Genomic DNA, 283,517 nt, shown 5'->3' with positions numbered 1-283,517 from the left:
CGCTAGCTCAGGTAGAGAAGAGCAGAGAGAAATTACTGCATGGGGACAAGCGCTTACCAAATTCAGCTCCTCATTCTGCCTGACAGCCTCTGTATAGGAGCCATCAAGCTTACTTTGTAACTCGGTCAAGAGATCTTTAAGCTGAAACGAAGTTTGACAAGTAACTGGGGTGAGTGTGTTCGAAGTTTGGGGGATATTTTAAAGCAGACTTGAAGCAAGGTCGGCAAACTGAACCATTTAGACTCTTACGAGCCTTAGGAGAGAGAACTGAACGGTATCTGTGCTAGATCTACTGGTCTGCGAGATTCACCAATAATTCTACAAACCAAAGACGACGCATCATTTAGCTCTATTACTGAGGCTGGAACGCTCTAGTTTTAACTCAGGAAGTACAATTACTCAGGAAGTATTGCTACAGGTCTTGTTCAGTGTGGGCAAGGTCTTGCTTCATAATTTTATGACCATTCGGGTTTGTATGAATATCAGATTTCAGTTCTTTAAAGTAATTTGTCTTTATTAAAAATTAGCCTACAAAAAAAAAAGGAAAGGGGGATATGTGAAATTCTTACTACTGAAAAATTTCCCACACAGGTCTATGTTCTGCAGATGATGTCATGTGATAACACTTTCACAGTACATGAACAGTACATACATAAACTAAGCTGCTAGCAGTAGTGATGGACATGACGCTCGTTATTTTGATTATAAGCTCCAGACCTAGTCAAAATGCATGTTGGCATTTAATAAGAAATATTGCGTAACGAACACAATCACAGAAAACTACATTACAGCGTTATTTAGATTATGTCAGCATGAATCACGTTTTACAGCAAGCTATACAAACACACCACTGAAGACTATGGGAAACAGGTGCATTTTGCATAAATAATACACACAAAACAAGACACAGACATAACACATAACAGATCATGTGTATAAGTCAGGATTTTAACTCTGCGTACCTCTCTGACCTCCGACACATAAGTGGCACTCTCACGCTCCGCTCTCTCCAGTTCAAATTCCAGGTGCTGCTTTTCTCGTCTCAGCTACAATTAACAAAAAAAGCAATTAAAAAAAATGCTCAAAGATAGGTCAAGCAGAAATGTTTCTTCCATATACATGCAGACCAGGTGTGATAATATATAAACATAATTAACAAAATGTGTAATATTTGTTGACTAGGCTCCACTATACACTAATGGCACATTATTAAAAATTAGTGTTTGAGAAGTCAAGGAAGGAAAGACTTGATTTGAAAATTGGCAGAGCCTCAGTAACTTCCTCTACCACTCCCTTTCCTTTCTCTTTTCAAACTCACACTCTCCAGTTCTCCATCTGAACTTAGTCTGTCCACTTCCTGTTCCAACACGGTCACCTTCAAAGTCATCTAGGAATTGAAAACGAGATAAAAATGTTACTGTATTCATTAATACATTATTAAATCACATAGCTGATTATAGCTCATATTAAAACTTAACACACATCAATTAAACATTTTCAGATGTGTGTGTGTGTGTGTGTGTGCACAATGGTACACACACACACAACATACCTGCTGCAATCCAAACTAATTGTTTTGACATTTATTATAATCACTTGTGTTTTCTGTGGTTGCAGAAGTTGTACTTAATGATTAATAGGTCACATAACCATAAAATTTACATTTACGGCATTTGGCAGATGCCCTTATCTGGAGCAATGTACAAAAGTGTTTTGAAGATTCTATCAGTGCATGTGTGTGGCCTTCACCTGTGCAAGAAACTCAATAAAAAGTCCTTGTCTGGCTATAAATGTTCTCTATATTTTCCTATGAGAGCTTCCTTGAGTGTCTTTATACTGAAGAAACCTCTCTTACTACTATATATGATGGAATCTTTATAAACATATATATTCTGATAGGAGATCAGATAGGAGATACCTGGGGGGGGGGATTTCAGCTAGTCAATTTTATACAAGGTAAAATACAGCATGAAATGTACCTGCATAACAGTCCCGTTTCTGACAGGACTAAAAATCACAGATAATATTCACATCATCCTACCTCCCTCTGTAAAACTAATGCAATCTAACTAGGGCTCAAATTAAAATTTATGTATGGTCATTTGAATGTTTTACAACTCAACTTTACCTGATCAAACTCACTAGTTAATTACTGAGCCACGCTTGGACTGAACCAGGGGTTTCCATTTATCATGCATATGCATAGTTTTGGCTTTAAACCATGCATACAAACATTTCTACACACAGAGAGAATATGATTTATTATCAAGTGCATGAGTTTGTGTGCATATGAGGAAGCCTTAGTGTTAGAAAAGTAATTAGAATACTTATTGTCAGTCATAATTATTGATCTTGGTCAGGGACATTTAAAGATCGATTGCTGAGGCTGAGGAGTGTTTCATTAGTCGATTTTGTTTGTCTTGTGCAATTTTAGCTGATCTTTATTCTTGGGGTTTTAGCCAAAAGCACATTTCAGAAAGAAGCTGGAGACATGTTTGGCATTTTCCAACAAACTACGAGCCAAATAATGACTAGTCTGTCATGCATTCATTACATTACCAAACATGGCAGTGGAAAACCCAAAAACGATGTTCATGCCATCACAGGACTTCAAACCACTTGTAAATGTGCCAAATAAATAATTCAAGTCATCTATAACAAGCGGTACCAAGAGCAGGACACAATGTTTTTTAAAGGGAAATTATTTACCATATGTCTCATTGATATCACATTTTGGGTGTTTCTTGATGCACGTGATTTTGTGCAGACTAATTAAAAAAAGTGTGGGATTTATTAACATCCATTGTGTATAGCTGTAAATGTGATAAATTCCAATTTCTGCTGGTTCTTACACACAAATGGAGACATTGTTCTATACACTTTTTGATAAGTGAGGGAATCCCACCTCTAAACCCTGTAATAAGAGATCATTTGGACTAGAATTTCGTACATTTTAAATTGTAGTGAGATTGCTTAAAATTAAATCACAATGGCAGCAACATAAGTAACCCTAAACTTTCAGACTTCAGCATTTAATCTTTTCAATATCATTTTAATAACTTTAATGCCATTCATTAAACATGGGCATAGGTGGCAGGTTTCTCGCCTACCATGTGGAAGGCCCGGGTTCGATTCCTAGCCAATGCCCAAACCCCAGCCACTGGACGCAGTGCCGGTCCCAAGCCCGGAAAAATGGGAGGACCACAAGTTGTTGTGCAGACCAGTTGGTCCGCTGTGGTGACCTCTCACATACAGGGAGCAGCCGAAAGATCAACAACAACAACGCCAGTCATTAAACACATGATTCAGTGTTAAGCTCACCTCCCTGAGCTCGGACTGAGCCAGCTCCAGTTTCTCCCTCCAGTGGCACTCCTCCTGCTCCACGCTGCTCTGTAGCCGCTGTAGGATGCCCTCCTAACACAGCCATGTCAAAACAAATTTTGAGGCTAGAAAGCATTCACCATGTACGGAAAACGTCAGCTCATGAAAAAAAAAAAAAAAAAAAGAGTTCGTGATGTGGAATTTGAGAAGAAATATGTAAAGTATGAGACAATGAGGATCAGATGCTTAGATTACTGAATAAGCAAAGAAAGGGAAAAATCAGGCCACTGAGTAATTATTTATTCAACCATAAAAAGCAAGTGTATATAATGAATCTCTCACCGTATCTGCTAAAACCTTCTTGTATGTCTCACAATCCTTCTGTAAAACTTTCTGGGTCTCTTCAGCCTCCTTTAACTTTTCTCTCAAATCCTGTTGGAAATATGAACAGATGTGACATGAAGAAAAGTATTATTATAATTTATCAATTCTATATATAATTTTACATTAGTCAGTAATATAAATGTACGTGTGTATTACCTGGACGTAAGCATCGTCTGCGCTTGGTGCCTGATTGGCTGTAGCCATTTCTCTAGCTGAGGCCTCCATCATGGAGCTTTCAAACTTCTGCAGCCACGCTTTATGGCTCTGGAGAATCAAAATACGAGCTATGAGATCATGGGTTTTTAATCTTTTAGACTTTACACAATGTGCAGTTGTTTGTATTGTGCACCTGGTCAGTGGGCAGAGGCACATGTGGAAGAAGTCTGTGCAGAACTGCTCGACATTCTGCCTCAGCAGCCTCCAGTGAAGTCTGACTCTCCTGCAGAGACAAACGGGAGAACATGTACGGAAGTGAGTAAAACATAAAGCTGCTTTTCCTTCACACGTGCTCAAAGGCTGTCCGAAACAGCTGTAAAAGATAAATAAATAAACAAACGGTTTGTTGTTGTAAAAGACCTACACACCAAATCTCACAGCTTCAATATTAGTAATATTCTGATAAAATCTAGACACCCGAGACGAGATCCAACAGTGACTCAAATCACTTAAAAGTGATTGTACACACTCAGCATCTATAAAGTATTTGCATTGTCCTGCCTAAATACATACAATCCGTGTACACTGAAACCCTCATTTCATAGAGTAGTTATACCGGCTGCTATAAAAGATTTTTGGCACAGCAGAACAGACACAAAGGTTACACTTGATTAAAAATCAACTAACTACACCAGTACCAAGTCAACATACACCATGACTGCGTTTAGTGTTATTAACACAGCTTTGGAAATGAACTATGATCCCTGACTTTAGTCATTGGTGTCCACTGCCAAGCAAGCCATAATGTAATTAAAGAAATTTGGCCAGCTTTCTCCTCGGATACTGATACAGGATTGTGCAGATCATTGCCCATTCAAACACAATTGGCACTGAATTATCCCGTCTTTAGGAACTGTCTGCCAAATTTTCAGTCACTTCATCTGTCATTGTTCTGGCTGCTATCAGTTTTGTTAACTCGATTCTTTTTTTATTATTATTAATTTACAGACATAGAACAACTAAAGCTTTTTGACCTGTAATCTGTAAATTAGGCTGAACAAGAAGATTGGAAACAGCTACAGAACAGATTGGAGTCCTTTTCACTAAAGATTGGCCATTTTTGGGTGAGTGCACTGCCATTATCAGCAACGTGATGTACTTGGTATATACTTTTGGATGGGTGTCAACTACTGCTGTTCTCACATACAGGTGAGCATTGGTCAGTGAATTAGCAGATTACCAAAGCAAACTAGCTGTACTCTACTAAAATGTACGCTCAGCAGAGGCACCAATGTTACTTCCCTGCTCTAGCTTTCTTTAGGATGTCTCAATACAATTAAATCAGAGGGTTGTGCTTTAATGAGTAAATGGGAACTAACTGTTGTTAGGAACTAAATGTGTCAGTGCGGAACTGAAGAAATGACAAATCACGTGCACCTTAAGTTTAGTTCAAGGAAGTCTTCCAGCTAACTGCTTCATTTTTGCACATGAATGAGAATCTCCATGTCACAAATGTACAATAAAAATGAACAACTTTGTCACTTTCTAGTGTGAAGGGGGAAAAGGACAAACGCACCAATGAACAATCAAATAAGCATCGAGTAGTATTTCTCGTATCCGTCGCTAGTCACCACACTAGTAACCTCTAGAGATACACTTCTTGCTTAAACTTCACATGACACATTTGTCATTCAAGATATGGATAATCCCAAGTGTAGATTTGTTACTGAGCCTGAAGGAAAAGCTATTTACATACTGAGTCCATGCAACAGGTGCTGTGCATTGGACGCCTAGTAAAAGGTAGCACATTCTCTCCCAATGCACTAGAGAGAAGGAGCTGGAGACACAGCAGAACTACACACAATGTGTAAGCAGAGCTCCAGCCCTGTGTCTCTTTATAGCTTATGCAAATGCCATCCTGCATTTAGCACCTCTCTGCACATCCACAGGACACGATGTGCATGCTAGAAGAGTTATCGATGTATTATCAGACCTCACGCTGCTGATGTTGATCATGTCGGATATATAAAGATCAAAAAATTATTAAGGCGTTATATTTTCCAAATAAAATGTGATCTGTGCAGGTGTGCTGGATTCATCATCATAAAAGCAGGACAGAGGCATGGTGGGTAGAGGGATAAAGAAATGTCAGGATTGTTATATGGGGGGGGGGGATACACATGAAGTGGACTAACATGATAGTAAAATGATTCCTAAACTAAATGACCACCTAAACCAGATTTGAGCTGCACACTCATTTCAATTCTCACTTAAAACATGTAAAACATTGTTTTTTTAAATTATTATTTAAGCTACAAGGATGCTTCGATACAAGAGAGAAAAAATAAACTGAATTGCATCTGAAAGCATCAAGGCTTAATAAAATGCTTAAATACCAGAAGAGGGTCCCCCCCCCCTTCAACTTTTTACACAGTGTTAGTTACATGCATTGCAGCCATGTAGCTGTTATTATTACAAATAAAAATGAGTATGCAGCTTTACATGCCAGAGTGAATGAAAATGCGAACAATCTGACTGCTCAATTAATAGCAGTAGTTGAGGTGCTCTGATTTGGCTATAAAATGAAGCAGACTGGTATTGCGATGCGAACCTTGACGGTCTTGCTGAGTTTTCCCTGAAGCATGGTCTCGGTGGCTGACAGCGCCTCCATAGCGCACCAGTTTTTCTCCCGAAGCTCCTGGTCAGTTTTAAAGAAACATGTCTTTCAGTTCAGCCTATAAACTTGCTGAAAAAAACCCCCTTTAACACCAATAGCTCATGATATTATTAAGCATTTAGTTAAGAATACCTGTGTGTGTCTTAGGCCATGGAATGTGCTTAGACCTGCATTTCCATCATTTTTAAATAACCATGACTCAGGTATAATAATACAACCCTGAGGAACGGTCATGTTTTGCAGATGGAACTCGAGACTCTACAGAACACTCTCTTCATTCTTTCACTCATAAGCAGCGGTGTATTACAAAAATCACACACTGGGACTCTAAATTACAAACCAAATCTCAGGAAATCTCTGCAATACTCCCTTATTCAAATCAATCAAGGAGAACTAATCAAAAACATTACCTATTGTAGGTAGTGAACAAATATCTACATATACAGTTGAAAGCAAAAGTTTGCACCCCCCAGTGTTTTTAAATGGAAATAAAAACTGTCTATTTTACAATTACAAAAAAAAATGAAAAGTGACAGCGTCCTATAACAAAACAATAAAAGGAGCAGAAATGACACTCTTTTTGATCCGAAGGAGGCACTGTATGAGATCTATACAATTAGATCTAGCATGATTTACCAAGCATTTCTTTAACTAAAGTTTCATTTCATTGTCTGTACCGCTTATCCTGGGAGCCTGTGCCTATCTCAGGCGTCATCGGGCATCAAGGCAGGATACACCCTGGACGGAGTGCCAACCCATCACAGGGCACACGCGCACACACACATTCACTCATGCAATCACACACTACGGGCAATTTAGAGACTCCAATCAGCCTAGAAGCATGTTTTTGGACTGTGGGAGGAAACCGGAGCACCCAAAGGAAACCCATCAAGTATGGGGGAGAACATGCAAACTCCACACACACAGTGAGCGGGAGCGAGACTCGAACCCAGGACGCTGGAGGTGTGAGGCGAACGTGAACGTGCAATAATTTATATTAGAAATGAAAATCCATTTTTAAAAAGTATATAAATTGTAAAATACCATTTTTACATTGATTTAAATCAGTTTTACTTGGCCTAAGGTCTGCAAACATTTGCACCCAACTGTATGATTACAAAACTGGACTACAGTGATGCTGTAAAATGGTGATGTGTACAGCCAAGTTTAGCCATCCATCATCTTCAGCCCAAAATGTAGCTGATGGAGACAGAGCATGCAGCAGAAATGTCAAAGACGTTCAGGTACTTCACAATGAACACGCATCAAGTCTGTTGTTCAGCGTGTGTAATGGCTCATGGCGCTCATGTGCACACGGTGCTTCTTTACTCTAACTACTAAATCTGATGGAGATCATTCTTATTTCATGTCATATAATAATACTGGCACATTTAAACAGCATTTACATATATATAAATAAAATCCATCTGCCATTTTTAATGGATGGAATGGTGAAGAGGGAGTACAAACTGATGAAGAAATACCGGAACATAAAGTTTATCCTCACATTATTCTTCTTCCTGTAAAGCTCCACTTTCTCCTTTAGCTCATGCAGCTCAGACTGAACATCAGACAGCTGCCTGTCCTTTTCTGCAATCCTGAAAAGATGGATGAAGCGTGTGTAAACACAATTAGTCATGTTATTTCTAACAAACAATAACCATCCACTGCATGTGAAGAAAATTAAAAAAAAAAAAAAAAAAAAAAAACTCACGCTGTCAGTAACTCCTTACTGGGAACTGCTGATGCCATCTGCTGTATTGAGGGAAAAAAACAAATCAAAGTTTAAAAATGACTGATTATGTATGGATGAAGTGAATTAAATGAAGGGGGAAGAAACATATGGTTGAAGTAACTTAAAAAAAAAAAAATAAATAAAAATCACCTGTCAAGAAAACAGGGTCCATAAATTATACATTAATACATACATGCTCATTGAGCAGTTAAAGCTATATGCAAATTCTGTAAAGCTGCTTCATGACAATATTTATTTGCTAAAAGCACAATAGAAATAAAACTGAACTGAATGTAAAACTAAATTTCAGCAGCTTTAAAGCCCTCTACAGAAGTCCAAAATATCCGTAGCGAAGAAAACCGGCACTTCAGTTATATTCTGTGCAAGTTTTGCAGGAAAGGTTGTGCATCATAATTATTTTCCTGATCAGATATTATGCATGAACATAAAATATCATATTCAGTGAGCTCATTGAGCTGACCCTCACTTTAATTTTCATCCACTTATGTCCATTTCAAATGTCCTAAATAATAAAACCGATAAAATTAAAGCATACTGATGATCATAATTTGAAATCCTGCGTCACCTGTTGCTTCTGTTCAATCTTCTCTTCTGCTTGTCTGGACTGCTCCTCCATCTCTTTCTGTAGAACCTGAAGCTCCTGCTCCTTTGTAGCGAACCTACAACACAATACATGAATACATGAGTGAGAAGTGTAATTATTTAACACTGCTTCATTGCAATGTGTCTCAGGTACAACAGAGGAAACCTACTGAGCCTGGAGCTCTAGAAGCTGAGTGCTGGCTACCATCTTCTCTTCTACTTCTCTGGCCTTCTCTTCTAACTGTTTCTCTAATCTCTGAATTGCTTGGTCTTTAGTAGTTAACCTACATCACAATATAGAATTGGTGAGAACAGGAACGGTGCAAAGATCAGTTGTGTTAAACAAGTGTTCAGTGCAGTGTGAGGGAGTTCAGCGCTGGAAACATACCGAGACTGAAGCTCCAAGAGCTGAGCTCTCATGTCAGTGTTCTCCTGAGTTCCTCTGCTCTGCACTTTGCCCAGTTCAGCGGTCATATTCTCCAACTTTTTCTCCAGATCCTGTAGATTAACAAAAAAGTCGTAGAATCAAGTTAGATAGGATGTGGCAGCTTAGTGGTTAAGATGTTGGACTATTGATGGGAAGGTTGTGAGTTTGAATTCCAGATCCACCAATGCTGCCACTGCTGGGCCTCTGAGCAAGGCCCTTAACCCTCAATTGCTCAGTTGCATTAAAAGTGAGGTAAAATGCAAGTCGCTCGGAATAAGGGCGTCTGCCAAATGACAGATATGCAAGTTAAAATATTCAATAAATGTGATGGACTAATGCAGGGTAAATTTGTTCCTGAGATTGGAGAGTAACTGTGACTTAAGGTCAATCATATGCACAAATTAATATTTAATGAGAAAGTCATCTAACAGTAGTGTTAATTATACATCAATTAAACTTTAACTTGCTCATTAGGCATCTAAGGCTGTATGCAAAAGCTGCTTAATGACTAAATTTAATTGCTAAAAGCACAATAGAAGTATGGCAGTGTTAACATTTAAGAAAAAGCATGGCTTATTGCAGATGTGATGAAAATAATTTGCTGTGTCTTTTTGATGAGGCTGAACAAATATCTTTGTAGTGGCCTGGGAAAACCCTTATCATGGTCAAAATTACGGGTTGTGCATGTTTTTCTGCTCACTCATTTCCTTGCTCTCTCAATTTCAGTCTTAGAAACCAAGTAACGTACAACATCTCAGTACAACATCATGAAAATCTACGAAATTGAAGCATTAAGGGTATCTTAGATATGTATGGCTCACATGATGTGTAAATTCTTACAAAACACTCACACACCTCAATAACTTTCACTCTACTCGATTCTTTTGTCAGTGATGACTTCAAACTCTCCTCAACTGATCTGACCTTCTCATCCTTCTCCTGAATCCTGAAGTGAGGAGAGGGAAAAAGACAGGGAAAAAAAGCACAAAGGAAGCCAGTTGGTTAATATTCAAACACAAAAATACACTCTCGACCTAACAGCTACAAATCATTCAGGACATGCAATGGGAGAGATACATCTGTGCAAACTCAAGAATAAGGAGTGGGGTGGATTGGTGGGTTTGTGTCTGTTTACTGAATTAACGTACTGTCTCTGCAGCCCCTCTAGCAATGTTGTGTCAGACTGCTTCTGGAAAATTTGAGGAGAAAAAACAAGAACTAAGAATGCGACTCAACAGATACACTGTGAAAGAGGTTAAGTGAAAGAGGACCATTCTACCTGCTCCGCTGTCTGCTGCTGTAGGGCTTCAACGTGCCGCTTCAATTTGTCATTTTCCTCCCTTACAATCTGCAGGAAAAATAAAAAGAACATAGCTGTACTCAAATGTATTTACGACTTTAAATGAATCAATGAGGATGAAGGACACAACCCATTCATTCAGGATCATTTTACAGTCATAGTCATCAGCTCAAACACGTATTTCACTACAACACCAAAATAATAATCAAGCCCCTTCTATGAAGAATAATAAGAGATTACAACATCAACTGCTTAGTATATTCAGGAGCTTTCTACTTTCGTTTTTTTTTTAATGTTCATGCATCACTGGTGTGCTGCTATGAAAGGCTGTGTATGCTGCATTACTGTTTAACTGAAACTACCAGCGTTTCTGTTATAGTTTTTTTTTGTTGGCACCATCATGTTGTCTCCATGATCATCCTGCAATATTTGATTTCTTCCATGATGGTGTTGGTGTCCACGTAAAGAAGAAAGCACTGCTCGCCCTCATGCTTTCCGTCAGTCGGCTAAGTTCACATGAATGTGACATTACACCTTTTTCGGCATTCGCTCTGACTGCTTCTTTTATCTGTGCAGGAAATCTACTAAAAAGTCTTCATACATACGAGAAATGAACCCTTTAAAAACTCATACTTAGACAAAGCATTCTTTAACTTTAACCAAGCTCCCACGGAAGTCTGCTGGACCAGACAACATTCCTGGCAAAGTTCTCAGGGAGTGTGCAGAGCAGCTAGCAGATGTCTTCACTGACATCTTCAACATCTCGCTGAGCAGCTCCATCATCCCTACGTGCCTCAAGACAACGACCATCGTCCCTGTGCCAAAGTCGTCTACGGTTTCCTGCCTCAATGACTACCGTCCCGTCGCACTCACACCAATCGTGATGAAATGCTTCGAGAGGCTCGTCATGAGGCACATCAAATCACAGCTACCACCCTCGCTGGACCCCTTGCAGTTTGCGTATCGTCCTAACCGCTCCACGGACGACGCCATCACCACAACCCTCCATCTGGCCCTCACACACCTGGACTGTAAAGACTCCTACGTTCGAATGCTGTTCATAGATTTCAGTTCAGCATTCAACACAATCATCCCTCAGCAGCTGATTGAGAAGCTGAGTCTCCTGGCCTGAACACCTCTCTCTGCAACTGGATCCTGGATTTCCTGACTGGGAGACCTCAGTCAGTCCGGATCGGGAGCAGTATCTCCAGTACCACCACACTGAACACTGGAGCTCCTCAGGGCTGTGTGCTCAGTCCATTGCTGTTCACTCTGCTGACTCACGACTGTGCAGCAATGCACAGCTCCAACCACATCGTCAAGTTCGCTGATGACACGACCGTGGTGGGTCTCATCAGCAAGAACGACGAGTCAGCATACAGAGAGGGAGGTGCAACATCTAACAGCCTGGTGCAGAGCCAACAACCTCTCCCTGAACGTTGACAAGACCAAAGAGATGGTTGTTGACTTCAGGAGAGCACAGAGTGACCACTCTCCGCTGTCCATCGACGGATCCTCGGTGGAGATCGTCAAGAGCATCAAATTCCTTGGTGTCCATCTGGCGGAGAACTTCACCTGGTCACTCAACACCAGCTCCATCACCAAGAAAGCCCAGCAGCGCCTCTACTTCCTGAGGAGGCTGAGGAAAGCCCATCTCCCTTCCCCCATCCTGACCGTGTTCTACAGAGGGACCATCGAGAGCATCCTGAGCAGCTGCATCACTGCCTGGTTTGGGAACTGCACCGTCTCGGATCGCAAGACCCTTCAGCGGATAGTGAGGACAGCTGAAATGATCATCGGAGTCTCTCTCCCCTCTATCACGGACATTTACACCGCACGCTGCATCCGCAAAGCTAACAGCATTGTGGCTGACCCCACACACCCCTCACACACACTCTTCACCCTCCTGCCATCTGGAAAGAGGTACCGGAGCATTCGGGCCCTCACAACCAGACTGTGTAACAGTTTCTTTCCTCAAGCCATCAGGCTCCTCAACACCCGGGACTGAACTGTTCTACACCCTCTCACACACGCACACACACTCTCACTCAGGACTGAACTGTTCTACACCCTCTCACACACACACACACACACACACACACACACACACACACTCTCACTCAGGACTGAACTGTTCTACACTCTCACACACACACACACACACACACACACTCTCACTCAGGACTGAACTGTTCTACACTCTCACACACACACACACACACTCTCACTCAGGACTGAACTGTATATCAACTCTCGGTCTCTCTCACACACAGATACACACACTCTCTCTTGACTGTGTGAACACGCACACACAATTTATAATTTATATTGTTCATACTTATTGCACTACCTCAACCTGTCATCCGCTGCTATAGTCATATTTATGTTTATTCTATTTGCACTACCTCAACCGCTGCTGTGTATTTTTGCACAATATTTTTGCACAATACTTTTTTTTAACATCATTTCACTTTATCTTATCTTATTTCACTTACATTCCATTACACATGTTCTTTTCTTTCTTTTCAGCGCTAAGTGTCCTGTTCTTTTGTGTTGTCTTTCTTGTATTTATTGTCTTTTGCACTGTCTTGTCTATGCTCTGTTTGTACCTAGCTGCACAATGTGCACTTTACGTGGCTAAGACAATCTTCTGTCCTAGCTCTGTGGTGTTGTTTTGTTCTGAACTTGTTGTTGTATGTTTATGTAGCACCAGGTCCTGGAGAAACGTTGTTTCATTTCACTATGTACTGCGTCAGCTATATGTGGTTGAAATGACAATAAAGCTTCTTGAATCTTGAATCTTTAAAGCAAATGATATTGACTCACTACTCTATGTATTTTCTTCAAGCCAAACAAGTGATGTTGGAATGTAGAAGCTAAAAAACAGGAATGCAGTCATTTATTCCACATTCATAAAGAAACAATGCTTTGGGAGAAAAGTGAAGCAAACAACAATAATTTAATTACTTGAGGAATGACTATGGCAGGGGAGAAAAAAAAAAAAAACTACTAGAGATCCGGTCACATTACACTGGCCATACGTTTACACTGGGAGCAATCTACTAACTAAGGTACAGTACAAGCAAATCCATCTTTTTGTTAACTTTGATACTGTACAAAACAAAACAACACAAACACTGTTGATTTATTTTATTAATCTGAATGTGTCTACTAATGTCACATGCTCATGTCTGTTTCTTCTGTACATCACCAGAAGGATTCGGCCATTTCTGTCCACACAGGCTGCTCAGGTGTTTGTCCAGTCTCTTGTCATTTTGAGACTGGACTACAGTAACTCTCTACTGGCATGTCTATCTCTGAATTCAGTTAGTCTTCTGTTAATGATCCAAAACTCCCAGCACAGTTTTTAGGCTATATGGTAATTCTGTGACCTATTGAACCTATTATCAATGTATTCATTGATAGAGACAAAGCACTCTTGTACGTCGCCCTGGCCCAATGCCAGAAACGTAAATGTAAATGTGTACATTGTTCATCATGTGGACACTATTTTTTTTGTTCATAGAATTCTCACCTTAAGTTCCTCTTCCTTATTGGCTACCTCGATAAGCCCAGTCTCTATCACCGTCTCCACAGTCTTAATCTTCTCCTCCTTTTCTTGAAGGCTGTCAGGAAGTGTGAACACCCTTGTCATTTGTTTACTTCTACACAAACTAAACAATAGCAGAACCCACCCTGATGCTAATCAAACATTACAGCGTTTGCAGTGTTGGAATCTGAATGTTGTATGCATGCTGAAGAACAAGACAGAACAAGAATATTTTGGCTAGACCTATTTTCTCCCAATACAGTGAATCGCTGTAGGGTCAGTTACACAAGTGTCAATTAAAACCTTTCTCAAGCAGAATGTTGTGACATATTATGAGGTGTTTTTTAAACCTTAAAACAAGAGGTATTCAAACACGCCTTTATACTATCACACACACCTCTGCTTTAGCTGATCCACTGCCAACAGGGAGGAGGCCTGAGGAAAAAAAAAAAAGAAATTGAATGATGAGAAACAGTGCAAAAACACAGGTACATGATTGTAGAAGAAATGTCATTTTGTCAGGTCATGTCTGACCTGCTCAGAAAGCTGTGTGTTTAGACGATGGACCTCTGCCTTCAGGAATACGTTTTCACTGTGAAAGGCCTGTTGATGGAGGAGACAGAGCTCTAAGTACCTCACAAAAACAAACTCTTGGCTGTGCAGAGGTAATACAGAGCATACACCTGGAGCTGAAAAATAAGCTTGCCAAGGAGACCGGTTTTTCGAGTGCAGTTCATTTAAGGCCAAAGTGGTTTTCTAGGACATGTTACACTAATATTTAGGAGTTAGCTTTCATGAATTTGGGACAAACCACTTGTTCCACACTGGTAGAAGATTCACAGAGACTTAACTATGGATAACTTTAGAATGTGCTGCTCTACAAAGGAGCATCCCAGTGCATTTAAAACTGCTGATTTACAACCCAAATATCCATGTAAAAGTTTCATTTGAAGCAATTATGCACATTAAATCACTGGGAAACCATGAGGAACCTGCCAAAGTTATTTCCACAAAAGTCAAAGAATTCTGTATGCAAAAGCACACTTTCCCTTTTCACTAGCAAGCCAAGTAATCTAGATTTGGCTGTGAGCTAGAAGTTACACAGTCCTGGTATATAGGTTGGTGTAGCACACCTGCAGGTTAGTCTCTCTACTAGCTCCACTGCTTCGTTCTGCATTAAGGGAATCTTCCAGACTCTTCCTCTGGAGCTCCTTCTCAGCCAGCCTAACCACAACACACATAGAAGAAACATATACTTAGGGCAGAGTGGTTAAAAAATAAAGATTCTCTAGAATTCCTAAATAGCTTTAACTCACAGTTTTTGAAGCTCCTCAAAATGGGATACCGCATTGGCCTGGGAAAGAGAGAGAAAACATTGAGTTTGCATTGATACACAAATTTGTACTACTTGATACAGTAACTATACAGTTACCTGAGAGGTAACCTGATGCTGAAGATTCTCAATTTGAACCTTGAGTGATTTGTTCTCAGTCATAAGGTCCTGCAAGAAGCCAAAAATGCTCAAATTCAGCCAGCATGTTTTCCCATGTCATTCATTAATGAACAAAGAGTGCGTACGGTACCTGTACTTGGGCCTGTAGCGAGTTGTCAGGCTGTAAGTTGTGCTGCGAGACCTCCAGAAGCTGCATGACCTTTTGCTCCACCTGCTCCTTGGAGACCATGGTGTCAGTCAGACTGCTATGAAGAGTCTGGATCTCCTTGTTTTTATTAGTCATCTCAGTCTCTACCGCTAACAGCTGACTCTGCAGCTCTGAGAGGGAACGATATCGATAAGAGCCGTGCATGTGTATATGTAAATATGTGCAAAGCATAACAGCACACCACTACCGACCTTGTTTAGCAGCCTGCAGTTTTTCTCTCTCAGTGTTCACACTGTGCAAATAGCTCTGCAGTTCTTCCCAACGCCGCTTAGCATCCTGTAACTGGGCCTGATGGGACAGAACACATGCAAGATAGGTCAGGGAAAGATACAAAAAAAAAAAGATGGCAATTTGCAGTCAAAGCTGAATGTGTATGCTATAACTAGTACCTCGAGCTGTGACACGTTCTGCTTGTAGTTGACCTCCAGGCTCTTTCTCTGGAGTTCCTCCTGCTGTAGCTTGTTCTTGATCTCAGCCAGGTCCTTCATCAGACCTGAGCATTCAGAGCGCAGATTGTTCAGCTCAGTGTTTTGCCTGAAAATAATGCACACAAACACATATGAAAAATGAAAAAGAGAGCACAAAGTTGAGGTATAGGCAAATGTATTAAACATCATTCCTGGGGCTCAATTAAATAAATTGGTATTTAAGAAGTTTCTCTGACTTACTTGTTGTCTATCTGGGTAGAGGCTGAGCTAACAGCATCACGAAAGATGTTATTCTCTTTCTGCAGTCTGTTGATCTGCCCCTCCATCTGCTCTCTCAGTGTCTGGAACTGTCAATGCAAGATAATGTCCATTAATTTTTTATCATTTAAAGACGTTTTGAAAATTCAAACTAGATTAGACTCAGAGTTTCTCAGCATCAATTTTAAAGTGTACTTTACAACCTACTACACTGTGCATCCACACACACACACACACACACAGCAGCAGATAAAGGCTTACAGTTACTGCCATAAATGCCACATTTCATGCTTCAGTTGCAACATTATTTGAATATCACAGATGAATACTCACGGAGTAATTTTGTCTGAAATAGCTTACGCACATGGTTTTAAACTGTTATATGTTTGCATTACAAACAACACACATGCAGATAAAGCAAATACCCAGTTTCTCTATGCTCCATGAGTAGGGATGGACTCAAAATGTGCACCCTGGTGAATAAAAATATTTCACAGCACAGCTTATGGTGTTCTTATGATGTGTTATCATTAACAGAGTACACGAAACTGCTTAGACAGATATTCAGATCATGCTTACACTTTCCACTAAATAAGGGTCACTTCAGGCATGGGGATGTATATTGGGGTTTACAAGACAGCAGATCATGGTACTGTTGTCACTGGGAACCCCCACCCCCACCCCCCCCAACAACAGCACATTTGTCTACTTGACAAATACTACTGTCTATTCCATTACCCCCTCCCTGCCACAGAAACCGCCAACACGACCAGCAACAACATAGTTATATCATTGTCTACTCCACCGTCCTCCTTCTTACCTTGATTTGCATACTCTGAAGCTCCTGGTAGCTGCCCTGAGCTTTGGCCTGCATGACACTCATCTCCTTCTCCATGGCAACCCGCTGTTCCCGCAGCATGGCTTCTGCTCGGTTGTTCTTCTGCTTCTCTGCCTGCAACTCCTACACGCAACAAAAAGTACAACAGAGCAAAATACAGTTCAAAAGCTAGACACACACCAGTATATACCTTAGGCAGTACATTTTTTTGTTGTAGTACCTGGCTGAGCTGTTTGACTTTGTCCTTGGCGATGGAGGCTTCCTCCTGTAGGGTTGTGAGAAGACGCTCTTTCTCTGCCAGCTGCTGAGCCGAGGGCTCAAACTTGGTTGCAGACTGAAGGCGGAACAGGACAGGATAAGAGATGAGGACATGAGAAAAGAGAACTGTGCAATTTCCATGGAATGTATTCAAAATATGACGGTAAATATTAACGGTTGTCTCACTTTATACCAGCTGTCCAAGGCATTGGGGCTCTTGTCCCGGAGCAGAGACACCACAGAGACCACATCAGCATCAGACAAAACCAGGCCACCCAGACTAGCCAGCAGCTCTTTCAGCTTCACTCGGGAGTTCTCTGTGCACAAGATTCGAGACTTAGTCTATTGCGGATCAGTTCGGTAACACTTGGTTCTGAACATATTGAAGTCATTACACAGGACAAATCTTTTCTGATTAAGAGACAAAGCTGACATTGGGGGAAAAATCTGTAGAACTGAAGCTAATTCCAACAGACAGCTACACAACCTAATAAATTCAATGCTTGAGTACCTTTGTCAGTTTCATTTTTTTGTTTCTTGCTCTGTTTAGTGGAAGCACGAGCCGGGGAAGGAGCAGCAGCCTCATCATTCTTGCTGCTCTGGTGGTTTGCCGGAGGGACAGAGTTGGTCTGGCTGGCAGGAGGAGATGACTGGACCTGAGTCTCATTGACTTTACACACACACACACACACACACACACACGACACATTAACACAAAATTTCTATTTTGATAACAAATAAAGCTTTGAATGCATGACAGAAACATATTAAAAGGAAGGTGACACTTCCTGAGAGTTTTTGTCCCTCCAACCCACATGTCTAAATGTTTACAGTTAAAACTATTGCATGTTTTCCCCAAAATATCATTTTTTTTAAACCAGCCCAGATCTTAAAAGCTGTCAGAAGGAGCCATATGTTACCTGTGACAGCAGCCTCCATCTTCTGTTTCTTGCTCTTTCTCCTGCCACTGCCAGTAGAAGTGGTGGGTGCAGGAGGAACGGCAACAGGAGCTGCTCCATCCTGCAGTTTGTGTTCTGCCAGCACTGGTTCCACCTTCTTCACCACAACGGGAGACTGGTCAGGCTTCACCTCAGCTGGAGGCTCCTCTGCAGCGCACCGTGGCGGAAAACATAATTATGCATAGTACTCGAGTTACAAAAACCTTTAACAACCTTTAGCAGTGAAGAAGAGCATGTTTCTAGGGCTTCTGAAATTCTGACATTTATGCTAAAATAGTTGTAATTAAGGTGTAAAGCAACTGGCAGGTTTGTGGACAGGATTTGTCCCTTCAGTGTGCTCTAAATTAATATTAGATCTGATTAAGCAGAATGCTGCTTGACTATAGAGACTAATGAAAGTGACTATAAGCAGCATGACTGAGGTACAGCCCCCCCCATCTCTTCGTTACTGCTGACACATTCACATAAACTATTATTTCAGTTGTTTCACAGGAATAACTTGTGTATATTACATTTAAAGAGGCACGTTTCATTCACTATTACTGATTTTTTTTTTTACTTGAACTATATCTCAAGAAGCAACAGATGTGAAGTGACGTGATTACAGTGCTAGTGCCTTGAAGTATATTGCAACAAGAGTCCTTGACTTTCTGGGCTCTTATGAGGAGATGTGGTATTGATGCACATCCTCGAGATCAAAACAGCACAAGATCAAAAGCTTGGCCCCTTTACTTACACACACACACACACACACGAACACAGACACCCACACGTCTGAACAAGCCAGCCAACAAGACAAAATCTATGATCTTACCAACAGTATGACTTTCTAACCAGCTGCCACTCGATCACATTACAAGTTTAGTTAACTTAACCACACAAAAGGACAAAATCTAATAAGGATAAATAAAATCAGCCAAGAAAAAAGCGATGCTGAGACAGGAGGTTAATTCTTGTCTTCTTCCTCCTGAGAAATTACTCTGAATGACCGTTATGTTCACCCTGCTGTTCAAATCTATAGTTTATGACCACTAAACAGCATTATGGACATTTGATGATGCCTTGATATGAAATCAAAACACGCCATGCCTGACAGTGCGTTTTGAAACTGACGGCTTTAGACAAATGCTGTCTATATCCATATGGCTGCTTCTCAAATGAAACAGCAGAGTAGTGAGCAGTGCTGAGTCAATAACTGATATAATCATATACTGAATTAATGTACATTGATATTGAATAATTATGTCCTTTCCAGATGCTCTTATTCCATCTGCTTTGGATTAAAATGATTAAACCTTTAATTGTAATTATATTAACTATAGTAATCATATTATAAGAAACACTGACCTTTATTAAAATAATATGTAATTATTTATAATTGAGAATTACACCACATTTATTCACAAGAATTTTTTCTATATATTATACATCATTGCATACTGTTAATAAAAACAATATAAATAAAGGTCTATGAACAGGTAATTAATGGAGAATATTTACATTTATTCATTTGACGGATACCTTTATACAAACCTAAGCAGACGATTAAGGATCTGGTGCTGTTCTGTATCCCAGAGCCTCAGCGACTACCCATTAATGAGTCTTCAAACAGTGATGTACCGATGCTTAATGGCAAGCAAGTCACGCTAAAGTGTGTGTGTGTGTGTGTGTGAGAGAGAGGGTGTGTGTTTGTGCGTGACTGAATCTCAATTTGCTATCATACATCACTTTAAACCAGACAGAATTAATGTGCTTGTCTTCCTTGAGAGGAAAGCGTAAGCATAGAATTGGCTGTAAATGGCTGTGAGCTTGGACATGCCCAGTCATGCACAGCAAGCCACTGCAGAAATATGACATTTGATTGGTATGAATAATAAGTATTACGAATATTTTCTGGTATTAATAAACTAGTAAACTTACTCATTGCCATACTTGCCATAATGTTACACTGTGATGAAAATCCACATAAATGGGTAATGAGGCTTGTTCTGGCATCCCATAATATTAAGTTAAATTAAGTTGTCTTAAATGGGTTGGCACTCAGTCCAGGGTGTATCCTGCCTTGATGCCCGATGACGCCCGAGATCAGGCTCAGGCTCCTCGTGACCCAAGGATAGATAGGATAAGTGGTACAGAAAATGAAATAAAAGTTGCTTTTATAATATGATTAAAGTCATGGAACATTCCAGCCATCATGTTGTTGATGTTCTTTAAGGCTGCTCCCTGGCTGGGGGTGCCACAGTGGATCATTTGGTCCGCATGTTTTGATTTTGGCACAGGTTTTATGCCGGATTTTATCCGGGCTTGGGACCGGCACTGAGAGTAAACTCTTCAGCGGTTGGGTTAGCACCCTGCCTGGGAATCGAACCCAGGCCATGACAATGAGAGCGCGGGATCCTGCCACTGGACCACTGAACATTCCATTCATCATCCTCATCCCTTAAGAACCAAGTGATAATAGAAGCTACTCAAAAATGAGAATCATATGATAGGAATCCTCAGCCATAATACAGAGTAACAACTATATAAATCAATCACTACTTTTAAAACCACATGACCCTCAAAATATATTATATATCTGGAAGTTGAGTCATGTCAACTGGACAATTATATAAGTGTCCTTATATAACACCATATTGCATAACAGACTTAAAATGTGCACTCTGTCTAAATGTGAACACATATTGCTACATCTTACCAGTTTCACTCTTCTGCTTCTTGGCTTTCTTCTTGCCAGTGGTTTCTGCTGTGGCAGGAGCTGGAGGTGGAGCTTGAGCCTGTGGTGGGCTGGGCTGTTTGCTAAGTGGAACGGTCTGCTCCTTACGGACAGCAGGCTTTGAGCCATTGACTTCTGGTTTCTCTGTGGTGACAGGAGCAGGAGAAGGAGCAGCTGTTGCCACAGAAGCAGAAGCTTTTGCCTTCTTCTCTTTCTTCTTCCTCTCCCTCACTCCTGTTGGAGGTTCTGCTTGCACAGGGACAGAAACAGGAAGTGGCACAGGCACCACCTCAGGGACCTCGTTATTTAAGGTCGAGCTGGTGGCATCAACCAGATCAAAATCTTGCAGGTCATCCTGCGATTCGCTCCCTTTACCCCCACCACCTTCATTTCCAGTGTTCTCCTTCTTCTTGTTCTTTTTTTTCTCGCCCTTTTTGCGGGCGTCAGTCTTCACCGGTGGCAACTTCAGATCTCGTTTTTGCCGTGCCAGAACTTCGTCGTATGAAGTCTCCTTCATGAAGAGCCAGAAGAAAAGGAACATGAGGATGATGACCAGTGATGGAGCCAAGATGAGGAGGTACTGTGAATCAGCCACTTCGATCGCCATTCTGCACAGGCACAGAAAAGGAGCAATAAGTAAACACAAAAAGGCAGCTGACCAAAAAATCCAAACTAGCCCTATCCTGGCAGAGTATGTGTGTCTGATTCTCATTACATACATAATAGGAAGAGCTGCTATGGAGGTTTGAATAAGGTGACATATGACAGGCATGACTAGTAAACACTACATTTTTTAAAAGATCTTAAAATGAAACTGAGCATATCTCATGTTTAGGTATTTGAAGGCATGTCTCTTGATGGCAGCATGAACTGCCCCACCTAGCAAAATGTGCCAAAAACAGATATCACAATACAACAAAAATACCAGGGGTCAATCTCCAAAATGGTGTTCTATACTACATGTAAAGGACACTATATAGAGTGTACCGTTCAATCAGGTTTTAAACCATGAAGGGTGCAAACACATAGGAAGGCATTTAGGATTCCATCTCAACAGATTCTACTTGGATCATGGACATGGCACACCAGGCTAAAGAGCTACAAAAAAACATCTGAAAATAATGAATATCATTAAACTGTGATGTCCAAAATGACTTCAACAGTCGAAGAAAAGCACTTCCTACAAGACTTAGTAATGACTGCATTTGTACAATCAGAGATCTACACTATTTTTAGCTCCACTGGTATGCCCAGGCTTGGCATTCAGCACAACTACAGTACAGGTGGCCTGGAAATAGCGACAAAATGCAGAATCATGGTTAATTTGCCAAGTCAAGCCATGCCGCACTGTCCAGTGGGAAAGTGGCCTCCATCTACTCTGATCTTCATTAGGGCAAAAGCAAGCTTGTCATGCATATGTGAAATAATTCTGTTGTAAATATCTGTCATTAACCAATAGAGGATATTTAGAAGAACTAAATAAATGCATGATTTAGAAGGAATAAGTACAAAACTTTGAGGAATCGTCTAACATCACTCCACCTGCAGTATACGGATACTGACAGGTAAAAATCTGAGAAGGTTGTTTTTTGATTAAGCTTTAAGATTGCCTCCGTCTGAATCCTGGGCAAAAGTTCAAACTGGACAGAGATTGAAAAAGCAGCAAGGAAAAAGAAAAAAAAGCCCAGTTTTGCTGGATCTGAATGACAGCATGATCCTTAAGCATTCTTTGGATGGATAAAAATTCTTAGCTTCCTGAATGGGTTTTACTTGGAAACCTCTGTGACTGGAAAACACAATGTTCTTTCTAAAAGCTCCTCCTTCACAAGGACAAACCGATTTAGTCCAACTTTATTTTTTTTCCCCTTAGAGTGTGGTTCTGCCATGAAACTTTTTAAGGAAATATCCAAAAAGGACATTCAGTTGATCCATGTGAAGTCCCACTGGAAGGGCTTCAAACTTTTAAGTGTTGCCTAAGAAATAACCAAAAACAGATAGGTTTAATTAAGCCTATCTGTACCGTGTTGTGTTCACCCTTAATTGCAATTCGAAAATATAGGGAAAATGATAACAGGGCCACTGTCTTGATTTTGTAATTGTGTAGTTCTGGGTTGTTGATCAGAGGATTGGGGTTCAAGCCCCAGCATCACCAAGCTCCACTGCTGGGCAATTGAGCAAGGCCCTTAACCCTCCCTGCTCCAGGGGTGCTGTATCAGAGCTGCTCCTGTGCTCTGACCCCATCTTCCTCAGCTGGGATACGCGAAGAAAAGAATTCCACTGTGCTGTAATGTATGTGTGGCGATAATAAAGGCTTCTTGCCCTCAGTTATGAGCTAGAAACACACAAGCCTAGCCAATATACTCAGCATGGCAAATGTAGATAATGTAATGAACCTAATGATAGCAATAATGTTTCATTGCAGAACCTGTAATCTGGACACCGGTGGTTAACTAATCACACGTATCTGTTTAAACATCACCATCTCCAACAGTGTAGTGTTAAACCAACATCAATTTCCTTTCATGTAACTAAATTCCACATCTAGCTGCCACCGGGACCACCAAAAACCAAACAGCTAAATACACTGATTCAATACCAGTGGAATAAAAGAGGTAATGCCACAGTACTGTCTTGTATCTGACTGGTCAGAAAGTGTTGGGTTAGTTTTCAATAACAGCAGCTGAGTCTGTAGTATTGGCTGTAATTCAAATCACCGGTTTATGGTTAATGCACTCGATCTAATCTAGTTATCTTATCTATGTTAACAGCTCATACACAGGGACTCGAATTGCAAATGAGAATCGTAATCCGAGACTAACAAACAAATTTTAGAAAAAAACTGTAAGGAGAGGTTTAGTTAAAATTTATGTCAGTAAGTCTTCACCTACGAGAGAGTTTTCAGGACAGAGCATTTTGCACTCACAGCTTTCTCTGTAGCATGACTGCTTTTTTTTCTTTGGCTCATTAGCTTTAAGAGAGAGAGAAGTGAAGGAGTGTATAACTGCTACAACATAAATGATGACAGCAATTCGTTCCATAATTAAATTGGAATAAAAAGAGTTAAAAAGCATGACGTGACACTCATTAATATATGTAAAAATATATACACTGGCAAACTGCTGTAGGCTAAGAAAAATAAAAGACTGTGCAGTTGTTGGTTCGAGTTGCCACATCATTAATTATTCTCCTAGCGCATTCCATCAGGTTGTACGGACTTACTGCAAAGCATATCATTTGATACTTCTAGTGCATGATAATATTTAGCTTAGTCTAATATCATTACCCTGACTAACCTTCTTGACTGATATTTCCATCATGTAAGGTAGGCTTGAATAATAATCATAGACATTTCCTCCAGTCCAAAGTGCAGTGATCAACACTGACATGGGTGTGGTGGTGCACTCAAATACTTTCTGTTCTGAATCCCTGCGTCAGTAATGGCAGTGGTGGCTGGAACTTTGTATTGCAAGTGCATGACAGAATCCTTATTTACATGTGACGCTTCAGAGAACAGGATGCACCTATGCTGCTAGGGTGTCCTGCGGCATGGAAATGAGGCGGGACAACATCGTTCTCGAGTGAGTGGCTGCTTGGAATCCTGAAGCTTTGTAAGGCCTGCCTGGTCTGGCAAAACATGCAGACATATTCAACGACATGAAAAAGCCCTTTGGGACCATTTCATTTTACTGTATAAGCAAAAGCACAGGCTCTGTTTTACTAGCCCATTAAAGTAACATTAAATAAAAACACCTTGGTTACAGCAGGGCCAGACTGGGGGCATATTGTTCTGTTATGTTGATGTTTATGAACATTCCTTCCCTAGTGAATAAATAAAAATAAAAATAAGTATCTCTTAAGAAATGAAAAAAAAAAAATCTCTTGAGAATATTGAATGTTTTATTAGGCCACAAGGGGTTTGAATAGAGAGTGCACTTGCATTATCTATCTATCTTTCCACTCAACTATGACTGCATATCACATTTCAGAGACATGACATAAATAAGATCTAAATCCTTTTGATTAATAATCACAGAGCTACTATAAAGTCAATAAACAATCATGCATAAATAATCAGGAAACGGACCCGATATGCAGCCCTATAGGTAATTACATGTTTGTCACTTCCTGCCTAATCTGCTGACCATTAATATCAGCCCTTGCATGTTACATAAATAACTCTGCAGACAAACATCAGAAACAGGAACACACACACACACACACACACACACACTTGGGGCAGCACTTAGCTCCACCTACACAACTACACACATTTCTCACTAATTTCCTTTAGATGGAGAGTTTACAGGAAGAGCGCATGAAGTAATGCATTCTTTAAATCTAGGCCTGAATCAACACAATGGACAATTCAAGCAACAACCACTGGACAGACATGGCCATGACTTTCACTAGCTGGACTTTTCCAAGTATGTAGACTGTGAGAAGTGCACAACATGCATACGCTATTAAAAGCTACACATCACCCAGTTAGTGAGCTAATCTGTGTTTATTTATAACACAGAGAACCTGACACAGTCTAGGGCCATGTTGTGATCTAGGAATCAATAGCAAAAAAAAAAGAAAAAAAGAAAGACAAATCAAAACCATTAGCAAAAAGTTATAATATTTGAATTTTTTAGAGCATGGTTTAACCAAAATCCATTGTAATTGAGAATTTATCGTAATTTATTCTTAAATGTCAGGTCCAGATGACTAGGTTACACACTAAACCATGTGAAGGGACAAGTAAGCGTCAGATAAAGGCTGATCACGTGACTATGATTTACATTAGAGTAAATCAGACACGTTCACACACACACACACACACACCCTCTTAGTGTCACGATCAACGTTGTGCATCACATCCTACTCACATAATCCCTTACCCAAGAAAAGGAGCTAATAATATAGCTTCCTCATTTATACTTCAACAAGGGAATTAAAGACATCATTTGACACGACACACACCCCTACAGCCGCAGAAATATATAGTGTTTGTGTATATACACTCACATTAGATAGATAGATAGATAGATAGATAGATAGATAGATAGATAGATAGAGCTGGTTCAAAGCGTGTGAATTCAGAGTGAAACTGTGCTCGTGCAGCTAGCAAGATTAGCTCTTGCTAGCAAAGTGTACGTCTCAAGACATGAGCTGACCGTCAGTGCCAAATCTGACCCCGGATTATTACTCTAACATACAGCTGTCCTCCATCTAAAGCCCTGTGTGAAGCCAGCATTAATGTAAGGGAAGTCTAGTTGTTAACGCATCTCTGCTCAGTCCCTTGTGACACAGCATATGGGGGGGGGGGAGAGAGCTGAGGCGCAGGCGCAGGCCCCGTGTGCAGCTCAAGTACAGCAGCTAACTGAGCTGAGCACAGGCATGGGGAAAAATCCCCTAATCTCCCACAGCACCTCCGTTGAGTCTAATACAACACAATTATAAATAAAAGACATACATACCTGCTGTGATACACCTGACAATTACGATGAGTTAATTAGGGCTGGAAATGGTGTTTCTGGTGTAGAGCACGATGGACAGCAGCTCCGAGCCGGCAGTTAGCAGGGCTTCTGCTCTGTTTCGATGCGCGGGGGCGGGTCACCACTCCTGCTGCGCACAATACAAGGAGCAACATGAACATGAACACCCGTATTCTGATTATTTCCGCCTCCTAATCTGCCATTGGCTATACTAGTAACAAGCCCTACCATTGGACAGCATGACGGGAGTAATATTATCAACCAATCACACTACAAAGAATCTGTTCCGCTTTACCAATCCTGTGACGGGAGGCGGGGTTTGTCGCGGTAGACGTGGGAAAGAAAAACCGATGCTGCTTTAAAGGGCGCAGCAATTCGTAATAAAGGCGGGGCCATGACACAATCTCGCGATAAGTGTCTGCAGCTCTGTGTGTATGTCACCAGATTTTTGGCAGCAGTAGTTCTGACTTATCTCAAAACACTGATATGTCAAAATTAATGCGAGAACTGTATCTATTTATCTATCCGTATGTATATATATATATATATATATATATATATATATATATACGGATAGATAAATAGATACAGTTCAGATAGATACATATATATGTATATATATGTGTGTGTGTGTATTCTTTCTGTATTCTGACACCTTTCTATCAGAAATCAGAACCAGCATTAACTTCTTCAGCAGTGCTCTGGTCCAGTCATCTAGCCATCACAATTTGGCCCTTGTCAAACTCGCTCAATTCCTTACACTTGCTCATTTTTCCTGCTTGTAACACATCAACTTTGAGGACAAAATGTTCACCTGCTGCCTAATATATCCCACCCACTAACAGGTGCCATGATGAGGAGATATTCAGTCTTATTCACTTCACCTGGCAGTGCACATAATGTTATGCCTGAAAGCCCATCTGGTCTGATCCCAGAGCTACTGTAGCACAAATTGCTTAAAAATGTTATGCTGGCTCTGATAGAAAGATGTGAGAAGTGCACAGTGTGCTGCACTGATCAGGCGACCCTAGTCATTTTTAATATATGCTATATGTGTAAGTTTCTTAATGTACTGCTTTTCTAAAAAGAGGCACTGTTTTTAATGACTTCTAGCTTGCACACCACATTTAAAGCTGTTAGCAATAACTAAAATAGACAAAATATATTTTATTTAGTAAACTGTATTTAATAGGAAAGCCAGATGTCTTCAATTAGATTTTAATATTTACTGCTCAACATGCCGTAGAGTATAAGCCAACAGAGCATTTTTAATTGCCTTTGTACATCCAGAGAACAATATCAGAACAATATTTGGGCAAGTCCTTTAACACTTCCATTAACACAAACTAATTCAGTCAACATTTATGATATTGAATTTACTCAGCATGGGCTAGCTCAGATCTTAGCATCCACTCCAAGTGCAGCAGGCCTCACTCTTCTGTGTCAATAGACTCTAATCTGTCCTTCAACTCAACTTCATAACCTTTTTTTAGGCCCTTTAGGTAAAGACGGAGGCTGTCTGGATCCAACTTGGAATTTCGGGCCGTCTGTATCAATCTGGTGGCGAGATGAAACACTGCCCCTTGTCTCAGGGTGGTTGGATCACTATGATGTTTAGCCTATGAGAAAAAGATAAAAACTGGTTTGGTTTGGCTTACACAAACAGATTTGGTTTGGCTTACACAAACAGATTTGGTTTGGTTTACACAAACATTTACACACACATTAACGGACTGATAAATGTGGCCCAATACAAGCATACACCCAATGACATTAAAATATAACCTTACCCATAACTTTTGGCTAACTTTTGCCGATATAGACTTGGCCTCCTCGACGATGGACAGCGGAAGCGACGTGTTCTCTGCTGCTCTTATACCTCAAACAGTAAAATAGGCAACAGTGGATAATTTTAAACAACAAATAAAAAAATGTCCAGTTAACTAATCACTCAGTTAAAACTTATTGCTATTTCATATTTAACATACTGACCCTTCAATTCTAATTCATCGTGTAGTTGTGAAATGTCATGACAGCTAAAAAGACCTGCCCTTTGTTTAATTAAGATTACCGTAGTTGCTTTCCTCAGAGAAGCCTTGAGTCAGCAGGTAGGTGTAGACTATACTCTCTGTGCTGCTTTCAGTCCCACGCATGTGCTGGACCTGCATGTGCTGATTCTCTACATTGGGGTAAAGAGTCTCCAACTGACACAGCTCCAGGAAGTGGGTGGCAAACAGAGTGAATGCCTGCAAGACTCAGAAAGAACACATTCTGACTGAAGCTGCTTGTTTTAATGATTTTTATACTGTTCCCAATATGAAAAGCATTACAATGCTCTATTAAGAATTGTTAATATTTTAACTCTTACAGATTATAGCCAGTTCCCTATACCTTCAGACCGATGAGGAACTCACAAACCGAGTGGCAAATTCCGATGCCCTCCTCGGCACTAGTGCCACGTCCCAGCTCGTCGATAATAATGAGTGACCTGTTACTTGCATTGTGTATTATGTAGGACACCTGACAGTACAATGAAAAGTTAGTACAGATATAGTAAATGTGTCACAATATTGTACATATGGTGACTTTTTTTGACCTCCTTCATCTCAACCATAAATGTCGATGAGTTGGTCTCAAAATCGTCGTCTACTCCTATCCGAGTGAATATCTGATCGGCAACACGGAAGGAGGCAAATTCAGCAGGCACGAATGATCCTGAGGCAAAATTCAGGAGAACAGAAAGGTAAACTTTAGTGATATAAAGTCTGTGATTTGAATTGCTTATTGTTTAAAGAAATACTGCAGTGTGTTTCATCTGTCCACAAAGAAAGAGTATATCCTTTAATGTAAAGTTGTTGACTCCAAACTCAGCTGTAACTGAAATCTAGGGGCAGTTATTATAATAACTTTATAATTATAATAATAATAATTTTCTTTTCTTTTCATATTGTAGGTATTAGGTAACTACTGTTTTGTCAAAGGAAGGAATTTATGGTTACGGGTTACCGGCATGTTCTTTGTTAGTTTGACCGTAAAACCATCCCACAAATCTTTCGAGATTTATCAGTAATTTACCAGAATTAACTATTAATGTATTGTTCAAGTGTTGAACAACATAAAAACTGCCATCCCAACCTTGGATCCCTATTTTTGGAATTTATTTATGTTGCATGTTTTAATCATTTCTTGACAATTGCCTGTCAGATCCCAAATATGAGTTTCAAGTAAACAAGTGACAACAATTTCTTGTTTGTGTTAATCATACATGTGCTACAGATGCACTTAGCTGTAGAAACAAATGATTTAACATGGACAAATATACTAGGTGAGGGGGTAATCTAAATATCTTAGTTATAAATTTTGTACATGAAATAATACTGACAAGTCTGGGTACCTATCTGAGCCATGATTTGGCAGAGGGCCACCTGTTTGAGATAAGTAGACTTGCCACTCATGTTCGGGCCTGTGATTATAACAAAGTTGCTTCCCTCAGAGATATGGCTGTTGTTGGGGATGGGCTGCTGGCCAGCAATGCGCTCCAGGATTGGATGTCGGCCTTGTCTTATTGCCAGCGTATCAGTGAATTCAGGGCGCACTGTGGCACAAACACAAAGTGAAATATATAATTGCGTGAAATAGATAAATGTCAGCAGCCTTAGGACATCAAATAATGGAGCATATTTAGATATGTCTGTATCTGGTGTCTAATCTTACCGTAGTCTGAAATAGTGCAAACACTGGCGAGGGAGAGTAACATATCCAGCAGGGACACAGCATCAGATAGCTTATACAAGCAGTGAACATGTTTATAGACATCATTTAGTAACCTGCATATCACACTAAGGAGATGTAAAAGAAGAGAGAAACATCAAATTATCTAGATATCCATAATGCAACTGAATAAAACTGAAACACTGAATTATAAAATGTATAAAACCACTGAAAAGTAGTTACAAGGAGTTAATGATATCTGAAGTGTGCTAATGACAGCTGAGCTGAAACCTGTATTGTTAATGTCTAACAAAGTGAATGCTCACATATAAGACATGTGAAATATCTCCTTCAAGGCTTCCTCACAGCGATCATTCATCTTCATCAGGTCTAATGTAGTGAAGCTGTAGCAGTTTTTTTGTCTAGTTACCTGCAGTGAATTAAAGCCTATCACACACGTCATGCCTTCATGTTCACATGTGTTTCATCTTTTTAAGGGCCACTGCATATGCTTGAAAATGTTAATAAATAATACAAAAATAACTGATGAAATAAAATGATGTGTATATAGTGTAAGGTTAAACAGAGCACTGATGTGTTTATAAGGGCTCACTTTGATGAACTCTCCTGGAAGCTGTCCATTAGGCAAGCCAAATCCCTCTAGCTTCATCTGGATGAAGAAACCTCGAATAGTGTTAAAACTAGTGCGGAATGGAAGACCATACTTCTCTCCTAGCTGATCTACTAATCCTGTACCGATGAAGTAGGATACAGATACGATACTATTGTCCTGTAAGCTTAAAACAGTCATTTCCGAATATTAAACATAAGCCACTCACCTGCTATATCATCCACTACCTCAGTGTAGGCTCGACGTGCAATATCTAGCAATTCATTGATGTTAGGCTGTACAGCATAGCACTTTTGTGTGCGCATATTCAGACTGCCCTTCATGTAGTTGGTGTCATTGCTGATCACTGTTTTGATTTGATCCAAGATGCTGTTAAACCTACCAACACAAGTGAAAAGCTCAGGAAAGGGTTCATTTTGCTGCACTTTACTCTTTGAGTGTTACGCCTATAGTATCTGTATAAACACAGTTATTTTTTCAAGGCAGGTATATTAATATACAGCAAGGGATTCAGGTAATATGATTACAGACTATAGACTTGCCTAACAGTACACAAACATGACAGTTCTTATTAAGTGTTTATTACCTGCTATCATCTAGTGAAGTGTAATAAGCTTTCAGTAAGTCTGTCTTAGCATCCTTCAGCACCACCTGTCAAAAACTGAAAAATGCTTACTGACCACACATATCTATCTATCTATCTATCTATCTATCTATCTATCTATCTATCTATCTATCTATCTATCTATTTTATATATATATATATATATATATATATAACCTTCTGATGTGACCTGTTCTGACCTTGAGTGGTTCAATCAGTTCTAGTGTGTGTTTCAGCTGAATAACATTCATTATCTTTGCCTCAGCCACTTCAACCTAGATCACAGGAAATAAGAGAAGGAGAGAATTTTATCTAATTTCCTGCTTGCTTTTTTCTTTTAACAAATCCCATATCAACATGAAATGTCATGCTATTTACAGTAAGGTAATTTTCTATTAAACTATTATTTTCAGAGCAATGAATAATTCCAATGAAATAATTCTAAGATTTAAGACAACATGGCCTAGAAACCATCAGCATTAATGGGGATTACTAATCATGGTCCATCACCCAAATAACACCATATGGTGATCCCATTTAATCGATGGGCAGGTAGAATGGGGCTGTTGTGCATAACAACAGATGGGCAACATTCAGTAATTGTATACCTGCTACATGATCCTATATGGCCAATGAGTGTAGCAACAGAATGGTAAAGCTTGTCATCTATTTTCAATCACTTCAATTATTACAATTTCTCATCAGTCTCCCGTAAATTTCCTCTTTCTGAAATTTTACATTTTTAAAAAATAAATAGATCAAATTCTTTTTTTCAGAACACATAACCTAAACAAGCAATATACATACATGTCAGTACACTTTTTAAGAAACACACTGTACCGTCTCTTGCTTGGGGAGCTGCACAAGGGCATAAAGCAGATGATCAATATCCAAGAATTGTGAAATTGCTGGACATAAAACAGCAGCACTCATTAAACTCTCATTAAACACTAGGCACAGAAAAAGATGACCTGCAGTGCAATTTACGTGAAAAATGAAAGCAACGTACCACTCTTGAGACCAAAGAAGAGTTCCTCACTCTGTAGCAGTTCCTAAAAACAGAACAATGCTGGATGAATTCATTTTGACAAATCTTGTTGTCTAATATCAACCTTGGTGTGGATATTCTACCTGTACGGTGTCCAGTCTTGCGTTAATGGTCTCAACATTTAGCAGAGGCTCCAGAATGTTTGAGCGAAGCCTCCTCTCACCACCAGGTGTTTTGGTGTAGTTTAAAACCTCAAATAGAGTGTGTTCGCTCCTGATGTTAAAACATGTGAACACTTAGTTACTAAATCTATTACTGTCATGTTTCGTTTTATAATACTCAGAAATAAGACCTTGCAATGATATGAAGAAGGTTAGAATAAAGATGGGGATATGAATAATCTATAAAGAATGGTTTGGCTTATCATTTCTTACCTGTGGCACCTGTTGTTAATTACAAGCTCCAGGTTCCTGGCTGAGACTGTGTCAATCATGGCGGTCTGCTCACTGCCGGTGAAGCTCACTTTCAGAGATTTGGGAGCATAGACAGAGTTCTGAATGAACTCACAGTACTTAAGGACTGCTGCTGCAGCCGCCAAACAATAATACCTGCAGAAAGATAACATTATATCATCTCGAATCTACATCCACACCAGTCATGTGCATTATCGACTACAGACAGACATTAAAGGTAACGTCTCAGTTATATGAATCAATATTTTGGCACAGAAATATTTCTGAGTATATCCAGAATACAGTGTGAATGCAGTTATATACACAGTGCAGACACGGCGATGAGTTACTGCAGCAACACAGTTCAGTGAGCTTGATCAGAGACGACGAGCACAATGGAGATGCTGGCATGCTAATAGCATTCAATTGGCATTCATTTTGGCGAAATTCTCTGTGCAGATGAGGAAGAGAGCTGGACAGACTAAAGCTCTGCCGCCTCATTTCATTTTAGCTGCAGGCTAAATTCTTTCATTAACCAAAATTACACTGACTAACATGTTGATTAACAAAGTTTAAATGGAAAAAAAAAGTCAACTTAAAATTCTATTATATATAATAATGGTTGCCAGTGAAGATTGCATTAATTATGCAGAATAATATGAAACTTGTTTGCGGTGGATTTTTCCTGGAACACTATTGATTAAAGAACCTTTGTACATAGAACAAACCATCTTGTTTGTCTTATATTAAAATCAGCACTAAGGGAATAAACTGAATAAAGTGAATAAAGTGCATACTTTGTTTGTACGTCCATAAGAACAGTGTTGAACTCGGGTGCACACAGCTGCTGAATGTACTCCAGTCCTTTCCTCTCGTTAAAGTACTTCCTCTGAATGGCAGTGAAAGCTACAGACTGTGAGTAGAATGGTGTAGTAGAATAAAACACATATACATAAAATGCATCATGTATGTTCACATTTACATTAATTCATCAGAAATGTTTGTTACTGAAGTGTCAGGAACTACTGGGACAATTCCCTGCCAGACCACCAGAGGTAGGTATATTGCTATACTTTACTGAAGGTCATGTGGTTATGTCATGTGTCCAGTCACCTGCGTCCATTTTGCTCCTAATGTCTTGCCTTTGTCAAGTCATTGTCTGTTGTTGTGTTTGGTTCCTTGGGTTTTTATTAGGGTTTTCTAGGTTGAGTCTTTGTTTTCAGTGACACCTTCAGGTATCTGTGGTTTGTTTATTTGTGGTTTGTGTTATTTTTAGTTAATACGGAAGCAAAGACAACAACAAACAATGACTTGACAAAGACAGACATGAGACGGTATAAATAAGGCAACTGGACACAGGTGACAGGACACATGACATAACTACATGACAAGGTATAGCAATATACCTAACAGCACCCCCTCTGGTGGTCTGGCAGAGAATTGTCCCATAGTTCCTGACAAACCGTTGACTATATACGACAGGTCTACACATTTATTACAAACACGTACTGAAAAGTTCTCCGTGATGAGGTTGTAAAGCTTGGTTCCCTGCCCTTTCTCACTTGCAGTGTCTAGCATCAGAATCTCAAGAGGCACTAAGATATGCAGTTTGGTAATTACCTGCAATGAGTTTGGACATATAAATCTACAGCCACACAAAAGCACTAGATTTTCTTACTCAAGGGCCTAGAGTCTAAATACAGCCAAATAATAAATCTGCTTATTACTGTAAGATTTAGTTTAACTAAAAAACCAATCAGTTAATCAGTTTGCTATTTTAATTTTGTAAAGAAATGATCCTTACATAATTTTTCAACTACTCTACAGAAATGATCATCTAGGGTTTCCCACACTTTTTGGCCAAATGTCCCCAAAAAATGACAATTTTCTACAACCCTAAGATGTACAAAGATCAGGCATAACATAATGACCACTGACAGGTAACATGAATAACACTGATTATCTCCACATCATGGCACCTGTTAGTGGGTGGGATATATTAGGCAGCAAGGTTGATGTGTTAGAAGCAGGAAAAATAGGCAAGCATAAGGATTTGAGCGAGTTTGATAAGGACCAAATTGTGATGGCTAGACGACTGGATCAGAGCATCTCCAAAACTGCAGCTCTTGTGGGGTGTTCCCGGTCTGCAGTGGTCAGTATCTATCAAAAGTGGTCCAAGGAAGGAACAGTGGTGAACCGGCGAGTGTCATGGGTAGCCAAGACTCACTGATGCACGAGGAGAGCGAAGGCTGGTCCGTGTGGTCAGATCCAACAGACGAGCTACTATAGTTCAAATTGCTAAAAAAGTTAATGCTGGTTCTGACAGTTCTCGTTCAGCAGGATAATGCGCCGTGTCACAAAGCAAAAATGGTTCACAAAGCAGGAATGGTTTGATGAGAACAATAACCAGTTTGAGGTGTTGACTTGGCCTCCAAATTCCCCAGATCTCAATCCAATCAAGCATCTGTGGGATGTGCTGGACAAACAAATCTGATCCATGGAGGCCCCACCTTACAATTTACAGGACTTAAAGGATCTGCGGCTAACATCTTGGTGCCAGATACCACAGCACACCTTCAGGGTTTTAGTTCATGCCTTGACCAGTCAGGGCTGTTTTGGCAGCAAAAGCGGAACCAACACAGTATTAGGCAGGTGGTCATAATGTTGTGCCTGGTGTATAATATAGCACAACTGTGATAAAGGAATATTCCTTGACATATCAGTCTAATGGGGTGATGTAATACGGCATAGCACAAAGCACCCCAGTTTATATCTGACATGAGTTTGCATGTGGGTGTGCAAAAGCAGCAGTAATGTGACTAGTATTATTATTCACACACTTGCTCTGCATCCTATGTACATCCAGGAATAATTAAAAAGCAGCATATCAGCGCCAAATCGTCCCTGACTGTCAGCTTTCCAAGTCAAATTGTAAAACCATTAGTGATTTTTATGCACAGAAATGTTAAACCCACTGATAAGCTCTGTCTCTCTTAATACATTCCCCCTCCACCTTCACTGCTGTAAAGCGCTGAACAAATCAAAAACTCTGACCTTACTTTCAAAACCATTTGCCAGTCTAGAAAATCCAGAAAGCTGTTATGCAAAACAGAACTTTCGGTAGGTTTGAAGTCACATGAGAGCTTTTTAAAAATCAAACTGGTAAATAGGAAACCAGTCGGTGTTAGTATTCAATAAAGGTCTTGAGTAGTACATAAGTATGTGATTTGAAACATACTGATTGTTTAGCAGAGGTAGATGGAATGGGGTCCATTTTATTTGTCAAAATACATGTCAGGAAATTGGAAAAAAATAAAATACTCCTAGTAACACTTAAAAATATTAGGGCAGAAAATCCGTCTCCAATCTTCTAATATTAATTTGTAAAATAAATGAAACGAAACAATTTCTTGCCCCAGTTTGGGAAACCCTGAACTTGATTTTTAGCAAAATATATCACTTAAATATATTATGAAACCTATTAGTTGTCATCTGTGATAAATAAGGACAGAAAACAACCTTCACTTAAGTTTCACCTTGGTATAAGTCCCAGTATCTGCAAACTGTGAGAGTATCAACTCAGGGGATCTGGTGTTGATGCTGGCCATGCCGATCTCCCCCCTGGCTAAACCCCGGCCCTCTACCACAGCCACGATTACAGATGCAGCGTGACACACAGATGCAGATGAGGAAGATGTCACTAGATTTAGAGAATACTGTCAAAACATGATTTCTCAAAGCTTTCATTACCTTCAGTTAGTGTTGTTTGGAAGCAGGAGGATCCTGACCCAATGTGGCTGGACATACTACAACCAGTCACACAAAGCAGGATCTTTTATGCTGTCTGTGTCACAGCGCTTCTTTTTCCCCTTGAAACTTGAAAACCTAAGCTTCCATAGTAGCTTTATAACATTTTCCTTTTTAACTGTAATTTAAAAGTGGTAAAAAAATAAATAAATAATGCAATGCTGCTCCATTATTATTATAGTTTTATTTTAATCATTAGCCTACTGTTACTATTATCAGAGCTTATCACTAACACCCTGCTTTATCAAACAAGTAAATGTAGTGAATTTTCCTCTACTGAGAAACTACTCAAAAAATCAGAAAGCAGGAAGATGAAGACATGCTAAAAAAATCATCTTTCTTCTATACATCAAATTTTTTTCATGTACAGTAAGCACTTTATCCTATTTATGGTTGTCATAAATTTTATTTCGGGAACACATACTGAATGGGATGACACACATTCACATGCTCCTTTGCACCTAAGGGCAAGTTAGAGTAGTCAATCCACCTACTGGTATGTTTTGGGAGGAGACCTGCACATACACGGGGAGAACATGAACGACTCTGCACAGACCGTAACTAGAGCTCAAGACAGAGAGACCCTGGAGCTTTGAGGCTGTGAAGCTCACCCGCTGTGCCACTGTGCTGCCTTCAACAGTAGGTTTGCTGTATTCATACAGTTCAAACTGTCATATGTTGGATAGAACCCCCTGATCTCTGTTCTTCACAAAAAATGTAACCTTTTAACATGATAGGTGGTCTTGACTGTTCACCCCTCTGTTATAAAGTTAGGGTTCTTTTTTCAATATAGTCTATATTTTCTTTCAACATTTTTGCTCACTCACTGTTGAGCTCTCTCTGTGGAGCTGGACCCAGCAGGGTGCGTGTAGCTGAGCCCGGTGTTCTTCTGAGGCGAGGAGTGCTTGAGCCTCTGCACAGCGAGCTGTAGACCCCACCGCCTGTCCATGAAGAGCTGGACAAGTTCACCCAGTTCGCACCTGAACACACACGGTTAAATAAGAAAGAAAGTAAAAGCAATAGGCAAAAGCACCAAGGCTGATACACTATGTTGCCAAAAGTTTTGGGACACCCCTCCAAATCATTGAATTCAGGTGTTGTTTTTCAGGGCTTGGGCTCGGCCCCTTAGTTCCAGTGAAAGAAACTCTAAATGCTTCAGCTTACCAAGACATTTTGGACAATTTCATGCTCCCAACTTTGTGGGAACAGTTTGGAGATGACCCCTTCCTGTTCCAACATGACTGTGCACCAGTGCACAAAGCAAAGTCCATAAAGACATAGATGAGTGAGTTTGGTGTGGAGGAACTTATCTGGCCTGCACAGAGTCCTGACCTCAACCCAAAACTCTAGATGATCATTTCTGTAGAGTAGTTGAAAAATCTTTGGAATGAATTATAGTGGAGACTGTGAGCCAGACCTTCACGTCCAACATCAGTGCCTGACCTCACAAATGAGTTTTCAGTGGAATGGTCGAAAATTCCCATAAACACACTCCTAAACCTTGTGGAAAGCCTTCCCAGAAGAGGTACAGCTGTTATAGCTGCAAAGGGCAAGCTAACTCCATATTACATTCATGTGCATGTGAAGGCAGACGTCCCAGTCTTGGCCTGTCTCTGCTTTAATTCATCCCAAAGGAGTTCTGTCGGGTTGAGGTCATGTCTGATGTGCAGTCATGTTGGAACAGGAAGGGGTCAAACTGTTTCCACAAAGTTGGGAGCATGAAATTGTCCAAAATGTCTTGGTATGCTGAAGCATTAAGAGTTCCTTTCACCGGAACTAAGGGGTTAAGCCCAACCCCTGAAATACAACACCTGAATTCAATGGTTTGGAGGGGTGTCCCTAAACTTTTAGTGTATGTTAAAAATGAATTGAGGAATCAATGCCACATGGGTGGAACAAAGTGGGAGCTGACCCCATTGAAATAAGCTTTTGTCATTTCAACAATTCTGACCTCAGATCTCATCTCTTGAATCATATAGAGCTCATGGTGACTTAAACCATCTGTGTAGCATTGAATGTATTTTGGACTAATTCACATTTAGGAAAAATAGATAAACTATAAAGGCAAATGGAGCTGGTTTAAATAATTTACAATCAAGGAACAAATTAGATTTTGCAAATGCAGCATTGTTCTGTAAAATTAGCCACATTTTACACATTGTGCTTTTGCCTTTCTTTATCTCAAAGAGACAAAAAGTCTCTTCCTTGAAACAATGCTAACGATGCTAATACCAAGCAAAAGCAGAATATTTCCCTCATGTTAGTGTTTGGTTCCCTGTTAGGGAAATCTCCACAGAATTTTGTAAAATTCCTTGGAACTTTTAAAGGATTATTGTTAAAATTGATGAGGAATGTTTCCAAAGTTCACGCACTCGTTTTTTTTGACTACAGACTAACGATAGCTCTAGCGCAGTGAGGTGAAGTTAGCTATCTAAGCTAATTTGGGTTAACTCTGACGGTGGCTACCTGCTGTAGCTGGAGTTTTGATTAAAGGTTTTGTCTGGACATCAGCTAAAGTGGCGGAAGTGGACTCAGGGTGTGAGCTGGAGCTGTGTCGTGTGTGTGAGCTGGACAGAGGAGATGGGGACGGAGCTCCATCCTCCTGACGCTTGCATGAAGCTTCACTGAAGCTGCGCTCGCCACTGGATGGACTGCTTGCGCCGGTGTCTGAACTGTATCCGGCCGTGACTTCCTCAGTGCTGCTGCGGAGCATTTACACATCCAGAGTACTTCGACTGACTGAGTGACTTGATGGAAAACAGCGAAAATGAGTGTAATTTAATGAGCAAGGTTATCAGCCAGGAGAGAGTGGAGTATGTGGGTCCATTCAAGTTGATCGTGAGGCGTTTGGTTTATAGCGACACAGCTTAGCGCCACCTGGTGGCCACACATACTTTCACACACTGATCAGGCATAACATTATGACCACCTGCCTAATATTGTGTTGGTCCCCCTTTTGCTGCCGAATCAGCCCTGACCCGTCATGCACTGTGTATTCTGACTCCTTTCTATCAGAACCAGCATTAACTTCTTCAGCAGTTTGAGCAACAGTAGCTCGTCTGTTGGATCGGATCACACGGTCCAGCCTCCTCTCCCCACGTTCATCAGTGTGCCTTGGCCGCCCCATGACCCTGTCGCCGGTTCATCACTGTTCCTTCCTTGGACCACTTTTGATAGATACTGACCACTGCAGACCGGGAACACCCCACAAGAGCAGCAGTTTTGGAGATGCACTGGTCCAGTCATCTAGCCATCACAATTTGGCCCTTGTCAAACTCACTCAAATCCTTACTCTTGTCCATTTTTCCTGCTTCTAACACATCAACTTTGAGGACAAAATGTTCACCTGCTGCCTAATATATCCCACCCACTAACAGGTGCCATGATGAGGAGATAATCAGTCTTATTCACTTTACCTCTCAGTGCTCATAATGTTATGCCTGTCAGTGTATATGTATATATATGCATGTGAGCCATTCATACAGCTTCTACAGCTAACATTACAGCAACATGCAATTAAAGAAACTGCTGGACATTAAACAGTTTATTATAGATAACACATGCCTTCATGTAAACTGCGCAAATTAATTTTTACATATATGTACAAACAAAAGTGGAAACAAAGGAAGGTGGGAAGTCAGTTTCTCTCGGCTGTAAAGCAAATCTTTTACAGGTATCAGTTTCCCAAATATCATACCCGAGAGCATTTATATAATGCACAGCTACACAATCTATACACACATATTCACATTTGATATGCATAAGGATGAACATGTTGTATTTGTTTCATTGCTTACAGTGATGGCATTTTGTATGTGCAAAAGCTCCACAGAATGGCTCTGCACTAGCCTTAAATGTTATTTCATTAAGACTTGTTTTATGATACAGACGCTATGGAATGTCACAAAAGCAAACACACATTAAGCAGCTAACCAAAAACACCATCTTCTTTGGAGATAAAGATGAGCTAAATGTGCTTATGACAAATGCGTAATACATGACTTTAGTTTTCTTACAGCAGGTGGAAATTGACAGATTTTAGGCAAACTCTCTTATTACAAATCTTTAACAATTTATCAAGTAGTCTTACAGCAGGAACAAGTACATGGGAATAGGACTCATCAAATGACAAATCAGGTTTGAAAAAAACAAAAAACATTGTCCATTTTATTTAGATTTTCCCTTATTTTCATTCTGTGCTTTAAAGAAATAATGGCAATTAACTATTCTAACCGTCTTTTGGGCAGAAAGTCAAAACCTACCCTACTATATCCCTTTTTAAAGTCAGTATTAAGTCAGGAAATCAAATTAATTAACATTATAATCCTATAAAGGCACTACAAGTCTTTCGGGCAATATTCAGTCACATCATGCTCCTTAAGAGACCCGTATTCACAAAACTATGATGATGATAATGGCTAACACCACTGAGTGAAATAGAATTTTTAAAAGTTGAGATTAATCATAGTTACTATTGCTTAGCCACAAAATAAGAATATAATTATGTTTTGCTATTAAATAATTTTAGGTATTAATAGGTATTAAACATATAAATAAAAAAATCTTTGATGGATAAAAAAAAACCCAAAAAAAACAGACATTTGGGAAAAGAACACCATCACTATTTATTGTATTTCTAATTGTGGCTCAGCAATATAAAATGATATGACTTTTTTAATTACAACCATAAAAAAGATGTTGATCATATGATTAATCTCACCTTTTTCAAACTTTCTCACTACTTCCTTCCTCGTCTTTCCTTCGGAACAATATTGCTGCATGTGTTGCCTGCCATTGTGTTTAATGTTGGATCAGTTTGAGTCACTTAGAAAATCTCGTTGCATTAAAAATGTGGGTTTTTAATGCAACTCACAGCCCATAACTTACTGCATAAAAGTAACACACTCAAACTAAGTACCTGCTAAAACCAGGTACTGTTCACTTCTTTAGTAACACTAAACTTTATTTCACATGAACCTTACCAGATTTGGCTGACACCAATGATTTTCAGCCAAGCTCATGATGAATGTGGAGATGGACAGACACAAAGCTGAATGAATTCCAGACAAAAGTTGCATTATAACATCACATCTGTGTCAGGTTTCAGTACCACATATAAAAGTAGGCCAAATCAGAACTGAAAATAGCATGGACATTGGTGGGGCAAGACGAGCCAGTTTATAGACTCTCACAAAACTGATTAATCAAGTTAATCTACTCCAGTAAAGAAAACAATGCATGTCTCCAGTGCTGCAGCCTTTAAAGTCATTAAATATCAGGGACCAGCGCTGCTTACAAAGAAAAGGTAAATCCTGTTAATCCAGTTATCCTTTAACAGCTGATGTGAAGCTATGGTTTTACTGCCATGGTCTCTGTAGAGTACGTCTACCAGTAAGACATTACCATGGTCTTAAATAAAACGCTAAGCAGCTAAATTTGGACACAAGATACCAACAGACCAGTTAGCCTACCCGATTCTATCAAAAGAGACTGTAGTGTTGCCTTAGCTATAACACCATGTTTGGCACCACCATCAGCCTTAGACAGAAAGAACACAAGATCCATTACTCTTCTCCCAGACGCCATTTCTGGGATTCCTCCTGGCGAGCATCTGGGTGAATCTGGTTCCTCATGCCTCCCAGCACATTGGAAGTGGCTTCTGTAGCAACAATTAGAGGTTTAACAACAGCAGGGGGGAGCTGGCGTAAGACTCCTCCCACTGCACCGGTCATTCCCCTCTGCTCATGCTCACGGGTGGCTGTATCATAAATCGTTAAAGCCGTGTCTGTGATGCCCTTCAGGAGTACACAAAACACTGTGTCATTCAGAGTACATTTAAGCCATGGAATAAATATTTTTGACCAGGATCAGTTAACGATCTGTAAAAGGCAGGGCAGCTACATACCTCTTTCACTACACTGTATGCCTTGGCCACACCTTCTCGGAGGTCCACAGGCTGGTGCGCCAGTCGAAAATGTGAGTATCGTTTGATCTTTTTGCACTCTCTCTCATCTATCACTGGAGACACCATATCATATGCCGTTTCTGCAGCTGCCTATAACAAACAAAGTTAGTTTCATGGTCAAAATTTTTGCACTTTTTACTTTTAACTACCAAAATAAAACAAGAGTGAGAAGTGTGAGGGACTTTACCTGGATAGTTCGCACCATGCGATTGGTAAGCTCCAGGGCTGCCATTGCAGTGGAGGTCCCAAATGAGGCAGTGCCTCGCTGAAATCCTCGAACTATTCGTCCATCCTTCCGATATTGCTCTATAGGCAGCCACACTAGATCCCTAATGCCCTGGACTAAACATCAGTCAGAAGAAGAAAGAGGGTTTATTAAATTATAGACACATAAATCCTACAATTAGATCTCCTCCTATTATATATAACTATGACTTTATATCATGATTATTACACTGCTACATTAAAAAAATGAATGAGGTGTGTGAAAATGTGTGAGACAGAAATGAATGCACTCACCAAGTTGTACCAAGGAGTGTATGGGCCCCACTCCACCAAGCAGTCCAGGCAACTGGTTCTTCTTAATATCATTGAGCCATTCATTAATGGCGTAAGAAAAGAGCTTATCTACACCCAAAAGTCTGCAGAGAAAGTAAGCAGGTCTCGTTCAGACTGTCTTATCAAATAGCCTTATTCAATGAATATTAACTTGAATAGTATATTATGTGTACGCACCCTTGTCTGTAGCAGAGTCTCCGCAGTTTGAGCTCAGAGCAGTTTAGTTGGGTCAGTCCAATTACTATGCCAGCAAAAGTACCCTAAAAAATAAAAAAAAACTTTATCTAACATATGACTAATTTTCCTTAGAGCTAGACAGAGGTGACAAATGAAATAAAACAAAAAAATGTGGCTTTGTTATGCTGTTGGAGGCTCGATTTCAATCCACGTGTCCCCTCAGAGGGAAAAAATCTCTGCAAATCAATACAAAGTTCCATCGGATCATTTTTATCCTATAATAAAACATTCTTATCGTGATGGGAGTGGCATCACTGAATACTCTGATGAGCATGCAAATCTACCACTAAGGCCATTGCCATATTTTACAGTTGATCAAAAGACCATCTGAGGGTATATATTTTGGAAGAATGGTGTTGTAAAATCTACGGAAAGGTGCACTGAATCTGTCCTGGTTGATTGTCCATGGCAGAGGATACTTACTAAGACATCTGTTTAGTTTTTAATTGTCAGTTTAGTTGTCATTTATCCATTAGTGTCTTAAAAGAGCCTACAAATGCTCTATATAAGTAAAATCATACAGCCAGGTGAACTATCAACTAAAGGAATTTCATAATAAAGTGATACAAGTGGTTGAAATAGAAAGCATACCTGCTCCATGGCCATGTGCTTCCCATGATAATCTAGTCGGATTGGCACCTCAGAAGTAAACCTGAACTCTCTGAAAAAGAAAAGCATAAACTAACGTAGATTATCATCACCAAGCTCTGGGTATTAAAATGACTGCAAGAAAAATAAGATAAGAACAGAAAAAAAATAAGAACAGAAGCATACACACACAGACACACACCTAAAGAAAATAGGCTGGTCGGTATAAGATGTGGTGGAAGTCTCATGCTCAAGGCCATTCTGACTGGTGGAGGTTTGGGTAGGCACAGAGATGATTGGTGCAGAGCCCTGACCTGCTGCTCCACCAGATTTAGCAAATGTGCATGCTACCTCTGGGCCAGAAGGCTTTCTCATGGATACACACAATGCTACAGGAAGAACAAAGTATATATGAAGAACATTACTATAGTAGAAAACAAATCATAGTGTTTAAATAATAGTGTTTAACAATAATTCCCTCTAACACAGAGATCAATAAATTCATATTATGCATATTGAGACCTACCCTCCTGTTCTGGTGGGGAGAAGAGCTCTACCTCTGTAGCCAGACAGGTAAAGAAATCCTTCAGAAAGAACAAAGCATCCTGCAAAAATAATACACCAGCAATCTGCTGTTAGTTCACAAAACACACCGATGAGTTATATGTACTGGTGTAACAGGTAAAAGTAACATGTTTCAGATCCTGTGAGAGTTCATAATGATGTGTTTCAGTGGGTGAAAAAGGTCATTTTTATTTTTTGAGTTTGCACCTGGTCAATGTTGAGACGAAGTGGCATAAGGGAAACACGCAGGCAGCACTCTTGTGGAGCCTGACCTGCCTCTGGACGCATGTGCAACACTCTGACTGTTAGCTGCAACACAACAACACACTCATGAAAACCATGACTATCAAATGAACAATGTAAAACTATTGCATGCACAAAAAGTTTCAAAACACAGCAATGCAGGTTATAAAGACTAAGCTGGGCTGTTTATTTATGTACAGTATATCTTAGAAATTCTCTCAAGGGTAATCATTTGATGCAGTTAAAAGCTCTTGCTTGGCTCATTCATTTATACTGCCGTATAGGTCATAGGAAAAAAAAAGCAATACAAATCTGTTAAGTCACTTTATGAACAGTTTGCACTCAAGGAAGTACAGAATTGAACATGTGACCCATCCCATGTCTCATACTCTATGATCTTTGCCTGTGTGTTGCCTGTATATGTACAGTATGTGTTTATAATTGTATGCTGTGGCCAAGGAAAAAAATCCATGAGGAGACAGTGTTGTACATATTATCTTAATCTCTAAATGTTAATCACCATGTTGGAGTGAGCTTTCCTGGGCATCTCTTTGCTGGAGTACAGATAAAGAAACTTGTTCATCATGGAGGAGGCCAGTCTGTCTCGAATCTCCAGGTCCTGCACTGAGAACACCTGTCTGGATACAGGCTGTTCAGACACTGTACTTGTCTCGGGGCCAGTCAGAGGGTAGACTTCATGTTGGAACCGTACCTGAGACGCATGCAAAGTACTCTACTGTGGTAAGCTTATTAATACTATTAAAGGCTGTTATTTGTTATTTACTCTCGAGTCATTTACATCTTGACAAAGCACTAAGAAAATGAAAGGAATTCTTGATTCAAAGCGTCTTGTCATGTCAGATTTAAATAACTGACCTTGCTGAGTTGGATCTCCATCAACACATCTGGATTCCTGCCCCAACCCCCCCCAGAGCGGGAGCCACTTCGAGCATGTCTTACTGGTGTTTGTGAGGGGGAGCTATGAGGAGTAGACCTAAACATACACAGAAACACCACAGCATACTTTCTGAACTACCCTTACAAACTTAGCATTTCAAGTGTTTTTTGTGTCCACAACTTATAAATAACACAAGTTACACTCACTGATGCCATGAAAGAAGCTGCAAGACCCACACCCTTACCCTCGACTGCGGGCCGGAGAGGATGAGAGGACTCCGCTGCCAAAGTCCTTTCCTCCATAAAGGTGCCAGATCACAGAAATCTCCTTAACCAGGTACCTGACCTCAGGCACAGGGAAGTTCATTGGGCCCCTGCTAGAAGTGCTGCCCTCTAGGGGCTCACTAAAATGGTTGTCCAGCACCAAAATGGGCTCGGGGGTCAGCTTCTTCACCACTGGCTCTTCATCCCTTCCCTGATATAGAAGGCAAGCCACATACACTCAAATATACCATAAATTTATAATGTGATTGCCTTGAGTGGTGCAACAGAAGACCAAATTCGGTCTACCAAGCTGCCTAAGCATATAATTTAATGGAATATACCGTATTCATCAAACAAACATTTACTTTCTTGTATATGTGTTAGATCGTAGCTTATCTCACCGATGCTCTAAACCCTGGAGTGTCCAGAATGCAGAAGTCATCAGAGTCATGGTGTGTGCTAGGGCCAGGGGGTGAGATGAGGGGTGAATGCAGTATGGGGTAGGCTTGGCAAGGATCCTGGCCCACAGTGCCACTCTCATCAGGGAAGAGGAAGAGATCAGAAAGTGGTGGGTCTTGATCACTTGTTTGATCCACATGTACACCTACAGAGAGGAGAACCCAATGGTCTTATATTGTACAGATTAGACAGAGAAACTCCACTGGCTCTAGGTAAAGTTACACAGAGATTAGAGGGTGCTCCTAACCATTGGGCTGCAAGGTGTGACTCTGCAGGGAGTCGGTTTCCTCCATGGCATCACTCATCAGATCTTGCAGCATCTGCTGCTCAGCATCAGGAAGCAGGGGACCATGTGACTGGGGCTTGCTCAGTAAGTCCATCTGCATACGGAAAAAATGACTGTTAAGTCAAGCAAAGCTAAAAACAGTAAATGTCCCATACTTTATTGATTCAACCCACATATACAAGGGTTTGGGTATCTATATTAAGCCAAATTTGACCTCAGACTGTGCCTTATATAATACCGATCATGATTATGACCTTTGCTCTTTGTTTTGTGCTGCCAGCCTTGCTCTCCAGCCTGGATGGGGGAAGCAGGTCTCCATAGCTGGCAATGTACTGGATGAGATTCATGAGTGCAGCACAAGAGTCCGAGCAGGTCCGAATGTGAATGACATCGCTTGAGCAGCGCAACTCAAACCTCGGTTCTGTCTAACTCACAAAGAGAGTGAGCGAGCATTTAGGCAATATGGAAACACAAAAGTGCAATAGTAAAATGCAAGTGTAATTGTACATTATACAACAGTACAAACAAAAACAAATCTATTCTCTTCTTAACTGTTTAGTTTTGCTTTTGGATATTAGCTAATACCCAATACTGATTTGTGAAAGAGGACTGCATAATAACTGAGCCATCTGTCTGCAAATTATGCAAAAAAAAAAAAATCCCTGACTGGCAGCTTGTTGCAATTTGTGACTGATGCTAACATGCTACCAGATTGAAGTGGCTAATTAATCCATATCCAGCATATCAGGCCCATTTGGTACATTTATAATTAACACATTTCACAGATCTACTTTAATTCCAGACTCATTTTTGATTAACTTAATCATCTCACATTTAAAACGTTCTGATTTACCGAAAAACCCAAGCTAAGTTCAGTAAGGCCAAGTTCATATGCAGAGTTCAGACCGTTTAAATCAAACCCTGTTGCATTTGCCCTCTAACTGCTATATGCTTGGAAAACAAGAACACAACAACTATACTCAAACTAAAATGATCAGCCAACCCAAATGCAGGATGGGAAAAAAACATATAGAGCTGATGTGTTACTGAAAAGTGATGTAGACAGTTGGAGCAAAGTATCAATCAATCAATCAATCAATAAATACTGTATATGGTACATGAAGGCTATTTTTTTATGCATTTCACTGTGTTTCTGTAGTGCAAGAAATTTCTTACTCTCTCCCCATCTGTGCCAGGTTTGACTGCTGTGATCCTGAGCTCTAAAGTTCCCATGTCTACCACCTGCACATAGTCTGGATAAAAAGACAATCACTTCTCACATCATAACAAAGAGTATTTTCTGGTCTCTCTCTTGGTTTAAACACAGAGCTACTACTACTCACCTCGGGCCAGGTTGACAGACACGGCATTACTTTTGTCGGAAAGAAACAGTGCTGCTTCATCGAGAATGATTCTACAAGACCAAATAAAGACATTAGCAATCAATGATATAAGTGTTTGGTAATTCAGATCAGGTCTTTAAGCTGAATACACAGATATCCTACCGGAGACAGGAGGAGGAATGGTCCAAAGACACACTGCTAGAGATACTAAAGGTCTCCACTGTGAGCAGAGACCTCACAGGTAGATACAATGGCCTGGTGAGATCCAAAAGGGGACGGGTCAGGTTTTACTAATACTGCTAATGCTCATTATTACACACAGCAAAAAAAAAATCTTCACACATAACACATAGCATTACAACGACCATCAATCACATAAAAACACTTCACCTGTAATCCAGGGAGCAGCTCCACAGATGTAGGTGGAGGGTCGTAAGATAGGATGGAGGTGTATAGCCAAGTACAGGCTCATCAGACACGTTTAGAAAGTCTACTATCTACAGATAAAGTCAATATTTATTCATCATGCCAGTAAGCAACATCTGCTCTCTATTAACAATGAACTATTATAAATTCATAACTAAATGTTTATTTGTATAATGGAGCCATTACCTGGTCATACCAACCCAGACTAGGGGGCACAACTCTGTGCTGAAATGTGGCTGCTTTGACTCCAACAGCAAGCAAAAACTCCTGAAAATAACCTTAGATATTAATCGAAAACTGACCGCAAAACAGCAAAAATATTAAGAGAAAATACACAGACAAAAAAAATATCATTTACCTTTACATTGCGCTCAACACTCTGAGAAGAAATCTTGAGGGCGAGTGAGAGCATACTCTGAGGCTCCACGCTCAGTCCTTCTGAGGGAGATGCTCTTTCTGTCGCAGACTCACATACATACAACACAGGCTCCAACCAGTGAGGCCGTGTCCTGCAGGGCAACTTTACATCCCACGCAGGGACATCTCCTTCTACTGTGCCTGACAAGCATCACACACACATAAAAAACTTAATATATGGCTCTCGTCTTTGCAAGTCAGCCTTGCAACAGACAAGGTTCACTCCATAAAATGTACAATAAAATCTGCTAAAAGAGCAATGTGATATCTGTCTGCACACCAACCTTGGTGATAAAGGGAGATTGCAGAGGTATGGAAACAGACATAATGCTGGTCTTTATAACCCTCGTACTGTGTTACACCAAAAACTACTCCATTCTTCACCTCCATCCAGAACTCCCCATGTTTGTTCTTCATCACACTTTTATCCGATTGCTGGTCAAGCACAATATACAAAGACGATTACTCTCCAGACTATACACATTCTTCATTATTAATATCAAATAGAACAAGTTCACTGGTGTATAGACTGTCATCTGAATGCACTACATAGCTAACTAAATAATAAGATCAATCCATGTACTTAGAAAGTAGGTGCATCTAACAAAGAAGCTCCTAAGAATGCATTACTCATCAAAATCAGTTAATCAGTCTGTACCTTAGCCTCTGTATGCAGTGCTATAAGACAGTGATTGACAGATAGCAGAACAGAGAACAGGCTCTGAGAGTTCTTAGACTGCATCTTATTCTTCCTTTTCTTCATGTTCCTAAAGCCCAGCTCAGCTGGAGTGTAGTATGGTAGAGTCTCCTCTTCTGAACCACTTTCTTCTTCTAAGAACAAACAGAATATCATAGACTGAGAACTCATACAGCAAAACTGTGAAATCCACCATGAGAAACAGTAATGTTTGACTGTAAGTAGCATCACATTTGATGGGATGGAATGAATGAAATAAAACTGTACAATAATGTAGCAGGGAAACAGAGCTTACCCTCAGGGCCAAGAGATCTGAACTGACTGAAGCTATCCTTGCTGTAGGTGCTAATAAGTTGGCTGGCTACAGAAAGACCACCCCCATACGGCATGTTCTCCACTGTCTCCACAGGTGATGGGGCTGTGGGCTCCCATAACAGCAGGTCATTATTAATCCTGGCAAACAAAACAGCTTTACTTTCACAAACACACCAGTTTCACAAACATTACCAGGAACCGGTAATGTATGGAGTGTTCAAAATATTTTATATTTGAGTACCTGTTGTGTAGTTTCTCATAAAAGGATTTATTAGGTAATGATATTTGCACATTGGGGAATGACAGTTCAAGAATGTAACGAGAGTTGCTCATGGTTTTCTCCTGGAATTCTGTCATTTCCACTACATCTCCTGGAATAACCATCTGACAAGAACACAAATCCACAGCAATTAAAGGATCCCATGTTAGAGCAATACAAAAATATTTATACACATATAATCTTGTATTATTCCTTTTTTCACTCACTTCTTCATTCTCATACATGACACGTCTTGAGGAAAAGGGGGATGGCTCAGGTTTACCAAAATCACACACATCCTTCAAAGAGTGAGCAGCTCCTTCCTCCTCTTCCTCTTCCTCCTGCGAATGACCTTCAGCACCTTCCTCCTCCTCTTCAGTTGTAACCCGCTCCAATATGGAGTGCACAACCATGGGGTTCATCTTCAGGACCACTCTATAGAATTAAAAACAGGGAGTGTGTCCTAATTTATAAGCACATGACACTTGACCCAAAAGTTCTGTAGAAGGGCTTCTTTGCTTAAGACATGTCTGAAGTACTATACCTAGGCCAGTCAAATTTGCCACTGTCCGAAGAGGTCATGTTCTCCTCCATAGTATGTGACACACGTAAAAACCTGGATGCAGAGTGATCTTTGTCATGCTGGAATGTACCTGAGATTTTGAAAAATTGCATTGTTAAAGTTGTTTAAATATTCAACATTTGCCTGTGAAAACAGATATAGTGTATGAGCATTTATCAAGTCCTACAAATGAAATATCTCTTAGCTTGAATATATGAGAATGGTTAAAATAAGATGTTGTGAAATGGATTGGGGAATTGAATTCATTTCTGAGATCTTACCACTGAGCTCCTTGAAGGTAAGTTCTATCTTGGTTTGCTCAGGTGAACTATTTCCACTGAATTCAGTTTTGAGCTCCAAGTCTTCCAGTTCTAAACGCAACACCTCCTTTTGCAGGGATTTTTTAAACCAAGGGCCCCTCTCCTGGTCTGAGCGCAGGTCTGGGATGGGGAACCGTACCACTAGCACAAGCTGAGGAGCAATCACAGACACTGCCACCAAACAGTGTGCTGGACTGCGGCTATCTTCCAGAAAGACCTCTGCAAAAGCCTTGTGCTGGAGGGAACAAAAACATACACTGAACATTACACAAGTTCGAATAAAAGTAATACAAATACACTGATTAAAGAAAGAAAAGAGTGATTAAAGATGCCCTTACTAGGCTAACATGCTTGTTATAGGATGTGTACATGTGAGAGGCCATGGTTTCAGTGGTGGCCAGTTTCTGTGGCTGAAGTAGGGAGTGGAGGCGGTCCACGATGCTGATGTCACACTCTGAGCAAGCCTTACCCAGCTCCACCTGAAACTCTGCTTTACGAGGCATGGCACTCAGACGCACCTGCCCACCCTTTGAGGTGTGATACGAAAGAAGAGAAGAGAGGAGAATGAGTGCACATGTATATATGGTGAGATGATTACTACTGCATGTCATAAGCCTGTACATCATACTAGTATATTTTAAAGTGGGACAACATTGTATATATATATATATATATATATATATATATATATATATATATATATATATATATATATATATATATATATATATATATATATATACACATATATATACATACACACTATATTGCCAAAAGTATTCGCTCACCTGCCTTGACTTGCATGTGAACTTAAGTGACATCCCATTCCTAATCCATAGGGTTCAATATGACGTCGGTCCACCCTTTGCAGCTATAACAGCTTCAACTCTTCTGGGAAGGCTGTCCACAAGGTTTAGGAGTGTGTTTGTGGGAATTTTTGACCATTCTTCCAGAAGCGCATTTGTGAGGTCACACACTGATGTTGGACGAGAAGGCCTGGCTCTCAGTCTCCGCTCTAATTCATCCCAAAGGTGTTCTATCGGGTTGAGGTCAGGACTCTGTGCAGGCCAGTCAAGTTCATCCACACCAGACTCTGTCATCCATGTCTTTATGGACCTTGCTTTGTGCACTGGTGCACAGTCATGTTGGAACAGGAAGAGGCCAGCTCCAAACTGTTCCCACAAAGTTGGGAGCATGGAATTGTCCAAAATGTCTTGGTATGCTGAAGCATTCAGAGTTCCTTTCACTGGAACTAAGGGGCCAAGCCCAGCTCCTGAAAAACAACCCCACACCATAATCCCCCCTCCACCAAACTTTACACTTGGCACAATGCAGTCAGACAAGTACCGTTCTCCTGGCAACCGCCAAACCCAGACTCGTCCATCAGATTGCCAGATGGAGAAGCGCGATTCGTCACTCTAGAGAACGTGTCTCCACTGCTCTAGAGTCCAGTGACGGCGTGCTTTACACCACTGCATCCGACGCTTTGCGTTGCACTTGGTGATGTATGGCTTGGATGCAGCTGCTCGGCCATGGAAACCCATTCCATGAAGCTCTCTGCGCACTGTTCTTGAGCTAATCTGAAGGCCACATGAAGTTTGGAGGTCTGTAGCGATTGACTCTGCAGAAAGTTGGCGACCTCTTCACACTATGCGCCTCAGCATCCTCAGATGCCCTCAGAGAGGGCAGTGGTGGCTCAAGTGGTTAAGGCTCTTAGTCGTTGACCGGAAGATCAGGGGTTCAAGCCCCAGCACCGCCAAGTTGCCACTGTTGGGCCCTTGAGCAAGGCCCTTAACCCTCTCTGCTCCAGGGGCGCCGTATCATGGCTGACCCTGCGCTCTGACCCCAACCTCCAAGGATGGGATATGCGAAGAAAGAATTTCACTGTGCTGTAATGTATATGTGACAAATAAAGGCTGTTTCATTTCGTTTCATCCGCTGACCCTGCTCAACCCGGCTGAGTTGCATTCTTTCACATGCATGCCTAGGTTTGATTTTATACACCTGTGGCCATGGAAGTGATTGGAACACCTGATTCTGATTATTTGGATGGGTGAGCGAATACTTTTGGCAATATATATATATATATATATATATATATATATATATATATATATATATATATATATATATATATATATATATATAGTTGCAGGTTCATGCCATTACGCATGTCACATTACATGTCACATGCTTACCTGTGGACCTCTACGTTCTGTCAACTTGTAGAACAAATGCAGACAGCTTTGGGCAGGAGAATCACAGCTGGTAGCATCATCGAATGTTAAGAGCTGGTGTTTTAAAAACAGTAAAAAAAATTATTCTTATTCACTCACTGGCCAACAAATACAGAGTAGATTTTAAACTTAGGTAGAGGAAAAGTAGGGCACCTCTGTGTACTGCACTCCACTCTGCACAGTGCTACTGTGATTCTCTGTAGGGTAAAGGCATTCCAGGAACTCCATTCTCCTCAGTGACAGATCTGTGCTGAGACTGCGCAGACTGGAGCCCTGGCAGTGTTCATATGTCACCTTTAACTCCTGACCAATAAACCTGAGAAGAAAGACAAGTATTACAGGTGCATGGTATAGGAAAGTTTGTTAAAGTTTATAATAAAAAAAAGAGTATAGAATAGTGACATATCAGTGAAGCTTAATTACTATTTAAAAATAATGCCATTTAGCTGCATTTGATTTAACCATTTAAAAGACTTCAATGTTGAATATTCATCATGAATATGTAAACAATACTAACAAAAATTTAGAATTTAAATAGTTCAGACAATCCTGTGGCACAGTGTCATCACCAACAATGCTGTATACTGTAAAATTAAAAAGAATGAACAGCATATAAAGCCCACCTGAGATGGTCATGTGGGCAGGCCTGGTCAAAAATAGCACGTGCTTGGAGGAACCCTCTTAGATGTAGCTGATCATTAGCCATCATGTGGAAAAAGGCAGAGGCCATTGGTGCAAGAGAGCTGAGAGTTGAGTCTGGGGGTGGGAGAGGATCGATGTGCAGCACAGACAGGCAGAGATTGCCTACTGTTAGCCTGAAAACCAGCTCAGGCCTGGACTCATCACAGTGGCCTTTAGACGAATGAGCTAGAAATGAGGAAAGCAACTAATTCAATTTGTGATCATTATTAAACCTTTTTTTACACTATAAATTCCCAATGTAAGAATGTGTGAATAAACAGCAGTAGATATGACGTGCCAAAAAGAAGTTTCACATTGTTGAATGTTTTTTTTTTTTTTTTTTTTGTTTTAAAGATGATGATCCTCTTGAAATGGTATATTGTGCAAAAATCCTATTACACAAAAGCAGCACCAGTGCTTCGATCATTTGCTGTCTAGAAGACTTACAGGTCTGTCTGGGCAGGTTATGTGGGCACTGAGGGTCTCTAGAGAACAATGGTGTTTCCTGACTTTGTTTCTCTTTTTGTTTAGGCATATCCAGGTACTCATCCCACACAGTCTGAAAGACATTCCAAAACATTCAACACAACCGATTATGTTATATTTATGCTCTGTTATTTTACTTAGGAATGAGCTCATTATTCTGTTTAAAGTGGATGACTCACAGCTGCATTTCCAGAGGGTGACTCCCCCAGAGAGGTGGAGTAGTTACTGTTAAGCGACAGATCCAGGTCTACAGTGGGTGGGTCTCCAAGAGGGGGCAGTGATGATAGGCTGTGTGACATGTCCATGTCAGCCATGGAGAAAAACACATCTTCTGCTTAAATGATAGAAAGAATATACCAGCAACCAGTAAATACCAGTAAATAGCATGCAGAAATATTGCAATTGATAGAAATATTCACTATGCAGAAATATTTTACTTGGCTCACCTCTGCTTGATACTGTCCTGGTGGTCTGGCTTTCAAACAAGTCCTGTTCAGCACCAGCAGTCATTGGCTCCTTTTTTAAGCAGCGGTTAAGCTCCATGTGGAGACGGTACTCATCTTCCTGCTGCATGGGACGGCTCTTTCTGTCCTTAGTCAAGCCAGACCATTTCTGCGCTGCTAGACAAACATACCCAAACAGACATTCAGCCAAGCTGAAGGAAACTCTAAAACTGAAGTAGATCTAATGTGGTTTGTGTGTGCACTTTAAAAATTCACAATCCTTGAAGGCATACCTGAGCTAGAGAAGACTCCAAACATATCCAGTAGCAGGTGGACTTGCCGTGGTGAAAGCAGCATGATCAGCGAATCAATCTGCCCATCAATGTCCAGCTGAGAAAAAGCCAAATGAAAGTGTACTGATCAAAAACAAGTTTTTAATACAGAAAATAAACTATTTGATATTACTGCAGGGTTCCACACCTTGGCTCCTGGCATGGCTTCATTCTGCTTCAGGACCAGGGACAGCTCCAGTTTGCCACTTAGGCAGCCCACCTGCACAGGTTCAAAAGGTGTGCTGGCACATACAGGCTCTGTAAACTGTGGGTGAGGCTCGCAGATAATTTTTGGATTCCAGCTAGGGGATAGCTTAGGTTCGGTTTCCTGTAAATTCAAGAAAAACAGACAGACATATAAAGACATGAACACACCCAAAAGCTATGATGACATTCGATAATTTGTAATAAATTAATAACAAAGTGTGATTTTATTATATTAATATCCAGTTAACATCTTCAATAAAAAAAGTGTATGTGTATAATCAGTGTCAGAATAAACTCACCGACTGAGTGGGGGAAGATTTGACACTGGCACGCGATATCTCGGAAAACTCATCCCAGAAAACATTTGCACCTTCCAGTGTCAAGTTTTTGTGCGCAAATGTGGTGGGCTGGTGAATGTTTACACTTGAGCCCTCTTCAGCAGCTTCATCACAGTAAACCATCCTAAGTAGACCACAGCACATATCATTATTTGGTGGGATACTTCAAATCAGCATACTTGGGTATTCAAGGTATTCAGAGACTGACAATGGAACACTAACAATGAAAGATTACATGATTTATTTTGAATAATAAAGCAGATTTAGGGTCATTTGACCCCGTCTTACCATTCCTCTCTCATTTAAATGTCATCTACCTGATGTTTTGCCTGTGCTATCATCCTGGATGTACATCATTTGTTATTAAATCTTTTGGCTCTGCTTATGTGTATCACAACCCTTATTGTGTGTTATACCACAGCATGTTTGAGCGTTCAAATCTGACTGTTCAAGGCATTTGCATTATTTTCATATAACAGCATTACAGTAATTCAGACTGTAACATGCACGTTAATGCTTAATGTAAATGATCTCGTTCTAATAGGTTAACTGATTTTTTTTAAAAACATTAAGTATTGTTGCATAACAAAGTATAACATATAGTCACTGATGCAGTATGACATTTCTTAAAGATCAAGGAAAGAGTCTTGTGTAAGACTGTACACATTCAAAGAATCCCAGCTCAAGAAAGTCTTCTGAACAGAGGATTTTTCTCTTTCCAGTGTCAGCAAAAAACCCAAGACTTCAGCAGTTTCTGAAACACTCAAACTAACTTTACTGGCATCAACAACAAAGCCACTGGCAAAGTCCTTGTAAATAAAATTTCCCTTCCCCACACCCAAGCACTGATATTTGATGTGAACTTTTTACCTGCATCTACAAAATTTTATGCACAATGCTGCTGTCACATGAACGAGCAGCTGTACAGCTGTTCCTAATGAAGTGGGAGGTGCATGTATTTTATGCACTGTGCTGTTGGTTCAAGACTGACCTACATGACACAGCTGTTCCTAATAAAGTGAATGGTATGTGTATTTTATGCACTGTGCTGTTGGTTCAAGACTGACCTACATGACACAGCTGTTCTTAATAAAGAGGATGGTATGTGTTTATTATGCTGTCACTACGGTTTACCTTTTGATTCTGATTTCCAGAGCGACTCCTGTTTTGGAATTTTCTGGAACATGTTCAATCTTGAGAACCGTATCCAAAAATGTGACCTTGACTCTTCTCAAAACTAAAGAACAGAAAATGGACATTTTGACTCACTCAACGGCAGGCAAATAAAAAAGCTGCAGCAGTAACTGTCATCATGTTAATTATTTACTCAGACTTCCCCTGAAACATAACTAGTCAATAACTAGAGCTTTCAATATGAAGAAAAACAAAATGCGCAGACATAATCCATATCATTTTTATCATTGTTCTGTACATATGCTGAATCTAACTAGAAAGATTGGAAATCCAAAATAACAATATAAGGTCAATGTCGTATGACTGTGTTTTTTATTGAGAATGCATCTGCCGGAAATTAGTGACACATTTGGAGCAGTACCTGTCTCTATTGTCTCAGCAAACTTCTCTAGACCCTCCAATGGTTGGAAACTCTCTCCCAGATCATCGGTTAGTCTCTGACTCAGACATTCCTTCGCCAGCTGCATGCTGCTAGTCATGAAGCTAGACCAGTACATAGGCTCCATTCCAGATGCTAAACACAGACAGATCAGAAGATAATGATGTGATGCAAACACACACGAAAGCTTATATAAGCCTTCAATAATTACTTTTTTTTAACGATGAGCCAATCATGCCACTTACTCATGCGAGGCCTTGGCCTAAAAACCATTTCCAAGCCTTTGACTTCCAGTGCACAGTTGTCCTGAAGCAATGAGGCCCATGGTACAGTGAGGGAAATGGCTTGGATGAAGCCCTCAGTCACTTCAAATGGAGCATCCACTGACTCCAGTATCTCATTCAGTGACTGCAGGAATGTCACACAAGGTCATAAATCACAAGGTTATTTTGCATGTGTGTGTGTGTGTGTGTGTGTAATCATAATAATCAAAACTGCTGCTCTTATAACTCCCTGGATGCGGCAATAGAAACACTTGTCATGCATAATGGCCCATGATGGTCACACAGATACTTACCCATTTGTCCAGTGGCACTTGTGCAAGTGAACCTTTGCCTTGGTAGAGGTCCACACTAAGCTGGTCCAAACTCAGTTTTTCTTGGAGGAAATTGCCTAAGTACCGATGTAGCAGGTACCTGCAGGCCCGCTTTTTAATGGACTCTGAGAAAGGCCACGGCATTGTGTCTGTTTTGTGAACTCTGTGCCTGTGGAGGACCAAATAAGAACTTAAGCTAGGAGCGTACTTCCATAGAGAAGACGCAGAGATATTCTGCTTGATGCTGAGAGTGATGTTTGAGCAATCATTCTGTTGAACAGATACTGTGGTTTAATGCTGTCCTCCCATGTGAAGCAATGTGGCATGACAATCCCACATCAAATGGCAGAAACTATGTGAAGAAACAGCACCTAGGAAATGATAACAAAGGCACATGTTATTCTAATGGCATTCTGAAATCTAACATTTTCATATTATTTAAAACTACACAGCGAATTTATAATTTATTGATATGGAATCTGGAGCTGTTGGGTTGCCAAGTATCAAAGGTCCTACTACCTACCAAAGGTCCTACTACCTTGACTTGAAGAATTACAGAGCAAGGGTGGACAAAACACTTACCCAGAATAAAAAAACATCCCTATTGGCTTTCAAAAGAGGATTTTCATTTTGTGAAATAAACTGCAGAACAATGCTGCCGTATATAACTCTCTTGTCAGCCCAACACAACTCACACTCAGACATATGGATTAAAAATAAAGCCTAACCAGACTCCAATATCTTTCTGGCAACATGACAAGATAACACCACAAATCGTAGCTGACATGTTGCCCAATAACATGCTTGACTTTTTGCTGAAGGTTCAAACATGATATGCTTCAGAAACATTGTTTAAAAACAAGCCGATAAGGCTGCACAGGAACTTAGTTTTTCTCAGTACATATTAATGCTCTTAATTAAACAACCAGCTCATCATATGTTGCCATGGCATTATACACCAATCAGGCATAACATTATGAGCACTGCAAGGTGAAGTGAATAAGACTGAATATCTCCTCATCATGGCACCTGTTAGTGGGTGGGATATATTAGGCAGCAAGTGAACATTTTGTCCTCAAAGTTGATGTGTTAAAAGCAGGAAAAATGGGCAAGCGTAAGGATTTGAGCGAGTTTGATAAGGACCAAATTGTGATCTCTAGACGACTGGATCAGAGCATCTCCAAAACTGCAGCTCTTGTGGGGTGTTCCCGGTCTGCAGTGGTCAGTGTCTATCAAAAGTGGTCCAAGGAAGGAACAATGGTGAACTGGCGACAGGGTCATGGACGGCCAAGGCTCATTGATGCACATGGGGAGTGAAGGCTGGCCCGTGTGATCCGATCCAACAGACGAGCTACTGTTGCTCAAATTGCTGAAGAAGTTAATGCTGGGTCTGATAGAAAGGTGTCAGAATACACAGTGCATGACGGTCAAAAGGGGGGACCAAAAGGTGGTCATAATCTTATGCCTGATTAGTGTATTTACTATCACATTTACAGACTGAGGATTTGTTTGACAAATAGGTGCAACAGAAGGTCAACTATAACAGCAAATATATTCTTTGTGTCATTATATAATACCTGATATGTTGCTAAATGTTAATGGTTGTTACATTCGGCTTTGACATGTGGACATGCCTATGTCTGCGCTGTGCAAAGCTGCTTAGTGTCCAGCCTGAACAAACAGCTTTAGCACTCAGCTAGCAGCTCTGACACAAACCAAAACAAAAGCCAAGAGCCACCGGCGTCTGCGCACTTCTATAGACATGACAGGTAGCTGTCCTGCTAGCCAGCTAGGCTAAGCTAAGACAAGCCTTTTCCAATAATCATGGTACAATTAAGCATGTGGTACAATAAGTTAATATTTCACCTAACACGCTACAGAATTAGTGGCAGCCTGTTTTTTCCACACATTGCATCACCTACTCTAATTGCTGCCGCACTTGCCAACTTTAGCTGCCTAGCTATAGCAGGTTTAGCGAGAGCTAATGTTACAAAATAAAACCCCACTGGCGCAAAGGCTTAAACTGCTGGGCTCGAGTGGCATTGTGTGAATATAACATGCTGCATTCATCTTAACACTGAACAATATATATACACAACTGCCGTTAAAATACCGGACTAGATTTAGACACTAACAGCAGCATCACTCACCGTGTGTGTGGATGAAGCTAAAGGTGTTTACAAACACTTTCATGACTGTGCACTCTTCTCTTCAGCGTAATTCCTCTGCCGCACATTCACTACACACGTCCCGGTGTGTTCACACTACACCAATCTGCGCAGTCGACAGGACAGGCGCTGTCAAAGAAATTCGACAGAAATGAAGGTTACTTGGAGGTTGTAGTTTATTATACTGCAGCACGGCTGAGTTTTTCAATGTGGTTAATCATTATGTGAAAAATAACCCATAACAGACAATACTGTTAAAGATAATGCATGTGGAGGCGTAGGAGAGTTACAAAGTTTTATTTAATATTGTTAATTGCATTCATTTGAATGGCTTACGGTTAGTTTTTCCCTGTGGATTTTTTCCTCCCTGATTTAGTCAGGGAGAAATTTAGCTTCTTCTGAGAAAAGTGAAGTCAGCCGACCGCATTATTTTAAACTGTTGGTCATGTAACCTAGGGGAGGTGTAACACAGAGGAAACCGCTATCCACCAACTTCTGCATTTACATGCATGAGCCCACAGACATCTATGATTGACTAGTGGCTGTGCATTGCTAGTTTTGCTCTCTTGGACTCCTGGCCATGTTTTATACACTACATTATATATATATATATATATATACACACTATATTGCCAAAAGTATTGGCTCACCCATCCAAATAATCAGAATCAGGTGTTCCAATCACTTCCATGGCCATAGGTGTATAAAATCAAGCACCTAGGCATGCAGACTGTTTTTACAAACATTTGTGAAAGAATGGCTCGCTCTCAGGAGCTCAGTGAATTCCAGCGTGGAACTGTGATAGGATGCCACCTGTGCAACAAATCCAGTTGTGAAATTTCCTCGCTCCTAAATATTCCACAGTCAACTGTCAGCTGTATTATAAGAACGTGGAAGTGTTTGGGAACGACAGCAACTCAGCCACGAAGTGGTAGGCCACGTAAACTGACGGAGCGGGTCAGCGGATGCTGAGGCGCATAGTGCGAAGAGGTCGCCAACTTTCTGCAGAGTCAATCGCTACAGACCTCCAAACTTCATGTGGCCTTCAGATTAGCTCAAGAACAGTGCGCAGAGAGCTTTATGGAATGGGTTTCCATGGCCGAGCAGCTGCAGCCAAGCCATACATCACCAAGTGCAATGCAAAGCGTCGGATGCAGTGGTGTAAAGCACGCCGCCACTGGACTCTAGAGCAGTGGAGACGCGTTCTCTGGAGTGACGAATCGCGCTTCTCCATCTGGCAATCTGATGGACGAGTCTGGGTTTGGCGGTTGCCAGGAGAACGGTACTTGTCTGACTGCATTGTGCCAAGTGTAAAGTTTGGTGGAGGGGGGATTATGGTGTGGGGTTGTTTTTCAGGAGCTGGGCTTGGCCCCTTAGTTCCAGTGAAAGGAACTCTGAATGCTTCAGCATACCAAGACATTTTGGACAATTCCATGCTCTCAACTTTGTGGGAACAGTTTGGAGCTGGCCTCTTCCTGTTCCAACATGACTGTGCACCAGTGCACAAAGCAAGGTCCATAAAGACATGGATGACAGAGTCTGGTGTGGATGAACTTGACTGGCCTGCACAGAGTCCTGACCTCAACCCGATAGAACACTTTTGGGATGAATTAGAGCGGAGACTGAGAGCCAGGCCTTCTCGTCCAACATCAGTGTGTGACCTCACAAATGCGCTTCTGGAAGAATGGTCAAAAATTCCCACAAACACACTCCTAAACCTTGTGGACAGCCTTCCCAGAAGAGTTGAAGCTGTTATAGCTGCAAAGGGTGGACCGACGTCATATTGAACCCTATGGATTAGGAATGGGATGTCACTTAAGTTCATATGCGAGTCAAGGCAGGTGAGCGAATACTTTTGGCAATATAGTGGATAGATAGATAGATAGATAGATAGATAGATAGATAGATAGATAGATAGATAGATAGATAGATAGATATGTTTTTGACATGGATGAGTGAGTTTGGTGTGGAGGAACTTGGCTGGCCTCAGATAGAGTCCTGACCTCATAGAACACCTTTGGGATGAATTAGTGTGGAGATTTTGGCCAGGCCAATATCTGGGATGTCTGCCTTTACATGCACATGAATGTAATATGGAGTTAGCCCGCCCTTTGCAGCTATAACAGCTTCAACTCTTCTGAGAAGGCTTTCCACAAGGTTTAAGAGTGTGTTTATGGGAATTTTTGACTATTCCTTTAGAAGTGCATTTGTGAGGTCAGGCACTGATGCACTGATGCACTGCCTTGCAGTTGCCACACTAATTCATCCCAAAGGTGTTCTATTGGGTTGAGGTGCAGGCCAGTCACGTTTCTCCACACCAACTACTTTGGGTCTTTGTGCACTGGTGTACAGTCATGTTGGAACAGGAAGCAACCATTCCCACAAAGTTGGGAGCATGAAATTGTCCAAAATGTCTTGGTATGCTGAAGCATTAAGAGTTCCTTTCACTGGAACTAAGGGGTCAAGCCCAACCCCTGAAAGACAATACCTGAATTCAATGATTTGGAGGGGTGTCCCAAAACTTTTGCCAATATAGTGTATGTCTGCGTTTAATGGGGAGAGAAAGTATGCCACCCCACTAATTTTGCTTTCTTGGCCATTTCCTGTGTGACATAATCGGGATTTGAACTCACAATTTCCAGAATCCTGAGCAAAGTTTTAATGTTGTGGAACATCCGAGACACAAATTAATTCCCGTTCTCACTTTACGGTATTCAACAGCGCAGCTTAATATCTTCTAAGCAATCAGATCCCAGCATTCATAATTGTATAACAAGTAACTAAAAAAATACTACGTCCTCATTAATCACCGTGCCCGTTTTTAATAATTACACAAAACATTAGGAGAAACTCTGCGCTATGATTGTTGGTGGTGAACACACCTCTTTAGCCGGCATGAGCCGGAAGTGCACCGATGAACTGTCCCCGGAGGAGGTCTGTAGTTAACAACATTATTAATCTTTATACAAATGATCGCTGTGCCCTGCAATGCTTTATTTCACATGTAGTGTGTATTATTATGCACAGTTTGACACATTTGTCATTTTACAGCAGTTACTTGCTTAAATAAGAGCTAGTTCGCAGTTCTCCAATTAGCCAGCGTTAGCTAGCTAGCTAGCACGCTGTTCAGTATATAGCCAGCTAGGCTGCGTGATGTTTATTGATTTGTACCGCTAACTAGCCTTTCCTGATTGTCATGCAGACACACCACCATTACTGCGATCTCTGCTTTTATGTGTTCTTGTCACTACATATTGTTTGAATTCAACGAGGCTGTCTATGCGCTATCTATAAGTAGCTAGCTAGCTAGCATACTCGATGACGTCAGTTTTTCCGAGTCGAGTGTGAATCGATTAAAGCCAGGCAGTAAAGTGCAGAGTGCTGTGTGCAGGGGATGGAGGTGGACTATCAGCCAGAGGATCTGCCCATGTCCTCCTTTGACGAGCGCTGTGTTGAACATGGTGTTAAAGACATGAGGCTGGAGGCAGAAGCTATAGTCAGCGACGTGCTGTTCGCTGTAAACAACATGTTCGTGTCTAAAACTCTCAGCAATGGCCTGGACTTGGCTTTTATCAACGTAGAGACGAGAGAAGGAAAGCGCTACTGCTTGGAGCTCAGTGAAGCAGGGCTCAGGGTGAGTGCACAAACACTGACTGCTTTTCTTAAATGCCCTGGTTTTACAGTAATATCACTGAACAGTTTTATATCTCTTATTGTGTTGTGTTGCAGGTGGTGGGAAACACCTTTGACCAGGTGGATGCAGGTCTGAGTGCTCAGTATCATGAGACTGTTTACTCCCTCCTGGACTCTCTGAGCCCGGCCTACAGGGAAGCTTTTGGAAATGCCCTGCTCCAGCGACTCGAGAGGCTTAAACAAAATGGACAGTGAAAAGTCCAGCCTGAACCCAGAACTTGCTTCCAAAACATCCTTGCTAGCTAGTGTTCACGCTGCACATCTGTTCAACAGCTAGCTTCAAGCCTCAGTGGCACCCTTTTCCTATCCAAAACACCTTCCTGGCTTATTTTAGTTATGCTCTTGATTTTACAGACTATTCTAATTAGCTTCACAGTTAATGGCAATGTTTTTATTGTGTTTTATGGTATGGCAGGGAGAAAAAACCAGAGGGTGTTTGTATGATTTTGAGCAGTGTAAGGTGTACAAAATACTGAAATGACTTTTGCACATGACCAACTAATAACAAAATTTGTTAACCACTTGGTCAGCCAATATTGTGACTAGAAACAAAAGCCAGCTCTGTGCTGTTTTACCATATAAAGCTTTACTATTTTGACTAAAAACTGGACCTGAAAAGCTGCTTGTTTTTTAAAAAAAAAAAAAACTGGTTGGTTTCTACGATGCCTTATTGTGATGGTCTGGAATGTTGCGTCCAATGTGAAGTTTCCTTACAATATAACTTTTAGTTTGGAAATGTGACTCATCTTGTGTATGTTTTCCTTTTACTCTATTGCATTGCTTTCTTTAGTATTTAAACAGTTGTGATTTGTGCAGACATGGTGTTATTTTACCTAATGTGTTCTTTATTTAAAGAAAAATCAAAGCAATTGAGTTTAGGCTCTAAAACAGAATACATATAATCTAAAATGTCTGCTTAAAAATGAGTGTTTGTGGGATGTAAAGCATTGATTCCCAGTTCATATTAGACTTAGTGTTTTATCAGCAGACTCTTAGCATTGAGTGTATAATTTTAAACAGCACAATAACTTTAAACTTATTTTCTTCTCCAAGTGTTGCATAAAATCCCAGTAGAGGAAACAGTTATTACAGTATTTACATGCATTCCCTTAATTGTTTCATTCATAGTTTGAAGGAACAGCACTGTGCATCTGAGGAAACTGTTGACATTTTCTAATATTTAGGCTTTTTGCTTGAAGCAGATTTTGCTGCTTTGTGGAAATGTGGCCAATCATCAGGACTGTACTTTTCATTAGCACACATTTTCTGCAAAGCCCAAAAAGTCTTGAACCTCAAACCCATTCACCAAGTGCTGGAAGGTTATTCAGAAACCCTAGGCAAAAAATAATATTTGTGCATGTGTGTAAGAGTCTGGACTGACACTCTCAATTTAATAAAAGCACACAATTACTTTGGTGATGTTACGTGTCTGTTACTGCATTTGGCTTTTATTTCAAGAAGAAATGGTCATTCACTATAATCACACAAAGTTTCTAATTATTAGTAATGGAAGACAAACACACTCCCAGTAACGGCACATGTTGATCAACCATTTTTAAAAAAAAAGTTCTTTATTTCTAACATACATGTGGAATATTTATATTTGATAAGTTCAATATTAAAAAATTAGAGCCTTTAGGATAGAAAATTAGTACTACCTCTGGGTAGCCATACAGCATCCAGGAAATAGCATTTAGATATACTTTTAATCATTTACATTGATCACTTAAAACATTAACTCAATTACTAAGACCATTCTACCATTAATATTAAATCAGAGTAAACATTTCCTCAAAAAGGTTAAAAAAAAAAAAAAAAAAAAAAAAAAAAAAAGTGTTCATTACTAATTAGAAAGAAAAAAAAATCATCCTAAAACATATCTTTAAAAAATTAAAGTTCATAAAACAAATCACAATATCCCTTTTTCCTTTCCTGGAGATGGTGTTGACCTTCAGTTCACAATCTGGACAGGAAACTCGATACAGAACAAATCCTTACTGGAGTCGTCTCTAAGTTCCCACTCCACAACCAGTCTTATCTTTAGAAAGAAAAGAAAAAAAATTCAGTCACAATTATACCAGCATGGGTTTACCAGATCATATAACTGCAGCTCTGTTTGTGAAGTTTGTAGAACTAATGGTTCTGATTAACAGACAGGAGAAATAATTGAAACTAAAACTTACCGAAGGGTACTCAGTTTTAACAGGAAGCTGGGTGACATAACTGTAAGTCTTTTGGTTCTGAATAGGGCATTGGATTCCAGACTTGCAGCCATCATCATTAGGGATTGCAAAGGGAACAGGGACACCAGCGATCACGCCATGGACCACAGCTTTGCTTGTCCGAGTGTCAGTCCCTAAAAATTAGGCACGTAATCAAATACAACCCTAAACGGTTTATTCTTGAGCTGTGTTCATAAACATGATGGTACTTTTTTTGTGCAGTACTGTACATGTTTTCATGGTCCTCCTGTGGTCCAAATGTTTGGGAAACTGTAATGGTACAGTGCTTCTACCTTTGTGGCATAAGTTTAAGGAAGGCCTACATATGGATGTGATAGTCAGATGTCCACGTACACCGATCAGGCATAACATTATGACCCCGATAGGTGCCATGAATAACGCTATATTGCGCATGGGTGCTATTCTAATGTACATTTGTGATTTATTTCTTTTCATAGTTTTAAATAATCAGATTGAACATAATATAGCTTTTGTAGAAAGGCAGTATTAAGTTAATTACCGCTAGCAAAGGTCACGTTTACAGCATAGGACTGTCCCTTGTGAAGCTGACATGGCTGAGTTGGGCAGGGGTTTATGTCAACCTCAATCACATTTCCAACAGATGAGCCTAGATTGCAGAAATTAAAAAGGAAAAACAATGATTAAAACAGCTGTGAAATGATGCATGACTGACTCATGGTCACAACTATGACCACAGGCACAAATGTGTCAGACATGGTTAAAAAGATCAAGTGTTTCAGTCATCATACAGCCAGACTCAGGCTGTACAGAGGTACATGATAAGGGAGATCACTGTGGAGCTTCTTAAATGATTAAATAAAGTAGTGTGAAGTGATTAAGCACAAAAACTATGGTTGGGGATGAGGTAGCTTAGGGGTTAAGGTGGATTACTGCTCAGAAGAAGAACCGGGCCCTTAACCCTCAGTAGTATAAAATGAGAAAAAAAAAGAAAAAAAAAGAAGTCACTCTGGCTAAGAGCCTCTGCCAAACACTACAAGTGTAAACATTGACAAAAACAGTTTAATCATTACCTTTAAAAATGTTTCTCTCAAATCACCTACATCTTTAATAAGTGTAGATATAAACAGTGAATTTGAACAGATAATGCAGAATAAAAACTCTCGCCTTCAGGCTCCACGCTCTCACTGGTTGGGTGTGAAATAAGTATAATGTAGTGTACTTCCTAAAACAGGTCAGCTGGGAAATTCAAATACATTTTGCAAACTAAGCAAAGACAAAAAACCATTTGCCTTCTACTAAAAAAAAAAAAAAAAAAAACTCTTGGGTAAATAAGATAGATAGTGAGAAAAGCACAGACTGCACCATTTTATGTGCTAATCTGAGTACTTTAAGTAGTAAAGTGAAATGAACAGAGCTAGAGTTCTTATACTCTCATGAAGTGACTACTGGGTTTTATAGGTAGGGGTCATTGCGGTTAATTTACTCACCACAGTCAACAAACTTCACCTGCTCTGCATGAGAGAGGCCCAGCAGCAGCAGCAGTGAGAGACAGAGAGCGTACACAACAACACGGAGATCCATCGCACAGGTGAGTCCTCACTACCTGTCAGAGACACACAACATTTACCCTGGACATTAAGATACCCCCCCCCCTTTCACAAACTGCCCAAAACTGACCTACACCTGGATCTACCGGCACATCGCGGTACCGTATAATCACGTGACTATTTACACGCCACATCTCTACTATCTACACTGAAGTTTCACAATCATGCCATAACTACCGTCCAAATACACAGAACAACTATTATTAAACACCGCGTTTCATTTCACTCATACACGTTACTTTAATAACATAAAAAATAAGACAAACAAACAAACAAATAAATAAATAAACAAATAAATAGTCATTAGAGCGATGTTGGTGCTCACCACGCCTGCCGTCGGTTCCAGTGACTCTCAGTTCCCTGATCACAAGACCGCTCTGACTTCTTTTATGTCAGACCCACGCGGTAGTGACGTGTCGCAACTCGTGATAAGTCGGACAGCTCCTTCAGCCAATTACAGACGTCTCTCTAACCTCTCTGACCAGTAGCATTGCTCAAATGTCGAAAAAACAGTCGTAACCTCCCCCTTCGTGGCCAGATATTCTAAAAAACAAATATTATAAATTAGCAATTTAAATATATGCGCTGTTTAGTCGGAGAAATCTACTAATTAAATTATGATATAAATAATAATAATAATAATGTGTATCATCTACATTATATAAATATTTCATTGGATTTTAAAAATCATTTGAAGTCGGCTTTGTTAAAGACCTGGCAACCCTGTGCTAGTCGTTTTGTTATGTTATGGAAGATGTCACTCGCTAGAGCACTGGTGATAAGCGCATTCAAAACAAGAGCATGGAGCGTTATAAAGTAGGTTTTTGTCTAAACTAAATGGTAGTTGGCCTGCGATAAAAACAGAATAAAAAAAAAATAGAGTATGCTGCTATGTGCTACTCAAGCTTGTTAGTGCTTACGTTAGTGAGTGGGGCCATCCACCTGTGCTGTTAGCTAGCGCACTAATGCTAATGCTAATTATGTTAGCAGCACCAGAGTCAAGGGCAGAGCTGCTGATTAAACAAAAGCTGCTAACAGACAATCATTCATTCATATCAGTGAGAAAGGATGGCTTGATTAAAAATATCTTATACCTAAGAGGTCTGTATGCACGTGTTTGCGCATATGTTTACGCTGGTAATGTCTTACTTGTTAGAGTTATCACACAAGAAGTCTCTCAATATGTTTTAATCAATAATCTTCAGAACTTCCTTCCGGTTCTCTCTGAGGCTCAGGTTTTAAATGGACACTCATCAGTTCACTGTCCAGTTAACTAACAGCTGGTTTTGTTTTGCAGTATGTCTTCAGCAGGACTGAGAGCTTTGCAGCCATGTCACGAGACCCCTCTTGTCTCCACACTGTGTTACAGCAGCAGCTCATCACAGGGACAGCAGATCTCCTCCAGTCCCTCTGAGCATAAAATACATCTCAGTGATTCATGTGTCAAGGTTTGTAAACCCTCACACTCCATTAGGATAGAGTAGCATCGAAGTGTACACTGATCAGGCATAACATTATGACTACTGAGAGGTGCCGTGAATAACACTGATGATCTCATCATGGCACCTGTTAGTGGGTGGGATATTAGGCAGCAAGTGAACATTTTGTCCCGAGCGAGTTTGACAAGGGACAAATTGTGATGGCTAGACGACTGGATCAGAGCATCTCCAAAACTGCAGCTCTTGCGGGGTGTTCCCGGTCTGCAGTGGTCAGTATCTATCAAAAGTGGTCCCAGAAAGGAACAGTGGAGAACCGGTGACAGGGTCATGGGCGGCCAAGGCTCATTAAGTGGGGAGCCAAAGCCACAGACGAGCTACTGTTGCTGAAATTGCTGAAGAAGTTAATGCTGGTTCTGATAGAAAGGTGTCAGAATACACAGTGCATGATGGGTCAGGGCTGATTTGGCAGCAAAAGGAGGACCAACACAATATTAGGCAGGTGGTCATAATGCTGTGCCTGATCAGTGTATATATTTTGTATTGCTGAAATGTCCATTTTGGTGTAAATTAATGTTTGGGAATCCTTTCAGTGAGTCAACTGTAACCAGTTAATTGACTCTTCTTACTACAACAAAGCTCATTGCAGGTTTCCTCCCCAAAACTAAACCTCATTGCCAGGCTGTTTATTCATCTTCATTAACCTTTTTTTCCTGCTCAGGATCTCAGTGGATCCGGAGCCTACTCCGGGAACATTAATGGCAAAAGTGTTGGTAGAACACTCTAGAACAAGTTAATCACAGGCCAGAATATACACACATATTCACACATAGAGGCAATGTAGCATAACCAATCCAGCTACTGGCATGTTTTTGTGAGGTAAAAAGAGGACTCAGAGAAAACCGTACAGATGTAGGGTGATCATACAGAGAGTAACACAATCTCAGGAGTGAATCAGGGATGCTGGAGCTGTCATAGGGGGCAATGTTACCACTGTGCTGTGCCTAAATTTTAAAGTCTAAACCAGTTCATTGACAAAGTAAGTAATTCCAGCATTCTTATTACTGTGCCTGTTCTGTTTGCGCTTAACATTCATTAATGCACAAGATTCCTGTCCATTTATCCAACGTTGACCCAGAACAGTTTAATTATTCACTACCAAGCAGCGTTATGAGAAGAACAGCCAAACTGAAACTTCTTGTAGAGTAAACTTTCTTTTGTATTTAAAAACAAAATAAATGTTATAAGTGTTAATGCTTTTTTTTTTTTTAATCTGAGGGAGATTTTCCTTGCATCAGGCTTGCTCATTAGGGATAAATATTAGAGAAAAATAGTAACTTACGTTCTGTAAAGCTGCTTTGAGACCATTGTTAAAAGCACTATACAAATAAATTGAATTGAATTAATTTACAGCAACATCAATGAAACCAAATTTTTAACCAAATTATGCACAAAGCAGAAAAGCACAGTAAACCTGAAATTTTTGCTCCTTTAGGGCAAACTGACTTTTGTTATCAAAGTGATATTAGCTTCTTGTAACGCAAAATCTTGGTGAGCTTTTCCTCTGCAGGTGAATTTTGTTGTTCTAAAGGTTTCGACAGCACAAGCACACCATGGCTGTGTTAGTATGATGTATGTATTGTATATAACAAAGCCATGTAGAATGTTTACTATGGAACGTGTTTTGTGTGCAGAGGCTGAGTGAAATCATGCAGAAGGGAGAATATCTGAGGATACAGGTGGAGGGTGGTGGCTGCTCTGGCTTCCAGTACAAGTTTTCTGTGGACACTGTCAGAAATGAAGACGACAGGTAACAAAATCATACGCTCAGACGCTCTTAACCAATAACCCAGAATGTGTGGTTTGATATAGTAAGCAGCATTTAAAGAAATACTCTGTCTCACATTTACGGCATTTTGGCAGACGCCCCCCCATCCAGAGCGACTTACAATTGATCTAATTCCATACAACTGAGCAATTGAGGGTTAAGGGCCTTGATAATACAGGCAACCATTTCCACAGGTTTCTTCCTACTGAGAAATACACAGGAAAGCTGTTTTCTTTGAAACTCTCTTTTAGTTTAAGGATAGTTCCTGTTAACGTTGGTCTATAAAGGTTTAAATTTACGTACCAAACAAATTATTTCAGGATGACGCAGATGAGCAAATCTCTGATCAAAAACACTTCCTGTTTTGTGGTGCCTGTATACAATCAGAACAAAACATTATCATCATAATAGAAAAAATATCTTTTAATGATTCAACTTAATTCTCTTTCATTTCAGTTCTTATAATAACAAATTGTTTATACCGTGAACTGATTCATGTTCTTTATTTATAGAGTAAAACTAAAAGTGAGAAGCCAGTGAACAGATTTATTATTCTTTTTTTTTTTCCTATTGAGAAAAGAGTTTCAATTTGTTTGTTGTAACTTCACTTATACTGCTCACAGATAAGATGGAGTATTTCTAGGAATAAAGGAAGTTGTACTTTATATATAGGATATACACTGATCAGGCATAACATTATGAGCACTGACAGGTGAAGTGAAGAACACTGATTATCTCCTCATCATGGCACCTGTTAGTGGGTGGGATATATTAGGCAGCAAGTGAACATTTTGTCCGCAAAGTTAATGTGTTAGAAGCAGGAAAAATGGACAAGTGTAAGGATTTGAGTGAGTTTGACCAAGGACCAAATTGTGATGGCTAGACCACTGGATCAGAGCATCTCCAAAACTGCAGCTCTTGTGGGGTGTTCCCGGTCTGCAGTGGTCAATATCTGTCAAAAGTATCCATTTAGTTCTGTAAGTATCCTTAAAGTCCTGTAAGTTGTGAGATGGGGCCCATAGAGGCCCTACCTCGAAACGTACAGGACTTAAAGTATCTGCTGTTAACATCTTGGTGCCAGAAACCACAGCACACCTTCAGGGATGTAGTGGAGTCCATGCCTCGACAGGTCAGGGCTGTTTTGGCAGCAAAAGGGGTCCAACAGAATATTAGAAAGGTGGTCATAATGTTATGCCTAATCGGTGTATATTTTTATTTGATTTTTAAGTCAGACTTTTCATCAGATAGTTACAAGTAATTATAAATGGGCAAATAACTCAAAACTGTAGTATATCTGGACACAGTGTTTGTTTAAACATGCTGTTTCAATACTGTATCTGAAAAATACGGTGCAGATTTCTAAATCTGTATTTTCAACTGCAGTAGGAATAAAATACCAATGGTTTGTCTGTACTCCTACAGGGTTTTTGAGCAGAACGGCGTGGGCGTGATCATAGACGAGGAGAGTCTAGAGTTTGTGAAAGGAGCAACGCTCGACTTTAGTCAGGAGCTCATCCGCTCCTCCTTCCAGGTGCTCAGGAACCCGCAGGCAGAACACGGCTGCTCCTGTGGAAGCTCTTTCTCTGTCAAAGTTTGATTCATGGCTCTGCATCACAAACATTTAGCACTGACCTTCAGTCCCAGTTCCCCATTTTTATTTATAAGTATCTGATGGAGGAACTAAGAGCGAACTAAGTGAATCAGGTTAGAGGACACAGAATACACAACACCTGTACAGAAATGAGACAGAAGAGAGAACCAGTAACATCCTCTCAGTGTATCTGTAAACAAGCCACACCTTAATGATTTTGTTTTATTGTTCCACACACACACACGTGAACAGAACCTAACAGTGCAAAATTTTGTGTTATTTATGATTTGAGGCTATAGTCATAAAACTCCTGGACTCTGTTTAGGTATAATAATGGAGTGCACTAAAATATCACATTGTTGTTTTCTGCAAATTGTACATACAGACTGTAAATAGGATATGAGAATAAAATAAATATGATGAATGCTGCATTCTTCCGAATATCTTTGCATATTTCATATTAGAATTAATGTAAAATTAGAAGGAATATATTCATGGTTGTGTTTACAGTAAGTTATGTACACATGTACAAGGAATTTGCTTTGGTGTATAGTAATATGAAGCAAGGGAGTATAAATATAAAGAACCTATGAGAATAAACAAAAAAATATTTTTAAAAATGTAAGAAATTTAAACAAAAAGAAATACGTGTATAATAGTGCAGGATGTACAAAAGTGGAGCTAAATTGAAAATGCTGCATGCAGTTATTATGCACTTTGAGCTCTCTCACTTTCACACTTTCTCGTGTGTGTGTGTGTGTGTGTGTTTTACTGTGAAAGCTGCTTTTAGTACTGAAGATTTATCAGCCAGTATATGGCTGCATATGAAATTTATTCAAAATATATTCAAGCACCCACGTCCAAAAATAAGACTGTTGCTTGGAATAAATACCACAATAATGCTGGATACAGCGATGATTAAAATCTGATTAGTCACTGATTTCATCCCCAGCTTTAATGCCCACACTCATGATAGTGAAAGTTCAGTCAGTTCCTGAGCTGTTATGTGCAGCGTCAGCTGTAGACATCAGCAGTTTGAAGTCACAGTAGACTGAGATCAAAACACAGGTTTGTTTTCAGGAGCTGATAAAACGTCCCTGATTAAATTACTTATACAGAAATTCTTTCTAGCAGACTCAATCAACACTTTGATTAGATCACAGCAGCTCCTTTAACATGCCTGTGCTTTGTTTACTGCATTGACTCTGAGATTGGACTTTCAGATTCCAGCTGATTAGTGATCTACTTTCCCCTGAAATGTTGATTGTAACATGAATGCTACACTGACCAGGCATAACATTATGACCACCTGCCTAATATTGTGTTGGTCCTTCTTTTACTGCCAGAATTCAACAAACTGCAATGCACTGTGTGTTCTGCAACCTCTCTATCAGAACCAGCATTAACGTCTTCAGCAATTTGAGCAACAGTAGCTTGTCTGTTGGATCAGATCACATGGGCCAGCCTTCGCTCCTCATGTGCATCAATGAGCCTTTGCCGCCCATGACCCTGTGACCGGTTCACCACTGTTCCTTCTTTGGACCACTTTTGATAGATACTGACCACTGCAGACCGGGAACACTCCACAAGAGCAGCAGATTTGGAGATGCTCTGTTCCAGTCGTCTAGCCATCACAATTTGGCCCTTGTCAAACTCGCTCAAATCCTTACACTTGTCCATTTTTCCTGCTTCTAACACATCAACTTTGAGGACAAAATGTTCACTTGCTGCCTAATATATCCCACCCACTAACAGGTGCCATGATGAGGAGATAATCAGTCTTATTCACTTCACCGCTCACTGTTCATAATGTTATGCCTGATCAGTGTATGTACCAAAGCATCAATCACACACAATTTATATTATACACCCATTTTTTAATCAAATTTGACTTTTAAGAAAACATTTCACAAAAATATACAAAAGAATGCCTTTACAATTGATATTTACATTAATATCAGAAAAAACCAAAATATGCACTGAACACATCTTGCACTATTAATCGGTATGACAACGAATGAAATAGAAAAAACATTTTGCATGTTATAATCTCCATTAACTCTGATGTTTTTTCTTGATTTGGAACATTCCTGTTCAGTGATATTCGATCTGTTCATGGAAGAAAGAAACTCTTCGTTCCTAAACATGATAAATGACCTTAAAAGGCTTTAGCAGCACAATGAATAATGATTTTTATATGATGCAACACAGCATCAACACACGTCCTCCAGTCTCATTTATTTATTTCTTTTTTTTAATGGACTGAATAAGAACCATCTTTTCTTTGAAAATTTGTTCTCAGATACCAGACAGAAATCCTACATTTCTTACCTACACACACACACACACACACACACAGGAATCATGGTTACTGCTCAAGCTAAAGATGCTACGCTTAGGAATGCCACCTACGTGTGCAGGGAGGATTCGAGGTTCTGATGAGTGATTAGCATGTTCGGGGATGACAGTAAAGACCACTGGAGAACCACAGTGAGCAGGTCAAGTGTACAGTGCATAGTATGCTTTGGCATGCTGACATCCAAGAATATAACAGCTGCGTTACATTCAGGGAGAAGGCCACAAGAGATCTGATTGTTAATGAAAAGATTGATTCCAGACTCAAGAACGAATACATCGAGACATGGTATGCACACACAAACAAGTGTGATCAGGTAAAAAGGAAACTTTTAAACCGAGAGGTCCAACGTATCATAAAAAGACAGCTTTAAGGCTAATCCCGTTTCGCTTGCTACACGTTTGTTAGTCATTTGATTGGAAGAAACTCTCACACACCTCAAGGAACAATGACGCAGACATACCACAAAAAACATTCCATCTTCATACCAGAGACAGTGTGAAACACAAGGCAGGGCATACACAGAGTATATTTCAGACATCACTTTGATGATAGAAGAGAATTCAGTTCTCTTTTTCACCATAAGTCAGACTGAGAAGACAATACAGTGTGGTTCAGGCAGGTGTGAAGGTGGGACTGGGAGGCGTGTTCAGATTCATGCACCAGGTTGTGGAAACATCAGGTACTGACGTCCATCAAGAGCATCTGTCCTGGATGCTCGCTCCTCCTCTCACTTTCCTCTGGGTGTGCAGTGGCATCGCATGCATCAGTGAGGAGCATGAACACACCTCCACACAAACAGACTGTTTAAGAAACAGAAAATGTTAGAAATGAAATCCTTACAAACTATAACATGAAGTAATATCTTCTCAAGCTATTAGAACATTTGTTCAACAGTGTGTGTCAAATCAGACCTTTTTCCTTGAAAAGAAACTTTTTTTGTTCTATATAAAAGACCAAGACACATTCCTATATTTATATTTATACACTGATCAGGCATAACATTATGACTACTGAGAGGTGAAGTGAATAAGACTGATGATCTCCTCATCATGGCACCTGTTAGTGGGTGGGATATATTAGGCAGCAAGTGAACATTTTGTACTCAAAGTTGATGTGTTAGAAGCAGGAAAAATGGACAAGAGTAAGGATTTGAGCGAGTTTGACAAGGGCCAGATTGTAATGGCTAGACGACTGGATCAGAGCATCTCCAAAACTGCAGCTCTTGTGGAGTGTTCCCGGTCTGCAGTGGTCAGTATCTATCAAAAGTATCGTTTAAGTCCTGTATAGGAGTTAAATAATCTGCTGCTAACATCTTGGTGCCAGATAACACAGCACACCTTCAGGGATCTAGCAGAGTTCATGCCTTGATGGGTCAGGCAGCAAAAGGAGGACCAACACACTATCAGACAGGTGGTCATAATGTTATGCCTGATCAGTGTATACTGCACATTAAAGAGATTTGGATTCTGATTCTCATATCTAATCTGATCTCACTCAACAACAACAGGTGTCTTTACATTTTAGTTTCCTTCTTGATCATCACGAGACTCTCTTGACCACACAGGCAGAAGTGAAATGTCTGCAGCCAACAGGAACTAAAACTACAAGAAAAATAAATATCATTGTCACTAAGCACCTTCTATCGTCACCTCCAGCACTGATGACGAACCGATCCCCACTGGTAAAGCGGATGTTGGTCACATGGGCTGAGTGGCCTAGAAAGCGCTTGTGTTTGGCCTGAGGAAAAAACAGGGGGTTCTGTTAGGAAGCGTCCTTTTTTTTTCACATTCACAGAAATGTGCATTGTGTATAGAATGGTAATGCAGACTGCTACAGAATCTTAAGCACATAAATGCCCTACTTTTTAAAATCAAGTATTCAGGACTACTTATTAAAAAATAAATGAAGAATCTGAAGGTCATGTGTGGAGCAGTAGTACGACATTAAAAATCAGGGAAGTGGTTTCAGATTTCCCAATACTTGTGTGTGTGCTTTTTCCCCCCACAGTACTTTATTATCTAGGTGACTTCATTAATTCAGATCACATTACTACATTAAATCCACTGGAATAATTTCAGAATATTTTTGTGGAATAAAGTTAAGAACAATTATTAATAATCCACGAATTAGTATTGTTATTGCTCTGCCGGCTCTACCTCAAAAGACACGTTTACTCTAAAGTTAATCTGTCTGAATGGTCTAGCAAGACAATCATTTACAAGGAAACTTGACAAGCATTTATTCATACGGCCATTGAATTTGGTTCCTCGCAGCTCTCCATATTTTCATAGCCGTTTCTACATTTATAGCAACAATTATTTAAATATAAGTTTAAAAAAATGACTTACAAATTTCTCTGGACATGGAAAGTCGAACAGCTTTACCATCCCAAAGTCATCACCTGTGACTACATTGAGGCCGGAATGAGAAACACAGGTGCATGTTACATCAGCTTTATCTGTGTTGCGGGACCAGATTCCCACCACCTCATCCCCCAGAACACTGCACACACACACACACACACACACACACAGACAAAAAGCAAACCGAATCGAGTGTTACTGTAGGAAACTCCTTACAGTCATCATGATGTAAACTGAAAGCACAAGTCTTTGCTTTTAGTTATATGATGTAAGTCAGAGCTCATGCTCATTAATTCATTTGAAATATTATAAAAGTCTCAGTTGATTTGAAATGGAAGATTACAACAATCATTCCAGGCCAGGCTTTCCAAAGGGATTATAGAAGGGAGGAAGAAACATGATGTAATTCCACGTCTGGGTTTTTCAACCAGTGTGCAACACGGCTCTCTGATCAACACTGTGAGAGTCTGATTTGTGTGTGAAGCTTGAATAACAGCTTCAGTAACGTTTTATAATATAAAAGAGGCTGCAGTTGTTTGGTAAGTGAAATGAGAGCACTGCAGTCTTCTGTGAGTTACCTTGTCCAGGTAGCCCAGGTGATTCTGTCTATGACTGCCTGCTCTGTGACCTGCTTTCCAGAAGGCACTTCATAAACCAGCCGTTTATAAGCACCAGTTGACAACTACAGGAAACAGGAAAAAGAATATACTGTAGAGTAAAGAAAGGGCATGTGAGTTCTGTTCCATCCAGTAAAGTCTGTTGTGAGTAGGAAGTATAATACATTACTGACGTGACACTGCAGATATCATAGCTAAAGCAAATCTGTTAAATGTGCACAAACACATCAAGGTGTACCTGTATGTAACAGCCGTCAGCAGAAAAGTCCATCTGAATGACGAAGCTGGGGATGTCTCTGCAGCAGTTAATGCGGTTCAGCTGAGGTCCCAAGGTCAGGTCGTAGAAATCTACAGCGTTCTCACTTGAGCCAACAGCAAGGTAGCGTGAATCAGGACTGAACCTGTTAAAGAACACAGCGAGTTGTGGTCACCTCACTTACACAGCCATGACACCTTCACCAAGATGCAATGAGAAAAAGATTCTTTCTACAGCTAACTGCAAAAACAACAAAAATCACCAATTAACAGAAATGAGCTTTTCATAAACAAATCTACTTGGACAACTTGAGCTACAAAGTAAGGCATACATCTTCATGCAAAAATGGTATTGAAGGCTATTTGTTTTTATTTTTTTTATTTACTACGAATTTCCACAGCAATTCATGTGTTCTCATCACAACAATAATATCTGACAGGAAAGAATTAACCACAACTAAAGAATCCAGCACAGACCTGTGCTTTCAGGTGCTGTTTTCACACATGTACAATTCACATAACCTTATCTGGAACTACCCCGATCAGCCATAACATTATGACCACTGCCAGGTAAAGTGAATAAGACTGATTATCTCCTCATCATGGTACCTGTTAGTGGGTGGGATATATTAGGCAGCAGGTGAACATTTTGTCCTCAAAGTTGATGTGTCAGAAGCAGGAAAAATGGGCAAGTGTAAGGATTTGAGCGAGTTTGACAAGGGTCAAATTGTGATGGCTAGATGACTGGATCAGAGCATCTCCAAAACTGCAGCTTTTGAGGGGTGTTCCCGGTCTGCAGTGGTCAGTATCTATCAAAAGTGGTCCAAAGAAGGAACAGTGGTGAATCAGTGACAGGGTCATGGGCGGCCATGACTCACTGATGCACGTGGGGAGGGAAGGCTGGAGCGTGTGATCTGATCCAACAGACGAGCTACTGTTGCTCAAACTGCTGAAGAAGTTAATGCTGGTTCTGATAGAACGGTGTCAGAATACACAGTGCATGAAGGGTCAGGGCTTATTTGGCAGCAAAAGGGTGACCAACACAATATCAGGCAGGTGATCATAATGTTATGCCTGGTCGGTGTATAAGGACAAGTAAAATATTTGTATCCTGAAGTGCAAATGTTACTGCTATCTTAAAAAAGCTCAAGTCTAACCTGATATCCTGGATGGCAGTGCGGCGATCTCTCTTTTTGCCCCAGATCTTCAGGGACGTTACAAGGAGGATAATGAACTCTCCGTTCTTCATGCCGATCGCCACCATATCACCCTCAGGACTATAGCTGACAGTGCGTGCAGGATGGCCCAGGTTCACCTTATTCAGCATCTTCTGTTTTAGGCCCATGGGAGTACAAGACTATTAGTGTTATCAGATATTTAACAAACTGTTAATAAACTGACATTTTTCTTATCTGGTGCCATGTCGAAGGTATTCATTCGAATGAGCTCACATGGCACTGGGTTAAGTAGATGCTTTGATTGTGTGTGTGTGTGGGTGACTGAAGTTGTTACCCTCTCAGGAATGTCCCAAAGGCGTACTGTGCCGTCCTCAGCAGCAGACAGAAAGACGTCTCGTGTAGGGTGAGCTCCCAGTCCCCAGATGGGGCCGTCCATGTGGCCATTCACCAGGATGTTACACGCTGCATTCTTCTCCCCTACCTCAATGATCTCTGCATTCCGTGTGCCCACGAGGATCTTACCCTAAACAAGACAACAGATCAACAAATTATTAAATGGCAGAAAATCTTTTTTAGTCCCCATTCAAAATATGTATATGATGGTTTGAGAATGAATATTTACTTATTCGTTCAAAAACATCAATGCAGGTTTGTGAAATACATTCTGGGCTAGAAATCTCCATCTTGCATGAACACACACTTTCACACTAGTGGCTTAGTCTTTAGTAAGATAATAGAATTTGATAAATACTGGCTAAAACTAAGAAAACTATGAAAAATATATGTTTGGTACATAATTAACTGGGTTTGCACACTCTCACACTCTCCTGAACTTTGGAAGAATATCATTTTGACAAAGCTAATATTGCTAAAAACTTTTAGCCCTGTAGCTAACATGTAGCAGACATCATGCTCTGTAGTACCTTGCCTCTGCAGACAGAGCGCACACAGTCGATAATCTGACCAGTCTCCAGTCTGAAAGCTCTGCACCGCTTCAGCTCCTGATCCCACAATTTCAGTGCACCACCTTCTTTAGACCTGTAGGTGGCAATGCACACACACACGCGTGCACACAAACACACACACACACACACACACACACACACACAAAGAGCTGTCTAGGTATACAGTAAATTACTTGGTTACAGGGGTTTCATAAGAATAGCTAAAACACATATGACCTAGATATCAAATAATAATACAGTCATGATTGACACTTTACTTGTACCCAAACACTGTAACAGCATAGCAAGTGTGCCATGAAAGAGGAAGGTGACTCACGGTCGCTCCTTGCCGCCTGTGACGATGAGGCCATCTCGCAGTGTGGTGTACATGGTGAAGACGGGACCAGTGTGTGCCTTGGCCACAATTCGTACTAGAACGTGTTCCTTCCATACACACACATCTCCACTAATGGTACCTGTAAATGTCAAGTTATTCTGAAAAGAAAACAAATCTGCACTAATCTAGTGACCTCTAAGCAAGAGAGAACAGTACAAGCAAGACACTTTTCATTATGGTCCATTTCCTGGCAATTTCAGCAATGTATACAATAATTGTTGCATGTGCATGCATTTTTATTGTTAACAACTGCTACATTGCTAAATAATCCACAGAAAACTACAGCAATACAGAAATCATCATGTTTACAACAATAGACTGTATTATTTAAGTTCATTAATGGCAAACAAACCCAGTCCTGCAGACGTTGAGTAATGCCTGTGTGCAAGTAGAATGAGACATACTTACAGCTCCGAATGCCACAGAGAGCATGGTCTGCATGCGGGCATCCTCGATGGAGCTGAGTACTCCTTTCTTGCTGAGCAGAGCCCGGCCGGCGAGCATCCAGAAGCGCACATGCTTTATGCCCACAGACACGAACTGAGTGTCCGAGTCCGGCCGAAACTCAGCCACAAAGATCCGCTGTGTGTGGCCAGAGTGACTGGCCACTTTGGCACCTTGGGAACAATAACAAAGTAGAGTGTAAAGACAGACAGAGTGGAGCAGAACAGAGAGAATCAGAGTCGACAAACCTTCCTGCCACTTCCAGATGGTGATCGTGTGCTCGGGGTCCAGGCCGACAGAGAGGAGCAGCTTGCCAGTAGCACTGAAGCTGACTGAGCAGATGCCCCGGGAGTGATAGCTGCGCAGCACAGACAGAGTCTGCTTATTCATGGCGTCCCACACATGGATGGAAGGTGACGTGGCTGAGGAACGGGCAGAAAATTTGGGTTCAGTTAACATTTATAAAACAAATTGGACTACACTCAGTAAGCCCTTATATATATAGTATGTGCATTGTAGTGAATGCACCACAACAGTATCAGAAGCATATCATTGTATATAGAAGCTTAAAGCACTCTTCATGCACATGACAAGAAACTTGTCATGTCAGCAAAACAACTGAGGTAACATTTAGGCTGAGATTTTAGATATTGTACTTATTGTACTATTGAACTAACGTCATTGAATTATTATCGTACTAAGTTGTTTCTAAATAACATTTGACTTAACTATATAGTCATAGAAAAATAAAGTACACTATACAATACACACATATCTCCTAATGTTAGCAATGACATTGTAATTACATGTAATTTAGATAATGTGGTTAACTCACTCTCAACAAAAATGCCAGATATAACCTCATAATACTGAGGCCATGATATGTGATACACTGATAAGAAGTGTATATCTTAACTTTCAATCTTTTAATCAGTACATATTTTGATAAACATTTATACATAAATACTTTGTCAAGTTTGTCTGGAGTAAATGTGTACATGTGCTCAGAGTCAGTAGAGGGCAGTGTTCTAGAGGAAATCGGCACCAATCCAAGCTTGCACTAGATACATAATCTGCTTTCTCACGCATCACAGTGCCAAAGATCATGTATCCAACTTAGTCAAACACAATGCTGTCAGGTAATGATATTTCATCATCACTTTTTGGCAGCGTAAGAAATGTTTGCTGGCTATGAGCTGCTGGCATTAACCGACAGCATGGTGAAGGCTCGTAATGACACTGTCGCAGATTTGCTCTGCAGTGCCAAACTAATATAGCAACTGCAGCACTGCCTCACTGGAGCTCTATGAACAGTCACAGCACATGTTTAGAACAGCCAACAAAATGTCTTACCTGACATATCACCAGCATCACCTGCAAAAATTTCAGAGTGTCAATGAGTATATATAACAGGCCAACCAGATATAAACCTTTTCTCAGACACAGAAGAAAGATTCTGTTAATTCGCAAAGTAATACATTAAAATAGCTGATTGTTGTAACGTAATAGTCATTATACTTAGAAACACTGAAGCTTCGTACGACAGCTAAGACGATCAGACAATCAGACAAAAAAAAAATAGCTAAAGTATTGTTTTTATATAATTTAGTCGACACAGTTTAGGACCATTCTGAAATCAGCAAAACATGGCAGAGAGACTGAAGTGTCAGTGATGTGTGAAAGTTTCAGGGTAAAGTCAGTGACATTATCCTGGAAAATAAAGGACAGTCTCACAAACATACCTACTTGGCCAGTTGCCACCACGTTGGGGAACTTGGGGTGTTGATTAATGGTGAGGCACAAAATGTCATCACTGTGTTCCATATAGAAACTCTGGCATGCTAAAAAAAACCACACACAGCACATCCTACATTGCAGTCAAAAAAATCCCTTCTGCAGATCACTTTACATGGGACCTCTTTCAAGAACGTACCTGTTGTTAAGTTAAGGACGATTCCGACTGAAGCCGTGTGGTAGATGATATCTGCCCCCTCGTTTAGGTAATGCACGTTGTTCCGGCAGTCGTTGCCCCGGTAACCAAACACCAGTTCTAGCACCAGGTCCTGCGTTAAGAGTCAAATACGGGTTAGAGTCAGAGGTCATCTCCATGGAAATGGCGGAGAGGTTAAAAGAGTCCACTTGCAGGATGGGAGAGGACAGGCGGAGAATAACCATGCTGCAATTGAATTAAGGAAGGTTAACAAGATGAGTGAGGCTAATGGCTCTTCCTCAGGGCTGGGTATCTGGATGCCACATCTCACACATCAAACAGGCTACGCACTCAGTAACTGTGATAACCATGTCTGTAAACCTTTAGAATATTCTTAATAGAGGACTTTCTATAAAAAGATCTAAAATATGACCACAAGATCAGCAATTGTATTTGCATAATTATAAATGCCTGCTTGCTGCTCGATTTTTGTACTATTTATTTCAGCTCAACTCAAGCTATCCTCTAACATTTTAGTATAATTTGCAATAGATGTTGCTTTACATGCCATTTACCTCAATGGGCCTTTTCTTCTTGCCCACATTGTTGGTTTGCAGTTTCTCTGGTACTGGCAAAGCCCTGCTTACTGGGGGTCTGTGCCCAAATCAAGCACAAACACAAAAAGTTAAAATGTAGGCCTAGCAGACAACGGTTCTAAAAAAAAATTAGCCGAAGGTTGACATGATCTGGCAATTCTTATTTAGTTTAGACACATCACAAATAATATCCTAAGAATTTAGACTGATCGTGTGACTGGTGTTGAGTGAGATAGACTAGGCTTACCTTGAGCCCCTTCACGGAAGCATTGACAGAGAAAAGGAACATGTTAGAACTACTGTCTCTTATTTAGCTGTCAGCCAAGTGCACCAGATAGAAAGAACACAACATAGGGCCACAAAACGAAATTCACAACACAGAGCCCAAGCACCAATAAACTTAAGCAATTTTGTTTGTGACAGCAGCGATTATGTAAAGCCAGCAGCATGTGGTCTGAAACACAATGGCTCAGAGCTGGCCATACAAGATGCATAACATACCCTGAAAAATGAAATTATTTATACCTCAAATAAGATTATGCGGCATGTGGAGCAAGTGATTAGGGCTGGCAAACACAAAAGTCTTATTGGGATTTATCAGAAGTGAAATTTATTCAAATTACCAGGAGAAGGACAGCCAACACTGAGAAATACAGGCTCATCTATTCAACAGCAAGACGAAAATCCCTTGCTGCTAATGCATCTAAACCCAGCTAACTGCTTGCACTTATTTTGATGAAAAAGGAAAAGCAGGTCTAAATAGAAAAGCAGGTCTGAATAGAAAAGAAAACTGTATATATATCCACAGATATTCACAATATTCACAGTTCTTACAGCAGCACTTAGTTCTTCTTACCTGACTACCCCCTGCCTTGATGTGGTGACAGGAAAGAGTGCAAAGTAGAGACAGACATAGACGTGAGGATGAGAGGAAGAGAAAGACACCAGGTTGCTAAATTACTCAAAGAAAAAGTACTCCCCATGATACACTTCTATTGGTTATAAAAATGTCTTTCAGTGACAAAACATCCTTGAATTAGAGCTGACTAAACAACTGATCAATACTCTGATGTCATCTCATTTCAGCTTTTAAAAAAAAATCTGATTTCTCATTTCAGAGGGATAAGGAGTGAAATCCAGTCTGTTCTCAGCCTAATATCAAAGAATGACTACATTAATTATTGCAATCTTTGAACAATTTTACACTGCTGCTGGTCAGTGGTCTTCGGGGAATCTGATGAATCGGCAGTGGAGACTGATGTGCAGCAAAATCACCTCTGTTACATTAACTCTTAATGAGATAAATCAATGTTTATTGAATTCTTCAGGTATAACTGTAGGACAGCTAGTGATCTGTATGTGATGTAATCATGATACAACACAAAGTTTGTCTCTGGTTTGACAAAACTGGTTTCTATCACCAGTGGTGAAGTATGAGTGTGAGCTAAACACACAACACACGAATCCAAACAAAGCACATTATTAATTAAGCTTAACTACAATTATCTAAAAATAGATAACATTAATTTTGAATAAGACTTAACGCATGCACATACTTGTATATGTATATTGTAACCCTTTACAATAGGGCTAAAGGAGTTTTTATAGTAAAATGCAATAAAAAGGCAGTGTCAGGTTGCTTTAGTGCACTGAGTACACTGTACAGTTTTTCACTATTAGACTGAATATTATTCAGATTTCATTTATGTTCCTGAGAAGGAAATCTGCACTGAAGTTTGAGACTATAAAATTAAAACAGGTACACATATCAGAACTGTATACATATCTTTATCCCTGCACAAACTCTGTACTACTTATAAATGATCATTCATTCATGTGGTAGCAGTGCAATGCATGAAATCAGGTCTTCATCTAAAGTTGATATCAAATATCAGAATTCGGGAAATATGCTCCCAAGGACTGTGGCACATGTTGATGGAAGATGGGCTGGTTTACATATTTCAGCAACTGCCGATCTCCTGAGAATTTCATGCACATCATTATCTGGAGTTTAATGGTGAAAAAGAAATCCACTGAGAAGCAGTTCTGTGGGTGGAAATGTCTTGCTGGTGGAAGCGGTTAGAGGAAAATAGAGCTAGAAAGGTTCTGACTGACAGGAAGTCTACAGTAATTTAAATATTCACATTTTGCAACCACAGTGAGCAGAAAAGCATTTCAGAATGCACTTTAACTGAGCACAGTGGCTTCTACTCCTGTCAGCCTAGAGCTGGTGTCTGAGGCACAGTGGGCATAGGAAACTGGAAACATTGCCTGGTCTTGGCACTGTACTTCTGCCACATGAATGTCTGATCAGATAATTGCATGAAAAAAGCAGGTGTAGAGATGTTCCTGTTAAAGAGGCTAGTGAGTGTATAAAGAAATATCAGTAAAGAGGAAAACTCGATTCAATAAAGTGTTGTATAAATACTATCTACGACATATCTGAAGTTTTGAAGGTAGGGTTGTACAAGGACTTTTTTACATTAGCAACCACAACTGAAAATTGACTCCCCTGACATACCTTTCATCTGCTGAAGGCTCTTTTTGCTGTAAATGGGGCTTGACCCCTGCCATGGGTCTCATATTGGTAGATAAGGCCTTGATTACATAGCTGATCTCATTCTCTCGAGTCACATCACTATCGTAGCCTGCAAGGAGCCAAAAGGCAGAGAGCAGAAGATGAGATGACCCTTTACCCAACATGCCACAGAACATCAGTCTTTTAACTGAGAGAATTATTTAGTGGTTTGAACTGTGCTCCTATCATTTTGAGCGCGACAAGCTTAGAATGTCAATTAGCAATATGTCGAGCTTTTGAGCAGTCTGTATGGGTTTTGAAAACAAAAATAAAGAGGATAATATTGTAATTATATATAACATGTATCTATATGTCTATTTTAACGATAATATGTATATAATATAATTCAATTCTCACCCCCATCATCCTCACTCTCGATGTCGGATTCTTCACTATCGCACTGGCGCACATCTCGACAACCCTCTGTGTTGTGGCTCCAAATCATCAGGGATGTGTCGGCTCCACCCAACGTCACCAGCAGAGAATCATCATGTGTCCAGCGTACATTGGTCACATGGGTACTGTGGGCCACATATCGCTTGAACTTCGCATATTTTCCCTGATTAATATTAGAGAAAATTCATCACAAATAAGTGATCATCAAGGCAAATACAAGTTAAACAAAAGCAAGAGCAACAGAAACAAAACCGTTGTTAGATAACTGATTCGTATTAACAGATACGTACAAAACTGCATTTTGTGTAATCAAATAATCTGTATTCTTTGCAGTATTTTATTTAGCATGAAAGATTCTTACCTTAACAGGATACCTGAAAAGCTTTACATATCCAAGGTCATCTCCTGTTGCCAGCACCTGTCTGTCGTTGCTAAGACATGCTGTTGTTACCTCAGTAACTTCGCTAACCACTGGCCAGATGCCCTCACAGGAGCTCCCTAACACACATGTCCATGTGCTCCACTCGATCTTTTCCACCTGGACATGGACACAGCACATGGAATAAAATGTAACTCTTTCACAATCCCAAGCCAGCGAGGTAAGTTCCTGGGATAGTGCACTAGTGATCTTAAGTGCAGCCCAATTCCTTGTCTCCAAATTTAGACCCACACATATGAAAAGTGGGCCATGTTCTTGCCCTTATGAGTGCCCTTCCTCCGTTTAGACCTCAGATAAGAGCAAGTTACAGTAACCACAACAATACTTTGAGCATCTCTCACCTCTATGGCAGGAATGGTTTGCTTCTTCCCACGAGGGGCCTCAAAAAATAGCTGCTCCTTAGTTGCAGTGTTGACCTGCAAAAGCTTCCCTGATGAAAGAAGGCACAGCGATCATAAAGACTTACAACACAAAGCCTACAATGGCAAATACAAAAAAGCAAACAAAAAAGTTATACAAAGTCTAAGTTTGCTGTGTTTATGACATTCATTACCACCAACTTAAACTATATTATTCGTTATTTATGTGTATATATATATATTTATTTATGTCTAATAGTTTTTCTTACCTCTTTTGTCCCAGTCCAGGTGAGTGATGTAGTTCATGGAGCCTTTGCATACACCCACTCTCTTGCTGCTCATCACGTTGTATATATCCACAAAGGTGTCACCTGAGGCTACTGCCAAATATTTCCCTGCACCTGTGGCAAGTGGACGCATTTATCAGCTCCAATTCATTCTCATTACCATGCTAATTTTTCCCACTAAATGTCTTTTCATATTATGTGAAAGCGTGAATGTAACATGTACTACTCAGGTTATACAGTATATATCAAAAAAATGACAATGTCAAATTTCTCATCCTCTATAATCCAGCCAGTGTGAAAACTTTGCAAACCTGAGCTGGTCTTATTTTGAACTTTTTCAGTTTTGAATGTCTTGCATTCTGACAGGGACTCTATTTTCAATTTCAAACCCTGACAGACACTATTTGTGGCTCAACTCAGAATAGACTCACTACTCAGTATGATGTGTCTGGCTTTTATGCCGGCTCCAGCGTGCTGACTTACCAGGAGAGAAGCGGATATCGGAGATGATGTCCTTGCGGTGGTGGAATGACACCAGGTCTTCCAGAGTGTCTGCATTAACAATGAGGAAGCTGCCATCATTTAGCCCTACTGCCAGAGCCTTGCCATCCGGAGAGAAACAGCAGCAGCGACCACCTGCAGTTAAACAAACACTGCTAATCACCACTTTCTGGCTTCAAGTACTAACATCGATAATGGATTTTTCAATTGCTTAAGGCTTTTGGAGAGCCAGTAACAATAAAGCATCCTGCAAGTACTATGCTTAGAATGGGAAGAGACCAAATTAGCAGTTTATGGAAACGACAAATAAATTCAGCCTTCTCTAATTCTACAGAGATGACAGCCCGAGGAAGCTTTTCTCACAACAATTTCTTTAAAATGTTGTACTTGCCTGGCTGTATTTATAGTATAATGCCACTGATTATTAAGGAAATTTTTGTTGCTGTAGAAACAGTCTCTACCTTCAATGCTTGTTAGAATAAGTGGCATTTTTAAGAGCATTTTTTGATGTGCTCATGTTACAGTTTTGGTTGCATTCAAACATCAGGCTTACTAAAGTACTCATGATTCCATATGAATGTAAACTACTCAAACTGTTGCGGTACTGTTTAGATACAGAACTCACTACAGCTTTAAACATAGATAAAGGAAAAGTCCCAGCATACCTTTCTTGAGTTTGCGCACGGCAAGCATGCAGTGGCTGGGAGACAGGTCCCATATACGCAGGGTCTTGTCATCACTCACAGTGGCACACATTGGGAGGTGGGGGTGCGAGGCCAAACCCCAAACTTCTCCCTCCATATGACCCTGGCCAACCAAAACAGGTAACACACTTCAGTGCAGTGGACGTACAACATGATTAATGCCCTTATATAATGCGCTCTCTCACTGCAACAGCTGCGTTACCGAAAATCACTGCAGCATATCAATCATAGTTGCATGGTAGAGAGAGGGTTCAGAGTGATGCATAAAACAATGAGCTATGACTTTAAAGAATCCAGGCCCAAAGGAGTGGCTCAGTTTGGACAAAACATAACACATCAAGTTTGAATACACAGCCAAGTCTCTAGACACATATTAAACAATCCACTTAAGCTAGCATTAAAAGACACTTTTTTTTCTCTTCTTGATGAATAACACCAACAAATCTGTCAAAGGAAGATGCTGACCTGGCGTGGATGGCCAGGCTGTGATTGATTTGCTGAGTAAAACTCTTCAGAAAAACATGGGTTACACTGCAGTAGACATTTCAATTTAAAAAAATCCATACCCATGTCTATGCTATAAACGGAAATGGAAAATAGAACTGAAAAACTTTGGAAGCCTAAATTAGCACTGTTCAGAAGGTACACCTGTTTGGACCAAGCCACAGAAACACCTGCCTGCCCCAGCTTAGTTTTTATGTCAAAACCTAAATAACACTATCACAATCTAGCACAATGTTGTGATGTCCTTACAAGCAAATATCACTCAGAGTATGTCAGAGAATTTCTCTAGGCACTTACACATATGGGTTAATAATAACATGTACTGTACATGATCCTCATTCATTCTATTCATATAGTAACTCATTCAGAAATTCATTCTATTAATACAGTCGGTATAAAAGAGATATATTCAGTCCATCAGGACAATACATGACTTAGACAGTCAAAGCCCAGGTTTATATACTCACTGAGCACTTTATTCAGAACACTCTGCTAATACTGAGCTCAAAACAGCTTCAATTCTTTATGGTATGCATTCCACAAGATGCTGAAATATTCCTTTGAGATTCTGGTCTATTCCTGCCTATTTTCAAGGGGCTCTTTCATGCTGCGAATCTCCTATTCTATCACATCCCAAAAGTCTTCTATTGGATGAAAAAACTGTGACAGAAGAGCACTGAACTCGCCGTCATGTTCATGAAAAATTTTGCTTTGTGTCATTGTGCACTATCTTGCTGGAAGAAGCCACTAGAAAATGCTAAATTGTGGCTATGAAGTAATGCACATGGTCACCAACAATATTCAAATAAACTGTATTGTTAACGCTTCAAGGCTCAATGTGTTGTGCATTCTGAGATGCCTTTCGGCTCAAGAGAAAAACAGTTATCTAAGTTATTGTAGCCTTTTGGCTTTCTCCATTGCACTCTGTTATCACCGTCTGCATAATTGCTGCTCACTGGATGTTTTTTCTTTATTACATCATTCTAGAGACGGGTATTAAAATCCCATGAGATCAACAGTTATAGAAATACTCAAACCAGCCAGTGTGGTATAGCTCCAACAACCAAGCCATGGTCAAAATCACTGAGATCACATTGTTTCCCCATTCTGATGATTGATGTGAACATTACCTACATTTTATGCATTGCTGCACTGCTGCCACATGATTTGCTGATTACACAATTACATGAACGAGTAGGTGTATAGCTGTTCCTAATCAAGTTGGCATGAAGGGTGAAGAAAGTGTGAAATGTGTTAGTGTTCTGTTAGAGTGAAGTATGTTTAGGACTTGCATGCGATACACAAAAATGAACTTTAAAAAAATCCCACAGCTTTCCACTTACCTACCTCCTACGTCATCATCGTACATATGATTTCATTTCATTTAGAACTAAAAACATTAGCAAATTTCTTCATTTCTGGAACTATAAGCACTTTGAATTCTACAATACACCTTCACTTGAGATGTAATTCTGGTTCAAGTTCTGTTCACTATATAGTCTAAACTCTACAGTTCCCTGACACACATTTAACACCTAAAAGTGCATCCAATTTATCACCCTGATTTAGTTCAATCATGCTATTTGATGTGTTCTACTTTCCACCGTAGTGCTGAAATGAATCTAGTATTAATTGTTACAGTAATAACTTTAGACAAAAAAATGAATATATTGAATATATGTCCTTAAACTTAAAAATAAACTGTCCTTAGTAGTTTCTTTAATTAATTACAGATAAGCTACACATCAGCATCAATGGTTATTGAGGCTACATAATAAGAAATGTGCTTTTAGTATCTCAAGAATGATTAAGCAAAACCAACACGAATATATAAAAACACAAAGAAACAAACAAAGAAATATATAAATAATCAAAGAAATCATTAGCATTAATTAGTTTTGAGAAGTAGTGAGATATGTATCACTCTATACCTGGACTAAGAGAGTGATAGGCCCTGTTTTGTCCACCTCCAGAATCTCTCCGTTCTTTGTTCCTACAAGTATGTGTCCATGTCCCAGAGATATGGCACGAATGGAGGGATTGTCTTCCAATAATAATCCTAAACAAAGAGAATTCTTCATGAGAGGCCATATAAAAGAATTTTTCTAGGCTAGGCTTTTCTAGGCTGCATGAATAGGTGCAATGAATCGTACCTTTGGACCCTGGGGCAAGCAGAGATCTCTTGATAGCATATGTCTTGAGGCACCTCTCAAATGTGTCATCCCACAGTGCGACTATCCCATCTTTCCCACCAGTCGCAAACCCCTAAGTGTCGAGACAAACACTGTTTCACCACTAATAAAACATGTCAGCTCTTATAGGTTGTTTTCAGTAACGCTTTATGACATTACCACTTCGAGTGTGATTATCAACATTCATGCTGTCATTTCTCTCACACATTTTCTCAAGTACCTTTTCTAGAGCATGCATGCTGAAGACTGGTCCGTCGTGAGCTTTAACCGTCTTCATTAAGAACATGTCCTTCCAGATGCAGATGTCTCCGGTGCATGTCCCAGAGAACACCATTTCCTCTGTCCAGCCATATACTGCACACATCATGGTCTCAGCCTTCCCTATGTTGCCCTTCTTCCCAATCAGACCTCCACCTGTGACAGCATAGCAGCATGTTCAAAAATATCTTGTGTAGATATTGCATATTGTAACAGTAATTATTACAGTTGCAGAACTTGATTTGTCTTTAGTGTCAAACGGATGTTTAGCCTTACCCGCTTTATGCCAGAACTTCATGTGCTTCACCCCAGCAGTAATGAGCTTATCAGGCATATATGGATTGATTTTAACAACAAATATCTTGTCCTTGCTCCCCCTGTAAAAAGAAACCAAGAAAGATTTCAATGACACGTCACAGAGATAAATTTTCACAACATTGGGCACATATCTTCACATGCAATTGTCAGTTTCAAAGAAAGTCTCGGAATAAAGCTGCTCCCTGTCAAAACAGAAAAGTGTAAAAGTTCATGGGAGCCATAGCCTGGCTGTAATTGAGCTGTCTACTGTGCCATTTTCACTGTCTGAGTCCCGGCCGCCAAGACAGCCATGTGGAGCTGAGAGAATAGAGGCTGCTGTCTCACTCCCCACATTAGGCCCTGTTGCAGAGCGGCAGAGCACTGAGCAGCGGCTACACTGTCAGAGCCTATTTACATCCACCCGCCTCTCAACCCTCACCAGAACCCTGTGGTGCAGCCAAGTCATGAGCTCCTATACTACTGAGATAAAAAAAAAATGGAGTTGGTGAGGAGGAGTAAAATGATTTTAAAACACTATTCTGTACCTTGTATATGTAATTACATCATATTCATAATATACACAATTGCCAGCAAAACATTTACTATTAATAGATGCATCACATGAAAACAATTATTAGTGAAGCCGTGGCATCGATGCTATTTTCAGGAGCAATGAAAAAGACAGTAGCGTCTGATGGGTTAAATATACTTTTGACTGACCTATAATTACTAGGCTGCGACTGTTGAGTGTGTTATGACAGGAGGATTAGAAGGGTTATTTCCTGGTTTAATGGCTCATGAATAAGCGCTGAGTCTCAGCTCTCCACATTCATCATGCAAAATAGAGCAGCAAGTTAAACCACCATGTCTGGCTGAGACAGAATGGGCTATAAGAAATAATGGGCTATACAGGAATGGACATAAAACATAATATTTACTTGCAATGTAACATGAACATACTGGAAACCGTAACAGTATGTTAACGGAAAATAATTTGGGTTCTCTGATGTAGTTGCTATAAAAATCTACTTTTCATGCAAATAAGGTCACAAGGTCATGAATTGCAGCATTACACTACATGACAAAATCAAAATGGATTTAAAAAATGGAGAGTTTGGGGGAAAAAAGAGAGCATTTTTTTGTGCTTAGAGTCAGATATTTTAAAAAAACAGCTTTTCATCAACAACAAAAATCCACTCAAATTTCACACAGATTCAGAAAGTCTAAGCGCAATACCATTACCACACAAACAAAGCGTTGAACATACTGCAGCCTGCAGGACATGTTTGTTCTATCTTATACACACAAGAAGCATACTAATTAAGTTAGCAAGTCATGATTGTTATTCTCAGAGCTCTGTGCTCATAATGAGAAAAGGTGGCTAACCGGAAAGCCGAGAGCTTTTCTCCTTTCCTCCAGTCCCAAAGCACGATGGTGTGATTGTCATCCAGTCCCACTGAGGCCAATCGCTTTCCATCCGCTAAAGACAGACAGACAGACAAACGGACAGATACAATATCAACAGCGTTACTAAGGGTAACACAGCAGCGTAGATTGTTATATAATATATGCCTTGTAATGAATGTAACAAGATGTCAGCACAAATACATTACGACAGTAAGTAAAGGCGTGAATGAATTTGCATCATTCAGTATTTAGTCATACGCATATTTAAAATGTGCAGCATATTACACATGCAGCACATGACTAAAGAAAATGATGTACATGAAGCTTAAATCATTTTTTCAGCCCAGACTTTTTCTACCTCCCATGCTTGTCTCTCATGCAGAGAGTCTGCTGCTATTTACAGCTAGTAGACTGGCAGGCAAGAGACAAAGATCTCACAGTCATACAGCATTACTGAGAGTCTCTTTAGCATATCTGCTGTTCATCAGTAAAAGTCTTATTATTTTGCAGCTGAAATAGCTCACTAAATCTGTTCCATATTTAAAAGTCATACACTTATTAGATGGAATCAGAAATGATGTACTTAAATTAGAATCTAAAAGGCAAATCTAGTAATTAATGATGATTCAGTAAATCAATGCTATATGTAATGTTATTAAAACTAAACGCTATTCATTGCCACAGTACCCGAGAAGTCGAGTGCACACACTCCAAACTGGTGAAATCCTTTGAGAACAGACAGAGGCTTCAAAAACTCTGTTTCCCAGATGTGTATAGAAGAGTCTCTGCCCACCTGTTCAAAAATGTATGCAAATTCAATTCAAGTGATTCAAGTGAACAAACAGTAGAAATAATTTGTCTTAGTGTGGTATATTTTCAGGATTTTATCCATATTTGAAACGATCCAGCTACATGAGCATACCTGGCCTGTAGCTACGTAATCTTTGATAGGGTGGATGGCCAGACAGAGGATGTCATCGTCATGGCCCAGGTAGAAGCGTTGTGTGTTCTGCTGTCTGTTATACACCACCCCCACAGCAGCAACATGGTACACAATCTCCCCGGTCTGAGTGTAAAACAGGTTACTCCTGCAGTCATAGCCTCGGTAACTGAAATGCAGTCAGACAGGTGACACTGTGAAACGACCGTGAGCCAAAGCACCACATAAAGCATAGAGGGGCAAAACATTGCACAGTGATGGATTACCCTGACACTGCCTAATGGTGAACAGGGTCCACCATTTGTCTGCTACAAGGCATTAATGGTATGAGGATGAATAAGAGCAAGCTTACCCATGTATAAAGTGCAATCTTAGTCCATTGGCTGGAGGTCTCTCCCTTTTTTTCATAGCTGCCACTCGATGCTTTTCTTTGTACTGCTCTTTAAGTTGAGGTAGATCTTCTTTGTAAACCTGAAATGAAATATTCGGGGAATAAAATCTCTGCTCAATTGGGCCACAGATAAAGATGGTTTTCACTGATATAAAAGATTGTTTGGAGTACAGTGTTTGTCGTGTAATTGCAGTGCAATTTGCTGTAAACAGCCCTTTTTCTATGCAACAATTATTTTTATGATGATAACTTCACAGACCTGCCGTCGATACGTAAGCTGTGTTTCTTGCTCAATCTCTGAGTCCAACTCAGGCACGTCTGATTGGTCAGAATCCGACTCCTCACTGTTTGAATCTACCAACATCTCTGTGAGTTTAGTGGGGGAAAAATGAGCTCGGAGACTTATTATTCAGAGTGGCCTATACATTTATCTGTACTGAACTGCCCCACTTTGCAGCAGCCCCACAAGTCAAGCTGACAGTGCGAAATGCTGATGGTTAAAAAACAGCACTGCCAGGATGAGTTGTGATGGAACCATTAGGGAAATGAACTACTATGCACTATACTGTACAGTAAAATGGGCAATGCAGCAGTCCTCCAGCATTTATGGTTCTAAGTAATAAGGAGAATTTCAAATTATTCGTTTGCATTAAACAGAAATATTACTGTCAAGCCCTTACAATATTCATTCACTAATAAAAAATATTTTTTACCTTGTGGGGCTATATGGAGAGTATCTTTTGACTTCCTTTCAGGTATAAATTTCCACTGGAACACTGAATGGTCAGCTCCACCGATAGATATCACCCACTGATAGTCATGTGACCATCTAACGTTGGTTATGTGTGCAGAGTGCCCTAAATATTTTTTAAATTTTGCACCTAGGACAAAAGAAAGAAATGCATGTTCAGATAGAAAGAGACAGAACATTGGTAACTAACAACTAACTAACACTGGTCCAGGTATAGAAAGCAATCTTTAAAGCACACAAACCTTTCTTTATGCACGGATATCGCAATAATTTAACTAATCCGTAATCATCAGCCGTTACTATAATTTGACTTGAAAAGTTGGCATCTACAGAGTTGACGTCACTGATGTCAGAGTATTTGGGCCATATCCCATTCACTTCTGGACCAAGAACGCAGGTCCATGAGGACCACTGGACTAGCTTCAGCTCTTCTCGGTTTGTCACCTCCTTCCCAGCTGAAAAATGAAAAGCACACGAGTACATAAACAACTAAGCTTCTAGTTGCATCAGAGAACCTTTACTATTACAATAATGTCATCAAATCATCATTACAAATCAATGCTGATTGACATAACATTTGGGATGATCTAATAAACTGTATGGTATATGAGGAGTAGAAAATGTGATGATCTTACTGGGCATTCTGTAGAATAGTCTCCTACCACTGCCATCATTGATCTGCAGGTATTTGCTGTCAGTGGACCAGTCCATGTGTGTGATGAAGCTGTTGGAGCCTACACATTCGCCCACCTTCTTATAGCGCTGCACCACACCGTAGATATCCACTGAATTATCATTGGAGCCCACAGCCAAGTGAGTCCCATCAGGAGAGTACTTCAGCTCATGAATGGCTTCCTTCCGGTCTTTAATGTGCACCACCTCTGTCATGTCCCTATGAAAATTACCGTATTGCATTTTTTCTATTCTAGCCTTTTACTACTCCATTGCACAGTACTATGATTACACAGTGACAACCTTACTGATGTTTCCATTACATTTAATGTCAAATATCTTATTATGCATAAGATACTGATAAAGACAGACACTGTGAATATATTAAACTTTAACCCATTACTTTGGGGTGTTTCTTTTCTGTAGTTTATCTGTCTTCCTGGCTAGTTATCTACACCTTTCGCTTGAGTATATAACCCACCTGACTCTCAGCACAGTGAAGGAACCATCCTTCATGCCCAGTGCCAGGTGGATGCCGTCAGGACTCACTGCTGCACAGCGGATGGGCTCCTCCATGTTACAGCGTGCTATCAAAGCATGGTCTATCAGGCTCCATATCCTACACAATATCAGAAAAGTCAAAACTCAACATGTAAAAGATGTACTGCTCTAATTTAACAGATTTGTAAATTTGGTTTTTAAATTTGAAGATAAGTCAACATTCTACCGGACAGATCGGTCATCACTGCCAGTTATAGCCAGGGGCTTGGTGGGGTGCACCGCCAGGGCCCAGAGCTCGCCTTCACAGTGGCCCTGCATGATGAGGAAAGGCTTGGTGCGGTCATGCACCACCACCTCAAAAATCTCACTGTCCTGCGTGCCAACTAAGATGTGGTCCCCTCTCCAGCACACACTGCGCACCGACAGTCCTAAAACCATATTATAAGAAATGGGGTATTTGTTTAAATCATACAGTTAGAGACTTTAATTCATTCTGAGAGACAGTGAACACTGACAAATGTTGAAATGATTCAAGGAAATTGGGAGAGCAGACAAGTAGGGGAGTGGGACTTTGCTTATGAATGTAGACATCTAAAGAGCTGCAGAGACGCTGGTACTAGGCGGTTGAATTCAAAGTGGGGTTGTTTGAATATGGTAACCTAGTCAAGTTAACCCACCTCTAGAATTTTCAGCTCTAGCTACTGATGAGTCAAAGCAAATTGAGTAAAAGAGCAAAAGAAGAAAGAGAGTCCATTAGCAATGAAACACTGCATAACGATTATTCTAGTTAATGTGTTATATACATTTTTATTATTATATTTAAAGCTTTTTGTAATGATCCCAGTTCCAAAAGGTACAGTAAACAGTTGTCAGACAGAAGGAACAAATAGACTGTTTATTACCTTTATATCCCTGGTCTGTTTCCCTGAGATCGATGACAGTGATAGGTTTGAAGCTCAGGTCCCACAGTCGGATGCAGCCATCCCTGCCACCAGTAGCAAAGCCCTCTTCACATGCATTCATGCTGAAAATCCCTGACTGCAAAACAACACACACACAAAAAAAGGGTTCTTTAAGGTCAAATTTCTCTCTGCACTGGTTGAACTGCAAACCTTTTCACTATCAGATTCGTTCATCTTTTGTGTATTCATGATAATAAATGAGCTAATGTAGTGAGTACACGATTAGACAAATGTTAGAAAAACGTATTAAAGTAGTAAAGTGTTCTATTATTTTACAGAACAAAAAGCAGTGTTAGAAAGTATCGTCTTACTCAACTCTCCTTGTTTCTTTTCCACTTGTTATATGTGTACAAGCATAAAGTAGCAATGTGATATCACCTTGTTTTCATATCTGCTCAGTCAAAGGTAGGAGATGCAGTGACACAACTCACCCCATGTGCCCCCTGTATGGTCCGTATCAAGTTGATTCCCTTCCACACGTAGATATCCCCGTTCAAGGCACCGGAGTATGTGACCTCATCCCTGGCACATGCCACACAAAGGATGGTCTGCAGCTCGCCTGTCCTCCCAAACATACCACGTTTAGGGGTCAGAGCGTTTCCACACAAACTCCAGAACTGAGGCAGTGAGAGAAAAGCAAAGGAAGAAAGATTAAATTTTAATGGGTACACTGTTGCAATATCCCTGACATTCATTATAGATATTATATAGATGTATTCTGTGTGTATCTATTGACACACACCTTCAAGCTTCTTAGCTAACTGTCTCTGTCTACTGGATACTTCATTGTACATATAGATGAGAATGCAGTAAACAGTTAAGCTGTGTTCATATCAGCATATCAGGGATATGATCTGGGCATACCTATTATCTCACACTGTGCTGTTCTATTTCACCAGATCACACACACACACAGCTACCAAAGAGAAAGAGAGAGAGAGAGAGAGAGAGAGAAACAGACTGAAGAGCTCTATGTCATGCACACCTGTCTGAGCGAGCACTAGAAAAGCCACAAGGTCACCTGTGTGTGTGTGTGACCTTATCCTGACAAATAAAGAAGCATTGTGACTGAACTGAGCAAGGACAGCAATATATATCCATCCTCATATATTCATCAGCTATTTAGTATTTGCTTCCATGACTCCCAAGTGTATACAGCTTCAAACAATGCATTGACTCTTTTATTTAATAATGTGTGCTCATGACGATACCCACAAGCACATACATGCCAGTGTTTTCAAAGCCAAGAGGCTTCTGTGTTCAGGCTAGTCTATGCTGGAATACTAATATATTCCAACATGAAGGTATTTTTTCCCCCCACACTGAGTAGCTCTGCCTTATTCACTGGGTATTCAGGATGCTGAGAGGCAAGGCCAATGCATTCAAGGCCAAACAGCTACAAAGTACAAAAGATGAAGATAAGGAAAAACCAGAGAGGAAGAAAGTGAAAGCTTGGATCACTGATGAATGTGTCAGAAACTGAGTGTATTATGGTCGCACTGCAATAAACAGCACTGAACCACTGAGCTAAGGTTTGCAAGCCTGCTCTTTGGAAAAGCTTTTAATGTAATCAACATGAGTCAGTGCTATTTATCTGCCAAACCTCTTGACAAACACACAAACAGCACCACACTACCACCATCACATCTCCTGAACTTTCACATGTGCATACAGCATGCCCATCTTCATGTTCTAGCCTTTGTGCAGTCACATAGGTTAAATCAGGGGATCTCAGGGAAATCTTTTTAAAAACGCATACTCGAGCACAATCCTTTCCTGCATATGTGTGTGTGTGTGTGTGTTATTCTGTCCTCTCCCATCAAACACTGTTAACTCTTCTCTTGTGAAATAGAATCATGTTTTAAAAATAAATTGTGGATGGCTCACAGGCAGCACCGCCACCTGATAGCTCCAGGGTCCCCAGTTTAATCCTGCGCTCAGCTTACTGTCTGTGTGAAGTTTCACACTTGTGTGTGTGGGAGTGTTTCCTCCATGTCTTCCAGTTTCCTCCCATGTTCCAAAAACATAGCTATAGGCAGATTGGCTAATATAAAATTGACCCTTAGTGTGAATAAGTGTGAACATGTGAGTGCATGGTGTCTTTTGATGAAGTGTTGTCTTATTCATGCTGTTACTTAAGATGAATGAATGAATGAATGAATGAATGAATGAATGAATGAATGAATGAATGAATGAATGAATGAATGAATGAATGAACGAATGAACGAATGAAATGAATGATTATATTGTCAAAGTTTTAGGCTATTGTGGAATAGAACTGTAAGTGCTGCATCAGCCTTAACCGTCAAATTAGCAGCCAGCCAGAGAAAAAGAAAATGGTTGCCTTTTAAGAAATTAGCCACCTAGTGTCATCTGTATTAGCAGCACAGTACCTTGGAAAAGCTGCAAATTAAAACATAACTACCCTATGATTACTTGAAATATGTAATTCAAGCTGTAATACATGAATCTAATAGTGATTGTGTTTGCTGTTCTACAAATAATTAAATAATTAAATTGTATTGCAGAGCGACAGGGAGCACGGGTGAAGATGTCAGTGAGCTTGAGGAGGCCGTGTTACAGGATGTGGTAGTGCAGCTCTCCTCTAGCAGCTCAGTGAAGCTTAACAAACCACTAAGCTAAGAGTAGAGAGCAAATACACACACACACACACATCACCTCCCATCACAACATTAACACAAGCAAAACCAAGGCCTTCTTCTAGCGCTAAATAAATCAAGCCTTGACTTCAGATGCTCTGGTAGTAATTATAAGATGGCAGAAAATCCTGTATCCCAAAGCCACCATGCTTTCCCGTGGCTGCCTTTGCAGAGAGAAAGATAGAGCGAGAAGGGGATTACTTCAGGCTAAATCTCCTTCATGCATTGACTGCTGTAATCGCTGACTGAGCACTGGGTCTGGAAGCAGATGTCACATGGTCCAGGAGGGAAAGACTCAGGAGCAATTGCCACACTGCACTGTCATGGGAGAGGTGGAGGATGAGTGTGTGTGTGTGTGTGTGAGAGAGCGAGAGAGAGAGAGAGAGAGAGAGAGAGAGAGATAGGAAGTAAGAGGACAGAGTCTTAAAGCCATAGCTGCTTGGGCGTATGGATTAGTTGGAAGGTATTAGGTTTTGTTCTATTACTTAACACTCAGTAGCAGTGACTATCACACTGTTCTGCACAATAATGTTTTTATTCTCATAACCAGCAGGTTATGATTTATATCCTCACAATCACGTATATGAGTAATGTGTCTCAAACCATGCACTACAGTACTAAATGGTATGAGTGTCATGGTGAATTAATACCAATATCACAATATGCCTTTGCTGAGATATTGTACATCTGACTACTTTTCAGGGTTTTTTTTTTTTTTTTTAAATAAAATTAATTAAAAACTGATTGAAAGCAGTTGATCTGTAAAGGTTAAAATGTTCAATATTGGTTATATATAGAATTAAAATACAAAATGAAATTACTATTGCTTATGCTATATACCTATATCTTGTGATACATACTGCGTATAATAGAAATGGCTCTGAGAACTGCAGAGGGCTGTTCATAACAAAGCACTGAACTCTCATTGATCGTGTATTACCTGACACTCGCAGCCATGAGATTAATGCACGCACATCCAATGCGAGTCCCTGGCCACAGTATTATTCCATACCGAATTCCGAAACGGCTTTAAAGAAGCTAGAAAGGCTTTCAGCTCAAATTCTTTCATCAGCATTCCAACCTAAGCTGAATCAGCAATGTACTTGTAGTTTGACCAATCCCCCCTATTATTCACTAGCGCTACTCCAGCACTACTTTCAGCTACATTCTAATAACTCAGTATACCACAACTCTAAAGCTGGACCTGCTAGTATATCCTACTCTGTGCTTTAAACACCTGCTTCAACACACCAGCTAATTACTGTGCTGTGTTATACCAGGAAAATCACCATGCTGAGCTGGACTCCAGCCCTGTCTATCCACCCACAAGCACAACTCCAGCTTTGTGCTTTTATACAGTGGGTGCAGGGTTTCAAAATACGTTCTAGCTAAATGATTTGTTACAACTGGGGAAAGAAATGTACTGTTTTTTTTCCAATTACATCCACATCAAGGTTTTTTAATCAAGTATCACTACTGGAACAGCTTAAATCTCTGTCAATGCATTTTCATGATTAGCTTCTTACTGTTAGCGTATATCATTAAACTACTGTCAACTGGTATTTTCATCTCACTGGCTTGACTATGAAGAACCTTCAGCGAAGACAAGACATGCAACACAACATACATTCACTGTCCATTTTATTAGGAACACCGGCACAGCTATGCATCTAATCAATGAATGATGCTGTACCAGCGCAATGGATTAAATCATGCAGATACAGATCAAGAGCTTCAGTTAATGCTCACATCAGCTACATGAAGAAAGTGTGACCTTAGTTATTTTGATTGTGGCATGGATGTTGGTACCAGATGAGACGGCTTGAGTGGTTCATAAACTGGAAATCTTCTAGAATATTCACACGCATCAGTCTATAGAGTTTACACACAGTGGTGCAAAAAAACATTTAGTGAGTGGCAGTTCTGTGGGTTGAGGTCAGATGTCAACAGATTGGGTCAGGAAAGATCTAGTAACTCAAATAATCACTCTTTACAACTGTGGTGAGGAGAAAAAAAGCATCTCAGCATGAACAAAACACCAAACGTTGAGGAGGATGAGCTACAACAGCAGAAGACCACATCAGGTTCCTCTCCTGTCAGCCAAGAACAGAAATCTGAGGCTCTTGTGGGCACAGACTCACCTAAACTTGACAGCTGAAGATAAGAAAAAAAAATCCTGGTATTTTTCTGTCTAGTTTTTGACACCAACACTGATACAGAAGAAACCAAAAAAAATCACCCTTCATCCTGATGTTTGTTGTGACACTACTGGAAGCTCTTTACCTGCATCTGCCTGATATTTCGCTTTGTGCTGCTGCCACATGGCTGGTTGATACGTTATTTGCATGAATGTGCAGTTGTAGATGTTTTCCTAATAAACTGGATGATAAAATAATTATGACACAAGTTATTGGTACCTTAATATGCTTGACTCCACAGCTCACCAACTTGCTCTGCTGATACAGGTCCCATGATATGTCGAATATCTGTTTAAAATAAATTAACAGGAGAGTCCATCAATATTACAGAATTAAGCATGCTATTTTTAGTGTACATGTTACAATGTAGGAGCCTTTGCATCCATCACAATAAAGAAACCATGATCACGGAAACAGGAAACATTCTGCGCTTTTATGTATACACGTATAGGAAGTGGCGCACAAGACTGACTACAAATACAATTAGACACTCATTTAGCTGTTCATTTAAAATATGCCATCAGAAAGCAATTTCCTAAGTGCATCTTGGACCAAAACGCTTAATCAGTGCTAACTTATTTATGGCTTTCTGCTTTGAGACTGACACTTATGAGAACTCATTGATGGGATGGGAGAGGATGAGACATTACTCTGTCCGTTTAACATCTTATGTACTGTGTGTGTGTGTGTGTCCTTACCCTGTCTGTATGACCGGGAGCAGCTGCCAACACTTTTCCTTTCCTCCAGTCCCATATACAGATTGTGTTCTTGGAGTCAAGACCAACAGACACCAAACACTACAACAGACATCAATATGAAAGATCAATATAATTTAATTTAGTGTTGTATCTTTAACAAGCACCTAAACCAGCTGTACAACTGCCCCCTGGACCCTTCACAGATTTTCAGGTTCCTCGACAGACGCAGGTTCTGCTGAGCCTGAGGAGTCATTTCCACTATTGCTCTGCTCTGAGAGACTGTTTAGGATTGATTCATCAAATTAAAAGTCAACAACTTAAGTGAATTGAGGCTACAATCCTAAATAAATTATTACGGATTATATCCGATCTGTATAACCTGTATACATGCTGAAGGCCTACCTCGGATTCTGAAGCTGATCACATAACCACTGCAGGCTACTAAATCGAATCACACTGTAGCAGATTCAGTATTGTTAAATATGGAATAACTGCCTTATGAATCAAAATCAATACGCTATCATGTGGAAGCCCGTAATCCGTATACCTAGTATTTACTGTATATATTACCATTTCAAATATGTCTTCAAGTGCTACAGGTTATCTAGATGAGGTGCTCAAGCTGCACTAGGGCTAGTTTTGTCACAATCATGATTCTCTGACCAATATGGTTAAGGAACAATATGTACATTTATTAATTTCATACATTACTGTAGCAGTCATTGTTGTAAAAGACTGATTTAGTGTCACTTTTTGTACTGCAGTAGTCTGAGCAAAAATAACTTCTTAAAGAAAAAAACATTATTCCTATTGTTCCTATTGTATCTGAATGAAATTGCGTACAGAATTACATCAGGAAACGTGTAGCCCTCCCTGTCAAAGCATTCAGCTATTCTGACTTCAATATATTTTCTTTGGACCCGATAATTGTTCTCATATACGGAATGTGAAGAAAGATATGGGATCTTTATATTGTAGATTTTAATAACATGCTGAAAGTTTTGGAAAGTAACAACTTTTTCCCATCTGAAATGCAGGCTAATCTTATATCCTTAAGAACAGACATGAATCTAGCTCCCAAATAGGCTTAGCAGGCTACTATTTGCTTCCGTTAGTGTCTAAAGTCACGTCTTTACTTTTACATTGTAGGATGTATTTAGTATTTCCAAACACCATTTTCTTCAGTGGTACATTTCAGCGCTCCAGCTCTGTCCCATCAGCCCTGATATCCTTATTTCAAACTCAGACACAGGGCTGACATTACGTAAACTATTACGCCGAGAGCTTTGTCCTCGGAGAGCATCTCTGTGTTGAATTGGTACAAAAGAAAGGTGCTTTCAATAAAGCATTTCATGTTATCCTTTGATAGATTTATGAAGAAGAGATTGGCTAGAGGCACTGTGAGTTTCAAAGAAAGCATCTTGAGATATCTTTTCTTCCATCTGTCTAGACAAAAAAAAAAAAAAGGTGAGAATAATTTCCTCTTCCTGCTCTCCACACACGCCACCTTGCTAACATCGCTCTGCTGGCATCGACCAGCCTCCTGGGGCTGGAGGGAGGATTCTCTTCCATAAAACCTCAGCCTGCCGTGAAATATTGATGTTATAAATGTGATTTTTCTCCTGCGAACCATAAGGCAACTACGGTTGAATACAATACAGTCTTTTATTGATCCCTATAGTCAGCTGAGCACCGACACCACTCTGCTGCCTTTGTGAGGCAGAACACTTTAGCGCTATTGAATATCCAGCTCATAACTCTCTTTTGTTGAGCGATAGAGCAGGATTTGATATCACGATGGCAATTTATTGTACTCACTTCTATTAAATGGGGGTGCAGACAGAGGTGTGCTGTAGTATTTAATGAGGAAAATAATGGTAATCTGAGATACTTGTATTTGCTCTTGTTATAGGTGTGACTGTAAAACACAGCTTGGTTCTGTGGATATGGTTACACAGTCAGTAAAACTGTAAAAGCATTCAAGCAAGAACCGAACCAGACACTTATCTGTTCTTAAACAAAAAAATATACAGAATGTCTATGCATTGATATTTAGACCCTTTTCACTCACTCTGCTGCAACCTTTAATTCAATTCAATTTGATTTCTATAGTGCTTTTAACAATGGCATGGCACAGCAAGAGCAGGAATATTCAGGATTTAGTGTTGCTCTGCTATCTGTATCAGGCTCATAAATGTCTTCAGCTTCATCACACCCTCGATCTCTCTCGCTTCCTCTCTCACCCTGCATGCTCTCGCTGTCAGTCGGCGTGTCAGAGTCACACCAGTCAAGTGCTCACAGATGTGACACTTGAGAGCTCTGTGATTAGCCTGACAGCCGTTTCCCACTGATATTGAGCGTATAACTTTGGAGAGTGCTGTCACTGTCTACATCCTAATTTCATGAATGTGAGTCTCATTACTTTATAGGACTCTTATCTTGATTGTGTCATGAAAGGCTATTTTTGAAATTTGAGTCGGTTATATAATGACACTTTCCTCCCTGGTTCGGCGTTCACATCACAACACTACAGCCGGTGCTTACCTGTCCATCGAGGTCGAAGGCGAGACAGGCAATGCCGTGTGTGTGCATGTCCTTCAGGATGGACACGGTCTGGACGGTGTAGGAGTCCCACACACAGATATATGGCTCCTTTCCCACTTGTCCCGTGGCCACTAACACACGCTCTGGGTGTAGAGCTAAACTGCGCACAGACAGAAGACAGGAGGAAAACAGAACAATGTGACACTTCACCATTTTTAGACACTATAGTGCAACTTGCTCATATTTAATCAGCTCTTTGTATTCACTGACTCCATTTAAATAGGCTGCCCCTGGATAAGAGCATCTGCCAAATGCCAGAAATGTAAATGTAATTATATTATGTACATCAGGTATGCAATAAATAGTCACTGGTTTTGTATTAATTAGTATACAATCAAGACACAACAAGAAGGATGGAAGTTGAGCTGATTATCACCATCTTATATGAAAAAGAAACAAAGACTTTATCTGAAGGAAAGATAATCAGGTTCTATCCACAACTGTAGTCAAATAGCACAAGGAGCCTAATAATCATGAAACAGAGCAGCTGGGCACCATCATTTGTAATAAATTTCTTATTTAGGGTTCAAGCACCAATGATGAGAAGGACCCTCTTGTTTCTGGTCTATTTATTAATTCTGGCCGTTATTGAGGTGCCTGGCAAAAACATCACACATGGAGGTCATCATGTCCTGGACAAAGCTTATTTATGGGCATCTAGTTTCACCAACATACACCCAATCTGGTAGATATATGGGTCTCCTGAAGACAGACAATTTTTCAAATCACTCCCATTAATTCCACCCAACAGGAAGTCCATTTTGTAGTTTGTGCATATTTAAAAAAACACTCTTTGACACACAGGGGATTCATCAGATTTAAATTAAATTTGCTCAGCATGATCTCAAGATAAACTGTGATGGAATTTTCGATGTGTGAGACGTTGTCAAGGCATCAGTTGTAAGGTCTCACAGAGCAAACAAGAAGTGTGGCATAAATCTACTGTAGAGGGTGAGATGTGTCAATAATAATGAGGCTTAATAAGGCTTATAATCCAAACCAATACTGTATTTCTAAACCACTTCAGACAAGCCCATGGCTTAGGATCATTTATCTAGTAACAGGACCTCATACCAAAAGGATCCTCTTTTACACAATATAAAGGTGTTATTATGGCTGAATAGCACTCCATGTCATTTAGTGTCTGTGAAGATTCTCAGTCATCCAGGTGAGGTGGAAGTTTAGTCATCTCAACAGGAATTTCTAGTTAGATTGAAAGGTTTCATTACTCATCCGAGGAGCTTCTTCAGTATAAGGAGGTTGGCAGGATTCCACAAATTTGTATCGTCCAGTGGCAAGGATCCTCCCCTCCTTTACGGGAACAAGGAGGAGGTAAGAGTGGAAGGAGGTGTTAGAAGTAAGGGAGTCATAAGAATGTAACAACCCCAGAGAGGAGAGTAAGGAGAGAGTGTATTAAAGTATTAGGTGTAAAGATCAGAGAATATGAGAGTTGATGGGGGTCCTTAGGTGTGGCTTTCCTGATGGAGGTCTTGATCTTCTTAGGGGTGGATGAAAGCGCAGCATGAAAAATAGGAGACAGGTTGTGCCTAAAACTTCCTCCTCTGTTGAGAGATGGATTTTCCACCTGGGCATAATGGCCTCCTTTACTCCTCTCTCAAACAATCTGTCTTCTCTGTCCAAGATGTACTTTATCGTCCTTAAATGTGTGTCCTTTGTCCTTCAGATGGAGATACATTCTGGATTCTGGTACTGAGGTGTTGCTTCTTCTATGTTAGTACATCCTCCTATGTAGTGGTTGTTTTGTCTCTCCAGTGTAGAGCTCTGAACACTCTTCACTGCACTGGGCTGCATACATTATATTGCTCTTCTTATGTTTTGGTGTCCAGTCTTTAGGGTCTCTGTCTTAGTGTCATATCATTTAGTGTTAATCCATAATAATAAATGAATAACATTTTAGCTAATGTCAGTCCAATACCTAAATAAAATTCTTGACAGATTCTTCAGTCAGATTATAAAACTATTGTCAGGTTGCTAGGCTACTCAGGTCTTTATGCAACCAGGTTGCGCACATATCTCTTTTTGTTCACAAACATGGAAGGGGTCTATAATGTGGAGGCTTATCCCAAAGCTGCTCGCTTTCTCAATCCAAAACCCAGGCTTCTCTTTAAGGGCCAGGATGAGGGATTATTATTATTATTATTATTATTATTATTATTATTATTATTATTATTATTATTATTATTATTATTATTATTATTATTATTATTATTATCATTTGTACTAGCAGTAGCAATAGTTACAATATAGCACTTAGCCACTATAGCCACATTTTAAATTGTCTTACATATAAAAAACGGGACACAAGCTCCCACACAACTGAAGATGACAGTGCAGCCATACAGCAACACACTGCAACAGTCTACCAGCTCTGTATGGATCCATTGCCCTTGTTCCACTCTATTTCTATGCAGTGAATGTGTTTTCTTCTGCTTCTGTATTACTTTATTTAACACTGAAGAGAATCAGGACTGTAATCACTGGATCAGGCTATTCCAGAGCTTCACTAGGTTTCGGTCTAGTCTCTCATCTTCTTTGCACCTTGGTCACCTAGCCACAAGCTTAACCACTGTGAAGAGTTTTGGAACCACTACGTGTCAAATTATCCTGCATATCACCTGGCAATCACTAGTCTTCATCCTACTCTCAGTGAAACACTTAATCTGGAACTAAAAATAGAGCAAAGGCATTGTGCTTTCTGGGGCACTGGCACAACTTCTCACATTTATTTCTCTTGCTGCCTTTTTTGTGTAAAATATAAGGATGTATTGCTATGGCATGCAAGGTAAACCTTAAAAAAACAGTACAGCGTAGTAGTGTTGATTATATTATATATTTCTGACCTCACTTCAGTAGTTCTGTAGGATTTCCGGTTCATGACTGATTGAATGCATTGATAGACATATGACACCAGCCTTCAATTTCAGATTTTTTTTCCATCTATAGTACATTGCAGAGATTGCTGAGTCTGTCTTTCAGCCCTTAAAGCCTACACATCCCTGTATGGTGGAGATTAGCAATCAGGATGCTCTCGTGAGCCTAAAGGACTTGTGGTCAGTGCAGATTTCAGAGAAGGATGGAAGATTAACCCCGAAGCCCTCATTCAATCCAGTCACCGGGATATACAGAGCAAAATCAAAGAGCCCATCCCCTCCTAGTGTGTGTGCTTCTATTTGGTGTATTCAGCACACTCTAATGGACGGACACACGCTCTTAAATGAATGCAAATCTTGATGGAGTGCAACTACATCAGCTCTAAACAAATGAGTTGAGATTTATTCCAAGTGCCTAAACATTACAGTTAATCCAGTTTTAAAAACACTGTCTGTGTCGGAGCACCGCTGAAAAGGATAGAGTAAGACTTCTGAAAAGCAGGATGAATATATAATACTGGTTTTATACTCCAAAGAACGTCTGACCTTCAGTTTTAAAGGGAAAGTCTGTATGTGTTTTGCTTGAGCAGTAGTAGTGCTCATGCTATGGTTTTATGGTTTTATTCTCTATGTCTACAGAGCTCAAGCCCACGCAGTGTGTAGTCTCAGAGAAGCAGTCTCATTCTACACTGATTCTGACAGCTTTAAAGCTTCAGCTGGATCTTTCCATATTAAAAACAGCCTTGAAATTTCATTATATAAAAGAACATTTAAAAAAGCATCAAAAGATTTGACATGGTCACAAATTTAAAGTGCCAAAATCAAGCTGAATACAAAGCGAATATTAAATATTTCTCTGTGAATAATGGAAAATAATAAAATCAAATTTTTTTGCAAAGATTCTTTCCGTTCCTATTAGCTAATGAATTGAGGTGGAGTAGTGGATTGAGAGACGTGTCAGATGCTTGCAGTTGGCCTGTTGGTCTATTAGCTAATGGGATGGAGGGGAGCCTGAGTGGGTGGAAGGGTTAGTGGTGCAGGGCTACACACACACACACACACACACACACACACACGCACACACACCGCTGTTTGAATAGTCACATTATCGAAAGTTATAACATTCAGCCTGATCTTAGATGACCAGACAGGACAGACAGGAAACTGAGCTTTAGATTTTTTAAATCCTTAATTATCTGTCTTAAGCAAAATTTCAGATATTTTCAAATACCTCTCTCAGGAACAATAATAAATGTATTATTTGTATGTTGTTCTATCACACAGCACTCCTGAATTTTTAATGTTACCTATTTTTAATATCAGATAGTGCCGTTCCATGTCAGAGCTTTGAAAATTCACAATACTCCCTAAAGCTCGTTCAGGCAAAGAAGCCAGGAAATCCATCTGGATGTAGTGTTTGTAAGATCAAACTAGAAATCTTGCTGAAAATATTTTGTTTTAACATGTTCTGTACACTACAGTGTTTCTTATTACTTATAATAGAGCGGTTACTTGATATTGGAGTTGCTGATTATTGACAGTTTTTGACATCACCTCAGTCAAAGTCTTTCTATGGAATCCTTATGTAGACTGCAGCCTCGATTTGAGACAACTACTTTGCTACAGTGAGCTGGATCAGCTTTAAATATCTGTTTTCAAATCATGTAATATAAGCAGTATAGATTGGACTACTTTGTGACGCAGTCTGTTGAACGTATGGTTCCATACACCGAGCCTCGTATCAGAAGATACAATATATGCTGTATCGTTACACCTCTGTTATTTTATTTATTTTTCAATTCCTCATTTTTGCCTCCGTTTAGTCATCCCTGCAGTTCTAATTTATGCACACAGCATCTCCTTTTTTCATGTTCTAGGATTTAACTACTAATAATGCAGTGTTTACATCATATTGGTCCACTTCTATTCATCTGACTCATGAAGCCTAACATCTGTATTAATATAGTGTACTGTTAAGGCTGTGGGATTCAATTAGTAATAATGCGCAGTGCTTACTTCTACATACTGGCTGTTCAAGCCTTTCTATTCATCTGAGTGCCTGCAACAGCCCCAGAGGTTGAACTCAATATCATAAGGTCGAACATCTGTATTGTTATAAAGTATAGTGCTTTATGACTGCTGTGGGATTACCAGCAACAAGCTCTATACCTCACCAACAGGGACAAATATTCATTTGTGCAAAATTGGGGTGTTGAACAGATTTGGTACACAGCCTAAAGCCTGAAGCATTATAATGCGTTATTAATCGCTGCTTAGTAATCCCACAGCATTAATACACAGCACTAGATTTCGTTTAGGGAACAAAACCTACACCGGCACTGGTGAATATATTCCAGTTCACAACATATGGCTTGACTGGAGGCTCTACAGATCGAACACACACAGGGTGAAAGCACTGTAACACTTTGTATATGCTTTAAGATTATACCTATTACATTTACCTCTCATCATTTTGGCATGAATGAACATCTGTATGAATTTGTATGAAGTATATAGTTTGTTTCTATGCAATACCACAGCGTTCACAGAGCACTACACTTCATATAGTTATAGGGTTTGGCTCTATGATTTTTGTGTTTTATTCACTCACATGTGCTCCTGAAAATGAAAAGGTGCTAATAAACTGACCTTCCAAAAATAAATAATACAATAATACACTGACCCAGCAATATTTTATGTTTATACTGACATTTCAACTGGCTTTACTATGGCAGTACAATTACTAGTGTACAATAATTAGTCATTTCTTTTGCACAGTGGTCAGCCAATCATGCATCGGATGCTTCCTGGGTAAAATAAGACACGCCCATTCATTATCATATTAGGTGTGTGTGTGTTTAAAAAAGGAAGAGTAAATGATAAATGGAGAAATAATCTTTAATTAATTTCATCAACTGTAATTTTAAGTAATCAATATTTATAATCAATTTTCATATTCAAATATATTTCGACTCATTAGATGACCAATTACTTTAAGGGATATTAATATCTTCCAGCATAGCGTAATATAATCTGGTTTACCTCCTGCACATCCATCAACAGCGTTTGCTTGTATGATTGTTCTAATGTAGATAAATTAGCAGATATCGTATATTCTTTTTTTTTTATATCATGCTGATCCACACTGGTTTATAAAAGATACTGATTTCTAAAACATGCTGGTCAAGCTGGTCTTGCTGGTCAATCAGCATGTATTTTCCTGGTCAGTAAAGAGCCTTTTACAGGCTTTTACAATAATTGCACTGAGAGTACTACATCTGAAAATGAGCAGCAGTGTGGTTATGTTTGAAACACAGCTATCCTACACAGTATTAGAGATTATTCTTCCCACGCAGGGATGCTCTTTAACTTACACTCCTGGCCTGCTGCTGCCTCTTCCAGGCACGGCCGCTTAAAGGGTGCTTAAAGAGTTTGTATATGTCAGCGTTTGTCTTTATGAGTATGAGTAGGTAAGTGGGGGGTGGGGGGGTGGTAGGAGTTAAAGTCTGCTGTGATCAGATAAACAGCTTTGAGACCAATAATGAATGAATGATTGTACAGTATGTACTCGTGCTAAGGGTTAGAGCAGCCAAGTAGGACAGGCAAAGAATGGAGAAAGGAGAGGGGGGTAGTGAGTAAGAAAATGAAAGAGAGAGAGAGAGAGAGAAAGAGAGAGAGAGAGAGAGAGAGAGGATTCCCTTCTGCAGGGATAGACCAGGACAGAGAGAGATCTGTCTCTTAGCATTAACCTCACAGTAATGGGTTCACACATGCATGCCTACAGTGTATCAACACACATGCACTCTGCTCCCTGGGCCTGGTCACATGGTCTAAACGCACACCCACACACACTTTCTGTCACCTATGTCCGCTTCACGTAATTTGTATGGAAATCCGCACAAATACGCCTGCCAAAATTACATGCATTAGATGACTGTTGTCTAAAAACACCTCTCTGTGTTAAGAGAATATATGAATATAAATATGTACAGCAGTGGTTGTAGTGTATAAACTTCCGTTTAAGTCTACTGAGGATTTCGCCTCTGGGAATGCAGTCACGCACACATGCACACTGCGGAAGTGCAGAAGGCTGCAGCTCCATCACGCAACACACGTCACGCTGTTTTCAAGGACATAACAAACACCCTCCAAGTTCACTTACAGCTCTCGTTTACATCTTATCTGTAACATACAGGGCTCTGACCAGGACCTGGGCTGCAGATGAGTTCTAATGTGCATTTCCAGCTGCCCCGCCCACACACTTTCACGCTCATTACACCTAGGTTAAAAGTGATATGATTTTCCCCTTGATTGCACGCCCCCACAAACAGTGACAAACACATCCACACCAGCTTATTGATACTATTAGAGCACTAGCAGCAGGAAGAGATGCGGATTAAGGATTATGTTGAAATGATTGCATGCATGGCTTACAGGGACACGGCAAAAGAGACAATGAGAGTCAGAAAGCTTGAGCTTGGGATCACGTGACGAGATGTGCAATCAGCCCTCCCCCCACCTGAGTACACACACACACACACACACACATCATACAAATAACACTCAACAACAACCAATGGATGGACCTGATGAAGGCTTTGCTCATGTTACAACTAAGGGCATTACGGTTAAAAATTCTTTAAAGGTGTGATACCCTGGTCTAAAAACAGGTTATTAACTGACCATTTAAATATACACAAGCTGATGTTAACAACTGATTATGAAGCACATCTCTGTGTATATACTGTATATAATAAAAACAAAAAGAAACAAAAGTTCCAATCCTTTAATTGTTCTTCTTTCTTAGAATTTTCAGAACCACTTTTCCATCAAGTTTCTTACATTATTATACAGTAGTTATCAGCGAAAGCAAGAACAAATGCTGAGCCGAAAAATAAAACTCTAACTAGTCCACCAGTGTGCTGTACTACTTGGTGAAAACAGCTAGTTGTTGAGTTTCTGGTTAGCAATGAAATGTTCCTCTGTGCATTTGATAGCTGGTGTGTATAGCTCTATTCGGACGGGATTAGTTTCTAGGACACATGTCTGTAGAGTAATTGTTAATGTGGGAGTTTTCACTGATGGTTGATCCCAGCATCCCTGTGTTGTGTGTCATATGTAACATGGTGCTGTACCACAATGCTTGATAACTCAACATGGCACCAATGAAAGCAAAACAAAAAACACAACTGAACGAAAGCTAAAAGTATGTGGAGAATAATGCTACCAAATGCTGTCTGAACAAGAACCACTCATTTTAGGAGGACATATTTTGTCCTCCTAAAAATGTAATTTATTGAGAAACAATCAACTACTTAAAAAGAAAATACAGACAGTGCAATAAACCCAACCAAAATGGCTCGGACTGTGTGCAGTGTCTGTACTCACAGGAAGTGAAAGCAATGTACCAGTAACAGATTAAACAGCAACAGCATTTGAAGTGCAGTCCTTACTGTAGAGGCTGTCCAGAGCCCAGAGCCAATCGAGTAAATAAATGAATGTGTACGTGGCAATAGACGGAACTGTATTTTAATTGCTATTTAAAAAAATAAAAAATCTGTAGTGAAGTAAGTGTCTGCTCATACACTGTGACTAACCGAAGATTTGCACAGGTTTCCTGAAAATGCTAATTATTTCTCAACCATAACACATTTCCCAGCATTTTCACACTAACTCTGGTACACAGACTTTTTCTACGCAGAATACCCAACAGATTAATAAAACTAGAACAGGTTCAGCAGAGCAGTTTGGCAAATAATTGTTAGTTTAATCCAACCCACCCTTTTTCATCATTCATTTATGCTCCATCTTCATTCACTTCTTTGTACACGCTTATTAAACAAACAGACATTTGATCCTGAGAGCAATCCAGCATCAGGGGCTTGTGCAGCATGGACCAATTAATCAACATTCAGTGAACACAAACACACATCAGGGAGGGTTTCGGTAAAACCTGCACTGAAAAAAAAACACCCCCGAACTAATAACACCTTTATCATTCTCAGTTATGCAAAAAACTTGTATATTATTTTATTTAGTGACAGAACTCTGTTAGCTTCAGTATTCCCGGACTAGCTGAACACACAGATCTCGAATTTGTTACAACAGCTTTGAAGGCAGTTAATCTTTTTGTCAACATACACATAAATTATATTAGTAAATGCCAAACACAGCATGCATCATCGTGTCACAGGGGTATTCAGGGATTATAATGTCATTCACTCAGTGATAATCTCTAGATGACACCTTTGTGAAAACATAAATATATCCTTTTATATCGACACCAGACCTTATAGCGCAGAACATCTCTCTACCAAGACGGATTTGTGCACATAAAGTCTCCATAAGTGTATTTCAGAGCTCAGCTTTGCTACATGTAGGTGAGAATAAAAGTTCAGGGATGCGTATTTAAACGCGTTTCCAGCCAACTGTAATGCTGCAGAGGCTTATTTATACAGGAAACTTCTCCAGCCGCACTGAATCCTGCTGGAGTCTTGTGTCTGTGCAGTCTCTGTCTGTGCGGTCTGGGGGGTCAGGTGTCTGGAATCGTTATTACGGGCATTTCAGTTCTCAGGGATGCACAATCAAGCACATAATCTTCCGGGCAGTGGTAGCTCAAGTGGTTAAGGCTCTGGGTCATTGACTGGAAGATCAGGGTTCAAGCCCGAGCACTGACAAGCTGCCACCATTGGGTCCTTGAGTAAGGCCCCCAACTCATCCTGCTCCAGGGGTTGCTGTATCATGGCTGACCCTGTGCTCTGACCCCAACCCAAAGGGATTTCAACATCAACCCAAATCTTTGAAATGCAGAACAGAAAAATCTCGGCCTTCATTCTACACCATCTACTAGACCTCTTTTTATTAATCCTGTATTTTCTTCAATCATACAGCGAGAATCATCACTGAAAAACTCGCTCAGAAAAAAGTTTTTCTTCAGTCGTGCAGCATGACGCGCATGCAGAGAGACTAATCCATCATGTGAGGATGACAAGAACAGCAGCCCCTCTGTCGTATAAGGAAAGGCTCATTTACTTCGCTTTCTCTGTTCCATTTCAGTTGCTGTAAAATGAGCTGTACTCAACATCTGCTGATCCCACCGTCCACCACCCACGGAGCATTACACTCCAGGGCAACAACCATATAAACAAACACAACCACAAAAGCACAACACGCTGACACACCCACATGCAGCCAACGCGCTGGACCTGCATCCTGCACATGCAGCCTGCTCAGAGTACATTCATACCTGAATTGGGTCATCTGAAAGATTTATTCTGTTTTTAAACAATACTCTTTAAATCCCCTTTATCACTGACGTTTACACTGAAATGTGACGCTTTGTTCACACAGCACTGGAAAAGCAGATTTATTTCTGAAATTCTCGTCTCCGACTGAGTTTCTGCATTGCAAATCGAACGAATCTGTTTTGTTTTCTTCGCTCCCGTGTACACACTGGTTGTCATAGCAACAACACCGTCCTGCATATATGGAGGAATGAGTAGCAGATGGCTAGTTAGCTTGCTACCAACGCTGAAATCTCGCTGTGGATTATGACTTATATAAGGCCAACCTCAGGTCACGCTTCTGAATGTATTTAGATCATTTCCACTGAATCTTACATTTGCTGAAGCAAAAAAAACTCTCTCTTCATCCTCTTCATGAGACAAATCCCTGATATTACAAAATGTCTCACATTCAATCTAATTCGAATTAAGATTTGATTTTAATCAGACTTGAAATCACAAAGAAACCTGAATATGCCGAACACTGCATTTGTTCTTGCCGGTCTGAACCCAGAATAAATGTTCAAAGCATGTCTTGATCTCTGTTTCTTGTAACGTTTCCAGGTAAAGATATATCCACTTTTTATTCTCACACATCTTCTAATTCTAACTTACTTGTCAAAGTTTTGACAGGCAAAAAGACATTCATCTGAACCTCCACACACACACACACACACACACTTTCAGGAGAGATTTTGGTCAGTTTAGTCATGAATCGTGACCAAGATTCATCTACCTTCACAGAAAGAAGCGTGTGGCTGACATTTAAATCGCGTCAACCAAAATGCGTCAGCGATCTTGTTTCCTCACCACTGTTTTGAACAAAACTCTATTACAGCCATTGACATCATGACTATACCTTCTTCTTACAATTTTTTTTTATGGTGTATTCAAGTACGCATACCCAGAATCCAGCCTGAGTGGAACATCTGACCCTGAGACGAGGCTTCAGGATTTAAATGAGCATGCTAATGTAAAATAAAAGTTTTATTTACATTCACTGTGTTTTACAGCAGACCTTATACACAGCACACAAGTGAAGCACAAAGTAGAAAAACATGACACTGGTGCCATATGGGGGCATTTGATATGCATGAACAATGAATGACAGTTATCTCAGTGGGTCAAACACAAGGCCACATTCTGCTGCTGAAGTAACCGGAGAAGCACAGGCACTTATGGAACAACTGAAGTGACACGCAAACACACTTTCTGAAATGTGAAGCAAATCAGTAAGCGGCTGTCTGCTCTCTGAAGTAAAGAATGTGTGTATTACTTGATCCTTCTGTCTCAATATTCTGCTTTCGGTGTATCTCTTAAGGACTTTCTCTTGTTATTCCATTCAACCCCAGTTTTCCAGCAATTTAATGCCATGTTTCACCATAGTGCCTAAATTATTCCCTGTGGCCTGTGCTCTGTTTCAGGTCACCTGCCTTTATTTTCTTTCTCTCGCCCTCTCTCTCTCTGTTTCTCTTTCTCTTTCACTCTCTCTCTCTTTTTCTCTCTTTCTCTTTCACTGTCTCTCTCTCTCTCTCTCTGTCTCTCTCGCATTTTGACACAATCCTGTAACACATACTGACTTGTGAGTCAAAATGTGTGTGTGATCTCCACTGTTGTACCTTCACTCACTGTGCTGTATGAAGACGCCAGCACAGATAAAACAGAATAATTCAACTCCTGAACATTGCAGGCATGCAAGCGAGTAAAATGAATTTGAATAATTCACAGACATTATTTGCTCGCATATACATATAGGAATACGGGCGTAGATAAAGGTGTGTTCATGTATGCAAGGTTTAAAAGGTCAGTTTCTTTCTAACCTAATTAATAATGGAGGGCTGAGCCAGCTGACTAGCGGCAGCATCTCAACCCACCCCCCCGTACAATCACTAACGAAACATGTATGCAAATATCGATCTGCTTTAGGACGCATACTGACGATCATGAATACAGGACGACAGCATAAACTTAGGAGCTCTAATATACTCTGGTACACAAAGGTTTTGTTACAAAGACATTCTTGTAGCTGGCAGTCTATTAACAGATGGGAAAGTGTTGTATCAGAAGAACGGTGCTAACTAATACCATAAAGGCTTTCTCGACTTGCTCCTTTGGAAGAACCTATAAATGTTCTGTGTTTAACTGTTATAATAAAGTGTCTTAGAACCCTTAGAGCCCTCTATATGTTTGATCGGTGGACATTTTTATATGAGGACTCTCCCAAGTTTACATCAAACTTGTATTTTTCAGGTGCTGGTATAGTTCACATTGAGAAATCCAGCTCAGTCTGACTAGTTAGCTGGTCAAGCTGGTGGACCATCTTCCTTATGCCTTGATTAAATTCTTCAGTAAATGTTCCTAATTGCATTTCGACCATATGTTCCATCCTGTTTCCTTTCTACCAACACTTCCCAGCTGGCAAAGACTCCAGGTCCACAGTTTGACCAGCTCGCTCTGTGTTTTGGCAGCTGGTATCAGGCCAGACCGAGCAGGATATTTTCCAGCAGGGTGACACTGATTAATCGTTATTAAGGTACATAGGGGGAGCTTGTCATCATTATGTCCTTGAACACAGTTCACTGGGACATTAAACCTGAATGTAGCTTACTGGAGTTGTGCATAGTTGATCGTTTCATCAGTTATAAATATGTATAATTATGTCTAAAAACAGTTGAAATCTCCATTGTAGCAGGCAGAGTCGATCATTGACCTCGTGTGTGTGTGTGTGCGCGAGAGCGCGCGCTCTACACTGTCTCTGTCCAGCACCAACAACTCCTGAAGGTTAACGAGGCTAAACACGAAGCTGCAGATCTACCAACACATTTCACAGACATGTTGTATTAAAGTGACACTTCACAGACATGTTGTATTAAAGTGACATTTCAGTATCCTATTAGAGCTTCTCGCGAGCTTAGTATATAACTGCGGTGAGCTCGGGCCGTTCTCTTCAAATGGCTGTAGTTTATCGGCTATCGTTAGCTGGTTATTTATGTTAATTTATTACACCAGTTGAATTTTTACCTGATTATGTCGTCGTTGTGACCCAGGTAAAATTTCTGCTTGTGTTCCCGTGTGTTGTACACAACTCCTACACCTGCCACGAAGTACACGATCTCCTTGGCGGCCGTGTAGTACAGGTTGTTGCGGCACTGGTGGCCCCGGTAGCCGTAAACCCACTCCAGACGCAGATGGCAGTTTGGAGCTGTTCTGTCAGCCATGTTCGCACTTATTTCTCTCCAAAGCGAATTTTCCCCCCACGACGACCAGAGCTCTGCTCAGACCAGCCCTTCAGTCAGTCCGCTGTCAGAGCACCTTGTCCGCCTGAACAGAAGACTTCCGACGACATTTTCTTCACACAAAGTCCTCGCCTCCTCTCAACTTTGCTCTGTTTGCATCTTGCTGTGTTACACGAGCTTGTGTAGATATGGTGATGATCTGGTCTCTAAAAGCCTGCCTCGCACTTCTGTTCACAGGTGTAAAGTGTGCAGCCCACCTTCGTGTCTCTCCTGGCCGCACGGGCGGCTTTGCTCTTCTGCCTTGCGAAAATCCTCAATTTTTTTAGCATCTCGTTTCACTTGGACCGCCCAATCGCAGGCGGCAGCATCGATGGAGGCACAAGCCAACCAATCAGGTCACGGAAAATTCACACCGCAGCCGTGAGTGACAGGGAACAGACCAATGGCGTTCAGCCTCGGGGCAGCGTCATCGGCTAGACGTGGGTTTGTTCACAAGCATAACAATTATTCTGCAGTTGTAATACTTAATTTGTCCTATTATTATTATTATTATTATTATTATTCTTCAAACATTGAAGTACATTATAGCCACATATAAGCAGTTTATAAATGATAAAGGATAAATGATAAACTTTTGAATAACTTGTGAAGATATTAAATGCTGGACAAGAGTCTCTTTAACCTCAGTGTGGTCCAGTATTTTTGAAAATAAAACAACTACATTTTAACAGTAATGTAATGGCACTGGAAACATAATCCAACCAATAATAGCAAATCGAATAGTTTTAAACACACACACACACACACATTTTATTAATAATTAATGTATTAATGAAGCTAATGAATTCTTTTGCCTGCACACAAATTGAACCATGACCAAAACAGACGCTTCTGCCATTTTGGGTTTTGCAGTTTTTAGGAAAAAAAAAATCTCTTTTCCTCATGGGAACCATTCAAATGTCCCAGAAAGGTCAAATCTATCAGATATTCCTATCCTTTCTGGAGCATTTCCTCCTCAGTAAGATGCCCACACACACACACACACACACACACACACAGTTCAAAATGCCAAATGTCAAGACTATTAAAACACACAAAGGGATAGTGTTCATTTTTAAAAATCTTTTATCTAAAAGGAATCACAAAGTGTAGATTTGATTCTGAACTTACAAAACACAATGTTATACGTGACGTTCTGTATGAATGTAGGTATGTGCAGGTGTAGGAGGGTTTGTGCACTGCCTATATATATATATATATATATATATATATATATATATATATATATATATATATATATATAACATTTCTAAGTAAACATTCAAGTGGATTTCAAGAGAACATGATGAGTTGCAGTATTGAGTAGGTGGTGTTTCCATGTCAAAGCACAATAAATGCAAGTGTACAATTAAGAGACACAAAGTAGAGCAGTATACAAAGCTGTCATATTCTCTCCATCTCACAGGGCTAAGAAGTGGGCCATTTTCAGGGCATGTGACAACTTTAATCTCACCTCATATCAGCCATCTAAAGCCTGTTCCAATCATTCATATATATATATATATATATATATATATATATATATATATATATATATATATATATATATATATATATATATATATATATATATATATATATATATATACATACACACACACACACACACAACTGCACTCATTTCAAGTCTACACATGTTCAAGCATGTCAAGTTCAATATGTCGATTAGATAGGCAATTAGCAGCCAGCAGAAAGTAAATGCAATCCAACGAAAGGTGAAGCTTGATATCTGAAACCATTTTTGTGCAAAAGTGCTTAGCATTTGGTATCCACACTTAATTAAAAAAAGAAAGATGTTTGACTTTTAACAATGGACCTCTAGAGGTGAGGGAACACACTACAAATAGCATTTCCCCCCAAAATTGCTCATTGAAAGTACCAAAGTTCTACAATACAAATTTACATCTGTGACCCAAACCAGTTCCTGAAACAGGATTGACTGAGCAAAGCTGAGAATTTTTGCCTGTGTGCATCTGTACAAACTCTCCATGTTACTATTTTCAAACGGTCTCGTTCAAATATTGTTGAGTGCTCTAGCATACTAATAATAATAATAATAATAATAATAATAATAATAACAACAACTCAGATGCCCATATAAAAGTTCCAATGTAAATTATTATATTTCCCTTTTAAATGTAATGATAGGTCAAAACTAAAACAAATTGTAATGGATGATCAATCTATTGATCTGAACAAAAACATGAAGAATTCCAATTGAATTCAATTTCCCCTTTGCTAAATAAAAACAAAACAGTGACATGCACCGAGACGATCACTAATAAACATGTATACCAAAAACAAAATTAGCTTATGAATCATAGTTGAGTCTTTTAAGACTGTAGTGCTTATATAAGAAATGCAGTTAATTCAGTAAACCTTTTGCACTTGTTGCATTTTCTAAATAAAGAAAAGTAGGTTTTTTTTCTCTAAAAGGGGTCAAAAAGCTAACTATTATCAATCGTTTGAATTAGAGCTAACTGATTTGCTCTTTGGAATGCAAGCTTCCATCCATTAAAAAAAGTAATTCCTAATTTTTTTTTTTTTATGTGTGTGTAAAAATGTACCCAGATCTAAATCACTTGGATTTGTTAGTGATTGGTTAGTAAAAACAAAATTACTGAATATAAATTAAACATCGTTCTTGATCATCCAAACAGGAATGGTTATAGGAATCGGCATTAATCGTCACCTTCAAGTGAGATTTTTCAGAAACACACCTTAGTATTTTTTAAATAACAGACAAACACCTCCATACATACAGTCATCAGATAACAACTCTGGCATTCCTATTAACCACGAGTGGGACGTAAGGGGGGTGTGGTTACAGACCTGTACGATTCAAAAGCAACTGCACCAGACCACACCCAAAATATTGGAATGCAAGAATTTCTGGTCAGACACAAACATGCACAAGTTCACGCAGAAAATGCACTTTCACGTTTCACATTTGTTGTCTCAGAACACAATCTGAAACATTAATGACCCTTGACATTGCAATTCCCAGGGTTTGGATCATCACAAAAGAAGGAAATAGCATACAGAGAAATGCCAGGCGTCATAATGTTTTACCAAGGCAGTTAAAAAGAAACCGCTAAGCTGAACACCTTAGAGCCAATAATGGAGTGAAAAAAAAGGTGTTACACACTTTCATCCTTAAGAAACAACATTTCTACAGAATCGCTCTTCTTAGGTCAGAAGTGATTGGGAGACTTGTACACTAACACATCAGAGACCATTACAGCGCAGGATTGACACTTAACATGGAGCTGTTACAGGATTGACTTATAGGTACATGTCCACTGGCAAATGAATACAGTATTATTAAAACCCTCATCCTACCAAAACCAGTGGTATACACTGAGAATCCCTTCTAATGCCTAGCTTCAAGCTCATCTCTCCCTTCAGTCTCTACAGTGCTTCAAAATAAAACACATTTTAAAACAAATATGAACACTACAACGAATCTGTTGATCAATACTGAATTCACTTTACAGTACTGAGTATTAGACTGGAAAAAAAATTACACAAAAGCATAAGGAATCCATCACCTCATTATTAACACTATCAACAAATATAGTAAAAGGTTTATTTCTGATTACAGATACCGCTTTAATATGGTCTATTCTCGTTATTTATTATTATTATTATTATTATTATTATTATTCACTCTGATCTTGTGTTGTTCAGTAGAGAGAAAGAAGGTGGTCACTGTGAGGAGGCTTTAGTGGCAATGGTGGCCACGCAGTGCTGTTGGAAGTTGGGGGACACTGCTGAATTGCAGCCCAGTCTCTGGCATGGACTCTTTAGTCCATCTTCCCCCTCCAAGATCCATGCGCTGCTGCTGCTGTTGTTGTGCGACTCTTCCCCTAACAGACTGCAGCACTGCTGGGCAGGGGTTCCGCTCCGCTCCTCTGAGACTGGAGCTGTTATGGCTGCTGAAGTGGGTGAAGCCAGTGGTGGAGGAGGATGGTCACTGGAAGACTGGCCTTGCAGCACGCTGGTGATGTGGTTGAGGAGGTCAGTAAAGAACTCTGGAACACCCTCATATCCTAGAAACACATGGAGGGCAGAGTTAGGGAGAAGCATGGACTAACAAAGGACTTGGGTAACGGAGATGGTGTACTGAAACAAACTTAATTGGGATTTTTACCATTTGATATGGACAATATCTAACATTTAAAAGGTGCAAAATATTTTTTATTGTGACAAATGTTCAAACACAAAAAGCAGACATTTGAGGTTCAGTACTTAGTAGAACAACTTTTGGTTCTAGCATAGCTGCATCATCTTGGCACATATTCTTCGTGGCAAAATTGCTCAAGCTTTGATGGATGTAAAAAGCGGCCGAGCCTTTCGACAGATTATCAGTTAGACTGAGGTTTGGACTGAATGATTTCAGGCTTTGGCAGTATGCTTACTGTAGTTGTGGCTGGAAAGTGAATCAGCTATCAAACATCCTCCCAAAAAATCTCAAATCTCATGCTGACTAGAACAAATTGTTTGCTTAAGATTTGGTTCCAATCATCTTGCCCTCAACCCTTACCAGCTCATAATCCCCATAACATATTGCTACACTTACTATACTTCAGTCCAAAATGATAAGCAAAGTTTAGTTTCTGCCAAATGAGCTTTGTCAATAAATTTACCAAACCTATTGACATGTACTGTGTTCTGCTGAGGATAAAATCAAACTTTTGTTTCACGAACACAACCAGGGGAAAAAGGGACAGCATACAGTTTAAAGCCTAGAAAACATGGTGGTGGATTATAATACACCACACACCACTTACCAGGGAAAGCATTGATGTCAATGACCGCATGTTGGCCTGTCTGGTTGTTGATGATCACGTCAATGCCAAAGAGCGACACTTTCAATGCCTGACGCAGAGATCTGCAGAGTTCCCTAATGACATCATTGTTGGGTGGCTGGGACACCCCTTCTACATTATCTCGCTACAGAGATGGGGACAGGTAGAAAAACATATTAAATATGCTGAAACACTGCTTTATATTACCTTGATATAAAGAAAAATGTCCAAAAAATTATATTAACAGTAAATTTTGTAACTTCAGAGGGACTTACAGATGTAAGGTCTGAGGATGACTCTGGTTTGGACACGTTATGGCTGTTGAAGAAAATAGCTTTGCGGTCTGAAAAATGGAAAACAGATGACTTATTAAACTTTTTTCTCCCCCGAAATGCATCTTTCCCAGAATGTATCTGATATACTGTATGTGGGAGTGTAAGATTGTGGACGGACCACTAGGCTGCAGCAGAGGCCAGGAGCTGAGTAAAGCAGGCTCTGATAAACCTAACTCAAAGCCAGACAGGAGGAGACAGAGAGGAATTTGGATCTGCATGGAGGATTGTGACTTCCAGATGTTTGCATACAGCTTACAGGACTCGAATGTAGCCAAGTCTACTTTGCATGATAGCTTGTACAGTAGTGCATGCAAATGGAGCAGCAGTCAAAATGTTTACTCAGGTAGATTTTATGATGAGTGACGGAAAAGTGAGGGCTTAACTACTAGTTTTAGGTTGCAACACAGGGCCAGACCAGCTAGTTAGATTTAAGAACAGATACATAATGACCAACCCATTAATATAATATAAGAACATAAGCAGTGCTGAAAGCTCACCAGCAGGGCCAGAAGGGAAGTTCTTCAGGGAAGGTCTTTCCACCACGGTGTAGGACTCACCCACCACAAACACCTTATACAGCACTGCATTATGGTTGATGAAGCTCTGAATCACACATGGGGGCTTCACATCCTTCAGATCCTCAGCACTAAAAATGATGGCCATCTGCAGAGAGACAGGGAGACAGTGTATGAGGTGTGACGCAGCGGGAGAGCTCCTAATCGTACGCATATTGATTAGGCTAAAAGTCAATCAAAAGTTATTTTAAAAAACCACTACTTATTGGTAATGACGCAGAAACAAGCTGAGAACAACAGGGGATTGTGTGAGTTCACTGTGTAAATATTTGCTAACCTGTGCTTAGCTTCCCCTGGTTAGAGAGGTTAATTGAAAAAAAAAAAGATGGCGTCTTACCTCATGGGAGTTGGTTCCGTGTGCTACTCGTGTTTTGCAAACTGAGGGATAAAAAAAGGACAACATGCATACAGCATTAACGTACAAAAAATAGTTAAATATTACAAAAACAAGTAAAACAAGATGTCACTTCCTGTATTCTTTTTTTTTTTTCTTTTTTTTTACAGGAAGAGGAGGGACTTACTGAAGGGGAATGTAAGACCATGTTGCTTGATCTGTTCCAGTGTGTCTGGACCACACTCACTGTTCAGCACCATGAACGGAGGAGAGCAGATCCTCTCATCTATAGATAGAAAGAAAAATAAATTGAAGGGTTAAATAAATATCTCAGTATGTCTCGCTGAATTGATCAATTCATTTTTGCATTACACCAAACCATAAGGAAAATAAGATGCTCTGTTCTGCTTCAGCAGGAATGTGTGTTTTGGCAGAAGCGGATGTTACCCTGAGTCACCCTCATGAAACAACTATAAATTGCCTTTTCTGAAAGCTCCTCAGTCATCGCTTCACTCTCTTCCCTGTTTACTCTGGTGGCAGAGGAACAATGACCACACAGCACTGAGCCATGACTCCCTCTGCATAATACAGGAGGCAGCCAATAGGCCATGTGCAAGACGAGCCATGAGTTCAAGGCTTTGTTTGGAAATACTGTACTCTCACTGTTCTGCATCTTGCTAACAAACACCATGGTGGGAATGAAAGGAAAGAATCAATATCTGTGAACATGGAGTCGCTTTCCTTAACGCAACACTTCCAGGTGTGTGTGTGTGGGGGTGGGGGGGGTGGTAGAACAAGAATTAAATCCATTACTACTAATTTACTGACTAGTTACTGCATACTCTATAGATGATGAGTGTAAGATTTATCTGAATGAAAACATCACACACACATCTCCAGGGCTAATTGTATAAAGCCAGACCACTAACTATAGCTAGCAGGATGTGTGTAAGGAATAAAATACATATACTGACAGCGATATAAATAAACACTTCAACACTAGTTATCCACCACTCAGTTATCATTAAGTTAATAGTTAGAAAAACTTTGGAACAATACAATTTCCACAATAGGAATGAATGTGATATCTATCTAGCATTGTCTGTACCGCTTTTCAGTTCTATTCTTAGGTCATGGGGAGCCTGTGCTTATCTCAGGCGTCATCGGGCATTAAGGCAGGATACACCCTGGACAGAGTGCCAACATCGCAGGGCACACACACACTCATTCACTCACACAATCACACACTACGGGCAATTTAGAGACTCCAATCAGCCTGGAAGCATGTCTTTGGACTGTGGGAGGAAACCGGAGCACCCGGAGGAAATCCACCAAGCATGGGGAGAACATGCAAACTCCACACACACAGTGAGCAGGAGCAAGACTCCAACCCAGGATGCTAACGTGCTAACCAGTAACCCACCTTCAAATTTAATAAATATACTAAATAATAAGAAAAGAACAAAACCCTGAATCCATTTTCTAGACTGTCTACACTGCACTGACTCATTGTTTTTCTCCTCTGTCTGGCTGCCTGTCAACATGTAGTCTGTCCTCCTTCGTGCCTGAAGTTGGTGCATGATGATGCGTGACGTATCTGAGTTGGTATATGATCCATGTATACACAATTCACACCAGCTCCAAGCTGACACACTGTTATTCATGGTACTCAGGAACATCCTATTTTTTTTTTTTTTGACTCAATAATCTTTTCATTTTTAACAAGAGTGCACACTGTACTTTTAGTTAATCCCTTATTAACTCCATGACTTGGCACTATTGTGGTGCAGTGTGCCAGTCTGTGTTACTAGGTACTTGCTTACCATCCAACAGCGGGGATTGTGTTATCACCACTGCTGATAAGGACGTTTCAGAGGGAGGTGCTGATACCACAGAATCATGACTACAGCTTTATCAGACAGCTGAACGATAAGATCACCATGCACGCTAATGAGCCTGTATATAATAATAAGGGCTTTAAAATACACAGTACAGGCTTTGTAATAGTCAGTATGAATTAAGCCAAAATGATGTCAAAAAGTGTTTTACAAAACAAATAAGGTAGCTAATAGTATAGTACTATTCGAACATCTTTGAATGACTAAACAGAAGTGAAGCCAATATAAATATGTCGTTATTAACTAAATTTGTTGTGAGCAGACATTTAATCTAAGTCTTCATTTGCTTGTGACATGCTTGCTTGAATTTTGTGCAACCATGCAACAGACTGCTCTCACTGTGTCGGCAGTTAGTCACTAGTTGGATTACACAGTAATCACTTTTCCCATTACATTCAATTTGCAGTATTAATAAATGTTCCTTGGTTAAAAGGATGCCAAAGGCCAGTGTTAAACAACTGGCACTGCCCAGGCGAACATGAGCGAGCGCTTCACTTCCTGTTTGGCTGAGCTAGGTGCTGTGCTGCTGAATGACTATTTCACTGTCCAACAAGAAATTCTGTAGAATCAGAAGTAAAATAAAAAAATAAAAAAATAAAAATCCACTGTGGGTTTTCTTATCAGAGCACGAACATATATCCAGCAACAGAGCCTGAGCTTTTGTTCTGCTACTCTTGAGGAAGCTTACATAAGACTTTTCATGCTAGCCAGCAAAAATGGGCACTGAAAACATCCTACTCTGATATACTGACAGTGTGAGCATGCAATAACAATTTAATAGATCCTTCACATACTCTCATAGGTTTTGTAGAAGCAGTGTACCCCTGCCTGTTAGCTACTCAATTATTTAAATAATTTGGTTTATTTCATAACCCACTTACCAAAAATGTGGATACAAGTACACAATGCAAATTCGATGAACTATTTGAGTTGCAAAATCCACAATAATGGTAAGCAATAATGGTCCTCTGCCATGTCAGGACTGGGACTGAAATTGGGAGGCCTTAGTGTCAGTCTGCAGCTCTGTCTAAACACTCGCACAGCTCTGCAGACCTGTAAGAACCGGCTGAGACGTTTACGTGACATTTGCGGAATGTTTACCGGACGTTTGAGAAGGCGAGCCGATGTCTGGAGTTCTGCCCTGATTCTGCTTAAACACCGGAATGGAAAGCCCAGAGGCTGACTAATGGGATGGAGTAGACCTAAACTTTGTGCTTGAAATCAACATTGTGTATTTCACGTCCCAATGGATGTCTTAAAATACTCCAACACTTTCCATTCCTTGACTGGTCAACACACTCCCAGCTTCTTGAGCGTTCAGTATATAGCAAATTATTGTAAAATGCTGAAAAATGTAATTATGCCACTATCTCAACTGTCCAGATCACAATCCCAGGCATCAAAATAAAGCCAGATGCACCGAGGCTTAAATATTATCTCAGCTGCTGTTGTGCTGAAATCTTCCAGCCTGCTGAAAGCTTCCTGTGTGATAACAGGAGTTTATGTGACAGTGTATTCAATTTCTGTCATAACATATTAGACTTTTACAAGTGATCTATAATGTAATACATGATTTATGATCAATTTAAAGCTGAATGTTTATATGATTGTTGTGAGTTGTTCATATTAACTTTAAGCTTTAACACACTAAAGATATTAAGCAAATATTTAAAAAAGACATAAATCCAATTATGCCCCATGTGTGCAATGTTAAACAGGCCAGAATGTTTCAGCAGGTGCTGCCAGAATCTCATCACCTTCCAGTATATAGAAGGCAGTATTTATCTAAATCAAATCCATTTTGTTTTATCCAAGGTCAAGATATCCAACCCAAGTTTGACCAAATTTGGAAATCGTCATTCCTTTTTTGTTTAAAATGTGGGCTCAGGGAGATTTCAGCAAGAGTCTTTCTGCCTGAATCAGAATATCACAAGTGTCCAAAATGAGTTATACAAAAGTCTTAGGCAGAGCATATAAATGTTCTGCTTTCCATGACATCCAAGTAAAATCCAAACACCTTGAATGATGTATTAGTCTGTAAAACTGTAATACTCATCTTAAACCTCTCATTCACTGTGCAGTTACAGCAGTATTTTTTACAATTATGACCCAATAAAATCTTGTCTGTTTCTGTAACAGACTGTGAGATTACATGTTCTCCATGACTGATTATATAATCAAGGTGCTCTAAAGATAAACCTGCAGTAAATGACATTCTTATGTCATTGTTATGCCTGGAGAAAATATGTCTTAAAAGATATTTTTTTTATAAAAGGGAATTAATTGTTATAAATAATGTTTGAACAAAATTCTAATTTTATATGTAGCTGTTCTGTGAGTTTGACATGACTGGTGGCAGTGGTCACACTCTGAGATCCATCCATGTTCTGTACCGTTTATCCTACACAGGGTTGTGTGGAAACTGGAGTCTATCCTGGGGACTCGGGGCACAAGACCTGGGACACCCTAGACAGGGTGCCAGCCCATCACAGGGCACCCCTACACATAAGCGCACACACGCTACAGATAATTTGGAGATGCCAATCAGTGTACAATGCATGTCTTTGGATTAGAGGAGGAAGCTGGTATACCCAGCTGACACCCCTGAAGTATGAGGAGAACATGCAAACTCCAAGCACACAGGGCAGAGGCAAGAATCAAACCCCTTAACCAAAAGGTACCAAATAGTTGATTTGGGGGAGTTCTTTAAACAGACTGCAAATGCAGATGAGAATAATGAAGGAATAACAAAGACCTGGACACGGACCAGCTAAGGAGCCAATTGTCCAATTACATTTGAGTGCATATATACTATAATTCCTACAATAATCAATCGATTAGGATGTAAATAAACTCCTGCACTTTATTTGCTTTGTCTGCACATACTTGTTTAAATTTAGCTCCTAATTATTGGCTTAAAACAAAGACATTTAGAATAACTTTGTCAATATCCAAATATTTACGAAGCTGACTATAAGAATTTAAGTAAGAAAACATGTTTTCCACTGTGGAAACCTTACTCACAAAGTCTACTTTTTCCAAGGATATTTCTTGCTTCTCCTGACATTAACAACATGTGTCCTTCGGCATGGCAGGCAACGTGTAGAGCATTTTAAGAGCAAATGTCTTTCCTATTTTTTTTTTAAATAGTCATCTATTTGTCACTGGTATATTTTGAGTTCTCACTGTCTTCCCTACTAGCACAGATTTTTGAAATGAAATGAAACAGCCTTTATTTGTCACATATACATTACAGCACAGTGAAATTCTTTCTTCGCATATCCCATCCTTGGAGGTTGGGGTCAGCGCACAGGGTCAGCCATGATACAGCGCCCCTGGAGCAGAGAGAGTTAAGGGCCTTGCAGTGGCCCAACAGTGGCAACTTGGCAGTGCTGGGGCTTGAACCCCTGATCTTCCGGTCAACGACCCAGAGCCTTAACCACTTGAGCCACCACTGCCCCTAGAGTTGCATAGAGTTAATCCATAATGACAGTTTCTACCATTTTTTTCAGTGTAACCACTGCTTGCTCTGGATCTGTGAAACTCATCACATAGGCCAACATGTTTCACTTTTATCATCACATCATCTGCTGGGAATTCAAACCATTGGTCAATATATGCAAAAACAAATTGACAGAACCGCAGAAAGTCCTGTCTCAGGTGGGTCCTTTGTGCTGGGAGCAATTTGCCTGCATGGTTTGGTTATTGGCTGAAAAAAATAAAAGCTCTCTATGTTTTCTCAGTTCCTCATTCAACTCATACAAAGAGCAATTTATTGTTCCCTGTGTTAGGCGCAAACTAGGCAAGAAAATGTTTCAACTTCAATGCCTTATCAGCATGGAACAACTTACAGGATGACGTATGCACGTGGCCATGATTTGATTGTATATTCTATTTGATTCAATTTTATTTGTATAGAACTTTTAACAATGGACAATGGTTTACAAGTAGCCTTACAGGACTATAAAAATTCAGAATAAATATTACAAAGTCTAAAATGTAAATTTATATATATATATATATATATATATATATATATAAAATTTAAGTTTTAAATAAATTTAAAAAAAAATGTGTGTGTGTGTATATATATATATATATATATACACACATATACACACACATACACACACACACAGAGGCAATAGTGGCAATAAAAAACCTCCCTGAGACGATATGAGGAAGAAACCTCGAGAGGAACCAGACATAAAAGGAAACCCATCCTCATCTGGTTGACAAAAAGAACATGATTAAATAATTTCCTTTCTACAACTGTGTATAGTCAAGCGGACTTGTGTAACCAGGCGCTTTAAGACATATATACATACAACATATAAGTATGAGCATCAGTGTAGTTTCTGAATTAATTATAGATTTATCATAAATTCTTTCCTGACAAAGCCATCAAATGTTCAGTGATGGAGACCTGAGCGCAAAAGCAGTCATGGCAACAGCAGTTCAAAGCCACCGCCATGGTCTCCAAGTGGTATCATCCACAGCAGCTTTATGCATCTCCAGGCTGTCCACATGGGGCAGCACTGAGCACCTTCAAGTATTGAGACACCAGCTATGGGATGAGATTGTATATAACTGGGACTTTTTTATATGTTAATTTTTTGTTATTGTGTTATTGTATTGTAGATCACTACTGTAAAAAGAGATTTAACCTCGATGAGTTTTAATCCTGATTAAAGAAAGATGTCTACTCCTACTCATAACCTTCAGTGATACACAACTCTGTTTCCTCTAGTTTTGTAATACAACACATATATTTAGCAAAAAGTTCATGTTCATGCAGTACAGGTTCTCTCTTCATTTTCTCTCAGGTCTCCCCTAATGAGCTAAAGTATGCAGTATTGCACGCTGGCCAGCTTTGAAGGAGACGATGAACATCTGGATGAAAGTCTGCCAGCACGTACAGGCAGGATTTCTTGCCACTTAATCTCAATGAAGTTAAAAAAGTTTGCAGGTCTTTCTGTTGTGACGCAGATACTGAAAAAATGGTAGTACATCTTTCAAACCAATTGACATGACGTCCACTAACAGCTGATGACTGGCATACTGCATGTCTTATAAACAATGTGACAGTTTGTGTTCATGAAGTGACTGTATAATGATAAATCTGTTTCCCAAAATTAACATCTGTATTACCTGCAGGATAAGCTGCAACACGTCCAGTATCTAAGTAAACGTTCCAAGATGGTTTTTTTAAGAGCTTGATATATGTCTTTTGCTTTCCTCATTGTCTTCAAGATAGTCAAGATTACACTCTGCCAGACACTAGAATATCTGAGGCACACTGAAAACACGCTTCTGTCTGAGGATATCTGGGCTCATCTTCACCATCAAAGATCTTTTAAGATGTCCTGTCCAGTCTTTGGTCCTAGATCTTTCACAGCAATCATTCTGCTTTCATTCTATTCACATGAGGTTTCTTCATAGTATTTGAAGCAGTGATTCTATTATGTCTTATATCTTGCATCTTTAGATTGTGTGGCTTTTTTTGTACATCTCAGGGATTCTGTGTCAGGTCATTTTCACCTCTGTGGCTAACTGATAACTGCTGACAGTATATATACACTACAGAATAGATATAGTACAGAATACTCATGGCTTTCTTTCTTCTCATTGCTTGTTGTAGTATCCTGACAGGCCCCCTACATATTATGATGTGATGAACAACGAAAGCAAACTGAACGTTCAGGAAAGATCAAACTAGCGTGTGTATTTGACATGCGCAGATATTTTAACATCGTTGAAAAAGCAGCATAGACTTCACAGAGCCCTCTAGCAGCAATTCCAAAACTTTTGCTGAGGTCCGAATCCGAGTGTGATTGCGAGAGGGTTGCCCTGAAACGTTGGTCTGGTTGTAGGACACAAGTGCGTTTGAAATGTTGGTATACGTGCGTTGTGAAAAATAATGATATCTTCACACATGTTTAGGATACTTCCAAAACAAGTGCAGACCTGAATACACTGTGGCACAGTTCTAGTGAAATGAACTCACACCACCTCTTAAAAGGTATGTGGTACCTTGACTCACTTCCTGGTCTGCATGACAGATTTCACATTACCAGTTTTCTCTGACCCAGATACAGTCCAGGTCAAAACAGGATGGTTAGCAACCCAAGCCGATATTTGATATTTTACTTATTTATTAATTAATTAAATTGATTAATTTTTAGAACAAGTTCCACCACATTACATTATCCACATTTGCAAAGTTTACAAAAGCTTAATCTAAAGCCACAGACTTCCCTCACCTCCACATACATTACCCAGTCGATAACACTATGTAACACGATTTTTGTTCCTGGGTAGTGAATGACATTTTCCAATTACTCTTGATGGAAAATAATGATAAAAAAAATAACCATTAACCCCCTTGAAGTTTGGGTTTGGGCTTTTAAGAGAACGAAAACATCAAAATTAGCCCATTTTACTAAAAAAAAAAAAAAAAAAAACTGCACAAAACTAACCCAAACTTTCATGGCTAAAATGGGTTTTTTCTCTTTATTTGGGTTACAAAGAAAAAAAAATTTGAGAAAAACAAATTCTCAGTACAGGGTGTCCCTCATTTTGTGTCCTGAGTCATAATAATAATACAAAGAAAAAATTTGTCACATAGTGTAATACTAACAAGAGCAGTACGAAAACTAAAAAGCAGAATCTACTGCTTCTGCCTATATAAAACACCTCACAGTCCACAAAGATTGTGTTTAGATCCTTAACACAAAAATGTGTCTTAAAACATCACCAAAATCAATTTTTAAAAAAGAAACTGCGATATCCTTAAATTACTATATTTACACATACTCGCTGCCTACGTGAAGCAAGGATGGTGTTTAACAGAGGAAAAGAGAAGTCTGGCCTTTTAAAGTGCCATCAGCACAACAACAGGAGGCCAACTCCGGGATCACATAAACACAACCGGGGGAAATGATTTCAGAAGTATATGTTATGCTCTTGTCCTGTCGAGTCTCTAGAGACAGGACAAAAGACAGGAGTGGACAATGTTTAGGCAGAGCAACGGTGCACTGAGAATGAGTCATATGGAGGAAAACCTGCTCAGGCTCACTCACTTTTCTCTGCAGAGAGCCACTTATCACACCACAGGAGCTCTTACTGGAACATAGCTGGAGTAACACAGTACATGTGCACCAACACAAACAGCATTCATCATAATGCCTTGTACCGGTGTATGGGCTACAATACGTGAAGTCTCAAAAAGACATCACTTTTAAACATTCGCCCCATACAGCGCACACCTATAAAGCAAAGCGGTGAATGATTGACAGCAGCGACCTTCTACTGTTATTAAAAGACAAACGCAGTATTGACAACAGAAGCACACAGTGCTATTTCCCTGTACCATGAGCGTGAAGAGTGAATAAGAAGAAGCTGATCATTTCTCCCTCTCTTCTTTTATTTAATTACTCTCTCAGATCCACTTTGAGGCATGCCTGAGAGTAGCATATTCATTTGCAAAGAATAATGTGACGCACATGAGGAATATGAAATAGTCAGCAATGGTGTTAAATCTCAGCGCAGTGTGCATTTCAAACAGTTTCTTACCTTAAATACTTAACAAGACTACAAGAAAACTGTGTGCATGACAACGATATGTGAGAGACGAGCAGAAACAGACTGGAAGCTTGATGCTTCGTTACATAACCATCTGCCATGTGTGACTGCAAGGGAAAGGACTCACAGAATGCTCAGAGACAAATATAGACACACACACCCCATGTGTGTGTGTGCAGGTCTGTGCCAGTTCAGGATTCCTCTTTCTGGAAAAATATTTGTGTTGAAACCCACAATATGTAGACAAACACACAGGAATGGGTGACAAATTAAAGGAAAAACCAGTAGAATGTGTGTTAAGTGTGTCCAGCCACTACATAAGCTACTACCAACAGCTTGGCACAGATTCTACAGGTATGCAGTGTTTCAGACACTTCAAATCAAATTCTGGTGCATTTATGCCCCCCCTCACTAAGATATGAACACAGTAATGGACCAAAATAACTGGGTTATCTCAGACTGTTTGCAAGAAAACAGTAAGAAAGTGTTTTGACCCTGAATCACAACGCATCAATTGGAGGAAGTGAATCCAACATGCTGTGTATTTTGGGTCACAGGCATCACATTTCTAATTCAGTGAACAAGTGTATTATTAAGCTCTGAATTCAGCTGATTCCTTTTTCTGTTGTTCTATTTCAGACCAATGAATGAACGTATTAATAGTACATTTTCATCCCTACAAATGTTTTGGTTCGTTTGATACAAAAAACAAAGCAAAAGTATGAATTATGTTCTGATTCAGAGTAGGTGTGAACACACATTACAAGTCTCTGGAACTGTACCGGATATATGGGTATTTTTTCATCACTATTCCAAAGATATTCCCTCTGTTAGTGATTTATCAGGCCAAAATCTCCCACAGATGTGTCGAACTTGTCGAGATCAGGTGACTAAAGACCTTAGTATATGCTTTACATCATTTTCATAGTCATGAAACTGGTCAGTGAGTCCAAATGCACTAATCTGGATGGGCAGAGTGATTTAAATTGGAGTGATAACAATAATAGCTCTTTTAAAAAGGTTTCTGTTAAAAAAAAAAAAATGAAAGAAAAGGAACTGACATAGTTCCTTGCATACCTTGCATGCAGGCCTCTATTCGATGGACCAGCTGGTAAGACTTGCAGCGGTCAAGCAGTGTCCTGATGGCTGGGAGTGGATCCAGCACTATTGTCTCAGGGTGAGCATCTATGTAGTCCTGCAAATTCAGGGGAAAAGGTCACATTCCTTAAACACTCACCAGCTAAGGTCTGCTTGCTAGTTTATTTAGACATTATATTAAAGCACAAATGCACAATAAGGAGACACCAACTGTGAATGCAGACACAGACATGCACACACAAACACACTCAGGGATCTGTTATATCACACACACTGAGCACAAAACTGTTATCTGTAAGAATCTCTCTTTTCTACACAACATCCTCAAGTCTCTTTGCACTCCTAACGCTCACAACCACTCTCCACAATCACACTGTTTCTTTGAGAGAAATGAGTAAAGCAGGTAAATGAAGACACCGAGTTGATTAGAATGTCTCTACAAAATATATTCGCTTTCCCGTTTTCTTACGATTTTAAGAAGCCGTGCATGATTATACCATCCCTATCTCCCACACCCTTCAGGCATGTATGCACGTGTGCTGTTCATGCATGTCCGCTGTCAGCAGGAGCATCAGCATCAGCATGTAATCAGGAATGCAAAGCACAAATCCTGCCAGCACAGATCCAAAGCAAGAAAAGTGTTATGTAAAAGCAATCATGCTGACGTTTAAAAAAACAAAACAAAAAAACACTACTCTCTCTCTCTTTCGTAAAATCAGAATGACTCATTTTACAGAGGACTTTCCATTACCAGTTTTAAATGATATGAATTATGATTGTGCTCCTCTGTTTAAGACTGTTCTTCCTCTACTGTATTACTTCTCTATTTTTCTCACACACACACACACAAGTGGAAGTCATCATCTAAAAGGGGAAAAAACATTTGGTGCACATAACCAAACTGTGTAATCACCTTGCAGGTACACTATGTTGCCAAATGTTTTGGGACATCTGCCTTCACATGCACATGAATATAATATGGAGTTGACCCGCCCTTTGCAGTTATAACAGCTGCAACTCTTCTCGGAAGGCTTTCCACAAGGTTTAGGAGTGTGTTTATGGGAATTTTTAACTATTCCTCTAAAAGCGTATTTGTGAGATCAGGCACTGATGCTGGACGAGAAGGCCTGGCTCTCAGTCTCCACTCTAATTTATCCCAAAGGTATTCTATCGGGTTGAGGTCATGTCTTTATGGACCTTGCTTTGTGCACTAGTGTGCAGTCATGTTGGAACAGGAAGGGGTCATCTCCAAACTGTTCCCACAAAGTTGGGAGCATGAAATTGTCCAAAATGTCTTTCACTGGAACTAAGGGGCCGAGCCCAAGCCCTGAAATACAATACCTGAATTGAATGATTTGGAGGGGTGTCCCAAAACTTTTGCCAATATAGTGTATTTTCTATAATATCTGCAAGTTACCAAAATGCACTGACTTAAAGTAACATCCTTCCACCCATTTTCTGTAGTGATTATCCTACACAGGGTCATAGGGAGCCTGAAGTCTATCCCAGAAGACTCAGGACACAAAATGAGGGACACCCTGTACTAGGAGCACACAAATTCACACGTATACTAATTTAGACATGCCAACCAGCCTACAACACAGATATTTGATACGTAGGAGGAAACCAAAGAACCCAGAGGAAACCCCTGAAAACACAGGGCTAACATGCAAACACAAAGCAGAGGCAGGAATCGAACCCTCAAACCCAGGAAGCCACAGAGTTAGTTTGCGACACATCCTTAAAAGACTTGATTATCACTTGCGCATGTATTTTCACAACAAAACAGTGCAGCAAAAACCATGTTACCAAACATTCTTTTGCAAGCAGCTGGTGTACAAAAGAGGTTATACTTTCAAAATCTTACATCCATAATGTTTATAAAACCCTCAAATGGCCTTGCCTAAAATAGTTAGCTTACAGTGTGGGACTGTAAACAGTATATGGAGTACTCTTGTATATCTGCTACTGTATTAAGAACCATTATACAGCTTTATCAGGCACAAATATGTGTAGTTTGTTATGCACTAAATTTACTCATGTTTATATTTTGAAAAAGTCTTATGGTCTGAATAAAATGGGCTTCAATTATGGCCAACGTTTCTCTTTCCAATCCAAAACATAGTTGTCCACTAACAGTTCGGATCAGTGCCACACAGTTAAGTTCCCTTTTTGTACCCTCTCCCTGCAAAGATTTATACTTTGAGATAGGACTCAGTGAAGCAAGGCAAGCATCTACTTCCTTATATGTTCATAAATGTAGCAGCATTCAGTTGTGTGATGCATGGTAGATGGGTCCTAAGTGTTACCTAGAACTCACACTGGAGGCCAGACATAAGCGGCACATCTTAAGAGCTTTGTATCCAATCCACGCTGCATGTTCCTGATGATTTACGGCCACAACTCTTTCATTTTGTAAAGAAGGTTAACTCGCATATACATGATGTTTATTTTATTTGTGGAATAAGATTCAGTACTCTACAAATTCTTTGCTTTGCAACCAGCTTAGTCAGATTACTGGTACAGATTATGATTCTTCAGAATAAGCTGCACACTGCATGTAAGTGAAATAAAAAGATAAAAAAATAAAAAAATCATTGAAGGACATGCACAGCTCCCGAGTGGCGCAACACAATGCGTTCACACACTGGGGAATCACGAGCGATTTCAAATCCCAATGCAACAGCCAACGAGCCAGAAGCCTAGGGAGCAATATCAGCTATGTGCTCGAGAATTTTACTTCTGAAGACTGTGTTAACGATTATAAATTCACAGTACATCAAGTTGTGTTCATTTGTGAAGATTCTTATGAACAAAACATGTAAGAATCATAAACATTTGACGGTCACAGAGATTATTTTCCACAATAATCCAAAAGCCAGTGGAGAAATCCTGTCAGCTTTTTGTTGAGCCAGGGTGATGCTGATTTCCGGGCTGGCCTGCAGAAAACACGTCATCCCTGCAGCACTCTGTGATAAGGGAGAGCTGGCTGGTGGGTGGAAATTAGCAAGTGACAAAATTAGGGAGAAAACTGGGGGAGGGGGAAATCTACACTCGTGTGCAAGCTTGTCTCTTCCAGCTAAAGCCGACTGAAATACAGTTTCAAGAGCAAACAGTGTCATGTTTAGAGCATCTGGTCCATTAGGGAATATGTTAGATTCTATTCCAATGCATGGTACGTCAGTCCCTTTACCAGCCTACACCATTAATCCTCACAGACACACTTAACATGATATGGACAAATATTAGCTGCTAAACATAGAAGCATAATAACGTTAGTATTGTGGCTAGTTCTCACCTGCACACGCTGAACCAGTAACAGGGACTGGGTGTCGTTCTGGTCCGCCTCCAGGATCAGATCTGTCAGCTTGTGGATGATGACGTCTAAAGGGCCCTGCTCCTCCAGAGGCTGGCTCAGGTCAAGCTGAAGGCAGAGAAGACGACAGCAGCTTCACAAATGCAGATGCAAAATGATCTGGATTTCACGTTACGCTACAACAGCTGCATACACTGATCCCTCGACATTACTTTGCAAATGATATTTCTTTTTACGATGAAGTTCACATTCAGCTGCAGTCTCTGCTCTGATGCCTTTAATAAAAAAATTTTTAAAAAAAGAATCTATCAACAACATCTATATTCGTTTCACAACGTTAGAGGTGCTTGCATTCAGATTCTGTCGAGTACATGAATAATAATAGTCCAGATGGCATTAGATAGCTGAAACGGAGATAAAGAGGGCTGTAAAACTCAAAGGCACACCGAGTCGATCAGGCCGTGCCGAGCTGCTCAAGAAAATGGGTCAAACACACGGCTAGGGATACAAGACGTGTATGAAAGCGATATTGCACTTGTATTCCCCTGAGCCTGCTGTAGTAAAGTTTAGTCACTCATTGACCCAGAGGCTTGAAGCGAAAACAGTTAGGTGTGAATCATTCAGATGAATCTGTCAATAAACTGCCAATACCAAGTACTAAAGACAAACGAATTTTATGTTGATATTTAAACAAGAGATCCACCAATGTCCCACTCTCATACAGTTGTATGAACCATTAAAGCTGAAGATGTGAAAGTCTGTAGCTCGCTGCTTTAATGCTGATGTGCTGACAGGCTGTTATTCACTCTGCTCCGTGTTCTCCTAATCTCCTGCGTACATCACTCAGAAGGGCCAGCTCCATATGTGGAGTGGAGAGACACACACACACACACAGCTCTGCTTTGACACTTGCTTCCACGCAAGGATGGTATTATACACAACACGTTCAATCCCAATACACAACCTAACCCGAGCTCTTTTCTGATCTACAGTAAATTTAACGCCTCTTACGTCTTAACTGAATCAGTGGATTTGATCTGACCGTGTGTGATCGCTTTCTCAATCTGATTTCAATAACCACGGTTAACATGAAGCGGTGCTTGCTCACGTAGACACAGCTGATGATTTAATTATAACACAGAAGATACATAGGGCAACCTGACACACCACAAAAAAGCAATATCTCTGACCTGTCCTTGTCTGCATGAACGTGTTGAGTCTCTCAATCTCTCCACATCCTCTTATCTCTAAACCAAATATTATCACAACCTCCAGCAATCACTAGGGGGATGTAATCAGCCTTGGTGTAGTACGCAAGCAGTATGTATCTTACTGCACTATCTGTCATGAATTACCTGCGATTTTCCATCATAGCATATCAAAGCTAATTGATCTGTATGCCTGGTATTGCTTTATCATCTCTCCTTCTTCAGCTTCAACCCCTCCAAAAAAAGATATCAGTAATAATATTCACATGGAGAAACAAGCCGTCAATGTACAAGTCCATAACCAGATGGAGAGCAAGTGCATGTTATCTGATGAGTCATTCGCCTTCTCAGAAACAAGGTGCGGAGGAAGCAGTAGCCAGCCAACGAGGGCTCGGAAATAAATTCATGGAAAAATGAAAAATTTAAAACAATGACTCATGTCTCTTTGGAAAGCTCAGAATCTGAATACAGCCAGGCTACAGACTTGACGTTGTTAAAATGCTAAACATTTCATTTACAAAAATCGCTCTCGTCACGCATTTCTATTATAAATATGTTCAGTTTTAACACGAGGGGGTGATGTGTGTGTACCGAAGTCCAAAATAACACATGGACAGAAACTATGTAGGAGAAGAGGTTTCAAAACAGCAAAAAAAACTGACCCTTCTGTGCTGATGTCATTGCTCTTTAATGTTTCCCTTCATGAAATATTCACACACCGAGCATGTATTCATATTTTATGAGCCTATATTAGCAAATAAGAATAATCTCCTGTCCGGTGATAGATTGACCAGCTTCACAAAATGATCACACAAGAAACCAGAACAATTAGACTGTGTGTGCCGACAAGGGCTTGTGCTCTGAGTGATCAGATTATTTCACCACATTGTGTTCAATAGTCGATTAAACAAGCCATGAGCACCAGAGAAAGAAAGGGTGTAGACTTCCTGTGGGTTTCCAGAAAAGGCCTAAGGTGAAAAATTGCAGTTAAGGTCAAGCACTAAAAAAAAAAAAATCCAAAAGCCTGAGACCACCCTGAAAATCTGAGACTGGAACTAAACACAAGCGTTTAAAATAAAGAAAATAAATGTAAGTAAATGTGTGGTATTGATCACGTTAACTCGTACATACAAAAGGCCTGACTTTTCTCATGTCTAATCTATTGATGTGTGTATTTACACAACACTCTGATTGGATTTGATCTGAAAAGGATCAGAAGATGTTGCTCAAAGTTGTGGAGTCCATGCATCTTGAGTTTAAGTAGCTATATTAAATACTCTACTTTTCAGTCAAGTTAGTGTCTTTTCACTTTATTAGGAACACCTATACTCCTGCTCATTTCTATAGCTGTCTAATCAGTCAATTATTTGGCAGCAGCACAATGTAAATAAATCATGCAGGTCAAGAGTTAATGGTTTGAAGATTTCAAAAACTGCTTATCAAATGCAGATTTTCTCACGCTACAGTCTCTAGAGTTTACAAAGAATGGTGATCAAAAGACATTTGGACCCCATTGTTGATAATGAATAAAGTCAGAATTGTGTTTGTGAAGCTCTAAATCATGTCCCGAGATGACCGTCAAATGACAGTGAAGGAAATGACCAAGAATGACACGATTCAAAGCCAAGGGAACCTCCTCCACTGCTGCTTTACTGACACATATATATATATATATAAATATAAATAACCTTAAGGGCAAAGAAAAAGATTGTAAACATAGATAAAGATCCCTTATGGGAAACACCTATTTAGTTCCCACATTAAAATAACCTTCAGTTTCTATTTTCTTGTGGGAATGGTCAGTTAAAAGATGTTCACAAGCAATGACATCATCAAAAACTGACCTTCCTGGTTCAGTAAATGTCAGCTATGTACATCAAAAGCAGATGTGCTGACAGTCAGGCAGAAAGACAAGACAAACTAGTCGCACAACTACAGCTCCAGTTCTGAAGACACTGTACAGACCAGTCCAGCTACAGATATTCCTGCTGAATGATTTGACCATCATGGCCAAGGTGAACTGTTGTGTCTCTATGTACACAGACAAAATCCAAGGTCAGATGATTGGTGCTGCTTGTACAACAGCATGATTAGTCTAGGACGGGGTCTGTGTAGTATCTCGGAGAGATCCCTGGTGAAATCTGCACACCTTTTAACAGGACTCTGTCTGCGTAGTGTCTGGGTTTCAGCCAGTACAGGAGATTATATGTTAAAGATGTTTAAAAAAAAATACAGTCACGGTTATTGGAGATTATCAAAAACTGTTTTCTGTTACATAATAAGGAAGTCGAAACCAAAAAATTCACAAGTTTCAGAGCTCTACCATTTTTAGATACTTTGAAGCTGAAGCTTTGAACCTCAACCTCAAGTTTTTTTAGTCACATATTTATATATATTTATTTGAAGCTTTAGAGCTATTAGATACCATCACCATCAAAACTTGTTTTCATGAAGTGCAGAAAGGAAGCCACACTTTAAACCAGACAAAATGTTAATACTTAGCTGTGAATCTTTTAACAATATGTAAAAATGTGATCTACACAGAAAGGGCAGCTTACCCCAACTGATTATTACAGAATGAATGTTCACTATGGAGGTTTCTTCCCTCTTACAAGCTTATACAACCTGCAAGCTTACAAGCAATAGTTTTAAATCAGGGATGTCCAATTTTATCTGCAAAAGGCACCGGTGTGGATGCAGGTTTTCATTCCAATCAAGCAGAAGCCACACCTGATTAATCAAATGAGCTTGGCTTTCAACAGACTTATGCCGGGTTCACACTGCAAGTCATCGGATCACGGTTGCTTTCACACTGCACGACTATCTAGGGTAGTATTCAGTCTCTGCTGTGTTCACACTGTACGATGGATCAGTGACAGGAGCTTTCACACTGCATGACTTCACAATAGAAAGCATCGCCGACATCCCTGTCTGGTCCGCAAACTGCGTTTCACTACCGAACGTACGCGAGAAATAATAAGGAAATAACACAAGATCACACGTGATGTCAGAGTTCTCACGCAAGACTGGAAATGGTACCACACAAATGGTCAGTGCGGGAAACAAGGACTGTGCGTTCTGCAGAATTGAAAAAATGAATAACTTTGCAATGTACTGCTGCTGATGCGGCAGGTCAAGCAAATATTTCTGCTTTATTTCTGTTTGATGTAATTGTAAAGCTTATTTATTCTGAAATAACTATATTTAAGACATTTTTGACCTATAAACTCTATTAAACTATAATATTGTACTCCAACCGAAGCCATGCTTGCTGATATTGTGGTTTATAACTCCTCCCTGAACTGCCCACTGCCTTGTATTTCGCTCTCTCATTGGCTGTAGGTCATCGCAGAGGTATTTTTCAGTCAGAACTCCTTTCACACTGCACGATTTTGAGTTGCCGACAGGTCCAGATATTTATCATGGCAAATATTTCATGGGAGTTCGAGTTTTTTGGCCATTCACACTGTGCGATTATCACTCACATGCACGCGCTCCGCCTTGCCTTGACTTTGCAAAACTAGTCGGCGACTGAAAAGTCGTGCAGTGTGAACTCGGCATAAGGCTACGTCTTCACTAATCTGAATACGTTTGAAAACGCCGTTTTCGTCTAAAAACGCCCCGCGTCCACTTTATCGTTTTCAATCGTTTCCCAAAAGTTGGTCATCCACAATGAAACATCTGAAAACGCTTACGTCCTTATACTGCACGAGTAAAACGTAAGACGCTTCGACCTATTCACTTTTCTTTGAAATCTTTGGCAATATGTCGAGGAAATTAGCTGAATTGATCACACGACTGCGTCAAATAACTAAAAAGTCATCGTTTTCAAAAGCCTCCGTTTTCTTAGTCCACACTGCAACGTGAAAACTGCGTTTTCAAATTAATCCACTTTAGAGAGCGTTTTCCAAAAGATAAGTTTTCGTTGACTAAAAATGCCGTCTCAGTGTGGACGGAAGACCAAAACAGATAAGCGTTTTCAAACGAAAATGTATTAGTGTGGACACTAATTTTACTGTTTTATTGTACAGTGTCTAATTTTACTAATTAGACACTGTATTAGTGTCCACACTAATACATTTTCGTTGAAAAAAATAAAAGATAAAATTAGACACCCTTGTTCTAGAGGTTTTAGCAGGTATTAATGCAATCTCTTCATCTTTGGAAAAATGCTGTTGGAATAAAACTTGTTTTGGATGTTATCAGTGATCTTATACAACAGTTTTGAACGAGTCTCATTTATATGACGTTATATTTATGGGGAAAAATCTTACCTGAACCACTTCTATGCCTCTTTTCCTAAAAGAGAAAAACACAAAGCAGATATTAGAACATAACTCTGGATACACTTACACAAAAAGAGTTTTATTTATTTATTTATTTTTTAATAAAAATGAGTAATATTTAAAGTATGGTTTTGACGGATCTGTAAAGACAATTGTTTAAAAGTACAAAAAAAACAAAAAAAACAAACCATTTTTAGAAATCGACAGATCAGAAATGAGACACAGATACGTAAAGATCTGCATTCCTATCTATCTCGTAAAGCGTTATAACAAGCCATCTCAAGTTACATTTACATTAATTAGCCCAGAACTCCAAAAGAAAGCTCTAAACCAGCGCTAGGACTTTTCAGATTGAGCAGCTTTAGAGAGCGAGGATGGACACAATCTTTTAATCCACAGTGAATGTGTACAGCGTTTCATTCCACAAGCTCCATTCCCTGTCCAAGTGTCATTCATCACACAGCAGGACTCCAGTCCTACATTCAATTATACAATCATTTCAACTGCTTACTTTTTAGATAAAGATAAACAATACCTAATGTCCGTCACCTAGCAACACAACAGCAAATAAAACGAGAGGGACCATGACTGGATATACGGGCAGGAAAAAAAAAAACAAAAACATAGATGTGTCAGATTTACTGGGAATCCTACATGTCCCCAATCTAATGGAATGTAGTGAGTTCTAAGAGATTAGGACAAACTGAAGTCAGCTTTCAAATCACCAAACAAAGTGGTGTGTGAGGGATGTTTCAGCATTTCAGCCATCCATTTTCTATACCCTTATTCCTAATTAGGATCACGGGGGTCTGCTGGAGCCTATCCCAGTGTACATTGGGCGAAAGGCAGGGGTACACTCCTGGACAAGTTGCCAGTCCATCAGTCCACCAGGCCACACATATAGACAGACAAACACCTATGGACAATTTAGAATTATCAATCAACCTAACATGTTTTTGGACCCGGAATAAACCCACGCAGGCATGGGGAGAACATGCAAACCCAGGATTCGAACCCAGGACCTTCTTGCTGTGAGTCAACAGTGCTAACCACTAAGCCACTGAGCTGCCCCACTTCAGCCATATCACAGAGCTGGTTACTTGCGATCAAATGTGGCCGTGTCCAGGGACGAGACAATGTGTGTAAATATGGAATGACTTTGTGCAGCAACTACCAATAGGAGTGAGACAGTAGAGCGCACGTGAACCATGGCAAAGACCAACACTGCTTCTTTTTCTTCTACTATGATATGATGCAGATATCCACTGCTGAATTTATATATAAACACCAAATCTCCCTCCAGAATGTTTCATATTCTGGAATGTTAATTGCTCCACCCACTGATAAATGTTATTACTATGGCAACCAGTAGTAAGAATTTATACTGATCACTTCATCATACAGTAACTGGAGAATTGCTGCAATAAGAATCACTGCTACTTTTTCACTAGATTGTATTTATCTGATTTTTTCCCCAATTTGATCATTTGCCAATTCACTCCTACTAGTGAGCTCTCCCCATCGCACAGGCACTCTAACTGGAGAAGCTTTTCAAGCTGCTGCTCCTGCTGTGTCACAGGGCAGCTGAACACACTCAGAGGAGAGCACTATTGACCCTCTACCACATACATGAGGTCACGGATGTCCCTGATTGCTTAGTTTCACTCTGATACAGTAGTACCATCCCTCTAAACCAGACACAGCCTGTTATGTTGTCTTAAAATCCTGGCCAGAGATAACCGTGTCATTATCAAGATTCAATCTCCTGAAGATAGGCCTCTGTTGTGCTGCTTAGGAATTTTATCACAATAAAAAGAACAGTAGAACAGTAAGCTCACCAGACATAAGTCTTGAAATTTTTTTCTCCCCCGGTATCAGCACCTGGTTGCCCCACCCCTCTTTCACTGTATAGCAGAGTTGTAAGCATTGAGTGCATGAAGTGTCCAACATTCCACACTTTCCAGTGAAAAAGTGCATTCTTTGGGTACATTAAGTGCACTTCTTCTTGTTGGCATTTTCAGCGTGAACACACTACTCACACTATAGTACAAAATGGCTTAAAAGTATGCATAAGTATGCAATTTGGGACACGCTTATGGCCTCAGGCTCCTTATAATGAATCCATCTGGTAGACCTTTTTATCCAAGTGACAAGAAGTCTTTATTTTGGTCACATAGACATTTGAGCATAGTGTGACCCTGAAGTTAGGGTCAGGGTCAACTATGATAAAGAGCCACAGAGCAGAGAGGGTTAAGGACCTTGTTCAAGGACCAAACAGCTTGGTGGTGCTGGGGCTTGAACCCTAACCTTCTGATCAACAACCCAGACCCTTAACTATTTGAGCCTACAGTGGGATTTTTATCCAAGTGAGGCAGAAACCAAGGGTAAGAATGAAGCAAGAAGCAATTGAGGATCTTGCTCTGAACTTCAACAGTCATTCCCATGCTGAACCTTAAACAATGAGTTACTACTACTCCAAAGCAACAGGCCAAGCGGGGACTTGTGTTATTTACTCGACAGTTATTGGCAGCTAAACTATACTACTACTTTAACCTTGATTAATTATCTTTTTATGCTATTAAAGAGCATAACATGCCCAATAAGATACATTCCATAATAAATATTAATACTCTAGGTTGTATGTTTCTAAAGATTAGCCTACCTTTTCAGAAATGAGTGACTGTATTAGAGAGAGAGAGAGAAAGAAAAAGAGAAAGAGCAAGAGAGAGAGTGTGAGAGAGAGACCATGACAAACATAAATCCATCATCAAAATGAGTATAAAAAAAGAAATTGTCTATACAGCTTCACTTCACTGTATAACTGTGGTCAGGTATTTCCATATAAAACCAGACTATAATTAACTATCCTTTATATAACAAGATATCCGGTAATATTAATATGGAGTAGCTACACCTGAATAAAACATGTCAAGAGCTGTGCATCACTCCGACACCACCGAGATATGCATCATACAACAGATCATGTTAATGATCCTCCTATAGCTATTCTTTTCTAACAGGAACAAAAAAAATGCACATACCATCAAAGCTTCCTCACCATTATTCCATCAAATGTTTGGTTAATACCAAGCTAAATGTTTAATGAATCCCAACATTGATCTATTCCGACTCTGGGGCTAAGACGTAAGAGCTGCATTTAAATTGCAACTTGATATTACACAGACTTCTCCTACTTACTGAGTCTGACTACAGAACACTATCAGCACTCATCAGGAACTCCGAAAAGCTCTGAAGCATTTCTTTTAATGAGCAGGGGTTTAAATCATCTACCATTACATGCTGGAAAATAAAGAAATATATTTCAAGGAGATTTTTAATACTCGAGCCAATAAAGTATACTAAAACAAAACAACACCCGGTCATGTGTAATGGAAACATCGTTCCTTGGAGTTCCAAGGAAAACAACTCCACAGAAAGAGATTCATCACAGACGAGGGGGGGCAGGTGTAAAATTAGTATTAGACACTGCTAATTTGAGTATAACAGGGGATCTCGAGTGACCCTGATTCCTTTATAGCATGCATCTTTATAGCATTTATTTGTCTATTCTACTGCACACAGACTTTTAGTGTCCTCTTTACTTTAAATGGTTTCAGCAGGGATTTCTCATCAGCTGTCTGAGACAGGAGCGGATAACACATGAACTGAGTATTCAGTACGTCCCATGGTTTTCTAGTTGCCCTGGCTACAAAGAAACTGTCTAAAACAGCTATTGGGTTAAGCTTTCGTGTGGTGTGTGGTGTGCGTGAGAGACAGAGAGAGAGAGAGAGAGAGAGAGAGAGAGAGAGAGCCTATCACAGTTTTCTCAGTAACTTCGTCAGACACCTTTTTTGCACAAAATAGCTGAAGTATAAACAAATGGCAGATTTCAACAAAATAAAGGAACCCTGAACTCAACACATTACTCTACCTCCATAGTTGCTAACACAGCACAAAAGATTTTGTCAATTAAAACTTTCTCAGTATTTCAATAAGGAAAACGATGTTCACCGATCAGGCATAACATTATGACTACTGAGAGGTGAAGCACTGATTATCTCCTCATCATGGCACCCAAGTGAACATTTTATCCTTAAAGTTGAAGCAGGAAAAATGGGCTAGCGTAAGCATTTGAGCGAGTTTGACAAGGGCCAAATTGTGATGGCTAGACCACTGGATCAGAGCATCTCCAAAACTGCAGCTCTTGTGGGGTGTTCCCGGTCTGCAGTGGTCAGTATCTATCAAAAGTGGTCCAAGGAAGGAACAGTGGTGAACCGGTGTCAGAACACACAGCCCATGACGGGTCAGGGCTGTTTTGGCAACAAAAGGAGGACCAACACAATATCAGGTAGGTGGTCATAATGTTATGCCTGATCAGTGTATTTACATTCAGGCATGATTTAAAAAAATAAAATAAAATTATGATGGCCTTATTGTAGAGTAATTACTGTAAACACTAATATCTGACATGCTGGTTATTCTCGTATAAACCCACTTATAAGTCGCTCCTGATAAAAAAAGAAATGTGTCAGCCAAATACCTAAAAATATGTAATGATTTTATAAATATACATTTCAATGCTATGGGGTTTGAAAGAGCAAGAAGTCCAGCAGCATTCATCCAAAACTACAAATTCAGCACAACACTATTTGCTTGAACAGTTTAATCAAAAATACATGGATATACGATTCAACACTGTCATCCAGGGACTGACAAATGTTCACTGCTCACAGTGATCACATTGTTCTGATCCCTTCTCCCCTTTCCCACCCCTCTCTCTCTCTCTCTTTTCTGCACACACTCCTTTTCTGAGTTAATCAGAGGCAATGCCTGTTCCACACATTACATAACTATTCATTGAGCTGGAGAGCGATACAGTGAGATACAGCTTGCAGTGTGAAACAGAGTTAGTCGCACTCACACAAACGTCCAAATGTGGGTTATAGGAGCTCTTTTTCAGACACACCACACCACACACAAACACACACACTCACCCACATGCAGCCAGAACCTTTTGTCGAGCCAACAATTCTGTTTGCTCATGTTTCAGTGGCCACAAAAAAACACTGCACACAGCACCTCAGCACAAAACCCGCTCTTCACCTGGCCTCGTTGTGCTTACTCAGGTTTCTTTTGCTCTCGTTCCCTGAATGCTGACTAACACGGCTCCGCTATGGTGAATAAGCCAATCACCAGACATTACCATAAAATACACAACTCAAAGCATAGTGCGTGGTGATCCGACACAGACAATCTGGGAGCTAACCTACAGCAACAAATGCTTTAGAAATTGTTATGAGGATGCAGGATAGACCTGTTCTCCTGTACTGTTGGAGAAGTTGCTGCTACAACACTGATGGACACGAACAGGATCTAGGATGATGCCGATTTAGAGATGTGGTTCTCGCTATGAAGATAGAGCCTAATAAAGTAGTTATTACAGACATAATTGATTGGTCCTATATAAATAACGTCACCATGAATCTACACCTTTTTAAAACAGTGTTTAAGACAAAAAAAAAATGTTTGGACACTCCTGGCCAAATTACATGACAAGCAGTGAAATGACACAACCTTTGCAGCAAACTATTCTAAAGAATAATATTTTTCTACAAATATTAAAGATTTAAATATTTGATGGACTTAAATAAATTGTAATATTTATTTTACAATTATGAATTAAATAAAAAATAAAACAGCAAGTGTGGCATGTGGTAAAGTTTGTACATCATGCTAAATCAGTACACAATAACACCATTAATGGCATATATCATAGCTTATACATGCTTTCTGAAGCCAGTCGGGAGTCTTGTTTAATGATTTTTAACCAACGCTTCCTCCCAGAACACTTTTAGTTGTGACATTTTTGAGCTGTCAGCACAACAGAGCAACCTCAACGCTTAACAGTTGAGAAGGTTTTCCTTTTATAAAATCGCTGCTCCTTTAACCATCTAAATATACATTGGTAAGCATGTCTCTGGTATATCTAATATTTGCTTTGCACAGATCAGATATTCACTTTTCTGATAAGGTTGCAAGTAAGATATTCCCTCTGATGACTCTTCCATGCAGATCATGCTTGTGCAAGCAATGCTGCAGAGTAGAATGATGCACTATGTCTCCTGTGTCAGCTAAACCTTCCTGTAGGTCCTTCCTGTCAATAGAGGTTTTGCTTTGCCTAACTACCCCACAAACTTTTTCTGAAAGTTTTATTTGGTCTTCCATCTCTTGCCTCGACTTCCACTCTCTCTTAATGACATTTCAGACAAGTAGAAATTGTGAGCTGGAAGCATATTGATATGTTTTTATGTCTTCTTTTGCTTTGTAGACATCAGTTATTTTCATTTTCGGCTCCCATGTCTGTAACACGAGGTCTGAAGATTATATCTCTTGCTCTGGAACGGTAGTTCTTAATGATGATTCTATACTTGCCTAACAAGTCCTAACGGCTCAATAAAGGCACACGGAGCTACAAGCCTAAAAAAACGGGAAGGTTTTCTAAAATAATGTGCTGCAGTCGTACTCATTTCAAAAAAATCAATCAAATCAAATATGTTATTCGGCCAGGGGTGCAAATTATTTTGCATTCAACTGTATCTTTCCCTACTGTGATTAATATATATGTATATATATATATATATATATATATATATATATATATATATATATATATATATATATATATATATATAGATATTTCTGCCTGCAAAACATCTGATAACTGTTGAGCCAGGTAATAAAATTCACCAGCACTTTTTTTTCCTTTTACATCATTATGTAAGGAACAATGATATTCACCAGAACAGTACTAACAGTTAATAATAAGATATGCCACTGAATCTGATGACTGAACAGCACACTTCATGTAATCTTCCTTGAAGGGAGACAAATTACACAATCCCAACCTCTGAAAAGGTTCACCGTGTCATTCGTCTGTCCCTGATGAGATTGTGTAATGTGTCTATTATTAAGTCAGATGAGATTTATTAATGCAGGTCCTTTAAATCTATGCATGTGATCAGCAATCATTTTTCAACTTGTCTTGTTTCTGTTACTTATGATCAAGTTAGTCCATTATGGTAATGACGAATATTGACATTTTTCTTGCCATTGCTAAAGGATAAATTGAAAGTAGCCTGTGGACATGATGGACAGCTGTGTAGTGCATGAGTGAGCTTGTGATGATGCTACCTTCACGAGCTCCTCAGATATCGGTTATAGTTTGGAAAAAATAATTATCTATATTCATCCAACGTAAAGTGTAAAAAAAAAAAATGTTATAACCAGGATGGACAATTAGGTATCAAAATATTTTCTTCGCTTCAATGCGATTAACACAGATGTTCAGTGAACTCTTTCTGACTCTAATTCCGGGAGCACGTGAACACTGCATAAAAACCATATATTTACACCAACCGGAGCTCCAGCAAGCAACAAGTTAACTGTTTCTCATTTTCATGTACGTGCATCAAAGTAACAGGTTAATTATGCTAAAAGCTTACCTGCACATGTCGGCGAAAGCCAGAAAATTGAGTTTCTTCACCTTCTTCTCGCTGAGCCAGTAGCCCACGCGTTTTCCCCGCAAAAACGTCTGCATGTCTCTCCGTCCAGATGTGACTGTGACTCGACGTTAAGCGCTCCGGAGACTCTACAGGAAACCGTTCACTTACACACAACCCTGTCAAGACAAGGCAAGAGAGCTGATTAGCTTGCTACCGGATGATAGACGGGTGTACAGAGAGCTTAATAAGGGACATTTATATAATGGTTTCAGAGCTATAAAGCTCTGAGTTCAGCATGAATCCCAGTCAGTGCTGAGTGAAGTGATGAGGCTGCTCCAGTTCAAATGCTAACCTTTAATCGCTAACAGACATGACCAAGAAACTGTGTGGATGCAATAATTACGCTCCAGCACAATGAAAGCACTAGATACATTACACACCATCTCTCATTTCGGCTGTTCGGTGCATTTCTCAAATGTCGGCTCTGGCTAACTTGTTTTTCTCACCCCGTTTGATATGAGTAACAAATATAGCGTAGCCAGCTAACGGCAACATAATAATGCATCGCTGTCTTTCTCCCTCGAGCCGTTAAATTCGTCATGTGACGTGAGATGGCTTTAGAAAATAAGACACGGCTCTGTTTTACACGTTGTGTTTCACACCACCGGCCCACATTTTGTATCGGAAATCGAGCCAAACTTGTTCAGTTACCTACCGAGCTAGCTAGCGAAGACATCTCCCGTTCCGCCGGATAAAGCTGACGGGTTAGCTAGCTGGAAGGCTGCACGTGATCCTTCATGATCTGTCCCGGTGAAGGTCGTAATCAGGCACGAGGAGACACAACAGAAAATGAAATATGAAGTCCAGTCGCGCTAAAATTGCGAAGTGAACCCCTGGGCTGATCACACCCTCGTGACGTAAGGCCGGCCTCATTTAGTCATACAGCCAGTATGACTACACACACACACACACACACACACACACACACACACACACACACACACACACACACACACATACCGCCTCCTGCTGGCTAACACAGGGACTTCTGTTTTGTTCTTCTGTATGTCCTCTAGGTAGCGCAATTGCACTATCAAATGATTTACACTGATCAGGCATAACATTATGACCACCTGCTTAATATAGTCCCGTTTTGCTGTCAAAACAGCCCTGATCCATCATTCACTGTGTATTCTGACCCCTTTCTATCAGAACCAGCATTAACTTCTTCAGCAACAGTAGCTCGTCTGTTGGATCGGATCGCACGGACCAGCCTTCACTCCCCACGTGCATCAGTGAGCCTTGGTCACTCATGACCCTGTCACCGCTTCACCACTGTTCCTTCTTTGGACCACTTCTGATAGATACTGACCACTGCAGACCGGGAACACCCCACAAGAGCTGCAGTTTTGGAGATGCTCTGATCCAGTCATCTAGCCATCACAATTTGGCCCTTATCAAACTTGCTCAAATCCTTATGCTTGCCCATTTTTCCTGCTTCAGCTTTGAGGACAAAATGTTCACTTGCTGTCTAATATATCCCACCCACTTACAGGTGCCATGATGACGAGATAATAATTAATTAATTGGATTAAATTTGCACAAAATATTGCATTATAATTTCTTTCGTTTTTATCAAGTCCTAAAAACTGCCACAAGCATTTTTAAACATTTTTTCCCATATGCTGTCATTCCTAACGTTTAGGAGTTTGAAAAGGGAATGCTGACATGAAAAGGTTGTTCTTAGCCAATTCCTAAATGACAATTTTGCTGCAAATTTAATATGAAATGTGTCTACGATATGCAGTTCTCTCTAAAAGTATTGGAATGGTAAGGTTAATTCTTTTGGTTATGGTTAATTCTTTCCACTTAAGGCATTCTTCAAAAGTAAGGAATTAGTGCTAAGTCAATAATGAATCTACACTGATTACAGCTGTTGTAGAAAGGACATTATCAACAGTTACATAATTTACTGTCCGGTGTCAATCAAATGTTGATGAGTTCCCTTCAGAGCCTGGTTTCTCTTAAGGTTTCTTCCTCATATCATCTCAGGGAGTATTTCCTTGCCACTGTCGCCTCAGGCTTGCTCAGTGGGGATATTAAAAAAAAATGCTCTGAGACAATGTCCATTGTTAAAAGGACTATACAAATAAATTGAATTGAAAAAGATGAATATGAGAATCCATCAACTTTCATTTCCTGATATTTACAGCTGTGACGATATTAAACAAATTGTAACATGGCATCTTTGGTGGCAGACCATTAAATCTTTAGGTGAGAAAAATATAGGAACAGTTAAAATAAATCGAAGTAAATAATACTTATTATTAGGTTTCATATCACTTGCTTGCAATAATTGCATCAAGTCAGCAACTAACTTACATCACACCAACTGTTGCATTCTTCTTTTGTGATCCTTTTCCAGACAGCTTCTTTCAGTTGTTTGTTTCAGGGGTTTCTCCCTTCAGTCTCCACTTCAGGAGGTGAAATGCTGCTCTGTTGGGTTAAGGTCTGGTCAGTATCTTGGACTTTCCCCCTGATGAAGTCCTCTGTTGAGTTGGTCATTGTCTTGTTGCATGATAAAGTTCCTTGTAATTAGATCAGATACATTTCTCTGTAAATTGTCAGACAGAATGTCTCAGTAAAATTCTGAATGAATTCTGCTGACACCATCACGAGTTACATCATTAATAAAGATTAGTAAGCCTGCTCCAGAAGCAGCTATGCAAATCCAAGTGATGACATCACCATGTTTCACAGATGAGTTCATATGTTTCGGATCATGAGCAGATCTTCTCGGTATTTCTTTGTGAATTCCAATCTGGTCTTCTGAGTCTTACTGCTGCTGATGGGTTTGCATCAAGTGGTATGTCCTCTATTTTTCTGCTCTTAAAGTCTGCTTCTAACAGTGGATTGTGATACCTTCACCCTGCCCTGTGGAGGAAGTTGATGTCACTGACTGATGTTTTGGGGTTTTTCTTCACAGCTATGCAATGTCTGTCATCCAGTGATGTTTTCCTTGGCCAACCTGTTCAGTGTCTGCTTATTTGTACAGCATTTTTTTTTTCTTTCTAAGGACATCCCATGTTTGTTCAGTGGCTCTGTGTAATTTCCCCACTTTTCATTTCTCAAGAAAGGAAGGCTCAGATTCCGCTCTTTGAATGCAGTAACTTAGTGGTTAAGGTGTTGAACTACTGATCAGAAGATTGTGAGTCCAAATCCCAGGTCCACCAAGCTGCCACTGTTGGGCTCTTGGGGAAGGCCATTAACCCTCAATTGCTCAGCTGTATAAAAATGAGATCTATCGTCACTCTGTAATGTCTTGTAAATGATCCATCATCTCAAATTCATAGTTTGATCTCAAACCCAAATGTATAGAGCAAAAAAAGTGACAGTGACCTTGTTGTTCCAAATACTTGGAAGGCACCATATTACCATAAGCAGATATTCATACTAATGTAAGAATAGTAGTAATCCAATGCTTTGGCCCAACCAGCCTTTAACAGATGAGTGACTGAATTACTTTTTTCTTTCCTCTAATATTTTTTCCCCATAAAACGTTATATAATACTTATTTCATTAACAAAGCCCTTAGAAGAGTGAGGTGGCATCAGGTTCATTAATTTTTTAAGTTTAAAAATAAAATATTGAGATGACCAGTCAATATCAGCCAGCAGACAGATGTTTATTGTTGATATGTTTGTACATTGAAGCCCAGGGGATACACTGTTGCAAGGTAAAAAAAAAATACAAATGCACAATACAAGAAGTTCAAGAAACACTATACAACATAAAAATATATACTTTTCATAATTTTTTGGAACAATCTGTACAACTGTTTAAAAATGTATTTACAGACACTTAATGCATTTTCAGGAAGAGAATTTACAGCGGATGAAGTTGTTTTTTTTTTGTTTTTTTAAAAAAGGAAGTGCTTTTGAATGCTTTTCACCATGCACGGTAATCACAGAATGGGCTCTGTCTTTTCTGTGTGAGTGCCGCTGCTCAGCATCGTGCAGCAGGACTTGCCAAAAGGCTCAGAATGGATGAAAGGCAATGCAGCTTTTCCTTAACCAACTCAGGTAACTTCTCATTCTCCTTATACCTGAGAGAGTCAAGGATTGAGCAAGGTAAGAGATAGGTGAGGAATAAGCAATGCTTTTATTATTATTATTATTATTATTATGTTTTAATAGAGATGCTTTACCGGGTGATGTGTCCTTCAGGAGAGGTAAATGTGATGCAGGAGACTCCTGCCTGGACCATCAGCTGAGACCCATCATTAAACTGAACCCATACTTCTCCACTTGTTAGCTAAAAGAAACATTATAAATGTATTAAAGATTAACCAGTGATGCTTATTCTACTTCAGACAAGGGGTGTTTTGTGGTTCTTTATGCCTGAAGAGAAAAAAGCAATATTTTACCTGAGAGGCCCAGCCGATGTTGGGAACAAAGATGGACTTGAGCACTTTTCCTGCGCTGATGCTACATCCATCTTTTGCTGACTGAGGTGAGCCGCCTTTAGCCAAACTAGTTGTTGTAAAATCAGACCCACTGTAGGAAATCATCTAGTTAAGTAAGAAAAAAAAAACAAGTATATTACCTGCTGTTTGGAACATACACACAAATGCATCATAAACATACGCTGAACACATGTCTTACAGAAGGGGTGATGTGGGGTTGGTGAGGTGGACTCAGGAACACCTGAGCAACCTCAGCAGGAGCTGTAGGAGCCTGATCAGAGGCAGGCTGGGCCACTGGGCAGGATGAGGCAGAGTTAGTGGGCCTCCTGACAAACACACATGAAAGAAATATATGCAAGAGTGAGGCTTAAACAACAGAAGGGGAACTGTACTACAGTGGTCATTCTAGACAGGAAATACAAATGATCTAGAGACTGATCTGGGAGCATGTTATGGACTGACCTGCCAATAGTTATGGGGAAGAATGGAGTGGCTCCAGCACTACGCTGCTCCTCAGCACTGATGGCAGCCTCCAGAGACAGACACATCCTGTGCCCCTGTCACAAAAACCAACATAATGAACTTACTTTATAGTTACAGCAGTTTGTAAATAGTAACTTAGTTCTACAACAGCTGACCTGAAAGCACAGAACAGTACAAGAAAGCACTTTCACACTTTGGAAACCAATGACTTATAATATTTAATGACCTAAAATCAATTAGGATTAAGACGTTAGCAGTGTAGTACCTCATCTGTGAGCTCCATGTAGCGTCTGCACTCAGGGCTTACACTGCCACTCAAACCCACATCACCTTTCACTGTGTATGACTTGCCACTTTTCTCCACCACTCGCACCTGATCGCTTGTCTTGTGGGTTTTTCCCCCTAAAAAGGAGAGCAAAATAAAATCGTCAAACTAGTCTTCTATAATGAGGACAAAGCGAACACAGAGACTCTTAGCAGCATAAATAAAATCGTCAAACTAAGGCACTGCTGCAAGTTTGAACTGCATGTGTATCATAAAGGTCTTATTACATCTCAGACATGTTTATAAATGTATATGTACATGCATACCATTGATACAGACAAAAATAACTATGGTTATAATGGTAAAAATAACTACAGTACCCACCATCATAGAAGCACATTTCCATGTCTGCATTGGGAGAGTTTTCCATTAACATGCACTTGGCGAACTTGGTGTACAAGGTTACTTTTGGAGTCTTGGATTTCACCAGCTGAACAAACTTGGTAGCATACTGATACTTCTTCCAGTACTTCTCTAAATTATAAAACAATTCATACATTAAAATATTCCCTGATCATGAGGACATATACACCGAATAATTGAACCTTAGCAAACAACATAAAACGGCAACCATAAACTCAGAATCCCGTTAAGTCTTCAAAATAGTACCTGGCAAATCTTCATAGCTGCATATAAAAATGTCTTCTGGGGGAGAGGGAGGATGATCCAGCACAGGGAAACCTTTCCCCTGATTGGGCTGGTACACAGTCACCTGTACAGCCAGACAAATCATATTCAAATCACTGAATTATATTTAATGTCTTCTATTTTTACATTTAAGAAAATTTGAGCAAATAAACAAATGAATGAGTGATTCCTTTACCATGGAGCCATCAGAGGATATCCTCAGTACTTCCTTGACCCTCTCTTGAGCACCTTGGCCTTTTAAAAGCTCCATACACACCTCTCCTGTATCTAAGATACTGACCTAAAGCGGAAACATGTTAAAATATTGTGCATGTTCAACCCCAAAAAAATAATTCAGCACAAATATAATCCATGCTGGTCCACATCATACAAAACATGACTACTAAACCCTTCTGGGAGGATATGTTAATAACCCTAAAGTAACCGCACTCACCACAGCATTTTTGGTCTTCTGTCGAATGGGCTTCAGTCTGGCCGCACAGAGAGGAGGAAACAGAGGACTCTTCCTCTCCTTTCCGTCGTTAGCTTTGCTCCTGGACAGAGGAGCAGCTTGGACATCTACACAGCCCTGAGGTGCTGGGAAGTGGTTCGTTCCAAACCCGTCCTGTCTAAGGGGACCAGGGTCACTGTGAGAAGAGGAATGGTGGTATAACTGAGGAGAAGGGCCACTAGTTGCTCTCACTGTTGGTCGGTCACTGCAGGAGGGCGGAGCCCCAGCCACCTCTCGCCCAGAATGAAAACTACCACTGCTGCTGTAAGTGCTGACGTCTGCTGGTCTCTTGAAAGAACCTTACAGTTAAAAAACACAAGTGAAACAGAACAGATTAATGTTACCTTTAACAGTTATTTTGTTGCTTAAAGGGAATACTTGCATTTAAAATTTAGATGAAAAATCCTTTTCTAGCTATATGGGATTTTGGGGAAAAAAATCCTATCAAACAAGTAAAATACCATCTGTGCTGAACCATGGCTGTGTGCTAGATTCTGCTGTCTGTAATCTGATAGGATGCACCGGAGCAGAAAAGGAGGACCCAGAGCTGTAAGAGGAAAACAGCTAATTACTATAATAGTATAATAATACTTTAATAATATACATAAATTGCATTATACATGATCAACATCAGGTTAAAACAAACAACAAAACTTTTGATACTAAGGGGATTCAGTGACATTGGATTGTCAAATAAAATTTGTAGCCAATACCAATTAAACTCTTGAACTAGTCTCTTACCTTGCAGACTGTTTGACAGGTGGAGAGGGTAGACGTCCATGTTCAGCATAGCCATTGCCATTGTCCTGATAGCTGGATGCTGATGGGAAAATGCGACCAGATCCAGGAAGCACCTCCTCTGAGTGGCACCGCTCCAGCTCCACCTCCTGCCTAGCATGACTATAGCTAGCACCAGAGCGATCAGAGGAGTGCGCCCGTCTCAGGTATCGAGAATGGGGCCTTCCACTGACAGGATCTACAGGAACTCTCACACTGCCTGGTGCATGTGGCTGCCATTCCTGCTCTCCTTTAAAGCTGGAGCTGGTGGATTGCAGCGGCACCATGCGGTTGGGTAAGGCCTGCCCAATCACCTGCCTGGTTTTCCTGTGGAGTCGACTGTTGCTGCTGCTGTTGGTAGCATTGGATGATGTAGATATTGTCGCTATGCCACTGTCCATGGAGCCTCCATCACTACCCCCAGAGTCTTTGCTTGTGGTGGATCCACTCTCAGTCATGAAAGGGTGGTCTAGCACTGCTGATAGGCTGGGTCTCAGAGCAGGGTTCTTCTGCAGCAGCAGCCGAATAAGATCCTGAGCTTCAGCTGACACATGAGTGGGCATCTTGTACTCCCCTAAAACCACTTTATTGAGGGTGTGTTTGACAGTGTCCGTGTCGAAGGGGGGCCTGCCCATCAGAAACGCATAGAACATACAGCCCAGAGACCAGACATCCGACTCCAGGCCATGGGCACTCCGGGTGGCCACCTCAGGAGAGATGTAGTTGGGAGTGCCACACATGGTGAAGTGCTTCTCATTAGGCAGCTTGAGCTGTGTTGCCAAGCCAAAGTCGGCGATTTTAATGTTCATGTTACTGGTGAGAAGCAGGTTTGACAGAGTCAGGTCTCTGTGCATAATGCCATGAGTGTGCAGATACAGCATGCCCTTTACAATCTGGTGCATGAAGTGTCTCACTGTTGGAAGAGATTCATTCAGAGGTTAATTACTCCCAACCCATGTTAATGCTTAAAATAATTAAACATCAGACATTTAAGCATTCTACACACTCCTGGTTGAAACAAAAATCACCTTCTTCTTCTGTGAAAGACTTCTTCCTGTCTTTCAGATAACGGCTCATTTCTCCGTTATGGCACATCTCCAGGACCAGATACACATAATTGCTGTCTTCAAAGTAATTGTACAGCTTCAACAAAGAAATACAAATGGAGGTGTGGTCAACAGATGCTTAACAAAAATGCAAAGTAGCAATAAAGATTTTTACATTTTAACTCCAGTAACACAATATTACTACGTTTACCATTACAAACAGTTTCACAAGATTATTTTGGAGTGTTAAATATCTAAAATATCTATTGGATGGTCGTTAGGTAACGACAGCTAAATCACAGCTCACTAGTTTGACACCACAGCACACTAACGAACTGTAACTCACCTCCAGTATTGAGGGGTGTTTTAACCGACACTGGATCTCCACCTCGTTAATGACACGTTGCACCATGCCAGCTTTGTGCATGGCCTTCTTATCAATCTGCGGTAACACACAGGTTCAAAGCACAATTATCCAGAGCATATGCCGCATGTAACCTCCCATCTGCTCCAACAAAAACACTCAGAAAGAAAAAGCAGAAGTGACAATCTTACCATTTTGATCGCTACTTCCAAGCCCGTGTTGGCAGATTTGGCTCTGTAGACGCAGGCAAAGGAGCCCTTACCGAGCAAGGTGAGAACTTTAAAGTCCTGAAAATCAAAGGCAGATGTCATTGACACTCAGCTCTAACCTGCAGTGTGTGTGTGTGTGAAAGGTTAATAATAACAAAGAACCACGCGAAATCCTTCTCTCTCCAGTACAAGTCCACAGCAGTTATTGCCTCTACCTCGATCCGAAGATCTTCAGACGACGTGAGGATTTTATCATTTACTGCACATCTCCCGCTGTTAGTTAAATCCTGCATTAAAGACCGAATCGCGTCAAACATCTTTTAAAGTTTAACAAGGGTTAATTTCGTGTCGCAAAAGATGTGATCAGTGATCAGGTCCCTCCGCGAGTGTGTGTGTGTCCTGCTCTGTTAGCGTCCCTGGATACCTGCATCTGACAATGACATTTACTAAACCGACATCAGACGGATCCCGGCTCTATTCCCGCTAATTTACCTCCACGAGACGCCATCGCACGTCTCCTAGCAACAGGACAGGTCCCAATTCTCCAAACACAAACCGTCTCTCCGTAAACACAGGTGATTATAGCACAAGGGAGATGTTCACCCGTTTCACTTCAGCACGAGCTTCCTCTCTCTCTCTTTCTCTACCTCTCCTTGAAGCTGCTAGTTAGCTAGCTCACACTCAGGTACTCTAACCAGCTCGACTGCTCAATCGACTGACACAGCCACACACATTAAAACTGCAGTAAACGTCGAATTTCAGACGGATATTCGATTAAGGATAGCTCGATAATTGAGTATTGTGATAATTAGCTAAGTTAACTAGCCTAGCTAAAGTGGCCGCGAAACTCCACAACTTACCTCAATTTTGTCGCCGATAGAGACACTCATTTTCACTTCATTAGGCTCCTTATTAGAGAAGATTCGTTAAGTGCGATAATTAAAAAAATCCTTTTTCATTTCATGGAACTTGGACCTTCGTCGCTTGAAGTGTTAAAAAATACATTTACAGGTTGTAGGTTTGCTCCGCTCCAAAATATTTTCCTTTCCTCCATTTTGAAAAGTCCGCCCGTTAGAATTCTGATGACGTAGCGCGACGTCATTGGGAGGGCTAACAGGTCTGCACGCGCCTGCTTTAGCATGGTTATAAAAAAAGTCTCCAAGACAGTGCGTTTTTGTTTTGTTTGTTTTGCCTAAACAACAGCTTTATGGAAGTGTTTTCCGGACAATGTCGAAAGAAATCGCAAGCAGTATTTGCAAACACGTGTCTTGTTTTATTATTTCTGTCTATTTCGCATTCACCAACACGTGTGTGCATGCTAAATTTAAACACACAACACGCGCATGCGCATATTAGCCCTTTTAGACCTGATTTTCATTTACCCTTTTTTCCCCCCTTTACACATAAACCCTTGAAAATAATGTCAAGATTTCAGAAGTTGCCACTTTTCGTTTTGTATTTGTATTCCTTTGCATGGCTTAAATTAACTGTATAGTATTCTTTAGTTTTCTTAGTTTATTTTAATATACTACACAAAAAAACAAACACTTTTCTGCCTTGCTGTCTGAATTTGCTGCCATTATTTATTTTACATTAATTACTGAAATTAATCCTTTATAAATTGATAATATATACTTAATAATATTTAATATATTCAATAATATAGTAATATTAACAAATTAATATAAAATAGTAATATTAATGTATTTAATAATATAGTAATATTAATGTATTTAATAATATAGTAATATTAATAAATTAATATAAAATAGCAATATTAATATATTTAATAATATATTAATAAGAATAAGATAAGAATTCATTTAAACCCTTGATTGTCAAACCCTTGAAATTTTGACGGTCATCAAATGTGGTCAACATTTTGTCAACGCTGCCTTTTTTGTTACTGCTGTCAGCTTCTTCTTTGAATGAATGCACATCGAACCTGTGACACCTGTTAATAATATATTAATAATTAATGTTATTATATTTAATAATGCTGCAAAATGTAAATAATTTGTGTGTGATTTATTTAATATAGTAAAATATTGCATTTGATTTTTTAAAAACTTCAGACACTTTAGAAACATTTTTTTTCAGCACATCTAAGCGCTTACGGTAACCATCATTGTTTAAGACTGACCATTCACTGTAATGTCAGGGGTTTTTTTTAATCCTGTATGTTGACTTTTTTAAAGATAATGAAATCCTGTATGTTGACTTTTTTAAAGATAATGAAATTACTGTAGATAAGAATTAATTTAAACCCTTGATTGTCAAACCCTTGAAATTTTGACGGTCATCAAATGTGGTCAACATTTTGTCAACGCTGCCTTTTTTGTTACTGCTGTCAGCTTCTTCTTTGAATGAATGCACATCGAACCTGTGACACCTGGCAGATTTTGAGTCTATTAAGTTATCCAGAGCTTTTAACAGTGAACTTTCGGTTAATTTATCCATTGTGAATGAAGGGTTCAGTTTAAATAAAGAACACAGCTCTACAAAGGCCAACACACCTTGGTCATAAAGACAGTTTTATTAGATGCCACCATCAAATCTCAGGACTTGATATTGGGAAATGGATGAGCAAAGGTAAATTGAATAAAGAGCACTTTATTTTCTACTTCTAAATAATAACTCGGAGCTGGAAGCATTGCCTGTTCAACACGGGGACCCCTATATACCCTTAAATTTGAACGATAGATTTAAATGACTGATATATTATTTACAAGTCCTAGATAACACACCTTTGAATTTCATATAGAAATATATAATCTCTCTTTCTTGCTCATGTTTATTCAACCTTAAAAATGATCTAGAAGCAATTTACATGTTCCCCAAACATGCTGCAATGCAACAAAAGTGGCCTCTTGACACAACCAGGACTTGGGATTGATTCGAATCCAACTATCACACTGTCTTGACTTACTAATTTCTGTTCAGAGTTTTCAGCATTCTTTCATTGTTGAGCTAAAACTAATTTATTTGCATCTATCAATGGATGTCTCACTCTGGACCTGCTTTAACATGTGGCTGTAACATTCAAAGGATGACCTGACTCCAAAATGAAATAAAAAGAACATAAAACTAAACCATAATTCAGACTTTAACAAGCAGAGGTGCAAACAACAACCAGCAGATTTGTGGACAGAGAGAGAGAGAGAGAGAGAGAGAGAGATACTGGTTCTGGCTACAGGTTGGAAGTCAGTCGCATGGGTCTGACAGAGTCTTCTATGAGAATGGGAGCAGGGCTGGATAAGTAGTTCAGTTCACTTCCATCTCTCCATGGTTCTTAGTCTGCTGGTTGCTTTTGCCATCAGCCCCATGTCCTACTGCAGGACCATTGTGAGCTCTGTTATCCTCTGCTGACTCCTCAACTTCAGGTTTAGGTCGGTTTACCACAGGACTGCAAATCTCCTCCATTTCCTGCAGATAAAAAACGACATGCAGGATACTGAGTCTGTCACTACACTGGGCTCAGGATGACATATTTTTTGCACCTAAAATGGTTTCACTCACCCGAATCTTCTGTATGATCTCTGCTACTTTCACTGCAGGATCCTGAGCAATGCTGAGTTTACTCTGAGCAAGCATCTTGCTGTTCATCCAGCTCATGGCCTCATTCACACTCTTTTCTACACTGCTCATCTCCTCGGTGCTCAAGTGTTGATAACGCTCGTCCTAACAGTCAAATAAATATTCCACTGTCAAACTTAATACCTCATGACACCCAAGACAGTGATTAAAGCTAAAGTCAAAAATATTTTTATTGTTTCAGACTGCAGAGATTTCTTTTATAAATATGTATATCCCCTATTTACATTTAATCCCAAAACTACAGTACCTCACAGCACATGCTTGCTGTATTTAAACAAAACATACTAATAATACGGGGTGCACATAGTTCTACAGAGAACATAACCAAAACAAGAGCAACTGAGCCGGCTGTGGATAATTAAAATGATTATCATTGCGAGAGTAATTAGGCCAGTCCCAGCAGTGCAGTGATCTTTAGAAAATTCATTATAAAATGCTTTAAAGGGAGGTGGTAAACTTCTCCCAGAGGAATACTACCATAACAGCTCATTTGTAATACACATTCTATTCAGGAGTAAACGACAGATTTTCACACACCACCAATCATAACTTTAGATACACTTGCTCATACAAGGGTTTACTGCTATTTTGTAATAATACAGAATACATAACCAGTATGGAATCACACATAAGGAAGAATCCAGTGACCAAGGCAAGTGTCAAACAAATCAAAACTATTCTTTCTAGCGTTCCTAATGAGCTATGTGCATTCAAGTTACTAGACAATTACTTTAGCAATATCAGCTGCTCAAAACCTTAGCATAGATGTAAGTAGGCTTCTTTACCTTTTGCTTATATGCTTCCAAGACCTTTAAGAAGAGCTGGATTTTCTTGCCTAGCTCATCGAAAGCTTGTGGTCTTTCCTCCTGCTCCCTGTACCGCTCTTCAATAGGCTCACCAAACCTCTATAACCATACAAAGTAATACAGACATAATGTATACATGGTATGGATAGAAGCAAAATTAATTCAGTATTCAGTCATAAAGCAACAACAAACTGAACAGCTTCATTAAAAAATGAATTATATCTATTTAAAAGCCTCTCCAATTAAAATACCTACTTTTAGTTCTGCCAGTTTATCCAGGTAGATCTCTTTTAACTGGTCTTCTCCTTCTTCATACAGCCAGTTCTCAGTATCCTCAAGCACTAGAGTGAGGCTGTTGCTGTCCTGCACACACCCCAAAAAGAAGAGACAGGAAAGGAAATTTATTTTCATGACTGTGTAAAATATGTTAATGCATTAGTCGCTGAGGAGGCAGATTACTGGAGATTACTAGAGCTAGTGATGAATGAATAAAGAGCTGATTTCCTCACATCCTCTGTGATATACTTTTCATAGATGCCACATAGCTTGTCTCGCAGGTCATACACATACTCCTCCACAGCATTCTTGGCATCATTCCTCTCCTTCTCCAGCTTATCCTGAACTATCATATTCCGCTGAAAAAGTAGAGCGTTAATTACCGTCACAACAATGTAATATGTCCTTGCATACAGAGTATTCTTCAACCATCACTGTAAGCAAACGCAACTATAATATATATATATATAGTACCATCATAGTACAAATAATCAGCACACACGTAAAATTTCCAGATGTGGAAGACAAGACATAAACATCAAGTATTTTCAAATAATGTTGGATCATTATACATTTTTTGACATGGGACATAAACTAATACAATAATACGTATTCCCTGAGCTCTAAACAGTACTCCAATGTCTTCAATTGCTTTGATTTATAACATGTACCTAACTATGAAAACCGAACTGTGATTCCAGTGTTGTGTTTCGGCTCATGTGAATCAAACATAACTGAATCAAACTCACTTCCTCTTCCACAAATCTGTTCAGGACATCTCTGTCCAGCTGCCTGACAGTGCAGGTAAGGATTGGCAACTCAACACTCTTCACCTTTGATTTAGGTTTGCTTGACCCTGCACTCTGTTCTTGCTTTTCAGGAGACGCACCATCCTTTGAAGAAGTCAGACATAAATAAACGCATCAACAACCACGTAGAACCGTGGGCCATCATAAAAGACGGTGTGTCCAAGAGTATTTTGTTCATGAGTACCTTGGAATTAGAACCTGGTGCTTTCCCCTCTTCATTGGACTGCTCACCTTGACTGTCTTGATCCACTTGCATTTTAGTCTAAAGCACACACACACACACACACACATACACCAACATCAGTGGCAACTGAACCTGCTCATATACTCCTACACACTCCTACACAACAGCTGAAGACCTTTACCTAACTACACATGTATGTTAAACTCAAAAGTCAGGTCAAATTCACCATGTCCATCTGTTAAATAGATTTATAACTATGCTTTTTGCTGTATATGTGAAGAAAGACGCTTTATTTGTCCCACCTGCTCTTCTTGCCGGCTCTCGTTCTGAACTGTGGGTTCCATCTCCATTTGCACGTCCTCCTCTTCACCCTTCTGCTTTTCGATCAGAGAGGCACCGGATACACTGAAGATGCCATGCACATTTACACGCACTTTCACCTTGACCTTTGAGCTGTCTCCATCAGGCTGGGGCAGAATATTCTGGATGGTAAAACGGCCTAGAAGATAAAGAAAACTGAGATTATTCCAGGTGTCCTGTGCTATCTTACTTTGCGATTAAGTAATAAAGATGGCAAGTGATGAAGAAGAAAAAAAAAAAAAGCATCAGTCACAGAAGAATATAAGAATGAAATTGAAAGACATCTTTTGAGAGTGCACAGGCTCCGACACTTTGCCTCCACCTCTCTGGCTACAGGCATTTTAACTCATATTAGCTCAGATCCATCAGCAGCAGCACTGTCGAAAGTGCCAGGAATAGACATTTTTAAGGATCAAAAATAAGATTTCAACCCACTTTTTTTATAGGACATAAAATCCTGCTTAAGCTTCATAACACATCCCACCTATTGCAGTGTCTGGGAATGGCAAATCTTGTGAAGTGCTGTAAAATGCTTGCAGATCAAAGGGCTCTTTCTTGTGGAAAGTGATGACTTTGGAGAAAGGTGCTGCATGGTTCTTGCTGTACACTTCACAATCACTATGAAAAGAGAGAACAGTAACAAAAAGGTAAGTGGGACAGTTGCAGGGCCTGTTTTTGACCACAGGGACATTTTCACACTTGTGCCTTATTAACGGTACTATTAATTCACATATACACTCTGCTTTGTTGATGGATCCATAACATGTCATCAGCATTGACTCAAAATTCCCATGTGAAATGCGAGTGATGGGTATAAATACCTTTAGAAGAAAAAAATAAAAGAAGATATTCTACATTCACCATGTCTAATCAAAGTACACACTATATAAAAGTACAGTATTTTTAACTGAATTTGATTTCAGCTGAAAGGGTTTCAGCTTTTCTGTTTATTCTGTTTTGTTTTTGGAGGAAACGGCATCAATCCAGCAGGGTATTACATATTATAGACTCGACATACTTAAGCAAGAATGATAAATCTTGAATGCGGTTGCCTATCTGCCTTTAAGTGTATGCGTAGTTCGGCCCAGAACATTCCTAAGTCACTGATGCAAAAACACATTGCTCAACCCTAACAGTTTCTGATATTGATAAAGATTTTATAGATAAAATCTACTTATTTTTTCACTTAAATCCATATTAATTACATTACTTCTAGAAATCTTTTGTCCACTCAGATATCCATGGGGGACACCATGGGCAGTGGCCAATGAGGTGCCAATCAGCTAACAACAACACCACAAAACTTTGAACTAGAAGAATCAACTAGAGTACCTTCGGGTAGTCCCAGAAACACTGGAAGAACGTGGAAATTTTATGCACAACATGCAAACCACTACGACACCATGCCCCCAAATCTCATGGTTATTAATTAAATATATTTTTCAGATTGTCATAGCTCTTACCTAACACCCTCATCTGTAGAAGACTTCCAGCGAAGAGTGATTGGGAAGGGAACCACATCAGTGATAGAAAACTCACGGACCTTAAAGGCTGGAGACAAGATTGCACACTACACACACACACACACACACACTGTGATCATGTATATATACTGACTGAGAACTCTGCATATTGTTTTACATGTATCTGGAGGAATATCCAAGATGAGGCAAACATTTCCATGTTATCTGTATGTAAAATAGTGTAAAAGGTTAATCTTCAAACTAATGCCAATGTACTGTATGTGATTGATATTGTTACACCTGTGTCTTTAACTCCAGATATCAGAGACTAAAACTTCTCTAAAAGTCCTCTATCTCATGCCTTTATCTGCAGTTAAGTACCTATCCCTGCTCAAAGTTGCCTTTTGGAATCAGTCCCTTTTACAATCAGTCCCTTTAAATAGCCCAGATTCTCAGTGATGCTTTGCAAAGTCTCGCTCCAGCATTGTGTCTGTCATGAAGCAAAGTCTTTATCTATTTGCCTTGATTAGTGTTTGACCGTTACCAGCTTTAAGACTGCTAATTTATTCTAGTTCATGCTTATTTATTGATCACTTCACCAGCTAAGTATTGCCTTCCTTTGTTTTTTGTTTGCTATACTGTTTAACAAACCCAGAATAACCCACACTTGTGTCCATCTGTCTACTTTATAACAGATTTCATGTTTTTTCAGGTTTGACCGACTCTTTACCTGTAGCGCACATCCTCGTGCCACTGCTTCATCTGCATTCAGGGTGGTACTGATATCTTTACAGAAGAACTTGGAGATTCTCTCTTTAATGGCTGGAATCCTAGTAGCACCACCAACTACCTCAACTGCATAGATCTCATCTCTACTTAGCTCTGCCACAAAGAAGAAACAAGTCACATGTCATGCACATCTACACTGAGAAACAAAGTTGTTTTATTTGCTATTTTTACTTACTTGATTGTTCTATGACAGATTTAAGTGGTGCATCAACTCTCATCAAAAGCTGGGCACACATCTCCTCAAACTGGCCCCTGTCAAATAACAACAACACCTCCATCAGAATGTAGAAATACACTCCCAAAATACACAGCACATATTGAAAGACACTCAACACTGAATAGAATCTACTCAAAAATACAAACATGAATGAAGACTAACAAAGACACCTGTTACATGACGATTAGCTTCTTAATTGTGTTGAATGAATCTATTCATCTTGTTCGACATTACCTATTCATCTTCCCTGAAACATCAATGTCATTCATGAAGCACTCGATGTTAAGTGGTAGCTCTGAAGAGTTGGCACTCATGAGCTTTTTCAGCTTTTCACACTCTTGGTAGAGCCTTAGCAGGGCTCGAGGGTTGTCCTTCACGTTTAATTTATAACGGCCCTTAAACTCTTCACAGAAATACTCTACGAGTACTTCGTCAAAGTTACGCCCACCCAAATATGGGTCAAATGCTGTGGCCAACACCTTTAGAAAAAAGAAAGGTAGAGCTTGTGAGAGTTTGTGGAGTTAAATAGGATATGAAATGTATAATATTCTAAAGAACACTTGAAATACAATTTCACTCAACAAGCCTGAATGTGCCACTGACCTTCAGTTTCCCCTTGTTGAATGAGACAATTGACACTTGATAAGATGAGTGACCAATGTCCACAAACACAACATTACGGGGCTTTTCTTCGGGGTTTGGTAAGTCTTGCTTGTAGATTCCATAAGCTAATGCCACTGCAACCAAAGTCAAGTGAACCATTTCTCAGAGAAATATTACAGAAAAGCAATCTGGAATTCAATACTTAGCCCAAAGCACTTAGCCCAGTTAATTCAGTATTCATAAAATAACAGGCTCATTTGTTAGTATCAGTATCATTATATTAATATTAACACATAATTCAATAATACTGTCTCATCAAACTGCACTTTATCAACAAAGACCTACATCACTGTTGCTGCTAAGAGAGCTGTCTGCTGTCCTTGGTGCTGAAAATCATGTTTGACTGCCTGGATCATATTATGCTCAAAATGATGCAACATTCATAATGACCTGGATGACTGAAACATTTTACAGACGTGATTGTATGAGTGTCATATCATGTGCATGGATGTCTACGCAGCACAGTTTCTCTTCATTCACTTCTTGTATCTTCACAATGTCACATAGGGATAATGCCTCTATTCAAACCTGACAAGCTGACCATGAGTTCTAGATGCATGGCCATTGAAAGCAACATGTTAGATAAATAAGCTGGCTTGATTTTGTACATTGGCCAGGCATGCATTCTATTAATGTCAATTTCTGCTGGAATTGAAAATGTATGTTTTCCCACACAGACCTGCTGTTGTGTCATTGATCAGTCTCAAGCAGTTCAACCCAGCGATCTGAGAGGCATCAATCATCGATCTCCGCTCTGCATCAGTAAAGAAACTAGGAACCTGTTCAAAATAAATTATGTATATGAACTTGTGTATAAATTCTGTAATATTTAACTGTGAGGAAAAACATTGATGTCACTTACAGAAATCACACAGTCCACCACTGGCTTTTTTAGTGCACTCTCAGAGGTTTCTTTCAGCTTAGTGAGCAACATGGCTGTCAACTGCTCAATGGTGAACACCTTATCATCATCCAAGTAACGAACCTTAAAAAATGGCATTGACAATTTTTCATAACCTTGATACAGTACTGACTCCATTAAGACATTAAAACAACATGAGAGCACATTCTGCATATCTGTTTCAGCAGAGCTTTGCATATTCATGGTGTACAGTAATGACAGAACATAGCTGAAACCTTACCTTTATCCCAGTGCTGCCATTGGGAAGCTTGTGAAGACTGTAAGGCAACTTAGATTTTTCACTTTTAACAAAGGGATCGTCAAATGCTCGACCATGGAACTTCTTAAAACCATGGACTGTGTTCTTAAAGTTTGTTATCATCTGTAAGAAGAAATGCTTCATGTTCATTATGTCACAATTCACAAAATCTGTTTCCTTACAAGACAAATATACCACTAGAATAAAAAAAAACAGCTAATCATTCCTGTTTACCTGACTCTTTGCTGCATTTCCAATGGTTCTGTTTTTAGACGCCAAAGAAATACAAGCCCTGTGGGAAAATAAGACAATTTTTAGATACACTATATTGGCAAAGGTTTTGGGACACCCCTCCAAATCATTGAATTCAGTTGTTGTATTTCAGGGCTTGGGCTTGGCCCCTTAGTTCCAGTGAAAGGAACTCTTAATGCTTCAGCATAGCCAGACATTTTGGGCAATTTCATGCTACCAACTTTGTGGGAACAGTTTGGAGATGACCCCTTCCTGTCCCAACATGACTGCACACCAGTGCACATAGCAAGGTCCATAAAGACATGGATGAGTGATTTTTTTACCATTCTACTAGAAGCGTATTTGTGCACTGATGCTGGACGAGAAGGCCTGGCTCACAGTCTCCGCTCTAATTCATCCCAAAGGTGTTCTATGGGGTTGAGGTCAGGACTCTGTGCAGGACCGTCAAGTTCCTCCACATCAAACTCACTGATCCATGTCTTTTTGGACCTTGCTTTGTGCACTAGTGTGCAGTCATGTTGAAACAGGAAGGGGTCATCTCCAAACTGTTCCCACAAGGTTTGGATAATGAAATTGTCCAAAATGTCTTGATATGCTGAAGCATGAAGAGTTCCTTTCACTGGATCTAAGGGGCCAAGCCCAACCCCTGAAAAACAACACCTGAATTCAATGATTTGAAGGGGTGTCCCAAAACTTTTACCAATATAGTATATCATTGATGTGGCAATCATCGCAGTCCAGCACACGACAGATACTGTATCCCTATGTCAACAAATCTAACAAGACAACAGGTCAGGACCTGAGAGAGCCTTCACCCTGCTTTCACAGACGTAGTGTTTTGAGGGTGCTGTAATGGCAACCACACTATTAATATTTTATCACGAGCTTGTTGAATACCTGAGAATTAGTGCTGTTAAAAGTATAAGACCACAACTTTCCCCAGGCAGGGAGATCACACATGCTCTGAACTCTGAAGGACTGCTTGTCATAAGATAACATGTTTATATCAGAGCAAGCTAAAGAGCGTTTAATCTAATGAGTTCATAGGTATTGATGGACTAGAGAGAAGAAGCCAAAGTAATAACCTCGTCTGACAAAGAGCCATCACCAAGGTAACACAGGTTTAACCTCAGCCAGGGCGTAGCGTTGGCCCGTAAGTCATTGCACTTGTGCTCGATTACAGTGAAGGAGACACCTCTTCTCGTTTACAATTCAATTACAGTCAGAACTAGTCCACCTGTCTCATACAAAATACAGGCCACTGTAACCTGTGTCAAACGGGAATAGCCAAACAACCAGAAAACACTGCGTAACAAACTACAGCATCGTTTTACACTGGAAGTACTTACGGAGTGCATCTGTCACTGTATTCATTTGCAATGGTTTCAATGCCGCCGCTCCTGGCAACAGCGATGTAACAGTTCTGAAAACCCACATTAAAACCTACCACAGACATATTCAAGCTTTATTTCTCTCTTCACTTCCAAATCCTTCTCTTTTCTATACTTTGAATGAGAATAGCCCACTAGCGTCAATCTAATAAGGGTGACTGTATCTAGCGCGCGTTTAGAATCAAGCTAGGAGTCACTAGCTATTATGTAAGCTTAGCTTCTGCCAGCCCTTTCTAGACTAATCCTAAAACAGGACGGTTCTACTGCATTCTCGCAGCCTGCACTGATGCTCTCTCCACCGGTAAAAACTGCGCACTGGAATAAGATGTTGCCCCGCCCCTGGCGCTTTGTGATTGGCTGCCGGACACAGGGCAGCATCTGGATTGGTGCAGCGGGAGAGATAAGGAGGAAAAATCTAGAAGCTCGCCAGCCAGGCAAGCAGCCTATGTCACCAGGACTGACTGGGCAACTGGGTGACCAATGAGAGACGCCAAAACTGTCACTAGGCCAACCGCCAAAAATAATAATAATAATAATAATAATAATAATAATAATAATAGGTCAAGAGCTTCAGTTTCACATTAAACATCACAATCAGATAAAAGTGTCATCTCATATGGTGACATATGGTTGTTGCTGCCAGAGCATTTCAGAAACAGCTGATCTCCTGAGATTTTATTTTCACACACAACAGTCTCTTTATAAAGAACGGTGCAAAGAACATCCAGTGAGCTGCAGTCATCTGGTCTTTTTTTTCCAGTCTCTAACTGTTTTCGGTTTTCTGAGATGCTTTTCTGCTCGTCGTGGATTTAAAGGCTCTGAGTTGTTGACCATAAGATCGGCGATCAAGCCCCAGCACTGCCAAGCTGCCACTGTTGGGCCCTTGAGCAAGGCCCCCAACCCACCCTGCTCCAGGGGTGCTGTATCATAGCTGACCCTGTGCTCTGACCAAAACCCCAGGGTTTGTATATGCGAAGTAATGTCCAGTAATGTATATTACGAATAAAGACAATTTAAGAGTCTTCTTCTTCTTCTTCTTTCGGCTTTTCCCTTCAGGGGTCGCCACAGTGAATCATCTCTCTCCACCTATTCCTATCTTCTGCATTCTCAACACTTACACCCACTAGCTTCATATCCTCATTTATTACATCTATATACCTCCTCTTTGGCCTTCCTCTTTGCCTCCTGCCTAGCAGCTCCATGTCCAACATTCTCCTATCAATATACTCACTCTCCCTCCTCTGAACCTGTCCAAACCATCTTAATCTGGCCTCCCTAACTTTGTCCCCCAAATGTCCAACATGAGCTGTCCCTCTGATGTACTCATTCCTAAGACAACTTAAGAGATGTTCTGAGTACTCACCGAAGCTCTGGACTTGTATCTGCTTGCACTTTTGCTATATGATAGGCTGAAAGGATAAGAGGATAAGACTGTAAGAGATCCTATTAAAGTGCACAGTAAGTGTACATGGATATTTAGCTTCAGACCTATGTAGATACATACATAAAGAACTTATACCTGCATAATTTTGTACATTTTCAAAATATTTCAAAACATTGTTCATTTTATCTATTACTTGTTTGTTTCTTGTTATATTTAATTTTATAATGTTTTATTTTTGGCAGCTCTGGTGCACTATAACTGGCTGATGTGGTAACTGACACTACAGTCTCTAAACAACTACAAAGAGCCTTCCTCAGATATTTGAAGCTCAGTTCAACAACACTTACAGAGATTTGAACATTTCCCTTTCTAACACACCCAATTCAACTCATGATTGCTTTTGTGATCAGTTCATGAGTTGGCTAAGATGTGTTAAATGAGGTAGAATACTAAACTCTACAGTGCTGTGACTCGCCTGGTCTGGATTTGTATACTCTCATTCATTCTTTCTTCTTTCTTTTCAGATTTAATGTTGATTGGCTACCAAAAACACTATATCCTATCCACCAAGTTTCAAGATTCTTATATTTGTCACTATACTGAGTACAGCGAAATCAGAGCATTCCTTTCAGTGCAATTCTCATATAATGTGCAAACTATACATCCATTTTAACAAATAAAATAATGAGATAAAAAACAACTGCAGTCAAAGCAATAGTAATTAATAAGGCAATTATTGTAATTATGTTTACGGTATAAATAGAGAGAATGTAAACTAATAAGTTTTGTGTAAATAGAATACTGGTCAAACCTGTATCTTTTAAAGACCTACAAACCAATACCTTTTATCCAGGACATTCCCCCTCTCGCTACAAGGCCTACACTGTCTATTTTGGAGCCTTAGTGTCGTCCTAAGCTACGTGTTTATTTTCTCTTCTCTTTTGCTTGCACCATTTGATATTTCTAGTCCTAGCTTTCTCTGCATACTATATGTGTCTCCCTTTTGACTCATTGTCAGTGTCCTACCTCTCTTGCCATTTTGGCTTGGAACTACATACACAAAACCTGTTTGTACATCAGTATATATATCACTCAGGCATAACATTATGAGCAGTGACAGGTGACGTGAATAACATTGATTATCTCCTCATCATAGCACCTGTTAGTGGGTGGGATATATTAGGCAGCAAGTGAACATTTTCTCTTCAAAGCTGATGTGTTAGAAGCAGGAAAAATGGGCAAGCATAAGGATTTGAGCGAGTTTGACAAAGGACCAAATTGTGGTGGCTAGATGACTGGATCAGAGCATCTCCAAAACTGCAGCTCTTGTGGGGTGTTCCCGGTCTGCAGTGGTCAGTATTTACAAAAGTGTTCCAAGGAAGGAACAGTGGTGAACTGATGACAGGGTCATGGGTGGCCAAGGCTCATTGATGCACGTGGGGCTGCAAAGGCTGGAGCGTCTGAACCAACTGACGAGCTACTGTTGCTGAGATTGCTGAAGAAGTTAATGCTGGTTCTGATAGAAAGGTGTCAGAATACACAGTGCATGACGGGTCAGGGCTGTTTTGGCAGCAATAGGGAGAGGCAGTATAGGCAGGTGGTCATAATGCTATGCCTGGTCAGTGTATATATATATATATATATATATATATATATATATATAGTTTTTTTTTAATTAAAAATATTATTTGGCTTTATCTTATTTTCTTGGTATTTCTCAGATACCGATACATTTGTTATTGGGGAGTGCAACATCTATGGTGGCTTTAGTAGATACAGTTGGACTATATAGTCTAATACAAAGATCTAATTCTTCTGCTAATCTATTGTCCATTCAACCCAAACTTGATATTCCCTTTGGTTTGTCTGACTCAGCCCTGAAAACACGCTTTTATTTTGCTCGTCTGCTTGCTACCGCAAACCGGAAGTGACGTCACGCAGGTGACGTATCATGTTTGGAATGGGGAAGAACAGTTGTAATGTGTTGTTTTGATAGCCTCCATAGCTCTCCAAGTAGCTAGACTGAAGGTTTCGGAATGGGGCTATTCGGCAAAACACCAGAAAAACCGCCTAAAGACCTGGTAGGCGAATTCGATCTCTGATCTCTAGAAAGCTGTGTGTTAAAGTCCACAGAGCTCAGGAAGAGTGTTAGTTAGACGGCTCGGTAGTGTTCGCTTGCTAACATCGCTAGCTAACTTTGGTAGTTGGATGAACAAAATGCTTATTTTACAACGTTATCTATCTATAGACTGTGGATGACTAATGATGTAACTTTTTCCTGGGTTGTTGTACTAATCGCTAAACATGGCTAATTCACCAGCACATGGCACAGACAGGATCCTCGTGAAATATATAGTAGAGTAGTTTTGTAAGTCCATGTGGAAATGTGATCAGATCACACCCAGAGTAAAGAGAGCTCGTGCTGATAACATCCTGGTTTGGAAATTAATCATCTCTGCTTTTCCCCCTAGATTAATGAATGGTCACTAAAAATACGGAAAGAAATGAGGGTGATTGACAGACAAATCCGAGGTGAGTCTCATCACATAAACTACATTGGCAAAAGTTTTGGGACACCCCTCCAAATCATTGAATTCAGGGGTTGGGCTTGGCCTCTTAGTTCCAGTGAAAGGAACTCTTAATGCTTCAGCATACCAAGGCATTTTGGACAATTTCATGCTCCCAATTTTGTGGTAACAGTTTGGGGATGACCCCTTCCTGTTCCAGTGGAGACTGCGAGCCAAGCCAAAACTGGGACATCTGCCTTTACATTCACATGAAAGTAATATGGAGTTGGCCTGCCCTTTGCAGCTATAAGAGCTTCAACTCTTCTGGGAAGGCTTTCCACAAGGTTTAGGAGCGTGTTTATGGGAATATTTGACCATTCTACTAAAAAGTGAATTTGTGAGATCAGGCACTGATGTTGGACGAGAAGGCCTGGCTCGCAGGCTCCGCTCTAATTCATCCCAAAGGTGTTCTTTGGAGTTGAGGTCAGGACTCTGTGCAGGCCAGTCAGGTTCCTCCACACCAAACTCGCTCATCCATGTCTTTATGAACCTTGCTTTGTTCATGTTGGAACAGGAAGGGGTCATACCCAAACTGTTCCCACAAAGTTGGGAGCATGAAATTGTCCAAAATGTCTTGGTATGCTGAAGCATTAAGAGATCCTTTCACTGGAACTAAACAACACCTGAATTCAATGATTTGGAGGGGTGTCCCAAAACTTTTGGCAACATAGGTGTATCTCATAACACAACAGTAAATTAAAATCCTGAAAAATATATACTACATTTCTGATGTCTGCTGTTACTATATCACTTAACATAAGGAATGCTAACTTTGACATGCCTGCTCCATGTGAGTTTATATATACAAGATTTTGTCATTTTGAAGATATTCAGAGGGAGGAGGAGAAGGTGAAGAGATCGATCAAAGATGCAGCTAAGAAGGGACAAAAGGACGTGTGCATCATTCTTGCCAAAGAGATGATTCATTCAAAGAAAGCAGTCAACAAACTCTACGCATCCAAAGCCCAAATGAACTCCGTGCTCCTTAGTATGAAGAATCAGTTGTGTGAGTATGACTTATACTTTCACTTCGACCACAAAATCTTCAATCCCAATACCAAACTGCTCAATGTTTATTTTATTTTATGTATGTTTGTCCTAACAGCTGTTTTAAGAATGGCAGGTGCATTGCAGAAGAGCACAGAGGTCATGAAGGCCATGCAGAGCCTGATAAAAGTCCCAGAGATCCAGGCTACCATGAGGGATCTCTCAAAGGAGATGATGAAGGTCTGAAATTCACTTGAAATACAATTACTTGTAAATGTAAAAACAATTTGGTGTTTTTGGCAAAACAGCACAAGCTTCATGATTAGGCAAAAAGTATATTAATTGGTTGTTAATATGATATGTCACTGTTAAATTATGTATGTTAAATATGATTATGATTAAATAATATTTATATTTGGTATTGCAGAAATTAAAAATTCAGATTCACCTGAACCAGAATCTGTGATGCCTAAAAAAATAAAATATAATTTAAAGTATTTTTTTTTTTTTTTTTTTTAGATATTTAAAATGTAAGGTTATTGAGTCAGTGTCAGGTTTAGCAGTGGAAAGACCAACATGTGCAAATTTAGGATACAATATTCTTTTATATATATATATATATATATATATATATATATATATTTCAGATTTCAGACTATGTACATTTTTTTAGAAGCTGAATTGATTTTTTTTTTTTTTAGAAAATGATTTATTAAGGATTTATAAAAATAAATTTATAGCATTAATGTTACATTTTTAATTATTTAAATCTAGATTTTTCAAACATACTTTTCAGAAAGTCACTTCAGATCAAATACATTTAAATAATGTCTAAGACAGTGATAATTTTCAGGAACATAATATTACACATTAATACACAGTTTATATCATGCGAGTCTGATGTGGTTTCATCATTGTATGTATGTCGTATAGGCGGGTATTATAGAAGAGATGCTGGAGGACACCCTTGAGGGCATGGATGATGAGGAAGAAATGGAGGAAGCAGCAGAGGCTGAGGTTGATAGGATCCTCTTTGAAATCACAGCTGGTAAGGAACCCATATTCCTGCATGGAGTTTTGTGTGTGTCTTAGGTGATACTGAAAGGTAGTTAGGGGAGATGTCAGGGTTTTTAAGTCATTTGTTCAAAACTAAACCTCCTAATTAAATAAGGAAAAGCTTACGTTTGTAAACTCAAAATAATTACTAATCATCTAGCAACAATTCCCACTCCTATACCCACACCTATGGCATTTAAACCGTATCATGTGAACATGTCGAACCGTATAGTGAAAGAGCGTTTGGTACAGATGAGGTGGACATGAGGTGTTGTAAATAAAGTGCGCGCACACAGCATTTTGCTCGAGTGTACATCCATTCTGCGCACACTCAGTGATGAACACATGCTCGCCTTGCTACTTTTACTTTTAAGATTTTGGGGGTGAAAATAAGAGTCATGTTTCTACCGAAACTTTATTTCAGTTCCCCAAATCAGCCTGTAGCCTTGTTGGCTAACAAATAATTTAAGATCTACTGTGCTCCAATTATATAATGTTGTTGTTTTAGTGATAGTCATGCTGCTGTATAATATACTGATATTAGCATTGAACTAAAAAATATATATATTTTATTATACAATAAAATGTTTAACCCAAGTCAGCATCATTGCTTCCAGGAACCATATGTAATGTTTATAAACCACCTAGAGCTCCATTAAAGCATTTTTAATATTAAAAAAATACCTTTGATATCTGATGCAGATGTTTTTTTGTTTTTTTTGGTTAATAATAGGTGCTCTTGGAAAAGCTCCCAGCAAAGTTACAGACGCTCTTCCTGAGCCGGAGCCAGTCGGGGCTACTGCCGCCTCGGAGGATGAAGAGGAAGACATTGAGGAGATGCAGTCCAGGCTAGCGGCACTGAGGAGCTAAACCGTTATACCTGCTCCTTCTAAATTATGTAGTCATACACCGAAATCTCTTCTCAGTTAAAGTAAATTTATTCTTCCAATGGCTTTGTCCTTATAAGGACTGAATTGGTATCAGCAGGCTGTATAATAGTTTTACACAGAAAACAACTCCAAGAGAAGTGCTAATAAAACAAAAACATTTTTGTCTGCATAGTTAAGCAGCAAGGTTTAAATGAACAGGAGCATTTTAGGACAGTTTGTTATGGCTGCTTGGTAATTTCATTCAGTTCATATTGAAAAGTCTTTTCAACAAGATTAGAAGTCATTTCTGCTTTAAACGGTGATTTAAATTAAGTTAGTCCATGCTGTATATGCCTATAGCTGTGTAACATGACAAAGGATCTGTTGTACAGTGCAGTCACTTTGTTGATCTTTATCCTTCTGTCTTCATTTTCACTGTGTTTCTCTAGCCTTATTTGGTGTCTAGGCGAATGCTTCTTCTCTGTGTAACCATTCAGTGGAAATGTGGTCTTAACTGAATTTGCGAAACGTCTAACAGCCGCTGTATGTAAGTTTTGTATAAATATATAGACATTGAGTGTGTTGATCTTAATTTTATATTAAGTAAAGCCCTCCTAGTTATGTAAATGATCTGGCTGCTGGTCAGAGCTGATGAAACCCATGCATTGCTCTGGCTTGTTATGGAAACTCTGTAGCTTTCACACACAGAGCTGCTGTACCACAGCCAAACATTGTGAAAGTGGAAAATAAGTGCTAATGGTTTAGTAATTCAGATCCACCGTTCCAAATTTGCACTTTATAATACTGTAATATTGTTGTTATTAAAAACACTCCAAAAAAATCCTGGGACATTTTCAAAATGTTCTAAACCGCTTTGGTTTCACAGGAAAACTGCTGTACATCCTAAAGCGTTCATTAGAAAAGTAAGCAGTATCACTTCCTGTGTCCTTGTCCATTTTTTTTTTTTATGTTGCTTTAAATTATTCCATCCAAAGGTAGAGCATGTAATAAACGTTCTAAACAATGTTAATGCTCGAGGAAAAAAAGGAGCACTTCATACTCCAAAATTCACCCTCAAAGATATTTAGTTTTGGCTAGGCCCAGGGTCTGTAAATAAATGTGACCTGAGCCACTTTTTTTTTCATAAATCATCTCTAACAATTTGCTGTATGTTTGTTTTAAATCTCAAGCCATGGTTTCAATACACTATCACTAAAAGGTTTCTGTGATGTGACCTTGTATAGCAGAGATGGTTAGTTCTTCAGGCAGCATGTAAGACATGGGGCTTTTTTCTGCACATAAAAAAAAAAAAAGTACTGTGTGATCCTATAGGGCTCTCTAGATAAAATTGTCAGCTTATAGCATGACTCTGCTCTCTCTTACAGCTGTTTGTGTTTGAGTATGCTGATGTTCAAAGTTTTCTTTCTCTGTGGACTGAAATGAGGTTTTGTCACACATTTATGAAGAGACGTACATAAAAACCATCATAGCTGGCTACAAATATTTTATCCAAATTCGGTATCATTCTTCACCGATTAATTATGTTTCATGATACGTTTGTGAAATAATCATAAAATCTTCATTTAAGGCATTGAGCTTCAGTTCAGGCTTATGGAAAATGTAAATACCTGCAGAATGAACATACTGGAATGTGTTTTGTAAACACAGGGATGTTTAAGAATAAACTTTTATAAAGAAGTTGCAGAGGTGTTTTTATTTTTGAGAGATGAATGTAAGTTGTCTTCAGAATAAACCAGTCACACTAAATCTCAAAGGCATTATCACATAGCTGTCATCATTTTCAAATGATCCGGATTAATTTAAAATTAAGATAACCTTTGCATCACATCTTGGTTTCATCGTACTGCTGAAGTCATGGTCCACAAACAGCTTATGGAGCATGCATGGTATGTGACTTGTTGAAAGGTTTTGATTAGGAGAGGGGGATACAAGAATTTCCAAAAGGTTAGATGTACCATAGAACACTGTAAAAGCCATCAACAAATGGAGAAAATTAAGCACCACAGTAACATCACCAAGAACAGGACATCCATACACAATTTATAAAAGTGTACCGAAACTTACCAGGAAGGCTGTAAAGAGACCCAAAGCAACAGCAAAGGAGCTACAGGAATATCTGACACTTACTTATTACTCATTGTATCTGATAACAATCTCATATTCTTCACATGTCTGTGCTATGGGGTCAGGTGGCTAGAAGGAAGCCCATTCTCACAAAAACATTCAAGCTCAAATTTATCACCCCAAACCGTGTGTTATGACCTGATGAGACCAATTCCAAAAGGTATAATAATCCCATAATTTTAAAAGGTATGTCTGTCTTCAACCATAACAGTGACCTAAAGCGTACATCCAAATCAACAAAGAAATGGCTTAATCAAAAGAAGATCAATGTTTTGAACGAACTATTAGCCAGAGTCCAGACCTGAATCTGTTTAAAATTCTGAGGGGTGACCTGAAGCGGGATGTGCACAGGAGATGACCTTACAATTTGATGTATCTATAATGTTTTTGAAAGAAAAGATTGCCATTTTTTTTTAGTACACTTAATGTTTAAATGCTGTACTTTCTCTCTGAGAGTGGAAACAAGATCGAACAAGATGCATTTGGTTGATTTATCTCTCTACACTGCATGTTTATGCACTGCTCTTCATACAAAGCAAGTTTTGTGTTGCTGAATTCCTTTGGCTCTCTTCGCTCAGACATTTTATGTATGAAAAAAGGGTGTTGGCTTGAACCATGACTCAGGGCTTTTTTTTTCAATGTCTCCTTTACAAGTTAACAAACTGTGTGTGTCTGTCTTCTAGATGTGAATATGATATCTGCAGTGTATGATCCAGTATCTCACGTCCACCACTGGTACCAAATTTCAGGAATAAACAGTAAGAGAGCTGTAATGTAGCACTCGGTCTGTCACGTGGTGTTTACTTTCTCAGTACTGACAAAGGCTTTGACCTTTTTTGCCTTCCATACAGCGCGCGCGTCTAGGATCAATCTAGGTCCCAGACATATACAAGCCTACTAAATAGTATATAAAAATAGTACGCCTATTATCCCTGTGAGCTATACACTATAAACTATTATTTACTATTTTCTCTAATGGGTTACTCTGATATGGATATTTTAAGTGCGTCTATTTAAATCTGTGTATAAATCACTGTTATATTGGTTCCTGTATAGTATTGAGAAATTCTGTTTAGTACGGTAGTATGCGTTTTGGATATATCCACAGACTTTGAGGCGTGCGCATGCGCAGAAGTTCTCCGCTGTCAAACAGTCATCGCCAGCAGTCGCGAAGGAAACTCCTCCCTGCTGGCAACAAGCTCTCTTAGCGCAATGGTCTCGTGGATTATTTCCAGGCTTGTGGTGTAAGTATTTTTCTTCTATGTTTTTTATTTTCCCTTCTTGCATTAGACTTCTGTTTGGTCTTCATCTCCCTCTTGTAAGGTGCCTGCTTTTTTAGGACCGTGGTGTGTTTATTTTGCCTCCTTAATTCTAAGCAGAATATAATCATAATCATATGCAAGTCGTGACGCGCTGTTTTGGCGACCGATGACTTTCGCCTATAAATGTCTTTGCATTATGATCGAATATAGAGGCCAGTGACAATATTGTCCTAAAAATCCTTGTTCCTCAACACGGTTTAGTGATTTGTTCAGTGTCATATTCAGAGCTGTGAATAGGGCCAAACAAAGACGGTATGACGCGATACTGGACAATTGCGCGTGTCCCTTTGGACACTTCTGTTTATTTCAATAGGCTTATATTTCATCTGAAGATGTTTTGAAGCCAGCGCCTGTCTGTTTCATAACAAATCATCAGGATGTAAAATAAAGCATTTTTTTGAATATATATATATATATATATATATATATATATATATATATATATATATATATTTAAAAAAAAAAAAAGGGATGACATTCGGCCTGTTATTGGTTCTTCCTGCAGAAACCGATGGGATGACTGGTAAATTATCTCAAATACCTACTTGGTTATGGGGTGTTTGCAATAGTTATAAGAAAGCAAATTATTACAGTGAATGCATATCAACCAATGTATAGGAACCTACAGGAATTTATAGGATTAAGGTGAATTTGGCAAGTTTTTGTCATTTTAAAATAATCACCAATCTCCCGAAATTTAAGCTGAAGCGTAAAAGAAACCACAAAATGGCGAGTCAATTAAATTTAGATGACAATATCCGGTTACATTGCATGGGCGACACTTTGCGGGACACTACAGAGCTGCAACACAGCGTCTTAATGTTCTAAATATAGGGTTCATACTGTGGCATTCAGCCTGCTAGACCACAATATGGTGGTATAGAGCAGCAAGGTGTTGTAACACTGTCATTCACATGTCAGTGTGTGATTTTTATTTTTTTTATTTTTTGGGTCCTTATGTAGGTCGGACACTTGCTCAGGTCAGATGTGCAGCTGTCGCTGAGCTGTGAGAGCAGAGAGACAGCACTTGTGGACAGATATGTATTTAAACACAGGTGCAGCTTTGGCCTGAGTTTTTTTCTGGTAGCTTCTGATTTCTAATTATTCTACACCAAGGCAGGTCACTCCAGTTTCCTTGGCTCAGCTTTCTTCTCTGTGTGCATGAGTTATGAACGTTCGGGTGTCTGAGCTATATTTGTTAAGTAGGCAAAATAAACTTGGAAAATAATCAGGGTCGTAAAATCGTGTTTGGCCTGCAGACTACACACCCGACATCTGCTAGAGAAATGTACAGTCTTCCGGGCAACACATTACTAAAATAATAAAATGACTTCTATGATTTAACTATTAGCATAACATGTGTTGCTTTCACATATGTTAGGCAAATGTCCTTACCAGACAATTGTTCTCCACTTGGAGCAGTTTATCACTACAACTTATAACTGTATCATCAGTAAAAGAAGACAGGAGTGTTTAATTTTGTATTTTCAGCAAATGGAGGCAGTGGTTTGCAGAATAATACGTGGAAATACACGTCATGGCTGACAGGTCTCAATTCTGCCGAGCGATACCTCACACAGTTAGTGTGAGAGGAAATGGATATACAGATACATCAATCAAGCATAACATTGTGACCACCTGCCTATTGTGTTGGCCCCCCTTTTGCTGCCACAACAACCCGGGCTTGTCAATGCCATGGACTCCACTATATTCCTGAAGGTGTGCTGTGTTATCTGGCACCAAGATGTTATCAGCAGATCCTCACAACTTACAGGACTTAATGCACTTACAGGACTTAAAGGATACTTTTGATAGATACTGACCACTGCAGACCGGGAACACCCCACAAGAGCTGCAGTTTTGGAGATGCTCTGATCCAGTCGTCTAGCCATCACAATTTGGCCCTTTCTCAAACTCGCTCAAATCCTTACACTTGCCCATTTTTCCTGCTTCTAACACATCAACTTTGAGGACAAAATGTTCACTTGCTGCCTAATATATCCCACCCACTAACAGGTGCCATGATGAAGAGTGAATCAGTGTCACTGACCTCGCCTGTCAGTGCTCATTATGTTATATGTGATCGGTGTATATAAAATGAATATACACCTACTTTTTCAACCAGTAAAGGGGTTAAAACTGAAACACTAAATTATTTTAATGATGAGCCAGGAAAACATAGTGTGTAAATGTCTATATGAGTTCCAAGTTACATGTGTCGAGCATAAGGATAGTTAAGATATTTTGCATGGCACTGCAGTCAGCTAAACCAATACAATGATAGCTTAGTTAGTTATATGATATATTTCAGGACTGGATTATTCATTTTCAGATTATATGGTAATTTGAATCCAAACCCTTCCTTCCTTCTCCAATTAGTTGTAACATGCAATTTTAAAAAATCTACAGAAACAGTCTATTTAGAAGTACATTTTTTACTAGTTTTTGATGGACATTAAGGATGATTAGCAGTCCAGCTAACATCCCTAGGTTTACACTTATGATACTATAATAAATGGTACTTTAAAATGTCAGAAACTGTGATACAGTGTCAGTTTTACTCATTATAACAACTGTAAACTGTCTGTAAACATGTTTATACTTTTCCAATGGGAGGCGCTGTAGTTGTATCTCTGCTAAAGCTTTAGCACAGTATGCTTTTCAGTTTCATATTACACTCTTAGACATAAAGGAATCGTTTGAGATAGATAATAGTTATTAATGAAAAACCTTCACACGAAAACCTTTGTTATTCACTCACAAATGTTAAGCCTTTCTTCATAAGTAGCTTACAAGTGAAGAGCTAATCTGAAGCCATTCTGAGCGCACTTTATTTACTGGGCAGATAGTGGGATAGCCATTTAATAGTAATAATGCTGTGTACTTTATGTACTTTTCCAACACTAGAAAGTCTAAATAAGATGCAAAAGTAGTTTCGTTTTGCATTGAACAGAATCTTTGGTGTAACTGGTGTAACTGCAGTAATACTGTGGTATAACCACAAATTATATTGTTGTAAATTCTACAACTTCTGTAATAAAGGTTTACTTGTTTTGTTTTGTTTTTTATTTTAGGTTCATTTACTGTAATTGGTTCATGTCCCACTGTCCCATGGTTCATTTACTGTAATTAACTTGACTTGCAAGCAAAGTGTAGACCCTGACAAACAGGATAAAGGATGTGTGTGTATCTCAGCACTAACAGAGCTGAAGTTCTCTCACTTTGCAAAATTGTGCTCTCTCTGTTATATTATTCAAACACCAAATAGTTGTTGAAAGCTGTGTGTAGATGTGTGTGTGTGTGGGGGGGGTATTTTAAGTTGTCACACTGTGATGTATTGACATAAATGAATGTCTTGAAAAGGACTTTAAACAAATTACCATCAGTGGAGCTGCTGGTCAGTCTTCACTAGGTACGACCTGCCGTGAACCAATTTGAACTCCACTTTTCCAAGTATGGGAAAACGAGTAGGATTTTAACACAATCACATCCAAACAGTAGGGCACTGCTGAGGGTAAGCTTCAAGACATTGCATCTAAATATGGGGGAGATAAAACCTGAGCAGCTGTGTTCTGACCGAAGGCCAGAAAAATGTAAACAGAAGCCTGAAAGAAACTAGCCAGATGCATTTTGATATGAGTTTGAGAGAGAGAGAGAGAGAGAGAGAGAGAGCTGTAAAGTGGGAGCACAAAGCAGTATCTATAGTCAGTGTACATCCTGCATTGTTATTATTAGATGTTGAAAGTGGTATCCAAGTGCTATTTTCTAAGACATCAATCAAATTAATGTAGGTGGATTGTGTAATCCTATTAGTCTACATTTTAAATGACAGCAAAAAATACAGTCATTTTTGTTAAATGATTGTATCTGGGCATAGAAGTCAATGATTTATAGGGGTGGTCTAGATGCTGGTGAAAAATCTGGCAACCTATAAGGTGTTTAATCTAAATAGATGAATTAAAATAATGAATATTTGTTTTGCATTATTATGGTGGCTGTCACGTAATACAGCCGTATATGATTTGATGTAGAAACACTTTTAATACACTACAAGGTCAAAATTTGCATTTACTTCTAATCAAATAGCAGATATTCTCAAATGCATTCATAGAATGTAACTTTTTGGTTGAAAAAGTAGGGACTTTATGCCATGTTCAGTGCAAACAACTTGCATTCATTATTTCTGAAATCTTAGGTTATAACACTCCTCTTCTGCTGATTTTATGTTTGACAGGCTCATATTCGGGACCCTGTACCCCGCATACTCGTCATATAAAGCTGTCAAATCGAAAGATGTGAGAGAATATGTGAGTATGCACCTAATATATAACAAGCATTTCATGCCTCACTGCATTCACATCTACAGCCTGCTTGTGTTTACTGAGGTTCAGACTTCGTTCATCTTCAAAACCTTTCTTATATGTATTTCATCAGGTCAAATGGATGATGTATTGGATAATATTTGCACTGTTCACAACAGCTGAAGTGATCACAGATTTATTCTTGTGCTGGTAAGTGAACTAATGTCTTCCTGCACATTTCCCACTGAAGACGTGACCTGATCCAATGCTGTTGATTCTGCCTGATGATAAAGAGCATGAAATCATGATGCCTGGATATGACTCATCTCTTGTTTCTTTTGAAGGCTCCCATTTTACTATGAGCTCAAAATTGCTTTCATGGTGTGGTTACTCTCACCGTACACAAAGGGATCCAGTGTGCTTTATAGGAAGTTCGTCCACCCGACATTGTCCTCTAAAGAAAAGGTACGCTTCCTGAATATCTGTACTAGGTTGTTCATTTTTTGTGTTATTTCAAAAACGAGAAGATTATGCAAAAAGTAAACAAAAAAATCAGTGATGAATGGAAAATCTAGAAGACTTTTTTTTCCGGAAGTGAAGATCCATCTTGCTATGTGCCTGAAGTTTGTGCTGTTTCCTGCAGTGTGTTAGGTGAAATGTTCCCAGTTGATAGAGAGTGGTAGGAAATGATGCTACACTTTCTCTAAATGTTTTCTCCTGCCCTTTATTTGTGAGGCAGGATATCCGTCATGGTTGCCATGGAGGAAGAGTGCAGAGGCACTGATATAGGAAAAAGAGGAAAGTCAAAAACAAAAGCTTTTTTTTAAATGAGGAAACACAAGGAAGAAGTAGCAGTGAATGACAAATCTTATTTATGATTTTTGAGTTACACTACTGAATTTACATGCTTTCCTAACCCCTGACACCTCACCCCTGAGGGTAGGTAAATTGTTTCAGTATTAGTTGCTTTTTCCAGGACATTGATGATTACCTGTGCCAAGCAAAGGACAAAAGTTATGACACCCTGATGCACTTTGGAAGGAAAAGCCTGAATGTGGCGGCTACAGCTGCTGTGATGGCTGCCACTAAGGTGACTAATTTATTATTATTATTATTATTATTATTATTATTTGGTCTTAATATGGATTTTTTTCAACAACTTTTAGTTTTTCCATAACAGTATATTATATTTATATATAAATGATGTAATGTAATATTTCTGCTCAAGCTCAAAACTAGCAACATGTTCTCTTTGGTCTCATCGTGGCTGCAGGCTGCTCTCATACGTCATCCCTAAATTAGTAATCAGCGACATATTATTTAAGCTTTGTATTTTATTAATGATACCTTTTTTGGTTAAAATAGAGAATGTCATTGTTTTTAAAACTGTAGATTATTTTATTATCTTGTCTCACCCATATGAGAAACATAGCCCTAGAATAAAACTCCAATTTCACACGTAGAGGAGAGTTGAAGGTTTAATGCAAATCTTTTTAAAAAAACATACGAATAAAGATTACACTGCCATTTCTACCACAGGGCCAGGGCGTGCTATCAGATCGTCTCCGGAGTTTCAGCATGCATGACCTGACCACCATAGACTCAGATGGTCAGGGAAAGAGTTCTGCCTCAGTCACCACTCAGCCTGTGTTGGGTCAGCACAGAGCTCGCGCCATGATGCGCAGCAAATCAGACGCGGCCTACAGCAAGAGTAAGTCCATCTGTAGAACGAACCACCTCTCTGTTACTCTTCTCCTACTCATAAAACACAGACTAGGAGCTGATCACATACTCATTGTTCACAGTCAGCAGTTACATAATGTACCTTGATTTTACTTGAGTATATTAACCATACCAGTTTAGATTAAAAATTCACACCCTGCCAGTGTTGGTGGTTTGATACAGCTTAACTTTCCAACGCTGCCTCACAGCTTCGGGTCCCTGGTTTGATCCTGAGCTCAGATTAGTGTAGTGGAGTCTCTGTGCACGTTCTTCCTGTACCTTGCATGGTTTCCTCCTGTTCCTTAAACAGGAGGAAAGTAAGTAGATTAATAAAGATAAATTGCTCCTAGATGTTAAATAGGGCGTGAATGTGTGTGTGCATCGTGCCATTGTGAAAGACTGGTGTGTATTCATGCCCAGTGTTCCTAGGATAGGCTCAAGATCCACTATGACCCTGACTAGGATAAAGTTGAGAGATAATGGAATTCATGAATGAGTGAATTAGTATAGTACATTGCAGTTTATTTACTTGACCTGTGTCCCAAATCACATACTACACACTTACACTAGTGCACTTACTTCTGAGTATGAATTTCAGGAGGATAGTATCATCCCAAATATAGCACTAATTTAGCAGAATACAGTGAATTTATTTAAGGTAGAAAAGTAAATCACACAACATAGGCTAATTAAAAGGATGTTTTGCACACTGTAATGTTGTCAGCCATCTTGAAAATGTTCCAGCATCAGCATCTGGTAGCCCCGTCCCTCTTCCCATAGCAAAGCTGCAATTGGTAAATGCATGAAGTGTGCATTCCACACTTTGTTTTTTCGCTTGAATCTGTACACTTGAAGTGCAGTATAAACACACCACTCACACTATTTATACTACAAAATGCAGTAGAATATTGCATAAGTATGCGATTTGGGACACACCTTTAAACATCTGAGTTTCATAGCCATTACAAACCACTAATTGTGCTCTGTTACATTTTCAGTCTCTGAGATAGCTTGTATAAAGACCATTACAAGAGCGAGATATCAGATATTTTGGAAAGTACATTAGAAGTAATATATCAACAGGAAGTGTTGATGCATAGTGAGAAATATGAGAAGCGATCATAGCCGAGAGTCTTGTGCCATCCATGAACACAAGCCGCTGTGCCGCACAGCAGTATCTCTGCTATTAGCCTGCTAGAGAACACTTCCTACTGAATTCTTTCCTGATCCAAGAAAATAAATAAAGGTAGTACACTGTACTTTTCCGTGTTGCTGGGGGTCGTATTATCAGGGATACATTTTGGGTACCTTTAGTATGTATCTTTTACCTGGGACTTTGCACGTAGCACACTTTTAATTTTAGTAAGACTAAGGTCAATCAAATGTAATTAAGGTCCAATTATATACTATAATTTCTATTATGTATGTATAAATAGTTTTGCTTTAGTTAAGATAAGAAAGATTTTTTACAACCTGTGAATCAACTGTTAGTTGTTAGCTAGGGTGTTAATGAAATTGTCAGCATAATGACATTTAGCCAACCATGCTTTTGGAAATCTATGTGAAAGCAAAGTTAAAGAAATGAGCACCTAAGGGGGATAGGATTTCTTATGTACCACAATATCACCAGAGGCTATTCTTTAATCTCTTAAAGATCTGAGAATATTCGTATGTGTTAAGAGGTCAAGTCGAGTCCTCTTTTCATGCAGTAAGCCTGAGAGGCTTGAAATGTAGGCCTTGATTTTTCCCCATCATGTTCACTTGACTCACTATTTCGGTTTCATTTCACTACAGTAAATATCATATGCAGCTTATTGCCCTGTAAAATTCTACACAAGCACATGCAAAGGCTTGTTTTGATGCCCATATTGTCATGGTACAGGCCCCGAGTTTGACATAACAGAGTTTGAGATGTTGAATGTGGAGCAGTTTGATTCTCTGGAGCCTTCTTCCCCTCTGATCCTCAAACCCACTCCAATGCCAAGATCCATCAGTAATCCAAGCCAGCCTCTTTCACCCCCTGAGCCTACACAGGACCAAACTGTACCCCCTCCATCTGAGGCCCCAGAGGTGCCCAAGGACAGTGAAAAAGAGGTGGGCATCCCGGTTCACCTCGGACTGCTTAAAAGACGTGCCCCAGAGGTAGCCTCCTCTTTAGATGGTTGGTTGATTGGTGGTGTGTCCGCTGGGGTGCTGATGGCCTGGTTATCACTAACTCGCTGAATCACTAATCAGCATGATTACCACCACAGGCTAATCCACCAGAGGCTAGCTTTCTTTGGGATGCTGTATCATGTGTTTTTGAACTTCAGAGTAATTGCACAGCATTTGAAGAGGATTATAAGCAGCCTTTTGCTATATTCAGTCATAAAACAAAAGAGATCTAATGTCTAATGTGACCTTTGGGTTTTTGCTATTTGAAGTGTGATCTTTCAGTACAAACATTTAACTAAAATTGTGTTTGATGCATGATTTGCATGCACCGACTCCTGCTTGTTATATGTCATTAGAAAAGTTCCTTAATGCAGGTGTCAGATTCCTTAGGATGCAGGAATATATGATCGTTAATCAGATCGTTTAGGCCAATAATAAAAGGCAGAAATCTATTTGAATACAGACCCATCACGTTCTCTGAAACATCCATCCCGAGTTGCGTTACATGAGATACGGCACATGTAACATGCGCAGGTGTGTGTGTGTGTGTGTGTGTGGTCTGGAGTTGGCTTGACAAACTTGTGTGCAAAAATAAACATGGTCACAAGTGAGATGGCGATATTCATGATTCCCTTTTGGCTTGGGTTCTGTCTGAATTTCTGTTTTTCTTTCCTTGTCTTTTCTTTCCCTCATCCCTTCTCCCACACTCTCAGCCTCCTCCTAGAGCTTTAAGACCTGTCACCAGATCCAGATCCAAGAACACCCTATCAGCAAACCCTGAGGCCATGTGACTGTGCATATGCTGTGAGACTGCTTTAGCTGCCTTAGCTGCAACATGAGGACACAGGAAAAGAGGAGACAGAGAGGTGTGTGTGTGCGAATGTGTGGGGTTTGGGAGGGGGGAGGGATGGGGGGACGCAGACAAAAGATCAAATATTTAAAGCAGCCTCGTTCTCGGACGAGGTAACCAAAGCGGCGTGCGACCTTATAGCTTCTGATCTTTGACACCTGAGGGGGGAGGTTTCTACCGAGGTAGCACATGTATGTGGCGCCATTTGAAGACTCTTAACCACTTAACAGTTTGTGTTGTACATAGTTACTGTATGTGAAGAGTGTATGTTTGCTTCCTTTTGTTTGTATGACTTTGGGAGAGACAGAAGCATGCATGTCCCTCTGTTGGTCTAACACAAGAGCAGCATTTGTCTCTGAGCACCTGTAGGCATTGTACAGTAGCCACGACGCTCACTGTTGGAGGCACTGCGACGACTCTTCGGTGGACTACTTTAAGGCTTTGTGCCGTTCAATGCACTCATCCGGAGCACAAGTGGACACGACACCGTCGTCCTCTCTGGATACGTAGCCCATTGATAATGTCGCTCCACTAAAACTGACGAAACTCTGTCAGGTTGGAACGTCTCAGAGTTTTGGGCAGACTGATTTGTGCAGTTTATTTACAAAAGAGAGAGTGACTTTTACATGCAGGCTTGTAATTCCACCAAAAAAAATTGTATGGCAATGAAGATATTAATCATGTTTATTTAAAGATATTTACAGGACAAATGTGCAATGATGTTAGAATTCAGTTGACTCTGTGAAAGAATAGATTGAACCTGAGCCACACTGAAGACATTTCACCCCTAACTGATGTTTTTTTTATTCATGCTGTTGTCAGATCATGTGATCATCCATCACAAAAGAAAGAAAGACAAATGAGAACATACCCGAACGGTGATTTGCAGTGATTTATCCAAGGAAATATTTCATACTCTTGAAGATTTTGAGTAGCATTCTTTAGTAGCAACTCTGAATTTCACAACAAGCAGAATCGTTTGAATCTTTATTTATCATTTTAACCTTTTGGTTTAGAGTGAATATTGTTTATATTGTTTGTAATATATTCGTTTCTGGTCTGTCTTTTAGATTCGGTAACGTTATATCAGTTTAAAGAATTTGAGTTCATGTTACACTTCTCTTAACTTGCATGAAATCAAACAAAATGTTGACAATCTGAATGTTTTTTTTGTACTTCTTCATACCAGTCCAGAGTCATCAGTATTACTGCATTTCTGTGTACTACATTGTGTCCCAAAAGTCTCCATATACACAAGGGACGCCAGTTGAGCCTTTGTCAGCAGATGTTCATGAATGTCCACGTCTTATTCAGGCTGCAACTCTCCCAGTCTTTATATGTGTATGTGTGTGTGATGTGCCCCTTAGGATTCCTGTTAAATCCATCACAAGCTTGCGAAAGCTTCGTGATCCAGTCATGAGAATAATTTCAGTTTTATTCCTTTGCCCTTCTATTTTATGGCATTAGCAAGACACCCTTATCCAAGGTGAATTATATTTCTTGCAGTTGTACAACTAAGCAACTAAGGGCCTTGCTCAAGGGCCCAGCAGTGGTCCTGAGATTTGAGATTTCACAACCTTCCTATCAGTAAGCCAACATCTTAAACACTCGGCTAAGACATTTTGCAGAAGGAGACTTTTGGGACACCATGTAGTACTTGATTAAGCACTGTTAAGAATTATACCACTGTGTGCTCTATAACACACATTAGATGAAGAATGTGGCACTTTATTCACCGAGCGTAGATTAGTTTTGTTCTCACAGATATCGCCGTACGGGGGTGTTATTAGCCCCTTAAATTCAGAACACTGTGGAGTCAGACTGCTAATCTTCACCCCACATAGCAGACGGGTCTGGGCCAGATCTGGCATTAAGCCGCCACTGCTGGCTGAGTGCTGGCATGGCAAGTGGTATATCAACCAGATGCGGACCAGGTCTGGCAGAGATGGCACTGTTTATATGATGGCATGCCAGATGTGTCCCGGTTATGGTTTGGTTTATGTGGTACGGCCCAGTGTTGGCCCACGTCTGGCCCACCTCTGGCAAACCAGACATGGGCCACCAAAGGGCCGTCATTCTTTGTGGTACGTGGGCCGAGTGTAAGTGCATTGTCTGGGCCAGATCTGGGCCAAACCTATTTTGCTATCTGGGACTGAGCAATTCAAACTGGTCACAACATAATATCATGTCACTGCTTAATAAAAACAAAAAAGGATTATAGGTGGCAAAATTCTCACTAACGCTGATGTACTGAACTGTGTGGCTGTAACTGTTTCCATGTTAGTAAAAACGTTCTCAGAGAGAGTCGGTCAGGCTGGAAATATGATGACAATCTTATTTCACTTATCCTCTAACCTCTTATCAGGTAGCAAAAGCCCATATAGTCTCACAGTGACCGTTCTGTTTGTTTTTATAATATATATCTTTCTCAGGTACAGCTTTGTTACATCTTATCACATTTAATCAAACTTTAAGCATCAAATATTAAAGAACAAACGTAATGCAGAAGAACGCAATCTCAGAGTACTAAATGCTGAGACCTGAGTTGCGATAGATTCGATTGCTTAGACCAGATCATTCAGCATTATACTTCCTCACTTAACATTTTGACTTTTAAAGAAGTAAGTAGGAACCGTGCATGAAATATATCATTCTCTCATCCTGTACATGTAACCGTTCAAGTGCTCTGTGTGGATCATTGTCACGATGCTACATTCATTAACACTAGTGCTAGATTTTGTTGAACGTTGTTTCAGGAGTTAGTTATTAAAGGCACATATCCTAAAAAAAAACAGGCTAACTGAAACATTAGCATCTGGATTAACCTTCAAGTTTGAATTCTTTCATGTCCTAAAGATTATTTTTTAATTCATTATTAAGACTGTTCAGTGTGAAAATATTTCTGCTTTGCTTTTTTTTTTTTACACAGAAAAATGTAGTCATGATTCAAGTAAAGAATGTGCCTTTAAAAACTAAGAGTTATTATTGCTTTTTTTCCCCTTTTGGAATATTTCTTACTTTGAAATGATGTTAATTTGTATTCATTTGTTTGTTCAAACTCCTTTGGAAGAGGGAGAAATAAAGACAATGTAGCTAGGGATGGACTTCATAAGGGTGACTAAACCTTTGCTTTCCTGCTAATGAACACCACAGCACAGCTTGCAGCCCCTCAGTTACAAATATATTTCAGAAAAACACAGCTCTCATGTCTGGCAGGCCAGAAAACTCTCTCTTCCACGGTCGAATAATGTGGAAAAAGAAACGGATACAGTCAGATCTCTGTCACGAACCCTTCATATGGATCTGAAGGTGCGTCACCGTCAGTTATTAAAAAGGGAGACAGAACACCAATGGCTCTTTGCTTTCATTTTCTCTTCTCTCTCTCTCTCTCACACACACACACACACACACACACACACGTGTACACTTTTTAAACAAGTTTATTTCAATAATCATAAGCTTTTTACACTGACCAGAATGATCCATAAACACTGGGTTTTATTACAGTTATGTTAAGCGTGTTCTGTATTCTCTGTTGTGGTTCTGCGCTGTAACAAAATGACATTTACACTATACAAACAAAGGTTTTCTTCACAGAACAGTACATTCTAACCTAACAGGTTACAGGTTAACCCGGTCATGGTAATTCTGATAAGGATCATTGAGGTACCAGTTTCTTCGTTTCCAAAAGGATGTTGTCATTTTGTCTAGTTTTTTGCATTGAGTCTTATTACAGAATACATGCTCTCTTAAACGCTTCTTTCTGGCTGCTGATTTTTTCCAAAGCTTCTTCTTGTATCCAGCCTGAAAAAACAAACATCATTCAGTTTCACTGAACTTCCCTTGACACTGTATGAACAATGGATTGTATGAAACTCAATTAGGGCTTATTTAAAAAGGGATTTTCAGAGTGTGCTTAACCCCAGTTGACACTTGTCAGTGAAACAGGGATTTTTTTTATTCGGGGTTCTCTGAATAAAAAACACTGCTCTGAAGCAGTGTTAACATTGCTTTAACGCTTTGACTAGCATCTTACAGGGTGAAGCGATGTGGTCATAGAACGTTACAGCTTGATGCTTAGCAACAGACAACCAATGAGAAATTGATCAGCACGTCCCTCATGTCATGTGAAAACCAAGTCTGTCATTACTCGATCCGGAAACACGATTTGTACTGCGCATGCGCGAAATAGCTGCCAACAACATATTATACCATTATATTCTTAGTATATTATATTAGTAGTATTATAAATGCCCAAAACTGCTGCAAGTCATTTCGTCATACTTCAGACAAGAAGTAGACACATTTCCGCACATGCGCAGTACAAATCGTGTTTCTGGTACGGATAGAGTAATGACGTGTATTAACACAAAACGCCTTGGCATCATCAGGCGGCAGAACACTGAGCATCACGGACGTTTGTGTAACTTTTGTAACTAGGGGGAGGTACGTGAAGCTGAAAAATTAGCGGAAGTTTGAGATCGATGAACGTCTGAACAAACTTAAAAAGTCAAAAAAAAAAGTTTACAAAGTTGTGAAGAATAACAGTAACCACTAGGGTGCAGAACAACAGACCCCTATCCTTTTTTTCAGTCACTGACATGAAAGCGCAAGACAAGCCGTTATTTAAAGCGGCCATGTGCTGTATTTATCCAATTATGATTGGTGCCACAGCAAATATACAAATAGGAAGGTACAGATAGGATTTAGGAATGTACAGTGTTAAATGTCTGATTCTAAATAGTCAGGATTAGTTTTTGACCCTGGGTTAAGTATTAACAGTGTGAAACATGAAACTGAACCCAGGATTCTGTTTACATTAAAATTAACATAAATAATTTAATAAGTAGGTGAACATCTGAAAAACAGGAACTCTGCATCACTGAAAGAAACCAGGTCTCACTGACAAGATCCATTTAATATCAAAATCTTTTGTAAACTTTCCTCAGTTAAACATACATATAAGAGTATAAATATACAGTAGATGTAATTATTTACAAATCAGCCTGTGGCCTCCTGCCTTACCTTCCTCCTCACCCACAGGCCACAGTGCAGCCTCAGAAACCTCTGCACCACAGCTCTCACTGTCTTCCTCTTGCCCTTCTTCACACTGAAATATGTTAGGGTTCTGCAGGGCTGCTGCGTCAGTGATGGGATGAGAGGAGACACTCTGCACAATGAGAGATTATTATGACATAAGAAAATTCACAGCCACATGCCTCTGATTACACCGATTCCTTTAAAAGCAGGAGGTACGGATCAATTATTGTGCAACTCATCATACAGCAAATCTAAAAATGCACTGCTCCAGCACTGGGAATCTGATCAGGTACTGAAATAAAACACAGGAAAAATTTTTCCCATGCAATGTCACAGACCTTGCAAGTAAATGCAGGGCACAATGTTATGTTATTTTATTTGAAAAAGAAAACTACTGTTTTAGTCAACACATTAATTCAGAAATTGTTTCCAACTTCCAGTCTGAGCAGCTGTTTTAGAAACTGAAAGCTGCTCAGGTCATTTTAAAATGTTTTCATCAGGGCAGTCCAGCATCTGTTGGGGGGGTCATATTTATAGTTAGATGCATCCTCGAGTACTCCAGGTCTGTTCCTGGCCACATAATTAAGTAAGATGAGCTATTATATTAAGCAATTATTAGCAATTATATTAATAATTATATTAATTATATAAGATATTTTAGACAATTTCATGGTCCCAACTTTGTGGGAACAGTTTGGAGATGACCCCTTCCTGTTCCAACATGACTGCTCACCAGTGCACACAGCAAAGTCTGTAAAGCCATGGATGAGCGAGTTTGGTGTGGAGGAACTTGACTGGCCTGCACAGAGTCCTGACCTCAACCTGATAGAAAATCTTTGGGATAAATTACAGCAGAGACTGGCTCGCAGAGATTCTCGTCCAACATCATTGCCTGACATCACAAATGCGCTTCTAGAGGAGTGGTTAAAAATTCCCCATAAACACACTCCTATAACCTTGTGAGAAGCCTTCCATGAAGAGTTGAAGCTGTTATAGCTGCAAAGGGCAGGCCAACTTCATATTAAATTCATGTGCATGTCAAGGCAGACGTCCTAGTTTTGGCCTGACTCGGAATCTAATTCATCCATGTCTTTATGGACCTTGCTTTGTGCACTGGTGTGCAGTTACGTTGGAACAGGAAGGGGTCATCCCTAAACTGTTCCCACAAAGTTGGGAGCTTGAAATTGTGCAAAATGTCTTGGTATGCTGAAGCATTAAGACTTCGTTTCACTGGAAGCCCCACCCCTGATTTGGAGGATTGTCCCAAAACTTTTGGCAACATGGTATATTTTTAAATGATGATGATTTCTTTCTGAATCTTACCGTTGAAGTAGAGTCTGCTGTTGAAGACCAGAGGAATTAAGAGGAGACAGCGGTTTAAACCCAAACTGCGGCTGAGTAAGAGTGGAGAAGCGAGGAAGACACAGAGGAGCTCTGACTGCGTGCTTAAAGCAGGACTGTCCGAGAACCGTCAGAGGTCTCACTATACCTGAAAATGACAATGAGACGGAAACGTGTTGAAACACGTTTGAATGAGTTTCTTTTGAAGAGTATGAAGAGCATGAAGAGTTCTTTTCTGATAGGAATAAGTCACTCGACTCTGTGATGTTAATATAATACTAACACACGCGCGCACACAAACGCTAACGACAGATGCAAGTAGCTACCCGGCTGGCGTATGCTAACATTAGCTAGCCACGCTCATTTATAGATACCAAATGACTAAGGCAACTATGTGAGATACAATCTGGTCAAATCGCTTATTCTAACACAAACCGAATAAGCAAAATCTCAAATACGAAAACATTACTACCTGACAGTCCTCTAGTCAAGGTGGCCGCCATCTTGATTCTGTGTAACCTACAGTGCGCGGCTAGGACAAACAGCACACCGTCCGTCCGGAAAAGCGGAGTGCAAACAGTTAAACGACAAATTATTAAACATCGAAGCATTTATCTCTACAACAACAGCAGCAACAACAACAACAACAACAATAATAATAATAATAATAATAATAAACATGTTTTTGTGTTTATTATCGTGTTTTGTCTGCAATTTATATGGACAATAATTACACTCCGGTTGTGATGAATCTATACGTTGTATAAGATAAATTCTTCTATTATTTTAACTTCACCTATAGAGACTACTCAGACCAGGCCACCCTAATATGACCACCTGCCTAATATTGTGTTGGTCCTCCTTTTGCTTCCAAAACAGCCCTGACCCGTCATGCACTGTGTATCCTGACAACTTTTTTCTATCAGAACCAGCATTAACTTCTTCAGCAATCTGAGCAACAGTAGCTCGTCTTCACTCCCCACATCAGTGTGCCTTGGCCGCCCATGACCCTGTCACCGTTTCACCACTGTTCCTTCTTTGGACCACTTTTGATAGATACTGACCACTGCAGACCGGGAACACCCCACCAGAGCTGCAGTTTTGGAGATGCTCTGTTCCAGTCGTCTAGCCATCACAATTTGGCCCTTATCAAACTCACTCAAATCCTTACACTTGCTCATTTTTCCTGCTTCTAACACATCAACTTTGAGGACAAAATGTTGACTTGTTGCCTAATATATCCCACCCACTAACAGGTGCCATGATGAGGAGATAATCAGTGTTATTCACTTCACCTCTCACTGTTCATAATGTTGTGCCTGATAGGTGTATAGCCCAGGTGTCCTATCTTATCTGCAAAGTGTGTGAGTGCAGGTTTCCATTCCATTCCACCTGAGTAATCAGTTAACTTTGGCTGTCAATAGACTTAAGAGTGACTTCTGCTTGGTTTGGAATGAATACCTGCACCTACACTGGCCTTTTCTGGATAAGATTGGACACCCCTGGACTATAGAATAAATAAATATTTAGACAAGAGTCTATAGTAAGTAGGCCAAATTGAAATTGATATCCTGTCTCTATTTCCTAACTAGATCCACTAATGATATCCTCCCATGCCTAGGTAGGGTATTATTAAGCTAAGCTGCACTACCTCATTTTAACTATTTTCCCCAGTATATCTCCCCAACATCATACTGGTCTGACATAGTGGTGTATTGTGGTGTCAGCCAAAACAGCATACATCACATACAGATGACTGTCATAGTTAATAATAATAATAATAATAATAATAATAATAATAATAATAATGCAATTTATTCACTGCCTCTTCAAAAAATACTCAACCCGAAAAGCATCAAATGAACAATTTTGTAATAGTCATGAGAATTCATTTGAAACTTGTGCGCAGTTTATTTTCTAGCCAAGGCCATCTGTTCATTTTAAAAGTTCAAAAATGGCATTAACTTTTTAAATAACATAGATTACTAACTTTCATAATAAACAGTTCCTTAAGTACCATATGTAATAAAATATCAAGGGGCACAAGAAAATAAATACAATCTTACAGGCAACAGGAACAGTTCAGAACAATCCAAAACTACATATTAAAGACTAGTGCAACAGTTAAACAATACAAGTTTCTCTCTGCATTCATATAGGCAAAATTGTCAGATGTGGCCCATTTGACCTTGTTAAAAAGAGAAAAAACATTTCTACAATGATACCCCTTTGCATTCATTCAGCCAGTGTGCAGTGTACAGCATCGTAAAGAAGACAGTTTGATTTGTCTGAGTGCACATTTAGAAAATCTGGGCAACTGAAAACATCTATGAATTATGAACATCAGAATGGTGCAAATATTTTGTCAGATATTCAGTAGATTTTCAGATGATGTCCAAATTCTCAGTAAAGGAGCTTGCAATAGCTTGAAAAATGATTCTGGGTTTGTTTTTGCTCTCTGCATTGTCACTGTGTCACCACCCTGCATACACAGGATCTGCATCACACGGGACACCATACACATGGCGAGAGGGCCGGTCCTTCTGCAGAAGCGGGGCGCGAGAGAGAGACAGTTCACTGTCTGTATCCCTCCTCCTCCGAAAAACCAGGAAGGAAATGAACAGAAGAAACACTGAAAGGATAAGAGAAAGAAGATGCAAGCATGTCAGCAGAGCACATATGGAGGGGTAAATTGTACATGGTGTCCCAAAAATCTCTATACACAGCAGTATTTAACTTTTTTAACAAAACGTCTTCCAGAATTTTTCATATTTATTTTATATTATATGTATATTTTCAGATAGCCTTTAAGAATGTCTTTGACAAAACAAAATGGTACTGAAATCATTCTCATGACTGGATCAGGTAACTGTCAATGACAATAGACAGGTCACATGACACACACACACACACACACACCTGCTGTTAAACTGGGAGCATTTTGACTCTATATATGGAGACTTTTGGGACATCCTGCAGATAAAATCTTGACCTTGTTCTGTTCACATTTAGTATGATAAAGAGAAAAATTCTGAATGTTCATACATCCTCCGCCAATGGCAATTAGAGCTATGGTGAGAGGAGCGAGCTCGCACGTGTCTCCAGCCTTCCTGAAGAAAGTCTCCATGCAATAACCTGGAGCAGTGCTGCCCTCAGGGCAAAACGCATCACTGGGGCACTGGATTGGATCAACATCAGGACTCTGGAAGAGAAATAAGTCAGAAAAAGGTCTTAGTTCAAAGCAAAATAAAAATAAATTCTTGGTTAAATATAATACCCTAGCTGTATATTAGGAAATAATTAGGTAATAATTTGTCAAATTTGCCTGATGGTTGTCTGATGAGTTTCACATTAGAGCAACGAATCCATCTACAAGATCGCCAGACATGGATTTATTGTAAAGGCACTCTTGTCAGTAGCAGGAAAGATTGCTCCGCATGTTTATGCTGCTTGGTACAATCACTTTGAGTGGTGTCTGGTTTCTCGACACTCTGTGTCAGTATGCATTTTGCAAACATGATTTAATTTTATTAATTCCTTTGCAAAATTGTCACTGCCTTATTCTAAAGCCTACAGAGACCATGAGCTGTGCATAGGGCAGTATATCTCTACTGGGGTCTCAAAAAATTCATTAAAAAAAATAATGCACATTCATTGTGAATGTTTTTGCCTTTCTTCCTCATTAATGAATAAAAATCTTGCAAGAAAAACATAGTGGACCATAATTAGAATTTGTTCTTATATTGTGTTGAACTCTGAGTAAACAATAGTGGCATTGCATTACCATGTATTATACCATTTTACAACAGCAGAAGAACCAAAGAGTTTGATTCCTGTTTTGGATGTGTGTGTGTGTGTGTGTGTGCTGACAGGTTATTATCACTCACTGGGCAGTAGTGGTCTTCAGGGCAGATGTCACAGTTCTCCTGACCCCAGTGAATCTGATAGAAACCACTGTTGCAGATCTGACACATTTTCTGGTTAGAAGTCTTGTACATGCCTGCAAAACATACACGTCATCAGATAAACAGAGTACAAAATGTAAGTTCTTATTATCCTATGAACTTAGCATGTGTTCAGTTACTAAGAGAGGAGCAAACAACAAAGAGCACATTCAGAGCTGTATGAATGCATCCTCATCTTTTCACTACGTTTGTTATTGATTGCTAAAATAGATGTACTCACTCTTCATGGCTAAAATGTACTCCTAGGATTAATCTCCACTCCTTACATAGAGCTGCTCTAATAAATGATTTGTATGTATATTTGTATGTAAGATTGAGAATTCACAGTGCTGTGGTATAGTGTTGGATGGTATGGGGCACCTGGGCGACAGGGGGAACACTGCATGCTGCCAGTCTGCAGGGTTTCAGAGCCGGAAGGACACATTAGGCACTGAGCACAACTGGAGGAGCTGTTCAACAGGAAGGCACAATTACAGCCAAATCCACTTTATTCAACATATTCGAAGCCAACATTATACCGGTTAATCCAGCGTAATGTCAGTCTTGTGATATTGATATGAGGTCCACAGGCTATAGTACAGCACCTTAAAGAGGAAAATTAATGACTTGCAGTCTTTACTGTGGCTTTGATTAAAATCCCAGGATAAAAGACATGTGACTCTGCCCTTCAGCCAGTGTAAGCTTGTGGGTAAGAAAACGCTGTACTGAGTAGTGCTGGAATTCAGAGTCATTGTAGCACTGCTATCTGCTATCATGCTGATAAGTGTATATGTAACCAGGTTAGATTTTATAGCTAACATATACACCAGAGGTTTATTGTATGTTACTGTATATGCTTAAATTTACAGAAAGACAAACCTTTACGAAAAGGTCATTAAAATACAATATAAAATAGAGTGCAGAGCTTACTTGCAGTATGTGCCCTCAGGACACGGGTTACAGATGGTGGTATTCTGTCTGGATGCATAAAAACCTACAAAAAAAAAAAATGCAAATGTATGTTTTTAAGCTTGAATGAATACTGGTTAAATAAATAATTAGCTGCAATAAATATCTAGTAACTATGTCAGAAAAGGTCATTAAAGCAAGTGAAACTTAAGTGAGTTTGTATTTAAATGGTTACCTGGTGCACAGGCCTGACATGAGACCGAACCACTTTCATTGGTATAAGAACCAGGAGGACAGGCCTGACACACAGGGCTCCCTGTGAGACTGAGGAGAGCAAGAGGAACAAATACAGATCAGCTGTTTGATATGGCATGGAGACGTGTGCCATTAACGTATTATAAGTGATTACTCACTTAGTGTAGAAGCCTGGTATGCAGGGTAGACACGTCTGCTGGCCTGCTAGTGGCTGATAAAAGCCCAGTGAGCAGGAACGACAACCTCTGGGGAAAATACACAGCCCAGGCTCCAGACAACATGAACACAGTAACGTCTCTGGCAAAATAGACAAATAAATAAATAAGGTGTTTTTAATGTCTTAGTAAATGGCACGTTTGTCTGTATTCTGTTGTACATCTCTCTTAGAACCTTACACAACAAGTTATTGTTATAGTTACACTATATAATCAAAAATATTGGACACTATCACATCAATAAGTAAGCTTTTCACAAACTGTCATAACCCATAACTGTCTAAAATGTCTAAAAACTTGTCTAAAGGGTAAACTGCATGATTAAGATTTCCCCTGGTGGAACAAAGGAGCACAAACCTAGTCAAGCAAGACAATGCTCCTGTACACATAGTGAGGCACAAACACACGGTTCGCTAAGACTGATGCTGAAGAATTTGAGTGACCTACATATGAGTCCTGACCACAAACCCACTGAACACCTTTGGGACAAACATGAATGCCAACTGTGCACCAGACCTTCTCACCTGACCTTACTAATGCTCTCACCCGACATCAGTGCCTGACCTCACTAATGCCCTTGTGGCTGAATGGGCAAATCCTCACAGCCATGCTCCAAAATCTAGTGGAAAGCCACAAAATAATAGTGGAGGTAATAATAGTGTTATTATAACAGCCCAAGAGCATTAATGAGATCAGGCACTGATGTCAGGTGAGGAGGCCTGGCATGCAGTCAGCATTCCAATTCATTCCAGGGGTGTTCAGTGGGATGAAGTCAGGGCTCTGTGCAGGCTACTCAAGCTCTTCTACAAGCCCTGTGTTAATGAATCGTTCACAGGGGCTTTGTCATGCTGAAACAGGTTTAGATTCTTAGTTCACGTGAACAATGTGATGGTCAAGTGCCCACATACTTTAGTCAAGAATTATATGCAGGATCATATAAACTGAGAAAGTGTATAATTGACTATAACTATATACTATACAGCGATCATGCATAACATTATAACACCTGCCTAATATTGTGTTGGTCCTTCTTTTCCTGCCAAAACAGCCCTGACCTGTCGAGGCATGACCTCTACTAGATCCCTGAAGGTGTGCTGTGGTATCTGGCACCAAAATGTTAGCAGCAGATCCTTTAATGCCTGGAAGTTGTGAGGTGGGGCCGGGAACACCCCACAAGAGCTGCAGTTTTGGAGATGCTCTGATCCAGTCGTCCAGACATCGTAATTTAGCCCTCGTCAAACTCACTCAAATCCTTACACTTGTCCATTTTTCCTGCTTCTAACACATCAACTTTGAGGACAAAATGTTCACTTGCTGCCTAAAATGTCCCACACAGTAACAGGTGCTATGATGAGGAGTTAATCAGATAAATCTTAGTGGTCATAATATTATGCCTGATCAGTGTATATCCAGGCACATCAGTAGCTTTTAAAAAAACTGAAACAACTATAACCCTACCCCACTGCTGTAGGCCGGTTAAGCCATACCCACCATTGTCATAATAGGTTCCCGGTGCACAGGCCTCACAACTGGAGGTGTTCAAGGTTGAGCAACCAGGTGTAGTGGTGCTGAGCATGAAGGGAGTGGTGATGGTCACACTTTCATTGACTGTGGTGCTGGTCACATTCTCAATGATTGTGGTTGCGGTCAGAGCTGGGGTGAGGGTAGTCTGACTGCTCACTGCTCCTATCATTAGCACATACAAATGACAGGATATCAGAAACATTATTCACATCATTCAACTTCAACATCCAACACAGAATACTGCTGATTTGTTGTACCAGGTTTACATGATGGTCATAACGTCAGGTGCTTCTACAGAAGTAAATAGTTTTTTCACCTCTTCTCAAAGCTGACTGACAGACCTGTTTGTTCTAAAAGAAGCTCATCCAGCTGATTATGATCTCCAGGCTGTTTTACTGATTGAGAAGGTCCAAATAAATTCCCAGGTTTTAGAATAATTCTTAGTACATGGATCATTTGAGGGATCTGATGCATTTGCTGACTCACAGATTAAAAGTAATTTACCTGTGCATCATGCAGTGAGCTAAATGAGCTGCTAAATGATCTAAAATCCTAATCTTCTGGACATGTTTAAAGATCAATATGCAATCAATATGCGATAAATATACTGATTCATTACAGTTCCTATTGTTTTTATTTCCATATGAATTCACATTGTGTTGAAAATATTACAGCAGGTTTGGTTTTGTGATTCTGTCTTTCAAAGTCATTTTCAAAGTAAATAAATTTGCTTTACTTCAGGAAATGACTAAATAAATGTGTGCTGAGGAAAAGTGAGACACAAACAGAGTCTGTATTGTGCAAATAATCACATTAAGCATGTGGTACATATGCACTTATTCCTGGTCTTGTGACTTTTACACAGTTCAAAGACACAGAGGGAAGTGAGAAAAGTTGGCAAATCCTGTGTTTCCCTAAATACTGGGGATTTTGAATACATTGTATATCTATTAATGAAATGTCCACTGTGAAATATTCCTTTGCTGGACACGAACTGGTGGTGGTGGTGGTGGTGGTGGGGTGATCTGGGCTACTCCTCATAACTCTACTGATTAATATAATAATATGTGTTTCATGTTGCTCTGACATTCATGTGGCATTCAGGGATATTCCTCAGAGACATTTATGACCTGGTGACCCAGTAGAAACCTGAAAGCAATGTTACTCTCACTCTTAAAGATGGACTAAGTGACACAAGACCATAAACAACAATAAAAACAGGTAAAAGCTCGTGGTGTTCCTGGCTCTATTGCTCTAATTCACAACACATTTAACATCAACAACATAAAATCTAGTGATTGCAGAATCTGGACTCACCGAACAAACACGCCAGTGCCACGACAACAGCCTGGATTCCCAAATGTGCCATATTTCAGCGATTCCTTAAGCAGTCACCACATCTGACTGATCATACTGAGCTGATGGAGGAATCTTCAAAACTGTTCACTTGGTAAATAAACTCGGCTTCGTCACTCTCCTCTCATTCCTCCCCCGGTTCCTCAGCAGTGTCTTATGACAAATGACTAATCATGTGAGTTTGAGCGCTGTGGAAATCACTGTGAATTAACCAGGAATTTTTCAGTGAAGTAAAACCAGCCTCTTTACACGAGACTCGACACAGGAGGTTTCATAAAGCCGAGCCGAAGCGCTCAATTCAGCAGTGCGGAACAAGCCGACTTTCACAAGGCAATAGCTAACCCCGCCCACACGCCCAAACAACACGCCCATTAATGTAAGGTCACGCCCACGCCGTCGGCTTGAGGGTTCTGATGGACGTCTGATGATGATGTAGAGCTCGTGCTGCAGACAGCATGTCGTGTAGGACTACAGCATTTATCTCTTCCTGGATCTCTTTCTAATAGAGAAACACTCTTAGTCTGTTTGGTATTTCATGTGGAGACATTTACAGTTTGGTCCAGTTTGGTGTACAATCAAATATTTATCTATCTATCTATCTATCTATCTATCTATCTATCTATCTATCTATCTATCTATCTATCTATCATTTATTGGATATTTCGTGTGAGGACATTAACAATTTGTTCTAAATTGGCGTAAACCCAATTATTTATTTATTTATTTATTTATTTATTTATTTATTTATTTGATATTTCGTGTGGAGATAACAATTTGTTCCGTTTGGTGTAAACCCAACTATTATTTATTTGTTTGTTTGTTTGTTTGTTTGATATTACGTGTGGAGACATTAACAATTTGTTCCAGTTTGGTGTATGCCCAGCTATTTATTTTATTTTATTTTATTTTATTTTATTTTATTTTATTTTATTTTATTTTATTTTATTTTATTTTATTTTATTTTATTTTATTTTATTATTTGGCATTTTGTTTGGAGACATTTTGAACCACAATTTTTTTTTTGTAATGAGTAACTGCAAAAGTAAACTCAGAAATAAATCTAGCATGTGACTCTTTAGCTTGAGCTGTTGGGGAAAAAAACAAAAAACAATGACAAAAGAACAATTAAAATTAAAATATTAATTCATTCATATTCAGTGACTGCTTTATCCTGGTCAGGGTCATGGTGGACACAGAGCCTATCTCAATTACATTAGACAGGAGAATTCACCACTGATCAGATGGAGATCTGTTGCAGCGCACAGGCCTTAACCCGAGCTCAGGACTGAACCCAGGACCCCAGAACTGTGCAAATCAAAAATTGGTTATTGGTAATCATAATTCTTCATGAAGATGTCCAAATAATTGACTCATTGATTTTCCACAGACAAATGCGTATTTAATTCAACATATCGATTATCCAATAGCATTCATTCATTCCTTCGTTCATCTTCAGTAACCGGTCTATCCTGAGTGTGAGGTGGGATCTTAAATAATTCTGACTCAAATAATATAATGATATTTAAATTATGCTATTTACTTTTGACGAATAATACATGTATTGTTGATTTCACATTTAATATTTACAGTTACTGTCCACTAGGGGGCAACACCACCGGGGTTGAGAAAATACCACACAAAGTCTGTGTTGTGCCTGGATTTGACAAACACATTGCTCCACGATCACATAAATAAATAAAGAAGTAAACTAAAGAAGTAAAAATTACATACATACATACATACATACATACATACATACATACACTGATCAGGCATAACATTATGAGCACTGAGAGGTGAAGTGAATAACACTTATCATCTCCTCATCATGGCACCTGTTAGTGGGTGGGACATATTAGGCAGCAGGTGAACATTTTGTCCTCAAAGTTGATGTGTTAGAAGCAGGAAAAATGGACAAGCATAAGGATTTGAGCGAGTTTGACAAGGACCAAATTGTGATGGCTAGAAGACTGGATCAGAGCATCTCCAAAACTGCAGCTCTTGTGTGGTGTTCCCGGTCTGCAGTGGTCAGTATCTATCAAAAGTGGTCCAAGGAAGGAACAGTGGTGAACCGGTCACAGGGTCATGGATGGCCAAGGCTCACTGATGTACGTGGGGAGTGAAGGCTGGCCCGTGTGATCCGATCCAACAGATGAGCTACAGTTGCTGAAGAAGTTAATGCTGGGTCTGATAAAAAGGTGTCAGAATACACAGTGCATGACTGGCCAGGGCTGTTTTGGCAGCAAAAGGGGGAACAAGACTATATTAGGCAGGTGGTCATAATGTTATGCCTAATCTGTGTATACTTATGTAGTCTTATGTACTTGCTGAACATTCTAAAACGCAGTCCCCCTTTGCTGTTATAATACCCTCCACTCTACTAGGAAGGCTTTCCACTAGATGGTGGTGCGTGGCTGTATATATTTGTCCATCCAGTCACAGGAACTTTAGTGAACCAGGTCCTCATGTCAGGTGAGGAGGCCTGGTGCACCATCAGTGTACCATTTCGTCCCCAAGGTGTTCAGTGGGGCTGGGGAAAATGGGTGTGATGATCAAGTGTCTGCATACTTTTGGCCATATTGGGCACATTTGTAGAGGGTTATAGAAAGTAACAAGTCAATACCAAATATCAAAGCAGAGCTATTTAAAAATATAGAAACTAATATGGTCCTCCACATATAGCAGGAAAATAAACACAGAATGATGCTGAAGGTGAATTAAAGCATCTATTTATTTTTATTTAAAAATCTGTAACATTACATTTGCATTATACAGATATATATTATATTCTATTTATATATTGTACATGTGTTTATGCACATAGGGAAATATTTTTAATACTGTAAACCAATCACAACATACACAAAAATGTATGACTTTAAGTACTAACTATTTCCTACCATACATGTCGATGGTAAGAATTGGCTAGAAATTTGTTTGGAAATAAACACCATTATAAGCCCTTTTTTGCTTAACCTTGTGGTCATATAAATTTATAGTTAAATTTCTGTTATATCAGTGGAACAAATGTATATCATATAAACTAAATTTGACATATACTAACAATAAAACATGCAGACCCTTACAGTTTTTTATAAAACATATACTCACACGCTTAGGAAAAGAACCCAAAATAACATCACAGAATAATCGAATAGACGTAAAAGTCAAACAATTTACATTCCACACAGGCAATATTTTATCTATGACTGAGAAAACTGAAAAGTTCCAGCGTTATGATGATCTACTGGGATGATCAAATGATCTCTCTGTACCATAATTTGACACTCTATCAACAACCAACACGTCGAATGCAGGGAGTCTTATCTTTAAATATTGTAAAAATATTTAAATATCTTTTCCTTAATAAGTGGCACAGAGTATTCTGTAATACTTGAAAGGCACATACAGTGCATCCGTTACAATCCCTTGCTGTATTAAATTCACTCTATTTAATCAGCCAGCAAAACATGTATGGCTTGATCCTCTTGATCTTTAGCTTCATCTGATTTCACAGAGTTTGGTTTACTTACAGAGCTGAAATATAATCTAGATTAAATTCTAGATAATCCTAGTATAGCACAATCTGTCACCCTGATGAACATTCAATGCAGGCACCAAACACTGAAAATAAAACTTGTCAACACAAAACATATTTCATGCTAGTACAAAATGCCCATTTATCTTATTTTATCTTTATTAAAACACTCTTGTGTCATTTCTTTTCTTTTAATACCACTTTCTGTGCGACTCCATAGGGAACATGAGCTGCTATAGTTCCCAGCTCTGCAGCACCTTCTATGTGGAACATTTGATCATCAAAGAAAATGTGGGGCTTGATTTTTGCCAGCATAGGGCCCTTAGGTGCTCCAGCCAAGAAAAGGGCTTCATCTGGCTCTAGGCCCCAAGAACGCAAGGTCTTCAAGGCTCGTGTACCTGAACTAGCAGCACTGCGAGCAGTCACAAGGTAGGTGCGGATTGGACAGTCCATACGCTGGCCTTTGGCGGAGAATTTCTTTTGCAGTTTTCCCAAAGCCTCAAAGAATCCTTTCAGTGGACCCTGTAAAACAAATACACAACACACAAATACTTTGAAACATAAAGAGTGCATTAACATAATACTGTGTTTTGTCTTGCAGCCAGAACTACCAGCTCCATGCTATTGAAAAATCACCTCCTGACCAATCAGAATTATAATGCTTCATATAGTCATATTTCTATGTTCTGCAACTGTCTTACATGATCAAGTGGCTTGTTTTCATGGGCCTTTTCATGTTCAAAAAATTTGTCCAGGCCTTGCGTTTTATAGATCCTCTCCGACTCGTCCGAGAACAGCACTGCATCTCCGTCGAAGGCCACACGCAGCTGTGTCTCTGACACCTCAGTCGCTTTCTCCGTTTTGAACATGGTGGCTGCTGCGATCCCTTGTGACCAAAAGAGCTGAAGTCTCAGTTACAATTCAATTCAGTTGGAAAACATTTCCAACTAAATAAAAGAGATATTTCTCTTCTCACCTTCCTCCAAGGCCTCTTTCACTTTCTTTGAATCAGCAGACAGATACAGGTTGGTGTGGTAGGCTTTCAGATATCCAATTGGACTATTACCTCCAGTCATACAGAAGCGCTCAATGAACAGCTCTAAGAGAGACAGAAATAAATTCATTTTGATTGACAATCAAGCATAAAGTGTACAGTCTTGTGTTGTAGTATCAAGCTAAAAAAGAGTTAAAAGGCTATTATGTAAACAATAATAGAGCATGTTTATAGCCTTCTCTCCCTCATTAGCCATCCTATCCAACATTATAAGCAAGGGTTTTAACATTGCTGTAATTTTTTTTTTAACCAAGACACTTCTAGCCCTCTTGTCTGAGATCATTAAAAAGCCTAGATATTATAAACAGCTAAAGGCCAATTCAGGTGACAGCAGTGAAACCTTGGACATCCTGTCCACCACTGCCTTGAGCTCTCCACTTACTGTGATGGTTGATTGAGTTAATGAGCCTGAGCCCAACATTGGCATGATGGTTAGTCATCAGCACCACATCAAAGAGCTCTTCGCTGTCTGGATAAAGTTGTCTCAGCTGCACATTGACAGCTTCCAGAGCCTGCAGGTGACACACAAAGGGGACACATTAGAAGCTGTGCCATCTCTCCTCATTTCATTGGGAAAATAAACTTAAAAATCACTTTGTGAGATAGTTAAGTGATGTTTTATGAAATGAACATGGACAGCACGGTGAGTGATTGTAGACTTTGATCTGGACCTTGATAAAGGGAAAAGCAGGTCCTGGAGCAAATGGTTCAGTCTCATGTTCAATCTGGTACTTCAGGTACTCCTCCATGCCTTTCTGTTCAAAGATCTGCTGCTCCAGGTCCATGGTGAAGAGGACACGGGATGATACAGCAATGGTGATGGCATTTTCAGGCTTGGGCTGAACACAGAAAATGACAAACATCACTATCTCATTTCTGGCATTTCAAAATAATGGGTACCATTTTGAATCTGGTTCCTCTCAATGACCTCTCAGTGAACTTCCTAGCATTGCTCATTAGATATCTAAATATAAAGTGCAGTATCTCTTATTTTCCATAAAGCTGCTTTAGTGACAGTTTAGGGTTTAAAAAGCACTATAAAGTTAAATAAAACTGACTTGAATTGAATTTATCCTGTAACTTTGTCTGACACAACAGGCTAGATGTCAGTAATGGACTGAATGTGGGTTATGAATAATTCACATACACTGTAACCTTAAACCTAATACTATACCACTGGTATAACCTAACACCAGATTTTAAATAAATGCAACAAAAATATACAAAGATATATGCTGATACATCCCGTGTGTGTGGATGTGGTATAAATAGGCTCATTAATAGATTCACTGATGGCAGTGAAATGTCGATAAATGATGACTTGCGTTACAGAATCGATTAAAAATCAGGTGTAATAAAATTGGCTTCAGTACAGTATATGAAGAACTTACAATCATTGTGTTTCTCAGAGCTCATTTATCCACTGGAGCAATGAGGTGAGTCGGTGGAATTTACAGCACGGATAATGATGGACAGGACTCAGCCGATCATTATACTGGACAACAACAACAACAACACGGAGTGTCCAGGTATAGCTAAATCCGCAATACATTCGACTGCGTCATAGCGGACAGTGCTTTGCGTATTGCTTTAAAAAACTGATTTATACACGTATCTAATACAATTCATCCCGGTGATTAGTAGCCTATCATCACTCCGGTACTCTGCTACAGTGCCTGTTGCTGTGTAGTATGTTTGCTCCCGCTGCATTGCTGCATCTGTTCTGTATCCCGCAGTAAGTAGAGCTAAATTTGCAAGACATCAACAGTGACTGGTCATCACTGGCCATCACACACACCGCAATCATCCAGAGATATCACTCTACACTATATATATATATATATATTGTATGTTACGTTACACGAACAGGCATTCTGTAATCCACAAATAATGACCTTATATGTCCTAGAAAGACATGAATATTAATAAATTCATTATTCCTATTTCACAAAGGTTTTGACTCACAGGTTTCTTGGATGGGGTTGAGGGATCCTGCACCTTCAAGCCTCCCAAACATGCATCACCATTACTGGCCATTCGTCCATCATGGAGACTCATTTTCGCAGTAGCTGCTGCTTCATGGCACAGAGACTAAACCCCCAGTCTCCCTGTAATCTCATCCGCACCACAGCGAGTCCCAGCCTCTAAAGGCAGAGTGGATGGAGGGGATGGGGATCAATACTGAGAGCACACACAGAACAAATCCAGGGAGCATTACCATTAACCTATCAGAGGAGACTTACTGGTGCTCACTGCGTTTTCGCTCCTTCCTCGAGGCATACTCGCTGTGTATCTCAATCAGAGGTCAGTCATCTCACTGGCACCTCCTTTTATCAGCACACTAGTGCAGCAAATATCTCCAGCATGTAGGTGACAGACATGGTTCTGCAGTGGCTCTGTGCTTGCTTGCAACGAAACACTTTTTATTTTTAGATGCTGAAGACCTTTGCCAGTGCAGATACAATAAATGTTACCATGACAACTACAGATGGCAGCCGGTACCATGAAGTCATGCTGTCAAGTCGGTTATGCGCAGCAGCCATCACTTTTCATGTGCTCATGCCAATGGCATTTTTTCAACACCAGAGATTTATAGCTTCTATTGGGCCAATTTTCTGATTACATGGTTAGTCAGCAGACACTAATGGAGATGAATGTGTTCATAAGGATGTTTGGGGGGAAAAAGTAAATTTCAAAGCAGCAAGAAACAGATAAAGTATCATATCCCTTTGTGCAAAAGAGAAATTACAAGGCAAACCTTCTGACAGAAGAGATAAGCAACATTGCACACAACATTTTAAACCCCACATCATCATATGCGTATTATAATGTACATCTCAAACAGATACAGGACGGGAAAAAGGGACAAGCTCAGGTTTTTAAAGGAAAAGGGTCATTTATTACTTTCATTGCATGACAAATACTCAATTTAAGACTTTGAAAAGCTCTCCATTATGCCTTATTGAATTGCAACAGCCATTATAAAATAAAAACAAGCTTTGAATAAATAGGGTGTACAATTCTCTCACAGATCATTTATACAGAAAAACCTTATTTGTACATTTATATATATTATCATTTTTGTTCTTTGTAAAAGAAAAAGTTTTTTTTTTTTTTATTTAAAATGCAACAAGACCGCACAATTATTGAGGCCTGAGGATCGGTGGCAGGTACGATTCACACTTCTTACACACCAGGTCAATAGCTGGAATTGCAAAGAAAAAAATAAAAAATACAATGGGAAGATCTCAACTTTTGGTTGATTTGTTGGTTTGCATGAACAAATTTTGAGTATTCAGAACTTTCCCTAGCATCGTGACAAAGTACAGTCGTAGTCCTGAAGAGCAGCAACAATATTAGAAAGGAAGCAATGTCAGAAGGGAACCTAGTATACAGCTATCAAAAGAGTGGAGCCTTTTACATCATTGAGTCTCGCATACATAAGCTTCGTATACTATAGTTGCAGCTCATGTAAACAACCGTATGCAATTTTCTAGCAATGGAGTGTTCCCATGGACTCAAGCAGCACACAACTAGTTGCCCAGATGTGTGGGAACAACAACAACAACAAAAGCTTTTATAACTGAACACGAAAACAAATAACTAACTAAATCATCTAAGTCTAAGAACTGAGCAGTTGAGAGGTACTTTATTTTAAAGCTTCGAGTTAGCAGACACTGATGTACTATGTACACTGAGTACTGCTGTTAGAGGACCTCAAACATTGAGGATACCAGAAACGGTGTCTGAAAAAGCAGGACAGAGTCAAGATTCAAGAGCTAACACGGGCTGTTAATAGCTAGCATATGTACTGTTATAATGTTACATCAGCATTGCAGAATTAGGGCTATTAAACCTCATAAATAATGTGGAACTGTTAGCAGTGATGTAAACACTGATGTGAATATTTTAACGTGTTCACACTTCTCTAACTTGGTCAAATCTCAGAACTTTATGAGCACAGAGGTATAGGCAATGAGGTAAACTCTTTAAGAGTGAAGAACAAGAAGGCAACTGCATGAACTGAGAAACTAGAATAAAACTTCTCTTATAAAGAATTCTATCAAACGAAAATATTTGCCAAGACAAAGTTTTGTTTAGAACTAATAGGACGAATGTGAACAGCGTTCTAGTTGATAGCTTATAGTTATTAATAGGAATACAAACAGTGGATTCTATGTGTAAAGGCCTGATAAAATTCATTAGTGACGTTAGAAGATTTGAACAGCTTGTTGTTTAAGACAATTATAACTATATTTGACAGCTCAAGATCCAAGCACAAAAAAATAAAAGTGCATTTTCTCATTAGTTCTGAAAAGAAATACTAAAGACACTACACATTGGGGCAATAGAGTTGTTTCTTAAAGAAGCACATCATTGAAAAGATTTTTTTTTGGAAGTCAGAAGGTTGAGGTTAAGTGGTAAAATACTGAGAGGAAATCTGCTGAACAGATGAGGTAGGGGTAGACTGTTCATTTCTCCCAAAAATAGTGCTGAGAGATTATTCGTACAGCACTGGGTAATGCCCCAGTCAAATCAAGTTATCCCATGGTCTGTTGTTTTGGTTTTTTTTAACCGGGTCAAATGAGTATGTTTGGAGAAGTGGTCACTTCAAGAACTGTTAAAATAGCATGCAAAGGATCAAAGTCCATGTGATTACACACACACACACAAAAAAAAATCCTCAGATTGTACTGGGTTTTTGGGGAAAGGCAGGACAGACTTGTCTAAGAGAATAGCTGAGGGATCAGACACTGCTGTAAAAGGCAATTACTTTCCAGTTCAGTAAATACTAATAGAAAAAAAAAGCATCTATATGATTACACATTCATGGCTATTAAGAGCATCGAAGAAAAATCTTCTTATTTATTAGATATACATCACCACTTCAGCATATATACATATCATTTTCAGCCATTCCACATATTCTAAAGCCTCACTTCTTATATTACAGAGAGCAGCATCTTTTCATAAATAAAACTTTTTGAATGGTAAAAAAAACCCTATTCAGTATTTTATGATGGCCACATATTGGCATAATCAATGGTGCAAATTAGGTTAATATTATTGTCTTTATACTTGTCACAGTTGCTCACGTGTTCGTCATGGTTTACATTCAGTAATGAATCTGAGCCCTATTGAACTTCTGACTCTATTAAATCAAATCGCTGTTAGCAAAAGATTAATAAAATTTTAAAATCTAACTAATCACTGAGTGAGAGTCCCTAAGACTGAACCTCTGATTAGAATTCGCTTTAGTTAATTCACTTCATGCTCTATGTCAGAAAATTCTAGCAAATACTTTGGTGCCATTTCTCAGTGTGCTTGATAATAAGCATTTATTAACTTTAGACAATTTATGAAGCAGTATTTAAAAGCTAATTTGTTCTTTGCTCAGGGTCGCTTCTCCAATATTGTTGTGTATCCGTATTTACATGTACGTATAGAATTTTTTTTATAATTTAAATAAATGTGCGTGTCTGTGCACATGCACAAACTCAACCAGTTTAAACGGGAAAAAAAAGTGCAGCTTTGGCTAAACGTTTCCATCTGGCTGCATGGTAAATGTGCTTATGTCCATGTGTGATGATGGTGTAAAGCAGGGCTACAGTCAAACACTAGTCCTCTCACTGTAGAAAGGTGTGACATGAAACATGTAGCAGTGAGTGCACACTCTCACAGGCTTCATCTGACCGTAGCGGGGTAATGGGGCTGAGTGTGAAGAGCATCGGGAGCAGAATATCTACAATAGACAGGACAGAGATCACACAGTGTACACATACTCTGTGCTTCACATCTCAACACTGAGATTTATTATTGTTATGTCTGGTGTGTGGTACCTTTCCACAGCTCCTACAGTGGTGCTTCCTCCGGATGACTGTGAAAGGAGCCTTACAGGCGATGCAGGAGTTACAGGCCTCATCTGGAACCCACTCAGGAGGGTCTAGGGAGAGGATATACAATAAGTAAACTATAAACCATGCAAGGTAAGCATAAATGATACACTGGTGTAATATTAGCTACTTATTAAACTTAGACAGGCTTTTCATTGTTAATGTTAATACTAACTACAGGTCCTTACATGGGTATTAAGGTATGTATGAACAATGAATTTGATTTGCAATTAAATGTATTTAATATGAGATCTTACCACAGACGCTACATATACAGTTTAGATACCTAATTTTAAAATGAATCAATCAGAAACAAACAGATTTGTAATACCTTTTCAGAACTGATTAAATAAAAGGGTTCCTGATGGTGTAAGACTTTCATATTCTACTGCATTCTTACACATACTACTGACCTTCAAACTGGCCATCCCGTGCCTTTGCTGCGAGTTCTGATGAGGTCATAGTCTCTTGACAAAGAGCACAGTCTTCTAATCCGGCGCTTCCTATTCTCGGCCCTGCGATGAAAATTGTATCAACGATAGAAGGTACATAACCAGGATAAGGTTTAAATCATCCTCATACTCACTCACCTTTCTTCTGTTTCTCATTGTCCCCTTGCTCTGATTTTGTTGCCATGACCTCAAACAGTGTCTTCAAGATGCTCCTCAGGTCACTTGCGTAATTTGTTTGCAGTTGATCTGCCACACCTGATGACAAAAGAATAAACCATCATAAAAACTTGCATGGATCCCAGTACTTTTGCACGCTCTCCAAAGGTACTCTGCAGTACTTAAATACTTCTGACATTTTCACACACACTATATTGCCAAAAGTTTTTCAAATTGTTTTTCAGGGGTTGGGCTTGGCTCCTTAGTTCCAGTGAAATTAACTCTTAATGCTTCAGCATACCAAGACATTTTGGACAATTTCATGTAGCAACCTGTTGCTACAAAGTTGGATGCACACAATTTCCTAGAATCACTTTGCATGCTGTGGTATTAAAATCTCCCTGGAACTAAAGGGATCAAACATGCTCCTGAATGACAATGCCCTTGGGCACAAAGTAAAAATACTACATGAAGACATGGTGTGCCAGAGTTAAAGTGGAAGAGCTCAAGTGTCCTACACAGAGCTCTTACACCAACCAATGGTCATCAAACAATGAACTCCTCTGGAATTAAACTGGAACACCAACTTTGGATCAGGCCTTCTTGCAATAGGCTGTCTATTTTCTGGCTGTCACTGACTCACTGTCTCATGTCATGGCATGTAATATATTACACAAATCCATATGTAAATGACTAAATCCAAAGTGTGCACATACCTGATATGCAGACAAACAGACGATGGATGAGGTCACTACTGCTATGGAAGCGAGCCCGTATTTTGTTGTGAGCAACCAGTTTAGAAGCCTGCAGGGCCAGCTGAAGCTCCTGGTGATCAAGCTCCTCAGACATTTCTGAGCTGGTGGTCAAACTACTGACAGAACTGTTGAATGGACAGAAACACAGAGAGAAGAAACATAACCCAACGAGGCCAAAAATGGACGTGTTTAGTGAGTGTAGACCAAACACAATAAAACACCCAGGGAGCAAACACACTTTCAAATCAAAACACATTTTGCAGGATATTTGTTACAAAACATAAGAAAAAGGATCTACAGTCATCATTTCACTTTGGGCCAAAAGCTATTTTAATTTACCTGGGTGTGCATGAACTGGACAGACTGCATGTGGTGACAGACACACTCTCACAGTCACTGCTGGTGCCTGAACTGAGAGGGGATACCTGTAAACTGCAGCCCAGCATTCAAGAAACATATAGGGTAGGAATATAAAGGAAAAGAAGCAAAAACAACTGAATAAGGATGAAATACTGAACTCTAAAGTAAAAAGAGAAAAATCAAACAGTTTTAGAATAGAGGGGGACCACTAGGGAAAAACAGACAAATAAAATAAAAATATAAGGAAGCATAAATGTGTTTGTGCTCTCTCACAGTTAGTTGGAGGAACATCAAACAAACAAACCTGGATTCATTTTTGCTGTCTTCTTTGGACTGTTTCTCTTTTGCTGCAGAGCTAGCCATTACTAGGCAAGCTTTTTCCTGATGGGGATATCCATCTATTGACTCGTCCTCTCCAGTGTCTCTATGTGGGGACAGCTTGGAGCTATTGGCAAGGCACTTCTCACAACAGGGGACATGAGTAAACCTTCCTCTCTCTTGGTCCTCACCCTCCTCCCTCAATTGCTGTTGTCCAGGTGGAGGTGGGAGGGGTAAAGGGGCATCTACCTTCCCCGTGCCACAGGCACCCATTGCTGACTGGATAACAGTGCTTGTGATGGCGAGTTTGCACTTGCTGAAGTCCAGATTCTCATCTTCAGTAGTGGTATCTGTGGTAGTGGGGTCATCATGGGCATCGACACATCCAGCAGTGCAGCAGACACAGGAGTTGAGCAGGCGGTGAGCAGTTCCCTCGGTTGAACGTGGCAAAACCACCAACTCAGGCTGGTTGGGTGAGCGTGGGTTAAAGATCACAGTGGCTGACAGCTTCATCCCTCCTGTCCGGTGAGCAATGACCTCTGCAGGCTCTCCACTTTCTCCTTCCTCACAGTCCAGCTGTCCCTCCCAGCCATTCACAAGTGGTAATGTTTCTGAGGTTCCTGCAGGTCCAGAAGAGAGGCACAGTTTTTCCTGGCTGCTCTGATCAAAATCCTCGTTTGTCTGACAGGCCGTCATCCATCCATTGCAGGTGGAGTCACTTGTAGGCTCTGGCCTGATTGACTTGAGGGATGTGAGGTTTATGATGAGAGAGACTTGCTGTCCCTGGCAGAGTTCTCCTGAGCTAGTTCCAGCTTCTCCACCATTGCCCATGCCTTCCAGGTCATCCATGAAGAAGACCCGCTCGTCTTCCTCATGCTGGGAGCCAGGAGCTCGCTGAGGGGAGTTTTCAGTGCTTGAGGGTGTGCTTGATTCCCCAAGGCTAGCGGACACACTGGATCCACCCGCACTGGGCTGTTTTTTTCTGCGATAATGAGCTGGAGATGGCCTCTGGCTTGGAGGTGAGAGCAGTGTGGACATGTGATCACCAACACGGTGCACCATTATGTTGAGCTGCTCAATTTCCTCTTCGTCATACTGCATGGAACAGGCAAGGTCCACTTCAGTGTCCTCTTCACCTTCATTTGGGACCTCCTGCTGTTCCTGGTCCTTCTCCCACGCCTCATCCTCCTCACACTGAGAGGAACACAGAGCCAGCTCCGTCACCCTCTCCACTTCTGTTTGCTCTTCTCTTTTCTCGGACTCCTCCACCTGACTCTTGGAGTTGACAGAGGGAGCAGACTCTGTGGCAGAGGAGATGGAGTCTCCAGGAAACTCCCCATCCTGTGAGATACACAGATTTCGCTCCAGGGTCGTTAGTTCTTCTTCTGTCAGAGTCTGCAACAAGTCCCTGCATCAACACCACAAAAACATAATTTAAAAGCATGTTGTGCTATATTGCGATAAACACAAGTGGCTAACCACTAAGCTCTACAAACCACACTGTTATTTGCACTCTGAGAACAGCAAGTTTAGTTCCCACAAAAGTCTTGTTATAAAGCTATGCTAGAGAAGAAAGCTACACCCAAATAACTAACTCTGTACTATATAGGTTAGCTAGTACATAATTGCATCTACTGTAACTTAATAACGTCCAAAGGGAGCAACCTACATTGATCAGAATTTTGTTAGGAAACACTGAACGGCCATACCTAATTTTCTTTAGTAATGTGCGAAAGGGTCGGAAGAGTTCGGACATGTCCTCTGGTTTATTGTCCAGGTTAAGAGGTCCATCAGGATACACAACAAGTCCGCTAACAAAATGAACAAAATTTGAGCAGAAATCAGAAACACTATTTCTCTGAAGTAAAAGTGAAGGGATTATTTCAATCATTCATCATGTAGTAGTGAAAAAAAAAAAAAGCTGTAGTTTCAAGAATCACTTACCACACGATAGCAAGTCGGGGGATTGTAAACATGAGAGCAGGTTCATAATCATCTATCATGTCTTGTGTGAGATAGCCAAGCTTTAGGGCCCTTGAAATAGATACTACTTTCAGAATGACCGAATTCAAATAGTAAACTGTGTTTAACCATGTACTGCCTGACTGGACTGACCACAAGTGCATAAATACTTTTGCTCATTTCTATTCAATGCCTGGTTTTCTTTATTTGCTTAGAAAGTTTCACAAGCAGAACAGGTTAAATATGAAATCTCAATGTAAGAAATATGTTACTCACCTCTCTACAGTCTCACAGAAGAGCACAATCACCTCCTGCTGAACGTAGTACTCTTTAGGAGACTTTACAGGCACCATGGCAGATACATAACTGTAATACAACATAACCAACAAGAAACCAGGATAAATTTTCCTCACAATACTGACACACATATGGTTCAGTTATAATATCAACTATATATTCAGTATAGGAATATAATCAACTCTAGGACTCTAGGTTACCACCTCGAAGCATTTACATAAGTACAGAAATATTAATAACCGCAGACCCCAAAGTATTTTACTGAGTTTATACTATAGCAATTTGTTCATTTATATAATTTAAATTTATTAAGAAATGACATTTGTTTTGATCCGTTTATTTTATATTTAGTATTGTAGGGACACGTCAGCATTCTTTGTCTCTATCTTGAAGCCAATCAGACAAAAAAATACAGCTTGTCTCGACACCAAGAAACTACGAAGGGTAAAGTCCTCCGTTATAAAGACTCTCTCATTCTAAAAACTTGACACATGCTGACAGTTTAGACGTCTTCCAGAAATGTGAAACAGACATTTCCTTACAGAAAACTGAAAACTATGAACGATAATGGGCCTAGTTTTTAAAAATCCATTTATTAGAGGATTTAGATTATGTAGATCATCCATGATACAAGTACTTTGAATGAGTAATTACAAATATAATGCATTAATGACATTATTATATTATTATAATATTTTAAACATTTAAAAAAAGTAGAACAATATGTATACCTGAGCTCAAACTCAGCAAAAAGGCTGTCGAACTGGCGCAGCGCCTCCCTCATGCGCTCTGTGTAGAAGTTAAGGTCTCTCAGTGCTTGGTCACGGGTGATGTTGCGCACCTCCTCCAGACTACGGGTCAAATCTTTGGCCAAAGGACGCATCGCCATACTCTCAATCTCACGATTCATGATGATGGAGCCTGCTGCTAGGCACTGGACACAGAGCCGGTGTTTAAAAAGCGCTATTCACTGGATGTTTTACTTTAAGTACAACTTGCAATGTTACTTAATGGTACTATGGCTACCACATAGCATGCACTTATTCACCTCAGAGGACAGAGAAACAGTTTTAGGACTACATGTATTAAAGCCAAGTGAAGACCTAACAATTGTCAGGTCATTTGAATGTACCTCTGCCCCAAACCATAGCTGTCCTGCAAGGTTGTCATGGCGGATCTCTTCTGGAAATTTCACACAGAAGTCTCTGTTTGCTCTGTCTTCTGGTATACACTCATCCATGATGTGGTTTATGATATTCAGCACGTTGTCCTAGAAAAGAATAAAAGGAACACAGAAAGAACTTTCAACATAGTTATAATGAAGCGACTGTGTGCATTTAAGGCTTACAATGATTTCACAAAACAATGCAGTGATCCTCCTGCAGCGAGAAACTTATGAGAAACCCAACCTGGCACGAGCGGAACTGGTTGACAAGCAGTGTGCATCTCTGAGGGTCCTTCCTGCCGTCCAGACTATCCAGCTCCGAGGCCACCTGGTTCAGCTCTTCATCTGCATAGTAAAACTGGGCAAGAAGCTGAGGGTCCGACCTCTGCAGCACACAACAGAGACAGAGACCGTTATAAAGCATTGAATTGAAAACTGATCTACTTAGATGACTATGCGTTTATCTGGGTGAACAGTGACCACTGTCCATTGCCCAGTGTATGTATTATAGTGCTGAACATTCTTGAGGAGTGAAAGCCACCCACACAGTCAAAAAAAAAAACCTGACTAGCAAGTAATACAAGCTGCTGAATGAATGTATGAAATGATACCAAAACTAGAATCAAACAGTGTACTGAACTACAGGCAGACCTTTGGCCTTCTTCTGCCGCATTCCACACACCACAAGGAACATTCTCCAGGCAGTACATCATGCGTTTGGGAGGGGAACGTTCCAGAGAGGATTCCAGCAAACTTTTCACATCACTGTGCCTCACACTAACCACTAAGGCCTTATGACATGCTGTTCATATTATTATGGTTTTCTCTGCTTAGCTATTAGGGTCACTGATTCATGCAGGTGCATATTACTCCACCAAAAGAAGCACTCAGGGTAATATCTGTGATCACCCAGATACCCGGAGCAGAACTGGTCGCAATGTTTGGATCCGGTGTTTTTGCAAGCAACAGCATTTGTATGTTGAGAAGTGCACTGGTAACCTGCACGTGTGTTATAAACTGGTCCTGTTTATGGCACGTGTTTGGCACACACTCTGGTGTGGAGGGGGATAAGCTGATTTGTCCAGCCAGCAAACCTCTTGCTCTGCCATGCTCACTCAGCAAATATACACTTTAGCAGATTTAACCGCCAAAGAATGACTGCTTCTCTTTAGTTAATCCACCTGAAAAAAATGTTATGTGCTTACAAAGGGAATGTCCTATTTCGTCATCTGTTATCTCCTGCAATGTCAGAAGTACGCTACACTGTGTAATTACACACACACACACACACACACACACCTCAGCCTGCTAAGTGACATGAAAGAACAGGCAAATTTGTTGATCACATGTTATCTAAAATGGTTGACCAGAGGTCATTTTAAGGGTGGTGCTTTTTGTTAGCTACATCACAGTTTAATGCTAATCAGTGTGAAGAAAATAAGCTTGGGAATAACTTTTGATCTTAAGTAACCAATTCCTGAGCCCCTCAACAAACCTGGACTATTGGACTATTGAACTATTAACCCAATAAACCTGGAGACTCAAACAGCAAGGCTCGGTGCCTCTTTATCCCGGGATCATGTTCTTATTTCTAGTAAGTTGCACTACACATGGTTAGTCAGAACAGTGCTGTTAGATGGATATCATATCACTGAGATGCAAAGTCAGAGCAAATTGGGCTAAGCAATACGGGCAAACACGAGGACTCACCCAAAGCTTTATTGGACTGTGCCAGACATTGAAAATTCAACCAGTTAGAGTGTGCTAAAATGAAATCAATGCTGATGGTAAGTAGTATGTTAGTCCACTCTGAACTCCTGCCAGAACACTGGTGAGCCATTACACTGTTCCAACAAAATGCCTCTCGGAAATACCAATCGGCAAAATGTTTCTGTAGTAATGCAATGATGATGTCATGCTCTACGAGACTATTCTCGGCATATGATGCAAATTCTTTGACGTGATTTTACTGAAGCAGAAAGTGCAAACTAATAACAGTGATTTGATCCATCCTGGGCAGTCACTCCATCCATCCAAGTCAGCGCTCAACACAAAGCTCCTACCTGCGTGCACATCTAACAAACTCACAGTCATCTATTAACTAATTAGCTTTACATTCAGACGGTAAATGATTTGCACCCTCGGTAATAAAGGGAACAATGGTTCTAAAGAAACGCCTGCCTGAATTATGAAGTTCAACATGTGTATTCTCTTATCTTCCCAAGGCTGATGAATGACTAAGGAAATCTGCCCTCAGTCTCACTTCATTATATACTCCAGTAAAACAGAAAAGCATGGCTGAGTGCTTGAGAATAAAAAAAAAAAAAAAAAAGGGTTACGAAAAGGTTCGATTTTTCTCAGATTTTCAGCGAATTATCCATAGGGACATTTTGGTAACTCAACTTTGATGCAAATGATGTGCCATTCATTCAGGTGCTGTCTGACATTTGATGAAGCTACTCTTCATGCTCTGATTTCTTTGTAACTAAATGTTCTTTGTATTTTTTACAATCTGGCGACAAACATTAAATGCTGGACGTGTGAAACCTGTGCAATGGAGAAGTACAGGATCTCTGTCCTCTCCTTGACCTGTTTCAACTTTAAAGAAAAAAAAAAAAAAAAGACTTGCTATAATGACTTTACTTGCTCTGCCAGGAAGTCAGTAATTACATAATAATAACAAAACATGCATTACAATATCGGTGTTAGCGCAAAAAATACAAAACGTTTTTGTCTGTTTATTTTTTTGTAGGACTGAAAACTTTCAACACTTTTCCAGGACCTGTGCACAAGAAGCACCCAACCTATTTCAGCAACTGTGGGATTCATTGTACTTGAATTAAATTACCCGATTAATCCTTGTTTAATTATTCAGAATCACAAGCATGCTTTATAAAGCTAAATAAACTGAAGCCATGGTTCCTGTAGTGCTCTAGATGTGTAGAACTGCCAAAACATTACTGTACACATTTACACAACGAATCTAATATGTGAATAGTAAAGATTATATGAATAAATGATTCATAAGCATCCCTACTGAAGGGCCCGTGATGTTTGTTGTTGAGCTCTTGTTGTGCATCAGATATTACAACAAAAATAACAAAAGAAAAGGATAAAAATACCTATGAAGATGAGGAACTGACAGAGGAAAGTGAGGGAGCCTCTCTCTAATGAAGCGGAACACAGTAACCTGAGCACAGACCCTGTCTACCTGTACGGCTTTAATACGTGTTTTCTCTTTCTCCCACACAGATAGAGTTATAATGACATAATGTCAAATAAAAGCAGGATTACTCGCCTGGTCTGTGAGGACACACTGAAGTTACTCGGTGTGTATATGAGCAGACACGAGCACCTTCTTCAACAATACAGCAAAAACAGCAGCGCTCAGAAGTTAGCTAATCCAGCTGCATTATTAGCCAAGACGTACAGGCGTGATGTAAAGCACTGTCCCGGATTGATCTCACACTTACCTTTGGCTTATACAGCCACTTCCGAAAGCGATTCATCATGGGCTAACCTCGCCAGCTTTACAGACCCTTTGTCCGGGCTGACGAGTGGAGCAGCTCGTGAACACCAGCCACTGAAAACCTGGGCAGCTAACTAACGCTAGCTAGCTCACACTACACTACACTACACTACACTACACTACACTGGTTATCTCGCTTCAAACAGCTCCGTGTCGAGCGGGCTCAACAAATACATTCAATACATCCGAACAGGACCACTCCATCGAAGATATAGAAGAGCGCAGACGTTGGGGCTTATAAACGCTTGTCCTGACGCCCAATTGTTTTCCTTTCTCATGACTGAGCTGAAACAGGTACACGGCAGGCTTCACAGCCCGCTGGCGAATGAGTGGAGAACAACTGCGGAAGTGGCATCACACTGATGACCTGGATTTGACAAACGTTCTTTCTTTTTTTTTTTCCTTTTCTTCCCCACCGTTTTTCGACAAATCCCACATCTAGCTCTATGATTGGCTCACAGCGTCCCGCAGTCTAGTTTCTGATTGGCTGGTATTTGTTTTTGACAATCAATCCGCCAATTAGACACAAAGGTTCTCTATGAGTTAAAACTATTATCCAATCTGATCACAGGCGTGAAATCGGTCAGAATATAGGTGTCAAAAGAAGTACTGTTAAATAATCTTTATTTTACTATGTGGTCATAGTTTGTTTTTTTGTTTTTTTAATATCCGCACAGTTTTTCCTGACCCAAAAGTCGATACAGCTGTAGTGAGTTAAAATATGCCAACTATGAGGAAGACTACGCTGTGGGGAAACGCCCCAATGTTGCTTAGCAACAGCAAAACATCTTCGGTACTGGAGAGGAGCACGGCGCATGCGCAATATTTTTACGGCTATAAAACCAATAATCCAGACAGTTTAGGGGGTGAGTTGTTCTTAGTATTGTGTTGTCTGCCTTATTAAATAGTTATTATGTTGTAATAACTGGTCAAATGTGCACAGAATTCAGGTCACGTTGCACGATTTGAAGGCACCGTCAGGATGAACTATAAGGAGCTGGTCAGAGAGGCCATAAAGCTGCTGGACGAGTACGAGCCAGACAAACAGTGTGTGGACACCTTCATGGAGGACTCTGCCAAGACTTTAGCGGTATATATGGATATAAATCTAGTCACATTTTGTAGCTTATGTTATCATATTTGTCATGACAACATTCTGTAAGGACCTTGTTGTGATTTGTTCTCTGCCCCAGAACCGACCTTCTGCTGAACAGATATTTATCACTGACACAGTATATGGATGTATAGCACACCAGAAACTTTTGGATGTTGTCATCAATGTGTTTTATAATCAGAAGGGAAAATATTTCCTCAAAGCCGATCGAAACCAGTTTGTTGGTAAGTTTTCTATGTTTACATTAGGAAAAAGAAACAATTTTAGTGCCAGAAATTGGAGTTATACACTATATTGCCAAAAGTTTTGGGACACCCCTGCAAATCATTGAATTCAGGTGTTGTTTTTCAGGGGTTGGGCTTGGCCCCTTAGTTCCAGTGAAAGGAACTCTTAATGCTTCAGCATACAAAGACATTTTGGACATTTTCATGCTCCAAACTTTGTGGGAACAGTTTTGGGATGGTTGCTTCCTGTTCCAACATGACTGTGCACTAGTGCACAAAACAAGGTCTATAAACACATGGATGAGCGAGTTTGGTGTGGAGGAACTTGGCCTGCCTGCAACAAAGTCCAGATAGAATACCTTTGGGATGAATTGGAGTGGAGACTGCGAGCCAGGTCAAAACCGGGACATCTGCCTTTACATGCACATGAATGTAATATTGAGTTGGCCTGCCCTATAACAGCTTCAACTCTTCTGGGAAGGCTTTCCACAAAGGTTAGGAGTGTGTTTATGGGAATTTTTGACCATTTCTCTATAAGTGCATTTGTGAGGTCAGGCACTGATGTTGGACAAGAAGGTCTGGCTCGCAGTCTCCACTATAATTCATCCCAAAGGTGTTCTATCGGGTTGAGGTCAGGACTCTGTGAAGTTCCTCCACACCAAACTCGCTCATCCATGTCTTGGTATGGTGAAGCATTGAGAGTTTTTTCACTGGAACTAAGGGGCCAAACCCAACCCCTGAATTCAATGATTTGGAGGGGTGATCCAAAACATTTGGCAATATAGTGTATGTTAAATATAGAACATGCTTTATTATAATTTTAACTCACAATTCCTCTGGATTTTTCCTCATTATGTTCTGTTACTTGATTCCTTAGTGGTCTCTTATCTTGCCATGTTCCATCTGGAGGACCTGGGCTTGGAACAGTTCAGTATAATTATAAAATCTCTGGACTGCTCAAAAATGTACAAAGTAAGGCGATACGCAGTATATTTTTTATTACTTTTTTTTATCGATTAAAACAAGGCATGCAGTTCACACGAACCTGAGTTTTAATTGGCTTATTATGGTGATTATTTAACGCAATGTCTTGTCTTTCCCTTGTTTCCACTATGTTCTGTTATATATCAAGTAGAGCAACATTTACATTTCTTGTATTATAATTTAAACAAATATTTATTTTTCCCCCTCAATTATCTATGGACACATCAGTTCTTGAGTTTCCTTTTTAATGTTACTAACCTCACCACATGGATCCATGCCGAGTGGAGTCAGATCTATGATGCCACCTATGTAGAGAGCAAGTGGATAGTTCCAATGCTGAGGTAACACAAGAATACTAATGACTGTGGCTTCTAGGGGGCTTTCAAATACAAAAGTATGATGCTAATTTTTTGTCAGTCATTATTCCAGTCCACCTGTATTTTTAATTAGATGGCAGCCTGAGGTAGAAGGCCTTTTAGAATACCTTGAGAAGAAAACAACCAAGGGCAGCCAGCCGAAGAAATTCCCTAAGAAGTCAACAGAACCTCAGGAGTTTGATCTGACAAAGCCCAAACCTCGTTCGCTTCCTGCTCCTGAACTGATTCCACAACAGGAGAAACCAAAGCCGGTTAGCATAAATCACTTAAAGCTTCTTGAGCTGATTACTGCTCAAGAAGAACTAATAAGTGTGCTGCTAATTGAAGTACCTCAGGGCTGTCTGAAAGGGTGGGCAAAAGGGCATTTTATTTTTAGGCATTGTAGATCAAGCACTAATGCACAGCGCGCTTTGCCAGATGAAAACAAGTAGGCAATGACCCAACAAGTCCTAAATGCTAATAAAAACTTCAATTGAGCATAGGACTGGCACAGAAGCCAGCTTCTAAATTGTGTGGAGACTCTATTTGATCACTCTGCAGGACTCTGCAGGACACTTACACCAATTAAGACGGCTCTAAAGTACATGCTATGTGTTAGATTATCTATAGTATACATCTTTTAATGTTACCTCAGTGTTATTACACACATTTGGTTTTAACTCAGGTACCTGCCAGTACCCACAAAGCTCCAAAAGAACAACAGGTTTTGGAGGACGTCAAACAGAAGAACCATCTGAAATCACAGGTAAGGCTATACAGATGCTATTACATCCTGTTGTGTTAAACAAGCCCGTCAGCTCTCTCAAAATATCACTGACTCTCTGTATTGATGCTTTAGATATGTTTACCTTATTTCTCTCATCTATAGAAGGTCTTGTATGAGGCGAACACTCAGCAGTTCCGATGTGCAAACCCAGAGAAGTCAGAGAAAACCAAAGTAAGAGAGTCTGTCATTCAGCACTTGCTGTATTTTCTCTTCTTGTGTATGGCTTCATATCACACACGTGTATACTCACGAACATCCTATACACTTCAGAATCTGTTCATCATGCAAAAAGTGGTATGTATTTTCTGTTGCTCAGAGCATAATGTCCCAGATTCAGCAAAACCGCAAATCTAAACTCCAATTTGACTCTGTTTACTCCTCTGGAACTCCAGCTACACATAAGGTACACTAAAAACAAACAGTGTCAAAGTGCAAAATTAAACCCACTATCATGTACACAGCATATCTTATACTATCTTGGACTGTGAATTTGGTTCACATTGTTACAGACAAACACCTTGCCTATTAGACTGAACACAACGGCGATCCTTCGTGAGGGAGCGTTATATAATCGACAGATGGAAGAGGAGTTGAACAGATAAGTATCAATTTGCTCATTGGGAAACTGAAATAAAAGCTTGTACATCTATTAAAATGGTGAGAATACGACATGCAAGGTCTAATGTCTAAAGCTTTGCAAAGGCTAATGTCTAAAATGTTAACCTGAAATTGTGTTTTTGCAGGCTTGAGCATTTGATGCAGGGAACCAACGAGCCCTCAGCGTTCCTGCAGTGGCAGAAGGAGATGAAAGAGAAGGACCTGCAGGAGGAGCTGGTTCAGCTGGAGCGCAGGAGGCTGGAGGGGAAGATTAGCCATGAAGAAGCTCTGCTGGCACGACAACGAGTCCTTGAGCTCAATCAGCACAAAGCACTGCTGAAGAAAGAGGAGGTGAGTTATCATGTATTCATTATTTTTAGCATTTGTATACAGAGTAATTCACTTATATCAAGTTAATATTCAACTAGGGCTTTTTGTAATTTAATGTACATGATTGTCCCAGACTGCACAGCTAATGCGCAGATATGCAGAGAAGCGTCTGCGAGAGGAGAAAGAGATGAAGGAGCTGGTACAGCTGGTGGCTGATGGCCACAAAAACTCTAAAGCTGCCAAAGTGAAACTGCAAGAGATCAAAAAACGCATTGGTGTGTTTCTTTTTCTTTTTTTTCCTAAACTCAGACCTACTGCATGTAAGATTCTTAATAAAATGATGCTAATGATGTGTACATAATGAGTATGTTGCAGTTAAAGAGGTCTCTGAGCAAAGCCAGGAACTCCTTCGGCAGGCACTGGAAGAAGCTCAGGCTGAACTGAGCCGGAAATTTGAGCTTATTCGTCAGATTCGAGCCATTGAGTCAGTGCCTCATCTCAGTCAAAAGTTTGTGGATGACACAGAGGTGCTGAACATCTTATGCATGATACAGTGACATTGTTGCAGGAAAATAATGGCTCCCAGATCAAGGACAGCAAATAATCTGTCATCCTTGTGCTGGTACAGACAGGAGGTCATGAGCTGCTTTGTGAGATGTCTTTGGCGGAGCTACGGGAACGCTTGGCCAGGCTGAAGGAAGAGGAGCAGCAAGAGCAGGAAAAAAGGAGACAAAGGATACTGGAGGAGAAACAGAGCAGAGAACAGCTACTGATCGAGCAGCTGGATGCCATTACTGCATGCAGGACTGCAGCAGGACAGGCCACTGCACAAAAGTAACCAGTTCTCCTGAAATGCAGGAAAAACATATTTATTAAGAAAGAGAAATGAGTTTACAAAGTGTCTGAGTTGGTTTCTGTGTAAAACAGACAGGAGGAGAAGAAACTGAGACTGAAGTTACAGGAGGCGGTCAGCATGGATGAAAGAGTGGTGGCCCTGCAGAGGACTCTGGGGATGAAACAGCAGGAGAGACAGAAGAGGAAAGAAACTGAAAAAGCCAAATCAAAGTTAAATGAACAGATGGCTGTTCAAAACGTTAAGAGCTATAGCCATGAAAAGGTAAGCGCACATTATACTCAATAGAACCTCTTTTCATGCATCTGTAGCTGGTGATTACGTTATCTTCCTCTACAACCATAACTAGATAAATGTCTACTAAACCAGCAATGATCTTCAGATGTTTTTTTCTTCTTTTCAATATTTTGCCTCATTTTGAGCAGCAGGTACTGGAAAAGGAGCACTGGCTGCAGCTGGAGCAGGCTTTAGAGAAACAGGTCCAAAGAGAGGCATCGAAAAAAAACACTTCAGGTCTGACCCAAGGAATAGCTACCTAATTTTTACCACAATTACAATATTTGGACTATTTTCAAATAATGGGACCAATACATACTTGTCAAGAAAACCCTTGCAGTGTGGAGTTCTGCATTTTAAAAAAAAAAATTCTGAATGCACCTAAAAATGAAGACAGACAAACCAAAAATGTTAGACAGTGTGCTTTATTATGGCCCAAGCAGAAAAGATATATGACCTGCAAAGAACAGAAATGTATGAATTAAAGCACACAATTGCAGTCAAGAGATTATTGCACGATTACTCTTTACCATTGAGAAATGAATGTTTTAATTGCTTGAATTAATTCAGGTCATTTGCAATAAGACTATTCATCTCAGTCACAGTTTAAAAAAATGTTCATTAAAAAAAGAAAACAGTCAATGTTCCAGTTCAGCTTCATCTTGTTACATCTCATTATTATACATGATTACACACCTATAAACAGACAGGTAATATTTTACATTTGAATACTAAAGATTATATCAAAAAGGATATTTAGTTCCTATGACCATTTAAATTGAACTATAGGTTAATATGCACTGTAATGTTTAAATGTAGTCACAATAAAACATCAGGAAACATCTACACAACATGCTTCTGAAATGACAAGTGATACATTTATACTTAAATGAAATGAAAATGTACAAAAAAAAATTAGCAAATGTTAAAAATCTGTCTGTACATGGTTTTGACAAGTGGTTATTTTTTTCTAACTTTTTCTAACTGTTAATATCAAAAAGTTTAAGACTTCTGCCCAAGGAAAATATGGAAATACCCTACACAGGTTGCATGCTGTAAACACACAAAGACAAAACTTAATGCCCTTTGCAGTCTCCTAATGTGGATTCTTGAAAATCCATGTGCCATGTTTTTAAATCAAAAGTGCCCACTATATGATAAGTAATGACTAGTCTCAAGTTTTTTTAGTATGCTAGATTGGAAGACATTCATGATATATTTTTCAATTCTGGTCTATAAATTACAGCTGTAGTGGTTTTGAAATGAGGAGAAGGGCTTTTATCTAAATAGAAGATTTAAGTGTTTAACATACAAAGTAGCTATAGATTTTTCACCAAGCTTTGGGGTTCATCTTCTCTCTAAAAGACTTCCTCAGTTTGTTTCTTGGGGCAGGCTGAGGTGGCTGAGGGGCTGGGGTGCTTGCTTTTTCTGCATGTTCAGACAGGTTGAGCTCTGTTTCCATCTTGACTGGAATGTAAAGGTTTTGAGAGGGCTCGACCTGGGCTAAAGGTGGATTTTTGCGAGTGGGTCCATGGGTCTTCTGTAATTGATGAATGATGGCTGAGAATTTAGCATCCAGTGATGGACGCCCGGTCCGAGGCCTGATCCCCTTGTTGGAGTTTTCTTTTTCTGGGTATGATGGAGGACATGGTGTGTGGACAGATGGATGGACAAATGGTAATTTGTCAGGGGGTGGTGGAGGTGCTCTTCTCTTCTTGCTGCTGTTTAAGCCTGGACTGGTCATGAACTGGGAGCCGTTTTTTCCAGGGGACAACACAGTCTTCTGCACCAACATTGGTCGGGAGCCTTCGAACAGTGCTGTCCAATGAGGAGGCTCCCTTTCCTCCTCCTGACCAATAAGAAAGCGCCCATCTGTTTCTTCGATCTTATTATGAATTAGGTCTGTTAAACTCTCAAATTTGCCTGGTGAACCGATACCTAAATAGAAATAGCAGTTTTAAACAGACAGCATGAGAAAAGCCAAGTTTGTTTGTTACGTTCATCATTTGACCTTTTTGGTATGGAAGTTACTTACTGAGATCATTGTAGACCGAGTCAGCTTGCTTTGTAAGAAAAAGTGGGGGTTTCCGTGGGGACAAAACCTCAATTTCCATCAGCTTATCACAGGTGTGCTGCCACTGACCTATTGTACAAGCAAATCAACGTTCATTCTTTACTAATATTCATTCAATAGGAAGTAGCATGCCAATTTCCTTCTTTTTATACCCCAATATCCATCAGCCACTCACTCTGGTCATAGATGTGTTGCAATAGGGCACTGAGCCAGTCCTGCAGTAAGTCAGGTGTCTCAGCTATGAATATATGGCTAGCAGGGTCTTCTGTTCCTGGATTAATGATGCTCAGCCTAGCCCCACCTTTCGGGTTACCCTCCACTACACGAAGGCGAGTATCCTGCACACACACAAAACTTCTGTTTCATCTACAGATGCATTCTGGCCTTGTCATTTATGTCAATACCTGATGCAAAAAACAAAAAAAAAAAAAAAATGGATATCTACTAAAGACAGGGTTCAGTTAAAATTGCTACCTCAGTGATTGAATATACACAGTGACATGCAACCTGCACTAAAAATATATTGACTGCCACTGTCTTATGTCCATTTCTTACCTTATTTATGGGGATTATTACACTGGGCTCCATCTTTGCTTGAATCTCCTCAGGACTGAAGTAACAGGAGATTTGACCAGCTTTCAGCACACAGTACAGCCTGCAGCAGTGCTGCAAACCCTCAATACTTTGCTAAAAATACATATTTTATTATTAACAGAAAACTTGCATATCAAACTTAGACTACATACATCAGTTGGTCACTCCATCAAAACGGTTTGTACCATATGCTGTACACATAATGGTGTGTGACTGACCTGCTGGCTAAGATAACCGCCCATCATATCCTGTGTCATGCAGTCAGGCTGTGCCACCAGCTGACAGCACAAGTTCCCATAGAGAGGCAGCCATGATGTTTCTACTGAGCAAAGAGACAGGAACTCCAAATGATCAACTACTTCAGAAAATTACTCTCCTATACCAAATATGGTCAAAAGCAGATGAAAGCCTTGGCCTTAAAGGTTGAAACAGAAAGCTTTGCCTGCCTAATGCTAAAGCTCAGTGACTTCTAGCAAAACATGCAGAAACAGAACAGCATGATGGTGTTGCTCTTTCACTTACCACTCCGTAAAACTACAAGTGAATGAGACTGGAATGACTTCCCGGTCTGCTCCAGTCCCAGAGTTGTGTATGCCAAAAGTGAATATTTTGCTCCACTGAAATAAATCATAATAATCATAAACTACAGTCATCATCCACTTTAATAGTAACATAAGTTCCTCTGCACATTCATACAATTATACATTCATTAAATCATGCAGATACAGGTCAAGAGTTTCAGCTAATATAAACATCAGAATGGGGAAAATGTGATCTCAGATCTCTGTAGACCATATCGAGTTCCACTTCTGTCAGCCAAGGACAGGAATCTAAGGCTACAATGAACACAGGCTCACTAATCAGCAGTTTCTGAAATACTCAAACTAGCTTGTCTTGTGCAGACAAGCATGCCACTGACAGACTGCATTTGTACTCTTTCTGATGCCTGATGTGAGCATGTGACCTGTAATGATTTTACACAGGGTACTCGGCGTGTGTGTGTGGATATGAAGGCAGTCCATACGGTGGAATTGGATTGGACTGAAGAAAAGAATCAGGATCTCCTCCATCCAGAAGAGGGCAGAGTTTCCTTCCAGCTCCCTTCCCAAAAGAGGACCTCAGCTTCCTGGCCAATTTTTTTGGCGTGTTGACCAAAGGTCCCTCCTCTTCCAGTGCACAGCTGTATAGCTCAACAGCTAGTTCAAAGTCTGGCTTAGCCTCAGAACTGGAACAGCACAGAAACAGGCTTGAAGTATCCACCACACACTTTACCACTGCATTTCAATAATCATTTCTAATAACAACTTACAAGATAGTTACACCCTCAAAACAGATATCAGTCACTGTTCGGTCTACAATCACCATTTCTGTGTCAAATATCTCAGAGCCAAGCTTCATTAGACAGAAGACTGCAACCCGCTGAGAGTCTGTAGAAACAAGACATATGAAAAAAAAAATCCCTAGACCAGCGATGGGCTTATAATAATATTCCACACGCACATTATCTTGCATTCCTGAGGGTGAAAAAGCAAGCGAGTGACACGTCATTCAGGCAATGTCATGCAGATTGTTGTCCAAAAAGCCAGGTAAAGATAAACATGTGGGCATATGCAATTTGATGTAGTTTTAACACAAACAGCTGTGGTTTGAGAATTAGGCAAATATGAAATTGCAAAAGAAGCTATATAATACATGTATGGAAGAGAGCGAATACATTTATAATAACATGAACTAAAAAGTACCAGATGTACTCACTCCCTTTAGTGTTAAAGTGTTCAGAATCCTTCCAAAATAGTGGAAGCCGCAAACCTACATGGGAGAAAGAGAACAGGAAATGAACCTACACAATTTATTCTATCAAATATTGAGAAAAAAGGTTTTCCATGATCATACCAGTTATTGCAACTTTGCCCTTGCAAGGCACGCCGTTCTGTGAATCGGAGGTCCTGGAAGAAACAAAGACATTCCACTAAAGCCGTCACAGATTCCCACTACATATGATTTCTGCATAAAACATGTGCTCACACATTCTCCTGCAACACTAATGTATGAGCACACCATGTCAGACCTCCATCTAAGTCTTTCAGGCACATCTCCCTGCTCCTTCCTCCTCTGGGCCTCGCTCATGTAGGCTTTGATTCGCACATTGCAGGTCAACAGGCTCTTTGCTGCATCCAGGATCTGTTCTCTCTTAGAACTGGCCACCAGAAGCTTATATGCCCCTGCTCTCATTCGCATCTCAAAGTCTATCTTCTCCTGGAGATTACAGTCCTAGGAAAGAGCCAGCATCAGAGATCAGCAGGTGTTTTATAGGTTCAGATTAGGGTTATGGCAGACAACAGGTGGATACACAAAGAAATGGGGAAAGTCAAGGGTATTTCACTAAACGCACACTGTGGCTCAAAAACAATCATTTATAATGAAACTGGAAAGCATTTTCCCAGCAGTCTCCCTAGACTGATTGATTCCTCATGGCAGGTTTTAAACAATGGCTTGAGAGCACAGAGGCAGGTCAGTTACAGGCAAGTGGGTGGAGAAGGAACAGCATCCTAAACAATGGGTCCAGGAAAACCAGTTTAAATTAGGTGGAAAAAGCTGTGCAACTTTCTTTCTTCTTTTCCCACTATTTTTTTTATTCATTCATAAATTAATTCTAACTAAATTAAAAGAAGAAAAAAAATAAAGGTCCTCATTAGGACACAATTGAAAACCCCTTAACCGTGTAGTAGGTCATTTAGGTATGGTAAACACTTGAACCTGTCTTGTTCTCACCTGAAGGGATACTGAATAAACAGGTCTTTATTTAGTCGAATAATGTAGTTTCATGGGATAAAACAATCACTTTACACTTTAAACTCTCTCATTCATTCTTAACGCAAAAAGGGGCTTATTTAGCCTCGAGCAGGGCGCAGGCAGGCCAGGTCACGTGATGCTTTACAGGCAATAACGTCAACAGCTATATAAAAACAATAAGGATTATAATATATCTATACTCTTGTTACAAATCCGTACCAAACCGCGTGAACATACCTCGTTTTGTGCAAGCAAAACACCGTCTCTTATCTTCTTCCTTTTCATCTCCATGGCGAGGGACGAGCAGGTCGATATGGTGGACCTTGTCCTATCGTTCCGTTTAAACATTCGAACGTCCCGCGATGACTCCATACTGGCTCCTTCCCTGAGACAAGCCCCTCACGAGCTCAACGAACCGACAGACTCCACAGCTCTGATTCAGCCAATCGCTTTCCTCCGTACCTCGCCGTTGCCTAAACAACCATAGGACTATACCACTTTTGAATTTGAAATGTAGGCTTGAAATTGGACATTCGTGACTACGCCAGTTAAATTTACGTGGCTTTGAGGTTTATTAATATTCTTTGACATTGTATAATCTTTAATGAGCTTGTGTTGTTATTTTTTGTGTATACCGTGGCACAGAAATGGTTGTAATTCCAACGCCTTTTGTTCGGCTCTCCCGTCTGTTCCCGAATGGATCGACTCGGTTGTCTGTCGCACTCTGAATGCTAATGACTTCTTCTCAGCAAGGCTGATCAAATCACTGTAGCTGACCTAGCGACTGGACAATATCATTGTAGCAGGGAAAGGCGGTTAGTGTCGTATTCGTGTCCAGATCGTTATCTCTGAAGGACACCGTTCAGGATTTCAGCAGTGATGTCTGTGACACCTATATCGCAGTTACAGCAGGCTAGCTGAATATACAAGAGAATCAGAGCCAGTCAGCTACAGGTCCAACAGATCCCAATGATCGTCATCTGAAAAGCGGTTTCCGAGCCAAGGCGTTATTATTCCAGCAGAACTCACCTGGACCGGGCTGCAGGCTGAAACGGTGCTTCAGAAGGTATATGCATGCGAGCTAGGGCTAGATGACGATATAACAGTATGTAGATGAGTGACTGCATGACTTGGTCCGACTTTGTGCTGCTCTTTCAGGAGCTCACAGTCATGTAAAGTGCACGCCTCAAGAGAACATCTCCTTCTGTAACGAGCTCCTCTGGTCTGATATGGAAAGCTTGAAGCAAGCCGATGATCACATTCTTATGACATATGCATTTGTGCACTAGTAGAAAAAGCTCTGGATTTGCCTTATGCATGTACGTCATACGAAATACTGTGGTTGTCTATGGTGTAATGAGCACGGGGGAGTACATCAGACAATACAGACGGAAATATGTTGAAGCATCCTCAAAAAAAGAAGCGTTTTTAACTACCAAAAGCATGAGATTGCAGTTAGTCTTAGTCCGTGTAATAATGCAGGCTATGGAGTTTGGTTTCTCCTACTTGGTGAACTGGGCCCAATACTGATTTAATAATGGGATTTGATTGATGATGATGTGAATGAATATTTTAATAAGAACATGCATTAGAGAGTGGGATTGCGGTGAATAGACATAGACTTATTGCTACTTATAGGAATATGCTTATATGTGTATAGAAATGTACTATTTTACCATGAAAGGTTTCAGTTATCCAGCCTGAAGACTATTACATTGTTTAATATGACTACGTCAAAGGTGACTAGTTTTGCACATGAAGCAAGGACATTAAGTAAAACTTTGGTGAGGTTATTAAATTCTGCCTCAGTTACTAAGAAATCGTAATGTTTCACTGGCAGGTTGACATGCAGCAAAAGTTGTGCACGCACAACACAACCTTATTTGTGGAAAACGGCCAGGCCTGTGGTGCAGGCGCTCCATCTCCACCCCCGTTCCGATGCCCCCGATGTGGAGAGCATGAGCGCTTCCACAGCCTGGCTGCGTTACGGGCCCACCTTGACTACAACCACACATACGATCCAAGGCACAACCTCAGCCTCCCTGCCAGCAGGGGGTACTTACGCTCTGACAGCAAAAGAGCCACTGCTGAGACCCAGACAACAAAGGACGCAGGCACTGACACGCGTTCGCACCAGTTCCCATTCAGCTCTGATCCCCTTCCACATGACCAGACTGCAGACACGTGCCCAGAACAGCCTGCCTCCCCAAAGAAGAGTGCCGCTGGTGGCGAGTTGTCCATTGGCACCAAGCTCCTCTCTGCTCCAGTGCCCTCGGTGGGGCAGAGGCTGGAGGGCATGATGAGGACGGCCAGTAGCAGCATGGAGCGACGGCTGCTCCGGCTCAGCTCAGAACTGGCCCACACTGACACAGCACTTCTGTGTGAGCGTGCACACTCGCACCACCTGGCCCAGGAGCGACAAGAAGTGCTGGAGAGGGAGCAAGCTCTTAGCAGACAGGTGAATGCCGCTGTCATGGTTATCGCCACTCTGCGCCAACAGCTCAGTATGTCCGAGCATGAGCTGGAACGGAGGGAACAGTGAGTGCAACCTGAAAAAAACAATTCCAACAAAATTGTCTGTGTTTTTTTTTTTTTTTAATTGGTAGATTAGTCTTAAGTTAAGTTAACTTAACACCTCAAAATAACAGTAGTTTGTTACTGGTTGTAGGGAAGTGCTTGCTATTCAGAAATTTCTGGAAGCAGCAGCGCAGCATGAGATGTGCGGGAAAGTTCGTTTGCGGCGCTTCATCGAAGGCCTCCTGCGACGCATTGCCCTGGCTGAAAGGCTGCTGGAGTATTACCAGAACACTCCGCATGAGCACTACTGCACAGCTCACACGGTATGTTCCAGGCCACACTGTTAGACTTGGGGCTTATTACACAACCTAATCTATGCCCTGCATGTGTCAGTGAGACAATACTGGCTACAGAAATAAGCATTATGAATCGTCTATTGTAAGACATATAAGACCTGCTCTTACAACCCTATTGTTTGTCCAGGTGTCCCCTTTAGCTGAGGCAGGTCCCCAAAGAATAACTAAAAGCAGGTATGGCATGGATTTTTTACAATTATTTTTATTTTTAATGTTTATCTTGTAATTTACATAGTCTGTACTTGGTTGCTTGTGCAGTAACAGTAAACAGTAAATGTAGATGTTAATTGGGAAATCTTTTCTTAATTTCTCATTGTAGCAGTCTTGCTTTTCCGTATTACTTATTCATTGAATATCCCACATGTTTCTTTGGTGTATAAACAATGGGTTTCAAGGACCATCTCTCAGTTCCCTGTATTTTCTTTGTCTTTTTTCCTAAGGTTTTATTTATTTATATTTTTTTTGTATGTGATTTGGAGTTTCCGGATATTTCTGCCATATCCTGACTTCAAATAGTGATGAGTTTTGTTGTCATAAAGTTGTATCAAATGTGTTTTATTTATAATGAATGCTGTTAGGATCTTCAGCCTGTGATTTTTATTTACATCTAGGTCTACAGGAGAGCAACTGGGCCATGATGAGGAAATGCCACATGGGCATCAGGCTGGGTGGGGAGCATCCCGGGCATCCGGGGAGAGACGGAGCCATCATGGCTGGGTCCAGAGCAGGAGGTCAGATAGTTATGAGGTTTAGGTGTCTGGCTTGCGCCTTTCACTGAATGTACTGTATATGTTTCAAATGTAGTGCATCGAAATTGTATTTTAAGCAAATATATATAAAGAAAAACAGCATTAAAGAATATATAACATTCCTGAAAAAAAAAATCTGACATGGATCTCATATGGAGAGATCCTTTTCAGCAAAATGTGGAAAGGCAGTTCATCTTGGTAGCGCTCCTAATCTTACCTGCTTGGAATATTGTTTAGGTCAGGGTCCTGTAGGACTCTAGTGTCTAGTGATGGCATGTTACTGTTCTGATCATCAGAAAACTTGCTCTGTGGAATGCCTTTACACTCCCGTAGTGCTGTTAAGGTTCTAGCATACTGCTGACGTTGTGGACACATGGTAAGACTGCCCTTTAAATCTACTACATATGGCTACCTAAGTTAATAGTTTACATTCTGAAGAAATGCAAACTGATTCTATATTATGGGAATTGAATGTCTGTTCATATCTAACCATTGCTCAAATCAATGCAGTATTGCTGTACAGTGCCTTGCATAAGTATCCCCCTGCACTTAAACCTAATTGGGGTTATATGTTATGAATCTATACTAAATAGCTCATATTATTGAAATGGGAGGGAATAGAGTTTCCTCTATTATTTGCAAAAGGACTTCCAAATGTGGGCTAGTAAAGTGCCAGTCTCTATACACCTATTCTGGAAGGCCCCAGAGAGAATTATACCTAAATATGCAGCTTATGAAGACCAAGGTTCTATCAGTTTCAAGACAAAGTTTTGGCAATAAAGCATCAGTCAGATTTTGGTTGCAAATAAATAATGATAGTGTTAGCGTTACAACACAACCACATCTCTGCCTAGCTGAGACCATTAACCATTAATCTCTGCTCTGATGTTTGGTGGATACCCAACACCCTGAGAACACCATCCCTACAGTGAAGCATGGTGGTGGTAGCACTTACATCTCTGACTTTTTGGTGGACCACCACCACCAAAACACAGGATACAGTTGTGCCATATTATTTCCATTTTTATATCAGTCTCACTTGTTGCTCTTTCAACTGCTCCCAGTTTGGGGTTGCCACAGTGGATCATCTGGTCTGCATATTTTGATTTGGCGCATGTTTTAGCCCTTCCTGATGCAACCCTCCCATTTTATCTGGGCTTGGAGTTCAGTGGCTAGGTTAGCTCCTTGCCTGGGAATTGAACACTGAGAGCGCAGGATCCTGCCGCTGGACCAGCAGAAGGCTGTTTTATACCTCTCTCACTAAAAACAAACAAAAAAATGTTTTCAGCTGGTCTATCTGCCCAGGATTCTCAAGAATGAGTGCATGTACATTAGCAGATGGATTGATTAGATTTTGGAATTGATCCAAACGGTGTCAAGGTCATGGAATCCTTTTTTCTTTAATAGCTTTCTTCCTGTTTATGAGGGTATTTGAGGTATACAAGTCTAATTGGCAATGGGGGCATCCCTGTTGACGCTGCTGGCATCGAGTTCTACTTGTTTAATGTTGTTCTGTGGAATGTTCAAATTTTGAACGTTTTATATAACTAAACCTTGTTTTGATTGTTCCTTGGTTTTCATGATACTTTGCTTAGTCAGATTCTTCAACAAACTTTTCCAGAAACAGGTGTATTTATACTGAGATCACGAAAAGCTTCACTTGTGCACTGGTAGACTTATACTGCTGATTGCACCAGAACTAATTTGGAGGTTCTCAGAGGAACATTTGTTTTTATTTTTCTTATTTGCAAAAAATTGAATGCTGGAAACAGTTTAAAGGGGGGTGAATACTTATGCAAGGCCCACTTAAAAAAAATATCATGCAAAGAATTTATAGTACTTTCAATTTCTGTATGTAAATTGACAACACATGCTACAAGACTGTGTTATCCAAATGTTAAATTTGTTAGCTGTTTTTCTTTATTTTAAGGTGCTGTGGCACACAGTGAATGTCCGAGATATTGATATTATCTGAATGCATTAGTTCATATAATCGATATTTTAGTGGTGCTGTTGCCTGGGGCTGTAATATCCATATCATAACCAGTATTATCATAACCAGTATCGTCTGTGCTGTGTGGAATGCCTCCTAACAGTAGCCAGGGTCATGTAAAATTCCACATTAACAATTTAAAAAAAAAAATCTTCCTGTCAATATTAACTCAACTTGCTTTTCATATAAGCAAAAGTGATGTGTGAGTGAGTCTGGCATTTTACACTACACTGCACTCTGATCTGTGAGAAGTGACAGTAACCAGAGAAGTAGCACATTTTTAGCTCTGTTTTAGTACATTTATGTAGCAATGATTGGGTTTAGATAGTAGGCTACATGTTCGATTAAAACAAGAAAAATTTGTTCTTTAACCTGTATGAGATGTCTCTCAGTTTATTGTGGTTTCCAAAGTATTAAATAGTTTGCATATTGTTTCTTAATCATTGTGAATATGTTCTATTTTTCTTGGGGGGAAAAAAAAGAAGATCTAATAAGTTAGATGTTGGTCTAAAAGATCTTTAAATGTTGCACACTATAATCTTATCCTTTTTCACTTGAATATCAAATCTCTTTACATACCCGATTTTTCATTCCAAAACTTGTACCATTAATGCTTTTTTATGATGTCTAGTTTAGGTGGCAGTGCAGTTACAGAACAAAATGATTGTCAAACCTTGGTGTGATGATTGCTTATTCGCTTTAATACTTCACTCATTATTACTCAGTTCCTGATACACTATATTGCCAAAAGTTTTGGGACACACCCCTCCAAATCATTGAATTCAGGTATTATTTTTCAGGGGTTGGGCTCGGCCTCTTAGTTCCAGTGAAAGGAACTCTTAATGCTTCAGCATACCAAGACATTTTGGACAATTTCATGGAGATGGCCCCTTCCTGTTTCAACATGACTGTGCACCAGTGCACAAAGCAAGGTCTATAAAGACATGGATGAGCGAGTTTGGTGTGACGTCAACCTGATGGAACACCTTTGGGATGAATTCAAGTGGAGACTGCGAGCCAGACCTTCTCATCCAGCATCAGTGCCTGACCTCACAAATGTGCTTCTAGTGGAATGGTCAAAAAATCCCATAAACACACTCCTAAACCTTGTGGAAAGCCTTCCCAGAAGAGATGAAGCTGTTATAACTGCAAAGGGCGGGTCAACTCCAGATTACATTCATTTGCATGTAAAGGCAGACATCCCAGTTTTAGCCTGACTCACAGTCTCTGCTTTAATTCATCCCAAAGGTGTTCTATTGGGTTGAGGTCAGGATGGTCAAGTTCCTCCACACCAAACTCACTCATCCATGTCTTTATGGACCTTGCTTTGTGCACTGGTGCACAGTCATGTTGGAACAGGAACGGGTCATCCCCACAAAGTTGGGAGCATGACATTGTCCAAAATGTCTTGGTATACTGAAGCATTAAGAGTTCCTTTCACTGGAACTAAGGGACCAAGCCCAACCCCTGAAATACAACACCTGAATTGAATGATTTGGAGGGGTGTCCCAAAACGTTTTTAAAAGTACACAATATAGTGTACTTTTAAACATGCACTTCATAACGTGAATATTTTCTAGATCTGTACTAATTATGTAATTAAAAAAAATACTGTGATTTGCAATATTATATTGCAGCTAGTTTCTTTATTTTTTCAGGTTGTTTACATCTTCGATTTAAGCTGCTCTTTTTAACATTACATAGTGATTAATATTTAATATGCTTACAGTGCACACAGTGTAAGATGTGGATTCATTTACAGGCTCTTATCTATTGCAGAATGCTGAATATAACTGGTGTCATGCATGTTTGTTGATTTGTTTGTTTCTTGTGGAGAGCACTGATTGAAATCAGAATGTAATTTGATTTCTTAATTCTTTATTCATTATAAATAATATTGTTAACACTGACTCAAATACTGTTTATGTATAAGTTAAAAAAAAAAAAGCAGAACTGCAAAGTAGGTTATTTTTAATGAAGAAAATTGTCACACATTAGCACTTATTTGTTTAAGACCTGCTGAAAAGAAATGGTGTTCATGTGCTGTCCAGTGCTGTGATTTATTCCACAGCTCTATACCGATGCTAAGATTAGACTCTTGTTTAGTTTGTGTCTCACTCCTGTTTTTTTTTTTTTCCTGTCATTCACTGACTAGAAGCTCTTTTCTGTGAAGGCTCTACAGCTGGAATGATCCTGCAATAGCTTTTAGAGAACCTGAGGTCCACCTTGTTGTGTATCGTGTGTGAGCATGCCGTAGGTGTTCTGTAACTAGTGCAATACGTGAGACTATATTTTTAGAAGAAGGCAGTGTTTGTAGAAAGGCCTATGGATAGAAAGATGTGCAATCATTTATGTACAGTATTTATTAACGAAATAATAGTTTGCTATGAAGGACAATCAAAAGTCGGAAGTGATTAAGTTGTTTCATGTTTCTGGATTATCCTTTAGAAATCTTTTGACTTTCACTGATTTCGAATGTGCCATGTTTGTTTCTGTTAGAGATGTTAAGCTTTGTTTCATTAGGTTATATAGCCACTGTGTGTGCCTTTCTCTTGAACTCTTGGTATCATTACACATGCAACACTGTGAAGTCTTGCAAGATTTGTGCTCTCGATCAGTGTGATGTTTAAAAAAAAAAGTGATTATTATTGTTATTTTAAAACATGATTAAAATCAGAATATCAGACTCATCGGACTGTATTCTTCTTCTTTTTCGTCCTTTCTTCCTTGTGAAACTGAATTTGTGTTTGTTATCCTGAGGTTTTTAGATATTATGGTCATATGTTCTTTCAGGACGTTCGCCTCACACCTCCAACGCCCTGGGTTCAAGTCTCGCTCCCGCTCACTGTGTGTGTGTGGAGTTTGCATGTTCTCCCCTGTGCTTGATGGGTTTCCTCCGGGTGCTCCAGTTTCCTCCCACAGGTCCAAAGACATGCTACTAGGCTGATTGGTGTCTCTAACATTGCCCGTAGTGTGTAATTGCATGAGTGAATGAGTGTGTGTGTGTGTGTGTGTGTGTGTGTGTGTGTGTGTGTGTGTGTGCCCTGTGATGGGTTAGCACTCCATCCAGGGTGTATCCTGCCTTGATGCCCGATGACCCCTGAGATAGATCCCAAGGATAGATCGGATAAGCGGTACAGACAATGAAATTAAATTAAAAAGATGTTCTTTCAGTGATTTAAGGCTTCCCTCTGGGATGAATAAAGTTCCTTCCTTCCATCCATCCATCCATCCAATGTACATTGCTTTGCATAAAAGAATCAGCCAAAACAGCTTATGTAATATCATTTAACACTCTTTCACACATAGTTATAATCTGTTCTGGCATCACTGATCATTAGCTATGTTTACATGCGCCCATTTTTCTTATTCCAAATAAATTCAATTTGATTACAGAATCCTGAAACTCCTGTTCATATGCATCATTGCAATGATTTTATGATGGAAATGAATGTTTCCAATTGAGCTATGAATTTGTGGATTATTCAGTTGCATGTAAAGTACATATTGACATATTGACCCTTGAGTTTTTTAAACATGGAGACATTTCCACTAGAGGGCCTCGATGTTCCAATAATGTGCAATTCTACTCTTGCGTTCCTTTTTTATAATCCATCATATGTTCATATGCACAAATTTTCTTGGGTCTCAATTTTTATTGCCACTTACTGACCAATTTACAAAAAACACACCCATTATACTTGTCAAGTAGCAGATATAAAATTACTGCCTGTTGGTTGCTATGCACATTCTAAGAGCCTGCTTCTATCCTATCTGTCCTATCCTATATTTGGATGGTGAATCATTCATCACAGAGAAGCACTGACACTCACATGGTAGTGTGTGTGGTGCTGTGATAAGTATCAAACGTAGCAGCATTGCTGAGATTTTTATCCACCAACCGATTACATCCAGCTAACAATGCCCCTGTGTTGTGAAAGTGACACCATAAGAGCTAAATGGTTAGAACAAATTGTGCATGGAAAGATAAAAAAGCCAAAGTCTTTCAACTGTGCATGAGTGTCTAATAAATTGGCCGGTTTGTGTTTATGAAAAACAGAAAAAAATGTTTTAGAACGTCAGTATCATTGCTTCGGCTTTAATCACTTCTATGCAGCAGATCCATATACACGCTGATGGCAGTGCTGAGAATAATATCTGGTCAGTGGTGGTCACAGGTACAGTGAGGGAAAAAATTATTTGATCCCCTGATGATTTTGTACGTTTGCCCACTGACAAAGAAATGATCAGTCTGTAATTTTAATGGTAGGTGTATTTTAACAGTGAGAGGCAGAATAACAACAAAAAAATCCAGAAAAACGCATTTCAGAAAAGTTCTACATTGATTTGCATTTTAATGAGTGAAATAAGTATTTGATCCCCTATCAATCAGAAAGATTTCTGGCTCCCAGGTGTCTTTTATACAGGTAAGGAGCTGAGATTACAGTAGGAGCACTCTCGGGGAGTGCTCTTAATCTCAGCTCGTTACCTGTATGAAAGACACCCTGTCCACAGAAGGAAGCAATCAATCAGATTCCAAACTCTCCATCATGGTCAAGACCAAAGAGCTGTCCATGGATGTCAGGGACAAGATTGTAGACCTACACAAGGCTGGAATGCACTACAAGACCATCGCCAAGCAGCTTGGTGAGAAGGTGAGAACAGTTGGTGCGATTATTCCCAAATGGAAGAAACACAAAAGGACAATCTTCCTCAGTCTGGGGCTCCATGCAAGATCTCACCATGGAGGTGGAAACATTATGTTTTGGGGGTGTTTTTCTGCTAAGGGGACAGGACAACCGCACCGCATCAAAGGGACGATGGATGGAGCCATGTACCGTCAAATCTTGGATGAGAACCTCCTTCCCTCAGCCAGGGCATTGAAAATGGGTCGTGGATGGATATTCCGGCCTGACAACGACCCAAAACACACGGCCAAGGCAACAAAGGAGTGGTTCAAAAAGAAGCACATTAAGGTCCTGTAGTGGCCTAGCCAGTCTCCAGACCTTAATCCCATAGAAAATCTGTGGAGGGAGCTGAAGGATCAGCCACAAAACCTTAATGACTTGGAGAAGATCTGCAAAGAGGAATGGACCCAAATTCCTTGAGATGTGAGATGTGTGCAAACCTGGTGGCCAACTACAAGAAATGTCTGACGTCTGTGATTGCCAACAAGGGTTTGCCACCAAGTACTAAGTCATGTTTTGCAAAGGGGTCAAATACTTATTTCACTCAATAAAATGCAAATCAATGTATAACTTTTTTGAAATGTTTTTCTGGATTTTTTGTTGTTATTCTGTCTTACAGACTGATCATTTCTTTGTCAGTGGGCAAACGTACAAAATCAGCAGGGGATCAAATAATTTTTTCCCTCACTGTAAAGGAAACCTTGTGCAAAACAACAGAAAGGCTACAGTCCAGGGTTGTACACCTCTATTACACATCAAATTGTTTTTATCTGTTTAAACAGACAATGAATGTAGCTATAAAGCAAGAGTACCTAATGAGATGGACAGTCCATGTGTATATACCAATGTGTAGTACAGGAACACTAAAGATATCATAACCTATCTCCTATTTGAGTCAGATTAGCAGATGACATATGATTATGACTGATGATGATTGTGGTTATTTTTAAGATGCAAGTAAGAAGAAAGTCACACAAGAAGGAAGTTCAAAATGTGACAAATATTCATGATGTTCACAGTGATACCGTATTGCAAAACACAAATCTGTTGTGTAGCATGAATGCAAAGATAAAGGCAGCTGCAGTGAGGCTGATATGATCAAGCTTAAGTGTATTTGTTACACCTGTTCCTTACACTTTCGACATCTGTGCTTGAGTTTGGAAAACATCTCCTCATTTTTGCCATATACCGTTATCTGCACGCTATTTGCACATGTATGTTCTTTACCGTTATTTACAACATAGTGTAGATTGTATAAGACATGGGTGTGTAAAGGAAATGTACTAGTCATTGTAACAGTCAAGCCTTGTAACATACTGATCTGAAACTGAAGCGACTGCTAGCATAGATCTGCACAGGGAGGCAAGAGTTATGGGCAAGAGTTAATCAAGGGCTTTTTTTTTTTTTTATCCTTACTGATGATCTATTTCTTTCTCCTTCATGTGCTCTACCTTAGATACGGTATCGTTATCTAAGCCAGAGTGACTGGATGCTGCAAAGATCTGTGTGACATCATGATTTGTTTTGTCCATTTGTCTGAAAATGCTCATAGTCACATTTAAACATTTTAAAAGCAAGAGTCATTCATCACTATATAGGTTACAATCAAGGTCCTCTATGCAAACACCTCTCATTAAGCTTGCTTCATTAAGAGTTGTATTTACTGACAGTCTGGCCTAGATTAACAGAGAAGGGTGGAAAAACCCCAATCTCTGAAAATCTGTTCAGTTTGCAAACTCTGAGGCAGAAACAATAAAGCTCTTGAAGGCAGAATACATATTAACAAATGGTTAGAAGGACCAAGCTTCTAACTAATGGGCACTATTAGGAACTCTAATTAGCATTGCATGAAAATTTCTAAGGAAGGACTCAGTAAAGGGTTCAGGTTCTTTCACTGTGTGTGAATCAGAGTGAAACACACACACAAAATGTGTGCATGTGTTTGTGTGTGTGTTTGTGTGTGTGTGTGTGTGTGTGTGTGTGTGCGCTTTTTCCAGGGCCCTTGATGATCAGAGAATGGTGGAGTGTTTCACTCTGATTCTTTGTTCCATCTGGGGTCTAGAGCTGAGCTCAGGGAGAAGCCTTTAAGGTCCAGGCGAACGTCATGCATCACATTATGCATACCAGGACCATGGCCTCTCACATTAACATTTTTCAGATGTTTTCTTGCATGGCAGTGAATGTTTTACAAATGACATTTAGTCCACACTTAGTTTTCTGGAAAAAAATACAGTTTAAATTCTGTTGCAGGATTACAGGATATCCTGTATTTCCTTTTTACAGGAAAAATGAATACACTATATTGCCAAAGGTTTTGGGACACCCCTCCAAATCATTGAATTCAGGTGTTGTTTTTCAGGGGTTGGGTTTTGCCCCTTAGTTCACAAAAGCAAGGTCCATAAAAATATGGATGAGTGAGTTTGGTGTGGAGGAACTTGACTGGCCTGCACAGAGTCCTGACCTCAACCCCATAGAACACCTTTGGGATGAATTAGAGCAGAGACACACATACAGTATATATATATATACATATATATATACTGTATATGTGTATATATATATATATATATATATATATACTGTATGTGTGTATGTATATATATATACTGTATGTGTGTATGTGTGTGTGTGTTGCTTTTTGTTCACTAGTTTTGCCTTTTTATGGTTACAGTGAATGTGTTTGTGCATGTAAATAATTAAGAGTGATCTGGAATCAAGTATACAAGAATAACCACATAAACTGAAATGACTAAACTGTCCACATGCCTCTCTTGTTATAAATATGAAAGATTGGCTTAACACTCACAGGCTGTGATTCATGCCCAAATGGCAAATGACACAATTTCAGTTTATGCAAAAAACAGTGATATCATCTGTTTATACAGATCACACATCTGATTTTCTCTGTATAGATTACTAATATACTGTATTAGATTTTTGCAAATTAAAAAAAAAAAAAACATTTGGAGTGTTATGTAATATAAAAATGATCATTTTGCAACACAGGTTTTCACTTGAAATTTTTTTTACATAAGATTTAAGCATTGGTTTTGAACCTTATACAGCATTTTGATGCTCTTGATAGTTCAAGGAAAAGTCTGCCCTGATTCTGCTCTTTTATTTTTAGGAGCTAACAGCAAATCTGACCATTACCCTATTTGTGGCTCATGCATAGGCGCAGGTGGGTGACAGCCCCATCATTTATATCAGCAGTTCAACAAATATTAATCTTCATACACTCATCAAACACAACTCCACTCCATTTTAAATTCTGCTGAAATTCTAATCACCTTTTCCAACATTTGAACAATCAATAATTAATAAAAATGTTGCTATATGACAGAAGTCATTTTCCCATTGATTTGATCACCTTACTAGATGTTGGGCTAGCCTGCATAGCACCATAGAGATATTATTGCGGTTATGTTTTTATTGTGTCCAAGTGATCACACATGGGAGCTGCGACAATTGCTAATAAAGGCCCACTGTTGTACCAATTATGCCTCCCCTGTACTCACTCATTTTCAGTGGAGGAGGGGACAGGACAATTAATGACAGAGGGTAATATTCTGAGGTCATCAACCACATAATTGAAATTCCACTCAATAAAAAGTTATGCAAACAAAAACTGTCCTATTACGTGACACATTACACAGTTTATGTGAGAAAGGGAAAGGGGGATTATGGAGAGGATGTCTGCACAACAGAAATGTGTGTACTCCATTGTGACCTTGTTTCCCATGCAAAGGCTGAGAAAAAAATGAAAATGTGTATCCTTTTTTCCAGCATCTACATTTTTACAGGATAGTTTCAGGTGTTTCATGTCGTTTTTGAGATATAGTTGGACTGGAAATTTTTGGAGACTCCACCTGCTGTATCAAACAACGAAACACTTACTGTCCACTTTATTAAGAACACCAGAGAAACCTTAGAGACTGTTGATGAGATGACCGCCAATTTCTGAAATACTCCAACCAGCCCATCTGGCACCAACAACCATGTCACGGTAACAGAAATCCCATTTTTTCTTCATACTGATGTTTGACATGTACATGAACTTATGATTGTCATCCTGTGCACTTATGTTGTATGGTTAGTTTTAAAGAAATGCACCTTGTAGTATAGTTTAGCTCTATGTTTGTCCGCATCACCTGTACTTTGTTTTTTTGTTCTGTGTAGCACCTCTGGCCTAGGAGGAACATTGCTTTATTTCACTGTGCATCGGCTATATATGGTTAAGGTGACAATAAAGCTTCTTTGACTTGAACTGAAGCTCTTGACCTGTTTCTGCAAGATTATTTTTGGCATTGTGCTGCTGCCACATGACTGCATAAATGAGCAGTTGTTCCGGTGTTCCTAATAAAAGGGACAGTGGATTGTGTATCTGAAACCACTCAGAACTGTATGCTGGTGATGTTTACTTTCAGCCTGCCTATTAGGTCATGTTAAACATTCACTAGAGTAGCCTACAGCATGAGCCGAGAGTGATAGCCTCTTGTCAGATGATTAATGTGGTTCAGTGTTACCAAAATCTATAATCATGGGCTCTGTTTAGATCTGTTACAATCTTTAAATTTTCTTCTCCTATTAAACACCATGGTAACTAGCTATGTCCTGCCGGGACATCAGAAATCCCAGTAACCAGACTGGACAATAACAACAACACATGAGCACCAACACATGAGGGCCAGAATCGCTTAACACAATACAAATATTTCATTGATCTAATGTATTTAGGAGGAATTCAGGGTTTCTGACACTAAAGCCACACGTGTGAGGCTAAATTTGGGAAATTCTGTATTATGCATGTTGTATTTATAGTAGTACATTACAGAGAAATGCTTTTTTTAACCTAACCTGCCCCTCTAAGGGTCTCAGCACGTCTCTGATTATGCTACTGATGATGTTTCCGTGGAGACTCTGTTACCCTGGGGGTCTGTGGCCTGTGCCCTGTGCGTGAGAAGTGTGGGCCATGTGTGCTTATCCAAAAACAGGAAGATCTTCTGGGTATTGTAGTGTAGCTTAAAATTTTCCTTCCAAATATTTTATTCTGTTTCATAAGAAAATAAATACTCATTACCCAGGATACTTGGTAATCACTGGGAGATTTAAACTGTAAGGACACGAATGTTTTCTGTCCATAACGCCCGGAATTACAGACGTTTACGATCAGACAGGACTACATATCCCATAATGCACAGCGTTCCAAAGGGCCAACTCGTCATTGCGGACGTGTAGATCAGATCTCTGTATATGGGGAGATCGCGCTGATGACGAATGGCTTGCCTTGCGTGTTGTACGTGACTTCCAGTAATGTGTTTTTGGTAAATTGTTGATTTCGTGTTTAATCACTCAGGGAAGTCGACTGATGTGCTTTGGAGTTTCTGGCGCTATTTGAATGTTGCCATAAGGCTCGAGCTCGAATTCGAGTTGCTAACTAACGTCCAGGACAAGTGGATTTTGTCTCCCGCTGTATGATGCCACAGGACAACATGAACTCCCTGATTCAGAGACTTGCCCGACAGGCGCTGGCGACCTTCCGCAACCAGGTTAGTGAGGACAGTAAGGGCTTTATGGAGAACCACAGCAAGCTGAGGAACCTGCTGGCGGAGGTCAGGGTGTCGGATCTGAAGATCGTACCGCGGTGTGTGGAGAGCAGCTGTGTGCCCCCGCAGCTCATCGGTCCACCGGTCACCTACATGCACATTTGCGAGACGGACTCCTTCAGCATGGGGGTGTTTCTGTTAAAGCACGGCTCCTCCATCCCGCTCCACGACCACCCAAACATGTACGGCTTGCTAAAAGTGCTCTACGGCAAGGTCAGGGTTAGTTGTTACGACAGGTTGGACTCATCACCTGACAGCGCGAGCGGGAGACCGTTCAACCCCCCACTGCTCCCCTTCCAGAAGAGCGCCGTGCGGCCGTCCGTGCAGCGGTCAGTTGGGGAGTACACTGAGGAGAGTCCCCCGTGTGTCCTGTACCCACAAAGGGACAACCTGCATCAGATCGAGGCCGTGGACGGACCCACAGCCTTCCTTGATATTTTGGCTCCACCTTACGACCCAGACGACGGCAGAGACTGCCACTATTATAAAGTTATGCAGCAGGTTCCCGAGGGTGCGGACAGAAGGGCCGGGGGCCAGGAGCAGACAGAGTTATGGCTGGTGGAAATCCCACAGCCTAGTGATTTCTGGTGTGGTGCTGAACCTTACCCCGGGCCAAAAGTTACTCTTTGAAGGAATCACCACCTCAACTGAAGGAATACTGAAAGACTAGGCGGTCTAGTGATTTCTGTGTGTCCTGGTACTGTATTGTCCTGACAACAAGCTGGACTCCATGAACAACCACAACTTTTTCTGACCTCTCCTGGACCTGTTGCTGTGTCTCACTTTTACATTTGTGATCTGGCCCGTCTGGCTAAGACTGCCTCAATTGCCTGATTGTTTGTGTCGACCATTTCAAAGCAAAATGCTCTTTGATTTGCTCTATTATAGTCTCTTATTTGAATAATTACATATTCAACAAATAATAGAACTAGGTCTGTTTCTTGTATTTCTTGTATATAAAATGTGTGGTGAAATATAATCTGTAATAAATTAACAAATGTTTCTAAAGATCCACATCCATGACATATTTTGTCTGGTTTTAATTAACTGGACCCTGATTTTTTTTTTTTTTCCTCCCCTGCTTTTCCGGTTTAGTATTTCACATTTCAGTATGTCATACACACTGGCCTGATGTTATATCGCTACTGAAGTAAATGAGTAATTGTGTATCTAGCATCCATTTCCTAACAAGCTCACATTTCTGTTTCACTCTGGACTTTGTGCCCAAAATCAAATGAGACTCTTTACAGCAGTGGTTCTCATCTTTTGGGTCACGCTCCAAAAGCTTGCATACGGACATGAAGTGGGTCATTGATATGTTCTCAGTAAAAAAAAAAAAAAAAAGGTCAAATAAGTTTGCACAACTTCTGACCATGCATTTTTATTTTGCAAGGCATCTGGTATTTCTCACATACAGACATTTAATTGACTTGCTCACAACTTTGTTTGTCTGTATTGGTAGCCTGACGGTAAACAGTAAATAGTCAGAGTCACCTTACATTCACATAGAGCACAACACACTGGTAGCTTTGCTTTTTTGGGTCATGACCTAAAGATTTATGACAACTATGTGAAGCAAGAGCACTTAAGAACCACTGCTAAAGAGTACCTTACATAACACAATGAGTTTTGAATTATTTTTTAGCACTTACACAGTTATCTGCATGATTGAAGCTTGAAATATTTTTGTAAATTATTCAGTTTAGTGCTGTTAAATCCTAACAATAAATTTCTGATTTCCTTAAAATTATGTCTGAATTATTTTAAAAGCAAATGTCCTCTCGCTCTCTCTCTCTCTCTCTCGTCTTGAGCATCACGATTACACCCAGGTAGAAATAATACACAAAAATGAAAGTGTAAATTCACTTAAGACACAATTTAAACATTTTAAATCTGATCAATCAAACCATTAACAAAGGTGACCACATTATACATGTCAATTAATTTGATATACTCATTCCATGAATGTTTGTCCTGTTAAAACTAGTGAGATTTAAAAGGTTATGAAAAATCCTCACACAGCAGCCTTCAAATAAACTAACTATGGAACAATGATGTAAGTTGCTGTTTTAAAGTAATGGGCTGATTTGCATATTAGCACATGGAGGCAGATTGCAGTCATGTGGCATGTGGTTAAAATCTCATCAGGATTAATCCCAGATACAAGAAGTATGAAATGTCCAGGTGTAACTGGGATCTTCGGTTTAATCACATTACCTTCCTGTCTCACCAAAGATATCAAAGGGTAGCCTCTAGTGGTATAAATATATAATGCCTGGCACTTTAGAACTCCCCACTTTACAGCACAGCATGTACAGCATATCTACATCGTCTTAATTCAGTTATTTACAGATTCACACCTTATAGCATGATCCGGACACACTTTTGTGTACAACGAACAGTAGAAACAAATGTAAAGTTCTTGGCAAAGGCCCAGTTTTTCACAAAAAAAATGAGCTCAAAAATCACAGTAAGATAGTAAAGTGAGCATTACTTCACTGGTAACAAAAAGCAGCAGTTAATTCTATAAAGTGATCTGGGAATGTTACAATGGAAATCATCAGTTACAAACTTTAAAACAGTGGACCAAAGACTTTAAAAGAAAGAAAATATACAGAGCTCAAATAGCATACTTGTAACAGCAGGGGTTTTTTTCCCTGATCATGTAAAATACATAAACAGTGCCATACACAAGACTCATATAAAGCTGCCTCTGATTTGTACACACAGGCCAGGTCAGAAATCGCATAGTACTTTGCTGTATCATACTGTCTTTACATACCGATTTTATTACCCTTGCCCATGCAGAGAGTGGGGTCATTCTTTAGGACCTTTTTTTGCAGAACTGCACCATTTGAGTTACAGATATGTTGTAGGCAAAGTAAGAATCACAGCAATAATATAAACAAAATGGCTTAAGAAAAAAACCTGTTAACATGACTAAAACAGGTGAACAATATGTGATTATATTCAATGTATGTAGGTTTAACCTTGCCATTCTAGTAATGTTTATCAATTAGTAAAATTAGCTGCCAAGAAAACATTGCTGTTTTACTGGATTTCAATTCTTTGTACCTAAGATTTAAACAATTTATCCTGAAAAGCTGGTATATTAACTAAATAGAGGTTTACCAACTAAGCTTGCAAGCAAGTTTCAATGCTACTGTTAGGAACTTGATTGAATCGGTAATTTAGTCATTTCATATTACACAGTGAGTAAAAAAAGAGAGAGGTATGAGGGCTTCAAGTGAAATAACAATGTAAAAATATATCCAGTTAAGCTCTTGCTTGTTTATATTTCATATTCTACATTTTAGGCCCTGTACAAATGCAGTCTCTGTGGACAACCTTTTCTATCTCTTTCAAAATGCTACCTTTAATTCCTTCGAGGCCTCATTTCCCGCAGACTCTCACTGGTTAGGTCAGCCTTTCCAACACACATGATAAATAAAATTAATCTAAAGCCTACAAAGGGCTGAACCAAGGTCCTGAAGTACCCCCGTGCTGAACATTTGAGTGGTTTCCCTGCTCTAACACACACGATTTAGTTGAATCAAATGTGTTAGAATAGGAAATACATTAAATTGTGCAGGACAGGGGGTACTCCAAGACCAGAGTTAGAACATGTGGATGTGTTTAATCTGAGCTCGTGCCCCTGAACTCTGTATGTCCTGGTTAATTAAAGGTTTGGGACGTACCCTTTTAAACAATACGATGTCTCGTGCTGAAAGGTGGTCAGTAAGGTCCTCTGTCCATCTCTCTTTCCTTGTCACGTGGTCAGGGTTCAGAAGGACATGTATTTCTCACATGGTGCCCTGAGCACCTGATGTCTGGGCAGCGCTCGCCCTTTTATCTCTCTGTCTTTGGTGGATTTTTGTGTGCCTCCTTCGCTCATCGCTCCTGGCAAACTTCCGGCCGCAGAAGTCGCACGAGAAGGGCTTCTCACCCGTGTGCGTGCGGATATGCGTGGTTAAGTGGTCACTGCGGCTGAAGCTGCGCATGCAGATGCGGCACTGAAATGGCTTGTGGCCGGTATGGATGCGCACGTGGCGCGTGAGCTCGTCGGAGCGCGAGAACCTGCGGTCGCAGCCCTCTGCTGGACACGGGTACGGCCGTTCATGGACCGGGGTCTTACATGGCCGGGTCGGGTACTTCCTCGGTCGCAGTATTGGTCGTAACGGGACACTCTGGGGGTTGGAGTCCGCGGGTGGCCTCAATCCGTCCACGGGACACGTAAGAGTAAAATTTCTTATCATGTTCAGCGGAGTGAGAGGCGGAGGAACTCTAACAGAGTCCAGAGAGCAGGAGAACGGTTTTCGATCCTGGAAGACTGGAGCATCTCTTTGGCTGCTGCCCTGGTAAAAACCTCCGTAATCTGGGATGAGGGAGAAAAGCGCACCGTCTATAGTGGACTTTGGGGATGTGTAAGAAGCCGACTGGTACGTTATCGGGCATGTACTGGTGGATAGGTAGGTCGAAGGGTCCTGGTAGCCATCCGCGCTACATGTATAAGGTGGAGGTGATGTATACATGTGCTCCATATCCTTCTCGTGGCCTTTGGAAGAAGCTGGAGCCCCTGAGAGGTCTGTGGGTCCTGGAGAGGCGGTAGGGAAAGAGGTGAGAGCAGGTGCAGCGCTTTGTACGTCTGCGCAGACAAAGTTTATCAAGCTGTCCGAGTTCCAGCTGCCGTGTGCGCACTGAGCGCCGATGGAAATTTTGCCCGTGTAGGCGAGAGGAGAACTCTCAGTGCTGTTCGGATCAATAAAGTCAGCAACGCGCTTGTCCTTAGAGAAACTGTCCGCTCCCAGAGCACCTGTCACAGAACAAAAAATAAACACACATATATTATGTTTTAGTTTCTAACACATTATATATTTTTTTCCATACAATTTGGGTACACAAATCCGTAGCGGTGGAGTTCAAACAAAATGATATATACCAGTAAAAACTTGGTGTACCTGATTTGTTTGATGGCTTATGTTTTATTCGGCCAGATAGGTTATTAAGACACATCCTCTCACTATAAACACTTTATAACTTTTGCGCAGGTAAACTGAATAGGGTCGGTTTATATGACATGTCACAGACAGAGAGGCAGAAGCGCCTGGGTCGCTTATATTTGGGGACTTACCTCCTGATGCCTCGCTTCCCACGTCTACATGAGGAAAGCCACTCGGTATATCTGTGGGGATCTCATCCATAGAACACGCATCCGACGCAATGGAGCGTATGAAATCAGTTAGCGACTCAGCGACTTTATCCACACTGTTAGCTGTCATTTTAAACTACTGCAAAGTTGCCCAAAAGCACTGACAGGTTTAATCAGCCATTATAATTTAGGGCATAGAAATGGTTCTGATTTGCTGGATATCTTAAATCTGATTCGCACCCTTCAGTTGCCCGACGGTAGATAACCGAGGCTCGTGCGTTAGTAGGCATTTAAAGGAGGCTTTCAATATGTGCTACGTCATTGACCATAAAAGGATATGAGATAAAAGAAGGCTGGGCAGCTAATAGGAGGCACGCACTGTGACACGACTGCGAATCAATGTCTATTAAGAGATAATTTTAAGCGTTATGTTTATAATTTTCTATACGTCAAGTCACCTCTGTTAGTCGGTCAGTACATTATTGCTTGTTTCACAGTTCACTCTGCCGTTTGTTTTTAATGCAATTTCTCTGCACATTGGAGAGAAACGCGCAGCCAACTTTCCTAATCGAAATCAGGAATTCCGGTCAGGTCACTCCCATAGATGGATCTTATCCGGCGGACTGAACCACGCCCACTTGTCCAAAAATGGAACATCCGGAAAATTCGACACGCAAAAAAAAGCGCGTTCATGATAACCACAGTTCAGATTAATCGTAGACAAACTTCCCTGAATGAATGAAGGAAAGAATTATTAGAATAAAACGGGGGGGGGGGGGGGGTATTTCGAAGTGAAGAAAGATGGATTAATGGTTCAGAGGCGGCATCACATGAGTGATGTTTTCTTTAAAAAGTTATTCATAGAGATACAAATAAACTCTATCATTTGATATGGTTTTGTTGGAGAGTGAAGAGTGTGTGATTCATTGTAGCCAGAAACAAACCTGAATGCTGTAGCTAACAATTACAACTGTAGTTTGAAAAGACATGAAAAGACACATGCTGTCTCTCTTATAGAGAGTGTGTTCACTTGTGTGTTCACTTGTACAAAAAAAAAAAAAAAAAAAAAAAGTCATGGACTTTTATAGTATTTTGCTCTCCTTCATAGCTCTATGGGACCATTACACTTTCACCCTAACAATACAGACACCCTAACCTCCGACCCACCCCGACAGCTTAATCTAACAACGTGTTAATGCTTACTGTATACACGAGAGTACTATTTTTGATATTTTCTCCTGCTCTGTAGTGTTTGAGAAATGCTTCCATGTTGCAGAAGTAACTGGAAAGATGACACGCGCACGTTTGGAAACCTTTGAGAGCGAGTGTACTCCCATGCAATAATTCCATACTGCAAAATGACTTCTCCTTTCCTCCTTCGGCTGGCAGGAAGACACTTTCCATACAGTATCTCTGACACAGCATCAAACCCCTTGTCGTCATTCTTTGTTTTTCTGCCACCATGATCTATTTTCATCTGTGGCGGCGTGAGCAATCGAGCAGTTGCTGTACTTGTGATTGAGGCCTAATTTTAAAGCCACCCACACAAGAGAACAGCCCCTTCTCCGTGGATTCTCAGCCAAAGCCGAGGCTCTCCTCGCTGAATAGATTTTGCCCTCCTACAGCTTGCCGCTCTACTACCTCCTCCCTGCGCGCGCTCCGAGCTTCTCGCGCGCCCACACACACACACACACACACATGCATGCACATGTCTTCACCGACTCTTCACACAACCCAAAGTGACGCAACCAGTTTCACAAGTAGTCTATGTCTGAGTTATCTATCTGGACTACATTCTGCGCATTTTCTATTAAAAAAATATTTTTTTTTAATATGCATGTGTGTACACGGGTGTGAGACAGAGCAGCTGGAATTATGGCAAGTTTGGAAACCTAGTAATTAAAGAGCCATGTCACTCACAGATAAATGTAATGGCGTACACACACTGTGTGTGATGGCAGTTCACTAATGAGAGTTTGTCTTCCCACGCTTAAATACACACGACATCCATTCCCCTTCTGTCATCTGAAATGCTGCAGTCGTGATAAAGGGCTAATCTGAAATTCATCCCATAAGCTCTTTTAATATCCACATACATTCAGTTGTAATGACTTTTAAAGAAAGGGTCTTCTCTGCTGTCAAATGATTGTAGGTTGTTTGAGGAATTCACGTGCATTTCAAAAGTACAGGCCAAATCTGAGGCTGACACATTACATTTTGTAGTTTTGAGGAAGTGCCTGGCTATTTCCGTAAAGGACAAACTCCAAATGGCTCACAGTGCACTACATAGGGATGGGTTTAAGGCTTCTATGCACTATTTTGAGCTTTATATCTCATATAGTGAGGCAGTTTGGATTCAGGCTTGCCTGCTTCAACATTGTTGGGGGCAGAGCTTCAGTCCCACTCCATGTCCTTGTCCTTTGTTTCACACCCACAGGCACAAAAATGTATTCCTATTGTGTCTGCTTGCCAGCTTCTCTTTTAGATTTCTATTTTAATCTATCAGAAGAGAATAGGCCCAAGTTAATAGCTGATATAAAAGCTAAAGTGTACTAAATTGCAGGGAATTTAAATAAGTGACATCAGTAATGTTTTGTTTTGGAAACCGTTCCATGTCACAGATACTTCATATATATCCATTGGTTTAATTGGACTATTTTCAATATTTTGCATTCTTAACATTTGTATAGTGGATTGTCTGATTGTTTGGCATAGCCTCCACTACCCCCAGCCCCTTGTGCCCCTCCCATGCCCCTTGTGCCCTGTACGCCCACGCCGCGCCGTGTTTCACCACCCGTTTTGTTTGCGTGTGCTGTGGTGTTGCATGGGGGTCTGTCGACCCCTGCACACACCGATTAATCAAACGTCACAGAGAGATTTCTTTAAAATAGATTATTCCCTTTCATTACACACCAGACTAATATTCAATGCATGTTTTTTGTATACTGACACACTGGGCCCCAAAACACTGCTGTCTGGGCCTTTTCAAACTTTTTTTCCCCAATTATTATTTTTAAAGTAGTAGTGCTTAATTTTATATAATATGACTTTATTCCAAGAATACAGTACAATTTATTTCAAATCATAGTTTTGTGGATCATATTTAGATAACAAATGATCTTACAATATATATGTGCTATATATGGTAAGTATGTAGATCAATCATATCCTCAGATAATAAACATTTTGTTTTTTTTTTTTGTTTTTTTTTTACAGTTTTTCTTGATTTCATGGCAAAACAAAATAATACAAAATGTCTCAAAGTTTGTTTCTTTGTTTGGCTTGCACTATTAACATTTTGTGCTTAAAACAGATATAAACCTATAATGATAAATCAATATTATGGATTTGTCAGTAGTAGGACAAAAAATGTAACTAAACACATCATACACTGATTTGATGAACAACATAGTTTAACACTTACCAATATCTTACTGGAGGCTCTTTCAGTCCTTCCCTGGCTCTTTGGTTTATTTAGCTACAAATTTCCACCGAATCTTGCAACTTTAGGCCTCTCTACTGTTGCTGCCAATACACATTCACACAGGACACCTAATCACACACACTTTCATACGCCTATAAGAGCAGAACCGATCATATACATTTCCTACAACCAGAAAGCAACTGAATAAATCAGACTGTGGGTTTGTTCCCACCTCTACACATCCTCAGAGTGGAAATTGTTATGATAATGAATAAGGTTTGGGAGAGAGCTAGGAGATTGGACCAGAAAACGTAGCTTTGCTGGGGGGGGGGAGTCCGTAGGTGTTTGGGTCACATATGCACACCATGCTCAGGGCGGGGTTTACTAACAGCTGACCCTTTGCTGAAATCTACCTCACCAATCACACACATAAGACTATCAGTGCCAAACTAAAGATGTTTAATTAAAACGCTCCTTAGATGGAATATCACAAACTTTATTTAGATATTATATAAAGTGCATAGAAAGAAAGTGTTGCAAAGTCAGGACATGTTTAGAAATTTAGGGAACTATGATCTTGCCTAATATTTCTGTACAGATTTGTATTATACATATATAATATAATTTATAATATAATAATATAATATTTATATATATATATAAACAAATCATGTAATCTTAACAGTTATTAAGAGCTTCGTAAGCTCTGAATCTGATCCTTTGTGAACTAAAAGTCTCCTTTCCAGGCATGACATACAGATCATATGATCAATTATGTACATTTCAGAGTACACATAAACATAGGAAATGTAATAAAATAATAGGATGTATGGGAAGAGCCAGTTTGTAATTCTAATGAATGAGTGTAACTCTGTTTTGGAGACTGGCGCACCCCCCGTCACCCTTCTGCCCAGTGCGTGGGTGGAGAGCCCAGGAAGATGGATGACCACGCTTCCAAAGCGTGATAGGTATTGCCCATGTCACTACCAAGAAACAAAGACATAAGGCAGCAGGATGGATTGCATGGGGGTGTTGATCATTAGGTGTAAAATCGACACAGACCCACCAAAAAATCGACATCACTGCGTATACATGCAATAGCGAACAATGTTTTTCTAATCATAGCAGTATGTGCAGCTGATTCCTGAGTGGATCTCTTTTATTTCTGATAGATTTTGAGTTTTCCCCACACATACACAAAAAATGGGCTTGGCATGATGGTTTATGATCCAGTCTTTCTTTCTAAATAATGTAAACTTGTAGTGTACTATATATAACAGTACACATATGCAGCACATACAGTATAAATTACTTTTTTTTAGATTTAAGTTGTGAACTGTGATATACATTAGGTCACAGGTGCTCAGGTTTTAGTTCAGTTATAATGTCTTTAAAAACCTTGGTACAAATTCTTAGTCATGCTGTCCAGAAATGTAAACAATTAATTAATTAACTAATTAATTTATTTATTTACAAAGTCTTTAGAAGACACAAGAGGCTTGGTGTACAATTAGCGCATTAGTCATTAATATTTGTTATATGTGCAGTAGAAGGTTCCTTCTCTTGGCCGTCAACTCAATTTTATATTACTTAAAAAAAATAAACATTAACCGAATAGAGATTTCCCTTGATCCAGTCAAGACATGTTACTGTATACAATTTAAAGATGAACATTAATATAGATGTATTTCTGATATTTGATGTGATATGAAATGCTAATAGGGATGCTGTTTGTAAAACATTAATGTTGTAGTGTCAGATCTGATCAGTTCTAAACAGCAGCCCAGCAGGTGGCGCCAAACACCAACTATTAATGGAGATTAGCCACAGAGGGCTTTACAGTGTTCAGAAAGAGCTCCCCACAGAGGCAACAGAGCTGTGCTAAGAATCTTATCTGGTTTAGTCAGAGCTCAACACCAGTCTTTATTCAGATTTAAGAATGCAAAACAAGGAAAATGTGAACTAATTCAAATGCCCACTGTGTTGTGTATGCACCTGACTTTGCAGAAACGATAGGACTTACACCACCACATAGTAAGGTCTTTTTGAAAAGTTCTTGCAGCCTAATTTATTGCATTCATTTGGTTGGCAGACACTTTTATTCAGAGTGACTAATGAGGAAGGCATACACTTCATCCACTCAGCAGGCTAAGCATTTGAGGATTACACGACCCAAAGAAATTGATTTCTGGCAGTCAGAACATAACATAACTACTGAGCTACCTTTATTATTGATTTGTATCATACATACAGTATATATTGAGGACTAATTACATAGTATACGAAAAATAAAAACAACTTGGTAACATCAATCCAAATGATTCCAAATGAGAATGACCGAAATGAAAGTCATTATTTCCCCCAGTACCTTTGTTATTGTGCTTATTCAGATCTCCCGTACGGAGCCTCATTAAGGACAGAAAATGAACTGGGAGGACACTTGGTGGATTATAGATGGTGTAACACCAATTATGTAATGGAGCACTCCAAGCTATTTAGTGCTGTTGAGGAGCCATGACCATATAAAGCATTATTAATCATTATTTCATTCATACTCAATTAATCACTCAGTCAGTCGACAAACAAATGCATTTTCGCTCTTTTTAATACTCAGTGAGCACTAAGAAGCAGCATTCAAGTCACATACACATTCAATTTGAAGGTAATTGTAGGCTTGCACATCAGCTGGGTTTTGCCTGATCAGTGTTTAAAAAAAAAAAGAAAAGAAAAAAAAGTCGCTCCTGAATGCATGTATAATCTATTGCTCTCTGACTGAAATAATAAATAAGCTCTGGAGCTCCAGAGGCACACATATTCACCAACAATGTTTAATCAGAAGCCTGGAAAAGGGTGAAGACCTGGAAACGTCTAACACTCGCAAGATTGTTATCACAAAGTTAACACGTCTAAATGTCTTTAAGGAGTCCCTTAGCGCGGTCCACAGGCTCACAAACATCTCTGTAAAGACAGAAGATAGACGACCACAACACAGGCACTTTCAATCTCAGGAACATTGGGACTGGTGGAGGAAAACAAGCCTAAAGTTGGACATTTTGTCAATTTACCTGAGCATCCTGCTATGCTATACTGACCTGCTCAGGGTTTCTAGTCTTTCCTACAACTAACCTCCAGGAGGGTATTAAAGTAGCCGTGGCACAGTTACATAATGTTGTGAGTATTTGGAAACCTAGTCCTTGATATGAATACAATTCATCATGACAATACATTTTTCTACAAAATAAACTGTCATTAGTTTGAAGTTGACATTCACTATACGTTTACACAGGGTTTGAATTCAACCCAGTCAGAAAGAACGTATGAACAATGAGATCTATGTACTGTATTTAGAGTTAAGCACACAGAGTTAAATAAGGAAATTGATACCCAGATGTAACTACAGACTTCAGTGCTATTTATGGGTTAATAAGTGTGAATCCCCTGGCTTTGCTTCACAAAATCCGGGGGGTTTCCAGACCCCGCTGGTACTAAACACATACAGGGCCTTCAATAAATTAGCAGCACTTTAAATGGTGACCTGGTGAAAATGCATATTTACATTGAAAAAATAATGAAAACCTCATTGTCTTCATTCTGAAAATGTTAAGGTTTCAGTTCGCTGAAATTAAAATTCTGTCAAAAATAAATATTATTTGAAAATGTGTGCCGAGTTTGATGTGTACTGAGGTATTGTTTTACACACAAAATTGCCACAAAATACCTGTTCTTGATTGATTCCATTTTTAATGGAAAATGTAAAACATCTCTGTAGCTTCAATGTACATACAGTAGCAAACAACACATACAGCAAATAAAGCACACCATGTTATAGAAAAATCATAATTAATATATTATATATATATATATATATATATATATGTATATTCTGCTATTTACATATCATATCTCAGCTGAAAATTTCACAAGAACCTTTTTTTTTTTTTTAAACAAACACATCATATACTGTAAATTCCTTTATATTCTCCTTCTGCACAGTGAATACCAGCCAAACTGTTAATAATTTAATATCACCTTTAAACAAACAATAAAAGCTTGGCGTTGGCAGACGTGTAAAGGAATGCTGCTATGGTTGTGTTAGCCTAGCTGCTCTCCCCTCCCGCTGGTCGGAACCTCAGCAGACAGTGTAGCTAACAGTTAGCAGCACGATAACTACTGATTAAGGATATGCCTCAGAGCATCATTCTTCTGAAGAAAAATGCCTTTGTGGTTGTTCTTTTGCATGGGTTATCCACAGCCTACAGCATGTGAGAGCTTGAAAGTGCTGTGCTTAGCAGTTCACCTCTCTTCCTTCTCAGCAACTTTGCAGCTGCCTGCTCAGGAGAGAGAGATAGAGAGAGAGAGATACACTTCCTCTATTCCACTGTTCAGACATGCCTCAGCCTCTCACCTCACTTCCTGGCCAAGCAGGAAGATACCGGGGTGGGGCTGAGCTCTGGAGAAGATATCAACAATAATCAAACAGAATATGGTGACATCATGAAGGAAGTGATGGGTTCTTGCATGGAAGCAAAATAGTGTTTATGGTCGTTGGGGTGAAATGTGCGACTCCAGAATTGGTTCTCAGAGCAGTGTTTTGCTCCTGAAGGAACTGGAGAATTGTCTGCACCTGGGACCATGCTCACAGAGTGAGCACGGATGCCGTCAGCATTCTTCCTCCTTCACCTCTTCTGTGCTCTGCTCTTTCAAGTACCGGCTCAGAGCAGCCACGGCGTCCTTCACCGAGTGGTAAAAGATGTTCTTTACCTGAACAAGCAAGATGAACGCAAAGGTGACTACTTATTGCAGAATACATGATGGTGCTGATGATTTTTCCCTGCTCGTGACAGTACAAACTGTCCTCCTTAAGAAAGAGTCGGGGGTTTTTAACTTTTCTTCTCAGCATTAGTTTTCTTCTACAGGAAAACTTAAGGAGAGTATACGAGGATATTATTACCTCGTATGTGCTGGCACATAAATACACACAGACACCTGTATGAAAGTTTGAACCGTTCCTTCTGTAGGGATGATTATATCTTTATATCACGCAAGCAAATAAATGTTTTAACTTGCCCAAAACAGCGTCATACATTTTTCTTTGGATTTGCACATCATGTGAGTAACGAGTGGAGTGAGTGCCACAGGACGGACATGAATAAGAAAATGTAATTCAAAGTATGTTGTTACCTGTAACTTGTCCTCATAATTAACTTGGTCTTTGAGGGGACGGAGCTCCTGCGTCAGGTAATATGAGTTGTGGGCATGTTCAGGGGACACAAAGTCCACATTCACCTGAATGCAACTGTGCACATTCATCACCTGGACATGAAGAAAAAACACATTTAATTTGAGAATAAAAAAAAAAAGCACAACAATAATGAATACTTGTAATACTGTTAAAAGCACATTTTACTTTTCACTGATTTGCTAGAACCTTTTCAACAGGTGGTGCTGGAATGTTTTGCTGGAACTTTTCATATAATCTTAAAAAATCTGGATATGCTCCATCCTAAAAGAGTGCTCCTGAATGGCTCCTTTGTTTTTTTTTCCCTCTTGTTTAGCATTGTACATTTACAAAACACACCAAACCAGCAGCAGAAATGAAAGAAAAACAGACACTGTAATATGGAGGTGTGGCGTGGGAATGGGATTTTTAATCACACTCACACTTGCTTCCACAGTTAATTTTGCTTTCACAGTTAATGTGCTGTTGATTTTAAATGTTTTTTCTATTTCCCAAAACAAATACAAATTAGTTATTTAAACCACAGCACCTCTGACCAAAATAAAGCAGTTACAGAAGATAAATGAATGAATGCATGTACTAAACCTGCTGTGCAGCATTGGCGAGCACTATGTCAGGTTTAATATGGGCCTATGTGAATCAGTATGTGCTGTGAGATTCATATCAGACTGCGTTCTCCCACACATAAGTAAAAACTGCTTGATCCCTCAATATTTTTGCTTTATCTTACAGCATCCTCTATTCTGGTATACACTGATCAGGCATAACATTATGAGCAGTGAGAGGTGAAGTGAAGAACACTGATTATCTCCTCATCATGGCACCTGTTAGTGGGTGGGATATATTAGGCAGCAGGTGAACATTTTGTCCTCAAAGTTGATGTGTTAGAAGCAGGAAAAATGGACAAGAGTAAGGATTTGAGCGAGTTTGACAAGGGCCAAATTGTGATGGCTAGATGACTGGACCAGAGCATCTCCAAAACTGCTGCTCTTGTGGGGTGTTCCCGGTCTGCAGTGGTCAGTATCTATCAAAAATTGTCCAAGGAAGGAACAGTGATGAACTGGTGACAGGGTCATGGGTGGCCAAGGCTCATTGATGCACGTGAGGAGCGAAGGCTGGTCCGTGTGATCCGATCCAACAGATGAGCTACTGTTGCTCAAATTGCTGAAGAAGTTAATGCTGGTTCTGATAGAAAGGTGTCAGAATACACAGTGCATGACAGGTCAGGGCTGTTTTGGCAGCAAAAGACAATGTTTGGGACCAAAACAATGTTAGGCAGGTGGTCATAATGTTATGCCTGATCAGCGTATATGTGTTTTTGGCAGTGGTACAGTGCATCAGATCCACACACAAGAAATTCAGACATGTTACTAGTATCATACATAAGGGATTGAGAGATCCATAACACAGTCTTTCCACTGTAATCTGACCTTGGTCTTTAATAAAGCATGAGATATTGTGACAGAGAGTGTGTGACCTGGTGCAGGGCTCCGGCAGGAATAATCACAGTGTCTCCGTAGAACTGCAGCAGTGTGCGACTCTCCACACCGTGTTCCTCCAGCAGTCTCTGCCGCAGCTTCGGGCTTAGATACCAGCATCCCTCACGCAGAGGGTCTGCCTCACTCTCCCATTCAGCCTCAGAGTCAGCCTCAGCATCTGCCTCAGCACGCTCTATTGCTACCTACACACATATACAAACAAACAAACATTTAGGGATTAAGGATTACCCTAATGGATATTGACTACATGCCCACTTTATTGCACATACACATTAGCTTCAAATCAGTAGCAGTAAACATTATCATGTCCAAATGGTAGTTGTATGTTTGACCTTAGGGGATAAAACACTTTGCTGCTTTAATAAACAGAACCATACCGTTTGAAGGAATTCTTGGATTTTATGGAGATCTTTACTCAGGTAGATGTGCCACAGTGCACCTGGAGTTTCACTGGGATCTCTTAGCCTCTGCTTTGCACTCTCATCCAGATCCTCTCTCTCTAAGAGCTTCAAAACCCCTGAAAGACATAATCATGAGTGTTACCACAGAGATACGTACTATGGGTCAAGAAATCCCTTTAAAGTTTACAGAGTGGTGTTTTTTAGATGATGATGAAGAAGAAGAAGAATCCAGACTCAAATTATGCTATATACACAAACGATAATCATCGTTATCAAATGATGATGTATATAAGTCTATGCATTTATTTTCACTGACAAGCAACAGGGAAGACTTGTCAGAAGAAAAAAAACATAAATTACTGTGACACACCTGTCAGCCAATCAGAAACAAGTATTATGGCCTTGTTATAAATCAGAATACAGAATAACTGTCATGTAATGTAACATATTTGTTTGGGGTTTATTTACAATCAAAATGACAGTGATTTAACACTTTGGTCCGTTAAATATCTATTTTATTATGATCAATCCTCCATGTCAAATGAATTTGAGTGCCACACGATATCCTAAGCTTGCATTCAAAATTAAGGTCTAACCTGACTTGGAGAGAGCTCCATTGCCCTTGGCTACACCCACGTAGACCAGAATACTCATAGTGTCTGAGATCTCAACATGAAGATTGCTGGTTCCAAAGTCCTGCTCTGGGCATGCTGTCACACCTGCACACACACACACGTTTTATATACACTAAGCCGGATTACTAAAACGAGGACTTAGTATGACAGGCCTATTGGAACAGTAGGAGGTGAAGAACCGAGGGGAATACCATGTGCACAGCAGAGGCGAGGACCTAGGTCTGGCCGAATGAAGAATGGTGGAAGGCGGGAGGCCAGGTTGAGGGTGCCATCTGGTCCAGTGTATTCTGGAACTGGCAACACTCTCATAACATCTTCATACCTAGCAAGGGCATTACTGTTTTATTATCCAAGCCATGTACTATATGCTACTTCTGCATACCTGCAGTAATACTCTTAACATAAACTAGACAGGAAAATGTTATCATATTATCATAAATGACTCAGGCAAAAATGATTACATTATTACGATGTGAAAATCAGAACCCATAGCTATCCAATGATCACTTGAAATAGCACAAAAGGTTAGACTGTACAATAGCGAGCATCAACTTGAGCTTATATATAGAGGTGTATATTAAAATATGTTCAAGTTGTATTCAAATGAATGAAAGTTTAATCAAATCCTGTAGGCGGTCTGTGTATGCAGAGGAAAATGTACTAGTATGGAACACTAACCTGGATGGCATGAGTGCCAGAAACTCTTCCCCTGATGGCCAGTCCTTTAGTCTGTATACGGCAGGGTCACCTTTAGCAGATTTACTTCTCCCTGATTAAAAACACCGACATACAATATGATAACATTGCAACAGTAGTAATCACTATCCTACTTCATTGTGTTCCTTGCTGTAAAACATCTAGTCCAACTAACCAGCTATTTATCATCTTAGCACAACCTACACCACAACTGACCACATCTGGACTGCTGAAAAGCCTGAGGTATATAGGAAGAGGCCATTAGTCAAGCTAAAGTCAAGAAAATACTGAGCAAGATGTGAACACACTTACTTGAAACATCCTCAAATCCATCCCAGAATTCCTTGACACAGGTGTTAATGATGCTCCCATCACGGCAGTTGTAGAAATCACTGTGGAGAGCTGAGAATTCTCTGTTAAAGTTCTCTGGCTTCCACAAACTGACATTCAGACTCTTGTGCAGGCCAGAGACCAGCACCGGCTGCAGAGAAACATTATCAAAATCAGTCTATGAATCATACCAAATAGCAGCAAAGTTCTACAGATTATTAATGCATGGTGTTAAGAGGTCCTTACTCAGGGGATTGGATACGAGAGGTATTGCAATGCATCTACCTCGAAAAAATTAGATATACTTCCAATAGAACACTGAAATGCTTTTACAAAATCTAGAGCCCTATACTGAGTATTATTGAGAACTTAAGTGTAACATTTGTACCTTCTCATTAGAGTCATTAGATATTTTTATTTATTTATTTTAATTTTTTATTTTTTGTGGCCTCTCGGGAGGGTTTATTGTTTGTCCTTTTTTAGATACCCTGTTTCATTATGTAACTGAGGAAACATATTTTGTAGGTCTGCAGAAATTTAATAAAAAAGAAAAAAAAAAAAGAAGTCATTACTCCAATGAGTATTACATTTAGCCAAATGTCAGTTCAAAATAAGATATTTCCCTGACGTCCTCTGTCCTAAAAGCACCTGCTTTGTCTCTCTACCCATTAATAAATATTGTTTAAACAGTGCTCAGTATCACAAACCTGCTCTTGTGTCCAGTTTTCTTTGAACAACCTTTGGTTCCCTTGGTGATGGTGATCTTTAAGCCAAAGCAACCGGTGTCTGCCTATCCAATCATGTGGAACACCGGTATGTGGGTCAGCCAGTGGGATTCGAATAGGCTTGACCTCCTCCAGCACCAGCTCTTCCTTCTGCTCTGTCAGCAAATCCTGATTCAACCCAAGTTTGGTCATCTTTGAGGCAGGAATTTTGTTCTCGACTACTGAGGCAATAATGTCATCCAGAAGGTTGGGCATGCGAGCTTTCTGAGCAGTCTAAAGCATAAAGTACAAACAAAGTAAACTAATGAATGACTTTAAAAGCTGACAAGAATAGCAGAGTAAGGCAGTATAAGGAAATGACCTGATCAATGCTGTTATAAACCGGTGCAAAGACTATTCCAGGCCCAGTGGACCCCAGCCGCAGTTTTCCAGCTGTGGATGTCAGGAGGTCACGCAAAGTGGAGCCCTGCTCTGGGCCGCTTGACTTCCTGCCCAAAGTCTCCATATCATCACACTCCAATTTTCCTGTGGTTCATGAAAAGGTAAACAGATAAAGAGACTCATCACATCTTTTGTTTTACTAAGCCTAGTTTAATAAGTGGGTGATAAAACACATGTGATAAACATACATACAATTGATAAAACATACATAAGGTGTGTTCCTGATGCTGGGAATGGCCTAGAAAATAACTTCTGAAATCCTGGAGTATAAATGGTGTTTCATGACACTAAAAGATTCAAGCTATTTACAGACTATTCGTCAAACATAAAAGGATATTAAACAAGAAGTAGTGATAGGTGGAAACAAAAAAAAAAATGCTTTGAATAAAATAAATATATATATAAAATATATATATGTATGTCCCCTTTTTTATGCCTATAATATATATATATGTTTGTGAACATCTGACCATATATATATATATATATATATATATATATATATATATATATATATATATATATATATATATGGTCAGATGTTCACAAACATTTGGCCATATAATGTGTGTGACTCTTGCTCAACTCCTGAAGAAGTGGCGAACCCATCTGGAAGTCTGATTTTGAACTGAGACCTGAACTAACTAATTCTCTCTCGCTCTCTCTCTTTTCTCTGAAGTAATTTTCCAGCCTTCTGTCGGGGTGCCTGTTGAGAAAGGAGAATAAACAAGTTTTTACTCACCTCTTCTCTCTGTGGAGATCTTGTGAGCAGTGTTTTGTGTGGTCTTCTGCTGATTTTGCTGCTGGCTTTTCAAGTCGCACTGTGTTCTCTCAGAAAGCTGACATCACAAAACAATCTTTTCACTTTTCCAGCATAAAGCATACACTGTGCTGAACATGGAGCCAAGATTAAATCTTCAAGGTGTTGTAAAGTAAAAAAAAAATAGGGCCATACAAGGCATGATTTAAAAATACTAGTGGTCAATGTACTTTTTTCACCTGTAAGAGGCCGTTGGTGATGGTGGATCTGGAGAGGAAGGCGCTGCTGCCAAAGCAAGAGCACTGAGAGGGAATGCCGTATTCTCTCCTTATAGAGTGCATTGTGCTCTGCAGATCTGCTAACACTGTAGGTCATACAGAACAATTTTAATAGCAGCCTGACATCTAATCAATATGACTGACAAGAATCTTACTGTAGGTCAAACTATGTACAAAGACGCACACATACACACACATGGATGCACTAAATACACACATCACTCACCCCTCTCTGGGACTATCTGAGTAGGCATAAGGTTCTTCAGGTCATGGGGCTGGTTTTTCACACATCTGACCCAGGCATACAGCTCTTTATCTGAGAAAATGTGAATATATAAGATAAATGAGCGATCAAATGGGAAATGTGTAATTAAGTGTTACATAAGTGTATTTCTCACCTTTGGCACTCTTCCTCTCACGGGCTTTGTAGCAGTCCATGCACACCACAAAGCCACATTTGTGACAGGCCCAATGTATATTAAACAGAGTGGCCTCACATGCATCACACATCTCTCTCACACCTCTCACCGCTCGCTTCCACATCACCTGGGCTACACACACAAACACACACACACAAGAAGAGAAAGAGGGAGGATTGAAAATCTCTTCATTACAATGCTGAGCTATTATTTGTTCATGTAATTTGATAATAAAATAGATTTGTTGCACTGTATGTTTATTGTATAATACTAGATACATATGTTCATACACACACACAGACACACTCACTTTCTTTCTTGACCCATGTGACAGCAGTGTTTTCTGTCTTAACAAGTTGGCAAAACTTGTCTCCTATGAGTGTGAGAATGTATTTAGCTGTGTCCAGCTCCATCTCCTTTTGCTTGTGGTCCTGTTCAGCCTCAAAACCCGCCACCCACACCCGTACTGCCTCTTCATCAGTGTCCTCTACAACAGAGAAGCCGTCCACACGCACTACTCCGTTCTTGCTGAATGACAGCCTGTGGCAGGAGAGAAAGGGCAGGGGTAGCAGATACCATGACCAGAGAGTGATATAATTTGGTGGTAATACACGTTTATTTCTTTATACCTTGACACACAACTAAATAAAACCCAGCTTGAGAATGCTGATACTGTTTAATCTTACACTTTGTGGTGAAGTGATACTGAAAAGATAGAGGCTGCCAGTATGTATTCCTGGACAAAGCAATTTTCAAAAGGCTCTCAGGAGCTGTTTTACTGGGAATGATTAAGCTTAGTTGTTCATTTAAAGGCACTCTGAACTGGATTTATAAACCTGCTAAGTTTCCATTAAAATCAGCTACAATCCTAATTGAACAATAATAATAAAAATGCAGTTGGGGATAGAAAATAAATTAGAGTAATTTAGAGTGAGGTTTACCCAAATTTAGACCAAGATCATCCTCAGATTGAACCCTGCATACAAAAGAGTGTGCACAAAAAACTGACTGCTATATTTCCAGTCTAAACAAGAAAATCTACAAAATATTTACTCTCATTAAAATGATATATGAATAAAGGAAAATAGGATATATTAATATTAATATAAATATATTAATTTACATGTAATCACGATCCAATTTATTAGGAACACCTGTACACCTGCATGGTCATGCTGCTATCTAATCAGTCAATCATGTGGCAGCATTGCAATGCATAAAATCATGCAAATACGGGTCAAGAGCTTCAGAAGGGAGAAAAAAATCTGATCTCTGAGCCTTTGATTGTGGCATGGGTTTTGATACTGAAAGGGCTGGCTTAAGGATTTCAGAAACTGTTGATCTCCTGGGATTTTCACACACAACAGTCTCTAGAATTTACTCAGAAGTCAGAGAGGTCAGAGAGACTCAACAAAAAGAAAAATCAACTGTTTTTTTATGCCCATGAGAGCCTCAGATTTCTGTCTTGGCTGGCAGGAGTGAAACCTGTTGTGATCTTCTGTTGTAGCCCATCCACCTCAAGGTTCAATATTTTATGCATGCTGAGATGCTTTTCTGCTCATCATGGATGTAAAAAGTTATTATTGGAGTTCCTATATCCTTCCTGGCAGCTCAAAATAATCTGGCCATTTTCCTCTGATCCTCTCTTATCAACAAGCCCTTTTCACCCACAGGACTGTCACTCACTCAATTTTTTTTTGCACCTTTCTGTGTAAACTCTAGAGACTGTTGTGTGTGAAAATCCTAGATCAGCAGTTTCTGAAATGCATCAAAAACCACTGCCACAGTTAACAGTCACAGAGATCACACTTCTGCATGATTAGGTAAAATAGATGGTCAGTGTACAGTGTCCTACTAGACTAAAATTATTAGCATTAGCTAGCCTACGTTGTCGGCTAGTTAAGTGCTAGTAAACAACTATGCATATGACTGTGGCTCTCTAAACACCTAATACCTCCAGGGGGTTTTATGAAAATCACCTAGCAAGTGTGTATACATAACAAGACTTTCCAATAAAGTCACAAAGTGTCATATTACACATGCTCTGCAGTGAATACCACTGTCACATAGCCACCCTTCACTGGATTCTTCTCCCCAGCTATTGCCTAGTCAGTGCTGACAAGGAACCTTGGCAGTTATCCAAGGTTCATAGAACCCCAGTTAAACACGTAGCTAGCGTTTTATTTCACTCCTTCTAACTGCTGCTGAAAATCACACGGATACTGTACAGTATGTCACAATGTCATGAGGAGAACTCCCTGGAGAGGAACAACTCCATAATAATGCCCCTGAGGAGGAGAGACTCCTTGCACACTTGCAGGTCAAGACAGAGGCTGGACTTCCAGCATGCTTAGAGACCAAGGTGATGATGGCCTTCCCCCTGAGGGCCTGCCTCTGATTAGATGAGAAAGCCCCTCTGTGACAAACAAACAGTTCATCTGGGGATCGGATGGCTGCCATTCAGTCTAAGTGATAACAGAGGACACACACTGGGCACAGCGGTGAACAATCTGCAGGTTTGCCTTCGTGGGAAGACTACTGATTGGCGCCTAAAGACTGGTGTATTTCCTCCAATTCTAGTAGCAGAATGGCTAACTTACTGCTATTGCATGGCATACATGACACATCATTATAAGCTCTCACTTTATTTTTTTATTTTTGTGCCTATATTCAGTGCCTGAGCAAGACATTTACCTAGTGAGACCACCAGCGATGCAATCTTACACCAGGGCTTGATTTATCACTCACTTAACTAAAATCACCAATGTGTTACGGTGGGGGAAAGGCACTCAAATATTCTACAAGTATGTAGCCACAAATCTGCTTATCAGCTAGACAGCAGGGACTGTGGAAAACTATTAGAGGGTAATTGACAGAGGAAGAACTGAGCACTGGGGAGAATAAGAATAAAACAGAGGGAAATGGACTCCCAGCCCAGTGTTGCTGTGTTAGCAATCTGGCTAACTTGGCAAGAAGAATAATTTACAGCATGCCGTAAACACAATGAGGGACTCAGCATGACCAGAGGAGTATATGAATGCTAGGAGGAGAGAGCGCAGTGCGACTGATTCAGGGCAGAACAATGAGAGGTGAGTGCTGTCAATGACCATCAGCAACAACAGCAGTAGCAAACTCACCCAACAGTACCATGTACTAGGCTAGCAATATGAACAGGTAAAACTCAGTGCTTGGATGTGCCAGCTCCTAGTGTTCTCCAGAAAGTGTCGGAATGTACGGGGATCCACGTATGCAGCCACCCCATTCCTAATGGAGGCTTACCTGCGGAAGTAGTAGAAGCGACAGAAGACAGGTGAAATGACCGGCTCCTGGGCCTTGCGTGATCGGTCCAATCGGCATTCCCGGCATTTCTGCACATTTGCTCCAATCTCTGCACATGAGTCATCCTGCAAGAAAGCCTCACCGCTCTGCTTCAGCTTCCTTACCTTCCTCCAGTCCTTTAGCACTGAACGAGGTATACCATCTGTAGAAAGAGAATCACCGGCAGCTTCTATCAGCTCACCCATGTTCATTCAAGCAGCCACAGAATACAAATACTGGAATTACAACTGTCATCAGTCTCTCTCACGATGGTGAAGGACTACCTATTTTCATCTTTCACAGGTTACACCACTGAACAGTGAGCAGCAGCTAAACATATTAAAACAAAGCTGCTGATGGCTGAGAAATGACAAGCACTTGAAAAAATTCCCACAGCTGTGATCTGTCTGCTCCTTTTATTGAATGTAGGTCTCTGCGTGAAAATATTCCTAAATGATATATCCCAAAACAGGCTGAAATTCTTCAAGAAATTGCTGAAATCAATTCGTGCATCAGTATACTAAATATCTGCAGTGTGGGCACAGCTAGTCGAATTTATGACAGCATTCAAATATTAATGACTGTCATTCAATTGAAACTGTAAAAAAAACCCTGTTGCATAAAGAAATGGTCTAACTAAAACATGCTAAAAACCAAACATGACAAACATGCTTAAAAAACCCCCACAAAAACAACAAAAAGAAACTTACTGCTAGGCAACCTGTGCTGCGATTTCTCTTTGGAAGTCTGGATTACGCCATTAAGTTTCCCCTCATCCTCTTCTCCCTCTTCCTCTTCATCCTCTCTCCTTCTCTGATCGTTCTGCTTCTTTTTGAATGCAGGTTTGGACCGATGTATGCTTGCCGGGTGAGATTTATGACATTCACTTTCACTGCCCGAGTCCCCTCCACTCTCACTTTCGAAGCTGGACTGAAAGATCCGTTTCTCTCCATGATTATCCTTCTCTACCTTTATGTCTGCTGGGTTTGGCTTCCTTATATTGATGCATAGTTTCTTATTCTGAATGTTAGGCTTCTTTCCCTGTAAGCCGCTATTTCTATCTATGGTGGGCTTCACATCTTCGAAAGTAATTTTATTATCCCCAGTGAGAGACATTTTTTTATCCTCTGTGTTAGACATAGCATTGCTTCCATTAGGCTTCCTGTCTTCAACTAGGCATTTCCTGTCTAGAGCTTTAGATTTTCTATTATCCAGAAAAAGTTCTTTGCCCTCATGTGTGGACCATTTATCCTCCAGTCCATTCAACTCCTGTTTGATTGGCAGACAGACGGTGGTTGTGGTGGTTAGTGTGGTACTGCCCCCTGCTGTCTCTGATGTGGCACTACCTCTGTCCTGCTCAGAGTGGCGGGTAAGCCAAGCTTTTTTCAGTTTGTGGTAATTATTCGACTGGGCAGGTTGGTTAGTAGGGGCTGAAGGTGACAGTGGCTGAACTTTTGCCACTGAGCCTAGTTTGTTAGCTACAACCCCAGTGACCTCAGGGGCTAACCTGGGATATTTGGGTGGGCTAGGATTGAATATTGACTCTTTATCTTGGTCCAGAGTGTGTGCAGTGCATTTGGTATGCGTACTGTGTGTAGTGCAACTGTGTCTATTCTTGGTAGCGTTCAAAGTCTCTGTAGTGTGCAGGGGCTGGACTGCATGCATATTTTGCCTAAGCTCTAAAGCAGCTAGTCCAGCTCTGCGTTTCTTTACATGGGGGATGTCTCTAGGGGGGTAACAGGAGAGATTCACCTTTGGCTGAACAACCCTACTAATTTCCTCCTTCTCCTTTTCACATTGCTCAGATACCAAGTCTATTCTTGAATGTGGTGACTGTATATTTACAGAATATTTTACCCCACGATTTGAAAAATGTGTACTCATATTCTTAGTCATGTTCAAAGGTGTGTTAATGTCCTGTTTCAAAGCGACCATGTTTACAGGGTGTACAGTGTCCACAGGGGTCCATAAGATGCCCCTCTTACACTGACCATTTCCATCCTTCGAGTGTGTGCTTGGCAAAGCCTCAAATGTTCGCACATGGTCACACTGAACTTGGGAATGCAATCTTTCAGTAATAGTGTGGTTCACAGGTGTGTGCATGTAGCCAGAAGAACGAACAATAACAGAAGCAGTGGCAGCCTGTGTATTCACCAGTCCTCCATTGGTTGTGTGACCTCCTACCACTCTTTCTCGGTTGTGCAAACCTCCACCCCTCTGCAAATCATAACCTTTGTTTGTGATGGAAATAGGCTCAGGAGCTGCCTTCTTTCCAGCGACTGCTCCATGCCTGAGCTCCGGCATCAGTGTGGGTGGCCTGTGTTGATTCTGACCCTTTCCGGATAAGCTCATTGGCTGGACGGGTGACAAGGTAGGTGGTGACAATCTACTTTGCCCTGCCTCTTTAGATGTTATGATGGGTAAAGCTGGGGGGTGGAAGATGGGGGCCCTGTGCAGTGAGGGTACAACACGAGAAGTAGAAGAGGAAGAAGAAGAGACAGAAATAAGAGAAGCAGAGGAGCATTTTCTCTCCATGCTACTGACATCCTGTGGGTCCAATGAGATAGATTTTGAGATCAACTGCTCTGTAATCTTGCCCAGGAGTCCTTCCTCTCTCTCAGTGCTCCGTTTGACAAGAGGTGGAGGTCTACACTTGACTGTGCTCTGTGTACTATTTGAAGAGAGGACAGAGGCAGCAGTATTGGGGGAACTCAGTCTCTCATACAGCTCTTTGCTGGAAGGAGCTCTACGGGCAGAAGCCTTGTTCTCCACGCTGCCAGCTGCTGGAGTGTAGTAGCTACTCTGAGTAAGTGTCGGTGAAGGCTGTGCTGATTGCAACCTGGGAGGCACGCTATGTCGGAACATGTGCATCTCTCTCTCACGCTGTCGCTCTTTCTCTCTCTCTTTGAAATGTAGTGAAGGAGTGGGGCATTTAGGATAGGGTTCTCTGTCTGAGCTAAGTTTGGCTGTGAATGGTGCCACTTCAATACTCTCCTGCAGTATGCGTCGACTCTCCTCCTGGTAGCAGCTGGTGCGGTCACCTGTGAGGTCATACACCAACTGAGGCTGTTTGGAGTGAGCAGAAGGTGACTCTGTGACTGTGGAGTGGGATATATGTCCATTCTTTCCCACTACTGCCCTCACACGCTCCTGTTCTACCTTCAGTGGCACATGGATGGAGCTTTGTGTCTCTGTGAATGCCTTCCTCTCTTGTTCCCTAGAAACAGGAAAAGTAGCCAGAAATGTGTGAGTACAGAAGCACTTAAATACTGTTGTGTTTTAGTTCAGTAATATTTCCTACTGAATTGAAAAGTCATACATCTTCCAGACCTGATTAGTAGCACTATTAGTATAATGTATGTAGTAGAATGTAGGAGTGTGCACTCACTCTGTGCTTTTAGTGGTAGGGGTGCTGGGCTGGGAGCTCCTGGATGGTCTCTGGGGTTCAGTGCTTGAGGGCCGAACAGGCAAAGGGGGTCGCAAACCCTGACTTTCTGCATTGGTTACAGAAGAGGTCTGAGGGACCCAAGGGCTTGGTGTGTTCTGTGAACACACACACAAACACAAATCATATAAATACATTTATATACCCCAGGGGCAGAGTCTAGCCTATTGCCTACTTTCACATTGGATATCATGCGCTTTTGACATACTCTTTAGCATAGTAGTAAATGGAATGAGCCCTTACCCTCCTCAGGCTAACCTCAGACATGCCTGCAGTCTCTGAGGGTGCCCACTTGGACCCTGGTATTCCCAGACCATAGCTATGCACTCCATTAGGAAAAGGGGGCCAGAGGACTGGGTACAGGCCCATTGGTGCCAGGGAAGCTGTTCCCGGGCCCTGACCTAGGAGAGATGGTGTTGCCTGCAGGGTCAATGGGTGTGGGGGGAGACCCAGAGGTCCCAGCCGAGCATGTCCAGCCAGCAGTGCTGAGGAAGGGGGCAAACCGGGCAGAAGAGATGGAAGCAGGTGTGGGTGGGGTATGGAGGGGTGAGCTGAGCACAAAGGAGACTGGGAAGGGAGGGGAAGAGGTGAGAGGTGTGCAGCGGGACTCATGATCTTGGTGTGGGAGGTGGTGGAGGTAAGGCTGGGGGAACTGGAGGAGGGAGATGAGCTCTTCAGATGGTGTTTTGAATGGAGGCTGGGTGGGGTGTGTGGGGGTTGGACATAGGTAGAGAGGCTCTCCAGTTCTCTCCTCACAAGTGCTGGGTCACGATAGACAGTGAAAGGCTCATTTCTGTCAACGATCAGTGGGCTTTTAGTTGGTTTGTTTGGGGTAGGCGTGTGATTAAGATTATGGGCAACATTTTGAGGAGGGGTTCTTGACTGAGCCTGTGTGTCTGTTGTGCTAGGAGAGGGGGCATTCTGCTGATGAAATGTTGGTGTAGGGGTCACTTTGGAATCATGTGTGCTTTTAAAGCCACTGAGAACTTTATCTGTATTGGCTTTTGAGGGCAAACTGCTCTCTTCAGTTTTGACAGCTTGAGGAGAGGAACTGCACTTCAGCCTGGCAACCTCTGTGACCTCTGGTGGCTTGGAAATCACTTCAAGAGAGGAACGAGGACTTACAGTTGTCTTGTGGGTAATTTCTGAGGCAAGAGCAGCATCATGTCTAGGACTAGTAGCTCCAGGAGACTGACTTGACTTTACTTCCGTTGCATCTGCTGAGTCACAACTGGGTGCAATGACCTCTGGACATGTCAAATCAGATGTTCTGACCGCTGGTTCACCTGGTGGAATCTCCTGTTCACCCTCAACCCCCTCGCATGCCGGTGATGACGTGTGTAATAACACACAAGCTGTCTCCAAGGAAACCAGCTGCTCATTCTCTTGGGATGCTAATAGTGCAGAAACAGCTTCACAGTCCTCTTGTGATGTACCTTCACTCTGGTCCTCCATCTCCATCACTCCAGCTCCCTGTTCCATCTCTGCTTTATTACAGCCCAGAACCATGGTGCAGTGTAGTGAATTGACTGTTTGGTACACTCCATTGCAGGGTGTGCTGGTGTGCAGAGGTATGACTTTCCCTACTTTCTGCCGTTCAATCTCTGCTAACTGGCAAGAAGAAAGTTCTATGCTTTTGGGAGATGAGTGTGCCTTCAGGTCATGTCCTGAATGTGCTGCAGGATTGTTGCCTGTCTTGCAGTCAGCTGGCTTTTTTGAACATTTTCTCTGTAGGCTTTTTGTATCCATGATGGTGCCCTCCGAATCACTGCCCTCTGAATGGTCAGATCCACTGTTACCCTTCGGCCTTTTTAACCCAGCACTTCTACTGTCCTTTTCATCCTGCTCCTCCTTGTCCCCTGCTTTCCTCCTCTTCCTCTCACTATGGTTGATCCTACTCTTTAAGAAATCTAGAAATATGTAAAAGTTAGAAAGTAATAAAAATAGAAATAATATGTGCAGAGAACTCTACAGGAAGGAGTCTATTTTGGGCACCAGACACTGATCGTTGAATGAGAATGCCCTCTCCCTCAAGAGCTAATGTAATAAATCTAAATGCAGCTAAATGGAATTCAAACAGTGAGGGAGCTGTTAATATCAGCTTAATGTATTGCTGCACCTCACCTGCTCTTGCTTCATCAGCTCCGTTCTCCTCCCTCATCCTGTCTGTGTCGTCCTCTGTCAGGCTGCAGTTGGAGTTCTCTCTGCACAGCTCTGGCTGTTTCCTCTGCACTGGCCCCGAGCTACACACCTGCAGGAGAGAGGAGAAGGGAGGAGGAGAGATAAGTGTGTGCATCAGTGTGGGTGTGTGTTTATAGTACAGTCAATAAATCATAAGCTCTGGGTTAGGGTGTGTGTGTGTGTGTGTGTCTGCATGAGTGAGTTATAAAGTATCAAATTACTTTATTGTATTTGTGTATGTATGTGTGAAGTGTGTATGTATGTCTGGGTGTGTGTAGGTGATATAATACCTGCTCTGGTTCTGTAGTGTTTTTTGACCTGTTTCCTGCATTCTGGAGGAAGATTAAAAGCTAGTAAGAAAACACCAGTGAACACTACAAATACACACCCACTCAAACACAGACACTAAAAAAGAAATCAAAAGAGTATTTTAGTCACCATGGTGATCCTGCTGATCTTGTTAGTGTGAGGTTTACAATTTGTTGCGGCATTGTCTTTCACTAATAACAACTGGTTACTGTCATCCAGAACCAGCACATGCATGAGTGCTGGGTCCACACTTAGAGGCTCTGCTGCCTACAGGGACAGGATCAGATAGAAGCATGTGTATGATGTACATGTATATTGTAGCACACTTCGCTTCATCATACATCATCTGCAATTGGTTAGTCAAGCACAGGAAACAGTGTAAATGTTCTCACCTGGTCGCTTAGGACAGTCATGGTTCTGCTGTTGTGATCATGATGGCTGACGATACCATGGAGCCACTGAGGTTTGGAATTGGGTCTGAACACCTTCACCTTGAGGCCCTTCACACTGCTGTGTCCTGTATAATTTATATAACAACCGTCAACTCTCAAAAAAACCCTCAAACCAAAAAAAAGCTTAAAACTCAAAAGATGTCATTCTACAAGGTCCAGCACTGATCA

The 283,517-nt window shown here is 40.0% G+C and overlaps 22 protein-coding genes across 41 annotated transcripts in view; 7 read left to right on the top strand and 15 right to left on the bottom strand.

Moving 5' to 3' along the window:
• ktn1 (kinectin 1) overlaps positions 1–26,894 on the bottom strand; it is a 29,447-nt gene extending 2,553 nt beyond the window's left edge. The window contains exons 1-33 of one of the 7 annotated variants that reach the window (XM_058399043.1): positions 26,734–26,894; positions 21,254–21,879; positions 18,517–18,702; positions 18,108–18,266; positions 17,783–17,913; positions 17,559–17,672; positions 17,321–17,461; positions 16,483–16,589; positions 16,204–16,348; positions 16,006–16,102; positions 15,737–15,924; positions 15,586–15,654; positions 15,470–15,507; positions 15,287–15,377; positions 14,688–14,756; positions 14,551–14,588; positions 14,139–14,229; positions 10,583–10,651; positions 10,452–10,492; positions 10,159–10,249; positions 9,265–9,374; positions 9,047–9,160; positions 8,860–8,953; positions 8,253–8,293; positions 8,046–8,136; positions 6,473–6,559; positions 4,055–4,144; positions 3,862–3,969; positions 3,664–3,753; positions 3,322–3,414; positions 1,319–1,387; positions 963–1,046; positions 58–141 (exon numbers count right to left, since the gene is read on the bottom strand). In XM_058399043.1, coding sequence (XP_058255026.1) covers positions 58–141; positions 963–1,046; positions 1,319–1,387; positions 3,322–3,414; positions 3,664–3,753; positions 3,862–3,969; positions 4,055–4,144; positions 6,473–6,559; positions 8,046–8,136; positions 8,253–8,293; positions 8,860–8,953; positions 9,047–9,160; positions 9,265–9,374; positions 10,159–10,249; positions 10,452–10,492; positions 10,583–10,651; positions 14,139–14,229; positions 14,551–14,588; positions 14,688–14,756; positions 15,287–15,377; positions 15,470–15,507; positions 15,586–15,654; positions 15,737–15,924; positions 16,006–16,102; positions 16,204–16,348; positions 16,483–16,589; positions 17,321–17,461; positions 17,559–17,672; positions 17,783–17,913; positions 18,108–18,266; positions 18,517–18,702; positions 21,254–21,878 — 3,645 coding nt within the window. In that variant the 5' untranslated portion in view covers position 21,879; positions 26,734–26,894. The remainder of the gene's footprint in view (positions 1–57; positions 142–962; positions 1,047–1,318; positions 1,388–3,321; positions 3,415–3,663; positions 3,754–3,861; positions 3,970–4,054; positions 4,145–6,472; positions 6,560–8,045; positions 8,137–8,252; positions 8,294–8,859; positions 8,954–9,046; positions 9,161–9,264; positions 9,375–10,158; positions 10,250–10,451; positions 10,493–10,582; positions 10,652–14,138; positions 14,230–14,550; positions 14,589–14,687; positions 14,757–15,286; positions 15,378–15,469; positions 15,508–15,585; positions 15,655–15,736; positions 15,925–16,005; positions 16,103–16,203; positions 16,349–16,482; positions 16,590–17,320; positions 17,462–17,558; positions 17,673–17,782; positions 17,914–18,107; positions 18,267–18,516; positions 18,703–21,253; positions 21,880–26,733) is intronic. The other 6 variants (XM_058399044.1, XM_058399046.1, XM_058399047.1 and 3 more) reach the window with 6 other exon arrangements.
• Positions 26,895–28,144: 1,250 nt separating this feature from the next.
• Positions 28,145–39,665, bottom strand: msh4 (mutS homolog 4). Its single transcript, XM_058399792.1, has 21 exons — positions 39,402–39,665; positions 37,772–37,924; positions 36,674–36,837; positions 34,647–34,757; positions 33,935–34,050; positions 33,120–33,293; positions 32,829–32,958; positions 32,707–32,749; positions 32,538–32,605; positions 31,898–31,972; positions 31,680–31,744; positions 31,302–31,471; positions 31,076–31,212; positions 30,789–30,892; positions 30,466–30,590; positions 30,146–30,346; positions 29,348–29,466; positions 29,143–29,271; positions 28,823–28,997; positions 28,542–28,630; positions 28,145–28,370 (listed from the first exon to the last, which is right to left on the bottom strand). The coding sequence occupies exons 1-21, from the start codon at positions 39,655–39,657 to the stop codon at positions 28,182–28,184; spliced, it is 2,793 nt and encodes a 930-aa protein (XP_058255775.1). The 5' UTR covers positions 39,658–39,665; the 3' UTR covers positions 28,145–28,181.
• An 808-nt stretch (positions 39,666–40,473) lies between these two features.
• On the bottom strand, positions 40,474–60,519 carry atg2b (autophagy related 2B). 3 transcript variants are annotated; one of them, XM_058399332.1, is made up of 43 exons: positions 60,387–60,519; positions 58,219–58,607; positions 57,887–58,049; positions 57,624–57,776; positions 57,203–57,305; positions 56,030–56,192; positions 55,672–55,851; positions 55,485–55,581; positions 55,195–55,368; positions 54,928–55,082; positions 54,710–54,821; positions 54,205–54,448; positions 53,735–53,897; positions 53,543–53,635; positions 51,683–51,871; positions 51,306–51,579; positions 51,007–51,115; positions 50,690–50,897; positions 50,445–50,587; positions 50,184–50,341; positions 49,850–50,022; positions 49,476–49,626; positions 49,133–49,332; positions 48,961–49,041; positions 48,739–48,845; positions 48,511–48,603; positions 48,349–48,419; positions 48,182–48,258; positions 47,260–47,430; positions 46,967–47,099; positions 46,662–46,864; positions 46,242–46,471; positions 45,976–46,093; positions 45,620–45,811; positions 45,064–45,165; positions 44,819–44,897; positions 44,495–44,681; positions 44,296–44,365; positions 43,645–43,727; positions 43,429–43,550; positions 43,097–43,251; positions 42,850–42,999; positions 40,474–42,739 (listed from the first exon to the last, which is right to left on the bottom strand). In XM_058399332.1, exons 2-43 carry the CDS (start codon positions 58,378–58,380, stop codon positions 42,509–42,511), a joined length of 6,222 nt encoding a protein of 2,073 aa, XP_058255315.1. In that variant the 5' UTR covers positions 58,381–58,607; positions 60,387–60,519; the 3' UTR covers positions 40,474–42,508. The 3 variants fall into 3 exon arrangements, with proteins under 3 accessions (XP_058255315.1, XP_058255316.1, XP_058255317.1); XM_058399333.1 differs by having other exon boundaries at positions 54,928–55,079; XM_058399334.1 differs by having other exon boundaries at positions 55,195–55,365.
• Positions 60,520–63,274: 2,755 nt separating this feature from the next.
• On the top strand, positions 63,275–65,507 carry gskip (gsk3b interacting protein). The gene is made up of 3 exons (XM_058398908.1): positions 63,275–63,338; positions 63,796–64,038; positions 64,134–65,507. Exons 1-3 carry the CDS (start codon positions 63,300–63,302, stop codon positions 64,290–64,292), a joined length of 441 nt encoding a protein of 146 aa, XP_058254891.1. The 5' UTR covers positions 63,275–63,299; the 3' UTR covers positions 64,293–65,507.
• A 20-nt stretch (positions 65,508–65,527) lies between these two features.
• On the bottom strand, positions 65,528–68,374 carry LOC131359232 (NPC intracellular cholesterol transporter 2-like). 2 transcript variants are annotated; one of them, XM_058398905.1, is made up of 5 exons: positions 68,234–68,374; positions 67,789–67,904; positions 66,840–66,947; positions 66,281–66,453; positions 65,528–66,135 (listed from the first exon to the last, which is right to left on the bottom strand). In XM_058398905.1, exons 2-5 carry the CDS (start codon positions 67,880–67,882, stop codon positions 66,049–66,051), a joined length of 462 nt encoding a protein of 153 aa, XP_058254888.1. In that variant the 5' UTR covers positions 67,883–67,904; positions 68,234–68,374; the 3' UTR covers positions 65,528–66,048. The 2 variants fall into 2 exon arrangements, with proteins under 2 accessions (XP_058254888.1, XP_058254889.1); XM_058398906.1 differs by having other exon boundaries at positions 67,789–67,900; positions 68,234–68,265.
• Positions 68,375–68,564: 190 nt separating this feature from the next.
• On the top strand, positions 68,565–73,194 carry isca2 (iron-sulfur cluster assembly 2). Its single transcript, XM_058398904.1, has 4 exons — positions 68,565–68,724; positions 69,206–69,356; positions 71,039–71,154; positions 72,595–73,194. The coding sequence occupies exons 1-4, from the start codon at positions 68,651–68,653 to the stop codon at positions 72,767–72,769; spliced, it is 516 nt and encodes a 171-aa protein (XP_058254887.1). The 5' UTR covers positions 68,565–68,650; the 3' UTR covers positions 72,770–73,194.
• Positions 73,195–74,576: 1,382 nt separating this feature from the next.
• On the bottom strand, positions 74,577–119,885 carry eml5 (EMAP like 5). 2 transcript variants are annotated; one of them, XM_058398902.1, is made up of 45 exons: positions 119,341–119,885; positions 106,086–106,245; positions 103,542–103,640; positions 103,063–103,131; positions 98,417–98,602; positions 97,926–98,061; positions 97,701–97,724; positions 97,250–97,451; positions 97,004–97,141; positions 96,486–96,742; positions 96,093–96,305; positions 95,813–95,980; positions 95,359–95,465; positions 95,061–95,179; positions 94,691–94,877; positions 94,456–94,561; positions 93,748–93,841; positions 92,341–92,441; positions 92,027–92,220; positions 91,768–91,879; positions 91,546–91,673; positions 89,072–89,213; positions 88,389–88,541; positions 87,888–88,019; positions 87,601–87,689; positions 87,182–87,358; positions 86,782–86,983; positions 86,368–86,494; positions 84,703–84,717; positions 84,094–84,102; positions 83,826–83,904; positions 83,254–83,383; positions 83,063–83,161; positions 82,674–82,694; positions 81,569–81,742; positions 81,285–81,493; positions 80,817–80,974; positions 80,459–80,573; positions 79,870–80,058; positions 79,515–79,687; positions 78,341–78,503; positions 78,064–78,167; positions 77,471–77,624; positions 76,759–76,859; positions 74,577–75,922 (listed from the first exon to the last, which is right to left on the bottom strand). In XM_058398902.1, the coding sequence occupies exons 1-45, from the start codon at positions 119,535–119,537 to the stop codon at positions 75,886–75,888; spliced, it is 5,949 nt and encodes a 1,982-aa protein (XP_058254885.1). In that variant the 5' UTR covers positions 119,538–119,885; the 3' UTR covers positions 74,577–75,885. The 2 variants fall into 2 exon arrangements, with proteins under 2 accessions (XP_058254885.1, XP_058254886.1); XM_058398903.1 differs by lacking the exon at positions 97,701–97,724 and having other exon boundaries at positions 74,580–75,922.
• A 1,456-nt stretch (positions 119,886–121,341) lies between these two features.
• itpk1b (inositol-tetrakisphosphate 1-kinase b) lies at positions 121,342–153,502 on the bottom strand. Its single transcript, XM_058399698.1, has 11 exons — positions 153,278–153,502; positions 152,563–152,738; positions 145,049–145,073; positions 139,549–139,674; positions 136,230–136,347; positions 125,858–125,956; positions 125,674–125,714; positions 125,259–125,424; positions 124,702–124,769; positions 124,409–124,571; positions 121,342–123,667 (listed from the first exon to the last, which is right to left on the bottom strand). Exons 2-11 carry the CDS (start codon positions 152,655–152,657, stop codon positions 123,324–123,326), a joined length of 1,245 nt encoding a protein of 414 aa, XP_058255681.1. The 5' UTR covers positions 152,658–152,738; positions 153,278–153,502; the 3' UTR covers positions 121,342–123,323.
• A 2,726-nt stretch (positions 153,503–156,228) lies between these two features.
• plk4 (polo-like kinase 4 (Drosophila)) lies at positions 156,229–162,596 on the bottom strand. Its single transcript, XM_058398319.1, has 16 exons — positions 162,230–162,596; positions 161,352–161,447; positions 161,143–161,238; positions 160,779–160,893; positions 159,715–160,663; positions 159,435–159,520; positions 158,917–159,272; positions 158,659–158,763; positions 158,445–158,547; positions 158,160–158,309; positions 157,776–157,912; positions 157,490–157,584; positions 157,227–157,353; positions 156,989–157,132; positions 156,770–156,876; positions 156,229–156,667 (listed from the first exon to the last, which is right to left on the bottom strand). Exons 1-16 carry the CDS (start codon positions 162,257–162,259, stop codon positions 156,568–156,570), a joined length of 2,796 nt encoding a protein of 931 aa, XP_058254302.1. The 5' UTR covers positions 162,260–162,596; the 3' UTR covers positions 156,229–156,567.
• A 1,286-nt stretch (positions 162,597–163,882) lies between these two features.
• On the bottom strand, positions 163,883–173,642 carry hspa4l (heat shock protein 4 like). The gene is made up of 19 exons (XM_058398364.1): positions 173,295–173,642; positions 171,928–171,985; positions 171,676–171,816; positions 171,396–171,518; positions 171,213–171,312; positions 170,474–170,607; positions 170,105–170,349; positions 169,829–169,905; positions 169,595–169,746; positions 168,865–168,971; positions 167,886–168,019; positions 167,344–167,540; positions 167,042–167,119; positions 166,798–166,941; positions 166,282–166,407; positions 166,028–166,135; positions 165,752–165,871; positions 164,889–165,050; positions 163,883–164,795 (listed from the first exon to the last, which is right to left on the bottom strand). The coding sequence occupies exons 1-19, from the start codon at positions 173,399–173,401 to the stop codon at positions 164,634–164,636; spliced, it is 2,475 nt and encodes an 824-aa protein (XP_058254347.1). The 5' UTR covers positions 173,402–173,642; the 3' UTR covers positions 163,883–164,633.
• A 3,007-nt stretch (positions 173,643–176,649) lies between these two features.
• chmp3 (charged multivesicular body protein 3) lies at positions 176,650–181,897 on the top strand. The gene is made up of 6 exons (XM_058399836.1): positions 176,650–176,801; positions 177,192–177,252; positions 178,114–178,293; positions 178,393–178,514; positions 179,208–179,322; positions 180,064–181,897. Exons 1-6 carry the CDS (start codon positions 176,757–176,759, stop codon positions 180,198–180,200), a joined length of 660 nt encoding a protein of 219 aa, XP_058255819.1. The 5' UTR covers positions 176,650–176,756; the 3' UTR covers positions 180,201–181,897.
• Positions 181,898–183,446: 1,549 nt separating this feature from the next.
• Positions 183,447–196,044, top strand: reep1 (receptor accessory protein 1). Of its 3 annotated transcripts, XM_058399340.1 has the most exons (8): positions 183,447–183,588; positions 187,901–187,973; positions 188,101–188,177; positions 188,312–188,432; positions 188,944–189,057; positions 189,507–189,678; positions 191,572–191,831; positions 192,557–196,044. In XM_058399340.1, the coding sequence occupies exons 1-8, from the start codon at positions 183,557–183,559 to the stop codon at positions 192,632–192,634; spliced, it is 927 nt and encodes a 308-aa protein (XP_058255323.1). In that variant the 5' UTR covers positions 183,447–183,556; the 3' UTR covers positions 192,635–196,044. The 3 variants fall into 3 exon arrangements, with proteins under 3 accessions (XP_058255323.1, XP_058255325.1, XP_058255324.1); XM_058399342.1 differs by lacking the exon at positions 191,572–191,831 and having other exon boundaries at positions 183,453–183,588; XM_058399341.1 differs by lacking the exon at positions 183,447–183,588 and having other exon boundaries at positions 187,912–187,973; positions 188,925–189,057.
• A 73-nt stretch (positions 196,045–196,117) lies between these two features.
• mrpl35 (mitochondrial ribosomal protein L35) lies at positions 196,118–199,638 on the bottom strand. The gene is made up of 4 exons (XM_058399343.1): positions 199,547–199,638; positions 199,057–199,222; positions 197,719–197,863; positions 196,118–196,497 (listed from the first exon to the last, which is right to left on the bottom strand). The coding sequence occupies exons 1-4, from the start codon at positions 199,575–199,577 to the stop codon at positions 196,315–196,317; spliced, it is 525 nt and encodes a 174-aa protein (XP_058255326.1). The 5' UTR covers positions 199,578–199,638; the 3' UTR covers positions 196,118–196,314.
• Positions 199,639–200,903: 1,265 nt separating this feature from the next.
• Positions 200,904–207,609, bottom strand: si:dkey-21a6.5 (laminin subunit alpha-2). Of its 2 annotated transcripts, none has more exons than XM_058398376.1 (9): positions 207,239–207,605; positions 205,889–206,083; positions 204,341–204,479; positions 204,163–204,251; positions 203,949–204,012; positions 203,400–203,488; positions 202,962–203,074; positions 202,120–202,276; positions 200,904–201,706 (listed from the first exon to the last, which is right to left on the bottom strand). In XM_058398376.1, the coding sequence occupies exons 1-9, from the start codon at positions 207,288–207,290 to the stop codon at positions 201,549–201,551; spliced, it is 1,056 nt and encodes a 351-aa protein (XP_058254359.1). In that variant the 5' UTR covers positions 207,291–207,605; the 3' UTR covers positions 200,904–201,548. The 2 variants fall into 2 exon arrangements, with proteins under 2 accessions (XP_058254359.1, XP_058254360.1); XM_058398377.1 differs by having other exon boundaries at positions 201,573–201,706; positions 201,994–202,276; positions 207,239–207,609.
• Positions 207,610–209,990: 2,381 nt separating this feature from the next.
• nt5c1ab (5'-nucleotidase, cytosolic IAb) lies at positions 209,991–214,315 on the bottom strand. Its single transcript, XM_058400100.1, has 7 exons — positions 214,113–214,315; positions 213,835–214,013; positions 212,541–212,708; positions 212,252–212,381; positions 211,792–211,914; positions 211,517–211,701; positions 209,991–211,337 (listed from the first exon to the last, which is right to left on the bottom strand). The coding sequence occupies exons 2-7, from the start codon at positions 213,925–213,927 to the stop codon at positions 210,993–210,995; spliced, it is 1,044 nt and encodes a 347-aa protein (XP_058256083.1). The 5' UTR covers positions 213,928–214,013; positions 214,113–214,315; the 3' UTR covers positions 209,991–210,992.
• Positions 214,316–217,059: 2,744 nt separating this feature from the next.
• zfyve28 (zinc finger, FYVE domain containing 28) lies at positions 217,060–230,425 on the bottom strand. Of its 3 annotated transcripts, none has more exons than XM_058400091.1 (14): positions 230,305–230,425; positions 223,473–223,613; positions 223,196–223,333; positions 222,795–222,997; positions 222,043–222,132; positions 221,749–221,838; positions 221,514–221,615; positions 219,791–221,212; positions 219,466–219,558; positions 219,088–219,251; positions 218,354–218,470; positions 218,177–218,278; positions 217,710–217,813; positions 217,060–217,612 (listed from the first exon to the last, which is right to left on the bottom strand). In XM_058400091.1, the coding sequence occupies exons 3-14, from the start codon at positions 223,301–223,303 to the stop codon at positions 217,481–217,483; spliced, it is 2,727 nt and encodes a 908-aa protein (XP_058256074.1). In that variant the 5' UTR covers positions 223,304–223,333; positions 223,473–223,613; positions 230,305–230,425; the 3' UTR covers positions 217,060–217,480. The 3 variants fall into 3 exon arrangements, with proteins under 3 accessions (XP_058256074.1, XP_058256073.1, XP_058256072.1); XM_058400090.1 differs by lacking the exon at positions 230,305–230,425 and adding an exon at positions 226,702–227,136 and having other exon boundaries at positions 219,466–219,537; XM_058400089.1 differs by lacking the exon at positions 230,305–230,425 and adding an exon at positions 226,702–227,135.
• On the top strand, positions 227,423–233,220 carry cfap99 (cilia and flagella associated protein 99). 3 transcript variants are annotated; one of them, XM_058400092.1, is made up of 16 exons: positions 227,437–227,623; positions 227,701–227,847; positions 227,951–228,095; positions 228,973–229,067; positions 229,308–229,420; positions 229,530–229,707; positions 230,121–230,201; positions 230,325–230,393; positions 230,539–230,625; positions 230,732–230,820; positions 230,966–231,170; positions 231,283–231,424; positions 231,525–231,676; positions 231,778–231,983; positions 232,077–232,266; positions 232,428–233,220. In XM_058400092.1, the coding sequence occupies exons 2-16, from the start codon at positions 227,740–227,742 to the stop codon at positions 232,539–232,541; spliced, it is 1,974 nt and encodes a 657-aa protein (XP_058256075.1). In that variant the 5' UTR covers positions 227,437–227,623; positions 227,701–227,739; the 3' UTR covers positions 232,542–233,220. The 3 variants fall into 3 exon arrangements, with proteins under 3 accessions (XP_058256076.1, XP_058256075.1, XP_058256077.1); XM_058400093.1 differs by lacking the exon at positions 232,428–233,220 and having other exon boundaries at positions 227,423–227,623; positions 232,057–232,240; XM_058400094.1 differs by lacking the exons at positions 229,308–229,420; positions 229,530–229,707 and having other exon boundaries at positions 227,438–227,623.
• Positions 233,221–233,604: 384 nt separating this feature from the next.
• Positions 233,605–238,256, bottom strand: rtkn2 (rhotekin 2). Of its 2 annotated transcripts, none has more exons than XM_058400096.1 (12): positions 237,977–238,256; positions 237,015–237,217; positions 236,840–236,892; positions 236,702–236,755; positions 236,256–236,373; positions 235,971–236,171; positions 235,469–235,563; positions 235,165–235,268; positions 234,908–235,039; positions 234,528–234,690; positions 234,314–234,421; positions 233,605–234,216 (listed from the first exon to the last, which is right to left on the bottom strand). In XM_058400096.1, exons 1-12 carry the CDS (start codon positions 238,109–238,111, stop codon positions 233,609–233,611), a joined length of 1,974 nt encoding a protein of 657 aa, XP_058256079.1. In that variant the 5' UTR covers positions 238,112–238,256; the 3' UTR covers positions 233,605–233,608. The 2 variants fall into 2 exon arrangements, with proteins under 2 accessions (XP_058256079.1, XP_058256080.1); XM_058400097.1 differs by having other exon boundaries at positions 235,165–235,265.
• Positions 238,257–238,463: 207 nt separating this feature from the next.
• On the top strand, positions 238,464–246,044 carry znf365 (zinc finger protein 365). 2 transcript variants are annotated; one of them, XM_058400099.1, is made up of 5 exons: positions 238,464–238,805; positions 239,580–240,277; positions 240,408–240,579; positions 240,740–240,786; positions 241,224–246,044. In XM_058400099.1, the coding sequence occupies exons 2-5, from the start codon at positions 239,586–239,588 to the stop codon at positions 241,363–241,365; spliced, it is 1,053 nt and encodes a 350-aa protein (XP_058256082.1). In that variant the 5' UTR covers positions 238,464–238,805; positions 239,580–239,585; the 3' UTR covers positions 241,366–246,044. The 2 variants fall into 2 exon arrangements, with proteins under 2 accessions (XP_058256082.1, XP_058256081.1); XM_058400098.1 differs by lacking the exon at positions 238,464–238,805 and having other exon boundaries at positions 238,813–240,277.
• Positions 246,045–253,263: 7,219 nt separating this feature from the next.
• On the top strand, positions 253,264–255,317 carry adob (2-aminoethanethiol (cysteamine) dioxygenase b). The gene has a single exon (XM_058399704.1). It carries the CDS (start codon positions 253,517–253,519, stop codon positions 254,276–254,278), a length of 762 nt encoding a protein of 253 aa, XP_058255687.1. The 5' UTR covers positions 253,264–253,516; the 3' UTR covers positions 254,279–255,317.
• A 42-nt stretch (positions 255,318–255,359) lies between these two features.
• egr2a (early growth response 2a) lies at positions 255,360–259,075 on the bottom strand. Its single transcript, XM_058399703.1, has 2 exons — positions 258,780–259,075; positions 255,360–258,461 (listed from the first exon to the last, which is right to left on the bottom strand). The coding sequence occupies exons 1-2, from the start codon at positions 258,925–258,927 to the stop codon at positions 257,452–257,454; spliced, it is 1,158 nt and encodes a 385-aa protein (XP_058255686.1). The 5' UTR covers positions 258,928–259,075; the 3' UTR covers positions 255,360–257,451.
• Positions 259,076–264,434: 5,359 nt separating this feature from the next.
• The window catches only part of jmjd1ca (jumonji domain containing 1Ca), a 71,485-nt gene continuing 52,402 nt past the window's right edge, over positions 264,435–283,517 (bottom strand). The window contains exons 5-27 of the mRNA XM_058399245.1: positions 283,290–283,414; positions 283,027–283,164; positions 282,879–282,920; positions 282,532–282,658; positions 280,651–282,317; positions 280,351–280,505; positions 277,673–280,179; positions 276,924–277,125; positions 273,955–274,184; positions 273,624–273,776; positions 273,452–273,541; positions 273,187–273,311; positions 272,930–273,026; positions 272,108–272,271; positions 271,729–272,019; positions 271,004–271,172; positions 270,674–270,764; positions 270,187–270,317; positions 269,957–270,079; positions 269,337–269,476; positions 268,938–269,141; positions 267,403–267,534; positions 264,435–266,982 (exon numbers count right to left, since the gene is read on the bottom strand). Of these exons, the coding sequence (XP_058255228.1) occupies positions 266,881–266,982; positions 267,403–267,534; positions 268,938–269,141; positions 269,337–269,476; positions 269,957–270,079; positions 270,187–270,317; positions 270,674–270,764; positions 271,004–271,172; positions 271,729–272,019; positions 272,108–272,271; positions 272,930–273,026; positions 273,187–273,311; positions 273,452–273,541; positions 273,624–273,776; positions 273,955–274,184; positions 276,924–277,125; positions 277,673–280,179; positions 280,351–280,505; positions 280,651–282,317; positions 282,532–282,658; positions 282,879–282,920; positions 283,027–283,164; positions 283,290–283,414 (7,205 nt within the window). The 3' untranslated portion in view covers positions 264,435–266,880. The remainder of the gene's footprint in view (positions 266,983–267,402; positions 267,535–268,937; positions 269,142–269,336; positions 269,477–269,956; positions 270,080–270,186; positions 270,318–270,673; positions 270,765–271,003; positions 271,173–271,728; positions 272,020–272,107; positions 272,272–272,929; positions 273,027–273,186; positions 273,312–273,451; positions 273,542–273,623; positions 273,777–273,954; positions 274,185–276,923; positions 277,126–277,672; positions 280,180–280,350; positions 280,506–280,650; positions 282,318–282,531; positions 282,659–282,878; positions 282,921–283,026; positions 283,165–283,289; positions 283,415–283,517) is intronic.

Source organism: Hemibagrus wyckioides, linkage group LG09 (genome assembly GCF_019097595.1).
Source record: "Hemibagrus wyckioides isolate EC202008001 linkage group LG09, SWU_Hwy_1.0, whole genome shotgun sequence".
In the NCBI taxonomy this organism is placed as follows: Eukaryota; Metazoa; Chordata; class Actinopteri; order Siluriformes; family Bagridae; genus Hemibagrus; species Hemibagrus wyckioides.
This window is presented reverse-complemented; position numbering and strand designations above follow the sequence as displayed.

Excerpts from the sequence above, each read along its gene's own strand:
- LOC131359232 (XM_058398905.1), bottom strand. The coding sequence starts at position 67,882 with ATGGATCTCCGTGTTGTTGTGTACGCTCTCTGTCTCTCACTGCTGCTG. Across the intron at positions 66,948-67,788 it reads GGTGAAGTTTGTTGACTGTG|GCTCATCTGTTGGAAATGTG; the intron begins GTGAGTAAATTA and ends TCTGCAATCTAG. Across the intron at positions 66,136-66,280 it reads TTAAAACTGAGTACCCTTCG|ATAAGACTGGTTGTGGAGTG; the intron begins GTAAGTTTTAGT and ends TTCTTTCTAAAG.
- egr2a (XM_058399703.1), bottom strand. The coding sequence starts at position 258,927 with ATGACAGCTAACAGTGTGGATAAAGTCGCTGAGTCGCTAACTGATTTC. Across the intron at positions 258,462-258,779 it reads GGGAAGCGAGGCATCAGGAG|GTGCTCTGGGAGCGGACAGT; the intron begins GTAAGTCCCCAA and ends GTTCTGTGACAG.
- mrpl35 (XM_058399343.1), bottom strand. The coding sequence starts at position 199,577 with ATGGCGGCCACCTTGACTAGAGGACTGTCAG. Across the intron at positions 197,864-199,056 it reads CAGCAGACTCTACTTCAACG|AGTGTCTCCTCTCATCCCAT; the intron begins GTAAGATTCAGA and ends CTCATTGTGCAG. Across the intron at positions 196,498-197,718 it reads GCCTGTGGGTGAGGAGGAAG|GCTGGATACAAGAAGAAGCT; the intron begins GTAAGGCAGGAG and ends TTGTTTTTTCAG.
- hspa4l (XM_058398364.1), bottom strand. The coding sequence starts at position 173,401 with ATGTCTGTGGTAGGTTTTAATGTGGGTTTTCAGAACTGTTACATCGCT. Across the intron at positions 171,817-171,927 it reads GAAATGCAGCAAAGAGTCAG|ATGATAACAAACTTTAAGAA; the intron begins GTAAACAGGAAT and ends TTCTTCTTACAG. Across the intron at positions 171,519-171,675 it reads ATGGCAGCACTGGGATAAAG|GTTCGTTACTTGGATGATGA; the intron begins GTAAGGTTTCAG and ends CCATTTTTTAAG.
- chmp3 (XM_058399836.1), top strand. The coding sequence starts at position 176,757 with ATGGGGCTATTCGGCAAAACACCAGAAAAACCGCCTAAAGACCTG. Across the intron at positions 176,802-177,191 it reads AAAAACCGCCTAAAGACCTG|ATTAATGAATGGTCACTAAA; the intron begins GTAGGCGAATTC and ends TTTTCCCCCTAG. Across the intron at positions 179,323-180,063 it reads CCTCTTTGAAATCACAGCTG|GTGCTCTTGGAAAAGCTCCC; the intron begins GTAAGGAACCCA and ends GGTTAATAATAG.
- adob (XM_058399704.1), top strand. The coding sequence starts at position 253,517 with ATGATGCCACAGGACAACATGAACTCCCTGATTCAGAGACTTGCCCGA.
- reep1 (XM_058399340.1), top strand. The coding sequence starts at position 183,557 with ATGGTCTCGTGGATTATTTCCAGGCTTGTGGT. Across the intron at positions 183,589-187,900 it reads ATTATTTCCAGGCTTGTGGT|GCTCATATTCGGGACCCTGT; the intron begins GTAAGTATTTTT and ends TATGTTTGACAG. Across the intron at positions 189,679-191,571 it reads AGACGCGGCCTACAGCAAGA|GCCCCGAGTTTGACATAACA; the intron begins GTAAGTCCATCT and ends GTCATGGTACAG.
- zfyve28 (XM_058400089.1), bottom strand. The coding sequence starts at position 226,740 with ATGATGAATCGCTTTCGGAAGTGGCTGTATAAGCCAAAG. Across the intron at positions 221,213-221,513 it reads ACATTACTAAAGAAAATTAG|GGACTTGTTGCAGACTCTGA; the intron begins GTATGGCCGTTC and ends GTGTTGATGCAG. Across the intron at positions 218,471-219,087 it reads TCTGTTTGTCTGCATATCAG|GTGTGGCAGATCAACTGCAA; the intron begins GTATGTGCACAC and ends TTTTGTCATCAG.
- eml5 (XM_058398902.1), bottom strand. The coding sequence starts at position 119,537 with ATGGCTGACAGAACAGCTCCAAACTGCCATCTGCGTCTGGAGTGGGTT. Across the intron at positions 95,466-95,812 it reads TCTCCATATAGCCCCACAAG|AGATGTTGGTAGATTCAAAC; the intron begins GTAAAAAATATT and ends CTAAACTCACAG. Across the intron at positions 89,214-91,545 it reads CTATCACTCTCTTAGTCCAG|GGTCATATGGAGGGAGAAGT; the intron begins GTATAGAGTGAT and ends TTGGTTGGCCAG.
- nt5c1ab (XM_058400100.1), bottom strand. The coding sequence starts at position 213,927 with ATGAGTCTCCATGATGGACGAATGGCCAGTAATGGTGATGCATGTTTG. Across the intron at positions 211,915-212,251 it reads TAACTCAATCAACCATCACA|AGCTGTTCATTGAGCGCTTC; the intron begins GTAAGTGGAGAG and ends TGTCTCTCTTAG. Across the intron at positions 211,702-211,791 it reads GAAAGAGGCCTTGGAGGAAG|GGATCGCAGCAGCCACCATG; the intron begins GTGAGAAGAGAA and ends TTTGGTCACAAG.
- isca2 (XM_058398904.1), top strand. The coding sequence starts at position 68,651 with ATGTTATGGAAGATGTCACTCGCTAGAGCACTGGTGATAAGCGCATTC. Across the intron at positions 68,725-69,205 it reads AGAGCATGGAGCGTTATAAA|TATGTCTTCAGCAGGACTGA; the intron begins GTAGGTTTTTGT and ends TTTGTTTTGCAG. Across the intron at positions 71,155-72,594 it reads GTCAGAAATGAAGACGACAG|GGTTTTTGAGCAGAACGGCG; the intron begins GTAACAAAATCA and ends GTACTCCTACAG.
- gskip (XM_058398908.1), top strand. The coding sequence starts at position 63,300 with ATGAGCCGGAAGTGCACCGATGAACTGTCCCCGGAGGAG. Across the intron at positions 63,339-63,795 it reads ATGAACTGTCCCCGGAGGAG|GGGATGGAGGTGGACTATCA; the intron begins GTCTGTAGTTAA and ends TGCTGTGTGCAG. Across the intron at positions 64,039-64,133 it reads TCAGTGAAGCAGGGCTCAGG|GTGGTGGGAAACACCTTTGA; the intron begins GTGAGTGCACAA and ends GTTGTGTTGCAG.
- msh4 (XM_058399792.1), bottom strand. The coding sequence starts at position 39,657 with ATGCTCCGCAGCAGCACTGAGGAAGTCACGGCCGGATACAGTTCAGAC. Across the intron at positions 32,606-32,706 it reads CTTCTTTGGTCTCAAGAGTG|CAATTTCACAATTCTTGGAT; the intron begins GTACGTTGCTTT and ends TTTTATGTCCAG. Across the intron at positions 30,591-30,788 it reads ATATTTCACATGTCTTATAT|TGTGATATGCAGGTTACTAA; the intron begins GTGAGCATTCAC and ends ACATCTCCTTAG.
- plk4 (XM_058398319.1), bottom strand. The coding sequence starts at position 162,259 with ATGAGTGTCTCTATCGGCGACAAAATTGAG. Across the intron at positions 161,448-162,229 it reads CTATCGGCGACAAAATTGAG|GACTTTAAAGTTCTCACCTT; the intron begins GTAAGTTGTGGA and ends TTTGATTTTCAG. Across the intron at positions 161,239-161,351 it reads TGGAAGTAGCGATCAAAATG|ATTGATAAGAAGGCCATGCA; the intron begins GTAAGATTGTCA and ends GTGTTACCGCAG.
- cfap99 (XM_058400092.1), top strand. The coding sequence starts at position 227,740 with ATGAACTATAAGGAGCTGGTCAGAGAGGCCATAAAGCTGCTGGACGAG. Across the intron at positions 229,708-230,120 it reads AACAGGAGAAACCAAAGCCG|GTACCTGCCAGTACCCACAA; the intron begins GTTAGCATAAAT and ends GTTTTAACTCAG. Across the intron at positions 230,394-230,538 it reads AGAAGTCAGAGAAAACCAAA|AGCATAATGTCCCAGATTCA; the intron begins GTAAGAGAGTCT and ends TCTGTTGCTCAG.
- si:dkey-21a6.5 (XM_058398376.1), bottom strand. The coding sequence starts at position 207,290 with ATGGCACATTTGGGAATCCAGGCTGTTGTCGTGGCACTGGCGTGTTTG. Across the intron at positions 204,252-204,340 it reads ATACCAGGCTTCTACACTAA|TCTCACAGGGAGCCCTGTGT; the intron begins GTGAGTAATCAC and ends TGCTCTCCTCAG. Across the intron at positions 202,277-202,961 it reads CTGAAGACCACTACTGCCCA|AGTCCTGATGTTGATCCAAT; the intron begins GTGAGTGATAAT and ends TTTCTCTTCCAG.
- atg2b (XM_058399332.1), bottom strand. The coding sequence starts at position 58,380 with ATGCCGTGGCCTTTCTCAGAGTCCATTAAAAAGCGGGCCTGCAGGTAC. Across the intron at positions 54,449-54,709 it reads TAACCTGCCCAGACAGACCT|CTCATTCGTCTAAAGGCCAC; the intron begins GTAAGTCTTCTA and ends CCTCATTTCTAG. Across the intron at positions 50,588-50,689 it reads TCATGTATGAGAATGAAGAA|ATGGTTATTCCAGGAGATGT; the intron begins GTGAGTGAAAAA and ends TGTTCTTGTCAG.
- rtkn2 (XM_058400096.1), bottom strand. The coding sequence starts at position 238,111 with ATGGAGTCATCGCGGGACGTTCGAATGTTTAAACGGAACGATAGGACA. Across the intron at positions 237,218-237,976 it reads TTTTGCTTGCACAAAACGAG|GACTGTAATCTCCAGGAGAA; the intron begins GTATGTTCACGC and ends GCTCTTTCCTAG. Across the intron at positions 235,269-235,468 it reads ACTTGTAGTTTTACGGAGTG|TAGAAACATCATGGCTGCCT; the intron begins GTAAGTGAAAGA and ends CTCTTTGCTCAG.
- itpk1b (XM_058399698.1), bottom strand. The coding sequence starts at position 152,657 with ATGCAGACGTTTTTGCGGGGAAAACGCGTGGGCTACTGGCTCAGCGAG. Across the intron at positions 136,348-139,548 it reads TACTGGTTCAGCGTGTGCAG|GACTACATAGATGCTCACCC; the intron begins GTGAGAACTAGC and ends CTGAATTTGCAG. Across the intron at positions 123,668-124,408 it reads TGACATCAATGCTTTCCCTG|GATATGAGGGTGTTCCAGAG; the intron begins GTAAGTGGTGTG and ends ATGTGTTTCTAG.
- znf365 (XM_058400098.1), top strand. The coding sequence starts at position 239,565 with ATGTTTCACTGGCAGGTTGACATGCAGCAAAAGTTGTGCACGCACAAC. Across the intron at positions 240,278-240,407 it reads GAGCTGGAACGGAGGGAACA|GGAAGTGCTTGCTATTCAGA; the intron begins GTGAGTGCAACC and ends TACTGGTTGTAG. Across the intron at positions 240,580-240,739 it reads ACTACTGCACAGCTCACACG|GTGTCCCCTTTAGCTGAGGC; the intron begins GTATGTTCCAGG and ends TTGTTTGTCCAG.